The 288,358-nt window shown below is 39.5% G+C and overlaps 1 protein-coding gene across 3 annotated transcripts; it reads left to right on the top strand.

Annotated features, from left to right (window-relative positions):
- The first annotated feature begins 8,882 nt into the window (after nucleotides 1-8,882).
- On the top strand, nucleotides 8,883-221,110 carry SV2B (synaptic vesicle glycoprotein 2B). 3 transcript variants are annotated; one of them, XM_036734687.1, is made up of 15 exons: nucleotides 8,883-9,017; nucleotides 11,903-11,981; nucleotides 50,650-50,717; nucleotides 157,415-158,304; nucleotides 180,923-181,103; nucleotides 182,639-182,790; nucleotides 189,424-189,557; nucleotides 191,151-191,240; nucleotides 198,450-198,560; nucleotides 199,309-199,397; nucleotides 200,498-200,662; nucleotides 208,549-208,682; nucleotides 209,978-210,178; nucleotides 216,480-216,639; nucleotides 218,303-221,110. In XM_036734687.1, the coding sequence occupies exons 4-15, from the start codon at nucleotides 157,758-157,760 to the stop codon at nucleotides 218,484-218,486; spliced, it is 2,148 nt and encodes a 715-aa protein (XP_036590582.1). In that variant the 5' UTR covers nucleotides 8,883-9,017; nucleotides 11,903-11,981; nucleotides 50,650-50,717; nucleotides 157,415-157,757; the 3' UTR covers nucleotides 218,487-221,110. The 3 variants fall into 3 exon arrangements, with proteins under 3 accessions (XP_036590582.1, XP_036590583.1, XP_036590584.1); XM_036734688.1 differs by lacking the exon at nucleotides 50,650-50,717; XM_036734689.1 differs by lacking the exons at nucleotides 8,883-9,017; nucleotides 11,903-11,981; nucleotides 50,650-50,717 and adding an exon at nucleotides 79,031-79,078.
- Nucleotides 221,111-288,358: the final 67,248 nt, after the last annotated feature.

Genomic DNA, 288,358 nt, shown 5'->3' on the forward strand with positions numbered 1-288,358 from the left:
TGTGAAAATGCAAATAAATGAGTCACAAGAAGACTCCCTAGTTTATTTGAGTATGGATAGAGAGGTGGAAAGAGCATGAGATTCCCAATCAGGAGACCTGGGGTCCAGTTCCTAGGGAGTGTAACCTTGGGTAAATTGCATTACTTCCCTTAGCCTTCCTTTTCTAATCTATAAAATGAGAGTAACAATTCATACCCTGACTACATTACAAGGTTGTCGTAAAGACAAATTGAGATATTGTATGAGAAAATGCTTTGTAAACTGTACCATGCAAGATAATTATAGACATTATTTATTAGGTGGTTTCATCATTCCATTACCTTGCAGGAAGCCTCAGCTGGATAGATCCAAGGATGAAGTAAAAGAATAACCCCTCCTCCCAAAAGATCATAAATTTGAAGAAACATTGTAGATTGGGGTGGGGCTGGAGTTCTCTCTGTTCAAATAGGAAAATAGAGTTTGGTATATGTTAAAAACACAAGTAGAAGCCCCTGGAGTTATTCTGGAAATGCAAATGTGTATTGAGAAGACGTGATGAGAAGTTGTAAAGGTGCATGAGAACATTCAGCCTGTGGAAGGAGCAGGAAATTTTTGGCTGGAGAAGTCAGAGATCAGGGATAGCTGGGAGCAGAGTGGTAGAATTGCCCAAAATTAGAGGTTATGTGGTGGAAAAAAACAAACAAACACAGAAAAGAGAGCTGAGACAGAGAAATCAAGGGAGAGACCCAGAAAGCATCCAAGATAACAGGTCTGAAGTACAGGAACAGAGTAAGGATCAGATAGCATAGCTTAAGAATGCCACTCCCTTCCACCCTTCCCCCAACACACAAGCACAATCGTATTATACATGTGTGTGTGTATTCTCAGACTGATCTATCTATCTATCTATCTATCTATCTATCTATCTATCTATCTATCTATCTATCTATCTATCTGTCTGTCTGTCTGTCTATTTATTTATCTAATCTGTCTGTCTGCCTATCCATTTCTTTTTCTCTGTCTCTCTGTCTCTGTCTTTGTCTCTCTGTCTCTGTCTCTCTCTCTGATACACTGTAGATGGGGTGGGGCTGGAGTTATCTCAGTTCAAAAAGGAAAATGGAATCTCTGTCTGTCTCAAACTCTATCTCTAGTGTCATAATGGTGGACCTGTGGTGCTTGCCCTTGACACCAGAATTACTGATTACTTGCCCATGTACAACCACCCCCAAATATTTCTGGCCAGACCTGTGATTTCCCAGGCATGGGGAACTCCCAATGAGGAAGCTCACTCTACCATTGCAGAACTGTAACTGTTTGGCAATAGCTCATCTTGAAGAAATGACCGTGGCACATAGTGGATAAATGGTTTGACTAGGGTTCCAAAGCTAGGATGTTTCAGATGTGAGACTTGAACCCAGGTTTTCTAGCTCTAAACCTATGATCCTGTGATCCCATGCCAATTCAGATGGCCAGATGGAGGTTGGGTTAATCTGCTCCTGTTCTTTGAGGTGTCGGGCTCCGCTGGACTCGTAGAGACCTGTTTTTGTGCTGGTAGATTCACATAAAACATTGTAAAAGACAGTGCCAATTCATCATCAATGGCTTGGCTGCAATTAGTTCTCTGGCTCCATTCAGGGAGACAAGCCCTTGATTGCAGTCAGAGACTGACTCATAACTATGCTTAGAGCCATTTCCTCCAAGTTTAGAAGAATATATGGTATTTCTGCAAAAAGGGGTGTGTGAATACACGTGGGTATTGTTAACTGCTTGGGCTGTTTGTCCATGACCCTCAGCAATAGGATTAGGTTCTGTACTGCACTTGATCTGCTCCAACTGTGTACAAAGTGGATGAATTGTTCTCATCTACATACCTCTATGTATGGGTGTGCCCCAGAAAAATCACAGTTCTCCTAAGAGTTATGTATGGGATCTCGTTTTCAGTAGTAACTGGGTTTGAGGTCTGAAAGCTAAATCAACCTTTCAGATGAATGCCTTGTACTTGTTTTGCTTCTTTAAGCTATGTAACCCCGTCCCTTCAAGTCCATTTGACCTCTGAGTATCATGTGAGCACAGAGGGCAGAGGTTATAGGATCACAGATTTTGAACTGAAAGGGACTTTAGAAGTCATTGAGCACAATTTTCTTATTTTATAGATGAAGAATCTAAGCCTGAGTTTAGGAGACTTGTCCAAGGACACCCAGACATTGTGAAAGAGCCTGGAGTTTGAACTCGGGTCATCTGATCCAAGCCATTCAGCTAGCTAGAGGCAGTGTTCATCAGGCAGTCAGTCCATGAATATTTATTAAGGACCTCTACTATGTGTCAGACACTGAGCTAAACACTGGGGACACGAAGAAAGGTGAAAAGATACACCTCGGCCCTCAAGGGGCTCACAGTCTAATGGGGAGATAAGCACAGGCTAATACCAAAGTATAAACAAGTTTTATACAGGATAAATTTGAAATAACCAACATGGGAAAGACACTAGAATTAAGAGGGATCAGGAAAGGTAGGATTTAAACTGGGACTTGAAGAATCCAGGGAAGCCAGGAGGTGGTGGTAAGGAAGGACAGCATTCCAGGCATGGGGTCAGCCAGTGGAAATACCTGAAATTGGGAGATGGGGGTGTCTTGTTTGAGGAACAGTCAGGAGGCCAGTGTCATTGGTTCACAAAGTATGTGGGGGATTGTGTAAGGTGGAAGAGGACTGAAAAGGGGGGGTGGGGAGGGCAGGTTATGAAGGGTTTTGAATGCCAAAGAAATAATTTTTTATTTTATTCTGGAAGAGAGAAGGAGCCAATGGTGTTTACTGAGTAAGGCAGAGAGGAAAGAGAATTTAGGAGATCTAGAGCTCCCTGCCCTTTCAGGGATCATAAAAGCACACTCCTCAGCAGTCTAAGAGCTTGGGTAGGGCTGGAGATCAAAGACCTCATAATGTGTACTGGCATTTCTGAACACAGTGCTGAGCTATGAAACTCCTGAATGGAAGATTTTGGCACTTACTGAGGACGTGGCTTGGACTCGAGGGGCAGAACTTTTACAGAGGTGAATCATGAATCTGCCTATGCCTTTAGGAAACCCAGACTGTTATGACTCAGTTTGTCTCCTCACCCTTTTGGACCAAAAGCTGTTGTTTTCTTTCAAGTCCCTCTGTGGGACCTGAGCCATAGCCCCAGGGCCAAGGAAACTTTCAGGAGGGACTCTGGCTTCAGTGAGTGTTAACAGGAATTCCCCTTCGATGGGCTATGTGTCAGGCATATGCCAACATGCACAACAATAGTATTTAGTTTTTCTTGTGCTTTTAGAAACTGGCAGTATCTTAAATGCTTCATTAACTTGAAGCAGGCAGGCATTTGCTTTCTTTCTCTGTGAGCACTGAAGGATTATATTGGGCAGAGGGAATTCTGGTTATGTTGAAGGCAGTGGAATGGCTTAGAGTTAGACACACACAGGAGTCAAAGTGTGGACTCCTAACATATAGAGGGGGAAGATTCAGAGAGGCAAACTTAGGTTCGATCAAAGGAAAAAAAAAACTTCTTAACAATGAGAACTTGCCCCAAATAGATTGGGCAATCTCAAGAGGCAAGATGGCTCTGAGGTCCCTTCCAAAGCAGAAATTTTGTGTATGGGGACGTGGTTGTTAGTAAGGCCCCACTAATTCAGGGAAATGGAACTGGGATTTCTCCTAGTAAGGGGGTCTCTTTTTTGCCTGTATATTTGCATTATTCACATATGTATATTTTACTCTGATAAATCATACCTACAGTAGTTTCTATACAAAAAATAACTTATTAGAGGTGTATTTCAGTTCTTATCTTACTGATGAGGAAGGACTTGAGAGAAAAGGATGTGAGGTTGCTTTCTTAAGATGTTCTTTAAGAAGGAACCTCACATGTACTTAGGTGTGCCAATGGAAATGGCAGCAAAAACAGGCTTTCTGAGGCTGGCACTTTGTCCTGGATCAAAAGGTTTGAGGAAGATCTAACTAGGTCACAGAAGGAAATACAATGCTGGCTGAGTTGTGAAGGAAAGTTAGTTAAGTTTTGTCTATACGGTAATGGGGCCCCATAGTTTTATTACAATGAATTATCTTTTATAACTATAGCTGTCATTTTTTTGTAATTTTGGAAAGGTATACGATATTTGCTAGAGATTAACACTTTCATAAATGTAAAAACAAATTAATAATAAGATTTGGCTGGAAGAGACTTCAGAGATCGAATAGCCAGTGTAGTTTAGGGATTTACTCAAGGTCATGTAGGAAAAAAAAGCAGTTTTAGATTTTGAATTCAGGTCCTTTGACTCCCAATCTAATCTCTGCTCTACAGTGGAGATAACTTCATCTTCTTCAATTCAATGGTGACAAGTGTAAAGTGAATTCTCAGAGCTATGTTTTAGAATGTACGCCAAAATGGTGAAACTTTGACTCAATTAAAATATAATCAACATGTTGAAATGGATAAACTGGATTTTTCCCAAGACCAAGTTCATTTGCTGCCATCTGCTGGAGAAAGTATTTACTAATATACAAGAGCCATGGTACCGATTTTCTGCAGTTCGGGGGTATTTATTAGATCATAGCATAGTAGCATTTTAGAACCATGGGGGATAGTTATTGAAAATACCCAGTCAGGAGATGCAGTGTCTTGACTGAGGAACAACAAGGAGGCCAGTGTTACTGGATCTTGCGATATATGGGAGAAAATAAGGTGTAAGAAGAATAAAAAGGTAGGAAGAATCCAGGTTGTGAAGGTCTTTGAATGCTGACTGAGGATTTCATATTGATTCTGGAGGTGATAAAGAGTTATTGGAAATTATTGATTGGGGGTCACATAGTCACACCTGTGCTTCATCAAGAACAGAAGTAAGTGGAATGTGGATCGGAGTAGAGAGAGACCTGTGATAGGCAGACCAACCAGCAGGCTATTGTAATAATCCAGGTACCAGCTGATGAGAGTCTTCACGAGGGTGGTAGCAATGCCATAGGAGAGAAGGGGGCATATTTGAGAGATGCTACGAAGGCAAATTGACTACTGATTGTACAAGGGGAACGAGAAAGAGTGATGACAGTTTGTGAGCCTGGGTGCCTGGGAAGACGGTGTTCTCAGTAGTGATAGGGAAGTTAGGAGGATGATAGGATTGGGGGAGAGAAACAGTTTTAGTCATGTTGAGTTTAAGATTTCTGCAATATATTCTGTTTCAGGTGTCTGAAAGCAGTTGGAAATGAGAGTCTGGAGGTTAAGAGAGAGGTTAGGGCTGGATAAGTATCAACAGGGAGATGAGAATTGAAGCCATGGAGGTGATGAGATCATCAAGTTAAACAGTAAACAGGGGAGAGAAGATGGCCCAGGACATAGACCTAAGGGACATCCACTTTTAGGGGGAATGACCTGGATCAGGATCTAACAAAGGAAATAGGAGTGGTCAGACAGGTGAAAGGAGAAGCAGTTACGACAGAGCTGAGTTCAGTTCTACATGACTCAATTCTATAATTCGATTTGATTCAAAAAGCCTTAAATACCTGCTATCCATAAGGGCCCAGTGGTAAGAAAACCAAGATGAAATGTGAATCCCTTTCCTCAAGGAGTTTACAATTGGATAAGTTAAAATTGAATAGTAATCACATACTCTGCACCTACTAATGGAAAAGGATAAAGAAAAGTTGGTGGCTCAGGTCTAGCCATTGAGGAGTTTACAATCTGGTTGGGGAAGCAAACTGTACATACATACATAAGAGCTTCTGTTTGTATGCCCTGAACTTTTTCAAAGCGGTCTTATAATTTCATTTGTTCTTTGCAACAACCTTTTGAAAACATAGGGTAGGTATTATTATAGATGAGGACACTGAGGCCCAGAAAGGTTAAGTGATTTGTCAACACCGCACAGTGAGTTGCAAAAAATGCTGAGTGTTTTAGTTGGAAGGGAACTGAGGGATCATCTAGGGTTGCCAGGAGTGGGGAAGCTGTGGTCTTGAGGCCCTCTAGGTCCTCAAGTGCAGCCCTTTGACTAAATCCAACTTTCACAGAACAAAACCTCTAAATAAAAGGATTTGTTTTGTAAAACTTGGACTCAGACTCACAAGTACAAAAATATTTATAGCAGTTCTTTTTTGTGGTGGTCAAGAATTGGAATTTGAGGGGATACCCATCATTCGGGGAATGACTGAACAAGTTGTGGTATAAGAATGTAACGGAATACTACTGTGCTTTAAGAAATGAGGAGCAGGCAGACTTCAGAAAAACCTGGAAAGACTTCTATGAACTGATCCTGAGTGAAGTGAGCAGAACCAGGAAAACATTTTACACAGCAATAGGCACACAATGTGATGACTAACTTTCACAGACTTGGCTCTTCTCAGCAATGGATCTAAGACAACTGCAAGACTCATGATGGAAAATGCTATCCACATCCAGAGAAAGACCTATGGAGGGAGGAAGACTAAAGCATACTATTTGCTCTTTCTTTTTTTTTTGTCATTGTTTTGTTTCTTCTTTCCCGTGATTCTTCTCATTGGTCTTAATTCTTTACAATATGACTACTGTGAAAACATGTTTAACACGAATGTATATGTAGAGACTATATCGGATTGCATGCCATTTCGGAGAAGGGGTAGGGGAAGAAAATTTGAAATTCAAGAGCTTATGGAAATGAATGTTGAAAATGAAAAAAAAATAAATTAATTTTAAAAAAAAGGAAAACTTGGACTCAGTAAAAAGGCTGTACCTGAGGACCTAGAAGGCCACTGTGGCCTTGAGGCCGCATGTTCCCCATCCCTGATTTCTAGTCTTTACTGGCATAGAGAGAGATCATTTAGTCTTTACTGACGGAGAGAGATCAAATGGCTTGCCTAAGATTACATAGCTAGTTAGTGGCTGGTAGAGCCAAATCCAGAACTCTAATTTTCAGGTCCTTTAAGGTCTAAAGAGTAGACGATGATCTAATGTGTGGTCATTTCTTTCATAATATTAACAGTAACACCTAACATTTATATGGTGCTTTAAGGTTTGCAAAGCACTTTTCATGTTATTAGATTTGATCTTTGCAACAACCTTGTGAAGTAGTAGCTCTTCTTAACCCCATTTAATAGATGAGAAAGCTGAGGCTTTCCAGGGTCACACAGCTTCTAAGTGTCTGGGGCAGGATTCCAACTCAGGTCCTCTTGACTCTAAGTCTAAAGCTCACGAGTCCCCAGTTGCTCATGTATGAAATGTGAGAACAAAGCAGCAAACATCATCGAAGCAGAACAGGGATTGGCCTGCATGTTGCGATTTGTGGATTCTGGAAAAGCAATTCCTACCCAAATCTCCCTTCCCACTGGCTGATCCTGTTTCTGAAATTCTCCCATTAGAGATTTGGGATCTCAAAGCTTCCTCTGTTTATCTATATGTCCTTTTCTTTATAATCTATTTATCTCCATCTCTCTCTCCATATATATCTATATCTTTATATTTATATTTCCATATATATCTATCCATGTATATATCTCCACATCTCTCTATATATCTATATCCACATATATATGTCTCCACATCTCTCTCTCCATATATGTATATATAGTGTGTATATATCTAGTATATGTATGTATATATATTTAATATCTCCTCCCTCCCTCTCTTAGGAGCATGGTCTTGTTATTAGTCACTAATACCTTAGGAACCAGAACCATAGCTAGGAATTTTTGCACCGGAAACAAACACAACAAACTGTATCTAAGGTATGGAAGGCTCCTTCAGTAGGTGGGTATTAGGAAAGGATGCTGGGATACTGGCTTCTGTGACTGGAGACTACAAGATACCGCAAAGCAGATACTGAAGAGCTCCCTTCAGATAGTAGCTTCTGATTTTAACTAATCATTCTTTTTTTTAAATTTTTTTTTTTGCAGGGGAGAAGGCAGGGCAATTGGGGTTAAGTGAGTTGCCCAAGGTCACATAGCTAGTAAATGTGTCAAGTGTCTGAGGCCGGATTTGAACTCAGGTACTCCTGATTCCAGGGCCAGTGCTCTATTCACTGTGCTACCTAGCTGCCCCTCACTAATTATTCTTAATAACTACATGCTAAGGTCAGTTGTTTCTTTACCCGTGTCATCTAAGAAGTCTGATTACTATAGCTTGCCAGGCCTGGAGTCAGGAAGACCTGAGTTCAAATCCATTCCCAGATATTTGTTAGCTGTGTGACCATGGACAAGTCACTTAAGTTTTGTTTGCCTCAGAGTCCTCATCTGTAAAGTGGGGTAACATTACCATTTACCTCCCAGTATTGTTGTGAGGAACAAAGTGAAGTATTTATAAAGTGCTTTAGCATAGTACCTGGCACATAGTAAACACTATATGAATATTATTGTTATTATTAGTTATATTTTATTAGTTATGTATTATAAGTTATTATTGCTGTTGTTGCTACTGGGGATGAGGGTAGGGGTGGAATGATAAACAGATGTCTTTGGGGAGAGGTTTGGAAATAAAACAAAACCTTGACACCAACCCCCTCAGAAAGCTTCAGAGTATGACGTGAGAGCCGGAAAGGACTTTGGGGATCATTTAGTACAACTCCCACACTTTACATTTCCCAGAGAGGGTGAATGTCTTGCCTAATAGGAAAGCTTAGCCAACTTTGTAATTGAGGCTGGACTGAGTTTGAGTCAAATGGAGCCCGAATCTAATAGATTCAAAGATCGTTAGGATCTAATCAATCCTCGTTTCAGAGAGGAGGAAATAGAAGTCCAGAGTTAGTGTTAGAACAGATGCTGGACCCAGGCCTCTTGTCTCCCAGTGAAGTGTTCTTTCAGCCGGGCTAATGAAATGTGACTGCCCTTGGGGTCACTGGCCCTTTCAGAGCAGTAACCTCTAGATTCATGACGCATCACGGCAGGGAGGGCCTTGGGTTCTTCTGGGCCCCAAGCAGATCTTAGCCAGTTCCCCCTTGTGCTGGCCTGATGGCAGGGCATTTTGAGAAGTGAAATAAGACAAAACTTGGATGTAAAGAAAAGGCTCCCAGGAAGAGGCATTCCCAGGGAGGCATGGCCTTCCAGCAAGAACTGAGGTACTGCTTTCTTTCTCCTCCTTTACAGCCTGCTGATCAAGGGTGAGGATAGGACCAGGGCACTTCCTAGACTACTCCCAGTCCCCAGGCTTCCTGAGGGGTGTGCTCCCTTACTCCTCAGGTTGCATGTGATGTGAGGCAGCCCTTGAAAGGTTACTACAGATGGAGCTGAGGGGCCTGGCTTGCTAGGCCAGGTTTAGGACATGCCTTTCTATACCTGGAATGTGGTTCTGTTAGCCAGCCTAGCCACAGCCTCTGTGGCCTACTCCTTCAGTGAGGAACCAAAAAACAACTGAGCTGGATTTGTGAGGTTTCTGACCCAATTCGTAAATTCCTATGACATTCTTACTTCCCCATCCCAAAAGACTCTGCTCCCACCTTTTCTGGAATTTTTTTTAGGGGGAAGGCTAGGCAATTGGGGTTAAGTGACTTGCCCAAGGTCACACAGCTAGTGTGAAGTGTCTGAGGCTGGATTTGAACTCAGGTCCCCTTGACTCCAGCGCCAGTGATTTACCCACTGAGCCACCCAGCTGCCCCTGCTCCCGCCTTTTCAATGGGAAGAGTACAGATGCTGAAAATGCTCCTTTAAATTTCCCAGCCTGAGGTGGGAAATTCTTTAAGATTCTTTAAAATTCCCACCCTGTTTGCCAACCTTATTTATAGCTCTGGCAGTGACTAGTCAATCAGATGATATGACAAACTTGTCCAGAACTAAACCAGCACATTACTTTCTGGCTACTGCCTAACCATGGCCCTACACTATGACCATTCTCTTCAAACCAATCCCTGTACCTCTGTGGAAGGAGGACTCTGGCTCTGAACTAAGGGGTCTGATGGGTGGCCTTTTGCTTAATTTTGTGCAGAACTGGGCTTCCATGACACTTTCTTGCTATTCTCAAACTATGCTCTCCTGTGGGTATCCCACCCCTTTTTCTTCCTTGTTGTTGTTCAGTCATGTCCAAGTCTTTATGACCCTACTTGGGGTTTTCTTGGATACTGGAGTGCATTTGCTGTGTCCTTCTTCAGCTCATTTTACTGATGAGAAAACTGAGGCAAAGAAGGTTAAGTCACTGAGGTGAAATTTGAACTCAGGTGTTGCCCAGCCAGACTGTGCCACTTAGCTGCCCATCCCCTTTCTAGCTCCCTTTTATATATATTATATAAACATATAAAATATTATCTATTTTTATATATTGTCTTCCTTGTAATGTAAACTCTTGATGGTAGGGACTGTTTTGCTTGCTTGTATCTGTATTTTAGCATAGTGACTGCCACATGATAAATGCTTAATAAGTATATAAATATAATAAATAAAATATAGAAATATAAATATAATAAATATATATAAATATGATATAAATATAAAATAAATAAATATAAATATAAAAATACAGTGACATATATGAAGGGCAAATTTTGAGGGAGATGGTAGTAGAGAAACGCTCAGAGTATGGGGATCTGTCCAAAGGGTGGGTGTTTTGCAGATAACACACAGGAGGCACTGGAGGTTTCAAACTCCAGCCTCTAACAGGGTCACTCTTGATCTGGTCAGACAGGATAATAATCAGCTTTATTCTAGTCTAGTTTTCTCACAAGGGGTTGCTGTTAATGGAAGCACCACAAACTCCTACAGCATTCCCTAATCACCCTTCTTGCAGAGGTCAGTGAGAAGTGGGGCAACTACCCCTATGTCTAGATGGGTTCAATCGAGACAGGCACAGCTTGTGCATTGCCCCAAGTCCCCTCAAGCCTCAATGGGGGCTGGCTGAGGCACACACCGTGCTTTTTCCTCGTGGATTCTCCCGGGATTCCCCACTTACTGACCAGTGCCCACTTGCTTTATAGGGCCACAGACAAAGAAGGCATCTTGTCAACACTAAGCTCACAGGTTAACTTTAGCAATATCATCATTGCGTGCAAGTGTAGTAAATATCAATTATGTTTCACCTGTATCTCACAACACAGCCTCAGTAGGACTGTCTGTCACCGATTCTAAGAATTACTATCTAGGATCCTTGGGGCTATTCTGGGAGTTATTATCTAACACCTGGAAACTAGACGTTGCCATGGCCCTGGATCCTGAGAAACTGAACTCTAAAAGGTCAACAAAATTCTCCTTACATACAGTAGGGTTCTACAGTGAGGGGTTTATGGGTAGCCAGGGAACACCATGGAGGCACTTGGTGCCAATTTGAGGAAGAGAAAGGATATGAGGATGCTAAATACAATTTTACCAACTTAACAAATTTTGCTGAAGGCAGGCCTAGGTACATATTCTGTAAGTGCTGGAGGACTTCAGAGAGGTGAATAATCATTTTGGAAAAGGGCTTCATGGAACAGGGCGGACATGAAAGATTTGAATTGGCAGAGAGAAGTGAGAGCAATTTAAGCTGTGGAAACAGTTTTAAAAAGGCCCTGTAGTACTGTGGAGGTGCTAATGAGTCAGGTATATAGAGAGTGGCTTGATGGTAACGGTTCACATTCCGAAGCAGTGAAGAAATAACCAGGGACTCCTTGATCTTTTCATTGACATCTATTAAAAATCCCGCTGGCTCTCCCTCTAAGGCTGTTCTAATTTTTGTCAGATTCCCCTAAAGCCCTGTCTTTAACCTAACTCTTTCCCCTTCTGTATCCTTTACCTTTTTGTTGAGAGAGACAGAGACAGAGAGACACAACAAAAGAGAGGCAAAGACACAGAAAAGGACAGAGAGAGAAAGAGAGACAGAGAGAGAAAGAGAGACAGAGACACACAGAGAGAAAGACAGAGAGCAGCAGAGAGACAGAGAGCGACAGAGAGACAGAGACAGAGACAGGCAGACAGAGACAGACAAAGAGAGGGAGAGACTCTTTTTAGATTGAATGAAATTATGCTTATAATTCTGCAGGTCTGAATTGGATGATTCCTGCATCTTTCTCTTTCCTGGGATCACACCCATAACTTCTGTTTTGCCAAAACTCTTCTCAGTAAGTATGGAGCGCCGTATACAGCAAGTCCCAACCACGCAGAGCATTTCTGCCATTCTATGAAGTAAAAGTAGAAATGAAAATGAAAAATATCTTGTGTCTCACAGCTAAGTTTCTGAATTGTTCTGTCTAGTCTCTGTTTCTGCAGGCAAGGGATGTGGTCTGAGGGGCTTTGAAGTATTATGAAAAATATCCTGAATTTGGAGTTAAAGGACTTGGACTTACATTCCGGTGCTGCTATCTATTTTCTGAATGATGTTGAGTAAGACACTACCTTTCTGGGACTGTTTTCTCATCTGCAAAATATTGGGGTTGAAACATAGGATCTGATAACTCTCATAACTTTAAATCTGGGGTCTGATCACCAGAGACGCAGCATTTTTAAAAGGCTTGTTGTGTGTCCTGTACCTTTAATTTTTTTTTTGGTTGTTGTTGTTGAGGCAATCAGGCTTGCCCAGGGTCACATAGCTACTAAGTGTCTGAGGCTGGATTTGAGCTCAGGTCCTCCTCATTCCAGGACTGGCGTTCTATTCACTGTGCCATCTAGCTGTCCCCAGCATTTTACAATGGGAAGTGAACTCACTGAACAATAAGCCGGAACTGGCTTTTTAGCCTTGTCTTTGCCACTTTGTAGCCGTATGACCTTGGGCAAGTCAATTTCCCTCAGTTTCCTCATATATATATGGTGGGGACAACAAGAAGCTGCCTCGCTTCATTTCACAGAACTATTGTGAAAGTCAGTGAGATAAGGTATAAGAAAAGTGTCTCGTGACTAAAGTATTATATAAATGTAAAGAATTATTATTGTGTTGTGTACTCTCTACTTCACAGCACATTCACCCCGTGGGTGCTCAGTTAACTGTCCTCAAGGTGGTTTAATTCAATTAGAAGGCTCTAAGACTCAAGGTGTTGTTTATGCTTTTAAAGAAAGTGTAATGACAGTATAATTGTAATAAATGTGAAAAATGTCAGCTCTTTGCTAGCTGCCATTCCCAATCCTGTCTAAGCTTCTGGGAACACAATAAACGACCAAGAAGAAGAGCTAAGAAATCGCAAAGAATTCAGGGAAGAATTTCCTTGCCTGGTGTTCTATTGTGCTGTTAATGTGGATAATAGAAGGCTAAGGCTTCTTTGATGAGAGCTGTTTTCTATAGTCCCAAACAGCCACATTGGCATCAGCTGCATGTCACATCAATATAATAATAACCATAATTTTTAAAGCTCCATCTCAACTGAATCTGGGATGGTGCACAAATAATAAACAAAAAATTAAGCCAAGCTGGGCACGGTGCCTAGGAGACCAGGCTCACGCACGATAGTCAAAGAATACTTAGTATTTATAAAGCTTGTTATATCTTCAAAGGGCTTCGCTGGCCAAATTGGGAAAAATATGAAATGTTTCTCAACGGAACAACTAGGGTAGTTGGAGAGGAAAATGCTTTTTAAAGCTTGGGGCATAATCAATATGGTTTGGCACCAGCAGGCAGAGCTGTGACTAGGATTTTTTTTTGCTAATGGGGCAAATAATAATAATAGCTAACCTTTATATAGTGTTTATTATATACCAGGCACTGCGCTAAGGACTTTACAATTATTATCTGATTTGTTTTTCACAATGACCCTGGGAGGTAGATGCTGTTATTAACATACTTATTTAACAGAAGAGGAAACTGAGGCAAGCATAGGCTACTTGCCCAGGGTCACAGAGCTACTAAATGTCTGAAACTTGGTTTGAATTCAGGTCTTCCTGATTCTAGGGCCAGTGTTCTATTCATTATCACTTAGCTGTCCCGTGCACCAGGCCAAAGCGGCACAAAACATACCCTGAATCGAGGACAGAGGCAGGCTGGGAGGAGAACAGAAACCTCAGGATACCTGCTGGTGCAGGACTGCTTCTGGGGAGGCCGTTATATAGAGGTGATGGCTGTGGGAGGTGGGGAGAGAGGGCAATGAAAGGGAGGACCTTACCACAGCCTGCCGGGAAGTAGCTGTCTCTGTCGACTAAATATCTATGCCAAGGGTGGGGAACCTACAGCCTCGAGGCCACATGTGACCCTCTAGGTCCTCAAGTGCGGCCATTTGATTGAATCCAAACTTCGCAGCACAAATCCCCTTAAAAATGGATTTATCTTGTAAAACTTGGGCTCAGTCAAAAGGCAGCACCCAAGGACCTAGAAGGCCACATGCAACCTCGAGGCTGCAGATTCCCCACCGTTTATTATGTTAACTAGGTGGTGGTGTTCAGTCATTTTTCAGTTGTGTCTGATTTTTTTGTGACCCCATTTGGGTTTTTTTGGGCAGAGATAACTAGAGTGGTTTTCTATTTTCTTCTCTAGTTTGTTTTATAGATTAGGAAACTGAGGCAAATGGGGTTGAGTGTCTTGCCTAGGGGGTCACAGAGCCACTAAGTGTTTGAGGCCAGATTTGAACTCAGCAAGGTGAATCTTCCTGACTCCAGACCCAGCACTCTATGCACTGTGCCACCTAGTGCCGTATTCTAATTAGGTGCTTCAACTCTATTGTTTCTGTACTGCTGAAGGGCTATAATTGTAGCAGCTGGCAGCAGCCTCTGTATTTGGTGTTCTTAAATTCAGTGCCCTGAGAGAAAGCCCCAATCATCCATACTAGAGTTTGACAGAGACCCTGTATGTTGCTTTTGGGGAGATCTTTTCTGTCTAAGCAAGTCAATGGAGATGATATTGGAATAAGTTTTTTTTACATTGACCATAAAATCTTGGAATGTTAGAGCTAGGAATGAGGTCTAGAGATCATCTGCTATGACTCCCCTCCTTTCATACAGGAATAAACAGAACTTATCCAAGGTCATATAACTAGCTATGCTACTAAGAACTGTTAGTATAGATTATATGGTCTATAGTTAGGACTAGACAGAATTTTTGGATTTCCAATTCTTCTGTCTTCTCTTTTAAATGTGTTGTAGAATAGAATTAGCTGCACAATACCAGTTCTCAGAGAACTGGAGTTTTGAGGAGAAAAATGAATGTTTCATTCATTCATTTGGCAACTATTATATGCAAGGCATTGTGCTAAATCCTTTTTATTCCCTTTGGCTTTCGAGGCATTGTGAAGTAGTTACGATCAAAACCTTGAGTTCAATAAATCTCAGTTTACATTTTGCTTTTTTCCCACAGTAGGTTATTTTGATTATCTTCTAACATCATGAACTTATAAATGGCATGACAACTTTGACAGTTATCAATATGTGTTTAAATGTCATTATCACATTGCTTATGGTGAATACAATGGTCATAATTCATGGCTGTGAAGGCAGAGCTGCTCGATTTTATATTGCTTGTTTTCTCTGCCAAGGAAAATGACCTTTGGCTTATAAAGGGCAGAACAAAATCGCTATTATGGAGTCAGTAGCAGAGAAAACTGAGCCTCCCTTGTTGAGGTCCAGTCGCTTGACCCAGATGAACTACATTCAAGGTTACTGGAAAAAATGGTAGGTATGATCTTTGAGTCACTTACTGTCAGGGATCTTTCAAAGTTCATGGGGAATGTATCATAGACCTAGAGAAAGGCAAATGTTAGCTTGATTTTCAGAAAAGGGAAGAGAGTAGATTATAGAAACTACAGGCCATCGAGATTTACTTTAATTCCAGACAATATTCTAAAACCCCTTCCTTCCTTTTGAATATGTCAGCATTTTCTATGAGATTGAATGGGTAGAGCAATGAATAGTAGCAAATATCAAATCACTGAGATTTTTTTTTTGCTTTATAGCGTCACCATATGTGTGTGTTTGGCTAAGTAGGTGGGTAGTGACTTGAGATTTTTTCCTAATTACATGACATTGTTTCCCTGGTAATATTGGAATGACTTTGGAATTGGAGATTTACCGGAAAGTATTAAAGTTTTCTCTAATGCCAAACTCTGTTCTAAGTTATTTAAAATACTCAAAGTTCTCCTCACTACTTACAGAATGCAAGCCAAACTTCTTAGCTTGGCATTCCGGACCCTTTCCAAGTAGGAATCCCCTTACCTTTCTAGCCTTTCCTTTGGTTCCATATACCTTTTGCTCTAATCCCACTGGGCCACATGTTTCTCTGTCTCTATGCAGCCCAAGCTGTTCTCTCTATCTGGAATTTATTCCCAAATTTTTGCCCTTTCAAATTTTATTCGTTCTTCAAGTCTAATATATTCCCTCCATGAAAGCTTTCTCTTGGTAACACTTTGTACCCTTCTCATGGCACTTACTGCATTTTGAATTATATCATAGCTATTTGTACATGTTTTAACTTTCTTAATAGTCTAAGTTTTTTTCAGGCAATGTATAAAGTCTCATTCATTTTTGTCTTCTCCACAGTGCCTTACATAAAGTAAGCACCCAGTAAATATTTGTTGAATGAATGTATGTGAAGAGAGTTTCCAGAGCATCTTTATCATTTGGGAATGGTGATGCTGACTCATATGGTGATCTCTATGTTGTCGGGAAGCTCTGCTATCTTGACTTTTTTGTATACCCAACTCTGGCTCTTTTATCTTGGAGCATTTGCCAGAGAGTGTTAACCAGTAACAGAGACTCTAAATGGGCACAGCTTCTGAGAAAATAAAAACTCATCTGGATCAATGATGCTGTGGATACCCAGAGGACTTGTTAAAATTCATGAAAAATAAACTGAGAACACATGCTGGGGCCTCTCACACTGTTTTTCTTCCCTTGGTTGGGGAAGTCTTACGTGTGAGTGTTGAATTTGTGGAGAAGGGTGGAGGCTGCTTTTACATAGGTTGTTTCTTAGTTACTTATATACATAAAGGCCTCTCCACTGGAACAGTGAAGTTCCTTCTCAGCTTGTGTAGTGCTGGGGCCTTTACTTTATCTCTTTAAAGCTTGGCTGTTTTCCCTAAGTGCCAGAAGGTTCCACTGTCTCCTAGCCAAGAAGATTAATTTCAACAAAATGAAAACATTTCTTAAGGTTTATCTTTCTTCATTTTTATTACCTGATTTCTGAAAATTCTGTGTTGTCTTTGAGAGGAGATAAAAAAGTTAATAAATGATTAAGGAAGTTAAAGGACACCAAAGATTGGAAGAATGGCATTGATTGGCTCATTCTTGTAACATCTGAATGTAACATCAAAGCTTCCCTAGAACAATGATCTCACTGATGGGGGTAGTCCTTCCATTGGAGCAGATGTCTACAATGATCTCTTATTCCTTGTGATTCTTCTATGTCTTTCCATAACTCCTCCTTAGAGGATCTACCCAATTTATTGGGAAGCCTTAATTTCTTACATGATCATGGAGCCTGCTTGGATTTGCCCTTTTTATAGGTTAAATATGGAGCAGATGTTCTCTGCCTGATTTCATGCTTACATGTGAAAGCTTGGGGCAGGAGACAGGGGCTTCTTCCATTGTAGTGGATCTTTCATTGTGTAATGATTGAGAGTCCTTTAATTGACTACTGACGACTCAGCCAGGGGACCTTTTAAAAGAAGAGGTAGCTTCTGGCTGGGACCTCTTGGCTGTGGCTTACCAGAGGAGATGTGTCTGGGGGAAGATGTGTAGGGGAAAGATAGGGCCCTTGATCCCACTGTAAAGATGATTCTGCCCATGTGAGAGCTTGTGGGCAAAAGGAGATTTAACAAAGAGAACTAGTGCCAGGTAATCTTGTGAGAATCAAAAGGTCTGGAGTTCTGTAATTGCGGTGTTGGTACAGTGTCTGCTGGCAGAGTGGTAGCAGCGGTGTCCACCTGAATGAGCAGCAATAGCTGATGGCAGGGAAAGCAGAGAACTCAGGCACTTCCAGGAGACAGATATCAGGTAAAAAGAACAAGCTGAACTGAAATGTGAAATGCCTAATTAGCTGTATTGTACAACTGTTACATATTGTGAGACTTAAAATAATAGTCTCCCAATTGATGGTAACCATAGGTATAAGTTAAATTATTGAATCCTATTCTAATCATTCCATTAACTCATACTATAATTCTTTCTTTGATTTAACATTCTTTTTTTTTTTCTGAGCAGGAATAAAGTACCTGTCCCATACCTGTTTCGTATTCTCCATTGAGTAGCTTTTGTTTCTTCATCTTTGGGGAACTGCCTAGACTTTCCAGCTATAACTATGACTATCATTAGTATTGTCTCTGTGGTGAGGGTTTGTTAGCAAGCCAGTGAATGAGAAAATGGGGAGCCTGATCCCCCTAGTTAGGCATCAGGCTTCTCTAGGAATGAATCCCACACAAACTTCAGTGGCTGAACAAAGAACGAGGAGTGGTATAACTCCTGTGACTTCTGGCAGTGATTCCTCTATGTTAGAAATATTTTGTGGATATTAATAAAGTGTTTAGCCTCAAGATTTTCAGGAAAAAACATCCTTAAAGGAATAAATGACACGAACGTATAGGAGTTGAAGAAATTACCAGTTCTATTCTCTTCCTTCTCATAAGTATGTTAGTAATGTCAAAGATATCCAGAGGTAGTAGTGGTAGGAGTAATAATAATGATAAAAATAAGAATATCTTTTGTATGTTACTTTTAATTTTTCACAATGCTTTCTCATTCAGTGAACAAGTATTTATAGAGCATCTTGCTTCACCATACTAGGTACTTTGGAGGATGCAAAGATGATTAAAACACAGTTTCTGCTTTTAAGCAACTCACCATTCAATAGGAGAGATGATATGGTAGAATGTGAGCTACTTGAGAGTAAGGATAATTTCATTCTTTGTATTGGTATCTCCATCAGGTATCACAGTGACTTATATGTGGTAGGTACCTAATAAATTCTTGTTGATTTATTAAAATATCTATACTACCCAAAAATATTTATAGAGCTCTTTTTGTGGTGGGAAAGAATTGGAAATTGAAGGGATGTCCATCAATTGGGGCACGGCTAAACAAGTTGTGGTATATGATTATGAGGGAATATTATTGTGCTATAAGAAGTAACAAGCAGGATGATTTTAGAAAAATATGAAAAGACTTACATGAGCTGATGCAAAGTGAAGTGAGCAGGAACAGGAGAACATCATGTACAGTAGCAGCAATATTGTACAATGAAGAATTGTGAACGACTTGGCTATTCTCATCAATAAAATGATCCAAGACAACCCCAAAGGACTAGTGATGAAGCATACTGTCCCCTTCCAGAGAAAGAAATGATATTGTTTGAATACAGACTGAAGCATGCTATTTTTTGCTTTCTTTCATTCATTCTTTTTCTTTTGAGTCTTCTTGTACAAAACAACTAATATGAAAACGTTTTACATGATTGCATATGTATAACCTATATCTGATTGTTTACTGTCTCAGGGAGGGAGGGCTAGAATTTTGAATTCAAAACTTAAAAAACCCCAAATGTTAAAAAATGTTTTAACATATAATTGTGGAAATTTTTTTGATAAAAGAAATAACTGTATTATATGGAGTTATTGTACTACATAGTGGTTTGGGATAGGCACCATGTAAATGGTACACGAAGAGTACTATAGGTTCATGGATTGTCACAGGAACATGTATTGAGAGCTGGAAGGGACCTTATGGGTAATTTAGTCCAACTCCTTAATTTTGCAGATGAGGCCAAGACAGGTTCAATGACTTGCCCAGAGTTGCATAGATAGTAACTGGCAGAGCCAGGATACAGATCCAAGGTCTCTGACTCCAAATGTAGCACTCTTAGGAAGATGTGTCATTTAAGTGGCACCTGATTTCATTTATGTCCCACTTTATCCATATTAAAACCTATGAGGGAGATAAGATGGGTATTAATCTTTGATTTTTTGACCAGACAACAGAGGGACCATTATTTGCCTAAGGTGTCATAGCATGTAAATAGAAGAAATGAGACAAGAACCCAGGTCTCCAAATTTCTAGTACATCTTTCTACTATTTACTAATACTTATTTATTTAATTTAATGATATAATTTAATAATATAATAATTTAATTTATTTTATTTAGTAATACTAATGTTTCTACTATTACAAGATTACCCTGGCCTTCAGGGGTAATCATTGCTATACAGATTATAAATAGTACTTTAATAGGTTATTGATATGTATTGGTTGCAGTTCTCTTCTTCATCTTTAGAAGGATATGAGTAAATGTTCCCTTCCCATATTTTCGAAGGTGACCTTAAGAAAGTCACTTGGCCATCTGCTGCTCAGTTTTCTCCTCTGTAATAGTGTATGCCAATATTTTCCTTGCCTGTCTTATAGGGCTGTTGTGAGAAAAAAAGAATAATTATGGGAAAGAACTTGAAAAATACATTTTCAGAAGTACGATCCATTTAAAAATATTTATTGATTATGTTGTGATCATAATTATGATAATAGTCTGTTATCTGCATTTATACTTAATCATTTTGAATAGCCACAGCAGTCCCACTCCAATGCCTCATCACAGTGTGAATATGACCCTGCATTTTTGAAGGCAATGTCAGCAAAACACAAGGTACTATTAATCTGGGAAGCCTCCAAAGTAGGGGCCTGATGGCAGATTGTGTTTGATGGCTGAGCCCCAGCCTACGCAAATATAAAGAGCCTCAGCACCATAAGGTTGGCCAACAGATGATGAATATTTTTGGCCAGGGTGACTCAAGCAATAAACAAAACTACAAAACAGCTGTCAGTGGTATGATCCTCTTGTGTTTCTGGAGGTATGGCAAAAGAAGTAGAAAGTGATAATAATAATACTAATAGCTAACATTTATATAGCACTATTTATGTGCCAGATACTATGCTAAACACTTTACAATTATTATCTCATTTGAAAGAGGTCATCTACAGACATTAATTTAATTTTTGGCACTCAGTATACATGATCTTTGTCTAACAATAAACAAAGAACAAAAAGGAGGGAAAACTCTGTAAAATGAATGTATCACTTGAATATGATAGGATATGCAATGTTTTATACCCATAGTCCTTTGCCTCTGCAACGAAGGGAGGGAGATGCATTTTTTAAATCTCTTGTCTGAGACCAAACTTGGTCGTTATAATTACATGCCTTTTTTTGTTCTTTCCATTTACATTGTGGTAGTCATTGTGAATAGTTTTCCTGGTTCCGTTTCATTCTGCATTAGTTCAGATATCTTCCAATGATTCTCTGAGTTCTTTATATTCATCAGTTCTAAGGCACAATAATATGCTAATACATGCATATACAACAACTTGCTTAGCCATTTCCCAACTGTTGGGCATCTCCTTTGTTTCCAGTTCTTTGCTATCACAAAAATACTATTATGAATATTTTGATTTAATAAGAACTTTGTATCTCCCACATATATTTAAAAATAATATAAGATTCTTTGATATGTATGATTATGGAAGTCATTCTGTTCAATGATCTGTGTATTGAAATCAAGTATGGGATAAATTGGAGATTCACAAAATCAAAAGATATTGAACTGGAAGGGACTCTACATAACCGTTAGCGAGTCTAACTTCTTTTTGTAGATGAGGACAATAGAGCCCATAGAGGTTATAGGACCTTCCCTAGATCCCATATTAAGTAGAGCAAGGATTTAAGCCTAGGCCCTCTGATTCTAAATCTAGTGCTTTCTGAAGTGGTCATCTTGTGGGATGTCCAGGACTGAGTCCAAACTGAAGAAGAATTCTTTATCATTGGCAAAATCTTTGTATGATAATATTTGCAAATTGCATTTTACTGATTGTATTGAATCCTAGACAATTATGGAGACTTCTTAGTGAAATCTATAAGAGTTCAAAAGAGAGTTGAAAAATGAAATGGTTATGCAATACATATTACCTAGACATGTGCCTAGATAAGCAATCCACTGCACTAGTACCTATGTATGTATATATACATACTGTGACCATGTTTATATATCTATATTATGTATGCATGTATGACAGATACTGTAGATGGATAAGAATATAGATTCAAAATTGAATTTGGAGGAGATGAGATAAGATTAGACTGTATAATATTTGGGAAACTGAATAGTGTTTTTAGTGTTCCTCATGTAACAGGGGTTATATCTAAGCCCTTTCTGACTAACCATTGCCCCATGTTTCAGATGAGCCATGCTCATAAAGCCAAGGAGAACCTACGGAAAAAAAAGCCGACAGGGCTGGTGTAGAAATGTTCTGAAATGCAGCTCCATCATGACCATTTGAAGAATATAATTGAAGGTTAACAGGAAGGAATGGTGGCCCAGGGAGTCTCTCTGTGCCCACCCTGCTCTTGACTGCACTTCATGATTCTACTAGAAATAAACAAGCTTGAGAATCATTTGGGGTCCCATGTAGTCATCCACACCAAGAAAAGTCGGAAAGCAGTTTTAGAAGTTGTTGCCAGAGGCAGAACTATGATTGGAAAAGCAGCAGCAATGGACTCACCTCTGGTTCCTGAGGTCACCAACTGATTTGACTTTGATCCTCCAGGAGTCTGTGATTAGGAAAGCAGATGGTGAGATACTTCGTCTCTGAGTGGGAAAGCAGTGGGCGTATTTGCAAAACTGAACCCCTGCTGAGGGGGTGGAGGAGGACACTTGTAGCCCCTGTTGGGAGTAGCTGAGCCTAAGCACCTGAATTGTGTCTGAGACTTCTTGGGTTTGGGGCATGCCTACAGAAGACTGTATGTTGTAGCCTGGGCAGGGGGGCAACAAGGGATCATAGAGCACGATTTAATTCTGGCAGTCTTGGCCTCTCAAAGAATCAGATTTTGTTGTATGGCTCATTCTCCTACTCTGAAATGACTTCAGGTAAATTTCAGACACAAAGCTCTTGTACCTCACAATCCAGGATTTTCCTAAAAGTCAGTGATAGGGCTTGTTGTAGAAAAGGTACTCAGTGTTCTATATGAGTAACATGTAAAGAACAGATGTTTATTTCCTTCACTACAGAGACTGCATAAGGAAAAAAACTCACAGAGATGAATCAACAAATGTAGAAAACACAAAACATCTCCAATAGCCTATTACACTCACTATCGTGCCGTGGAAGTTAAAGGCAACCTTGTGGAACTGTTGAACAGTCATCTCACCTTCATCTTTTGCATACACTGACTGACTTGGGTATGTAACTCACAAAGTGCAGATCTCTTGACCCACCAGGGCATGGCTTCCTCTAGTCTCTGACCTGCAGGATCCTGGAGGTAATCTTGTTCTCCTCTGAGAAATGTTCTTTTGTATAAATCTCCTTTTGGTTGGCTGATGACTGAATCCCAAACTTAGGAACTCTCAGCTTAGGAGGTAACCATAAAGGCTGGAAACATTCATTTCCAAGGATCACGCATCATTGACCTGTACTCATAAAACGAAACAAAGTCAGAAAAAGGCATTTAGGGCTTGCCTAGACACAAACATTTCCAATTTCCATGTGTTTGTACTACAAGCCCTCATCAGTGATGGTCCTTGGTAGATGGAGAGAGAAATCCCCTTGACACTGTCTGTTGCTAGAAGTCCAAGGGAGATCAAGTGCTGGAAAAGAGTGCCCCACAGAGGACAGAGATCTTCCTCCTTAATTCTCTTATAGACAACAAAGGGTGCAGCTCATCCCAACAATACTCCATTCTCTTGATTCTTAGTCAACAGTCTTAGAAGAATCAAAATTGCAAGTAAACCAAATGACTATAGATAATGGCATAAGGGGTGTATGTAGGTTGCAGCATTCAACCAAGATGATTTGTGAGTGCAAGTGACATGGATAACAAATCATTTATGCCTAGAAAGGGAAGTGAGTCAGAAGAAATGAGAGACAACAAACTGACAGATAAAGTGCATATCAGAATCAGGGGAAAGCTTTCAGTACATCCGGTGGCTCATCAGCACAGGATTTATAAAAAATATTTGGGTGAGAATTGCATGGGATGAGATGGTGGGGAGAACTCTGTATTTGTGGAAGGATTGTTCATATTGATGAAAAAACAGATCTGTATAAGAACTAAACTCAAGAAGGACTTATTAAATATCTAATATGTTCAAGGAGAGGAGCTAAGTGTTGGGGACATAAAGACAAAACAGTTCTTGCTCTTGAGGAGTTTACATTTTATTTAAGTATTATGGACAATCAATGATCATAGACCTGAGAGGTCACTTAATCCCACCTTGTCATTTAACAAACAATGAAACTAGTGACTTGCTCAGGGAGTGGCAGACCTAGTTGGAAACACACGTCCTCTTACTCCAAATCAAACATTCTTTGCATTTAGGCAGCTGTTGAAGCAGCTGAGCTCCCAGATGCAATATAGCTGCAGAAGGCCCTAGGCACTCTGTGTGTGTGTGTGTGTGTGTGTGTGTGTGTGTGTGTGTGTGTGAACAGTGACTTGGAAGCAGTGGGAGGCATGGGAAATAAAAGGAGTGCAGGATTGCCATAGTAACTTGCTCCCTGGCTTCACCTCTTCCCTTCCTGAGTCATCCTTTCTGGGATGGAGAGGCATCTTGCTTTTATACAGAAAATTCTTCTCTTTTCCTGCCTCTTTAACCCTACCAGGCACAAGACGAGTGAGACTGGAGGCAATAAATCTGTTCACCGCCTATGAAATGCATGTATGTGTACATATATCTCATCTATGATGACATATGTATAAATAGAAGTAATATTTTAAATTCAACCCTTTCCAAGGAAACTTTCCAGGTTCTAGTAATCGTTCTCACTTAATCCTGTCTGACTTGTTGCCAAATAGGAACAAAGCAAAGAATGTGAAATATTAATGATTGGGGGTTTGTCACTGCCTGCTGTAAACATTTAGAGATCATTTGTTCTTTTCAAATCAATAAAGCCTGAATAATGTATTAGTGCCCTGAAAAGTCACATTTCTCTTCATAATATATTCTTTTGAAATGCAGGGGTGAGAGGAAAAACTGCAGTTAACTAACTGGATTCAAGGAATCTCTGTTTTGGGAGTCCATGATGCCTCTCTAACATGATCTTACCGAAGAACAAGATCACTACATAAGAGAAGTTAGGGTTAATACCCATTGGGGAAGTTACTGCTCCAGAAACTCTTGAAATACAGAGAAAGAAGGCATTCAGTAGATGAATATGGAAATTAAATTATGGAAGCTGTGGCTATCGCTGATTTTATCCTTACCTACTAATTTCTGTTTTCTGCAAATCCAAGAAAGAATATTTACAGAATCTCTGAACTCCCAAATCTCTGTTAAATACTGCATTGTCACAGTACCCATTTCAGCTAAACCTTTCACATTTATATAATATGTGTAATATTTATAGCTTTGTAAGCAGATTGACTCATGTGTTGCTTTAGGTATGCCTACAGAAACTATGTGGCCCTGTATTAACTATTCAATGAGGGAGTGCAGTAACTGATTTTACCCAACAGGTGGCAACCTACTGTGGCCATGGGCTTCGTGGTCTCCAGAGTCTCTCTAGTGCATATGTAGCACACCTTTCTTAGAAGGCTTCACTAGTGTCACTGTAGGGCTGTAGATGCCAACATCTTAACTTGTTGCTGAGCCTGTGACTTTAAGTGGTAGTAATGGACTGAATAAGAATATAATTTAGGTGATGAAAATGGAATATTACTCAAAACCAAAAATTAAGAACTATATTTAGTCTATAATTAGTTCTGGAGCCTGAACTCTTCATTCTATGGTCATATCTCCAGTTGTAGGACTCAGGATACTATAGGACTCAGATACTAACCATAGTATGACCACATAGGATCATGAATTTAAAGCTACAGGCAGCCACAGAGACCATCTAATCTAAGCCCTTTCATTTTATAGCTGATGAAATTGAGACTTATGGAGATTAAATGACTTGCCAGAAATTACATTACTGGTAAAGGAAAAAGGTGGTATTCGAACCCAGGTCCTCTATCTCTAGAGTTAGCAAACTTTCCCCTATTCCATTCTGCTTCCCTAGTGAATATAGTGAAAATGGAAACTCCTACCTGTAGTCATCTCCTAAACCTTTTCCCATTTGCTCTCCCAGATTTTTAGAGGTGGTGGGGAAAAAATTCCTGAACCATTTACAGTCATAGCTTGTGAAAAAAAAAGTAAGAAGGGAAATGTGTGTGTGTGTGTGTGTGTGTGTGTGTGTGTGTGTGTGTGTGTGTGTGTGTATGTGAGAGAGAGAGAGAGAGGGAGAGAGAGAGAGAGAGAGACGGAGACAGGAAGAGAGAGAGAGACAGAGAGAGAGAGGTCCTGTCTCTGGGTCACAAATTAAGGACGAATAAGTAGCCCCTTCTCAGCCCTACATTAAATTGATTTGCAATAGCTGTTATTTTGGGTGTTCTTGCTGCAGGCTTAGAATCTTTTCTGCAGCACAGATCTTCCATAGTCTCAGTCACCAGTGGATGAAACTCAGGTCAGAGAAGTGTAATCCAGGTCACTGCAGTCAATCTCATGGAAGCCTGGCTGTCACAATCCAGTAGCAGCTATCACTCATCCACAGTTGCTTCTGCATGGCTATCAGCAAGTTGGACTCTAGCAGCAACTGTCATTCATCCCAGCAGTGATCAGAAAGTCCAAATCTCAGTGGTTGAGGGGAAGAAAAGGTAGCCCAACTTTACTGCCAACACACAGACTTTATGCCACTCTGTCTTAATGTCCCCCTTAAACGGAGCGGGAGAGTGTGACATAACCTATTTTGGTGCCAGAAACATCAGAAACTTATCAATCTCTCTAAACCCAAGTTGTTAGACAGATAAAGTGTTTATTAAGCACTTGTTTAATAGCACAGGCAATGTGCTAGACTCTGAGGATACAAAAATAATAAAACAAGATGGTCCCTTCTCTCAGAGAGATTGTATTTTAATAAGAAATGACAAAACATAAAGGTGAATTGAAAAAGGGGGTATTGAGAGGAGTACCTGAGCTGAGGCCAGGTTGCTGATGAGGAGGAAGAACAGTCTGGAGGGTGAGTTAAGCGTAGTTGAGGCCTTTCGTGAAATGGTGATCCTAGCTGAGGACTTACCGATTTGGTCGTCAAGCAGTTCCCACGTTATGGAGGTATGGTTAGTCACCTGGGCAAGGATTATAAGGAAATCTATAATCTGATAGGAACATCAGTCAAGAAGTATCTATTAAGGCCTACTGTGTTCCTGGCACTGTGCTAGGTAAGGGTAAGAGAAGCACACAAGTAGTTATATTACCAGGAGAGCATGAATTCCGTATATGAAGGTTTGGTGATTTTCTTTAGCAATCTAATGAAGATGACAACCCCATCTATGACTTAGTGTTTTAGTCCTTGGTGTTTTCCTGAAACATGAAGAGGTTAAGTGACTTGCTGAGGGTAAGAAATCCAGTAAGAGAGGTAAGATTTGGACCAAAGACTTTCTGAACTGTGATGAGTTAGTAGGTAGTATTTTTAAAGCATAGCTTCTATAAATCTTGTGCACTACCTAAAATTCTATATTTTTCTTTTCTTCTGGATGAGTTCAAAAGGCCAGAGAGAAATAACTCTGGATTCTGAGCCATGAATTGCTAACAAGGTACAACCATAATCTTTAAACACTTACAATATTTGTGGATTGATCCTTTTACTTAAATAGGCTGTTTTGTTATTTTATGCACCACATTTTTCAAGAAGAATTTGGAGAATTTGTAGATAAGTCAGAAGGAGGCTCTGAAAATGAATAGGAATAAGGGAAACAGGATTTCAGATAAAAGATCAAGTAATTGCTATTACTATGGAAAAAATGATTGGGAATGTTCATGTGAAGGATGTTTGTAGAGATATACCGGCCAGAGTTTTTTTCCCAAGGAAATAGGCACAAATTAAGGGATATTCAGGATGTACATGAGAAAGAACTACTGCCTTTGTCACTTATTAGCTTTGTGACCCTGGGCAAGTCACGTAACCTGAGTCTTAGTTTTCCTCATTTGTAAGAGTAAGTCCTCATTTGGATTAGATGGCCCCTCAAATACCTTTTAGCTCTCTGTTCCTATCATTCCTAATTTACTATTTTATACAATGAAATAGATTATTGAAGAAAGTTATGTAATTTCCTTTTCTGGAGGTACTTAAGAATAAAGTAGTCAGCCATTTGTCCTGAATGGCTATAGCAATGTCGAGAGGCAGGCATATGGGTTTGAAGACCTCTAAGTGTCCTGAGCATAAAGGTCTATCATCCTGTGATTTCATGGGCCTATAACACCTTGACCTGGTTGATCCCCATGTCCTCTTCCCATGGGTGATCTCTGATTCCCTCTTTATTACCACCATTGGGTAAATAAGGGAAAGATTTCTGTCATCAAAAGGTGCTGCCCTTGGCCTTCTCCCCCCGCCGCCTCCCCCCCCCCCCACTATCTTCTCTGGCTGTAACCTTCTATTACTTGAACTCCAGCAGTCCAACATTCCTTAGTGATTTTGGTGGACAACTGAAATTTACTACCATGTGGAGGAGTTTCAAGGTAGAGACTCTACGTGGCTGAGTCATCTATTTGGTGTAGCATCACATTATTCAATCAGAAGACAACGTGGAGCACTCAATCATCTTACTGTTGCTTGCAGGACCCAACCTAATATTTCTTCCACACACTCCCTTTAGCCGGGTGAAACCATTTCCCGACCTCCACCTTCAAGGCTTAGGCTAGATAAGCTGTGGAATAAATCTCTCTCCTAGCGGAAGGAACTTTTTTTCTCTTGTGTAGGAGTCTGCCTTAGATTTAAGGCCTCTGGGTTGCTACTGTGAAGCTGTTCTGCTATTTGCTTTATCTTGCTTTTCTGCTTTCTGCAAATCTCCGTATTCTTTCCTCACTTTCTGGCTTTTTGACCATCTCCCTTGCCTCACCATTTGGTCTTTATATTCTCCACATCTTGCTTGTTTAACTGGTTTTGACCCATTACCTTACTGCATATCTGTGTGCCTTATGACAACAGTGCGTGCAGTGGAAAGAGCAGTGAAGTAGGAATCGGGAGATTTGGATTCCTATCTGATTCTGCTGCTGACTCAGTCTCTCTCAGGCTCGTTTTTTTCTCCTCTGTAAAATGAGAGGGTTGGTCTAGATGATCTCTAAAGTTCCTTCCAGCTTTAACAATCAATAATTCTGTGCACTTGGTTCTTGAGAATCCCAGGCTTTGTTTTGACTTGGTACTTTTTTGGTACTTGGTACTTTTTTGAGCTGGCTGTTTCCCTGTTTTCAGACATGCCTCAGTGCTTCCTGGTCTGTGGCCTTTTAATCTGCACTTCTCACAAGTCCTGGCACTATCAGTTTAAGTACTAAACATTGTCTTCTAAGTAAATTTAATAGTCATTTATCAAACAAGTATGATGTGCAAAAGGATGTGGTAAGCTATGGAGATATGTAACCTAAAAACTTCTGCCCTCAAGGAGCTTAGAATCTAATGGGGGTGTATTGAGGTGTAAAGAAAAAAGTAAATATAAGATAATCTGGAGAGAGAGAGAGAGAGAGAGAGAGAGAGAGAGAGAGAGAGAGAGAGAGAGAGAGAGGAGAAGAAAGGGGGAGAGGAGAGAGGGGGGAGAGAGAGAGACAGAGAGACAGAGAGAGAGAGAGAGACAGAGAGACAGAGAACACCAACAACTAGGGTTATAAGGAGGTGGAAACTAAGGATTCTAAGAGGCAGAGGGGAAGAGGGAGAGTATTACAGGTTGAGGGGACAGCCAATGCAAAGGCATTGAATGCCAAGTACCCTGAACTGTCATATCTCCCTGATGATTAATGCTTGGGAGTACTCTCTCTTCTCCTTTGACTTCTAAGATGCCACACTCTGATGGCTTATCTGCCCCCTCACTAACTATGCTTCTGTTTTCCCCACTAAGTCCTCATTCCCTTCTTGCAGTAGTAAGATAAGTGTCCTCTAAGAGTCTATATTTGGTCCTCTTCTGTTTCTATACTCCATCCCTTGGTGCTCTTCGATCCCCTGGCTTTATCAGTGCTACTCAGACAATTTCCAAGTCTGTATTTCCATGAAAGGCATAATGGTATAGTGGATAGAGGACTGCCTTGGAATTATGAAGACCTGGGCTGATTTCCTGTCTCTGAAACATGTTCACTGGGTGACTCTGGGACTGTCACTCAACCTCTCAGTGCCCCAGGCAATTCACTAAGACTTCAAGTTGCCTCTATGCTTAGGTATAAATCTGCATCAGGCTATCTCCCCCAGGAACTCCTTAAGGTGATGAAGTCACAGGTCTGCTTAAAAATAAGATTTCTAAATCTGATAACTCTTTCAAGGTTTAGTGCTGTATTTCCAGCTCCATATAAGGCAACTTACCTGGATGTCTCACTGGCATCTGAAAAAACCTGTTTAAAACTAAATCTCTTTGTTGCATTGCCCAGATGTAAACCAGGGTCAGGGTCAGGAGCCTGCAAAACTCAGACTAGAAGGACAGCAGTCAGGCTTCACCCTGGCTCAGATAATTTTGGACACATTGAAAGTATGCAGGCCCTTAGCCTGAGCCACCTTCAAGATCCTTGAAGGACAAAGCATTTATGTCCTCAAAATTCAGCAACAAAAACCTAAAGAATACGATATAGGACTAATCAAGGCCTAGACACACCCTCCAGAAGTGCTCAGAGCCTGGCTCTGATACAAAGGTTGAATTAATAAAATACTCAAAGGACAATTATACATCAGCAAGCATAGTTGTGGGAAATGTATAAAGTAAGTGTGGTGGTTGATGAGTAGTATAGTGTGTCTGGAGGGTGGAGGATGTAACACACACATGTACACACACACACACACACACACACAGACACACACACACATATACACACACAGGTGTGGGTGTGGGTGACCTACCTCTGGGGTACAAGAAACAGAACTGACAGTTGGCACATATTCCCACGCCCTGTATAGCATCAAGTCCATAACCCCAGGTCCCGAGTTAGTCCCTGTGCTGGAAGGCTAGAAGTGTCCAGGGTTTGAAGGACTCTGCCTGTTTTCCTATGTTGACCTGGGATGGAAAAAAACCTCATTGTGATTTTTCATGGATTTTCTGATCAGGAATCAGGTGGGCATATTTTCTAGGTCTTTGCTGGATGAGTTATAGAGAGGAGCTAGACTGTACTCGGTTGTCTTTTTCCAGTTCTGTCTGACCCTTTGTAACATCATTTGGGGTTTTCTTGGCAAGGATACTGGAGTGGTTTGCCATTTCCTTCTTCTGCTCATTTTACAGATGAGGAACCTGAGGCAAACTGGGTGAAGTGACTTACCCAGGTTCACATAGCTAGTAAATATCTGAAGCTGGATTTGAACTCAAGAAGGTGAGGCTTGTTGATTCCAGACCTCTATCCAGGCACTCTATCTGTTGTACCTGCTGTATTGCTGCCTCCTATTCTGCCAACTTGGCTATTTCCTATTCCTTATGCATGGAATTCCTTTCCCCCATTCTGCGTTTAAGTTCTAACCCACATGCTCTTCTTCCAGTAATTCTTTGATCCCCTGGGAGTCAGTGCGGGGAGACCTTTCTACGTATTTATTTATTTATTTTTTCAGTTAACAAAGTTCCAGATTTTTTTTTATTTTAAATTTATTTATTTAACATATTTAGTTTTCAGCATTGATTTTCACAAGCTTTTGAATTACAAATTTTCTCCCCATTTCTAACCTGCCCCCCACTCCAAGATGGCATATATTCTGGTTGCTCTGTTCCCCAGTCAGCCCTCCCTTCTGTCACCCCACTCCCCTCCCATCCCCTTTTCCCTTCCTTTCTTGTAGGGCAAGATAAATTTCTACGCCCCATTGCCTGTGTATCTTATTTTCTAGTTGCATGCAAAAACTTTTTTTTTGTTTTTGAACATCTGTTTTTAAAATTTTGAGTTCCAAATTCTCTCCCCTCTTCCCTTCCCACCCCCCCAAGAAGTCAAGCAATTCAACATAGGCCACATGTGTTTCACTATGTATAACCCTTCCACAATACTCATGTTGTGAAAGACTAACAATATTTTGCTCCTTCCCAACCCATCCCCCTTTATTGAATTTTCTCCCTTGACCCTGTCCCCTTTCGAAAGTGTTTGTTTTTGATTACCTCCACCCCCATCTGCCCTCCCCTCCATCATCCCCCCCCTTTTTTTATCTTCTTCCCTCTTCTTTCCTGTGGGGTAAGATACCCAACTGAGTATGTATGGTATTCCCTCCTCAGGCCAAATTTGATGAGAGCAAGATTCACTCATTCCCCCCTCACCTGCCCTCTCCCCTCCTCCCACAGAACTGCTTCCTCTTGCCACCTTTATGCAAGATAATCCACCCCATTCTATCTCTCCCTATCTCACTCTCTCAATATATTCTTCTCTCATCCCTTAATTTGATTTTATTTCTTTTAGATATCTTCCCTTCATCTTCAACTCACCCTGTGTCCCCTCTCTCTCTCTCTCTCTCTCTCTCTCTCTCTCTCTCTCTCTGTCTCTGTCTCTGTCTCTCTCTCTTCATATATATATATATACACATACATACACATTCACATATATATATACACATAAACACACACACACACACACACACATATATATATATATATATATATATATATATATATATATATATGCATATTCCCTTCAGCTACCCTAATACTGAGGTCTCATGAATCATACACATCATCTTTCCATGTAGGAATGTAAACAAAATGGTTCAACTTTAGTAAGTCCTTTGCAATTTCTTTTTCTTGATTACCTTTTCATGCTTCTCTTGATTCTTGTGTTTGAAAGTCAAATTTTCTATTCAGCTCTGGTCTTTTCACTGAGAAAGCTTGAAAGTCCTCTATTTTATTGAAAATCCATATTTTGCCTTGGAGCATGATACTCAGTTTTGCTGGGTAGGTGATTCTAGGTTTTAATCCTAGCTCCATTGACCTCCGGAATATCATATCCCAAGCCCTTCGATCTCTTAATGTAGAAGGTGCCAGATCTTGGATTATTCTGATTGTGTTTCCACAATACTCAAATTGTTTCTTTCTGGCTGCTTGAAATATTTTCTCCTTGATCTGGGAGCTCTGGAATTTGGTGACAATATTCCTAGGAGATTTCTTTTGGGGATCTATTTGAGGAGGCGATCGATGGATTCTTTCAATTTCTATTTTGCCCTGTGGCTTTAGAATATCAGGGCAGTTCTCCTTAATAATTTCTTGAAAGATGATATCTAGGCTCTTTTTTTGATCATGGCTTTCAGGTAGTCCAATAATTTTTAAATTATCTCTCCTGGATCTATTTTCCAGGTCAGTGGTTTTTCCAATAAGATATTTCACATTGTCTTCCATTTTTTCATTCCTTTGGTTCTGTTTTATAATATCTTGATTTCTCATAAAGTCACTAGCTTCCACTTGCTCCAATCTCATTTTTAAGGTAGTATTTTCTTCAGTGGTCTTTTGGACCTCCTTTTCCATTTGGCTAATTCTGCCTTTCAAGGCATTCTTCTCCTCATCGGCCTTTTGGAACTCTTTTGCCATTTGAGTTAGTCTCTTTTTAAGGTGTTGTTTTCTTCAGTGTATTTTTCAGTATTTTTTTGGGTCTCCTTTAGCAAGTCATTGACTTGTTTTTCATGGTTTTCTCGCATCCTTCTGATTTCTCTTCCCAATTTTTCCTCTACTTCTCTAACTTGCTTTTCCAAATCCTTTTTGAGTTCTTCCATGTCTTGGAACCAGTTCATGTTTTTCTTGGAGGCTTTTGGTGTAGGCTCTTGTACTTTGTTGACTTCTTTAGGCTGTATGTTTTGGTCTTCTTTGTCACCAAAGAAAGAATGCAAAGTCTGAGACTGAGTCTGGGTGAGTTTTCGCTGTCTGGCTATATTCCCAACCAACTAACTTGACCCTTGAGTTTTTCAGCGGGGTATGACTGCTTGTAGATGAAAGAGTTCTATGTTCCACATTTGGGGGGGATGTGCCAGCTCTGTCACACCAGCACTCCTCCTTCCCCAAGAACTCCCAACCCGGACTGTACTTAGATCTTCAGCAGGCTCTGCACTCCTGCTCTGATCTGCCACTTAATTCCTCCCACCAGGTGGGCCTGAGGCCAGAAGCAACTGCAGCTGTAGCTGCCCCACCTCTGCTGCCCCGGGGCGGTGGCCGAACCTCGAACTCCTTCCACTCCCACAGCTTTTCCCACTAACCTTCTCCACTGTCTTTGGTGTTTGTGGGTAGAGAAGTCTGGTAACTGCCGCAGCTCACTGATTCAGGGCGCTAGGGCCCGCTCCGCCCAGCTCTTGGTCTGGTTGGTCCCCGCGTTCACGCTGGGCTCTGCTCTGCTCCGCTCCCAGCTCCCAGCTCCCAGCTCCCAGCTTCGTGTGAGATAGACCTCACCCATATACCATCCAGGCTGTCCTGGGCTGGAACCCTGCTTCCCTCTGCTGTTTTGTGGGTTCTGCAGTTCTAGAATTGGTTCAGAGCCATTTTTTATAGGTTTTTGGAGGGACTTAGCAGGGAGCTCACGGTAGTCCCTGCTTTCCAGCCGCAATCTTGGCTCCTCTCCAGTTCCAGATCCTTTCTACGTATTTAGAATCACACAGCATATAGTTTGCAACTATCCGGTGTTTTCGTGTGTTATCTTATACTGTATTTGTTTTTGTGCCGTATCTTGCACATTATAGCTCCATGAGTTAATAGACTGGATCTCCTACAATACCTAGCTCTATGCTTTCTGCACCATAAACAGTCAACAAATGTTTGTTGAATTGAATTGAAATTATAGTGATGAAATGGACATTTTAAAAGACAGTTCTGTTGCCCTCTCTACGGTGTCTCCTCAGAATTCATAACCACCTTTTTTGTGTAGGTGGAAGGGACACTGTGACAGAGCTTGATTCTCTCTTTGCCTTCATGGTGGGGGACACAAATTTTCTCGGCATAGAAAGTAAAGCTTCTTGGGTTTATGTTTGGCTCCTGGGGAAGTCTGTAGTCAGAAGTTCGTGGTTCAGGTAGCTATGGCAATTTTCTGCATAGCTGTAAGAGACTTAGCAAGAAGTGCCAGATTGTAAGGAGAATTCCTGGAATTGTGGATCGTGGGAGCACAGGATGAGCACATGGGAGCACGATGAGTCACTCTATCTTGATTAAGAGGAGGTCAGGGAGAGGGAAATTATCTGCTTTCTCCCTCTTATGTAAATAAGCAAAAGAGTTGGGTGGGGGAACTTTGTACATTGATACTGTCTTTTTCTGATATAAATACCTTGAACTCATGATAGGTAAACATTGTGACTTTACTTATGCTTCTGCTATCTCTCCGTGTGCTGTTTGCCAGTCCATCTCCATTTTCTTCCTCCTTTCCTCTCTTTATCGATGGAACTGGTTCTCAATGGACAGTGTAAATTAAGATGCTGGAGAGCTCCTAGTGAATTTCTGAAGGGCTCTTTTGTTTTCTGACTGATTTGACAAGTTGAATAGTTTCTACCTGAAGGAATATTTTTGAGTTACATTTAACCCTGGATGTTAGCAGGTCACTCAGGTTAATGTTGCATATCAACCAAATGATTGATTAAATGAGTAACTATAAATATTTTATACATAAACATGTTATTGAAATTTATCAATTAACAGTTGTTCTTTGAATACCAATTATATAACTAGCACTGTGCCTGTTAGGTGCTGTAAGGGATGTACAAGAAGAATAAGATACTGAGTCTTTTGTTAAGGAGGTTACAACATATTTAGCTAAAACATATTCATATTATCTTGTGTAGCACCTGAGATGCCCCCTGTCATATGTGGGGCTGTGACAATAGCTACCCCAGATTCAAGGTACCTGGTGGGTCCACATCCATTTGAAACATTAGTTCACAAGCCCCCATCAATGTGCTTATTTTCTTCCTCTCATCCGAGAATACAACTTAAATCACATTCATTAATGAAATAGTACGATAAGAAAAGTAATAATGGAACATCCCCTCCTCCCCACTCAATACACACTTTAAATGGAATCAGTTAGCGTGCATAGAGATCATGCATGAATGGCATCCACACAGGGAACATATGTGGGAAGAACACAGTTGGGGAAGGACAACTCTTGCTTCTGATGCTGCAGGGTCATTGATGATTTCTGATGATGTCTTCACATTGCTCTCATTGGACCTGTTCCCCAGAAGACGTGACATTTCTATTGGGTATGTTGTTCTCCTGGTCTTGGGGTAACTGCTTAGCATATTTGGTCTCAGATAATCTCATGGTGGTTAGTAGGCATTAATCTCTGCAGACTATTTGTGCCCTACCTGTGGTAGAGCCTTCCCAGCTTGTATTGGTATGATCAGATATAGTGGGACACACTGTACAATGACCCTGTCATTGTGATGTCATTTTGGTCCTCTTCAAGTACGAAGGACAACAATAACAATGAGTTTCTCCTAGGTATTTCTCCCTGCTGTCAACTTCTGGGCTTCATCTCTTTAGGGCTACCTGCCATCCGTTTCAGTGCTGTTTTACCAGGGTATAGTAGTTGCTAAGAGCAGCTAGCTGATAGTTCTTTAGTCATGGCTATCACATAGGTAACAAAAGCCAGGCAGAGTGCCCTCAGACTTTTCTTTTAGGTTTCTATGCTAGAGAAAAATAACCCCTGCTCCAGGCAATTACCTTACTTAGGGTTAGACATTCCCAGTCTCCTTTCTGGCTTAGAAATGCATTTGTACCAGAACAAAAGTAGGTGGAGACAAGGTCACTATTTTCTACATTGATGCCTTTATTATATCTGTCAGTCACTAATCACTGAAGCTTTTGTGTCATATTTTGGCCAGTGAAAACTTGTCTCCCTATACTTGAAAACACACAAATACATTTTGGGCACAACCCTTTCCTCACAATTATGCTGGTTGATATGTCTGTAAAACAAATCTCAACAGATTCCAAATATTTTTTAGGTTTTGAACAAAATGTTACATATAAGGGATACTCAAATGGATCTATAATGTCAATGACTTAAATATTTCCTCCAGTAATTCAAATCACATCCATTCATGTCTGTTTATCCTTTGCAATTATTGTTTATGTTCCTCCATAAGTTTTGACCTGGGGGTCCACCTGATAAGCTGGTTACCTTCCATGTTTTATCCTGATATTATGACAGGTAGAGAAGATAGACTGTCCATAGGTTATTTTTCATTCTTGCCATATGGTCAGCTTGTCTTCATTTTCCTTCATACATTCCCCCATGATGTCTTTGTTGTACTTCTTTTTTGAAATTCCTTATCTGTTATATGTTGTAGCCTGGTCACAACCAACCATTGTCCTCTGAGTAATTTTTCATTCTTTTAAGATTCTAGTGTTCTATAACTCATAGAAATTCAACAGTCCAGGTAGAACATTAGTATTATTAAATTGGGCCTTTGTTTTGGGGAAAAGTTAGGAGTCAAATTAATTTTGAAATTCCCCAAAGGCAATCCAGCAATATGATCTATTTAGGTTCAACTAATTGTCACTTTTTACTGTATGTGCATGATCTCTCTGTCTCTCTTTTTCTTTATCCTTCTCCCCATCCCTACTTCTCCAGAGCTAGTTTGAGCTGGTTTCAGCACACTCTGAGTCATGTAATAAAATTCCCAGAATCAACATTTCAGTCACGCCTCATCCTTTAATCTGCCCTGCCCCTCAACATATCTTTGGAAGTTTCTTCGCACCTCCATGGGAACTGCAAATATTTAAAAATGTGGATTGGCAAAAAGGGAGGGCTTTCTGAATTTTTATATGAATCAAATGAATGTTAGAGACAATAAATGCCATAGGGATCCAGAGGTGGTAATGATCACCATGGGCCTGAGGCATCAGAGCAGGCTTCATGGAGGAGGAAGAACATGAATGAGTTGGACACTGCAGAACTGGTACTACTCAGAAGCAGGGAGGGTATTCCAGAGAGGCTGAAGGGAGGAATGGGACAAGCAAAAGTCAGGAAGAAGGGAAAACTCAGTGTTTGCCAGAGTAGACCAGGAGATTAGGGTTTTGTACAGGTAGCTAATGGGACTATTGGAAAAGCCATTCCACTTGTCTCAGAAAATTATGGTTCCTCTCTTGAGGTGAGGGATGTTGGCCTTCATTTTCATCCCATCTAGTTCCAACAGAATGATGGCTTGTTTGTAAATAGAATACTACTAGTATGATGTTGAACCAAAGGACAGAACTAGGAGCACTGGGTAAAATTAGCAGAGATAAATTTAGGTTTGATGTAAGGTGACATTTCCTAACAATTAGGACAACCCCAAAGTATAGTGGGCAGCCTTAAGAGGCTATGCCTCTTGAGGATTTCCCCTTTCTAGATGTCTCCAAGCAAAAGTGAGATAACTGTTTGGTGTGTTGTGGACAGGAATTTTCTGTTTTCACTGGTCCAATCAATCATCATCACCTTTTGCCTGGACTATTACAGTAAGCTTCCTTTTATATCTCCCCATGTCCAGTTTCTCCTCACATTAATCTACTCTCCGCATGATTGCCAAATTGATATTCCTGAAGTCCATATCACTCCTTTACTCGAGAAGTTTCAGTGGCGTCCAAATGCCCATAGGGTAAAATATAAACTTCTCTATTTGTTATTTAAAGCTCCTCACAATCTGGCTCAATCCATCTTCCTAGGCTGATTATGTATTATTCCCCCTTACACAATCTATCTTCTGGCTAAACTGGCTCACATGTTATTCCCTCTACATGGACTTTTATCTGCCACATCTGTGCCTTTGTATAGAGTGTCCTCCAAGCCTGGAACATATGCTTTCCTTATTTCCAACCTTGGAATACCTTCTTCCATTCAAGGCTCATTTCAAGTGCTGCCGCTTCCTTCAAGAGGCTTTCCCTAATTGTTAGTGCCAGCCCCCTCCAATTATGGTGTAATTTTTATATTTGTATTTCTTTCTAGTAAAATGTAAGGTCCTTGAGGGTAGGGATTGTTTCATTTTTGTCTTTGTATCCCAGGACATCACAGTTCCTCTTATACAGTAGGTATGTAATAAATGTTTGATTGATTCTAACCAAAAAATAAATCTATGATTTTGTAATCAGAATATTAGATGTTTTGTTGTTGTTGTTCAGCTGTGTCTGACTCTTTGTGACCCTATTTGGGATTTCCTTGGCAAAGATACTGGAGTGGTTTGCCATTTCCTTCTCCAGCTCATTTTACAAATGAGGAAACTGAGGCAAACAAGGTTAAGTTACTTGCCCAGGGTCACCCAACTAGTGAGTGTCTGAGGCTAGAATTGAAGTCAGGAAGATAAATCTTTCTGACTCTAGGCTTAACATTCTATCTACTGTGCCTCCTAGTTGCCCTCTTAGATGTTAGACAGTAAGGAATAGCAGCAGGTTTAGGAGTTTGGGGTTGCAGTAGAAGTTTTTAAGCAGGGTAATGAAGCTGTGGGTTGTTTAGGAAGATTAAAGTGTCAGGGTTGTTGGGTTGGGGGCAAAGAGCAGAGAGAAAGGAAATAGTCAGTGAGCCGGTGTATGAAATTGTGAGGAGAGACAGAACTAATGTGTTCTTTGGCATCTGAATGGATTATTTAGAAGCCATTGACAGTAAAGGAAATGACATTTCAAGATACATAATAAGATATTCAAGATTCTTTTTGTTACTGAGATCCTTTATTGGCATGTGTTTTATTCACACTCAAATTTCTGTTTACAAGCAGCTAGCAGGCTTATCTAGAACATCACCTGACATTTCTCCTCCTATAATGAGTATCTTCAATGTCCTCTTGGGGGTTTAATTTCAACCTTTAGAGGCTGTGGTAATGAGATGCAAATCTAGTACCTGATAGCATCATGTCTGAATGGATGCTTCTGATGAGAATTAATATCAGGCTTTTCATCATTATGTGTAATCTAGACATAAATTTCAACTAAAAGTATCTTTCCAGTGTTTTCCCCCTTATAGCTACAGCAAAAATGAAAGCTGTTTCTTTTTTCTTTTTTTTAATGTGCGTGTTTTTCATGGTGTAGCTCTGGTTGGCATTTTATCCTTACTGATTGCAGATTCTAAGCTGCATGACTCTAGGCTGTTTCCTAAGTGCTAATCATGCTTCTAGAACCAGGTATTTTCTGGCATTTTGCTGATTCATGCTTTTGCTCAAATTGTCTCTTATTTCTAGGAGTAGTTTAGGGGGTCCCTGGATTATAACTTGTACTTTTGAAAAAACAAACAAAAAAAACCCCCAAAACGAAAAACTTAAAGCAAATTGTCTCCCACCTTGTACTTGTAAATTCACTGCATTATCATAACACAAAGTGCCTGGCATCTACTGCAGAGGGACAACAGATGTTTTTCGGAAATCTCTCTCCAGTTCCCTGTAAGTAACAGAACAATTCAAAGGTGGGTGTTTAAGGAAATAGTTTGTCCCTTGTATCCACGTGTCTAAGGGGCAAATAATTTTTAACAGCAGCAATATTTGTCAGAGTTATGCCTGGAATTAGAAATACTATGTTTTGCACAGCAAATGCATGAGGACATTGTTAGCATTTTCTTCCTCAAAAGATATGCAGCGTTAGGGGTAAGACAGGATTTCCTCATACATGAGATTCCCTTTCCTTTTCCTTTTTCTTTTTTTTTTATTTTTCTATTTTATTTATTTATTTAAAATTTTTTTTATTTAAAGTTTTGAGTTCCAAATTCTTTCCCTCCCTCCCTTCTTCCCCTCACTCCTCCCTGAGATGGTAAACAATCAGATATGGGTTTACATGTTCAATTATTTATAACATTTCCATATTAGTCCTTTTGTATAAGAAGACTCAATAAAAGAAAAAATGAAAGAGTGAAAATAGCATGTTTCAGTCTGTATTCAAACAATACCAGTTCTTTCTCTGGAGGCAGATAGTATGCTAAAGTTGTTAATAATTTCAAGTAATTCATTTTCTAGGATTCTCTAGGATTTTCTAAGTATACCATCATTTTCTAAGTATAACATTTCTAAGATATAACATCATACAATTGGCAAAGAGGGATAGATTTGTTTCCTCATTGCCTATTCCAGGGGTGAGGAACCTGTGGCCTCAAGGCCTCATGCGGCCAAATCCCTTTTCTCTGAAGTGTGGATTCAGTCAAAGGGCTGTACTTGAGGAGCTAGAGGGCTACATGTGGCCCTGAGGCCCAAGGTTCCCCACTCCTGGCCTATTCTAATTCCTTCAATTTCTTTTTCTTCTCTAGTACAGTATTAAATAATATTGTAGGTTGATTGAGGTGATAATGGGCATCCTTGCTTCACCAATAATTGTATTGGGAAGGCTACTAGCTTATCCCCATGTTTCAGTAAGGCAATAATAACAGTGTAGATAATGGTCAAAATGCTTATGTAGTTCTGTATCACAAAGTATATAAGACTCTCCACATAGAAGGTAGAAGAAGTAAACCATTTATTCAGACACCAGAGAACCGTATCCCACAAGCCATTTATCCAATCTATCAAAGCAGTAAAATATTCAATACGTAATATCACAACATGGAGCCTCGCCATCCCAAAACCTCTCTGACCCCCTGCTTGGGGTCTTCCCAAAAACAAACTCACAGTACAGCTAAGTCAGCCTGTTCATCTCTACCTATCATGATGGCGGCAATTGGCAGCCATAACTACTCTCTCTCTCTCTCTCTCTCTCTCTTTCTCTCTCTCTCTCTTAGCATTTTCTGTGACATAACTTCCTTTCCCTGTCAGGAAGCTCTTCCCGCTACATGTGACTTAGGCTTCCTGTGATGTAAGTAGGTCACATGGCCCATTAATGGGTGGGAAAGATCTTCAAATCCAAATTGCCACTGCACCCCATTACAGATAATGTTTGCTGATGGTTTTAGATAAATATTACTTATCATTTTAAGGTAAGCTCCATTTATTCCCATGTTCTCTAGTGTTTTTAATAGGAATGGGTGTTGTATTTTGTCAAAGGCTTTTTTGGGTATCTATTAAGATAATCATATGATTTCTGTTGGTTTTGTTATTGATGTAGTCAGTTATGCTGATGGTTTTCCTAATATTGCACCAGCCCTTCATGGGAGTACTGATAAGAAATAGAGTGGTGAATCAGTGAAATAGATTAGCACAAATTATATTATATATGTCCAGTCATGAACCAGCCTGGTATAAATCCCACCTGGTCATAGGGTATATTCCTTGTGATACATTGCTGTAATCTTTTAGCTAGTATTTTATTTTACATTTTTGCATCAATATTCATTAGGGAAATTGGTCTATAATTTTCTTTCTCTGTTTTGGCTTTTCCTGGTTTAGGTATCAGCACATATTTGTGTCATAAAAAGAATTTGGTAGGACTCCTTCTTTGCCTATTTTCCCAAAAAGTTTATATAGTATTGGGATTAATTGTTCTTTAAATGTTTGGTAGTATTCACTTGTGAATCCATCTGATCCTGGGTTTTTTTTCTTAGGAAGTTCATTGATGGCTTATTCAATATCTTTTCCTAAGATTGGGTTATTTACATATTTTATTTCTTCTGTTAAGCTGGATGATTTATATTTTTGTAGATATTCATCCATTTCATTTAGATTGCCATATTTATTGACAAATATTTATTGGGCAAAATGGCTCCTAACAATTGTCTTAATTTCCTCTTCATTGGTGGTGAATTCACCCCTTTCATTTTTGATACTAGCAATTTGGTTTTCATCTTTATAAAATCAAATTAACTAATCATTTATCTATTTTAAACCAGCTTCTAGTTTTATTTATTAGTTCAATGGTTTTCTTATTTTCAATTTTATTAAACTCTCCTTTGATTTTTAGGATTTCTAATTTGGTGTTTAATTGGGGATTTTTAATTTGTTCTTTTTCTAGTTTTTTTTTTTTAAGTTGCATGGCCAATTCATTGATTTGCTTTTTCTCTATTTTATTGCTGTAAGCAATTAGAGATATAAATTTTCCCCTAAGTACCTCTTTGACTGCATCCTGTACATTTGGTGCATTGTCTCATTGTCATTTTCTTTAATGAAATTATCAGTTGTTTCTATGATTTGTTCTTTGATCCACTTATTTTTTAGGATTAGATTATTTCATTTCCAATTAATTTTTAATCTCTCTTTCCATTGTCCATTATTGAATGTAATTTTTATTGCATTATGATCTGAAAAGGATGCATTTACTATTTCTGCTTTTCTGCATTTGGTTGTGAGGTTTTTATGTCCTAATATATGGTCAGTTTTTGTGTAGGTCTCATGTACTGCTGAGAAAAAGGTATATTCCTTTCTATTCCTACTCAGTTTTCTCCAGAGATCTATCATATCTCACTTTTCCACAATTTTATTCACCTCCTTTATTTCTTTCTTGTATATTTTTGGTTAGATTAACCTAGTTCTGAGAGGGGGAAGTTGAGGTTCCCCCTAGTATAGTTTTATTATCTACATATATTTTGTATTGATATGACTTCATTTTCTATGCAGCACTTCTTCAACTGTGAGTCATGACCTGATATGGGGTGACATAACTGGATGTGGAGGCCATGAAAATTTGGCAACAGTTTCTGAAAGCACAATGATCAAAAATTAATTAAAAATTAAATGTATAATGAATCCAAGGTGTTTCTGGTAGTGCTTGCCTGTGTTGCATCATGAAACTTTATTGCAGTCTTGGTTCTAAACATATAACAGGCACACTTTGCTCTATATATGCCATCGTGCCACATAATGCTAATGTACACTTTCATAAACACCTTGGCCCAGATTCGAGACTATTGTATATTATGAATTGTGGTGTTTTTACTGTATGTACGAAATCATTAAATGAATTTTGTCTTGAGATTAGGATGGAATTTCCAACAATTTCTGAAATGGCCCTAACCATACTTCTGCCATTTTGTACTATGTAAAGTGACATTCTCAGCATTGATGATTATAAAATCAAAATATTGATCAACTCAGAAAAATGTTGAAGATGCTTTATATCCTGCAGTATCAAATATTCCACCAAGATTTAATTCTTTATGTAAAAATAAACAAGTATATCCATCTCATTAGTATGCAAATTTGCTTTCATTTTTAATAAATGATAAAATTATATATATACCAAGGAATTGTTTTAAAATAAATTTTGTTATGACTTATTATTGGCAAATGTTTGATTTGTGTACCTATTTTATATACCTATATACACATGGTTGCATAAAAGTTTCTTGGGTGAAAAGGGGTCGTGAGTGGAAAAAGTTTAAGAAGCCCTGGTCTATGGTAGCTTTCAGCAAGATATGGTTTCCTTTCTTAACTCTTTTAATTAGATCTATTTTTGCTTTTGCTTTGTCTTAGATCATGATTGATTCCCCTGCTTTTTTTTTGCTTCAGCTTCAGCATAATTAATTCTACACCACCTCTTATCTTTACCCTGTGTATATCTCTCTGCTTTAGATGTGTTTCTTGTAAACAACATATTGTAGGATTCTAGTTTTTAATCCATTTTGATATCCCCTTCTGTTTAATGTGTGAGTTAATCCCATTCACATTTATAATTATGATAACAGTATATTTCCCTCCATGCTATGTTCACCTTGTTTATCCCCCTTCTTACCTCACCCTTTTCCTTCTTCACAGTGTTTTACTTCTGACCACCACCTATCCCAATCTACCCTCCATTTTATCAGTCCTCTCTACCCCTTCTATTATCCCTGTCTCTTTTAACTCCCTTATAGGGTAAGAGAGATTTCTATATCCAACTGTTATTCCCTCTTTGAGTCATGCCTCTTTTATGTAGGATAATTTATCCCATTCAATCTCTCTCTCCTTCCAGAGCAATTTTCTTTCTCATCCCTTTATTTTTATGTTTTTGGGTATCATCCCATCAAAGTCACCTTATATCTACACCCTCTGTCTACACATACTCCTTCTAATTGCTCTTAATGTAATAAAGTTCTAAAGAGTTACAAATATTATCTTGCCATATAGAAATATAAAGAGTTTAACCGTATTGAATTTATGTTTTCTCTTCCGTCCTTCCTTCCTTCCTTCCTTGCTTGCTGCCTTCCTTGCTTCCTTCCGTTCTTTCTTTCTTTCTTTCTTTCTTTCTTTCTTTCTTTCTTTCTTTCTTTCTTTCATGTTTCCCTTGAGCCTTGTTTTTGGAGGTCAATTTTTAAAAATTCAGCTCTGGTCTGCTTGAAAGTCTTCTATTTTATTAAATATCCAAAGATTATATTCAATTTTGCTCAGTAGGTGATTCTTGGTTGTCATCCTAATTCCTTTGCCTTCCAGTATATTATATTCCAATCCCTCCAGTTCTTTAATGTGGAAGCTGCCAAATCCTGTGTAATCCTGACTGTCGCTCCATGATATTTGAATTGTTTCTTTTTGGCTACTTGCAGTACTTTCTCCTTGATCTGTGAGCTCTGGAATTTGGCTATGATGTTGCTTGGAGTTTTCATTCTGAGATCTCTTTCAGGCAGTGATCAGTGGATTCTTTCAATTTCAATTTTGCCTTCTGGTTCTAATATATCAGGGCAGTTTTCTTTGATAATTTTTGAAAGATATTGTCCAGGCTTTTTTTAAATCATGACTTTCTTATGACAATAATTCTTATATTATCTCTCCTGGATCTATTTTCTAGGACAGTTGTTTTTCCAATGAGAAATTTCACATTTTCCTCTATTTTTTTTTACTTTTTTGATTTAGTTTAACTGTATCTTGATGTCTCATAAAGTCATTATCTTCCAATTGCTCAATTTTAATTTTTAAGGAATATTTTCTTTGGTGAGCTTTTGTACTTCCTTTTCCATTTGGCCAATTCTATTTTTTAGGGAAATATTTTCCTTGGTAAATTTTTGTATATCCTTTCCCATACTATTGGCTACTTTTTCGTGATTCTCTTGCCTTACTCTAATTTCTTTTTCTGATTTTTCTTCTACTTCTCTAATATGCCTTTAAAAATCCTTTTCAAGCACTTCTAGGAATGCTTTTTGGACCTGAGGCCAAATTACATTTTTCTTTGAGGCTTCACATCTAGCCATTTTGGCACTGTTGTTCTCTTCTAAGTTTATGCCTCCGTCCTCTCTGTCACCATAGTAACTTTTATAGTCAAGTTCTTGTCTTTTGTTTTTTGCTCATTTTTTCTGCCTTTTTTTTTTTGTGACTTAGTGTTTTTATGTGAGAGTTGAGCTCTGGTGCTACACTGTCCTAAGTTTTTTTGTGCTGGGGCTCAAGGTCTTACTGCTGGCTTTCACTGGACTTCAGGGCTTAGCTGTTTGTTTTCACTGGAGGGTAGCCTACCCTTTTGGCTAGTACTGGGGGGTGTGGCCTTCCTGTTGGCCTCCCCTGGGTGTGGGGTTTAGCTGCTGGCCTGCCCCAGGGGTGGAACCTTTCTGCTGGGTTGCTATTGTAACAGAGTCTTTCTAGTGGCTGTCCCTGGAGGAGAAATCTTGTTGCTGATTTGCCTCAGGGACCCTGCTGCCAAGTTGCCATGGAAACAAGGCCTCTGCTGGTAGTCCCCAGAGTTGGGGTCTCATTGTTGGCCATCCCCAGGGTGGGGCTTCATTACCTGTCAGCAGTGGAGTCAAGGCCACACTGCTGGCTTGTGCTGGGGTGTGGAGCCTGGCTGTACTGCACAGACTACTCACTTACCTAGGGTGCTAATGGTTTGTAGGAGGGCAGGGCTTTGCTGGTGGATTGCCCCAGGCTTGGAGCCTTGCTGCAGGCCCCCTGCTGTGAGGCTGGCTGGCTGCTGCTGCTGCTGTTCTTAGATGTCACTCCCCTTCCATACCAGTGAGACAGACCTTTCCTGCTAGGCTGGTAAGCTGCTTCCCTGCTCTTAGGTCAATTCTGAGGTGACTTTCTAGTTGTTTGGAGGGAAATTTGGGAGGGCTTCAGAGGGTTCCTTCTTCACTCTGCCATCTGGGCTTTGGAAGTCAAGACTCCCTTTTATAAACTTTCTGCTTTTCCCCCATTCCACTCATCTCCCTCTCTTATTTCCAATGAAAAATTCTAGAAGCAACAAAGCCCTAGGGACATGTTACAACTGGGTATATTCATTCTGAATGACCTCTTTTGTTCACGGGTGATTAAAGCTGTCATTAAAGCTGAAAAAGGAGGTGGTAGGTATCTCATACAGTGTTATAGAGGGGGGAAAACTGCTCTCTCTCTTTCCCACAGACATCTTGCCTGTGTTTCCCTGCTTGGCTCAAACTGAAGCTAATCATTACGCAGGAGTGGGCAGAGCTTTAGCTAGGAATATTTTCCCCTCTAGCAAGTCAATTGATTGAGTTACAGATGGAACTGGGTTGAGGGTGTGAGTATATGTATGTGTGGGTACTCACCTAAATTGGTATCCACAAAGTGGATAGATCACGGGGCCTAGATTGGGAAGACCAAAGTTCAAATCCGGCCTCAGAAGCTTACTAGATGTCTGACGCTGGACAAGTCCCTTAATCTCTGTTTGCCTCAGTTTCTTCAACTATAAGATGGAGATGATAATAGCACTTTACTCACAGGATTGTTGTGAGAATCAAATAAAATATTTGTTAAAAAAAAGCACCTATCACAATGCCTAGCACATAGTAGGTACAATGTAAACACTTATTTCCTTCCCCCAAGGTCACACAACTATTTACTGGCAGAGCTGGATTTGAATCCAAGTCAGCAGGCTCCAAATTCAGTGCTGTTTCTGCTGTTTCTGCCTTATTTTACAGATGCGGAAATTGAGTCTCAGATAGCTGCTACTTTCTGGTCATCCTCAAGCCAAGCATCTAGTCTCTAGCTTGGATCTCTAGAACTCACTCTGACTCCCTGTGTTCTGATTGGTGAGAATTATCTATAACTAGCTTGATCCAGACCTACAATCTCCATTTCTGGTCTTTGGTCATCTTCAAGCCATGCTACATGCCTTGTACCCTGACTCTTGGAGCCTTCTTCCCAAATCCCTTTCTATCTTAGGGAACAAAAATTGTATTAATACTTCCATTCCTTGAAAGGTCCTATCAACTAATTGCCTTATACCTCCATTCACCATCCTTGTGTCTTCCCAGCCCAAAATATTTCTTCCTGGCCATCACTCCATTATATGTATTTTCTTCCCTTATTAAAGTGTAAGCTCCCTGACAGAAGGGACTGACTTTCTTATTTGCATTATCTAACATTTAATGAGGTACCTGACAAAGTAAGCGTAGGGAAGGTAACATAGTAAGCTCCAAATAAATCATTTATCATTCATTCAGAAATGAAGTGACTTGTTCAGTTTCACACAGTAAGTGGCCAAGTCAAAATAATAGGTCTTCAAGTATTTGAAAGGCTGTTACATGGAAAAGGAGTGTGACATTCTGCTTGTTCACACAGGGCAGGAATAAGAGTTACAGAGAGGCAGACTTGGGCTTCAGATAAAGATTCGACTTTCCAACAGTTATTTAGCCTATTATTGAATGGATGCCTTAGGAGGTATACAACGCTATTATGAAGATCAAATGATATATATTAGGTACTTCGCAAGTCTTTAAGCACTATGTACATGTGATGGTGAAGATGAGGATGATGATCATTAGTGGGCTCCCCCTCTCTGAAACTTTTCAGGCAAATGCTGGATGACCACTTGTCAGATATCTTAGAGAAGAGAATATTATTTAAGCACTGCTTGGACTTGATGATCTCAGGGGTCCCTTCCACCCTTGAAATTATGTGATAACCTCTAGACTATGTTGAGACCTCAGGGATATTCTTTAATCAGGAAAAGGACAAAGACTTTTGAAAAGTGGAGAAGAGGAATGAACCTAGCTCCAAGAACCCTAGCTAAGAGGCAGAGGTGGAGGTGAGGAGCAAAGCACCAGGGATTGTTGGGTCAGAAGTGTTGTCCCCCAGGAGGGGGAGTGTTCTGATCCATGGTCCCATGGAAACTGGAGGGGAACATAGTTCAAAGCCAGCAGGCTGAGAACCTGGGTGGAAGTGTGTGTGGTTCCACTTCCACTGTAATAGACAGTGGAGAACAGAAGGCTGGTTCAGAGATAAAGCAGATCAGGGAGGATTTCCCCTCTTCCCACCCTCCCACTATAGTGGTACACTTGGGCAAAATTCGTGCTAACTCTATGCTAGATATGGCTCTAGGAGTGGAGAATCTACAGTTTACACAGTACCCAGGGACTTGTTTCTCTGGAGGTAGTTCTCTTTAGTGTAATGTTGGCATAACGATTTTATGTTGTAAATCTTCGAAGATTTCCTGTAGACTGGTAAAAGTCTCTCCTTCATTTAGATTAAGACATACACATATGGGAAAATGGATAAGTGGAAGGATTAGGTATAGCTAGTATATATGTTGCTTTTGTGGATTGAAAAATGAACTGAACTCAGGTATTTTGTTTATTTGTGACAAGTTCTATTTGTGGGACAATCTTGTTTCTCTGAAAAGCTCTAGACACTTTTCAGAAAGTACCTCAACCTCCAAGGAAAATACCAAATTTACCAGTCTACTTTAAAGGGTTTAGTTTTTATTCGTTCATTCAATATTAAACACTACAAAGCTGAAAATGAAACGGTCCCTTACCTCAGGAGCTTACATTCCACTGGGTGAATTCAGCATGTGCATAGGCAATCCCATGCAAAATATGTGCAAAATAATTTTGGTGGTGAGAAGGCATTAAAAAAACTAGGGAGAATGAGGAAAGACTTCATATAGGAGATGAGCCTTGAAGAGAGGTAGGGAATGAGGGAGTGCATTTTAGGCGTCAGGGAAAGCCAACACCAAGGGGCTGAGGTGGGAGAGAGAATATTGTGTACGCAGGACCGCATGGAGGCCAGTTATGTAAGAGGAAGATGTAAGAGGAAGTAATGTGAGACTAATTTGGAAAGATAGGTTTTAGCCAGAATGTGAAGGACTTTAAATGCTAAACATAGCAGTTTGTATTTTATCTTAGATGAAATATGGAGTTATTGAAGCTTCTTTTAAAAAAAGATCTTTTATTGATGCCTTTTTCCCTCATTTTATTCGTTTCTGAATATGCTTCTCCCCATCTCCTACTCATCTAACCACCCCTTGTAACAAATACTGAAAATGAAAGGGACAAAAATCAGCTCAGCAAAACTAACCAATATATTAACTTATATTTGACATGGCATATGAAAAATTCCGCACCCTTTCTCTGCACTATGAAAGGAGAGGCTATATTTCATCAACTCTTCTTGTGGGTTAACCTTGGACATTTGAATTACATACATAATATGGGAACTTCCTGAGCAGGAGTGATATGGTCAGAGCTGAACTTTAGGAATGTCAGTTGGGTGGCTCCACGGAGGATGGATTACAAAGGGGAGAGCCAGGAGACAGAGAGACCAATTAGGAGGCTAACTTTGGACAATCTAGCTTTCTAAGTCCAAGTTATAAAGATTGTGAGAGAGTAAAAATAAAACTTTAAAAGCAACCTGCTTAACTTCCAGTATGCAGTCTGCAGCGTTGTCTTGTTTTATTAACCCTTACTGCGTTTTATGGCATTGCCAATCATAAAGACCTTTTAATAGGATCCTCTATTTAAAGCTCTACTCCTGCCAGTCTTATAATCATAACCCTCATTCTACAAATGGTACAAAGAGTTGTTAAGACATCTGGTCTTGGATTAGTAAGTTAGCTAGTAACGGGAGCTATACCTGGATTTAAATGGATTTCAATCCTGCATTATAGCCACTAGACCATACTATCTATACAGAAGCGTCTTTCTTTCCAACTACCTCTAAATTCTTGTAAAGAAATAGGGTTAACTATTTCCTTCATGAACTTTGCCAGCGACGAGCTGATTTGCCCATAATTGGCTAGGTGTTGTTTATCTTGTTTAGTCTATAATATTGAGTGTTAATAATATTAGCTAAAATTTTTATATGGCACTTTGCAAGTAACATCTCATTAGCACTTCGTAATAACCCTTTAAGATGGAATACCAAGTATGCTAGTTATTATTATTACTATTACTTTACAGATGAGGAAAATGTGACTCAGAGATGTGGAGGGTCTGCCTCATCATCATCCGGCTATAAAGTATCAAGGGTAAGATTTGAATGCTGATTCCTAATGCAGCCATCTTTCCACTATACCATGTTGTTTTCTCAAGAAATTTTGCAATAAAACATTTAACAACCTAATGCTTTTACATCTCCACTCAATCAACAAGCATTTATGAAGCACCTGCTATATACCAGACAATATGCTAAGTGCTAGGGATATAAATAAAAATGATAAAATTTCTGCCCTCAAGAAAGTTGCATTCTATTAGGGGGATGCAACACATATTTGGGATTTTGAACCAGGGAAAGGAACTTTGTCCTAGGAAGCCAAAGGGATTATGAGTGGGACCTTAGGAGAGTAGATTGTCATTCCATTTACATGAGCAATGGTAATATCGATTTCTGTTCCTTGAATAAAAGCCACAAAAATATGGCACTCATTTTCCAGTTGCTTTTCAGTAACCTTACTATTTGGTCTTACTACATGGCATTTCATTTTGCACCTCTCTAAAATACACTTAATCAATAAACATTTATTAAGGTCCTACTCCACGCCAAACACTGTGGGATATAAATACAAAAAAGACAGTCCTTGCCCTCAAAGCGCTTCCAATCTAAAAGAGGAAGCCAATACAGAAAAGGAAGCTTTAATTATCTCCTCCTTCTCCTCTTCCTCCTTCTTCTTCCTACTCTATCACTAGTTTTTCTCTTCCCTTACCCCAAACTCTCCTCACAATAAAGAAAAAAAATCCTTATAGTAAATAAGCAAAACAAATCTACACGTTTCCCATGTCCCAAAGTGTATGTTTTATTGTGCACCTTGATTCTGTAACCCCTCTGTCAGGAGGTGGGCAGCATGTATTATAGTTGGTCCTTTAAGTCATAGTTGATTATTGCACTGATCATAGTTCTTAAGTCTTTCAACACTGTTCTTCTTTGCATTGTTCTTGTTGCTGTATAAACTGTTCTCTTGGTTTTGCTCACTTCATCCTTCATTGGTTCATCTAAGTCTTCCCAGGTTTCTCTTCTCTTTTAGTTTGGACCATTTTAAATGAAAATCTTCCTAAAGTGAATCATATATTCTTCTGCTTTCTTAGAATATAAATAATGCAATTTAATATTTTATTAATGACTCAAGATCATCATTATAAAATGCTTTCAGGGCCTACTGAGTTGTTTAGAGATGATTGCTCCTACATTAAATGATTTCAGACTAGGATGCCTTTTTGTATGATTCTCAGTTTTTTTTGGAGGAGTCTCATTGGCTATAAGACATTACTTCTTGCTATCAGTATGCCTGTCTTCTAATTTTTTGTGTCTAATTGTCCGTCAAGTTGGAAACCAGATAACCAAGCTTGTTAAAATTATGTCTGATATAAGAGTAATTAGGCTATGAGTAAATGTGTAACTCTCTTATGAATAAAGGACATGAGCTTTGTTTTACAGAATTTCAGAAATCTAGTTGTTTGGTTTTTCAGTTGTTTCCTGGCTCTTGGCAATGCTTCAAACAGGTAAGTTTGCCAAATAGCTAAATTCAAATTCAATGTCATTAGACAGAAAGGATGTAGCTTTTCTTTCGGGAGAGTTTTCTGTTTTGTTCACTGACCAAGCCTAGGTTGTTTGTTTTACTTATAGAAGAGGTCAAAACGAAGGAATTTTGGTCTCTTCCACACTTCTACAGAGTTCTAGTGTGTTGTCAATGATCATTCACTGGCAGGATGAGGCAGGTAGAGGGGTTGTGGAAAAGTACCTAGGAGAGAGCTTGGCCTTCTGCAGATGCTTAACTGTCAACTCATTGATAAAAGTTGAGTGGGGAACTGGGCTTCTGATGTTTGTCCAAGAGCCTTTGGGATTGGATAATCAGAGTATTCCAGGCTTCTCACTTGGGACTTGCTTCCAGTTCCTGAGTGTCTGGGCCATTTACCAGCAGGACTTAGCTGAACTGGGATCTTCTCACTGCAAATTATTTCCTTTTCCTCTTTTGTTTCCCCCCCAAAACAAAACAAAGCAAAGTAAAGCAAAATAAACCAAACCAGATTTAGGAGTTGAGAAGGAGATGGCAGATAATAGATTTCAGAGCTAGAAGGGATCTTAGTGATTATTGAGTTGGTCCCCAGCCTGGACGACGAGGGAGTGGCAGGTGATGTAAGGTCAGTATCACCTGGGGCAGAGTTAAGGGGGGGGGAAAGTTTTAAATACATTGGGCTGCAAAATGTAACAGTGAGGGAAGACCTCAGTTCCACTTTGGGTTGTGATCAAAGCAGCAACAGCAACAGGATCTGCTTCCGTTTACAAACCACGAGATGTGCTGCAGTGTTCGCTTTTCGTGCAGAAGCAAAACGGTGGTTATTCTATTATCTTGATTCAATTATCCAAGCGTTCTCAGGGTCTGTGTCTTGCTTTCCTCCCCCTCTCCTTCTGCGCCTTGCAGAGCTCTGCCTCGCTCTCCCCGTCTGGGCTGCTGGCCGCGGGGGCTGTGATGCAGGTATGACATATGGTCCGCTCTTGCCTCAGCTGGGATCCCCTCTGGTGTCTCGTTAACATGCGCTGCCTGGTGGGGCTGCATCATTGTTAAAGGAGATTCCAGCGCAGCGCGTCCGTCCCTCTTCTCTGGGACTCCGAGCCTGCTAGGCTTGAAGGAAGCGGTGAGCCGGCTCAGCAGCAAATAACTTCCCATTACAGGTAAAGAAAGCAAAGTCCTTTCTTCTGAGCTGCTGGGGAGGGGAAATACGGAGCGTGAGGGGATGAGAGAGGCAGCGGAGTCTTCTAGGTTCCTATTACTTGCCAATGCTCCTCTGTTCTCATTTAGGGGCTTAAGTAGATAAATGCTGTTTACACTGATCTCTACATCTGGTGAATGAAACAGCGGAGAGGAGGTAGGGCTGGAAAGGGGAAAACCGAAGGGCATGGACTACTCAGCCCTACCGGGATGCACAGTCACAGGAAGGTAAAAAGCAAGCTAGTGGGGATGGGTTTTGTGCCCCATATGGAACTATGAGAGCAATTTAATGTGTGCTCTGACTGTGATGGGGCTTACAGATATTTTGTAGATCTCTCTCTCTCTCTCATCCTTTACTGGCAGGCTTTAAAACAAATTGAGTTCCATTCTTAATATCTAGATGGAAAGCAAGATTTTTATGATTAAAAAGATTTAAAAGGTGCTTGCACTGTGGGTATGAGGGCTCCGCCAGCAGATGGGGGAGGTTTCTGAGGGTTGATTTATGGTAAAATGGTACATGACTGGGCTGCATATATATGGATCACTTGGTGAACATATATATAGTGTATGCGGATTTGTTTGTGGATGGATTATTTCGCATAAGGGAATGCACACATGACTTGGCTTGTAGGGATGGGTGAGTGAATGCATTTATCTAGGGAGTAAAGCACTGTACTGCTGTTTTGTAGATTGGTATTATATATCTCTGCTGCCCTTAATAGAGCAGGGCCACTGTAATATGATCTGTTATCTGAAAATCACAGGCATACACTAAATTCATCAAAAGATAACTTGACATCTATGCCCTTGGCTGGGACAAAATCAATCCTGTGTGATGGGGTGACTCCGGGGTTGGTTTTCTTCTAGACTTTTCCTTTGCCTATGCCCTGTAAGTGGCTCTCTGCCCATGGCCAGTCATCGATGAGATGAAAGGTAGGAACTGCCTCACAGATGGATTGTAGATGGCTCCAATGAGGCTGTGTATCATTATTTTCTTGGCTCCTCTCTTCTGTCCTTTACAGCAAATATATTTTGCTTAAGGCAGATGTACTCGCCCAAAATTGGCTCATTGTGCACCTGAAGGCAGAAAAGCAGGCGATTGCAGCCATTTAACTTGAAATATCATTTTAAGACTAACCAACCAACACTTGATTCTAGAAAGAATGAGTCCCCTTGCTCACAAGGCTTCTAAGCTAATAAGCTCCTCCTCTTCCACCACCATAAGCAAGACACCTAATGGTATGAGTCTTGGATCAGAGTCAGAAGACTGGGGTTTAAATATTGCCTCAACAAATACTACCTGTATTAATTAATTCAATTGATTTTACTTCTCTGGATTTTAGTTTCTTTTATCTGTAAAATGAAATGTTGGATTAGACAATCTCTGGTGTCCCTTCTGGCTCTAGATTTACTATGCTCTGATGTAGACAGGTCAATTGTACACTGCCATGTAGTAAATAGTAGCTGGGTTCTACTTCTCTCCTCCAGCTTGCTTTTGAAGAGGAACAGACCAATGCTTGGTCAATGTGGGAATTTTTCAAAATTTTATATTGTTTCATGTTGCATGACAGCATCTCACAAGTGCAGTCCCAGAAAGTTCTAAGGTGATATGAAAAGCTTCTGAATTCATCCTTCATTGTTGCCTTCTTCCTTCTCTGCCATCTATTGTCATTTTTCCTCTCCTAATCTTAGAGAGAGCATAGGACAGAATCTGCAAATTTCTGAAACAGATTATTTATATATAATATATTAACTATATGTAATTATATATATATATATCTGTATTTGTCTGGCTATCCAACTATCTGTCTAGCTGCCTAGCTGCCTATCATTTCCCCACGTAAGATGAAAATCTTGCCACACAATTTCTTACTTCATGAAAAAGGAAGAAATGGATCATGTTGGGGATTAGGATGAAAAACTGGAGAGCCACTATTTTATGACATACATATAGTATAATACTCATGTAATTAGAGTAAACAATTTTCTTGTGGCATAAGTCATTGCTGTGGTCTTTATTTTTTCCTTTGAAATGTCTATATGAAAACATGAATAAATTTAATATTTGGTTCAGAGAAGTTGGAATGATCCTGAAATACAATAGGCTTTTGTGTTTTTCATTGTGCTCCCTGAAACACCTTGAGAAATATTCTCTTGTGGGGGAAAAAAAACCTCAGATAGTTTAGACTTGGCATAAACAATACAGTATACTGATTTATTTTTCTAGTAACTGATTAAAAAAATGCATTTTTCTAGAGAGGAAACAGTGATGACATTCTTGTTTTATAGAGGATAGTCATTTTCAATTTCGTCTGATTCTTTGTGACCCCATTTGGGGTTTTCTTGGCAAAGATATTGGAGTTGTTTGCCATTTCTTTCTCCAGCTCATTATACAGAGGAGGAAACAGGCAAACAGGGTTAAGTGACTTGCCCAGCCTTATATAGCTAGTGTCTAAGGCCAGACTGGAACTCAGGAAGATGAGTCTTCCTGACTCCAGGCCTGGTACTCTATCCACTGTGCCACCCAGCTGCACAGGAATTCCTTATACTGATGAAATTACATTCCAGACCTCCCTCTTGTGCTAGGTAGGAAATTATCTATCTGTATTTTTTCTATATATTTATATTTTACATAGAAAAAAGTGTATGAATGTTATTTATATATGTAGAGAGATGTCTCTACCTATATGAAGAACATATATACATTACTCTCTATATAAAACATATATACTATATAGGCTGTCCCAAAAGTCTTAGTGAAATTTTAAGCTTTTTAATCTTAAAAAACTTCACTAAAACTTTTGGGGCACTATAAAACACACACACTGCCCTTTGTGCAGTGGGTTTATTGTAACAGGATCAAATCTCTGAAATGCAGTTGAATACTTAAGAACTTTACAAATGGAAGCTCTAGTTCATTAAACTTTTCAAGGCTTTAAAATGATTTGCTGGTCAGGAACGTAATAAGTAGTTGATGAATAAGAAGTAGAAATGATTTGATGTTAAACCATGTGAAATAGAAAAACAGCTTATGCTTAAAAAAAATCACCACATAGATACCGAACACTCAGAAAAGAGGAGGCGGAAATTCAGGGGTGTGATGTTCTTTGGATGATTATTTGTGTTGGGTCTTGATTTGAGAAAGAGGAAAGGGGAGGAAACATAATGGGAAGGAATTTATTTAAACGAATTTTTCTATGCCGAGTGGAAATGACTACTGCCAACAGCTTTTCTGACAATAACCACATCAATAGCAACTTGCCTTAATTGTTACTGTTTATAAAAGGGGGAAAAGGAGCAGTATTTATTGTGTGAAGGACAGGACGTTTCCTGTTCCTAGACCCTAGAGATGAACACTGGTGTGAAATTAACATCTCTGCACACATGGGTTTTGTTGCCTGTTATGTAAAGAGGGGTCTGTAGGTAAGTATGATTAGGTTGGTGGTGGAAGTAGGGGGATGTCCTAAGTCTAAGTGTGTGTGTGTATGTGTGTGTGTGTGTGTGTGTGTGTGTGTGTGTGTTAGAGAGAGAGAGAGAGAGAGAGAGAGAGAGAGAGAGAGAGAGAGAGAGAGAAAAGGAATTTGATTTGTTTCTATTGGGCTGTGTGGTATACAGAATTGTTTATTAATCCATCTGGAGACCCTGGATTCTAAATCTATTGATATAGGAGTTAATTGAGCTATCTTAATTCCTTTAACATTTTAACATGAGTAAAGATTCAAAAATTTTATTTAATGTTTTTTTCTAAGGTACTGTATTGTGATAAATGAAATTCTCTAGAAATGAGCATGAATACGTGGAAGTATTCACAGTGAAGCTCGTAGAAAATTCAGGTATCTTAGAGATCATCTACTCTAACCTCCTTATTTTATAGAGGAGGAAAATGAGACACCAAAAGTTTAAATGACTGGCCTGCCAAATCTGTGGCAGAACTAGGACCAGAGCCTATGTCTACTGTTGACCAGTTCAGTGCTTTATCTACAACATTGCTGGAATAATATAAACGTTGGACCTTTTGCTAGAATATGACCTTTTGAATTCACAGGTCCATTTCCAGACTGTGACTTGCATAAGGGCAAGGACTGCATCTTAACTGGATTTTGTAGAATCCATACCCCTTCTCCCTTCCCACAATGGATAGCATGGTGCTCTGCTTATAGTCTGGGGACTAATAAATATTTGTTGAATTTAATTCTTGTCTTTGAAGTGGGGAATTCCTGTCTGGGACTGATGACTCCTTCATAATTTCAGCCTAGTTGACAGATTTGTTGGTAGTACTATTTTTGTTTCCTAGGCAACTTAGCAGGGCAGGAATGGGTGTGTGTTGCCATTCCATTTTCAGAATACACTGGCCTATTGATGCAGTAGAAGTCTACAAATGGCTACTACAAGGAGAAATAATTACAATTACATGAAAATGTTAATTATCTGCAGAGGAATCTCTATAATGTAGAATTATCATTTACAAAAAATTCCAAATAGTACATAGATAAGTTATTAGCTCTTCCCCTTCCTCCATAAACAGTCCTCCAACCTCATAGTACCTTGTAACCCCAGAAGATGAAAAGATTTTGGTAGTTTTATTTCTATAGTGTGGCAGGGCTGAAGAAGCCCAAGAATAATCTCCATTTCTTCTCAGAGAGAGCTCCTTTGTCTCTGTTTACATTAAAGAATGTCCTACAATGTTGAATTTGTGTGTAGTATAACCATAAATGACCTATAAACATAAATGTTTTCCTAAGCCTTGCATTACATCCAGATCATCTCTTGCCTTTAATCCAAGTCATTTAGCCTGATAATGTAAATAGGATATAACAACACAGCAATATATGATATTGTTGTTCAGTTATTTAAGTCATGTCTGACTCTTCATAATCTCATTTGTGGTTTTCTTGGCCAAGATAGTGGAGTGGTTTGCCATTTCCTTCTCCAGTTCATTTTACAGATGAGGAAACTAAGGCAAACAGGGTTAAGTGACTTGCCCAGGGTCACACAGCTAGTAACTATCTGAGACTAGATATGAACTCAGGAAGATGGGTCTTCCTGACTTCAGACCTAGCACTCTATCTACATTCCATCTAGCTGCCCCAATATATAATAGAATACAAAACAGCATTCCTAAAAATAGGATGGAATGAGATCACCCCTCCTTGGCTAGTTTGGGCATACCTTGAAATGAAGTTACAGTGACTCTGGCAAGAAACCAAGGGGAAAGAAAAAGTGCTATAAATTAAATCTGAGAGTCAATAAGGGATGAATTTAGATATCTACCGTTTGGTCTTTTGTGTAGAGAGAAATTATTCATCTAGAAGATTCAAATCCTGTTCTGTTTTTTTTTTTAAATCAAATCCACATAGCTCTTCACCATTATTAACTATTGGGTGTAAACTGTATGTCCTGTTTTGGCCAGGTGTGATAAATTAGATGAACTTAAATTTTATAACTCAAAATTATAGAATTCAGAGGACTAATGAATTCCCAACAGGCCATTCTTGTTGGTTTACTTTGTTGAGGAAAGCAAGGTCCTTTTTGGAGGGTATTAGTTTCAATTTTTGGATCTGGTTGAAATTGTTCTTTTAGTCAGTGTTGTGTTCTCCCTGTTCCTAGATCAAGAATTTCTATTAGCTTCTCTCCTACACCTTTGGGCTCTCCTCTATTTCTACATATTAACCTTCAATCTCTTGATCTTCAAATACATTATCCTAGCTTTTCTCATACATTTCCCTCCCATTCAATGAGATTCAGTTCAGTTCAATTTGATAGATACTTATTAAGTTTATTTATTAAGATTACTTATTACTACCTTCATGACTCTGCTTTGACTCTTCCTTTTCTTTGTTTTTCTTATCTGATATCTGTCAATTCCACTTCTGCAACAATATATTTGGAGCCCTCAAGCTCAGAATGAGTGGAGGTGGAGAAATGAATACTAATGACAACAAAAAAGGGCTTTTTCAGTTTTGCAGGGGAAAAGAGAAAGATCAAAGCATGGCTAGGTTATGGCTAATAATGTAGAACTAAGCTCTTATTTCAGTTCAGTTTTCTCTGCAAAGAAGAAAACCGAAGTAAACAGGTTGTGGTAAACAAGAGGTTGAAATCCAAGATAACTGCAGAGAGAGTTTGAGAACATGTGGCTGTCCTCAATGAGTTCAAGGCACTAGGTTCCAAGGTTGCTCAAAGTACAGGCATTATAAACTAATTTTTATTATAAGCTGATTATAAACTAATTTTTAGTGATCTGTGAAAGAATATGGAGAATTAAAGAACTTCCTCAGAACTGGAGAAGGGTAAATGTCCAATTTTTTTTAAAAAGGAAGAGGGTAGACTTTTCAAAGTATACACCCTTGAGCTGAACTCCTAGTCCTGGTGAAAATCTGTGAAGTATCATTAAAGGGATTTTTTTCTGAACATTTAGAAAACAAATCACTGAGGTGTAAGAACATATGAGGCTAGGTGGTGCAGTGGATAGAGTACTGGTCCTGGAGTCGGGAAGACTTGAGTTCAAATGTGACCTCACACAATACTAACTGTGTGACCCTGAGCAAGACACTTAACCCTATTTGCCTTAGTTTCCTTATCTGTAAAATGAGCTGGAGGAGCAAATGGAAAACCACTCTCATCATTGCCAACAAAACACCAAAAGCGGTCACAAAGAGTCAGACATAACTAATCAATTTTAAAAAAGGCATTCTCAAGAACATTTCATGCCAGGCTGACCACATTTATTTTTTAAATGGAATTATTAGACTGGTGTATCAGGGAAGTGCCTTATAGAATACCTATATTTTATGATGGTAAATGACAGACTTTCATTTATCCTTATGTAGTATCTTTTGTGGGATACTCTTCAGATATATATTTGTACTCATGAATTTTGACCCTAGAGGGTGGCTGCTGCTCTCAGGGTTCTAGGTTGTGCCTTGTGATGTGAACCTTTTAAAACTATAGCTTGAGGACCTCCACTGGTACATATCCTATTAACAATCCTAGTAGATACAATTAGCTCTTAACAATGACTTTTACCAAGTTGATATAGTAAATGGTAGCTTCAAAACATTTCTCCCACAAACTGAAGCACACTCTCCCAAAAGTCATCTTGCCTTGAAGTTATTATGAATATGAGCAGAAAGACAACCATGAAGATAATTGTAACACAGAACAAGAAGAAGTAGAAAATTCCCATGGAGAATTTGAGAAAGACATCCAACCCAAGTCAACATGTACCTTCATACTCAGTAACTACAACACATAGGTGTTGCACAAAGGTGCTGCACAACGGTACATTGGGGGAAGATGGTGTAAAATAGGTGTGTATGTGTGCATATGTTCAAAATTAAGAAATGGAAGCAGCCAAAGGTTTAGAAAGTAATCAGAAATCTCACATCTGACTATTATGAATATTTTCTTCAGGAAGAGAAGTGGAATGTACTAGTTGTGATAATAATTAAATACCACAAATATAATATTGCCTATATCTCTTAAAGACACAAAATAGTATTTAAAAGGTGGGATCCATATCTAAACCAGCTGTTTATGTGTAGTCATACCACCATCTAGTTAGAGCAAAGGTCAAAATCAACATAAAGTGAGAAAAAAGCATGAAGATGTGAAGACACAAATGTTGTTATACTGCCCTATTTAAACAAGCTGTTGACTCAAAAAAAGAAATTGATAGAAGCAAAGACATTGGTTTTAATTATCAACATTTCTTAGAGAAGCTTAACTGATTTCAAATAGTTATTGCAATAGGAGGACAAAAGAGCTAAGAAATCATTTTGGCCTGAAAGACCTTGACCTTCTTGTCAAGTGGAAGTATATGTCAACAAAAGGCAAAGGCTATTTAGAGTTCTAGTTCATTTGAAAATATCTTGGAGGATAACATGGTGGAGTACAACACCAATTTCTTCACAAAGCTGAAAAGCATTTGGTCAGGGGAGCATGGGACGGTAAGAATTGAGTCAAGCTATGGTACAGTCACAGTGCATGTTGTAGTTAATGAGGAACTCCCCAAGGTGGATGGCCAGGAAGCAGGTATAGACTTCCAGGTGAGCAAAATTTTCCAATAGAGAGGGTCCACCTGAAGAGTATCTAAGGGTCATGTTAGGTATTGCTCTAAGGCTTCTCTCATCTGCTGGGACTTTTAGCTCTATATAGGAGTCTGGTAGACACCTGGTAGTCACCAAACATGCATTCAAAGGGGAGTAGGACTGCCTGGAATAAGAAGACATGGAAATTTGCCATCTGTATCAGTAAAAGGACTTCCCTACATAGGTGGGATCATCAATCCACTGAATTATCAAAATGCATTAGATAATTACAAATGAGTGTTTTATAAAGGCTGAGGAGGTGGGTTGTTACCAACTGGAGGCGTTAAGGCACTTCCCCTATTCCTACAATGTTTTCCCTTTGTCTCTTCACTTGAATTCCTGTTTCTTTTTCAAAGTCTAATTCGGTGCTATCTCCATCAGGAAATTTTCATTGATCCTAACCAGTTGATGACAACTTTGTCCATTAGACCTCATAACAATTTGTTTTGCAACTCTTTAATACATTTAATATGTTATATTAAGCATCACACTTGGTATTTTTGAAAGCAGGGACCATGCCAACTAAATTTTGTATCTGTCAAAGTTTTAGGTACTTACGAGGAATTTATTGCATGTTTTGTTGCTGTTTCCAGGTATTGGAAAAAATAATATGAATCTTGTTCTTTTGAGGCTTCTAATTTCTTGGTCCTCATATTATCATTTCCTTCTCAATAATCTCTGGGTGATCTCAACTCAACAAATATTTATTAAGTGACTACTTTGTACAAAACAAAAGAATACAAAGACCAAAACAAAATAGTACCTGCCCTCAAGGAGCTTATATTTTACTGGAGGGGAGGATGACAATATGTATGCAGGAAATTAAATACAAGGTATATATAAAGAAATGAAAATAAATTTAAAAAAACTTACAGAGGCAGAGGGATGAAGAAAGGCTTTTTTAGGGGATAGAACCTGAACTGTACCTTGAAAGAGAAAGAGAATTTCAAAAGGCATAGGGGAACAGGGAGTGATATTCAGATTTGAGGGACTGTTTGTGCAAAGGGATGGAGATGGGAGATGGAATGTCATGTATAAGGAATAGTTAGTAGACCTCACATATCACAGAATTACAGTATCTTAAAGAATCACAGATATCTAGAAGTATCATTATCTGTGGGACTTCATAGGCCTGCTGATGGTTTCCATGTTGTCCATCTGTGAACTAATCTAATTAAGATTGTAGAAGCTCATAATGAGAGTGGTTGTAAAGTGATGAATTAATCACAATAACTCTAGCATACCTTCTACTAGGTCATAGAAGAGTTACTATCTGTAGTAGAGGAGACAGTGTCCATGTTGATGAAATCAAACGTAATCATGTGTGGGTATAGGGTTTTTGTCCAATCATTCTATTAGGCTGTAAGTTCCACAATGCTAAGAATTAAGTTTTACTTAAATTCTCTGTAACCCCAGATGTCTAAGGAAAGGAGGGAGAGAGAGAGAGAGAGAGAGAGAGAGAGAGAGAGAGAGAGAGAGAGCGCACACCCTCCCACTATTTACATCTAAGAATATTGTGGACAGGTTAATATGGGGCAGAATGATTGAGTGGGATGCCAGGTAGCATGACCTTATGCAAGAGAGAAACTATCCTGAGGTCCACCAGATACTGTAGTTTCTGTTCATGCGGGTAGGAAGAATTTCAACTAAGAAATCATTCATTTATGTGATCAAACAATCGATGAACACTAATTAAAAACTGTGATATTCCAGGCCCTGTGCTTGATAGTGGGAATTTAAGCACAAAGAATGAATCATTTCTATCTGCAAGGAGCTTCCATTCTAATGGGGGAGGCAAGTATACATATAAATTAAAATAGTTAAATACAAGGAAGGTTGGGAGGTAGAGCATTCACAGTTGGGAGATCAGGTAAGATGGTGCTTGTTGTTCAGTTGTGTCTGACTTTGTGACCCTATTTGGGGTTCTCTTGGCAAAGATCTGGAGTGGTTCGATATTTCCTTCTCCAGCTCTTTTTACAGATGAGAAAATAGAGGCAAATAGGGTTAAGTGACTTGCCCAGGGTCACAGTGCTAGTGAATATTTAGGTCGAATTTGACCTTAGAAAGATGAGTATTCCTGACTCTGCACTCCATGCACTGCACCACCTACCTACTGCAGCTGTCTCTTAAAGGAAGAAAGGAATGCTATGAGGTAGAGGCACAGAGGAAATGGAGATGGGAGATGGTGTGTTGTGTGGGACTGAGAGAGCCAGAAGGCAAGCTAGAATTGAGGGCATTGTCGTATATTACTTTGTGCTTCTTGATGTCTGACTCCACAATTATTCAGATATTTTTTGTGTGCATGTACATTTTCTGTTTTCCATGTAAAGTCTGGGCTTATTGAGGATCAAAGTTACCTGGACTTAATCTAAAAAGGCTTCTGAAGCAAGGCGATTTTGGACTTTAGATCTCGAGTGAATTGATGGATGTGGATTGAAATTCTAATTGGGGCTCAGAAGGTAATATGTGAGTGGATCCCAAAAACATGGCAACTTGCAGGAGGGCTAGGTCTTTTTTTGTCATTTTTAGGACTGGATTAGAGAGCAACAGAAGGATCTTTATAAAAATTTTGTTGCCTCGAAGAAGTCAGGCTTTTGCTAAAAGAATTTGGAATCATAGGGTTTTAGAGCTGGATAGGACTTTCAAGATTATTTAATCCCAAAGTCAATTAGGTGGGTAGTGAAAGAGCTGAGATTAGACTTTAGTTCTCTTTCTACCACATCTTGTAAGATGCTCTTTAGTTTGTTTAGTCATGTCTGACTCTTCGTGACTCCATTTGGGGCTTGCCATTTCCTTATTATTTTATAGATGAGGCAGATAGGGTTAAGGGATTTGCCCAGGGTCACACAGCTAGGAAGTATCTGAGGTCAGATTTGAACTCAGGAAGAGGAGTCTTTTTTACTTCAAACTGCGTGCCTTATATACCATACCACCTAGCTGCAATTTGGTTAGAAGGCATTGATTTGATTTTTAAATTGTTTCATTTATTAAGTTGTTTGATTGTTAAGTTGTCCTTTTGTGTGTGACTAAAGCGCAGTAGAGCCATAGTTACAGAAAGACCATACCAATTAGAAAAGTAGAGAGTAGCATATTGCATATGTATATATATATGTGTATATATATGTGTATATATATTTGTATGTTTATATTTTTGAGAGTAGCATATATTAAAGCCAAAATAACAAAGCACCTGTGATCAGATCACTATCTATCAGAGTTCCCTATTCTACCTGCCATGTAGGTAAGACTAATTCTTTCCCCAAAAGGTAAATCTATCCCTAGCACTTGATTGGTCCAGGGAGCTAAGACCTAACCCACATCTTCTTTGGTACCTCCTCCTGGTGGCCTAGGGTTATATGGAAGTGGCTTCCAGGTCACATTTTATACTTAAGGGAATAAAAAGGTCCACCCATGTAGAGCTGGGGCTCTTCAACCTTGGTGAATGTCCTGGGCTGCACAAGTCATCACACTGCTCTACTGAAAAGATGTCTTTCTATACGGAGGCGGAGGAAGCCTTGTCAACTCAAGCTAAGTGCTACACTATCCTTTCTGAATCTTTTCTATTCCAAGGCTAAGTAAACCTCCTTTTGTTAACTGTCGAATAGCCTGTGAGTGTCTCATTTAATTTTAAAATTATACCTAAATTACCAGGGGCCTTGCCCTCATCTATTACAGTACCCATTAAAAAAAAACAGCCTGAAAGAAAGAGCTTTAATGGGGTAGGTAAGAAATTTCACAAATGAGGTGGGGCAGGGGGAGGGAGTGGGATAATGGTAATGGTGATGATGGTGTTCAGAAAACAACAGCCTGTCTCCAGTTCCCTGTAGCTGGAATTTGAGAACCATTAGGCAGAGCACCTGACTGATCTGATTTGCCATGATGGAGCATGAGGAGAGAGAAGATTGCTAATGTGGCTGCAGTTCAAACCATTTAGGGTTTTAGGGAACACATCCCATTCTTCAGATTGCCTTTGGCAGCAAAAATGTAGCCAGTGCTACTCACTAGTATAGCATGCTCCTTAAAGATCGCACCCATTCCACAGTTTACGGGCTACATTTCACACTGGCTGTCATTCTTAGGGGCTCGTTAGAGATAGTTCCAAGTAGTGTACTTTTGAAAAGCTCAAACTAGGGATGACAAAGGTGCAGTGTGGAGCACAGGAAAGATCCCTAGTTTTGGAGTTGGAGAACCTTGTTTGAATCCTGGCCACATTAATACTTGCCGTGTGACCTAGGGCATTTTATTCTACCTCTCTGGGCCTCAGTTTCCTTCTCAGTAGAATTTGAGAGTCAGACTAAATGAACTCTTGAGATCTGCCTTCTAAGCTCTAAATCTCTGATCCTCTGACCTCTCTGAGTTGCAGTCTCCTTGTATATAAAATAGAGGTTTGGACCAGATGTTCTCCAAAGCCCCTTCCAGCTATGTTGCTTGTGAATCTGTTTTCTTTCTCTTGTTTCCTGTAGTCATTTCTGAACCATGACTGGCTCTGAGACTGCCACAGCTGGCTCCCACTTCTTTGCTTTCTGTGTTCCTCTGCTGGGTTTAAGAGATAAAATGACACCATCGATGCCCATGGGATGAAATTGAAGTCCCAATTTGTAGAGGAATTCTTTTGAAACCTCAAACAGATTTTCTATTTTTGTTTCTTTAGAATATAGACTGAGACTATTTGTGAGTTCATTATGATACTGTGTCCCAACACTCTGGAAACATCAAGGAACATAGTCCTTTGTAGAAGACTTCTTTCTGCAGCCTTTGACAACGAGAGAAAAGGGGCCATTAAAAAAAATTTGCAGTGTGCCTAAAGGGCCTCTATCTAACAAGTTGGACAGGTGAGATATCATTCCAGCAAAAGGCTGTGAAAAAGTAGTGGAAAACAGTGACAGTGAACAACTTGCAGGCTGTAGAAATAAAAATGATTCATGCCACCTAAATATATTTTGTTTTGGGAGCCTAGACTCTTGTCTACCATCATTTATTACAGTCTGACTGGTCCCTTAATTTTTTAGAGAAAAAATAAAAAAAACCTCATGGAGGTAGGGCATGAAAGGATAGATAAATATTTGGTTAGGCAGAGAAGAGAGGAGGATGTTCCATACAGAGGGGTTGGAATAAAGCAAAAGTACAGAAGCAGAAAAACTCAAAACCTTGATTCATGGACTTTAGCCAAACAGGGGGATTTGTGGTAGAGAGTAATGAGAGATTGGAAAAGCAGAGTGAGACTAGATCATGGAGAATCTTCAGTGTCTGCATGTGAATGCTATCCTGTAAGTCATAACGAGCCATTGACAATTTGCAAACAAGCATGTGACATGATTATATTCAAGCCTTTACATTTAGATACCGAGCTGGCAATTGTCCTTGACCTTAGCAAACACCTTTGGTAAGCATCTTCTTTCCTTTTTTTACGCCACACTTGATACCAATAATTAGAAGGTCCTTGAACAAATTGCATCCATCAAGGAATCTTGTACAATACTTTGACAAGTTTGCAAAATGAATTCACATATGTTATTTCATTTGCTCTTCTTGTCAACTCTGTGTTATTGATAGAGCCGTGTGCAAGGTGAATGGTGAGGGCAGAGTGGAAGAGCCTGGTAGCAGAGACCCTAATTAGGAGGCTACTCCTGGCATGAAGCGATAAAGGTCTGAGCTAGAGTAGTAGCAGTGGGAGTGAAAAGCAAGGGGATTTTATGAAAGCCTTTGTGAGGGAAGAATCAACAGAGCTGGTGATTAACCAGAAGTGCGAATACAAGGAGAGGGAGGAGGAGTCAGAGATGACAGATTTCAAGTCTGAGAGACTGGTTTACAGTAGCTACAGATCTTTTAACTTTATGCCAGTCTCCATCAGAAATTCTGACACATTCTAGAATATAAGCTTGCTGTGATAAATTCCCTTTTCTTTCCTAAAAAGGTACTTGCTCTATATCCTGAGAACCTAGTATGTAGAGATCTTGATGAAATTTTGTCATGGCATCATAGAACCTTAGATTTAAAGCTAGAAGGGGCTGTAAATGTCATCTAGTTCTACCACTTTGTTCAAAAAATGAGGAAACAAAGGCTCAGAGAAGTGACTTGCCCAAGGTCTCACAAATGGCAGAGCCGGTCAGAAGCCAGGTTCTTTGACCCTAAATTCAATCCTCTCTCCATTGTAGTATATAATCATGTCTAGCAGGGGAATGACACTGTGGCTTAGTGAGAAAAACACTCGAAGAGGAGTTGGGAGACCTGAGTTCTATTCCTGGCTCTACCAATCACCATGTTACCTTGAGCAAGTCATTAATTTTTCTAGGTTTTAGCTTCTTTCTCTGCTGTATAATGGGACTTGATGTGATAACCTCTAAGTTCCCTTTTAGCTCTGACAGGTTGTGGTCTATGCTCAGGCTTGAAATATATAAGTTTAAAAATCCAGTCCATCTGATTCGCCATAGCTCCTTAAAATGGCTCTATGACTAGTGGGATTGATATGGTCATATAGTTCCATCAAATGACATGGCTGTATGTGGACCTGAAAAAATAGAACTCTGATTTACTTTTGGCAACAGGGACTGAGAGATAGAGGACAAAATAGTCCTACAAATTAGGATTGAGTGTCATGCTTTGAGACACATGTGCATGTAAAAAACCTTTAAGAGACTAATTAAAACATTATACAAAAGGTATACAAGACATTTTAAAACATTACACGAAAACATTATACAAAACAAACTCATGGGATCAGTGTAAAGAATGAGTGGAGCAGACATTTCCATGTTTTGAGAGCCAAATAAATGGGTTAGCTGTGAAACTAGAAAATTCATGGCTCAGAGATAATGGAGAATTCTTTGGTTTCCAGAGCCCCAAGGGGAGATGGTGTGCTCATGGGTTGGGGAATCTAGGAAGACAGTGTGGTTTATTGCCAAAAGTATTGGATTTGCAGTCAGAGGACCTGGGTTTGAATTCTGGCTCTTTTACTAATTAACAGGGTGACCTTGGACAAGTCACTACACATTTCTAGGCTTCAGTTTTCTCATACATAAAATTAGGAGGTGGGACTAGATAACTTTTTCAGACCCCTTCTAAGGTAATAGGAAAACTAGCAGATTGTCTTGAAAAAGTTATTTACACTCTTCACCATTGAGGTTGGGGGTGGGGCTGGAACATACTCTTCATACTCTTCACCACTGAGGCAGAGGTGGGTAAAAATGGGGAGTATTTGCCAAAGAAAGTATAGTGGATTTCTTATATTCAAGTGTCCATGCTTAGAATTTGAAAATCAAATAAAGTGCTTGATAGAGAGTCACAGTGGATGAGATGACTTTAAAGGAAGAATGGGTTCTATATTTAGCCAATGATTCCCTTTTGAGGGGTAATCCTCTTTGTCTGATTTATGTAGCTTTGGGGATTAGATCGATTTAAACTCTAGGCCTTGTCAGCTCTATCAGGCTAGTGTGGTACACAAAGCTTTGGGGAGAAAATGTAACTTGTGTGTCAGATGCTTGTCACAAGGATGGCCCAGGTTGTCTTACCTTTATATGACAATAGAATCGTTGGCTGTCCCTCACTCAGACACCTGGGACAATCTCTGCCCTGGACAATAGCATAATGGGTTGATAAAGTTATTTTCCTTTTTGCAAATGGCTTGGTCACAGTGTGCTCCAAATAAGTTTTACTAAAGACAAAGAAAACTGACATCTATTGGACAGGATGCAACAGAGTAATTACAGTAGGTTTTGTCCATTTGTCTTCTGGCTCACTCACGAGAATAGTCATTTCCATTTGGTTTTTCTGCCTTCATTCTCTCACCACTGCAATCCATTCAATACTCTGTATCCAGATTACTGTTCACAGAATTGCAGAACTCTAGAGTTGGAAGTGACCTCTGTGACTTTCTATTATAACCACACCTAAAAGCAATCTCTCTGTAATATGCTCAACCAATGGCTACCTAGCTTTTGCTTGAAGTCATTGAAGGAGGGAGAACCCAATATGCCCTGAAGTAGCCTGTTACACTTTCAGACAGCTTTAATTGTTTTTGTCTCTTTGCCATTCATACCCATGACTCTTGATTCTGTACCCTTGGATCAAAAGAAAAAAGTCTAATCTCTTTTTCACATGATAACCCTTCAAATACTTGAAGATGGCTATTGTGTCTCCCTGGGCATTCTCCATCTTCAAAACATCTTCATTTTCTTCAGCCGGTCCTCATACAGCGTGAACTCAAGACCCAAATCTATTGTGGTTGCCCTCATCAGGATGTTTTCCACCTTATACATGTTGTGCTCAGCATTGAACCTAGTACTCTGAGGTGATCTGAGCAGGGCAAGGTACAGAGGGACTGTGACTCTCCTAATCCAGGAAGCTATGCCCAAGATAACATTATGTTTTTTGGCTACCACATCCCACTATCTTTCTTTTTTAAAAATAGCATTTCCTCCCCCCTCCAATTACAAGTAAAGAAAGTTTTCAATATTCACTTTTATGAGATTTCAAGTTCCAAAACTTTTTTCCCCCTCCCACCTTCTCTTTCCCCCTCCTCAAGACAGCAAGAAATCTGATATAGGTTATACATGTACAATCATATTAAACATATTTCCATATTAGTCATGTTGCAAAAGAAGAATCAGAACTAAAGGGAGAAAATGAGAGAGAGAAAAACAAAAAAACAAACAAAAAAGGTGAAAATAGTATGCTTTCAGACTCCATAGTTCTTTCTCTGGCATATCCCACTTTCAACCCAGACTGAGCTTGCATTCCACTAAAACCCTCTTTTCTTTTTCTAACCAATTGCTGACAAACCATGCCTCCTCCATCTTTGTGAATCTGATATTTTAAACCCAAGAGTAAATTTTTAAACTCATCCCCATTACATTTTATCTCATTAGACTTGGTCCAATTATCTAGCCTGTTGATCTTTTTGGATCATGACTTTATACTTTCTCATTTTAGTTATTCCTCCCTGCTTTATGTCATCTTCAAATCTGATAACATGTCATATGAACACTTATTCCTTTATGCCTATTCCTAAAACCACATTTTGTGTGTGGCATCACCATTGAGGACAGCAGTTAATATTAATTACATAAATATCAGCATGGCAGATGTATATCAGTCCCGGGATCTAAAGTTAGTCATTTTTATTTTTCTGTTAAAGTATCTGGTTCTTAGAAATCAGTCCAAGGTTCTTCCTCATAAGAATAGTTCCCCAGAATTTTCCTTATCTTAGTTCTCTTTTTCTGGTGGTCATTTCTACTGTGAGTCCTTGGCATAGAGTGACTTTTGGAGACTTCTCCATCCTGCAGCTCAAAGAAGAATTCAGGATGGAAATTTCTTCAGAATTAAAGAAAAAGGTATCTCCAATTCAGCAAGCTTTTTGAGGTCCAGCATACCTGAGGGCAGGAAGTGGGAGCTTAGTTACTATGCTAAGAGAGCTGCTGAATGCTTGAGTTATTTTGGTAGTCCTTGAAAACAAATCTATCCTACTACTAAATATACTCACATTAAGTTTCTATCTTCTTCCAGAGAATCTTGGAACTGTTTAATGCTGCTGTATGGTTAATCTGATGGTTCCTTCCTTCTTAAAGCCCCTCAATGACTCCCTACATTTATGTGCTTAGAATTTGTATTTATCTTGCTTGAAAAAAGAAAGCATTTGGCTTTTCTGAGCACATGGATTTACTAGTCCCAGGTAATTTGCTTATGCCTGCACAATGTTTTGTATGGTATCCAGAAGTATTCACATTCTTATGCCAACCTTCTGTTGCTTCCCAACTTGAACCATCCTCTCTACCTGGAATAACTCTCCATTGCTTTCAAATAAATTAGACCTTTGTAACCTGTTGGTGATACTTTGCCCATGGATAGACCTGAGGATGCAAAAATTTTGTTTCCTCCTGGTACCCCTTTTAACTGACAGTCCAATGTGAATTATTACCCATTCTCTACTGAATAAGGCATGTACATTCCTACTTTCAAATACCTTTATTTATCCTGTTTCTCCTACCTGAAATGGTCTCTTCTTTCCTCTCTGCTTATCTAAATTCTATCTTTTCTTCAGTGCTCAGTTTAAGTCCCATTTTCTGGAAGATTTCCTTCAACTACCATAGCCTATGTTGATCCTTTCCATTCAACTCTAGAACTTCAGTTCTGTGACATTTATTTGGTATATAATGCCTTGTTTTGTATAGCTTTAGAATAATAGTAATAACTCACATTTAAATACCTCTTTAAGGTTTACAAGCTATTTTTATTAAAACAACCTTGTTTCTTAGTTTTTCTTCTGTATAATGAGGGTTAACAATACTCATGCTCCCTACCCTATAGAGTAGTTGTGAGAAAATTCTTAAAAATTCTATAGATATTTGTTATAGATTATAAAATAGGTGATTTTATCAAGTCATTTACTTGATAAATTTACTTGATTTACTTGATAATGAAGTTGAGAGAGTTGATTTGTCTTATTCAATACCACACAGCAAAGCTAGTCCTGGGCTGGTCCTCTGCCTCCAAATTCATTTTATTATTGTTGAGTCTTTTCAATAATGTCTGACTGTGACCCCATTTGGAGTTTTCTTGGCAAAGATACTGGAGTGGTTTTCTGTTTCCTTCTTCAGCTCATTTTACATATGAGGAAACCGAGGTTAATAGGGTGAAGTGACTTGCTCAGGGTCACACAGCTAGTAAGTATCTGAGATCATATTTGAATTCCGGTCTTTCCTGACTCTAGGCCCAATGCCCTGTCCACTGTACAACCTAGCTGCCTAAGTTCATTGCTTTTTCCACTTCTCTCTGTTAATCAGTTTGCTTGTTTGGCATGTGATGAGCTCTGCTAGGTATGCTGGGAGAGTCACTCTTTAGCATTCCTGTTCTGATCATCTGGTATACTACCAAGGAGAAGGGGAGGGTCAAATTAGGAGAAAGAAAACAGAAGCAGAAAAAGGTGCTGTTCCTATTCGTTCCCTAGGGGTTAGCATCTTGTATATGCTGCTCCTAACTCTTCTGTGCAGAATGCTTAGGGCTATTGCTGGGAGCGGCTTAGGAGCAATCAAGACTTCAAAAGCTCTGTGATTTCACAGGTGTGGGGTTTCCCTTTATTCATGTTGATTGCAACCCTTCTACACCTTGATAGACAGTCTTCATGAGTTTTTTGTTGTCCTATCCTCCCTCTACTCTTGAATTCATCACCTGTTTGCAAAATTTCTTGTGCTAAACCTTTCTAGATTTAGGGAGGTAGGCAGACTGGTCTTTGGATAACAGGCAATCCATTGCTGGACTGCATCCATGAAACCTTTCTATTATGTTAGGAACCGCCAAAGTGTAGATTTCATGGGCGCAGATATTAGGAACCCAGTATTGCCTTCACCTCAAGATGAGACATCTCAACACAGTAGACCTTGAGTGGTGGAAGGGTTTATCATATACATAGGTGAAGATGAATAAAACAAACAGCGCTTGGTTTTCCCCAGACATATTAACCTTCTTTTCCCCACTAAAGCAGTATGATGTAGTAGGAAAAAACCAAACAAATCCAACAACACATACACACATTGAATCTGGAGCCAAAAAACTTGGGTTCCAATACCAGCTTTGTTATTTACTAAGCGAGCGAATGTAAGCATATCACTTAAACTCTCTGGGCTTCAGTCTCCTTATGGGTAAAATTAGGGAGTTGGACCACATGCCCCTTAGATCCCCTCTAATCCTAAAACTAAAACGCTGCCGTTGTATTTTTTTTCTCATGGAACTAGGAGAAGACTGGATATATTTAAAAAACAAGACAGTAACATCAAGCTGTTCCATTGTTCTATTGACTAAGCCAAGCAGATGGGTCAGTGCCTTCAGCTTTACACAAGGAGAAGTGACTATTGCCTTAGGAAACTGGCTACAGTGTCAGAAATGCAGTTGCCACAACTAAGCAGCACTTTCTAGAGTTGGTTGGGATATTGGAATAGGAGTTGAGAGACTAAGAGCTCACTATTGATTCATTAAGCAGTCTGAAGTGAATCTCTCTGTGTGCTTCAATATTCTCATTTTAGAGAAAGCAGGCAATAGCCTAGCCTGCTCTGTCAAATACTTTTAAAAATAATTGACAAGAAATAAATATGGTGGGACCTTGTGTTCTCTGCGAGGATGCTTCTGCTCTCTTTTTATAATGCATCAAATCTCCAGTCAATCAATATATGTATAGATCATCCTCGTCAATATTTTATAGAGATGTGGAAGTAGGCATATGGATTGGTAGGTATTGATATTCTCTTTGATCACCTTTTTTGGGGAAGAAGGTAGTAATACTGTCCATTGAATTCTTTCCTGAATTGTTCAATATCTTCCCATTTTAAAGAGAGTTTAAGGACTGATTTCTGTCAAACTTGTATTATATTTAGCATGAATTTCCTCTGTATAGACTTGGTTTGATCTCAGTGCTTTTCCTATGTTCTTCTTTTTCATGCTATATTTGCTTCCTTATAAAGCACAACAGTGACTGAAATGTTGAGTATAGATGTAATGTTAGCTCTGTACTCCCTGAGATCATGTGTCTTCATCTTCAACTTGGCCATTTTCTACTCTACTTTGGAGTGTATTCTCCTATCAGGCCCTGCCCCCTTCTACCTCTGTATCTGAGAATTATAATTAAACTACAGCTCCCATGTCCTCTGGAAAGAATATATCAATGGACTGCTCTAATGTGACTTCCCAGATTGTTACTCCCTTTCCTGGCCATCGTTCCCTTATAGGTGTCATCTTGCTCATTAAAAGGCAAACTCCTTGAGGGAAGGGACTATTTCATATTTATAACTGCAGAACTTAGCACAATGCTTGGCACTAGTAAGTACTTAATAATGCTTTCTATTCATTTATTCACTCACTGCTACTGATGAAGAACGTAATTTGTTAGAGAAATATTCAGATTTATCCTATTCTTTGGTGGTTTGTTGTCTTCCAGTTTTATCTTTAAATGGTCTTGATGATCCCACTTAGTTGGGCCTCATACCAAGCTTCCTGAAAACTTATTTTTATCTTCTCCCTGTGTTGTGGTTTCTTTGCGTTGATGTTACTGAGTATTGAGATATGTTGATTTGGTTTGCAATATCTTGTCAAGTACTTCCTAGAATTTCTCTACTTCTTCGTCCACATCAAAAGATTCTGGTATCTAAACTATACATTGGTGGTCCTATTGCTTATGTCTATCTTGAGCACTGCAAGGAGAAATTATGATGATAATGATAAATTTACTTATGTTATCTCATTTGATCTTTATGACAACCATATTCTAATTTTACGAATGTGGAAACAAGACAAGAAAGATTCATAGGATCATGGATTTAGAGATGGCAGAGGACTTAGAGGCCATTGAGTTCAATCACTTCATTTTACAGAGGAAGGGGGTGTATGGGCTGTTAAGGGAGGATGAGCACCTCTGGTGTGAGGGCCTGCTGAGTCCTTTTCAGGGCTGCCCATCCACTTTTGGTGTCCAACTGGTCACTTAACTCCCACCTGTGGCTCCAAGAAGCTGTAGCATATGCAGCAGCCATAGCTAGGTAAAACCATCTTGGCATATGGGTTAAATCAGGTTGAGGGTAACTGATGGTCCTCAAACCCATTAGTGAGTTAGGGGGATGCCTACCCCAAACATGTGAAGATGACTTCTCAGTGGCAAAGGCAGATGAGAACAATTTGTTCAGTGGCCATGAAGGTGGCTGAAGCAGGCATTATGGAGTGCTTAGAGCTTTATCAGACATTAAGGAGGCCAAGGTCATCCAGTGTATCCTGGGCCATCTTCAGTCATCTTGACTTTTGTCTTGCTGCTGTACTTTGAAGGTTATGGAAGGAGAGTGAGGCTGATGATGGACAAAGGTGCAACTCTACCGCACTTAAATCCAATTAATCATGAGCAAGTTAAGATGTCACTCGGTGATGTCATTGGTCCTCTTTGAAAATGAAGAACAAACAACAGATGAGGAAATTAAGATAGAGATTAAATGGTTGGCCTAGAGTCACAGTCAATATCCGAGGCAGGATTTGAACTAAAGTCTTTCTGATTCCAAGTCCAGCACTTCCACTTCCTACAATTTGACAAGTTACTGGTGAGAGGAGTACAGCACAGGATGGTTGTTGAGGTGGGTGGACTCTAACAGTGTCCTCAGCCTTCTGTGTCCATTCATTGAGGGAAAAAAAGGGATTTATCCCTATGGGTTAAGTTGAGGGCTCTCACTGAGTGCTCTTACCAGTTCTTGTGTGGTATGAGCTCCCTGTATTTGGGGGTCACCTTTCGTGTTGAATATGAAAGACCCTGAGATATTTGGAAATATGTCCATCTCTCTTCCCTTCCCTGGAGGTCCAGGTCCTTAGTTCATGTTCTGAGTTTGCTTTATTTTTCTTAGACACTTTTGTTAGATTCATCGCATTTCACAGTTGGAAAGGAACTGAGAGGGCATGTACTCTAACCTGCACAAAAATCTCTAGAGCATCTCAGCAAGTGGTCCTTTTTAATACTGCCAAAGACTGAGAACTCACCCCCTTTTGAGGAAGCCTGCTCTAGTTTTGGATAGCTCCAATTGTCAGGAAGATTTTCTATATATTGAGCTGCAATTGTCCTCTCTGCATCTTCTACCTATTGCTCCTGTTTCTTGCTTCTGAGTCCAAGTTGAGCAAGGAGAAAGGAATCCTTCTTCCACATGACAGCATTTGACATACTTCAAGACTGCTAGCTAGCCTTGTTCCACAAGATCTTCCTTCTCTAGGTCTTTTTTTAAAACCAGTTCTTGTGCATGAGTCTGAGTCTCTTCATTACCCTGCTAGCCATATTTTGGCCATGGTCCTGCTTGTCAGTGTCCCCGCCAAACCTTGGTGCCCACAGTTGGACACAGTAGGTGTGGTCTGATGAGGGTAGAGTATGGTGGGACCATGCCATTCCTTGTTCTTCATGTGATGTGTCTGTTAATGAAGCCTAAGATCATATTAGCCGCCTTGGCTTCATTATCATAGATAGAGATGAATAATATTGAGCTTGTAGTCATTGAAAATCCTCAGTTCTTTTAAACATGACCATTACCTAGTGGCTAAGTCCTAGCCTATTCGGGACTCATTAAAAATTTTGCAGCTCAGTTCTATTTCTTTCCAGATGCATCTTTTATATTGCATTAGAAAAACCTATTGCTGCTTGGATATCACTTGGAGTCCTGCAAACACAGTTGCTATGAGACAAGTTAACCTTTGCAATCTATAGGTCCATCTGGCCTCCACAGCAGGTGTTAGCTTTGGTTAAAGATAAGATCATATTCATGATTCATCATCGTGAGTTCTGCAACCAAAACCCATTCCTTTTTTAAGTCTGAGAGCCACTCCATGCAATGGCTTTGTCTTGTAGAGCGATGTTTCCAATTGTTCATTTAACAAATATTGATTAAATATCTAATTTGTGTAATGCATTGTGCATGATGCTGGGGAGATAAAAAGATAAACAAGACATAGTCTGAGTCATCAAGGAATTTACAATCTACTAAGTATGACAAGACCTATATACAGATAAATATAATACAGCTTGCAACATGGTAGATATATTAGAGGAATGTAAAATTCTGTGGGAAAAGGGACAGATTACTTCCAGTTAGGGGTACTCAGGAAAGGTTTGATGGAGAAAGTGGCACTTCTTTGGGGCCTAAAATGATGGGTAAGGATGTGAATAGGAAGGATGGGAGGGAATTTTAATTTTAGAGAAAAAACACAAAGATATAGGTGTTGGGAAAGTATGGGACATGTTTGTTAAATAGTATAGTTTGGCTGGGGCAAGGAGCAAGGTGAGCATTTAGGGAAAAGGTTGAAAAAGCAAGTTGGAGCTGTATTGTAGAGATCCTTGAATGCTCAAGCAATCAGTTAATAAGCATTTTTATGTGTCTACTATGTGTCAGGAACTGTGCTAAGTGCTGGGGGATAGAGAAACAAAAATGAAAATGAAATATTCCCTTCCCTCAAGGAACTTAAATTTTTCAGGGGGAACAACCTGTAGCTAGTCAGTTAACAAGCATTTATTAAGTGCTTACTGTGTGCTAAGGGGGTAGCTACATGGTGCAGTGGATAAAGTGCTGGGCCTCGAGTCAGGAAGATTCATCTTCCTGAGTTCAAGTTTAACCTCAGAAACTTTTGTAACCCTGGGAAGTCACTTAAGCCTGTTTGCCTCAGTTTCTTCAACTGTAAAATAATCTGGAGAAGGAAATGGCAAGCCACTCCATTATCTCTGCCAAGAAAATCCCAAATGGGTCATAAAGAGTTGTACATGACTGAAATGACTGAACAACAGCAATGTACAAAGCACTGTACTTGGAACTTGAAACACAGAAATGTAAATAAAATCAAAATGAAAGATAACCCTTGCTCTCAAGGAGTTTATAGTCTAATGGGGAGGGAGGGGAGATGGGAAAGAGACAACACATAGAAGAGAGAAAGGGGAGTGGTAGGAGATGGTAAAAAAGAAAAGGAGTGAGGATGGGGCTGACTTGGACATTTCCTCAAAATGAAGATCTCTCTCTCTCTCTCTCTCTCTCTCTCTCTCTCTGAATTCCTCCCCCCCTTCCCCCTCTCCTTCCCTCTGCTTTCTACCCCTCCCCCTTTCTCCCAGGGTATCCGGTGATAGAGGTGTTTAGGTTAGCAGAAAACTAGCTAGTCCCTTTTGGATGACTTCATATACTTGGAATCATATTTTCCCAAATTCCTTTCTCCTCGGTCATCTCCCAGTTGACTCTTCCTGGAGAAAAGAATAGGGCAAAAACTTGTTTGAGATGCTCTCCTACTTAGCAAGCCTCCTTCCCAGAACACCATTGTTTTTACTCTTCTGTACCAGTGGAGAATCACGAGGCCTAGGTTTACACGATTTGTTACCCTGTTTGGGGAGTTTACAAAAATATTAAAAATCAATAAAATTCTCTTTCTTATAGCTCCTGAGCCCCCAGTTGAGATAGGATCCTGACAATTCAGATGGAAGACCTAAACCTTTGTTCCTTGACCTTTTGTGTATTTACAATGCTAACATAGGCCACCCCCTCTTTTCTGATTTCCCTTTCACAACAATGAAGTGTACCAATCAAAAACAGCAATGATTAGATTACTTTATAGAGTTGGCCAGTTAAAAATTAGCTAAGCAAAATTATAAATGTAACTTTAGAGAGCAGAGATAAGCTTTGTAATGGAAACATTCTTGCCTTGGGAGGAGAGAGGGAGAGGTGAGGAGGATGGACAAAGTGTTGCTATCATACCTCTCAACAGAGTCCAGCAGCTGAAACATCTCTTATCTTAGCCCTGGGTGGCATCTCCATGGCTTAGCCCTCTTTTCTTCTCATCGTGATAACAGCAGCCAGCACTTTCTCCATCTTTTTATCTCTTTGGCTTCTCTGCAGTTTTTCTCAAAGTGCTAACACAAACTCATCTGGTACACTGTGTGCTCCATGTTTTTGCTCATCTTTTGTCTCTCTCCTATTTCTTGTTGGAATTTCTGCCCTCATTTTTGTTTACAAGAGATGAGTGTACTATCTTTTTTTTCCCCAGCAGTGTTGATGTTTCCAGAGGCTGGTGCAGTTAGGCACTCAGTAATTAGCATTCGATTGCCCCTGCTGCATGTACAAAAAGGTAAGGAGTTTGGTTTCCATTTAGTAGGGAAAACGGAACTTTCGGAGGTTTTAAAATTCATGATGGAATAGTACCAGTGTTGTGCAACTCAACTTCATTGGCTTCCTTCGAAATTATCTCAGAAACAAATTGATTTGTTTTCACAAGACTGTCAACCGGTGGGTAGCATTCCTCATTGTTGCTTGTGTGCTAGAGTAATGAGGCACTGCTGGTCAGCCTGCTGGTTTGTTGTTCCGTAGTTGTGTTTAGATATCCGACTGCATATTTATTTGCTATTGCTGAGTTATTTGTATAAGCATAGTGGCTGATGGGAGTGCAGATTTAAAAAAAAGTTGAGAGATATGTCTTTAGGCAGGGGTGGGGATATAATGTTTATAATGATGTAGCCTGTGCAACCTACATCAGAAAGAAAATGATTATGTTGAGTTGCATGACCTTGGGGGTGTTCTGTCTCAGAGGGAAGAAATGATTATGCCATTTGAGAACTCCTTATTGGGCTCATATCTTTGATGTTTTAGGGAACTGGAAGGGAAGCCTGTTTTAATCCCACTATGTTGACCAGGGGAGAAAAGCAATCCTTATTACCTTAGCTTGAGGGAAAAACCTTATTTGGTTTTTACTGCTAGGTAGTGTAAAAGTAACTAATGATTTCTGTTATGCTAAGCATTGGCCCTGAAACACCAACCTAAAATGGCAGAGAGCCACCACCAAAGCTGGGGAAGCCTTGGCTGCACCTTTTCCTTCTGCCTATTGTTCTTTTTCCTCTATACTGAGAATCTCTTATTTACTATTTGAATTGACTCAATACATCTGTCATGCTAGTAACTTTCCCATCCCCCCTTCCCATCACTACTACCACCTGCCACCTCTCCATTCTCTTCTCTTCTCTTCTTCCTGGCACTTCCCTCTCTAAACTCCTTCTGGGTGTGGATTTTTATTTTTCAAATGATAATGGCTGGACTCTTCCATTGGTGATGCCTCAGTTCCTGGATGACTTGCCCTTGGATAAACAGCTTGGAGCTCAGAGCATTTGCTCCTAATCCTCAGATTATGGCTTTGCAGCAGATGTAGCTCTCTGCAGGGCTGATATTCCAGTTGCTGGCAGGGGGAATATGTGACTGGTGGATTGATAGCAATTCTGTGACTGAACCTTTCCCAATTGTGGTAAGAGCTATTTATGTCTCTTCAGAGAATCTTTCATCTCCTTATCTTGACAATTTCTTAACATTCAGTTAAGAAAGAGAGAGGTTAAAGAGCTAAAGTGGATAGTGCAGGGGAAAGAAAAATTGAGAAGGGAGATATAGAGATCTGTGGTGTGGGAGATGCAATTTAGTTTAGGAACTTTTCCAAGTATCTACGTTATTGTTACTTGAGATGCAAGGAAAGAACTGAGATCAGTGTATACTTGAACTGTTTAGATCTGGGCTGTGTATATTGCTTTGACTGGACCTAGTATGTGTCCAATTCTACATCTTTCTCTAAAAGCTTTTTCTCTGTGTGGTCTCTCAATGATGAATTAATATAAGTAATGTGGTTATTTCCACCCCAATGTTTACATGGTTACTCCCCAATATTCCACTCTTTAGTTAGAATGAGATCACTTAGTTTCTCGCCCAGTAACTTACTTGGAGGAAAAATTACAAAGCTGAACATGTAATGCTCAGGACCTGTGTTTAGTGACAGGGGCATTTAAAAATGACAGAAAACTTAAGAATAAAACAGATATTTGTGAATCGTACTTAAATTACTAATGGTCTCCCCTCCCCTCCACCCCCACTCCACCACACTAGGGAAATCCAGCTCAACACAATGAATTCTTTGGGAAAATGAACCTAGAGATTGGCTTGTCACAAATTTAAAGTGAAATCTCGGAATGCTTGACTGCTTGGCAGGAAGCAGCTTTCTGCTTGCAATCTAACTGACTAGAAATCCTACCAAGGGAAAAGGAAGGGCACATGTTTGGTCATAAAGACTAAACAATTTAAGGAACTGCAAATTGAGACTTGTATTATCTCCTCTTCCCACTTCTCTTCTACCTCTTAAGGGGGATTTAAAACCAATAACCATTTGGCTTTATATAAACCATACATTTAATCAGTGGTTTGAGCTTCTGGGCAGAAGGGTTCTTAATTAATTCACAGAATGATATATATTTATATTATCAACAAACCCCCATTTTTGTCTAATGAATGAATGAATAAACATTTTTCAAGTCTTGGTATGTGTCAGGCACTGCATTAGGCAATAAGAATATTTTGACACAAATTAAATAGTTCTTGCCTTCAAGGAACTTACATTTCTTTCAGCTAATAGGGCTTTGGTGATATCAACTTCTGTCATAGATCTGAAATTCAGTAGGCTTGTTGGCCAGTGCAGTATAGACAGGGGGTAGTATCACCATGTCCTATACTTTATTCTTTCATTTACTTTTTCCCCATGAAAGGAAATAAATAGTCCAAGACCCACTCTTGGAGAAAGCATTGGAGGTCATTTAATTTTTTTAAGTCAGTCCTTCAAATACCCTTTTACACTCTCCCCAAATAACAATATCCTTTGGTTATTCTTTTTAAAAATCATTTTTAGTGAAAATAAGAATAGAGGTGGCAAAGGACAATAGCAACATAGAAATAAGTGCTTCTTCCACCCAACCTAACTTAAGAAAATGATAGTTTTGCTACTGGGATGTAGGGACTATGATTCTAGATCTAAGGAATTTGGCTAGGCAGAGGTGTTACCAGATACCCTGAATTGAGGAGTTCCCTCATGGTGAAGGCAATTTTAGGACAAGGGATTGGAAGTGAGACCCTTTGCAAAATCTTTTTTTTGGAAGTACAAAATGTAAACATTTTCAGTCTCAGTGTAATTTTCCTGATGTGAATAAGTGGAATGCTCAGCCAGTCTCACTTGGACATCTTATCTTTTACCAGGAATTAGATGATATTATCCCATGATAGTTGCTATCTAATGAAAAGCAGAAACATCTGGCCTGATGTTTAGTTAGATCTTTATATCTTCCTCAGAATTCTTCTGTTAGGTATATTCTGTTTCTATCCATCCTCATGCACATGATGGACTGCTTTTTGTTAAACCAGTATAGAGGCTGTCATTATCAATAATTAACTATTCTCTCTATCTCATTTTTTGAGCTCCTTGTTCTTCTATTCTGAGTGACCATTTAAGCAAGCCAAAAGTTCCAGTTGGGAAATTCAGGGGTTCAGAGGACTTTTATCTTAGAACATCTCTTGTCTTAGAATTTGTATTTGCAAAGCATTAAATAAGATTTTAAAGATAGGTATTCACATTATAAACCAAATACATTTGACTCTGAAATGCCCACGGTGAGGGAGACATTACTCTATTATCTCAAGGTTCCCTCTCATGTTTCATTGTGGCATAGATGTGGTGGCAGTCAGGTGGCACAGTGGATAGAGTGCTGGGCCTGGAGTCAGGAAGACCCGAGTTCAAATTTAGCTTCCAGTACTAGCTATATGGCTCTGGGTAAGTCACTTAATCTTTGCCTTCCTCGGTTTCCTCATCTGTAAAGTGAGGAGAGTAATACCTATTTCCCAGGGTGTTGTGAGTATAAAAGGAGAAAATATTTATAGTATGTTGCAGCCTTAAAGCACTATGAAAATGCTGGCTATTATCATAAATCCTCCTCCTCCTCCTCTTATTCCTCTTGTTTCTATGTATAGTTCTCCAAAGCTGTGTCTGGCTAGCTTTATGAAGTTGATAAGTCGTCACCTGTGGCCCCAAAGACAAAGGACCGGCCTCTATAAGTATGGAGAAGTTCATAAATAGAAAAATTGATGGATTTTTTTTATCATGGTAGCCTATAAAACATCAAAATGAAAAACAGCGCTCCATCCCTAGGCAGTTGCTTCTGCTTCTCCGGTGATGATAGCTGAGTGCCAGGAAAGATGAAGCTGAGCATTTGTAGGGGATAGAGCTCTCGACATCATTAATCGTGTGCACGCGCACGTGCACACACGCACACGTTTGCACACAAGATTTGTAGATGGACAATGAATGAGTAGGACTCATTCTATATTATATTATATATATTATATTATAATTGGGTAACTGAACACTTTCAATGATGCTCTTTCCTTCAGAAGCCCATCTTTTTTGGCACCATTTTTTGTTTCAGTGATGGTATATGGATCTAAATTGTGAAATATCATGAGTCCAGAAGATTCAAAATTGCAGGTGAGCCAAAGGAAATTGAAAAAGTTTATGGTGGGTGAAAGTAGTCCACAGCCTATTGATAGTCATGAGCTGCATGTGAGATGTGGCAAAAAGAACATTTTTATAGGTCTATATTACCAGAAAAGGAAGTGGGCTGGTCATATGTCTAGAGTGAGGGATTACAAACAGGAAGCCCAGGTGCTTCGTTTTTACCTCAGAGCTACTAACAGAATCAGAGGAAGACCTCTAGTATTTTGGGTGGATCCTCCATGGGATATTTATGAGAGAACAATGACAAGAATCACACAGGTCTAGGGATAGAGCATTTGCATGGGTGGAGGGAGTTTCCACTTGATGAGATCATGGATCCTTCAAAGTAAAGGAGGAAGGAATAGAATTGAGAATTCAAATTCACAAGGAATCTGACCAAGGAGAGACTGACTTAGATTAAAATGGATTAGATGACAGATAGAGGTGATCAGAATTTAAGGATCTATGTGGAAGAAACCTCTCCTACAGTGGTCAGTATTAGACTTGGCTGTATACTCGGTGTGCCTGACGCTGCTTACCTACACATAGCTTGAAATCTTGTAACTCCTCACAGATGTAGTAAGGTTACTTTTGTTGCACTGAGGACAATTGCCTGAAGACCTACTACTGAGAAGGGGTATGGAGTGAGGGAAGGGGGAGAGAATGATAGATTAAGGATTAGAAAATACCTTAGAGGTTTGACACTCTTATTTTACAAATGGGGAAACTGAGAACTAGAGATTATATGACTTTCCTAGGCTCACAGAGGGAGAAAATAGCAGAAATAGCTTTTGAATCCAGGTCCTCTGACTCCAAATTCACTGTACCATGCTGTATCCTAGGGAAAGGATGAAGTTACTTAAACTGTATCTATAGGAAGTACCACAAGTTCTTGGGTGGTAGCCACAAAAATTAGGAGCTTCTCATGTCAACACCATATTCTAGAGTGTGGTTAGGCATAATTCATTCCAGTTTGAAGCTTTACAACAATTTTGATGGGATTTTGACTTTGCAAATGGTACTATCGTCTTCGTTGCTACGAAAAAAATAATTAAGAAATGGTATTCTAGCAGGGAAACAATGAATTCCATCTCAGTGCCCAAGTTTTTCATAACTTTTCATACCGCATTCATTAAATTATCAAAAAGCTATTTAGGTTTAAATGAAATCTTCGAGCCTCATGGGCCATCTGTTCAATCTATTTATTCTTTTGGTGAAGTCACGATTCTGTTATTTGCGATATTGAAGTCATTTCTATAATGGAAAATTACAGTATTTCTAAGATAGGATGAGGACATTCTATGTTGCAGTCCCACCATATGGAGTTATTAGGTGATGGTGGTGGTGATGATGACAAAAATTTCCTTGTCCAAGAATTTTTAAGCTCTTTGTTACTAGTGGGTCATTGGCAATGAGACCCCTCTCCCCTCCCATAAGGGAGGAAAACAAATGGACAGTGAGTCAGTTCCACTTTTATATAAAGGGAATTTTAAACCTAGGAAAGATTGAAGAACTTGTCCCAGGGCAAACCACAGGTTCCTAGTGGGAGCGAGAAAAGATCCTAAATGTGATGATTACAGGATCATATGACAATTCCTTATCTAAAGCTCTACTTCCAAAATTGCTACTTAGAATCCAAAACATTAGAACTAGAAGAGCCCTTGAGTACAATTTAATCCAACCCACTCCATTTTACATTTGCGAACAATAAGATCCAGAAGGGTTAAGTTGATTGACAAAGGTCAAACAACTAATATGTAACTGAGGCGGACCTCAGACCCAGGTCTTCTAACATGAAGCCTGGCCACTCTTACCACTACTTAGCCATTCTGTTGCTCGTTTATATTTATTTCAATTGACATTTAACAACTGAGTAATCTTCAGCAAAATGTAGCAAAGATGGATTGAGTTCATTTGTAAACAGTACAGATCATCTTGTCCTCAAGGACTTTCTCAGCTCTCTAACATTTTCACAGCACCCCATGAGACAGCTTAACATGGCAATTCTCATTTCAATCTCTTCCAGATGGAATGATGGAAAGCTGGTCTACATATACGATTCAGGTTGTCAGTGTGTTTTAGGGGCTTCCAATCCATTCCAAAGCAAAGCTCTTTTTCAATAGAAAACTATTGGTAGTAGCGTGTGTGTGTGTGTGTGTGTGTGTGTGTGTGTGTGTGTGTGTGTGTGTATAAATTTAGTTGCTTTGCATTGTAAGGAAGAGCCAAGAGAGGGATTCATTGAGCCTAGATGATAGTTATTTTGATTGGTTAATGTTAGTCCTATAGAATTGCTCACTTTTTATTTCTTTTTGGTTTTCTCTGCCAAGGAGAATGATGTTTGAACTAGAAAGAGCTGAACAAGAATGGTTAATATAGAATTGAAGAGAGGCCACATTGGGGGCTGGCTTTGTACTGATAAAGACTCGGGCTCAGGTTCTGTCTTTGACACATACTCAATGGGTAACGATGAACACTTATGTCATTTAAGCTCTCTGTGCCCCAGGTAGCTAACTCTAAGACTGTAGATGATAAATTAGTACAGCTTTGCATCACTGGTGGGAATTTGTGCACCAGTATTTTCTTACAAACTGCAAGATTGAGGAGGTATGGCTAGAGAGGAGTTCATTTGAAAAATATCTAAATATTTTAGTAGGCTACAAGCTTATTATGGGTCAACATGTCATATGATATGGCAGCCAAAGAAACTACAACCTTAGGCTGCATTAATATAGACATAGGGTCCAGGGCTAGGGAGATATTCTACATTACTCTGCTTTGGTCAAATCACATCTGGAGTATTGTATTAAGTTATACATTGCACGTTTTAGGGAGGACAGTGATAAACTGGAGAGCATCACCCAGGATGGTGAAGGGCCTTCAGATCATGCCACGTGAGGAACAGCTGAATGAATTAGGTAACATTTTACTGGTAGAAGACTTAAGGGAACTATAGTAATCCTCAAGCATTTGAGGGGCTGTTACGTAGAAGAGGGATTGAACTTGTTCTGCTTGGTGCTAAAGACTCAAATATGCCAGGTACAATGAGTAGAAGTTGCAAAGGGGCAAATTTAGGTCTTATGGAGGGAAAATTTCGGAATAATGAGAGCTATCTCAAAGTGGAATGAGCTGGCTTGGTAGTGGGGTTTCTTCTGCACTAGAGTTCTTCAAACAAAGGCTGGATGACCACTTGTTGGATATGTTGTAGGGGGTATTCATGTTCATTATGGATTAGACTAGAAGGTCTCTGAGTTGCCTTCCATCTTTGAGATCCTGTAATTCTTCATGGATGAGATGGCAGTTGGGAAGATGGAGATCCTGAGGGACAAGTGGGTTATGTTATATTGCCCATTGCTGGGTATCCTTTCTGAGGAAAGAGGGCTTGAGATTAGAAATGGAGGAAAAGTTAAGCATCTCTAAGCCGAATCTGCATGTTACTATTGCCCTAATCCTCCACTTTCATGGCCACTGTGTGTCCAGACCCTGAAGCAGGATGTGACCCGATCGTAGATCCACCTGTAGATATATGGGAAAACAGACTTTCCACTCAATTCCTGGCTGCCTCTTCTAGAGGATCACATCCTCTAGGGCCAACCAGAACAAAACAAACATCAAGGGAAACAGGAAGAAATGTCATGCCAGCACTGTAGTAAGAGTTGCTATATGCTCTTCAGAGCCTTAACTGACTGTTCATTTCTTTATCCACTACTGCACTGCTCAGATATATCACAAAGCAGGATTGGCTTGAGAGTCTTGGGAATAATACGTAATCATTGGTCCCAGGGTGGACTTTTTCTTTCCTGACTGAGGCATGAGCAAAATTTCCATATCTTGTTCTTGATGCTTAGCTCAAGATATGTTTCTTTGCACCAATATCTGTTTGTAAGAGCTGTCCTCCTTTTAATGATCCTCCTCAACCTGTTACTCTGGGAAGCAGGCCATGGTCTTTCGGGATTTTTCTTTTTGGTGGAAATGCCTGACCTCTACCCATTATCAAGTCTTCTTCATGATTGTTACATTTCTATTCTATTAGTCATCTCAGTTTCTGCTTTGTCACTGATAGGAATCTAAAATCTTCTGTATTTCATATTCTTCCTATGAGCCAAGGTATGGGGGGTGGGGTTGGTCCCTCCTACTGTTGTCATTGGGATTATGGAGACGATGCAGCTTTGAGGTAAGTTATATGTGACACTGGATGGGTTTTTTTCCTATATGACATGGGTTTTAAATGTTAGTTGATAATAAAGTCCCCTAAATAATTCTTATGCAAATTTTAAAGAAACACCCATAGTAATGAAGATGGTTGTATAATCTAAGGATGGAGGTAGAGCCCATAAAGTGAAAAAATCAGGAAGATTTCATTACAGGAAGTACTTAGGGTCTAGTCTCCTAGTTCTAATGGGGACTCAGCTCTCTTTGCCAGTTCCCCCACTCTCAGGTGGACTCCTATGGTTGAACTTGTTGGTTTACACACAGCTTTACCTGTACATAACAATAATAGCTAGCATTTATGTAGCCCTTTAAGGTTTACAAAATACTTTACATATATTAAGTCATTTGATTCTTTCCAGAGCCCTGTGGGCTATTACTGTCCACATTTAACAGAGAAGGAAACTAAGGCACAAAGGGGTTAAGAACCTTGCCCAGGGTCTTATAGCCAATAAGTGTCTGAGGAAGGATTCAAGCTCAGTTCTTCTTGATTCCACATCCCATGCTCTATCCAGTATGTCACTTGACTCTTTTCATGTCAATCCTATACTTCCAAAGCAGGCAACGCTATGTCCTTTTAATATAGATCATGCAGAGGTGCAGAGGATACCCACATGAAAATTGGAACTGGGATTGTTTGAGTGTGGAGGGCATTGGGTAATGAGATTTGATCATGGGCAAGAACTTGGCCCAATCTTGTTATGGATTTGTAGTATAGCAGCATAGCAACTGTTTAATCTCTTGGATTACCCCTTCTGTTTGACCATCAATCTATGTCATGCTTGCAATTGTGAAGAGCAAGGAAACTTTTAATCTTTTATGGAAGCTCCTTTAGAATTTTGTCATAAATTACAACTTTCTGTTTGAGAGGCTTTGCCTTGGAAGCCTGTGTAATTTAATTTGGAAAGCACAAGACAACTTTAATCATGGTGTCAGGAGGCAAATTTGTAAGAAACATTCATAGTAATGAAGATGGTTGTATAATCTAAGGATGGAGGTAGAGCCCATAAAATTAAAAAAAAAATCAGTCTGTACTCTACTTGGAACTGAGATTTCTGGGAAAACAACCAGGTTTATAGCAGATCCTGTCACTTTTGCTGGGACTTCTCGGTGCAGGGTCACAGTGAGTGCCCTTTTATATAGTGACTGATGAATGAATTTCAAGGGGTTCAGAGAAAGAATAGGTAGGAATCCATGGTATAGAATTCTACAGAGGAAGCCAACCCAAGAAAGTTGGGGAACTAATCAAAATAAACAACTAATGCCAAAAACTTTACATTGAAGAGGAAGGGGAAATTGAGAAAACTGTCTATATATAGAAGAATGTTGCTTGTGAATATCTGCCAAACTAGTTGCCATAGAGAGTAGCAACAATATAGGAAGAAGAACTGTAGCAGATACCCAGAAATTCACAAGGGACAAAAATCTAAGAAAGAAGGCAGCAGGAAAACCTGTGTTTTTAGATGTTTATACACAAATTCCCAAAGTATCAACAAGAAACTGTGAAGTAATCCTAGTGAAAGGAGGCAAATTTGACATTATGGTTATAATAAATAGGGAGTGCTGTCGCCAGTTCCTGGTCCTCTTGGGCAATTAGGTGCTTGGGCGTATGGCTAACACTTAGGTACTCTCCTCCCACCCTCCTCACTTCTTCAGCCTCATTTTTGTCTCATTGTCCCACCCTACTGCCATGCCAATCCTTCTTTGCGTACAGTAGGAAACTGTGGACATGGCATTAGGTGGTGAATTCATAAGAAATGATCCACAGTAATGAAGATGGAAGTGTGAAGTCTTAAGAATCGTAGCAGACTCATCTCAAAATCAAAACTCGAACTCTCTGTGCAATTAATAGCTTTGATGCAAAGGATCATTGTTTTAGTAAGCAGTTTAGTAGATTAAAGGACTATATAAGCAGAGAATGAATCACATGGTCTTGTATAAAAGAAATAGGTTATGTAAACGAGGGGCAGGTGGGGGCTAGGATTCTATATTAAGAAGACATGTGATGAAATCAAGGAACAGTTAGAACACTGGAGTGTGTGGAGAACATTTAGGTGAAGCTCAATGGATGCAGGAGTAGTAATGCTAGTTTTGTGTACTGAGTAGGCTATCTGGTGAGAAAGAGGAGGAAGCAGATCAAAAGTCTGCCACAGAGGCCTTGAAATAGTGATGGGCAGACTTCGAATATCTGGAAATCTACTGGACTTCTGTTTGTCAAATGAACAGCAGTTCATTTCTTGTCTTGGCACAATAATAATAACAATAATGGTATTTACGTAGCACTTTAAGGTCTGGAAAGTGCTTTATGATATTATCTCCTTTTATCCTTAAAACAACCCTCGGAAGAAGGCACTCTTATTATCCCCATCTGAAGCAGACAGGTTAAGTGACTTGCTCAGTGTTACACTTTTAGTAAGTGTCTGAGGCTGAATTTAGACACAAGTCTTCCTGACTCAAAGTCAAGAACTCTATCCACTGTGATACCTAGCTGAATCATGAATGTTATATATTGATTATTTTATCCTTAAAAGATAGGAGGCATGATGTGCTGGAGGATGGTGTGCTGCCTCAAAGTACGTGAAATTTTCCTTGTTGGTGAGAATTGTCACTTGGGTACCCTACCTCTTCCAAATGATCTCATCTTGCCAGGCTTGCCTTAAATACTCTATCCATTCCTGCATTGTTCCCCTCCATGGCTATTTTTTTTTGCTTTTAAGTATCTAGAGCAGGCATGGCCAGTGAGGCTGCGTTTTAGATGGAAATTGATCAAACTGCCTACTTTGTTCTGACATTTCAGGAGACCTCATTATGCAGTGCTCTCTGGTATTGGCATTCAAGTACTCTGCTCACTGAACCCAGATGTTGACTTCATTACCCAGCTGCTCACCTTGTCATTGCTTCTTTCTAGAAGCTCTCAGCCCATCTCAAGAGAGCAGATTTCTTTGCTCCCTCCTCATTTTGTGGGAAGAAATGATCCTTAGAACAAATCTTCATTTTTGATTTTGAGAAAAAAAGGAGATACATTTGATGCAGCCCAGTGGTTTGGGAGGCTAGGTGGCACAGTAGTACACAGAGTGCCAGGCCTGGAGTCAGGAAGATTCCTCTTTCTGAGTTCAGATCTGGCCTCAGACACTAGCTTTGTGACCCTGCACAAGTCACTTTACCTTGTTTGCCTCAGTTTCCTCCTCTGTAAAATGAGATGGAAATAGCAAACTAACCCAGTATCTTTGCCAAGAAAACCCCAAATGGGGTCACAAAGAGTCAGACATGACTGAAAAGTAGTTTAGGAATAGGGGTAAAGAAATTACAAGGAAGGACTTTGTGATTGCTTCAACTCAATGAAATCCAAGGTCTTTTAATGTAAAAAAGAAATCTTGTAGGATTCTACTCTCTTCATGTTAACTGAGAGCACGTTTTGTCCATCATAGATCTACCTCCCCAAAGCACCAGATCTACAGTCCTAGGATACTGCCCTCATACACTTTATAAACTTCAGGACACTTTGGACTCGACAGATACTAAGTGGTAGCCGGTTCTTCAGTATTTCACAAGGTGACAAAGTTACTCCCCACCTTAGTGAAGTTTTTGCCTTGGAAGTGATAGCCCTGGGGGTGAAGTAGAAGGTTGATGACAGATGGGTATAGTTACCAGGGTCATATTCCCTAGTAATGAATTATTCAGCCATGGAAAGGACTTGGGGATGGGAACCTCTTGCAGCATTTTATCCAGAATTAGGAATCCTGGGAAAACCTCAGCCCTACTCTGTGCCTTTGAACTTGAAGGGAGGCTGAGAGGTAACCTCTTCTCAACACGGACATCATATCACCAGGACTTTAGTTTTAAACCCCCTTCCCATACACTACTTCCTAGGAAATGCCAATTTATTTTCTGATTCTTGAAGTGACTGGATACACTCTTTTCATTTAGTCCTTTGGTACAAAGTGAAATGTTTAACAGAGTTTGCTAGATATTTCATTCTGCATAAGGAAAATGCAAGAAGTGGTGTGGTCTGGTGGAGAGTCAGCTTTGGAGTCAGGACTGCATGGATCCTGTGTGGCCAGGGACAAGTCACTTAACCTGCCAGTGTTTCAGGCATCCTTCTAAGACTATTGATTGCAGATGGCTATAATTACATCAATGGAGGGAGTTGAAACACACCAATGAAGTCACATATCTGGAAGGAAAAAAAAGGGAGAAATGTGAATGCACTTATCTCTCTTTGAGCTACAACCCAAGGGGTCCAAGTGTACCCTAAATTGGGAGGCTTCATTTCCCACCAACATGCTGGGGAGAAGCTTAATCACATAGTCTTCTCTGTCTAGCTAAGATTTTCAGCACCCACAGAATTATTTTCACCTTCTCCCACCAGTGAGTCATCTTTAGAGACTGCTTCCCTTTGGCAGAAGGTGGGATGAGAAGGCTGGGGGAGGTGTGAAACCTGCTTCCATCTCTTCCAATGAAAATGACAAAGCAGTTTCTAAAAAGCCATGTCTTATTTGAGGCAGAGCAGTTGAATAGATAAACTCCTGGCCTGGGAGTCTGGCAATCTGACTCTTTCTCTTGCTTGAATAAATACCTGGGAGCACAGTATGACTCATATGTGCTCCTCTTTCTTTCGGGTCAAAAAAAACTGACAGTCATCTCGAGTTTGTGTGTTGTGTGTTGAGTGTTTGTAGGTCCTTGCATGTTGTCTGTTGTTTTCTGTTATAGGGAAACAATTTTAGAGCCATAGCAATAGTTTGTGATATCAGTAACAGGTACTATATACAAAAAACACAAAAGATTATTGTTATTGAAATAATTAAATTGCTTCTCTTTTTCTCCCCTCAAGGATCTATGGCAGGAATATTAGCTTTGGGGCCCATGAACTTATTTTTTATATTATATTTTGAAAACTATTTCAAAATTAATTATTTTGAAAGAAAATTAATTATTTCTTTGTAATTCTTTAGATTTTGTCTTGTGATTTTCAAAATATTATTCTGAAAAGAGGTCTGTAGGCTTCATCAGACTGCCAAAGAAGTCTATGACACACTTTAAAAAGGATTAAGAATCCCTCCTTTTTGTGTCCCAGTTCTCTGGCAACTACCTTTCTGCCCATCTCCTATAGCGTTGTAGCTTCAGAATGCAAGGGAACCTTCGAGGTCAACTATTTCAACTTCCTTATTTTAGATTGAGGGATCTGAGGCTCAGAGATGCTATGACCTTCCCCACAGTAAGTGGCAGAGCCAGGATTTGAACCCTTGTCTTCCAAATCCAGATCCAGCACTCTATTGATTGTATCATGCTGCTTTCCCTGTATTTTTACCTAGTATTTTTTTTTCTAGCTTAGGACCTAAATACTCATTTCTGTGTCCATTATTATCATTATGATGGAAGGGCTTTTAAAGAGCTAGGAAGAGCCACAGACTACAGGGGAAAAAACCCAATCTTTGTGGTGATAAACATAAGAGTTTGAGGAAGGGCAGGGTTTTGCTCGGCAGTGCTTCATGTCTGAAAGGGATGCTCAGCCAAGGAACATGCTTTGATACTGGAGAAAAAAGAACTAAGTATGTTCTACCGCAGCAGTCTAGCCCTTTCGCTTAAAAAATGAGGTTATCTCCTTTATGCAAGGGAATTTGACTAATTCTAATTGAGATCTCTTTTAGGTGGAGTGTTAAATTATTCATCCACAGGCAAAAATGGAAAGATTCCAGTCCCAGAGCCTTCCTAGTTGAACTTGCATATGTCAATTTGTCAAGATTTGAAAGGGTCTTTGGATGGCTCAGGGCTTTGGAAATAGGATGTGGAACCTTTTACCTACACAGAGAGAGGCTGGGTGTTGTATGATGGCTGAATTATCCAAACAGCCAGTGGTTTACTGTGTACAGTCACTATGTAGGGCTCAGGTGAGAGGTTTTGGCACCACAGAAATTAGGTTTGGTTGTGTGTTCTGGTTGACTCAGTCCTCTCCCTCATTCACATGGTCATCAGCAAGGTAGTGGGGATACCAGAAGCTTTCTCTGCGGGTCCAGATTGTCTCATGCTTTCTGCATGTGAGCAGGGAGTTACAGTGGCACATTTTAAGTGGTGATAATGTATACAATTTTATATTTGTCTGAACTCTGGCAACTCCGCTTATGAAGATGCGCATTGTCAGGGTGAATTAGGACATGGGAGAGCCTTCTGAGATTCCTGAATGTACCCTTTTGTGTATTCTTCACCTTTTGTCCTCCCAATTCTTTTTGTACTCCTATAAACCTCACCAGAAGAATACTCTTGAGTGATTTGTAATGCTGATGCTTTGGGAATTGAGGACAGCATTAATATATTATTATTGTTATTCTTATGATGATGACTATTATCATCTATGCCATCTGGCACCCAACATTTCTCTTCAGTATCAGTAAATCAGCGAGGCTTTCAAAACAGCTATTTCATCACTGGAGAAGCTACCTCAGAAATCACTACTGCAGACAATGGTGGGATCTTAGAAAGTACAAAACAACGGTGAACACCAGGAGAGGGGAAAAAAATCGCTTCACATTACCATAGTGTCATCCAATATATTTATCCAGAAATTGGCCACTTGTCTCCAACTCAGATCTCCCATATCAGCTGTTGCTAGCCTTCTCAGTTCCCCCTCCACAATATCCTTCACATCTGTCTTCTCTCCAGTCACATGGAGAGTCACAACCTAGTTCAATCCCTCAGGCTGGATGGAATAGAGATGTCAAACTCCAGTGCAAAACTCCCTTGAGCAGGCAGAATCTGATTAAAATGTAATTGGGAAGTGTTTAACAAAGTAAAAATATGATACGATATAGGTAATGTTAATTTGTGGTTTTCTAGGTCAATACGTGGGTCAACAGGGATCCATTTTTATTTTAATTTGACATCACTGGTCTAAACATTGGGCCAAACCAAATGGTACAGTTTAATAAGGAAAGATGTTAAAGTCTCACATTTGCGTAAAAAAAAATCATAGGTACTAGATGGGCAAAGCTTGGCTAGAGGGCATTTAATCTGAAAAGGTCCAGGGGAGGTAGTGTATTGTAACCTCAGTGGTGTATAACAGCTAAAAATACAATGTGATTTTAGGCTGGTGAGATTCAGGAATGGGGAGGGAGGGTATGTGAATCTACTGCCATACGATGTTCTGATCAGACAATACTGTATTCAGTTCTGGGTACCATATTCTTGGTAAGACATTGGGAGGCTGGAGATCATCCAAAAGAAGGTGACCGGGATGATGAAAGGCCTTGAGATAAACCCTTATGAGGATTGGCTCAAAAAACTGGGGATATTAAGCCTGAAGAACAGAAGGCTTAGCTGGGGACCTGATTGTTACCTTCAAGGTTGTAAGAGGTTTTCATGTTAGAAAGAAGGAAGGAAGGAAACAAACATTTAATAAGTGCCTCCTGTGTGACAGGCACTCACTGTGCTAAGCACTTTTTACAACTATTATTTCATTTGATCTTCATAACAACTTTTTTAAAATCACCATTTTATAGTTGAAGAAACTGAAGTTGACAGAGATTAAGTGACTTGCACAGTCATTTAGCTAGTGTCTGAGACAGGACCTGAATTCCTGATTCCAAGCCCAGCACTCAATACACTGTGAAGCCTCAAACTTGCAGAGAAGGTAATTACATTTGTTAAACTTGTTCGGGCTCCAGAGGGCAGAGCAATGGTGGAAATAGCAGAAGGGCAGACTTAGACTTGAGATAAGAAATGTGGTCCTTCTCCCCTGCCCCGCCCTTCCCCAGCATCTATTTCCTCCTTCTCTAAAGTTAGCTTATATCTATTCTCTATGTATCTTGTATGTGTCTGCTAATGTACATGTTGTTTCCTTCAATAAAACATAAGCTCCTTGAGGACAGGGGCTTTTTCTTTGTGTCCTCTGGACTTAGTACACTCCCTGATACATACTTAGCGCTTAATCAATGCTTGCTGATTGGTTGGGTTTATGGGAGGGGGCATTTTTGTTTAGGAAGTGACTAGATTAGATAGTATCTAAGGTTCTTTGGACTGTGAGATTCATTGATTCTTGAGAAAGAAGGGCTATCATGAAAGCAATATTTTAAGTTATTCTGACAATGGCATGGAGGATGGATTGGAGGAGAAGGAGACTAAAGGCAGAGAAATGATTAGGACACAACTGAGACAATCCAATCACGAGGTGATGAAGGCCTGGGTAAGGGGCAGGCACAATGGAAATGGAGACATCTTTCATCTTTCCAACCTATCCTCTGTAGAAATAACCAATAAGTGCCAAAATAACCTACCTAAGTTACATGTCTGACCATGCCACTTGCCTGTTCTGGAATCTTCAATGGATTCCTATTGTTTCTAGGATAAAATACAACTCCCTTAAGTCAGACATTTAAAACCCATTACAACCTGTCTCCTACTTGTCCAGGCTTATATTATATTATTCCCTTTTTCAACTTTCTATTTCAGCCAAATGGTCCTAGTGATCTGTTCTCTGGATTTGGCATTCCATCCTCTACTTTTCTGCCTTTAAGTAAAATCTGCCCTCTTCCTTACAAGTCATGACATCACCTTTCTGATGTAATGGTCCTCGTCAGAAATGAAGGACAAACAACAAGAAGAAGTCTGGCCTCTATTCTTTAGCTTCTATCAAGTTTGAAGTCACTTCTCATGTGGAATCTTTTCTGTTTTACCCTTTTTTGTACCCTTCCTCCTTTACGTGCTAGCTACTTTGTCCCTCCTCAGATTATCTCACTTTTACTCACATAATTATGACTGAACATTCTCTCTATCAATCCCAAGAGGCTTAGCCAAATGCCATGCTTGAGCTCTGGGTTACATTTATAAATGTCCATATCATATTCACTTAACAAAATATAGGCTCCTTGAGGGCAGGGTCTGCTTTTTATTTCCCATCTTTTATCTCTAGTGCCTAGCACAGGGCTTTGAACTTAGTAGAGACTTAACCAATGTTTGCTGAGTTGGATCTAAGACAGAGTTCAAAAGCGAAGTATGACAGGATTTGGCAGCAGATTGGATTTATGGGATGGAGAGAGGGAAGAGTCATAGATGACTTTTAGCTTCTATAACTAATTTCACTTCTAAGCTAAAAATAAGCATTTTAATTTATTTTTAAATTTCTGGTAAGAACTGCTATCAAAACATGTTTAGTTCAATGCCCTAGTATGGGATGATCTCCATTAAAAACAACACCAATAAAATAAAAAACCCAAAACTTTGACATTAGCTTCAGATTTTTTCAACAAATATCAAATGGAAGCTGCTATTCAGTCATCATCTTCTGGCAAATTCTGGCAACAAATAGGCTTTAGGCACCTTAGGTGTGTAAAGGTGAGAGATATGGAAAGGTAAATAAAATATAGTATAGTTCTTGTTTTTACAGAGCTTGCAAATATTTATATAGGTTAAAAAACTAAATGAACTCTTGATTTACTTGACTGATAACTATAAGATTTTATGATTCATATGTGAAGATGTGATGAATGACCCTTCCCTTTCAATATATTTTTAATCTTAGAATCAAGAATCATGGACTTAGAAGTGGGAGACACCTTCAGGACGATTTAATCCAATTAACTTATTTTACAGGTGAGGCCCAGAGAGGTTAAAAGACTTCTCATGGGTAGGAAAAGGCAAGATTTGGATCCAGGTCCTCTGATACTAAATCCAGTTCTGTTTTTTCACTTTGCCGAGCTCCTTTCTCTAAGGCTAATTGGTTTCCCAATCATGTGAGCATCTTCTCCCTTCCCTTCCTTTCCTAATAGGAGGAGATGCTAACTAGGACTTTGAGAAGACTAATGGTTTGCCATGTATTATATTCTTTCAAGAACAATGTCCCGGTCATCTGGACAAGTGATAATTGGCTGAAAATTCATTCAATTTAGTAGTTTAGAGGAAAAACCCTCCCAAACTGCCTTTAAAATAACTGAGCTATGAATTCTCTTTTTAATGGGAAACATTATTAACCTTAATGGAAATCACTGGTGACTTCAGCCAGGGCAGAAAGCCTATTAGTTTGCATGAGCTGGATAATGTTTATACACCTGCAGGAACTAGCTAGAGGGAACCAGATGAGATTTCTAGCTGTTTTATAATATTTACTTTAAAGAATGCAAAGGTCAGCACAGGGCTTACATGGTTGGGGCGATGGAGGATGTTTAAATACACTGGAAGCAGCAGTTATTTTCCTTGGCATGTTTGAAGGTGAAAAAGGAAACCTCCTGTGGGGAATTCAGTGCTAATTGCACGTTTGCTGGGTCTTGGAGCACACACTGTCCAATATTTCACCAACTCTGTAATTTAACATGTTCTCACTGATTTTTCCCATTTTCATTTTTCTCCAGTGGTATAGAGCTGGTGACAAATGATCAAAACATCATCAGTGATTTCAAAATGACATGTAATTTCTTCTTCCTCTTTGTTAATAACTCTCCTTAATAATTTATGACTTCATCATGTGCAGAGTCCCCAACTCCTAATTGGAATGACTATAAAATGGGGTAAACTTGAAAGATTTTTCTGAACCTATGGAAGTAAGCATTGTCTATTGAAACCTCATTGCACTTTCACTTTTTGACAACATAGTGACCTTCGGGCCAAGAAATGGTGTATTTAATAATGCTATTTCTTACTCTTGCCACCCTGGTCAATGATGATAAGCCTGTGTTGGCAGCTGGTAAATTCTCTTGTCTAATAAAGAGGGTTCTATAATTAACTCCAGCAGTTGCTGCTGTGTTAATTAACGTGAGGATTGTAGGATGCTGAATTTAAAACAATTAAAAAGGTGTTATGAACATAGCTGCTTTGCATGGATGCAACCTCCAGCAATAGCAGATATTATAGGTTTTGCATTTGGGAAGCCAAAAACTTGAACATAACCCAAAGCTGGTGCTCATTAACATGAGACTCTAAACATAAGGTGGTAGTTCCTAAACTATGATCCATGAGCCTCCTCTTGGAGGACTGTGGGTGGGAGCTATTTTAAATTATATATAAAAATATAGCAATATTTCATATTTTTCTTTCAGATATCATGGTGTAGTGGGAAAAGGAGGAAATTCAAGTTTGAGTTCTGCAACTTAAAAACTCTATCATCCTAGGCAAATCACTTAATTACTTTAAGCCTCAGTTTCCTCATCTGTAAAATGAAGATATTACTTGATCTGCTTGTCTTAAAGGTTATTATGAGGAAAAAGATATGTGCTTTGAAAATTGAGGTTCCTCTTCATTGGTAATTAGGGTTTTTTTCAGATATGGATTAGACTAGACAGCTACTGAAGGTTTTTCCAAATCTGACATTCTATAATTCTGTATAAGTGTAATTCATTACTATCATTATGTCACTCACCGGTATCCCTCACCAAGACGCTCTCTTCTCATTCACACATTCATTCTGGTGAGTTTTTTTTTCCAATAAGTAATAAAGCTTTCATTAAAAGTCTGCTCTGATGCCCCAGATTATGAAAGTGACCCTTGGTTCTCCAAAGTTGTGCCAGTGGATCAAAACTACTGGCAATCATGCCAAGTTACAAAGACTTCAAGTATGGACTTGGTGGTTGATGACCAAGGTCAGAGAGGCTGATGAAATTTGGCCTCAACAATTCATGAAAAGCAAAATTGCCAAAGTATGGAAGGGGTTGCAATCTGCATTGTTGAAAACACAGATCTTTCGAAGTCTTGAAGTGAGGAGGAGAGGCAGAGCATATCATAATGATATTCTGCCAGGCTGAAGTGGTCGGGGTCTGAGGAAGTCTGAGAATTCCTATGCTTGGGACATTTTACAGATGCCCAAGGTTAATCACTTCCTGTCTCTCTGTTTATCATTTTCCTCCTGCCCTTTTCTGACATTCTTGGAGACTGTGGAAAGCACACTGGATTTGGAGTCTGAGGACTAAAGTTCAAATCTTGGCTTTGATATCTTCTACCTATATGACATTGGATAAATCACTATATCTCCTCTGGCCTCAATTTCCCTCTTTGTAAAATGAAGGGGTTAGACTAAATGGAGTCTTAGCTTGTCAGAAGTAGCAAATTTCACTCAGATGCCTCATTAACTACTAAGTTTGAAGCATTATACTTGCCAGGAAGATTTGTGACTCAGAGAAGTTTTAGAGTCCTTTCATCTTAGCTCATGGAAAATATTACAAGTTTAGTTAAATAGAGAGTGATAATAAGTAGTTTGGAGAAGGGTACTATCTCGTGACTTGGTATCATGCTTCTCTTTGGTTTTACTATGTGTCATATTCTCTGTCTTATCTTCTCTTAGGAATAAAAATGCACATTTTCAAATACATATATACATGTATTTTTGTTCATATAAAGTTCACTGTTCACCATTTTATATATCTGGGAAGCACTGTATCATCTAGCTGATAGATTCTAGCACATTCTTTATAACCCAGCACACATAGCCTGCTTGGTGGAAACTCTAATACCTAAAAGGAAATAACTAATCTTAGGGGCAGAGGAATCAGATTATGGTATCTTGAAAAAAATCTAACCCGCAGTATTTTAGCAATGACAAATGTCACAAGGGGAATAGAAGATGTTAGCTTATTTCTTTAGCTTCATCTTTGCTTAAGGTCAAGAGAGCTTTGAGAGTCTGTAGGAAAAGGGAAGATATACTTCCTTTCTCCTGTTAGGGGCTGAATAGTGTGAGGAGTGCTAGGAAACTAAGTATGAGTGGTTAGCCAGTGGCTGAGCAGATGGTGCAGAAAGCAGCTCCACCAGACGGATAAGAGGAGCTCGTTGTGTCTGAAGGAAGTGTCCTCTCTGATATGACTGGCCTACAGGAATTTAAAAAAAGTTTGTGATATACTCTTCATTCCTAATACCCTGCAACTTCCCAGTACTGTGAGATAGAATGATGAAGAGAGGAAGGGGGAGGGAGTTTTGTAATACCACAGCGGCCCTCATTGGGTCATGGACCCTTTGGGCAATCTGGTGAAGCCTATGGAGCCCTTCTCAGAATAATGTTTTTAAATGATTGAGGAAAATGTTGGATTTCAATTAGAGGATGGTGAAAATGAAGATGTAATTTTTTTCCCTCAACCAAGTTCCTGGATCACAGACTCCTTGAGGTACTCCAGATTAAGACCTCCTGCTTCAAAGGGTTTGTCATTTAGACCATCCTCTTGGAAAATAATTTGTGATATGTGATTTCATGGCACTAGCCCTGGGATCATTTCACAAATGGAAGTAAGACAGATCTCTAGAACTCTTGAATTTATGTGCTGAGTGATCACAAGAAAGCTTTTAATTTTTATGGTTCCTTTATCTAGTCCTGAGAATGGCTGACAGCCTGAAGGGGGATTGATTTAGAAAAATACAGTATCATAAATAAAATAATAATAGTATAATAATTCTTCTCTTCATGTAAAGACGATGAAGCTGCAGATCTATCATTAGTAGGGTGTGTGCTATGAATTGTGTTTCTCAAGGTGGGGGTAGATTCCATTAATCTATCTGACCTCTCTCCTTCAGTACATTTTGTGACCAAGGGCATGGCATTTAAGGCAGCTAACCAGGGGGCACAATCAGAGCAGAGACAATTGGTTCACAGGAGCCTTAAAGCCATAGATTTGAACCCCATTAACACCTTGCCCTACAGCAATATTCCCTAAAATAATTCTACTTTTCAATTTTTTTATCCTGAAATGTATTGATAGAACTATAAATGTTTGATACGAGGAGTCTATGGCTACCCTAAGAAGAAAAGGACGTTGAAGGAAAATAGAGCAAAACAGAAAATTAAACCTATTTGTTTACTAAAAACCAATCACCACACATAATAGGCATTTGTGATATATTTCCCAATTACATTTTAGTCTGGTCATGGCTGCAATCAGCAGTGTTGCACTGGCAAGCAGCCAGCAAGTCATGTGTTTGATACCTCTGAGATTAAATAACTTATCCAGGATGACATAGTCAGTATGTGTTAGAGGCAAGACTTGCACTCAGGTCTTCTTGACTAATGAGATCACAGGTTCAACCCCAAAACCCAATATTTTAATGACTATAGTGCAAAGGTGAGAATACAGTTGGATGGTGAAAATATACTGAAAACTGTGTTTCAGAAGTAGGAAACTTCTCTAATGCTTATAGAAACCTCACATCTATATGAATACTTTCTTCAAGAAAGTATGGGGAAGCACTGGACATGCCATGCAACAAATGATATTTTTTTTGGAGGGAGGAAGGCAGGGCAATTGGGGTTAAGTGACTTGCCCAAGGTCACACAGCTAGTGTGTCAAGTGTATGAAGTTGGATTTGAACTCAGGTCCTCCTGACTCTAGGGCCAGTGCTGTAGTCACTGCGCTGCCTAGCTGCCCCCAAATGATATTTTTTTAAAAATTGAATTTATTTTAACCAAAAGGGAATGACTATTGATGAGGAAATAATTTCAAAATCGACTGTTCGTGCTGAATCAGATGATTTGCTTATAAAAGCAAAGATGAAGCACAAAACTTGGAAAAAGAAGAAAAATAAGATGAGTTATGCAACTGAGACAACTCGCACTTGACCTATTTATATAAGCAATTGGGCAAAATATAAAAATTAAAGGAGAGAGAAAAGTACAAAGGAACAGACATTGACATAAATGATCGCCATTTCCTGAGGGCGGTTAGTCAATATAAATCGATCACCATAACAAGGAGACCAAAAACACTTGATTTCTTCGTCTAGTGTGAAGATCTGGCAGCCAAAAACAACACTAGTTTAGAATATAAACTCATTTATAAAATGTTAGGGAGAAAATGGTGGAATATTATTAGCCCTATCACCTTATAAATAGCAAGAAGCTAGGGAAGATAAAAGAAAAAAATCTTTGCCAAAAGCTAGGCAAGGGACCAAATCATGCCAAATCATTCTCATGTTATGTAAAGAAAGGCAATAGATCAAAAATGGAAAAAAAAATCTGGGCAGAATTTGCTAACAAAATCTTTTCTCTATCGATGATAGTGAAGCCACCATATTTGGACAGTAGCAGCTTAGACCCTGCATGAGGAAGTAGAAATAGTACGAAAAGAAACCAAGAGGGTAAGAGATGCACTCTTGTACTAGTCTGAGTATGCCCAGAGCAGCTTTTTGCTGAACCTGATATAATTTGAGGGCTGAGGGATTAATTATTAGAACATATAAAAGAGGAGAGGATACCAAACAATTTGACAAAAATCCCAGTCTTTATTATGGTCCCAAAATGTTGACTAATAAAATGTTGGTAACTATGAATCTGTATGTCTAATGTCTCATCCATACAAAATCTTTCTGAGAGGATTCTTCATATATATTAAGATCATCTTTGACAGATGTATAAGAAGGGAATAAGTGACTTTTGCAAATAACACTGATGTTTCATGGTGGGGCGGGGTGGGGTGGGGTGGGGGAGCTCTCTGCCATGTTCACTCCACTCCTGGCTCAGTTTGCTCTCTGAAGTTCACCACCTATTCAGCAGCAGCTCTGCCGCCTTGCTCCTTCTGTCCTTTCCACTTTCCTTTCATGTGTCTTCACTGTCTCCTTCGCTTGTTTTTCTATCCCCAGCACTTAGCACAGTGCCTGTTTCAGGGTAAGTACTTCATAAAGTTTATCTATTATTCTACAGTAAATCACATTTTTACAGTCATGCAATTTTCATCTGCACAAAATCCACTTGCACTTACTGTTTGTTTATTTTTAGTGATCAGTGGCCTAGAGACCTTATAACCGTTACTTCGGTGTTCAATACCTGCTGGTGGGTGGATGTAAGTGTAATATCAGCGCAAGACCTGAACGTGCAAAAGGAGCATTTCATTAGAGAGATTTAGCTGAAGTAGAGAGTGAGGTTCAAATTGAGGGCAGATATGTAGCTCTCTGAATTCCTTTCTGCATTTCATGACCATCTTTATCCAGCCTATAAAACATGCTCAGGTCATTCCTAGCTGCTAGAAATACTTAAAATTATATTCTAGATAGGAGTTTTGCGAGACAGGTCCACAAAGGTTGTTATTAACAGGTCATTCCTTTGAAATACACTTAGCAAGCGCCTACTATATGTTACTCACTGTGCTAGACATTTATGCATTGGGGCATAAGTACATGGCCCCTATCCTCAGGCAGCTTACTCTAGACATATGGTAAAAATGCCACAATTAAGAGCATAGATAGGTATATGAATAGCAATAATAAATTCCTTCCACCTCCATTTGAGTTTGGGAGAAATATTCTATTTAGGGAGAGATAAGTCAGGCTACATTGACTTCTTTGCTAGAGCATTAAAAAACACATCTATGGGGACATTTCTTGCTGGAAGGTCAGATCAGGCTAATTATAGCCTATGTTTATCCATTTCCAGGGAGTCTGACCAGTTTCACATATATATTTCATGGCTCCCTGGCCTCTTTGAGGCTTGTGGTGTAGGTGGATAGCATTGTGCCTGTCTGCGGGATCTTGAAACGGTCTATAATGAAGGAGAGGAAAGGGAAGGGAATCAGCATTTATGTTGTATCTACTATGTGCCAGATACTGTGTTAAGCCCTTATTACAAATATGATCTCATCTGGTCCTCACAACAATCCTGCGAGGTGGGTGCCATTATTGTTCCCACTTTACAATTGGGGAAACTGAGGCAAACAGAAGTTAAGTGATTTGCCCAAGGTCATATAACTAATAAGTTTCCGAGGCTGAATTTGAACTCAGGTCTTCCTGACTCCAGGTCCAGTTCTCTATCCACCGTGCCTCCGGTTGTCTCATGAATGGGGAATTGTAGAGAACAGTTCTATCCTCCCCTGATATTTCTAACTCCAGAAGCCTCTCCTTTATACACATTAACCATTGTTAAAATATGGAACCCCTTCTCTCAGGAATATCAGGAGAAAAAAAATTAATATTTAAAGCAGCCTAATATACTGGGAAGAGCACTGGATGTAGATTCAGAGGACCTGGGCTCTCATCCACCTCTATAACTACCTGTGTGACCTTGAGCAAGTCACAAGCTCTCTGAGCCTCAGTTTCTTAATTTTTAAAGTGTGGGAGTTGAACTAGATGGCTTCTAATGCCCTGTCCAGCTCTCAATCTATGATCAAATAATCCTGAAAAGGCCTGAACTCTTTAAAAGAATGGCTTTGTGACAGGGTAAGTTCCCTATCACTGGAAACGTTCAAACAAGGATCAGATGGACACTTGCCAGGAAAACTGCAGAGGGGATTGATCCCCTGGTCAGGGAGGTGGGCTAGCTAACCCCTAAGGTCCCTTCCAGCTCTGAGATTCCATGATTCTATGTGAAGCAGAGAGAGACGGACTATTACCTTTAATGAAGCACTTCCCATGGGGTGGATATTGCCCAGAGTTTTTAGAGACATGATCCGTCCCCTTAGGAATCTCACGCATTTTAAACTGGCACCAAGCATTCCATCCTCTTAACTTTCATTATCAGGACTAATATTTATGTTCCTACTGGGTAGTCTATCTAGCCCCTTCGTAAGGGCTGATATTCCCTGATGCCAATATCCTACTGGACCAAAATAGACATGAGCCCTGGACACAGGGGTTGGGTTTTGGAGAAGAATATCAAGTAGGATGATATGTTTATTGTGGTGTTATAAGTCATAGCTGGTGTTAAAAGGCAAGTTGCTTAAGTGTAGGGGTGGTCTTTGCCTTCTTATGTATCCATTACTACTTTCATACAGCTTTCATCTCAGCTGTAGAATTTCAAACCAGACCTCCTGACTCCAAGGCCAGTGCCCCTTTCAAGACAAAAAAATTAAAAAAAAATGAAAACAAACAACAAAGAACCACAACCTGTCAGCTGAGTATTGCTAGCCTAAACACCGCCAAGTTTTAGATGTTCTTTCAGTCCATTATTGCTCAAGCGTAAAATGGACTGGGTTCATGACTCGTATAAAGAGCTTCCTTTCTCAATTATGCAGGCCACTAATTGGAATTTCTCTGTTCACACAAGGCACTGGGGGCTTAAGACTTTATTTGAAGGTGAATTCATTAGGTAAAGAGCTAAGGTTGGTAGAAAGGTAAGGAAAAAGAGGAGGGAAATACTGCTTGGAAAGAAAACTAGTTCTCTCTCTCTCATGATGGGTAGGAGAAGACATATAATTTACTCCAGCTGATGTCTAATTCTCCTCAGATTCTCCTGGCCTAGGGGAAGACACCCTATTTCTTTCTCTGGTTCAGCTAGAGCCAGGTGGGTTTTTTCATTTTTCTTTTCTTTTTACTTTTTCTTTCTTTTATTTTTTAGGATTCTACTAATAATTTGGGGAAAGAAAATAGAACAAACTTGCAGAGTTTAGAATTGACAAGTGACACATTGTGGGCATTTTATCCTAAGGGATCACCAATCTACATCACAAATGTTTGGCACAGCTTTTTGTCTTGCCCCTAATGAGGCAGGGCCAACACATGTCAGTAATTAGGAAAATCCATCCTAGAGGGAAGAGTAATTCTTGCTTGAGGTGGAGGAGAAAAAGTAGGAAAAGAGCCAGTGTAATCCAAAAAGCCCCTCCAGATTGATTCTGAAATGTCTGTGGAGCCCAGAGATCTATAGGGTTGAGAGAGTGAACCCTTTCTTAGAGTTAAGAAGGGCATTGGGTGCTAAGGAAGGTAGAAGGCAGCTGAGGGAGATGCAGCATTTGAGAAACTGCCCAGAATAATTAATTCTTCTCTCAACCTACAAAGAATGTCAAGATGTCTCATGTTAAAGATTGTTTGACTTAATGAGTATGAGATCCTGTTTCAACAATCCGACTAGCAGCTTCTGTGGGGGTGTAAGATCCACCCACAGCCAGCACCCAGAAAGCTGCCAACAGCACAGGTTCTTTTGATCTGCTTAACTAAGAAAAGCAAGGTTAAGGGGTTGGCAAGCTTACTTTAATTCAGCACACAAATAGCATTCACTTAGTTCAGGGGAAAAAGCCAGCACCCTGAACTTCAGAGCAAATTACAAACAGACAGACCCAATACAGATTCATAGTTACCAACATCTAGGTTCAGCCCGGGAGCTCAGAACAAGGGCTGGCCCAGAGTCACACACGCCACTGGAATGGCTCCAAGGAAGAGGAGGCCAACCCCTGGTTTTATATCTTTTTCAGCATCAGGGGTGAGTCACACATGCGACTCACCCACGTGACCTAAAATTGTCACAAAGAGGCGATTTAAACCCATGTGGTCTAAGAGCCTCTGATGTCCCAAACCTATCACTCAAACTCATTTGTAAACTAGGCCCTCCCCTGAGTTAGCCCCACCTTGGGCCCCACCTTAGTTACCAATCCACACCCACATAGGTTTTATACCTAATAGGGGTTTGGGCCTGGGGCTTAGCACCTAGTAAGACTCAATGAATTACTCAAAGGGAACAAAAGCCGAACTATTCAAGGGCACTTGTTGAACTAAGTGCTGAGGAACCCATTTTGTTTACCAATACAGATCCATCCCCTGGAAGAATTTGGATGGTTAGTATTTATGATTAGTGATTGATCTGAGTCTGAGATGTAGAGTGAGGGGATGTGATAAGTGTGGTCTTCAAGGAAAGATTAGTGATGGGCTTGCCTGTACAGGTAGTTGGAGAAATTGGGTATGAGTCCTGGGCCTGAGTGCCATCCCAGACCATGATTCCAGTTGGGAAGCCATGAACAGAGGGACCTATTTGTGTTTAATCATGAACCACTCTCTGAATTGTCATCTCTGAGCTTTCTCAGCTTTTGCAGAGAAAAGAGAATGTTGGGGAGAACCCAACAATCAATCGATATTAATTTAGTGTCTCCTATGTGCCAGGTGTTATTAGGTACTGAGGATACAAAGACAAAAGATATTCCTTGCCCTCAAGGAATTTTATTTGACTGGGCAGGGCAGGAGTAATAGCTTTACATATATGTGACTATGCACTGATGGGACCCATGTGAAATAAATAAAAAAATGATGGGGTACGGGAGGAGCTAAAAACTATGGGACTCAAAAAAGGCTTGTTTTAGGAAGTAGCATTTCTGCTTAATCTTGAAGGAAACTAGGGGCTTTTAAGAGGCTGGAGATGAAGAGAGAGAGACTTTGAGGAGTGGCAGATATTCTCTGTCAAGGGACAGAGGCAGAAGATGCACCGTCATGTAAAGGAACAGCAAGTAGGGTGGTTTAGTGAGATGATACAGTACATGAAGGAGAGTAATGTGTGCAATAAGCCTGGAAAGGCAGGTGCAACCCACACTGGGAAGAAATTTAAATAGACAAGTTCATATTTTATCCTTGAAGCAATGAGGAGCCACTGGGGCTTTTAAAGCAGGGGAATGACATGGTCAGACTGGTCATTTAGGAATATAACTTTGACGGATACGTGGAGGATGAACTGGAGAAGGGAGATGCTACAGGCCGGGAGGCCAATTAGAAGGCTACAAGGCCATTGTCACAGTCCTGATGAGTTGTGGTGGGGCTTGAACTAAGTGTCTGTAATGAGTGGAGAGGAGATAAATGTGAGAGATATTGAGGGGTGGAGTGAACAAAACTTGGCAGTTGAGGTATAGGAGATAAGGGAGAGTGAAATGTTGAGGGTGACTGCAACTCTGTGAACCCAGTTGATTAAAAGAATGGGAAGGAGGGAGGTTTCAAAGACGGATGGATTTTGGATTTTTATCCCCCACCCCAAAAGATAATGAGCTCTTTTTTTGGACATGTTAAATTTGAGAGGCCTATGGGACATCTGGGTAGAAATATCCAGCAGGTAGTTGGAGATGCAGGTTTGGAACTCAGGAGAACCATCAGGGATAAATATGAAGATCTGAGAGTCATCTGCATAAAAATCATAACTCAATTTATGAAAATTGTTGATATCGTAGAGACAGCATAGAGAGAGAAAAATTGAAATTATCAAGAGTCAAGACAAAGAGAGTCCAAGGCAGATTCACAAAGAGAGGATAGGACAATGATGATGCCCTGCAAAGGAGGAGAAACGTCAGTAGTCTTAGTGTAGGGTGCATGTGTGTGTGTGTATATGTAACAGAAGCGTAGCACAATTCTCTATCACTTTGGAAAGGTTAGTGAGATCATTTGATAGAGAGCCTGGGAGAACAAGTCTTGAGGGTGTGATCATGAGGTGCCTTATAAAAGTTAAAATTAGGTTAAAGGAAGGGAGGGAAGGAATGAGGAGAGGGAGAGGGAGATAGACCTTTCACCGAAGCTGGGGACTGACGCTATGCAGCTGCATAGGGTAGGGCAGCATGAGGGCGTGAAAAAATGCTGGATTTGAGGCAAGAAAACCTGAGTCCAGATCCTGGCCTTGCTACTAAAAAAAATTATATGTTAAACTATTAGTTGTCTTCAGCCCTGGAGCAAATCATTTCACCTTTCTGGGTGTCACCTCGCTCCTCTATACGTTGATGGGATGGACCTAATGATGTTTAGGGTCCTTTATAGCTTTAAATCTATGAACTCAAGGAGATGCAATGAGGCCTGCTTTTTAAGAAAAGTGTCCTTTTTAAGGCCAGACAATCCTAGTCACAGTACATAGATATTTACTTTGTGATGGGTTGAGGTCCAGTTTTTAAATTTCAGGTTTCTTATCAGAGGTGTTTTTGCTTCGTCAGGGGTCAGCCTGTCATCCCTATCCCAGAATGTTTGGCATATACCATGAGAGTTTGTCACATACAGAGAGAAATGGGTGAAAACTCGGTAGGTGTTTACAAAAGAGAAAAACTGCTTCTAAATATAACTTGCAAGAGCAGTAAACCCAAGATCAAAAGACGTAAATGAAAAGAGATTCTTGACTATGACAGGCTACAAGTCCATCTTTGATGGTCATTGCCTTAGGGATGCCTTTGGCAGAAGAGCTTTTCCACTGATAATCATTAAATCCTAGGATTAGAGCCCCATCATCTAGGGATAACCTTGGAGTGACAGAGCAGAGAGCAGGATGAGCCTTTAGTCTAAGCTGTCAGAACAACCTCTGAGGTGACCGGCATTATAACTGCTGAGCTACTATAATGGAGTTGTTATTGTTATAATAACCTGTCTGATACCAAGGGAAGGGGGATAATTATGCTCTTTGGATATTCCTGAAGCTGTTCTTTCTCCCTCTCCCCACCAAGTAGATAGAATATCTTATTTTCTATTCCCTGGGTTCTTCTCTTGAAGGATTTATTGTTATAAAGAAGGTAGTGGTGGAATGCTGTGGAAAGAGTGCTGAGTTTAAAGTCACAGGCTTTTCATAATGGTCCAATGGATTTATTTATTCATTGTACCCTTTACTCTATATTTATTGTAAATGTAGACCTGCTTTTTTCCTGTTTAGTTTCATTCTAAATGTTGGGAGCTTTAAATGTTATCCTTGAATTTCCTGTGTCCTACAGCAGGTCCTTGTTCATTTCATGAAGTTGAAATGAAAACTGTGGAACTAGTATAATGAATACTAGGTCCATTAGTTTCATAGGAAAATAAATCTGCTCTGTAATATACTTAATTTACTTCTGAACTTTGGAGATAGGAATGGAACCACACAAAAGAAAGACAATGACTTTGCCCTCTAGACTTAGGTTTTATACTTGCTCAGAATCCTTAGCCTGGCAAGACTGAAAGCATTTTGGGGCCCCATAGGGAGGGAACTCTTGGGGGAAGACAGGGACTTTTGGGGTTGCATGCTTCTGTAGAGCTTATTTGGCAGAGCATTCCTGAAATGGGTTTTGGATCTCCATAAAGGAATTAAGTGGGAATTACTAGAGAACTCTAAGCCTGAGTACGATAGAGGATCTTTGGACCCAAAGTTGGAGCCAAACCTCCAATTTGGAAGTTTCTTTTAAACTATATACCCTTCATTGTTTCTTATAGTGTAATAGTATTCCATCACATTTGTATACCATAAGTTGTTCAGTTGTTCCCCAGTTGCTGGATGCCCCTTTCAGTTCCCAATTCTTTGCCACTGCAAAAGAGCTGTTACACATATTTTTGAAGATACTGGGTCCCTTTCTTCTTTATCTCTTTGGTGTGTAGGCCTAATGGTATCAGTACGTCTAGGGTCAAAAGTTGTGAACAGTTTAATAGCTTTTTAGATGCAATTTCAAATTACTTTCCAGAATGTCTGGAACAGTTTACAGCTCAACCAAGAGTAAAATAATGCCCTTTCCCCCACAGCCCCACATGTTTGTCATTTTCCTTTTTTTGCCAGCTTTGCCAACGTGATGATTGTAAGGTGTAAAAGTCCATTCATGACTTTTGCTTACTACACAGGAGTAGCTGTTATCATACTTTAATCAGAAACATAAAATCATAGGATAATAGAGCTGGAAGGGACTTGAGATGATTCAGTCCAAACTCATTTTACATAAGAGGAAAGTGAGACTCAGAGTATAAAAATAATCTGACATGAAAACAGCTCAATGATGAAAAGTATTGCAGGGATGTGCAGAGTTGTTTTAATTTGCATTTTTCTAATTATTAGACATTTAGAATATTTTTAAAATATGGCTATGGATAATTTGTATTTCTTTCTCTAAAAACTGCCCCTATTCTTTGGCTATTTATCAATTGGGGAATGGTTCTTATTCTTATAAATTTGAATCGGTTTCCCATAATTTTAGAAATTAGCCCTTTATCAGAGAAACTTGCTGCAAAGGTCTTTCCCATTTTCCTGTTTCTCTTTTAATTTTAGCTGCATTTATTTTGTTTGTGCAAAATTTTTTAATATGTATAATCAAAATTGTTTATCTTCTGTGATCTTCTTCATCTCTTGTTTGGTCAACTCTTTCCCTATCCATAGATATAACTTTTCCCTTTGCTCCTCCAATTTGTTTATAATGTCTAAATTATGTACCTATTTGAAGCTTATCTTAGCATATGTATGAGTTGGCCTATATCTAGTTTCCACCAGACTGCTTTCTAATTTTCCCAACAGTTTTTGTAGACTAGTGACCTCTTGCCTCAATAACTGGGATCTTTGGGTTTACTAAACACTAGGCTACTGTGCTTACAGTTGCTTGTAGAACATCCCACTTTTTATTATAAAGGAAATACTATTTTACAATCACTTCACTCATTTTTTGAGAAGGGGAAGGAGTCTATTTAAAAGTCTGATTCATTTTTCTCAGGTGAGTTGGGTGGGGGAATTATAACAATATACCCCTCCTAACGATTTCACCCCTGCAATACTTTTCATCCTTGAGCTGTTTTCATGTTAGATTATTTTTATAGTCTAGGTCTAGGTTTCCTCATATATTAAAATGAGTTTGGACTAAATCATCTCAGGTCCCTTCCAGCTCTATGATTTCATGATTTTATGCTTCTAATTAAGTTATAATAGCAGCTACTCCTGTGTAGTAAGCAGAAGTCCTAAATGGAAGAACTAAGCTCTGGGTTTAGATACTAAGATCAAAATAACCTGTCTGGCTAATTTAGCAAGTATGCCCAAATGACAAGACAGCAGTATAGCATGCATTTTGGTTCTGATACCCTTTTTTCAATCAGTCTCTACTGAGAAAGAAAGAAGCAAGTGACTGCTCCTTTTCGGGTTTTTGTTGTTGAAGAACAACCCTTCCTCTGGGCATCATTAAGGTAAATTACTAGAGAAAAAACACCTTCTTCTAGTGTGTGTTATGAAGATGGAGAGTGGAAGTCATGCTTTAGAGCAAGGGTTCTTCTCACCTGGTATGCCGGATCAGGAGCCAGACTTGGAGTCAGGAAAACTTGGGTTCCAGTCCCACTTCAGACACATGATGGTTGTGGGACCTTGGGCAAGTAATTTAACCTCTGAGTGACCCAGGTAACTCTCTAATACTGTAAGTTGAAGAGCAGGTGCTGATCTGCATTGGTAGAAAGAATTACCTTATTGGTAGTTCCCTAAATAAAAGAAATCAGAGACCAGGGTAATAAGTTGTTATTGAACAATAATGCTGGCCATCTCCTCTCACCTCTCCCCTGGCTCATGTGTGATCTCACACGTTTATGTGCCTTTATTTCTCAAGTCCTTTTCTTTTAAACTGATCTCATGGATAACTTTGATTCTAGTTTGAGATTTTGGCTCAGTCTCTCCTCTCCAGTGCAGCAAGCACACTATCCAGCATCTGAGTGACTTTGACTGAGTGTTGCTTAGTTCATGGTCAACACATACAGTGTCACTGAAGTTGATAATAACATATTCTTCAAGTCAAACTTTGGCTCTTTTGTCTGGGCTAGAGCCACATAGTTACATGTAGCTCTTCTGTTGATATAAATCCTTTATCTCTCCCCTATCCCCAAGCATTTCCTGTTCTTGTTTCCTCTGTCCCAGCTTTTTCTTTCCCCTAAACACCAAGGCTTGGGACATCACTATCCACTCCCTCTTCATTCAGTATTTTGTAGTTTATGAAGACAGAGAATGATTCAATTAGTAATGACATCTCGCCTGGAGAAGAAAAGACTTACGGAGGGGAAGGAAGGCTGTCTTTAAGTATATGAAAAGACTGTCAGGTAGAAGATGGACTGGCCTTGCTCTTTTGGGTCCTAGAGAAAATAAGTAGAAGCAACGGATGGAAGTTGTAGAGTCAGAGTTAGACTTTATGTGAAGGAAGATTTCCTAATGATTACAGCTATCCCAGAGTGGAGTGGACTTTCCTGGAGGGTAGTTGATTCCCCCTCACTGGAAGTCTTCAAGCAAAGGGAAGATGATCCCTTTTCAGACATATTGTAGTAGGGATTCTTATTCATGTATGGGTTGGATTAGATGTCATCTGAGGTTCTTTCCAACTCTGAATGCCTGAGATCCTGTGACACAAGGGTTTAAAGTAGTAAACAGAGAGTTACAGGAATAAATGAATTATGTAACATTTATTGAGTACTTACTATGTGCAAACACTGTGCTAAGTATTGAAGATATGAATGAAAAGGCAGGATGGTGTCTGCTCTCAAGGAGTTCCCATTCTAATTGGGAGAAACAACATACGTGGGAGAGTTCAGCTAAAGGGAAGACAGCAAAGACTTTGGAAGGTGCTATAGTAGGGAAAATGGTAAGGACGAATGATGATGGATTGTAGCTGGTGTCTCACATTTGTGGGGCCTACATAGGCCTACAACTTTTGGCAAGGGAGGGAGTAGGCCTGAGGATCAGAGTGGAATAGCACTCAGAACTTCTTCTACAAGGGTGGGGATGGAAGAGAGGGTTGGTTTGCTCAGAGGAGGGAAAGAAAAGAAGGATTAGGCAGGAAGACTAGGGGGAAGGTGAGAGAGTCTGATGAGATCTGAGTGGGTATTCCCAAAAGGAAAGGTAGACTTCTAAAAGCTCATAGTAGTAAGTGTTCTAGGTCTTCATGGAAGTGGAAATGTCACAAAACTTGCTAGTTCAGGGGCCCTTTCACTCAGCGTTAGTGTGTCTGCTGAGTTGGTCCTTCCCAAAGCTTCTACACAGCACGGTACAGTGGCTTTGGAGACAGAGAATTAGATCCTAGGTCGTTTTGGTAAAGTCACTTTCTTTTCTGGTACTCGGTTTCTTTATCTGTAAAATGAGAAGTTTGGACAAGATGGCTACTTTCAGCTTCAAGCCTTTGATTCTCTTTGTTTTGGGGTGTGGCACTCCTGAATTTTTGTCTTCATTTTGAGAAGTAAATAGCAGATTGGGGTTGGGGAGTAGGGTGCTTAAAATATACCAGTGCATACTGCTCCCCCCACTCCTCCAACAAAAAAGAGGAATACAAGATAGAAAAGAGAGTCATTGAAGAATTTAAAAATGCACAAAATAGAACAGAAGGAAGCTCACAGGAAAACACAGATAAGCTATATAGCTTTGAAAATAGCATTTTGAATTTATTATGTACTTTAAAACAAAAGCAAGCTGTACATAATGGAGACTTGTGGTTCCACACGCAATTCTCTGTTTCTCTTCTACTTCGTATATGGAACTGCTCTTTCTTTTTTTTTTTATTTCTGGTGTTTATTCAATTCAGAATTATTTTAAAAAAAGTAAAGAGAAGCATGTCTTCTCTTAATCCATCTTCCTAAGTGCTAAATGACATGCAGCTCACTGGACCCACTGAATTTTGTTAAGATTCATTTACCTCTCAGAAGACTCCACATACGTGTCTCAATCTCATGGGCCTCCTGCTGCATGCCGGAAAACTGAAGATGAGTTCCTCACTGTGTTGTATACGTCAAAAGGTGAAAAGCAATGTAAGGAAGAGGGTTGTCCCCAATTAGAAGTATTAAATTGCAAACATGTGGAAGGAGATTGTGCATTTTGTGGTAACATAATTAATAGTCCAATTGAATCTAGTTCTTTATTGTGATTTTACCACGAGCTGCCTTAAGCTAGGCATAATGCAGGTGAGGAGAAGCTAAACTGTTATCAGTGCCTGCTAAGGTCTAAGAGAATGAGCAAGGCATTTCCAGGCATGAGGGAGTAGGTGGAGAGACTTTTGAGATATCCTATTATTAATGATAAGGGACACAGAATGAATGATACCTTTAAAATAGCCCAGTCGTTGGACACTACCTAAAAAAAAAAACCAAGGTTCATTAAAAAGAAAAATGAGCTTAAAGGAATTAGGAAGTAGTGATGACCTTTGCAGAAATAGCTTTTGATAAGGATCCAGTTAGAAAGGACTGGCCTTGGAAAATCTGAGCACATATAAATCAGTAGACCTTGAAAGGGGGAGGGAGAAAACATTAGCTAGAGTCCTTTCAAAACAAGATAAATATGCAAGAGGCATTAGAAAGATCTAGTTACAGAGCCATGTACTTCTCATCGGCTCCTCCCCACCTACCAGAAAAAAAAAAACAAGTGAATTCTGTGCATTCAAGTTGCACATTAAGATAAATGATGAGAAGGCTGCTGCCCTAGAAATTAACAGCTGCAATAGATCATCAAGCCGGTACCATGGGTGGCTCTTCATGCTTTCAGAGAGGATATCTACCTAGGTTAGATTAATGGATACTTTCAAAGGAACTCAGGAGTTATTTATTTGTTCATTGGGATGCTGCTGTGAGCGATTGTTTTGTGTGAATGCCTTATCGACAATACTATGCAAAGACTTCTAGTAAGAGTTGGTGAATGTTTTTTCAAGCCAAGTTTGAATATTGTGCCTCGGCATGTGACTTTCCAGGGGAGGCTTTCAACTATGATTGTAACCCATAGGATTTAACTTTAGCAAAATAAATGCCTTCTTTTAGATGGAATTTTCTAGCATCTAAAATGTGTTGTCCCATACTCCTATGACTCGGTGATGAATTGTCGGTTTTCTCTCCAATGATTCAGATGGATAACAACCCATCCATGCCTGCTTGTCCTATGTAACTCACAGGATCAGGAAGAGGAGATCCATCCAATGTGCTGGGAGCCTTTCTTACTTTCTCTTGACATCACAAAGACATTATTGGCTGTTTATCAGTTACCCTTCCTTTTTTTTGCCTGATCCATCTTCTTGCTTGATCATGCTTTCAAAATGCATGTATTTATAAAAGGTAATAGTAAAAGATATATTTTGTCAAGCCCCTCCTCTGCAGAGGAGAAAGTGTCATGTATGGGAGGAAGAATGGTATATCAGAAAGAGATGGGACTTGGAGTCAGAAGAGATTTGGTTCTGTCTCTTGCTACCTGTGTGACCTTGGGAAAATCACTTTACCTTTTTTTTTTTGCCTCAGTTCCCTCTTTTGCAAAAATGAAGGATTTAAATTAGATAGTCTCTCTGTCCTTTCTAGATCCTAAATCTATGATTCTGTGGTCCTCATTTATGATTATGTAATCATTCTATTTGTGTGTCTTTTCTGAAGGCGGAAGAACAGAGCAGAAGTATATGGTTTTGGTGAAAGCAAGCAACCTGATAATACTGCCTGGGAGAACAGCTGTGGGACAGCTGGAAGTGATACCCAACTTGAGTTCAAATCCTTGTTCTGGTATTTACTACCTGTGTGACTTTAGACATGTTAGCTTTCTGAGCTTCGTATTCCTTGTGTGTGATACAAGGATGATACTACTCTGCCTCTTTTACCAGGCTGTTGTGTGGGTCAACTTACGTAAAGCACTATACAAGTACCAGTTGTGATCACGGCTGGCTTTCTTGGCTGCTCCTTATGGGGAGCTGCACAATCAAGAATATGTAGCTTCATAGTAACTATTACTATAGATTTAAAAATTCATTGATCTTTATTTAACTATAGATTTTGTTTTTGTAGTGATAATACCTGCAATAGTCTATTTTTGCTTATCAACTTCTTCCTTCTTCCTCTACTCCTTTCCTCATCTGCCCTCCTATAATTCAGACAGGTCCTTCTTTAAATGGTTTGAATCATTAAAGTTTTGATGGACTGCTCAGAAAAATAGAGATGGATTGGGGGCAGGGTGGAAGTAATTGCCTTCTCTTCCCCTTCTTTGGGCTTCTCCATAGATTCATCCCTGGGCTGTCAGAGTTGTAAATAACCTACTTGGACAGATATCTGTTTTCCTATGATTCATCCCTTCAACATGTCATTGAACATGAATTATAACTCTGCCTCCTGGGGCCAGTTGAGCATACTGGGAAGCCTGTTTTCCCCATTAGGATCCTCCTCACTGATTTCCAGTAGAATGGAAGCTCTTCGAGGGCAGGGACAGTTTTGTCTTTGTATTCTCTGTACCTGTCTGTGCTTAATCAATCAGTATTGTCTTGTTGTAGTTGTTAAATGAACAAAAACTCACTTGTATCTAGATTTTCCCCAGTGGGTTAATTGGTTGAGTGCTTTCAATTCAGGTTTTTATAATTTAACTTTTGGAGAAAAGATGGCATCATGGGTCCCAAGTTACAAATGAATCTGTCTCACAGACGGCTAGGTGAATTAGCTTTGTGTTGGCCTGGAAAGTTAGGCTGATAACTGAATGTCTGGAGTATGCTGCCTTAAGTCTGAAGTTGTATCTCATCAGCACCTGCTATTGTGCCATAACCAATGGTGGACACCAAGTTATCCAACTGACTAACAGATGTATGGTTTGCTGGCTCTATGTCAGGTTGGTGGTTCATTTCACTGAAGTATTTTGCTCTCCTCAGACTCCCTCTACCTTTGCCCCAGAGACAGTGTCTATGTACACGGTCTATAAAATGTTCCATCATAGCTAAAATGGCAACTGTCTTTCTTCATGGTTAATATGCAACACTGCAGGTTTATTGACTGGTTAGCAGTCTATAGCAGCCATTGAGACTTCTACTGTCAGTGAGTCCAGGCCTGGTGAGCTTTATTTCCTTTTGCCACATGGACATATACTCACTTTTCTTAGTTAGCAGTGTTTTCTCTGTTTTCTCTTTTGTATTTTGAGCATATGATTATGCTACCATGCAACGTAGACAACAAGTTCTGAAGACCTAGCATTCATTTGTTTGTTAATTCATTCAATAAACATTTATTAAGCACTTACTACATGCCAGGCATTGTGCATGGAGATTATTGAGGGGAAATGGTGTTTACACAGAAAAGTAAATACACGACATATGCAAAGTTGATACAAAGTAATCCCCAAGGAGAGGGCCCTAACAACTGGGGGATCAGCAGGGTCTTCCAAGAGAAGGCGCCATGGGAATTGAGTATTGAAGGAAACCAGAGACTGATTGTACAGAGTGGAGTTGAGAAGGGAGTGAGTGCATTCCAGGCATGGTAAACAACCTGAGAGAAGGTGCAGAGGTGGGAGAGGGAATGTCATGAGCAGAGTTTAATGATATAATCAAACAACATTTAGACTCAATCTGACAACTGAGTCAACAGTTAGTTTGCTCCAACTGTGTGCAAGGTACTGTAATAGATTTTATAATACATATGACTGATTTTGTGCCCCATCATAATTAGGCAAAAAGGATAGGTAGATCATAATTATGTTGAGGATGGAGACTGGTTTTTTTTTTTAAATTTTTGTTTTGGTCTTTGTATTTCCAGTAACTAATATATAGTTGTTGTTGATAAATGCCTGTTCAACTCAATTGATATAAGAATGGCTGTGATCACCATAACCTTTGTACAGACAAATCAAGTTCTTAGAGTTTTTCTTTTTTCTTTGCTAGTTTCCACATACATGCCAATGTTGATGGTTTTCCTTATTACCATCTGTGATTCTAAGAAATGAAAGCAATTCCATAAGCTACAAACAAAATCAGTTTCCTTAACTTTGTATTCACATATTATATAGCTTGCTTCTCAGTCCTCTCTCACCGAATGCCAAATACACTTATTAAAAAAACAAAGGCATTGGTGATGACTCCTCTATAGCTGGAGCCCCCTGTTCCTCATTTACTTAGCACAGGGCTGAGGCTCCCAGTGCTACTTTCCAATACTGTCCATCTGAGGGTTCCTGGAACAGTGCTTTCAAATGTTCTCTCCCCTGCTTGAAAGATTAGTCCTAGTGTCCCTAAAGCCAGAGGGCTTCAGGAAAATGTCTGGGGCTTGAGGTTATGGATTGTTGATAGGGATAGAGAGAAGAGAGAGAAATAGATGAGAGAGGTAAGACATGCCATTGGGTAATAGAACAAACTCCTCCTAGCAGATGTGTTTATGATGTTATCTGTGTGTTTGATATGGTAATGATGACAGACCACAAGGCCAGAAGATTTATTGAGGGAGGAAACATGCCTTCTTCCTTCTCCCTTGTTAGTGTCCTGGGAGGAAGAAGCCCAGCCCAAGGACCTCCCAACCTTCAGGCTTCTGATAGCATCACATCCCTCTGCTGGATCCCCTTTTCCCTGCTGTTTTGAAGTATCACTCTACCTATTTGGAGGGAGTCAGAACTGGGGACTTCTTCCATGCAGGATTCCAGAAACAGCTCTATGTGATCACAGTTACAGCTGCAGAGTGTCAGCAGGAATGGGTAGAGGGGGACGCGTACTATTGAAAATCACTTCTATTTGTTGCCAGTTAGGATTATGTGGATGAATCCTTGCTATTCCCTTTTTCCACACCACCCACCAACCCATGCCCCATGACAGCATTTTCTCTTTACAATCTCAGAACTGGAAGGAACTTTAGAGATTTTCCAGTTCAATTCATACCTGAAAAAGAATCCTTCCCCCATCACTTGTGTTACCCCTGTGTTCTTTGCCCAGTCTTATGGGCTTAACAGAGCAGATAAGAAGGTTTAGTGGAAATAGACTTTATCTGGGATTCCCTGAACCCAAAGTGGGCAGGGTAGTCCAAAGCATTTATGAAATAAGGAGTAGTGAGTTGGGATCATGGGAGCTATACCATGCAATTTTTTTTTGCCAGCATTGCCATGGTGGACATCCCATGCCTTGGTCACTGCCAATAAAAACCCTATTCTAATGCAAAGCCTGTGGGTGGGTTGGGTAGAGGGCCCTCCTACTCCCTGGAGCTTTACTTTTTACTGTGTTCCCTTTATATTTGGGAATCAGAGCTTGTAGTCCCTAGGGCACAGTGCCCTGTGACCCACAGCCCACAACATCTGCATATTTCCTTAGCCTTTCTGGTTGATTTACTTCCTGTGATCTCACAGGATTTGGAATAGCTTCCTAATATTAAAGCAAACATCTGAACCAAGTTAAGCCCACTCCTGAATCATAGCTGCATAGATTGCTAAAGCCAAAAGGCATTTGGGAAATCATCAGGATGTACAGATTGTACAGATCAGGATGCTGAAAACCAGAGAAATATAATGACTTATCAAAGGTCATATGGCTTGTATGCAGCAAAGCCAAATCTCCAACTTGAATATTCTGACCCTGAATCCAGTCCTCTGACCATTCTTTCTCCTACATTCCTCCTATGTACCAGGGCTTAATGAAGGATACTTCATAAGCTTACTTTTTATAAATATACATATTTTAAATTGTGACATAAAAAGGACTGGATGGACAACTCAGCCTGTACCAACATCTTCAGGATGTCATTTTACAGATGACTAAATTGGGGCCAGGAGAACTAAAATGACTTGCTTAAAGTCCTACCACTCATTAATGGAAGAGCAAGGATGACAGGTCAGGTCTAGAGTTCTTTTTCTCTTATTAAATTACATCTGCCAATGTAATGAAATTTGTAACACAAACATTTTTTCAAGCATTTTAATAGTTAAATTTGATTGTTCATATAACAGTTGATCACTAGAAACTGCTGTGGTTGTCTGACAGGTCTTAACCTGAGGTCTGTGAACTTGCTTTTTTATTTTTATATTTTGGTAACTGTATTTCGATATATTGGTTTCTTTTGTAAATCCTATGTATTTCATTTTATTATTATATTTAAAAACATTCATTCTGAGGTGTTTGTAGCTTACATGAGACTTGTGAAGAAGTCCACGGCACAAATGAGGTTAATACCTCTGCTTTAGAAATGTTTCTTAAAAGCCGATTGCTATAGAATTGAAAACAAAAGTTGCCTGCAAAAAGGGAGCTCAGTGGTATAGAGACATGGTTTAAATCATTTCTCTGACCATTACTGATCCCAATTCAGATAGTGATTAAAAAAACAAAAAGGAAAACTGGGCTTGCTTATGAACATCTGTTTATTACTTAGCCAGGGAGTCAGAAAAGTAGTCTTCTATGGACTGCAGAATATAATGTGTTTATAATATATTGCCTGCTGCCACCAGCCTCGCCGGGAGGCATTTGCTGGATGCTGTGAAATCAGTGGGGTTAAGAAAAAGAAAAAGAGATTTGATTTTAAGCCAAGCACCAAATTCCCTAATTGGATTAAGGCCCAGTACAGTAACAACCTTGTTTCCAGAGCCTTCATTGTAAATTAATATTAAAGGAAGGGGAAAAAAACAACAAATAAAATCCCATTAGATCTAATCAAGAAAACATAAGGCTGGTTGCAACTGCTGAGAACTAAGGCAGTACACAGCAGGGGGTGAAGGAGTACCCTCGGAGGTAATTTTAATTCTAGGGAGATGGAGTATGCTGTGGAGGCATTAGGGGGGAAAAAACCCTCTTTCTAAAAAAACACTCCCAATTGTGATATTTCAACAGAAACTCAGCAAAAGCCGGTTCGGAGCAGCTGAACGTTTCCTAGCTAAGAGCTTTTCCTAGGTTGTCAGTGACCCATTGCTAGAGACAATTGGAATTGGAAGCATAGAAATGATTTGTTTCTCTTGAGAACAATCCCATCCTTTCTGAAGTGATCTAATAATAATGCTTTGCATATCCATAGTCCTTTTCAATTTACAAAATATTTTTTTCCATTTGTTATTTCACTTGAGGAGGTCCTGTTAGGCTCTAGATCTGTGATCCTACAATTTTCTGTACAATCCTACGAGGTAGGGAGGAACAACATTGCTCTCAGATAGGTGAAGTGGGTTGTCTGTGGTGCCTTAGTGTAAGGAGTAAAACTAAGTACCAAAGTCTTCTTGAATTACTTTTTGCTTACGAAATGTCATTTAGCCTTCTGCATAGACAAATAGCCACTGACTAACTTGACTTTACAAAAATTTTGCTTGATCACTGTCTCAACATTTAGAAAGGAAACAAGAAAGCGGCTGCCTCTCTCCCAAAGCTGTGTGAACATCGACAAACAGATCAAGGAAGTAAACAAGCCAAATCCACACTGACTTGTGATTAACAGAAAAACAGAGGGACAGGGAATTGTCGACTTGCCAAGGACAAGATGAACACTGAGGAAATCCTGCTCGTGGTCTTCAGAAATGTTGACATTTTCATCTGTTCATTATTTTTTAATGAGTTTTCTTTTCACAATTTTCTTAGTACAATTTTCTTGACTCCTTGGGGCAAGACTCATAACTGCAATATAATTATGAATTATTTAAATCATGAGCCCACTGAGCAAAGACTATATTAACCTGAATTCTTTGTAGAGAGCCTAGAACCTAGTCAGCATTTAGATTATTGAAAAACAGCAGTGTCACAGAAAGAACACTGTCAGGAGACAAGCAGTTTGAATCTTGATTCTGCCCCTTCCTGGGTGACCTGGAACAAGTAACTTTAAACTCTGGGTCTTGTTTTGCACCTCTTTAAAAGGAGTGTATTAGACTAGGTGATGTCTAATTGTGCTTCTAGCTCTAATGATCTATGAATTCCTTCGATAAACTGATTAACATTTATGATGGTCTCGATTTCAGAGCAAGGAGATTAATGAACAAGGGTAATTTGCTGCAAATAGCCCATTCAAAAGGCTCAAATTAAAACCTATAAGGTGCTTTAATTAGAAAACCACTTGCCTAAGGGTCTGACCAGTGCCAGTTCACAGATCTGTCATAATGAATATTGATCTTCTGTTCCTATCTGTAAAATATGGTCTATGGGGGAAAAGAAATCCAGGTTTCCTTACATGCAGTCTTGGGGGATGGGGGAACATAGTAGAAAGAAAAGCATATTCTTGATTTGCTTTATACAGCTCCGAGAGCAAAACAATATATACTCGGGTCTCTGGTACTTGTTATCTGATATTGGTTGTATTGTAGGAGAATGATCTGTACAGCCCTCTAAGCTGCACAATACACATGTGGGTCCTTAATTCTTGTTATCTGATATTGACTTGATTGTAGGAATGCTAAAACAACCAAAATATTAGTTCCCTATGAAGTATTCCTTCATTTTGTTTATCATTTCCGATTCGAAGGACATGGAGATCTTGTTCTTTCCATGTCTGACTACTCTTCAGTGTCTTTTGTTGCTCATCATCTGTAGAATGCCCTCTAACTGTGGATGTCCTCCAAGACTGTCCTAGTTCTCTTTTCTTCTCTTACTGTTCCCTGTATCTTTGCCATCTCAATAGCTCCCATGAGTTCAATTATTTCTATGCAGAAAATTCTGAAATCTACATGGCTGGGTCTATTTCTCCAGGGCTCCAGGTGTTCAGTCAATATGTCAATCAGTTAAGAAGTATTTATTAAGCCCTTGCTATGGGCCAGACACCTGGGATACCAAAAAAAAGGGGAAAAAATACAGTACTTCCCCTCAAAGAGCTCACATTCTCACAACTATGTATATATAAAATATAAACCATGTAAATGGAAGGTAAAAGTAAGGGGATGTAGCAACAATTCGGCTAGCAGCAGCTGTTGAGGTGTAAGACACAACAAGACCAGAAACAAGAGCTGCCAGCACAGGTTCTTTGATCTGCTTTTCTTTTTTTTTGTTGTTGTTGTTTTTTTTTATTTTTTTTAATTTAATTTATTTAATATATTTAGTTTTTAGCATTGATTTTCACAAGAGTTTGAATTACGAATTTTCTCCCCATTTCTACGCTCCCACTCACTCCAAGATGGCATATTTTCTGGTTGCCCCATTCCCCAGTCAGCCCTCCCTTCTGTCACCCCACTCCCCTCCCATCCCCTTTTCCCTTCTTCTCTTGTAGGGCAAGATAAATTTCTATGCCCCATTGCCTGTGTATCTTATTTCCTAGTTGCATGCAAAAACTTTTTTTTTGTTTTTGAACATCTGTTTTTAAAACTTCGAGTTCCAAATTCTCTCCCCTCTTCTCTCCCCCCCCCACCCCGCCAAGAAGGCAAGCAATTCAACATACGCCACATGCATATCATTATGTAAAAACCCTTTCACAATACTCATGTTGTGAAAGACCAACTACGTTTTGCTCCTTCCTAACCTATCCCCCTTTACTGAATTTTCTCCCCTGACCCTGTCCCTTTTTAAAAGTGCTTCTTTTTGATTACCTCCTCCCCCTATCTGCCCTCCCTTCTATTGTCCCCCATTTTTATCTTCTTCCTCCTTCTTTCCTGTTGGGTAAAGATACCCAATTGAGTGTGTATGGTATTCCCGCCTCAGGTCAAATCCGATGAGAGCAAGATTCACTCATTCCCGCTCACCTGCCCCCTCCTCCCTTCCCACAGAACTGCTTTTTCTTGCCACTTTTATGTGAGATAATTTACCCCATTCTATCTCTCCCTTTCTCCCTCTCTCATCCCTTAATTTGATTTTATTTTTTTAGATATCATCCTTTCATATTCACCCTGTGCCCTCTGTCATGTATACATACACACACACACACACACACACATATATATATATATATATACATACACAAATATATATGCATATTCCTTTCAGCTACTCTAATACTGAGGTCTCATGAATCATACACATCATCTTTCCATGTAGGAATGTAAACAAAACAGTTCAACTTTAGTAAGTCCCTTGTGATTTCTCTTTCTTGTTTACCTTTTCATGCTTCTCTTGATTCTTGTGTTTGAAAGTCAGATTTTCTATTCAATTCTGGTCTTTTCACTGAGAAAGCTTGAAAGTCCTCTATTTTATTGAAAATCCGTATTTTGACTTGGAGCATGATACTGAGTTTTGCTGGGTAGGTGATTCTTGGTTTTAATCCTAGCTCCATTGACCTCCAGAATATAGTATTCTAAGCCCTTTGGTCCCTTAATGTAAAAGCTGCTAGATCTTGGATTATTTTGATTATTTTTCCACAATACTCAAATTGTTTATTTCTGGCTGCTTTATAGTATTTTCTCCTTGACCTGAGAGCTCTGGAATTTGGTGACAATATTTCTAGGAGTTTTCTTTTGGGGATCATTTTGAGGAGGTGATCGGTGGATTCTTTCAATTTCTATTTTACCCTCTGGCTCTAGAGTATCAGGACAGTTCTCCTTCATAATTTCTTGAAAGATGATATCTAGGTTCTTTTTTTGATCATGGCTTTCAGGTAGTCCAATAATTTTTAAATTATCTCTCCTGGATCTATTTTCCAGGTCAGTGATTTTTCCAATGAGATATTTCACATTGTCTTCCACTTTTTATTCCTTTGGTTCTGTTTTATAATATCTTGATTACTCATCAAGTCATTAGCTTCCACTTGCTCCAATCTAATTTTTAAAGTAGTATTTTCTTCAGTGGTCTTTTGGACCTCCTTTTCCATTTGGCTAATTCTGCCTTTCAAGGCATTCTTCTCCTCATTGGCTTTTTGGAGCTCTTTTGCCATTTGAGTTAGTCTATTTTTTAAGGTGTTGTTTTCTTCAGTGTATTTTTCTGTATTTTTTTAGGTCTCCTTTAGCAAGTCATTGACTTGTTTTTCATGGTTTTCTCACATCCTTCTCATTTCTCTTCCCACTTTTTCCTCTACTTCTCTAACTTGCTTTTCCAAATCCTTTTTGAGCTCTTCCATGGCCTGAGACCAGTTCATGTTTTTTTTGGAGGCTTTTGATGTAGGCTCTTTGACTTTGTTGACTTTTTCTGGCTGTATGTTTTGGTCTTCTTTGTCAGCAAAGAAAGATTCCAAAGTCTGAGACTGAATCTGAGTCTGTTTTTGCTCCCTGGCCATGTTCCCAGTCAACGTACTTGACCCTTGAGTTTTTTGTCGGGGTATGACTGCTTGTAGAGTAAAGAGTACTTTGTTCCAAGCTTGAGGGGATGCACCATTGTTTTCAGAGCTATTTCTATACAGCCAGCTCTGCCACACCAGCACTCCTCCTTCCCCAAGAACCACCAACCTGGACCTGACTCAGATCTTAAGCTGGCACTGCACTCCTGCTCTGATCCACCACTTAATTCCTCCCACCAGGTGAGCCTGGGGTCAGAAGCAACTGCAGCTGTAGTTCTGTAGCTGCACTACCCCCACTGCCCCTGGGGTCGTCGCCGAACCACGAACTGTTTTTACTTTGTCTTAGCAGCTTTTCCCAGTAACCTTCTCTGTTGTCTTTGGTGTTTGTGGGTTGAGAAGTCTGGTAACTGCCACAGCTCAGTGACTCAGGGCACCAGGGCCTGTTCCACCTGGCTCCTGGTCTGGTTGGTCCAGGCTCACGCTGGGCTCTGCTCTGCTCCCCTCCGCTCCCAGCACCGTGCGTGATAGACCTCATCCAGTGACCATCCAGGCTGTCCTGAGCTGGATCCCTGCTTCCCTCTGCTATTTTGTGGGTTTTGCAGTTCTAGAATTTGTTCAGAGCCAGTTTTTATAGGTTTTTGGAGGGACCTGACAGGGAGCTCACGCAAGTCCCTGCTTTCCAGCCACCATTATGGCAGAGGCCCCGAGGTACTCTTTGATCTGCTTTTCTAAGGAAAGTAACTTTAAGGGGTTAACAATCTCACGTTAATCCAACATACATATATCATTCACTCAGTTCAGGAGGAAAAAGCCAGCACCCTGAACTCCAGAGGAAATACAAATAGAAATTACAAACAAAAACTATCAACAGATCAAAGAACAACATTCGACAGGCTTTGTCTAATCAAGACGTCTCATACATAGTTACCAAAAAAGAGAAGCACCAATGGGTCTAGATTAGCAAAGTCCGGGGCTAGTTACAACGGCTTGTCCAGAGTCTCAACACTCCTTTCATGAATGAGCCCCAAAGGCAAAATGCCAACCTCTGAGTTTATATACCCTGTTCAGGGTCAAAGGGCATCACAACATGAGACTCAAAGCCATGTAAACTAGGCTTTGCCTTGAGGACAACAACAAAGGCCGGACTCATCAAGGGCACCTGAGTGAATAAGTGTTCCAAAGGAGAAACCAATAAAAAAAATAGTCCCACCTTAATTACTGATACAGGGGTGTAGGGGAGAGCAGACTGGGAATGGCCTTTTGCCGAAGGTGGCATTTGAGGTAAGTCTTGAAGGAATCCATGGAAGCCAGGAAGCAGAGGTGAGTAGGAAGCACTCTAGGCATGAGAGACAGTCAGTATAAAGGCATAGGAGCTGGAATATTTGCACAAAGAACAGCAAGGAGGCCAACGTCACTGGATGGAAAGAGAGCCAGGTTCTAAAGGCCTTTAAAAGCCAACCTGAGAATTTTATATTTGATCCTAGAAGTAATAGGAAGCCACTGGAGTTTACTCTGTGAGGTGTGTGTGTGTGTGTGTGTATGTGTGTGTGACATTTTTATACCTGCATTTTAGGAAGATCACTTTGACATCGAATAGAGGATGGACTAGAATGGGGAGAGACTTGAGGCAAGGAGATCATCTGGAGAGTGAGGAGATGAGGGTCTGCCCTCAGTGTGTGTAAGGAGAGAAGGGGACATATATTATAGATGTTGTGAAGGTTGGCAACTAATTGGGTAAGTGGTGTGAGCGTAAGTGAAGAGTCAAGGACAACACTGAGGTGGTGAGCCTGGATCACTGGGAAGATGGTTGTGCCCTCAACAATAATTAGTGAAGTTGGGAAAAGAGGAGGGTTTGAGGAGAAAGATAATGAGTTCTCTTTTGGACATGTTGAATTTGAGATGCCCAATAGGGAACTGCTACAAGACTCAAGGTATGGAGAAAAGTTAAATGGATTTGAGAAAAATCTGCACAGGGATGATAACTGAACCATGGGAGCTGAGAAGATTCCTAAGGGTAGTGAGAGAAGAGAAAAGGACCCAGGACAGGCTCTTGGACAACACCCACAGTTAGTGGGCATGGCCTAGAGGGAGATACAGCAAATGCCTTCTGGGCATTTCCGCCTTGATTTGCAAAAGACAACTCAAACTCAACATATCCAAAATTAATTATGTGATAATCCCCTCTTCCTCCCTTCATCCCTCTTCCACACTTCCCTACTTCAGTCAAGGGCACCACTATCCTTAAAAATTCCTTGTTGAATTGAAGAAATAAAATTAGTCATGCCCCTCCCTTTATGGCTCACAGAATAGGGAAAAGTTGAACAAGGAGTCAAGAAGACTTTGGTTTAGTCCAGGGTAATAGAGATTCAGTCCTGGTCAATTTTTTTTGGAGGGGGGAAGGCGGGGCAATTGGGGTTAAGTGACTTGCCCAAGGTCACACAGCTAGCAAGTATGTCAAGTGTCTGAGGCCAGATTTGAACTCAGGTCCTCCTGACTCCAGGGCCAGTGCTCTACTCACTGTTCCACCTAGCTGGCCTCCCTGGTCAATTTAATTCAACAAATGTTTACTGTATCCTATTATGGACAAGGCATAGTGCTGAGCACATTCAAAATGTCATACCAACATTGAAGAGATGTCTGAAAGTTTTGACTCAAATCAAGTTCAAATCTGGCCTCAGAAACTTATTAGCTGTGTGACCCTGGGCAAGTCACTTAATCCTGTTTGCCTCAGTTCCTCATCTATAAAATTAGCTGGAGAAGGAAATGGCCAACCACTCCAGTATCTTAGCCAAGAAAACTCCAAATGGGGTCACAAAGAGTTGGACACTACTGAACAATAAAAGTGCTTTGACTCAGAGAGATTAAGTGACTTGCCTGAAGTCGCACAGCTAGTGTGCGGCTGATTTGGGGAAAGAATTTAGGCCTTCAGATTTTCAATTTACAGATTAGAGGAAAGCAGTCACCATACCAGACTGTTAACCTACTGGGACACTGATGTGTATTTAATTATACTGTGGGAAAATAGAACCAATTTTCCAACACTTCAGAACAAAGTCTGCTAGCTATTGAACCCTGTGTTCTAGTCATAGCCTCCTTCTGCTAAACACAGGATTGTAGCTTCAGGGTAACGTAGAATTCAAGATTTTCAAGGATGGATTCAAAAAGAGATTTATTCTCCTATGTGCCCTGGCTTGGTTACAGGAACAGGGAATGCCATATGCTCACAAATGCATCAACTCGAAGAGGTTACATAGGACTTATACTTCCTCCCACAATCTCACCTCTGTGATAGTGCAGACATCCCTATATATAATCCCTCCATCCCCTTCTTTAAAGCCCCTGCCCATAGACCCCTGCCACAATCCAGGGGCAACTCCCAATCTGCATTAATATTACTATAGTACATTTTGAACCAATTTCATACTTCTCATTATGTCTTAGCCCTGGATCTGATTCTTCATTGTCATCTTTTCTCCTTTATTTATCCTCTGTGCTCTGGTTGATTCTGGTCCCAGACTACCAGTAACCAATGCGTAGAACCTAAGCTGCTTGCCAGTAGGAATTGTTTCATCTGTTGAATCTCTAGTCCCCAGCACACTGCCCAGCACACAGTGGTATTAATACATATTTGTCAATTGATTCAAATTTTGCTTTATTTTAGGATCAGAAACCTCTTCTATGGAAGGGAGATTTGATTTGTTATCTATTAAGAGTAAAGGGTAGCGAATGAAAAGAGGCAGTCTCTGACCCTAAGGAAAAACTTCCTAACAATTAGAGGTATCCAAATGGGATGTCTTAGGAGGTAGTGAGTAGCCCCTCACTGGAGATCTTCAAAGAAAGGCTGAAGGGGAAGTTGCAGTAGAAGATATGAGTTGGACTAGATGTCTTCTCCAGGATCTTCCAATTCTCATTGTAAGGTTCTGTGATTCTGCCATTTTCCTCACCAACCAAAAGCTGTAGAGGGCGCAAAAGAAGAATTCTCACACTTTTCTAAGCAATCAGTACTGTCATTAGTTTTCATGGCCTTGGAGCTAAGCCACCTCTTATTGGGATCTATGGCTTTTGTCCTAACCCTTAACTAAATTAAACCTTTGGCTGCTGTATCAAGGGGACTTTTGCTTGAAATGCCAAGGTATGAAACCAAAAAGTCTTTTGGCCTCTCATTCAGTGAATTGCCTCTATTCTCCATTTAGTTCATAGACACATAGAAAAGTAGACAAGCATTTGGTGATTCAAACAAAAGTTTATTTCCCCCTTCACTTATCTATATAACTTAAGCAAAAATAGATCAGTTTGAAATTATATGGTGATTGTGGCTACAAGTAGGTATGACTTCAGTGGGATAGAAACTCCAGAGCTTTCCAAACTCCAAACTCCATGAATTATATTTTTAAAAATTGTCTGCAAACACTGTTAGCTGTGTTGCATTTGCATTTGGCTTCTTGAATAATTTGAAGCAGATCATAGACTATTAAAGGATGGGGAAATAACATTCACATGGTGATCTTTATATAAAAAGGGGAACAGGCGTGGGAAGACTATGGCGGCCTTATCTTGAATTTAGTTTAATTTGGTGAGCATTTACTAACAAACCTCTATGTGCAAGTAAGCATTTATTAAACACTGTCTGTAGATGCTTAAGGATACAAAGAGAAAAAATTGAACAGCACTTGCCTTCAAGTAGCTTATATTTGACTGGGTAGAAACAATGGATGCCCTGATATGTGAAAGCAAAATATATACAAAACAGATATTAGCTACATTAAGCAGTATTCCTTAGAAGAAGAATAGTTTCCATTTATTTGACACATTTAAATTTAGAGAGTACTTTGCTTCCAACAGCCATAAGAGGAAGAAGCTGCCCTTTGGAAATGAAGGTAATGCTCTTGAAAGGATCACATGAGTATCAGGCTAAACTTTGAGGTTTGTTTTTTTTTTTCCCCTGTAGGGTTTTGTTCTAGTTCATTTGGGTCTTCTCTCACAATCGCTTTTGTGTCTAGTGGCACGTGTTTGAGAGATGGTTGTTTGGAGTTAAAGATGTAGTAAGTGGCCACAGAATAAAGAAATGGTAATTCGCCTAGTCAAGGATCAAATAATATGACTTTGGACCCATTAGTACCATGTTTTTCTAATTAACTTTGCTAAAAAAAAACCCCAAAACCAAAAACTTCTCAACTCTTGAGATTATAGATAGACTCAACTATCTGGATAGAACAAAAGAGACAGAATGGAAAGTTGATAGCCTACTGAAAGTAGACACACAGAGAGTAAAAGGCAATTTCTTTCTGGCAGAACTGGACTTACTTTAATACTGTTTCAGAAAGAGGCTACTCAGTCTTTTGGTGAGCTTCATTTCTTTGTTTTCCAAGCTGCCAGTGGGACTTCAAATTTGAAGCAACTTTGAATCTTAAGGGCAATGCTATTTATCTACAGATCTATACAGTCTTAAAATCTCAAATGTGCAAATACAGTATGTGGAAAAGGAAAGGAGAAAATGGAAAATATCAAGTGCCTATTTTACTCCCTTGTCCTTTCAGTAATGAGCCTTTAAAGTTAAGGATTACTTCCTATTATTTTTAGAAATCTTATTGCCACCACCCTGATTATATTGATATATAAGACACAGACTTGCATTAAAAGCATACTGCTTGTAAGAGACTATATAAATGGAATTTCTATGCTCTAAAAATACCCATGCTTATTTTCAACCATCTTCTTTCTCATAATGGGTGACATTTGACAACCTCCTTACTTTCGGAGATGACAACCTTTGAAGCTGTTGTCAAACTGATTTATTCAATTTGGCCACAGTCTGGTTAATTGGTTGATTGAGTGAGTCATCATTTAGAGATAGAGGTGAACATCACAACGGAGAAGAATTCCTTTGAAAAAGCAGCCAGGAAGTAGTAGGTATGAGTCTTAGCAGAGCAAGTCTACGTAGGTCACTGATAGGATGAACCAAGGATATTTGACTGTATCGCATCCCCTATCAGACTCTACTCACAGCAGAACTAACCAAGACTTGGTCAGGTAAGGTCTTGAATAAAATCACCATGAGTACTCAAGAAGTGGGGATGCTATTGGGATTCTCCTTTCTTAGTTTACTTACTCATCTACTTATTAGCCCTGCCAAGCATTATCTTAATCTGTTATTTTTGCTTATATTAAGTTCATTGTATCTTAGCACTAGAAAATTGCCATGATGAAAATGGAAAGGTTCCATTGTAAATTTTAGTTATGTTTCTTTGGTGTTTTATTTTTCAAATAGATACCAATAATGACATTTTAAAGGTACTTTACAGTTTATAAAGCACTTCCACTTACATGATCCTCACAGTAATCCTGTTACTTGGACAAAGCAGTTATTGCCACCATGTTGTAAATGCGGACAAGGAAGTTCACAAAGTCTAAGCAGTTGACCATGGTCCCAGAAGTCTACAAGTGAGATTTGGACCCAAGTCTTCTAACACTTAATCCAATGTTCATTCCACCATGCCCAAAGGGATTGTAGTGCCTTCCTTGAGAAAATGTCTGTCTACATAATGACTTTAACATCTCTTTTCTAATTTTATTCTTTACACAACACCCTAATCTTTGATATCCAGACTGTCCTCCATTTTGACACAATAACATTTTCCCTTCCTTGGGTCAATTTCTTTCTTTTCTGACTTTTCCTCACTTGATTATCAGCTGTGTTTCCCTTTGGATTCTTGAGGAATGCCTACTCATGGTTTGTTCGCCTCAGTACCATCTGCTTCAATTTATCATTAGAACTGGACTTAGCCATCTGACCTTCCCCAACCTTTACTGAACAACTTAATCATTCAGCTGCAATTGGATTTTGCTCCCTTTTTAATACATTTCTGAAAAATAATTCTAAGTCACATTGTCACCATTCTTTAACATAATGCTCTGCAAAGAATTTGAGCTGGAAGGGTCCTTAGAGATTCTCATTCTAACTGCTTTTTTTATAGATGAAGAAAGGTGATGTGGTTTACTTCAAGGTCATCTACACAGGAAGTGGCAGAACCAAGATTTAATCCCATTTCTCTGAATTTAAGTTTGGATTTATTTCCTTTTATCCTGCTATCTTCTTTCTTGGCTCAATGTTTTTCTAGACAGTAATAAAATAGATTGTTGTTTTTAATTTCTTCTTCTTCTTCTTCTTCTTCTTCTTCTTCTTCTTCTTCTTCCTCCCTCTCTCTCTCTCTCTCTCTCTCTCTCTCTCTCTCTCTCTCTCCCTCCCTCTCTCTCTCTCTCTCTTTCTCTCTCTCCCCTCCCCTCCCTCACCCCGCCCCTCAGGGGACAAAGTAGGCAAAGAAAAAGGCTTGACTCAGACCCAGTTTGAACCATTAACATGAAATGTGAATAAGAAATCAAAAACCTGACCTTTAACTAGCTGTGTTCTTCAGTTCTTGATGTTAAGAACAATCTAAAAGGAGCTGAATCTTCTGCAGGGTCTGAATAAGTAAGAGAGAAATATTCAGAGACCCTGGTGTGGTTTGGCTCAGTTTACCAAGGTGGTAGGGTTTTGTTTGCATAGAGTTGTGATGTTCCAGGTTTGCTTTTAAAAGTTCTTGCTCTAGGCCACCTGGTGCAATTTCCCAACTTGCCCAGAAGGCACGATCTTGGGAATCTTGTCACTCTGTCACTGGGCCTATTCTTTGGAAAGAACAAGAAGTTTTGTTCGTGCTATGAAACATTCATATAAGAAAAAGAATAATTCCTTAAGAACCAGGTTAATTTTGTATTATAATATAATGCAGAAAATCCTGTGTGTGGGGGGCGGAGCCAAGATGGTGGCTGGAAAGCAGGGACTACCGTGAGCTCCCTGCCGAGTCCCTCCAAAAACCTATAAAAAATGGCTCTGAACCAATTCTAGAACTGCAGAACCCACAAAACAGCAGAGGGAAGCAGGGTTCCAGCACAGGACAGCCTGGATGGTCTCTGGGTGAGGTCTATCCCACACGGAGCTGGGAGCAGAGCGGAGCAGAGCCCAGCATGAGCTGCATGGACCAACCAGACCAGGAGCTGGGCGGAGCGGGCCCTAGCGCCCTGAATCAGTGAGCTGCGGCAGTTACCAGACTTCTCAACCCACAAACACCAAAGACAGCAGAGAAGGTTAGTGGGAAAAACTGCGGGAGTGGAAGGAGTTTGCAGTTCGGCCACTGCCCTCGGGACAGCGGAAGTGGGGCAGCTACAGCTGCAGTTGCTTCTGACCCCAGGCCCACCTGGTGGGAGGAATTAAGTGGCGGATCAGAGCAGGAGTGCACAGCCTGCTGAAGATCTAAGCCCAGTCTGGCTCGGGGGTTCTTGGGGAAGGAGGAGTGCTGGTGTGGCAGAGCTGGCGCATCCCCCCCAAACGTGGAACATAGAACTCTTTAGTCTACAAGCAGTCATACCCCACTGAAAAACTCAAGGGTCAAGTTAGTTGGTTGGGAATATGGCCAGGCAGTGAAAATGCACCCAGATTCAGTCTCAGACTTTGGATTCTTTCTTTGGTGACAAAGAAGACCAAAACATACAGCCTAAAGAAGTCAACAAAGTGCAAGTGCCTACACCAAAAGCCTCCAAGAAAAACATGAACTGGTCCCAGGCCATGGAAGAGCTCAAAAAGGATTTGGAAAAGCAAGTTAGAGAAGTAGAGGAAAAAGTGGGAAGAGAAATGAGAAGGATGCAAGAAAACCATGAAAAACAAGTCAATGACTTGCTAAAGGAGACCCCCCCAAAATACGGAAAAATACACTGAAGAAAACAACACCTTAAAAAATAGACTAACTCAAATGGCAAAAGAGCTCCAAAAAGCCAATGAGGAGAAGAATGCCTTGAAAGGCAGAATTAGCCAAATGGAAAAGGAGGTCCAAAAGACCACTGAAGAAAATACTACTTTAAAAATTAGATTGGAGCAAGTGGAAGCTAGTGACTTTATGAGAAATCAGGATATTATAAAACAGAACCAAAGGAATTAAAAAATGGAAGACAATGTGAACTATCTCATTGGAAAAACCACTGACCTGGAAAATAGATCCAGGAGAGATAATTTAAAAATTATTGGACTACCTGAAAGCCATGATCAAAAAAAGAACCTAGATATCATCTTTCAAGAAATCATCAAGGAGAACTGCCCTGATATTCTAGAGCCACAGGGCAAAATAGAAATTGAAGGAATCTACAGATTGCCTCCTCAAATAGATCCCAAAAAGAAGTCTCCTAGGAATATTGTCACCAAATTCCAGAGCTCCCAGATCAAGGAGAAAATACTTCAAGCAGCCAGAAAGAAACAATTTGAGTACTGTGGAAACATAATCAGAATAATCCAAGATCTGGCAGCTTCTACATTAAGAGATCGAAGGGCTTGGAATATGATATTCTGGAGGTCAATGGAGCTAGGATTAACACCTAGAATCACCTACCCAGCAAAACTGAGTATCATGCTCCAAGGCAAAATATGGATTTTCAATAAAATAGAGGACTTTCAAGCTTTCTCAGTGAAAAGACCAGAGCTGAATAGAAAATTTGACTTTCAAACAGAAGAATCAAGAGAAGCATGAAAAGGTAATCAAGAAAAGGAACAAGAAAAAGAAATTGCAAGGGACTTACTAAAGTTGAACTGTTTTGTTTACATTCCTACATGGAAAGATGATGTGTATGATTCATGAGACCTTAGTATTAGGGTAGCTGAAGGGAATATGCATATATATATATATATATGTTTATGTATATATATATAAGTGAATGTGTATGTATGTATATATATATGTGTGTGTGTGTATATATATATATATATATATATATATATTTAGAGAGAGAGAGAGAGAGAGAGAGAGAGAGAGAGAGAGAGAGAGAGAGAGAGAGGAAACAGGGTGTGTTGAAGATGAAGGGAAGATATCTAAAAGAAATAAAATCAAATTAAGGGATGAGAGAGGAATATATTGAGAGAGGGAGATAGGGAGAGATAGAATGGGGTGGATTATCTCGCATAAAGGTGGCAAGAGGAAGCAGTTCTGTGGGAGGAGGGGAGAGGCAGGTGAGGGGGGAATGAGTGAATCTTGCTCTCATCAAATTTGGCCTGAGGAGGGAATACCATACATACTCAACTGGGTAGAAGATAAAAAAGGGAGTGGGGGATGATGGAGGGGAGGGCAGATGGGGGTGGAGGTAATCAAAAGCAAACACTTTGGAAAGGGGACAGGGTCAAGGGAGAAAATTCAATAAAGGGGGATGGGTTGGGAGGGAGCAAAATATAGTTAGTCTTTCACAACATGAGTATTGTGGAAGGGTTATACATAATGATACACATGTGACCTATGTTGAATTGCTTGACTTCTTAGGGAGGGTGGGGAAGAGGGGAGAGAATTTGGAACCCAAAGTTTTAAAAACAGATGTTCAAAAACAAAAAAAAAAGTTTTTGCATACAACTAGAAAATAAGATACACAGGCAATGGGGCGTAGAAATTTATCTTGCCCTACAAGAAAGGAAGGGAAAAGGGGATGGGAGGGGAGTGGGGTGACAGAAGGGAGGGCTGACCGGGGAACAGGGCAACCAGAATATATGTCATCTTGGAATGGGGGGGAGGGTAGAATTGAGGAGAAAATTTGTAATTCAAACTCTTGTGAAAATCAATGCTGAAAACTAAATATGTTAAATAAATTTAAAATAAAAAAAAAGAAAATCCTGTGTCCCAATTCTGTATTGTGTGTATTTCCTTATAGGCCTTTACAACAGTGAGGTTGGTATCACAAAATAAAATATGTGTCACATGGCTAATCTCATCTGTTTTACTACATTAATAATAGTGTGTGTCTAATATCCTGTGTTTATTCCCAGTTCTTAGCACAGTGCCTGGCACACAGTAGGCCCTTAATAAATGCGCGTTGGTATATTTAGTTGTAATAATTAGTTAAGGCTGTAAGGATAGTTGAAATCAACTGACCAGCTGGTTATTTTATTGAAACAATGCTTTGACACATAACCTTGGGCCCTACGTCCAGCTCCAGCAAAGCACAAAGAGAGGAATTGAATGAGGATGTTTCTTTCCTTCCTATCAAGGTGCCCCACCCTTCTAAACCTATAGGACATAGCACTGACCATCTCAAATCACAAAATCATGGGTTTGGAGAAGGTATTTAGTCTAGAAATTTGTTAACTAGTGTGTCAGGATAGCTGTATGTATCACAAAGTGAGGTTGTTGTTTTTTCAGATGTCCATCTTTGGAGGCAAAGTGGCTTGAATCCATACTGATATTTTACAATTGCCCTGCCCTGGATAAACAGCTGCTGACCCTACATGTCCTCATAGGATCATAGATTCAGAACTGCAAGGGACTCCTCAGAAACCATTGAGCATAACACTCTCATTTTACAGATATAGAAATTGAGGCATAAAGATTAAGTGACTTTCCTTGGGCTACATAGCTGGAGAGTAGCTGAGACAGGATTCAAAATACAGTTTTCTTGACCCCTCTAGCGTGCTATCAATTTTTGCCACCTAGCTGCCTTCTCTTCTCAGTTTGTTCTCCCTCTTCTGTTTTTGGTTTTTATCATTATAGCCAAGTATATGTTTTTAAAAGGCCTAGTTCATCTGCATTAATTTTAAGTAGTGGATATATACCTGGTGTGGGCATAAATAGGATTTCCTGCCTCTTCCATCACAACAAGTGGCTAAGTGGCAAATGTTTAAATCAGGGGTGGGGGATCTGGGGCCTTGAGGCCATATGTCCTCAAATGTGGCCCTTTGATGGATTGTGCTGCACTTTGAGAACCTAGAGGGCCACATGTGACCTCAAGGCCCCAGGTCCCCCACCCCTGGTTTAAATTTATAAAGGTTCTTAGACTGTTAAGTGTGCATGTAATGAAAAGGCTTTGAAGCACTGATATAATGTCTCCCTAACTTTAGAAAAGACCAAAACTAAACTGATTGAGATACGTTTTATTATTGCCCATTCCTGTATCATCCTTCAAGAAACTAGATTTTTTTTTGGTATTACTCTAATGCCATTCTCTAAACATAACTTACTTTCATAAATGATACATAAAAAGTGCACACTTGCAAATGGCGTTGCCTTCTTCATCTGATGTCAGGACATTTTATATTCCTTTTATGAACTTATATTCTACTTTGTATCATATTTATCTGTGTAAATATTTTACTAACCCATTAGACTGTAAGCTTCTTCAGGGTAGGGAATGTATCTGGTTTTTTTTCATGCCTCCTCAAAAGCCTACAGTGCTTTTTCACATAATAGGCCAGTTGAACAAATAACTGTCTTAATAAAGTCTTTCCTTATCCTGCTAACTTTGAGTACCTCCTCTCCAAATTACCTTGTATGGATTTTATATATACTCACATTTTACACAAAAGCTTATTTATTGTTTATTGGCTGACTGAAAAAAAGCATATGTTCATCAATAGGACAGACTTATAAGAACAACTGATAAGCAAAAAAAAAGTTTAAAGCATAAAATCCCATGAAGGTTACTTTTCAAACCATTCCTTGACAATAGGATATAGGGTTTTCTCTAAGTAGTTAATCAGATATGAGTGCTTGAAGGAGGATTTTATCTGCAATTTTGTGTGTTTATCAGAAGATTCTCTGTTTCCAACAGATTTATTCCATGGTTAATAATATTATATGAAAATTTTGATTTCCTTTTTGTTAATCCTTATTATTTGGGGTTCAGGGCCATTTCTCCTACTTAAGAGGTTACTGAGCTGGCTGAAACTCGTCCTATGGGATATTAAAAATTTATTAAATATCTCAAACATTCCTGAGATAAGAGGCCAATTTGACTTGCTTTATTTGTAGAAGAATCCCAACTGGCTCTGACACTGTGATTATCTTTGTGACATGTAAATCTCTCCCTTCAATCAGCCCATTGTAGACCCTCTAAATGTAGTTTAATCTGTAATTTGACTTGGTTTACTTATAGAGTCTGTTTGGCTAAGTCTATTTCCATTTAGGATGAGGCTATGATTCTGTCGAAGCCTTTTTCAATTTTTATGACCTAAGAGGATGTACAAGATTGCTGTACCATCAAAATTTTTTTTCTCTGTCTCTCAGATGTAACTAAGATCTATATAACTTTTGTCAGAATCCTATTCAAGGTTCAGAGTTATTCCTTTGAGTTTTGAACCTGTGCTTAACCTCCGGAAGCTCTACATTGTGATAGTATTATTTGGCAGCAGATACCTATCAATGAACTCAGTGGCAATATTTTCATGTAATAATAATAATAATAATTAATAATATTCCTTCCTTCTTCCCTTCCTTCCTTTTGCCCTTCCTTCTTTCCTTCCTCTCTTCATTCCCTTCCTCCCTCCCTTCCTCCTTTCCTTCCTTCCTCTCTTCCTCCCTCCCTTGCTTCCTCCTTTCCTTCCTTCCTCCTTTCCTTCCTTCCTTCCTTCCTTCCTTCCTTCCTTCCTTCCTTCCTTCCTTCCTCCTTTCCTTCCTTCCTTCCTTCCTCCTTTCCTTCCTCCCTTCCTCCCTCCCTCCCTTCCTTCCTTCCGTCCTTCCCTCTTTTCTCTCTTTCTTTTCCCTTTCTTTTTTGTTCTGGAAAGTGGGCAAAGCTCATTTTCAATTTCTTTTGCTTTTTAATAATAATAATACAAAGTCGGAATTTCTCCTTGCCCAAGACAGATGAATGTTGTACACCACCTTCATGTTGAGGCAGGAATGGCATTAGATCCATAACTTTTATACCCACTGCACTATTTCTCCCGAATGCTACTCAGAATGCAGAGCAGTGCAGAATAGATGTCTTCTCTGCTATGTAATGTTAAACTTAGGTTTAAAACCCAATCATCTCAGGGGCTTGAGGCTCTCTTAATGTCTCACACTATTTATTCCATTATTTTTTTCTTGGAAGATGAAAAACAGTGAAAAGCTATTGGTAATTTTTTTCTTCCAGTTACTAGCTGGAGGCTTCTCTTATTCACCAAGGCATCTGTTTCCTAGGCAGCTGTGTTTACTGAGCATAGAGTCCTAGATCATTTCAGAAGGTGTGACTTGGGGGAGGGGGCAGCGTGGTAGAGGTGAGCAGATTGTGGGAGGCAAGCTGAGAGGGAGCAGTGGAAAGGGAGCAGCACAAGGCAGAAGCACAGTTCTTGAAGGGAAGGGCCCTTATGTCCTGATGGCTTTGGGGAGCCTTTTCTTTGTCTCTATTTCTTCAACGAAGGAGGGCTGGCCTTGTTTTGATTTAACATGTGTAAAATTGGCCTTAAAAAACATGGAGCTTGCAAACCTTACTTTAAAAGACACAGACTTTCTTTGTTTCCTTCTATTTCTCCTGGGGAAAAGCAGATGGTTCCTTCCGCCACTAGTTTAATCTTTTCTGGCCCTCTAACCAAGAGTCATACGCCAAATCATGACTATAAACCCTAAGAGAGCTTCAGAGACATCCAAAATCTGTGAAAAAGAAGAAATGTTGTCAATATACAATGATCCCATATTTCATTTTTCCAAAGCTGCTTCACTTCTGAATTCTGGGAAAACAGCAGACATTGATAACAGTTCAGAGCCAAGGAACTATAGATGTTCATGTTTGGAATGGACATTAGAGAGCCTTAATTTTATAAATAAGAAAATTAACATTCACTGAAGGGTAGTGACTTGTCCAAGGTCACACAGTATAATGGCAGAGCTGGAAGTGAAATGTAGACTGAAATAAACCTTTAAAACAGAGAGTTAACTACAATTGTGTAAATGATATAATTGTAATTGAGGACAGTAAGCGTGTCCTCCAAAGAAAGAAAATATTTGGCCACAAAGTCCAACAGGTTACATAAAAATGAACTTAAACATTGAGTTCTATGTCTTTCTCTCCCTGTCTGTGCCAAATGTAAAAACTTATATTCTAAACACATATTCTTGTATTTCCCAGTTAAGCAGAAGGGCATAAAATAACATAAGTAGTTTGTAGTTTCAGGAATTTATCTGAGGGACTTGGCCACTATTCTGGCTATAGCTGGGGTAGATCTCAGGCATAACTAATGGTTCAAATCAGGCACTGCTTACGCTGGGTCAGTTGACTGATGATGATGTTAGTCAAGGACAGATTAGATATGGATTGATTCAGGCAATTAGATGACTAAAGAGTCAAGAACATGTAGGATGTGTTCAGATAGGTGGTTCGTATCATGGATGTTTGATAATCAGAGGGTAAGGTTCCAGATAGGCAGAATCAGATGGTTAGTTACAGAGAAAAAAGATTCTGCCCCGCCCCCTTTTTAAGAATTGGTAGAGGAGGTAGCACGGTGAATAGAGCACTGGCCCTGGAGTCAGGATTCCCTGAGTTCAAATTCGACTTCAGACATTTACCAGCTGTGTGACCCTGGGCAAATCATTTAACTCTGATTGCCTCAAAAAAAATCAGTAGAGTTTTGTTTGGTTATAACAGAGCCTTTTGAATAAACTTCTAAATACTTTACCGAGTATGCCCTCCTCAAACAGGTCACCATATAAAATCACCTAATGGAGTGATTATGAGTGGTGGATCAGTAAGTTGTCATATGAAAAAGGGCTTTATAAACCTCAATGTACTAGATAAATGCTAGCTAGGATAATGTTGAAATCCTTGCCTGATTTTGTAGTTTGCTGATTAGAAATAGAAAAGAAAGATGCATGTTTTAAATTTATTCATTTGGTACCAGCAGTATTGGAGGCAGATAGGTGGCTCAGTGGATAGAGTGCTGGGCCTGGAGTCAGGAAGGTCTGAGTTCAAATCCAGCTTCAGACACTTATTAGCTGCATGACCTTGGGCAGATCACTTAATCTCTTTTTGTCTTGATCTATTGGAGAAGGTAATGGCAAACCACTCTAGTGCTTTTGCCAAGAATGGACGTGGACATTGGTCTGCTATGGTCCATGAGGTCACAAAAAGCCAGACACCATTGAGCAACAACAGCAACCCACGATGTTATCTTTCGGTGGAAAGGTGGATAGAGTGCTGGGCCTGAAGTTCTGAGTACAAATCTGGCCCCAGATACTCACTAGTTAAGTGACTGGGCAGATCACTTAACTTCTGTTTGCTTTAGTTTCTTCAACTATAAAATGGGGATGATAGCACCCACCTCACAGAGTTGTTGTGAGGATCGAGTGCAATTATATTTGTAAAAGCACTTAGCCCAGGGCCTGGCGCATAGTAGGTGCTATATAAACATTTATTCTTGTCCCCTTCCCTTATTTATGTTGGCATATATATATATATATATTATATATATACATGTTATATATATTTGTGTGTGTGTGTGTATTTGCCTCTTTATTCTTTACCTTTACATCAGTTCATATTTCAGTCCATGTTTTTATGAATTCTTCATATCCATTGTTCCTTATGACATAATATTATATTTGTATAATAAATTTGTTTGCCATTCCTCAAATTTGGAAACATTGTGTTCCCAATTTTTTGTTATTATTGAATGCTGATATGCATATTTTGTATGTATAGGTTTTTCTTGGTGCCTTAGCCTCTTTGCACTAATTATGATAATAGTTAGCATTTGTGTACTGCTTTAAGTTTGTAGAGTGCATTACAAACATTCTCTCATTTTATCCTCACAATCCTAGGAGGCATGTGCTATTATTATCCGTGTTTTACACAGGAAGACATCAAGCCAGAAGTTAAATGACTTGCCCAGAGTCACACAGATAGTATCTAATGGCAAATTTGAATGTAGATCTTCCTGACCCCAGGTTCCAGCGCCATATACTGTTCTACCTTGTTCCGTCTGATACAACCTGCTAGTGGAATCTCTGGGTTAAAGGCTATGAGTGATATAGTAACTTTCTTTCATAATACATAATTATTTTAGAGAATGGTTGGACTAATTCACAACTCCATCAGCACTAAATTTACATATCTGTCTTCCCATATTCTCTCTAATGTGGAATTTTCTCATTTTTGCCAACTGTAGAGTTGTAAGGTAATACCTGAGAGTTGATTTAACTTGCATTTCTCTGATTATTTGTGATTTTGAACAATTTTTCAGAAGAATATGAATTATTTGAATTTCTTCTTTTGAAATTTTTCGTTCACGTTCTTTGTTAACTTATAAACTGCTGAATGGCTTTTATTCTTTTAGATTTGTGTCAGTTTGTGTCTGTAGATGTCAGACTTTTAACAGAAAAATTTAATTGAAAGATTGTTTCCAAATCCAAAGATTCACATCTTTTTAATATAAAGATTGTTTCCAAATTTTCTTTTTATTTTAGCTGCATTGATTTTGTTTTTATGACATTTAGTATATAATCAAAATTATCCATTTTGCATTTTGTAATCTGTTTTATTTGGTTATTGGTTATGAATTTCTTGCTCCTTTTCTTTGTGTTATAGCCTTGGTGTCCAGCCAGGCTCTTACTCCTAACCTAGGAGAGAATGTTTCATTAGAATTTCAGAATGGAAGTCTTTGCTGAAGAAGATCAATCTGTAGAGGCCCAAGAGGGAGTTGAATTGCATGATTATAGAAGAAGCCAAGGTCCAGTAAACATAGAACTGGAAAAGGATTTTAGTGGAATTAGAAAGTCCTTGGCATGTTTTTTGTTTGTATCTTTCTGGCCAGTGTTCACTTTTGTTCGTGCCTTGTAGGGTAGGAGGAATATCTACCAGATGTCATTGCTATTGTAGGTTGGACCTTCTTTTCCTAAGGACTGATCTCACACAAGTTAGGCTAATTTTTCCTAAGTCATTGAAACTTTGATTTCCTAAGATGCCAACCTACCTTTCTGGTCAACTGACTAAAAAAAAAAGTCAATGCATGAAGAGACAGGAGCTCCTCCTTGAGGCTTCTAATTGGCCGACCAGCAGCATGACCAACACTGAGGAGCTGTGCTTACCTGAGTCAGCCTGTCTCCATGTTACGTCTGAGTAAACCTCCTTTTGTTAACTGCTAAATGTTTCATAAGTGTCTCATTTCATTCTGATTTTGAGCCTGAGGTAGCAGTCTAGCCTGAGCTAGGCCTGACCTAGTACACTCTGCTTACATTGGGTGATGCTCCTTAAAGTGCCCCAATGTGGCAGCACGACGTATAGTACCGGCTAAGAACTGGGTTAAAAATTAAAACATTTCATTTTCTTGATTAATGAAAGAGAGCTCTCTAACAAACTAATCATAATTTGATCAAAGTAGGTTATGGATCAATAGACTTTTCTATATAGTAACAATGCAAACCAAAGTCACCCTGATAATACAAAAAGTTTCTGTTTGGAAAAGGGCAATTGTTGTAAATAATCCTCCACCAAAGACCTGCTGTGATGCCTCATGTCATCATGGAGGTGACTTTGGTCTCTTCAAGTCTGTGCTAATATGTCATAAGCTCTGTCAGTTTCTACAACTCTAGAAAAGCTTCATGTGATGGCCCCAGTCATTTGCTGTCCAAGGAATAACCTCCTTTGTGGAACGTGATCACCAAATTGGCTGCAATGTGGTGGATTTTTTCTGCCACAGCATCTCCAGCCTTCTGTGAAGTTACCGAGGGGGTTGCATTCTATGTGGATGGAAGGGGTACTGCCCTGAAGGAATTAAGAGATTCTTGAAAGTCTTAAAAGAATTGAAGTTGCTAGTGAAAATCAAAAGTCAGCAAATAATTATGTAGCATTTTGCATTTATATAGCACCTCCATATGAATTATCATATTCATTCCTAAAAATAATATTTGCTCTGGTATCATATGACCTATGTTCACATCTCACCTCTGATAGTTACTACTTGTGTAACCTTGAACAAATTGCTTAACCTCCCTGGGCTCTTCGATTACCTCATCTGTAAAATGAGAAGGCTGTTCTAAGCTGCCTCTGCGGCCTCTTCTAGCTGTAAATCTTATTTATGATCCCATGAATTCTGTGAGAATCAACTGCAAGTATTATTATTATCTAGTTTTTCACACAAGGAAATTGAGCCTTGTGGTATTACTTAGTCAGTCAGTCAATAAACATTTATTAAGCACCTACAAGGTTCTGTAATTGCTAGAGATATGAGGATAAGTAAAAGACAGGCCCGCTCTTCAGGAGCTCACATCTAATGCAAGTAATTATGTGCAATCAAGCTTTACAGGAAAGACTTCTTGTAGAATGTAGGATTTTAGTTGGATCTTGAAGGAATCCAGGAGGTGGCGATGAGGAGAGGGAGCATTCCAGGCATGGAGCGAGTGAAGCCAGTGAAAGTTCCTGGAGTTTGGAGGTAGAGTATCTATCTTGTTTATGTGACTTTTTAAGATCTCAGAGTGGGTAAATGGTTGAATCAGTATTTGAAGCCAACTCTTTTGACTATAGACTTCAATGCTAGTTCCCCCTTACCCCTCTTCTGGCCCACTACTGGCTAAATTACTAGAAAACTTAAAATCTAAAATTATATAATTTCAAATAAAAAAAAGACTAGACAAATCTTCTTTTCTCCCATATCATAGGAACTCTCTCTGAGAAAATTTGGTTTTTATTATTTCCTTACTCAGTGTCATTATGGTAATTATTATCGACTTGTAGCTCTTGTACAAACAACTCTTCTTACCTGTATGTATATTCTTAAATTAATAGAATTAGAGTTTAGAGCTGTAGGAGACATTGGATGCTATTTTAGTCCAACCTCTTCCTTTTACAAACAAGGAAACTAAGGCCTCAGTGAAGCAAGACTTTGCATATTTCCCCACTGTTCCAGTTTTTTATTTACTCTTACTCATCTTGAATAATGAACGGAGGCATATTTATTTCTCCTTAACTTTCTTAGTACATCTCAATTTAATTTAAACTTGCTGTACATTGAGTTCCAGCTTTTGGTAGAAATGCTCCATTTTTCTTTAAAAGTGTTTAAATCTAATTTTGGGGAAGAAATCCATTTCAGAAAAGCATTTTTCTGTATGATAATACATTCTTACCAAAGTCAAATGCCATTACTTTAAGAGAGTTACAGTCCCAAGATGCAAACATGAACAAAATGAAACTGTCATACAAGATTTTCCAGAGGTGGAAGTAAACATAAGTGGTGAGTCCATCAACGTCCAATCCTGGGAGTAACATTATAAAAGAGATGTTGGCACATTAAAGGAGCGTTTCCAGAGGAAGATGACTAAGTTGGTGAAGGTCATAATGACAGCAGTAATAATCACTCTCATTTATATGGTGAGCACTTTTAGGTTTGCAGTGGGTTTTTTCCACACAATTTCCTCAAGACAAAAATAAGTGTATTAATATCCTTGTTATTTGGATAAGAAAAAATGAGGCCCAGAGAAATCAACTTGTCAGGGCCACACAGCTAGTGTGCATCAGAGCTAGGAGTCGCATCCAGATGTTTTTGACTCCAAGATGCTTTTACCCTTGCATCGTACTCCCTGTCCTGAGAGGAGTGGGTGAAGGAGCTGAGGGTATTTAAAACTGAGAAGATTGGGGCATAATAGTTTTCTTCACATATCCCAAGAGCCATCATGTGGGAGATATAGTAGACTTGTTTGGCTTCATTGGAGAGGACACCTATAGGACCAATGGGTAAGAAATGTAGGCAGGGCAATTTCAAATTGATTTAAGGAAAAGGACTCAATAATAACCACTAGAGATTTCTCAAAGTGGAGTTGACTGTATGTAGTAAGGTCCCTATCACAGGGTATTTTTTTTGGAGACAATTAGGGTTAAGTGTCTTGTTTAGGGTCACACAGCTAGTAAGTGTCTGAGGCTGGATTTGAACTCAGGTCCATTGATTCCAGCGTCAGTGTTCTATCCATTGTGTCACCTAGCTGCCCCACAAGGTATGTTTAAATAGAAACTGGATGACCAGTTACTGGGTCTATTGCATTAGGCTGGGGTTTGAACTAGTCAATTCTAAGATTGAGAAAATATTGGTAGGTGAAAAACTTAAGAACACGTAAATTGATATAATTAATCAACAAATATCATGAGGAATGCTTAGCCAAGTTAAGTCCCTTGGGGGTGATGTGGAAAGAGCCCCAAATTCAGAGACACAACCTCAGGTGAAATTCTGGTTCTGCTGCTTAGTATCCGAGTTAGTTTGGCCAAGTCATTTAACTTCTCTGGGCTTATTTTTTTCAGTCTGTAAAATGAAGGGATTGGGTCAGGTGAACTCTAGGGTTTCTTCCAGCTTTATAGTGTTGATCTTTTGATCATCTAAAATTATAGAGGAAGGTTCAGTTAGGTACCACCAGTTTATGCAGGCAAGGAATAGAATACAAGAATGTCATAGGAAGGAGCAGATAGAAACAGAATCTGGAAAGGGAGAGAGGCTTCAAGATTATTGGGAGTGAGCAGGGTAGGTAAACACCAATCTTAGAGGAGAGGTTCTTTGCTTTTTCCTCTAATTTATGCTTCTTGAGTAAGCGGGTCCTGGGTCCATAGGCATTGATTGTAGCAAGGAGGAGAAAATTCATTGAGATGACTAGGAGCAAATTTAAATATAAGACCTTGCCTGGTTTTGGTAGTGTGGCATAGTAGAGGGAGTTCTGGGCGTGGAGTCAGGAAGACCTCGGTTTGAATCCTGCCCTAGACACTTGGTAGCTATGTGAACATAAGCAAGTTGTTTAACAATTCAACTATATCTCCCACATGATGAGATATGGTTATGCGGAGAAAACTCTTATGCTCCCATCTTCTTAACTTGTAAGCTTCAGTTCTTTCATCTGTAAAATAGAGATAATAATATGATGGAAATCATAGTGTTGTTGTGAGGCTCAAATGAGATAATGTATGTAAAATGCTTTGTAAACTTTCACGTGCTATAAAAAGTGCGTAGTAAAAAAGAGTAGTAAATTAGTACTCTTGTAATTATCATCATCAATAGTACAGTTACTTTCCCTCTTTATCAAACCTGTACTGACCTTTGTCTGCTTCCATTATACACTCGGTGAGTGACTGACTAGACTTGTTACTGTCTACCACCTCTAAACCTGAGCTGTGCCCTTTCTTCATGGCCATGAACAACAATATTCTCTCACCTTGAAAAGTCCACCGAGAAAATCGAGGTTATTCGTTTTGAGATCTGTTTATCTCCTCTCCTCCACATTCTGTGACCCATTTATATTGGTATGCATCTCCTTTGCTTGAGTATTTGATAAAGGAGTTCCCTTTCTCTATGACAAGCTTGCTTCTTTTATTAGTGCCCTTAATCCCTTCCCTGAATTTAAAAACAAAACAAAACAAACCAAAACCAAAACCCTACATTGGCATCAGCTAATTCAGCCAAACTATTTGACTTGAGAGCCACATGTTACAGGAGGGCGAAAATCTGCAAGTACCCTTTTGAAATATGACCATCTAGTTCCTAGTTTCTATGTTTTGACATTCATATAAAAGAATGGGATTCCATTTGTATGTTTTTGGTATATTGCCTTTGAAATCGACAATGTTTACTTAGGACTTTGGAAGCAAAATGATCATTAAGTGTATGGTTTAGTGTAGAGAGGAAAATATTTTCTTCCTAGTCTTTAAACAGTAAAACAGTGCAGGTAATTTAAATGCTAAATATTTATGTGACTTTTGCATTTTTTGCTAATTGCATTTCAGCATTCAAGGGAAGAAATATCAGGAAATATTATGGATTTGGCTTCAAGCCCATTTGTCTTAAGGTACAGATGAAGAACATCTCTTAATGAGTATGTTTTATAACCTGTGTTCTGACTCCAGATTGTCCTTGTGGCTTTAGGATAGGGCTTTGGGCTGCTACTCAATCCCTGCTAGGAAAATGCAGCTCATGGGGGTGGAGATGGGCATGATGCTTGCTGAAGGAATTGTCGGTCATGCAGAATGAGACAGTGAAGTACCATCTGTTTCAAGGATTATTCAAATAGTTGTTCAAAAATTCTGATGAAAATATCCCTGAGTTCTTTTCCCATGAATTCTTCCATTTTCCACCCAGCCCACAATTTGCCATCTAGGTGTATTTGGGGGGAATTATTTGGGGAAAGGGCAATGTGATAAAAGGCCAATCTTTCTTGAATCATTCCCAACCCCTAACCCTTTTGCATACAACATGTGTTTCTCTGCTCTTTCTCTCTTTTCTGGCTCCATACAACTGGACATAGCTGTCCTAAAGATAATTTCTGAATCTGAGATCTGTTTCAAGTCTCTACCAATTTGGTGCTCCATTGGCTCTGTGCTAGGGTAGGGCAGGAATCCAACAGAAGGAGACTGAGAGATTTGAAAATTCAAAGCACAAACTGTCCCGAGATCACATTGGTAATACTGATGCTGAAGGGTACACAGAGTGTTATGTTAGACTATTGACTAGTGTTGTGTGTTCTTTATAAGCATCTTAAGTGCTGCCTAATTATAAGATTAGTACTTTGTTTAGGCTGGCTCAAAACATGAGCAAAGTCAGCTGTGGAGGGGAGCTATTACAGGAAAAGGAATGTAGGTTGCCTCAACTTACAAAAAGTTTATTTTCCCCAAAATTTCATGTGTGTATCAATAATTTGGAATGTTGAATTTATTTTCTCATTTAAGCAATGCTATACCTAAGAGTTAGGTTCCTAGGCTAGCCCACAAAACCTATTTAACCCACGATATCCTATAATGTTATGAACAAGTGCTAATGGGAACCTAATGATGATAGGTAATTATGTTTTTGTGGGGAAATTCATTCAGAGTTCAGCATGGGATGTTAGGGATTCATCTCCCTGTAATGTCAATAGGGAATAAGATCTTCCCCATCCATCAATAGGCCTTATGTGGAGCCCATTAAGGGAAGCTTGTTTGCTTCTAGGAGGGCTTACATACCTTTTGCTAATTTCTAATTAGGCACTGAGTCAGGAGGGTTGTGACTCCTTCTGGCTCTGAGGCTATTAGCTGAAAGAGTATATATTCTAAGAGGTGAGCTTTTTGCTTTGGGGGCTTGCTTACAAGAAGGATCTTGTGATTCCCTGGTCAAGACTCCGAGTGGTCATAGGTTCAGACCCCCTAACTGCTCAGAGGTAAAGGCTCTCTCGATCCACTGGTGAATGTAAAGTATATATAGCAATATATTTTTTTTCAATTCAGGCAGCAGAGCCTTTTCTGTTGGTCTTTATTTCTCTTCTCTGTATTTTCTCAGTTGGTATATGTAAATTAAAGAAGATTGTTGATCCCTTAAAACAGCTGTCTTTCCTAGTGAAGCAGATAAAAGAACCTGCACCAGTAGTCATCCTCGGTATGCCAGTGTGGTTACCATTACACTCCCCTACTCCGTATCCCTATACCTCCAACCTCTGCACTGGAAGAAGAGACTCTCTCATTTCACAGTTTCACACCTAGAAGGTGGTAGGATAAGGGACTAGGATTAGGTTCAAGCTGTCCTGGAAGAGGATGTTGGCATAACTACGTGAGTGAGAAAGTAGAGGTTCCAGGGGTATCGACCCTAACCAGTACCAATGGCTAGCTGGTTGTGAGAGCAAGGTGCTATTATCTGAAACTGAATATGTCTAATAAATGAATAGTTGGAACCTTATCTGACTTTCTGACCACTAAAAGGGTGATCTATCTGTATAGAATATGCTGTTTCCTTGACTGTCAGGGATCTGGTGAATTTATCTCTTCTCTACTTTATCCCCTTGTCCTACATCATCATTGCCTGGTGAACTGGCACCACTTACCCTTGGGAGTTTCTTGTTCTCTTTAAGTCCTGTTTATTTTCTGTCTGTACTTTTATAATGGGTTTTGTCTCTAGATAAAATTAAGCAGATTTTCATTATATTGAGTGAGTGGGGAAAAAAAGAGTGAATGGTTACTGTCTTTACTGTAAATTATACAGTGGGAAAGGGGATAGACCAATAGCCCTTAATCACAAGCCTAATCTCTCTCTCTCTCTCTCTCTCTCTCTCTCTCTCTCTCTCTCTCTCTCTCTCTCTCTCTCTCTCTGTCTCTCTCTCTGTCTCTCTGTCTCTCTCTCTCTCCCTCGTTCCATCTCTTTCTCCCTTCTCCCCTCTCCCTTTTCCCTTCTCTTTTCTCTTCTTTCCTTTCCCCCCACCAAGAGTTAACAAGGTATATAACCTTGGACGAGTCCCAGTTTCTCATCTATCAGTGAAAGGGATGGACTAGATCAGTCAAATAGTGATCTGCTGGACTAGACCACAGTGTCTAGTAGACAACTGATCTAGTGGTATCAAATTCAAATAGAAAAGGGGGCAGGGTGGGGCACTAAACTGTACATAATGATCCTCTGGGATACATTTTGACATAGAAAACCACATATTAATATTATCCATATTTTACTGTGGAAGCCGCTAGATGGCACAGTGCATAGAGTGACTGGAGTCAGGAAGACTCATCTTCTTGAGTTCAAATCTGGCTTCAGACACTTACTATCTGTATGACCCTGGGCAAGTCACTTAATCCTGTTTGCCTCAGTTTCTTCATCTGTAGTAGCCACAGAAGGTTTTTGAGCTGGGGAGTAACAGAATAAGATAGGCTTATTGTGAAGATGCATATACACAACTTTGAAATACTTCAAGACCTTATTCACTTTTGGTCTTTCTTTTGGAGCAGACATCAATGCTGGTTGGCCTTGTCCAGGGAACTTGTTCTTTTGACTTTTGTGACAGAACTAGAAATGTCTGCAGGATAGGGAAGAAAAAAATCCATACTTTTTAGCCTGAGGAGGTGTGTAGAAAGGGGCTGTGTTTTTTGACAGTTGCATTTTATAACTGACATGTAACTTCAGAGCTGCACTTGAATTCTTTTATTTATTTGGGATTTTAAACCATTTGTTTGTTTCTGATTTTAAAACCACATTTCCAGCCAAGGGAATTGCTTCAGAGCAGATTTTATTCCAGGAAGAAAAAAATAGCATCTGAAATATCCGGCAGGTTACAATATCTTTTCTTTGGCCCTGGGAGATTGAAGTCAGTTTGAAACATAACCTGCCAATAAAACGCTACCTCATAAGTTCCATTACATGTCTTGTGCGTCTCCAGATTAATTTGTGCCTGAAAATATTATTTCATTTAGACAGATTTTTTTCTTTTTTAAAAAAATACTGCCTCTTAGGACAAAAGCAAACTACTCAAAAGACTATAAAGTCTGGCTACAAAACAACCTTGTATTGAAAGGAGAAGGCAATCATAGAAGTAAATGCAGGAATGTGGGTTGGTTGCAGGCAGAGCCAGACCTAGGCAAAATTGTGAAGTAGCTCATCTTTGAAGCACACATGCAGAGACTGAACTAAGGCTTTGCCTTTGCCTCAGGGCTGGAAATTTAGCTCCCACTGTCTGGGACATGCCATCAGCTCATCTCTTGCCCACTTCCAGAAAGCTTAGAGTGTACGAACAGTGCCAGTTAGAACTTTTGTCCTATCTCAAGCCTTGCCCATATACAATGGGGGTACTGACCTCATTTCCCTCCCCCCCAAAAGGCCAGGATATTTAGATGGTTATTTAAGCGTTATTCTGCCTTTTCCCATGTCTCCCCACATTAGCCCCACAGCAAGGGTGTCAATCTCCACCAGGGAATGTATACCAGCACTCCTCTCCATGACTGGATGATTCTTTTCGTGGCAAGGGGCAAGTTTCCTCTTCTTGCTAACTGTACTCAAGGTGACCCTTCCTCTAGAGGGAAAAATAGATAATTATGACTCTGCACTCTCATCTTATCTTAGATTTGCCTTTCCTGACTCAGAGTTCCCACACTTTTCCCATTTTAGCTACAGTGCTATCCTTTCTGGTTCTACTGAAACCTTTGTCATCCCAACTTTTCCCTCCAGAGTTCAAAGATCTGACCAGTAAGTAAATGGATTTATGATACAATATTAATGGAATGGCTAGAGGGTCCTGAGGCACATATTTATCTATCTGCCTATTTATTGATCAACCAGTAAGTACTTCATAAGCACCTACCATGCATCAATCACTATGCTAGGTACTAGACATATAAAGACAATAAATAAAATGGTCCATCCTCTCAAGAAGCTTACATCCGAGCAGGGGAGACAACAAGGAGATATAGACACATGTATATACACACATATATGTATATATACACATACACATATGTGCATACAGAATAAATATGAAGTGACTAAATACAAATATCTATATACCTGTCTCTTTCAACAAGCATTTATTAATGTACCTATGTGCTGGTTGTTGGTTGGTTGGTTATTCTTTGTTTTTGAAGAGGACCAATGACATCAAGTCCATGACACTTGTGCATAAATTGAATTTAAGTGAGGCAGAATTGCACAAAGTATCAGCCTCATTCTCTCTTCCAGGGTCATCAGAGGCCAGTGTCAAGACAAAAGTGAGGACATACAGCTTCTTGAAGCCACCAGTGAGAGTGGAGTGCCAGGTGGATGAGCAGCCCTGAAAAGGGCTCAGCAAGCCCTCACCCCGAGGTGCTAGTCCTCCCTGAATGCCCCATACGCCTATGTGCTGGGCACTGTGCTGGATACAGTAGATACAAAGATAGAGGAAGCAGTCTCTTTTTCAAGGAGATTATGATCTATTATATACAAAGAATAGCACAATGTCTTGAAAAATTATGTTCAATAAATATTTTTTGAAATAATATATGTATTTTAATTATAGTCTTTTAGAAGATGATGCCTTCGCCTTTGTTTAACCTAGTGTATTAGTAATACTAGTATTAGAAAAAGCCTAGTAGTAAAGAAAGGGTAAATTGGTGACATAAATATTTTGGCACAGCTGAGATTCCATGTTTGTTTATACTTGTAACACTTTTGTAAGTAGTATAAACCCTGGGGGGTGCTTTCATGAGTTCTATGGCCAGTTCTATGTACTTCCCATTCATTATACAGATAACAAAACACCAACTTTTGTCTAAATCTCTGAGACAGTTGAAGGAAAGTAACCATATGACTCTGGATTATTCAGATTACCTAAAATTCCCTTTGAAGTTGTCATTTCTCCTAGTTCGAGAATAGAGTTATATAGAACCTTAGAATGTAAAGACTGAACTCCTTTTGAATTTCTTTGATTTCGCCATGCCTCCCTCACTCACCCACAGCTTTCTTTTGTATATTATCTTCCTCCATTAGACTGTAAGCTCCTTGTGGGCAGGGATCATCTTTTTTTCATATTTATATCTCCAGTGAAGCTAGGTAGCGCAGTAGATAGAGCCCTGGGCCTGGAGTTGGGAAGACCTGAGTTCATATCTGACCTCAGATACTTATTAACTCTGTGTCACTTAACCCTGTTTGCCTCAGTTTCCTCAACTTGTAAAATGAGCTGGAGAAAGAAATGGCAAACCACTCCAGAATCTTTGCCAAGAAAACCCCAAATGGGGTCAGGAAGTGTTGGGTATGACTGAAATGACTGAACAATAAATCTCCAGGGCCTAGCATAGTTCCTGATAACATAGTAGGTGCTTAATAGATATTTATTGACTATTAACTAAAACTACTTAAGAGATCATCCAAAATGTAATCAAATAAAGAATCCCATCACTCTCATTCCCACAATTCTAGCCCACATCTGAAGACCTCCAGTGACAGGATGGGGAATTCACTGTCTCTTCGCAATCCCTTTCTCTTTGGATGAGAGGGCCAGACTTTTAAACAAAGAATAAAAGAGAGACAACAAGGGTGAAGGTGAGGGTGAGAGTGAGAAGGATAGGGAGAGGAAAGGAGGCCAGCAGAATTAACCACCACGTGCTCCAAGACAGACGGGATATATGATGTTCCACAACCATATTCCCTCACCTCCACTGGATCCTTAGATTGCTGTTGTGTCCCTTGCCACCTTGTAGCTAATTGGGGAGAGAGCAGAGGACTTCTAACTTGGTGCTACATGTCCCCAGTGACCTAGGGTGGTGTTTTTATCATGTGATGCTGTTCACACATCCCATCATATTGTACCTTGACATTTATAAAGGGCTTTCCTTAGATTACTGAGATATGTAATGAAACTGAGATGCAGAAAAGTTAAATGGCTTGCCTATGGCCATAAAACTAGTAAGTATACAAACCAGGATTCAAACCCAGGTCTTCTGACTTCAAACCTAGCGCTGTCTTAGAACATAGTTCTTTTTGCCTTGAACAAAATGGTGAAAGGTTGGATGACTCCAAATGTAAAAAACAGAGCTATAATAACAAGTGAAAGTGGTACAGAGAAAGCTGTTGTTGCCAGTCCCAAAGAAGTAACTGACAGTCAAACCCAACAAAATAAACCATTCTGTTTTCATACCATGTGTTGATGGGAAGTATCCTGTAGACGTCATCCAGTGTATTTCAGGAGTCTTAGCAGGTGGTTAAAACAAATGAGAGCCAATAAGGCATGTTTTATTCAGGGAGAAAATAATAAATAACAGCCAGTACTGAAAGGAATTATCATATACTCTCAGCTATCTCAGATATTAGCTTCTTTTTAATGGGTGGCTAAGGAGCAAAAGATTGACTGCATTGAGTCTGTCTCAGAAGCAGTGATCATTATGGGACAGTGTGGCTTCAGAGAGAACAGCCAGATTAACCTCGATTCCTTTTGTGTTTAAATAGGGTTACTAGACTGATTGACCACACTATCTATGTGGCTACTACGGAGACCTCTGGGATAGATTAATAGTATATACAGCTAAGTATAGAATTTTCAAATTTTGTTCCCAACCATTAACTCAACCAATACTTGTCACATTCCTAGCAATGATAGGGAGGTATGATGTGCCCTATGATGTATGGGGTGTTCAGGGAGGACTAGCACCTGTGGTGTGAGGGCTTGCCGAGCCCTTTTCAGGGCTGCTTATCCACCTTTGGTGTCCACCTATCACTCAACTCTCACCTGTGGCTCCATGGAGCTGTAGTGTGCACAGTGGCCACACCCTGGTAAAATTGTCTCGGCAGACAGGCTAAACAAGGTTGAGCCAATGGATAAACATTTTAAATTTATAGTAGCTTTAGTGATATGTTTAATTTTAGTATTTAGTTTTCAGGAATAAGCATAAATGCCAGTCTCTCACTGTTCAGTGGTCTAAGGTTATAAACAGGTAGTTCTCAAGGGAAGAATCTCCAGCTATATATAGCCAGATTTATATTTATGGTCTTCTGACTCTTTTGTAGGTATTAATATTGTCTACCATATATCCCTGATTCATATTCCAAACCATTTTTATTATTTATAGTAAATTCCTCAAATTTGGAGTTTGAGAAGTAGCATAATATAGTAGAACACTGTATAGCATACATATATCACTACTTGTTTTATGTACTATAAATATTATATAATTCTATATGCTATATAAAAATATGTATAGGATATAAAATTACATATATACAAATATATGTATATATACATGTATATACACACAGTTGTGATTGAATTTAGAAGACATGGGTTCAAACCTCTCCGAGCCTCAGTTTCCTCATTTGCAAAATGAGATAATAAGGCTCGTATTACCTACCTCCAGGGTTGTTATGAAGAGAGTGTTTTGCAAACCTTAAAGCATTATACAGAAGTGAATTTAAAAGATATGTAGAGGAACTTCTCTGGGCATAGTATAAAAAAGGCTAGTGTGAATGCCAGTCTTGTGGAAAATATGTCCTGTTGCTTTCATGGCATTCCAACATAAGATGATGATTCTAGTATGTCAGTGCATTTGCGATCCCGTCAATATGAGTTTTTCTCCAATGATGCCAATTACAAGCTCCTCATGACTGTCTGTAGTGTATGACTCTTGTTCATGTCTGTCAATAAGTTCACCATGGCAGGTCCATTCATTGTGCTTGGGGCTTTTTAAAGTTCTCCTGACATTGGGAAGATATTAGTGGTACACAAAGGAGATATCCATTGATTCTCATTCACTCTCCTCAAAGGACCTGTCCAATTTCTTTCTTTGTTTTTGGTCATGCATTTATTTGATAATATCCTTTACCCAACTTCTTCACAATTTCTTGTTTATAATGTGTTGCAGCTTGCTCACACCCACCATATTTCTCCTCATTGTCCTTTGAGTTGAAGTTCAGTGTTTTGGAGATTATGGTATTTCATGGTTTCCAAACATATGATGCTATGGCAGCTCTTAGAGGCAGCCAGGTGGTACAGTGGATAGAGTGCTAGGCCTGAAATCAGGAAGACCTGAATTCAAATTCAGCCTGAGGCACGTACTAGATGTAAAGTCCTGGGCGATCTCAGTAAACATCAGTATCCTCAACTGTGATATGGGGATGATAATAATAATAATAGCACCTATAACCCAGGGTTGTTGTATGGATCAAATGAGGTAATATCTGTAAAATGCTTACCACATTGCCTGGCACAGAGTAGATATTTAATAAATGTTTATTTCTTTCCTTCCTTCCTTCCTTTAAGCCAACTCAGTAATATAAATTCTTTAGTTCTGGGACTGGTTATTTCCAGGACTTTGCTATTATGAAACAGAAAAATCCTGGGAGAAACAGTACCAGCATTTAGAGAAGTCTATGAACTTCAACTATCAGATGGTTTGCCTGAACACATACTTTCCTACATCTTATGTGGAAATGGCTATTGCCTCTGATTAATAAATGCACAGAAATAGATATTTTCACCAAGAAACTTGATGGTAAATAAGAATCTTTTCAAAAGTCCACAACACTGAAGATAAAGGTCTAAGAAGACCCATATATAAAAAGATATCATCCATTTCATTTTCATGTAAGATTTGGCCTTCTTCAAGAAGAAGATTTTAGAAACTTCTCTCCCCCTATTTCTCCCCCTCCTCATCTGTACTCATTTAGTCCCGGTCTTTTTATTGGGGGGTGGGGTATAAATAGGTTAAATTTTCCTGTTTCATGAATTTCATTGCTCTTAAATTGTATTTTGTTTGCTTTATTGAGTGTTTCAGCAGTAATTTACAAATTTCCTGTACTTGTTCTTCCCATTCTCTTAGGGTGTGACCTTCACCAACAGAATGAATCAGAGAACCAAGCAATCTGCTAACTCCTCTTAAATCCTTGTCAAGCAAAACAGGAGATACATCTCCAATCAACAGCTCCCAACACAGTGTTCCTGTGGCTTTTGAAGGAAGCAAGACTGAAGTGTGATACTTTTTTTTAAGACTTCTGTCTGAAACTGACCTGAAAAAGGTTCCAGGGGTTTTCTTTGTACAAATCCAGTCTATTCAGGAAATGAAGTTGGTATAATTTTAGCAGACATTGTCACACAAATATAACTGGTATCTCTAAGTACCAGTTGATGCCGTGTGGAGTCTGCATTTAAACCATACGCTTATAATGGATGATAGTTATAGAAACAGTGCAAATCTCTACCATGGAGCAAGGGATATAGCTAGAGAGGCAAACCGGCAATCTAGGAACCAAGGAATGGATGACTATAGATATCAGGATGGCAACTATGAAGGGTATACACCTAATGACAGCTACTACCGTGGAGGGAACGAGTCCAACCAAGATGAAGATGCCCAGAGTGACGCTACTGAGGGCCATGATGAAGATGATGAAATCTATGAAGGGGAGTACCAGGGCATTCCTCACCCAGATGACATTAAGGCAAAGCAGAAGAAGAAATTGCCCTCCAGGTCTGATGACTATAGAGACCAGAAAGATCTCATGGCAGAACGATTGGAAGATGAGGAGCAGCTGGCTCATCAGTATGAGAATATCATTGAGGAATGTGGTCATGGGCGTTTCCAATGGACGCTCTTTTTTGTTTTAGGTTTGGCCCTGATGGCTGATGGGGTGGAAGTTTTTGTGGTGGGTTTTGTCCTTCCCAGTGCAGAGAAGGACATGTGTCTATCCAGTTCCAACAAAGGAATGCTAGGTAAGTAAAACCTTTAAAAAAGTCATTCAATTTGGGGGCAATAAAAGAAAAGCCTCAGGATCTAATTTCTTTCTTTTTGGACTCTTAACAGTTTTCTACCCCCAAACCAATACACTGGATTATTTTTTTTCTTGTCAGATTTAGGATCTGCAAGCTAATGGGACTTCTGGACTTCATCCATTCTCTCTCTCTCTTTCCCTGAGTAGTCTCTCCCTGAGGTAGTGCCTCTGTTTTTGCACCTGAGGTCTTCTGAGTAAGAGGTAGAGTGGCTGAATGCCCACTTTCTTGAATGATGCATGATGGAGGCCAGGCATCTGCCCAGGGGCCTCACAGCTGAGTAAGAGGCCAAAGCACTGTGGGACCCAGATGGCTTCTCTAGGAAAAAAAAGGAGCAAACTTTAGCAAGCTCACAAATGAAATGTGGGACCAGAGTGATTAGAGTCAGGTATCCAGTGTCAGAGATTAAATCAGCTAAGATTTCAAATGATATTTGATCTATTTTTAGTATATCCAGAAAGAGGGATTGGGAAATCTGTTCTCTGAGTAGAATCTGACTATGACAGAACTCATTATTATAGAGATTCAGGTCTACTACAACTCCAAAGAAAAGTCATTTTACACACTCCAACCTGGTAGGAAGCAAAGCCTGATCCAAATACAGTTACCTCAGCACTTGGGTGCCTGTCCTCCATTTCTAGCTTTCTAGAGGGTTCATGTGACATTGTGCTTTTTTGAGTTATTTAGCCATGTGTATCTCATTAGAGGATTATTCAAAATGAAGAGAGCTCTGAGGATAGCCACGGAAACAATGGAGGCCAGATTGTGAGAAGGAACTGAAAAAAGACTGGGTATAAATGAGAAAGGAAAATGAATTGAGAAGTAGAGCTTTCACCTAGTCTTTGAATACCAGAAGTTTATTAGCAATATTCTCCCTCTGTATATATTAAAACAGCAACAACAAAACAACCTCCCATTAACATGCTGTCAGTGCGAATGGCAGTTAAAAAAAATCCTTCTCAGGATTTCCAAGACATTAATTTGTTTTTCGAAATTACCCACTGAATCCTCCAGCCCCCGTTAGTGTAAATTGGCAGCGTCAGTAACAATTTCATGCTGTGTCAGTGTCTCTGTTACTCGGTGCCTGGCAACCTCCTTAACGAAGCCCCAGTATGTCTAGCTCTGCTGCTCACCAGTGCGAGTGTTTGGCAGGAGGGGGGCAGGGGAGATGAGGGGTGTGTGTGTGTGTGTGTGTGTGTGTCCCCTAACTGCTGCATTCCTTCCTCTCTCCTAGAGATCCACCTAGTCATATTTGTACCCTTCTATATATATAGAAGAGATAATGCTGACTCACTATCAGAAATATTCACTTTGACTTGATTTTCTAGCGAAAGGGACTGGGTTTGAGGCAGGTCCTATCACAATGCCTTACTCCTTCCCCACCATGACCGAATGGATGTGGAGCTGAGTGTCAATGACTTTATATTTGTCTTTAGCATTTGAGCATTTTCAGAGTACTTTTTCATACATTATTTTGTTTACCCCAATGAGACCACATCTGGCATGGTTTTGAATCTCTCACTGACATGCTGTTCACCAGAAGGGAGATTAATGTCATGCTGTACTCTGCCCTGGTCAGAATGTACCTACAGTATGGTGTTCAGTTCTACAGGCCACATTTTAGGAAGGGCAGTAGCAAGCTGGAGAATGCTCAAAGGAAGGTGACCAGAAGGGGATTGGAGACCATGCCATATAAGAGTTGGTTGCAGAACTGTAAGAGTTGGTTGAGGAACTGGGGGTATTTTAGCCTGGAGCAGGCTGGGGAAACACATCTATAGTATTGTCTATAGTTTGGTGGTAAAGTGAGGGAATACTTAGGAGAGGACAAGCAAGAAAGCATTCAGAGGAGAGTGACCAGGATGTGTAGAATTCTGCAGACCATGCCTTGTTAGGATTGGTTGAAAGGACTGGGAGTATTTTAATTTGGAGAAATGAAGGCTTTAAGATCACAATAACTGTCCTGAAACATTTAAAGGGGGATCATTGTTAAGATAGTTCCAGGGGTGGGGAACCTGCAGCCTCGAGGCCACATGTGGCCTTGAGGCTGCAGGTTCCCCACCTCTGGTTTAGACTTATTCTGTTCATTCCCAGAAGGCTGAATTATGAAGAATGGGTAGAACTTACAGAGAAACATCTCAGTTACGTGCAGGAAAAACTTCTTAACAAAATTGTGTAAAAGCAATAATAAGGAATGGGTTCCCTCCTCGCTAAAATCTTGAGGCAAAGATTGTGTGACTACCTCTTGGGGGTGTTGTTGAGTGATTTCTGCACAAGACTGGATTGTATTCAGGGGCCTTCAAGGTTTCTTCCTATGATAGATTCTGTTATTTAATCTTGGAGGGACCTTAGTCAGTCAGTCAAGAAGTCAAGTCAACAAGCATTTCTTAAGTGCCTACTAAGTACCAGCCACTGTGCTAGGTGCTGGAAGCATTTAGCAGTGGCACATGGCAGGATTATTATCTCTATTTGATAGACAAGGAAACTGAAGCAAAGAGAGAAAAAAGACTTGCCTAAAATCCCACAAATAGTAAGATGTAGAGCTGGGACTAAAACCGAGGGATTCTTCTTCATCACCTAGTCTTCCCTCCAGTAGGCCAGGCCTTCTGTTTAGGGGTGGAGTCTGTGAAAGGAAAGTCCGTTAATTAGTCCCAAGCAGGGATTAAATTCCTAATGCTGGCCTTGGTAGCTTGGCCTTCTAGTACCAATTGGACTGGATACCTACAGTTTTCTTCTGTCTACATCCTGCTCAGCCATTAATTATAGTGCATGATAGCTGGAGTGAGCTCCTGAAGAGGGTCCTCGACCAGGAATTGTAACAATAAGCGACATTTATACAGACCTTTACAGTTTGCAAAGTGCTTTATATATGAAGTTATATAAAATTAGCTTACTTTAGTCTTGTTTTGAGATATGTACTATTAGCATTATATGTACTATTAGCATGATTATTATTGTTTTGAGATATGTACTATTAGCATTATTATTCCATTTTAAAGCTTAGGAAATTGAGGGTCAAAAAGCTATATATTGTTAATGACACTATTTAAACTCAATTTTTTCTGACGTCTAAGGCCAGCACTCTATTCCCTTTGCCATGCTTCCTCTCAGGAGATGCTTTTTAGGTATTTGATATCTGAGATCCTTTGAAGGTCACCTGATCCATGAAACTTTTTCTCATTTCCTTAGAAGCTCCCTCCCCTGAATCTAACCATACTTTGGATCAAAGAATTATGCACCGTAGAGGTTATATATAGGGACCGCTAGGTGGAGCACTAGACTTGGAGTCAGTAAGACCTGAGTTTGAATTCAGCCTCAGACGCTTACTGTGAGACTCTGGGTAAGTCACTTTTGCTTCAGTTTTCTCACCTGTTAAATGGAGATGTTAATAGCAACTCCCTCCTGGGGTTATTGTGAAGATAAAATCAGATACTTGTAAATTGCCTTGCCAACCTTAAAGCACTACATAAATGCTGCTGCTGCTGGGCCTCATTCAGTGCTTGGCTCAGAATCAGATGCCAAGGTTCAGATCCTCCCTCTGTCACTGTCTGACTGAGTGACTCTGGGCAAATGTCTGAACCTTTTGGAGCCTCAATTTTCACATCTCTGAAATGAAGGAGTTGGATTAGATGACCTCTAATGTCCAATGAAGCTCTAAATTGATGATCTGATGAATACACTTATTAATAATAATACTTGACATTTATGAATGAAAAGCACTTTACAGGCACCATCTTTTTTCAGCTTCATCATTCTGAGAGGGAGGCACTCTAGGTTTTATTATCCGCATTTTGTTGATGAGGAAACTGAAACTTTGAGCAGTGAAGTGACTTAACCTAAGGGCAGCTAGGTGGAACAGTGGAGAGAGTCCTGGACCTGGAGTCAGGAAGAGTTGAGTACAAATCCAGATTTAGACACTTATTAGCTGTGTAACCTTGGGCAAGTCACTTCATCTCTGTCTCCTGTTTCCTTTTCTGTAAAATGGGGATAACAACAGCACGTATCACCCAAAGATATTGTGAGGACAAAATAGCATAATATTTGCAAAAGCATTGTGCAAACCTTTAAGGACAATATAAATACTTTATTATAATTATATTTATTATTACTCATGGTCAGACAGCTAGTGTTGGAGGTTGGATTTAAACCTAGGTCTCTCTGGTTTCAATCCAGGGCACTTTTCTCTATATGTGGCTATGAACAGAGTCAGGCACCAAGTACTAGGGGGAGTTATTAAACTTAGATAAGATATCCTCCCTGCTTCTAATGCTGTAGGGTGGATATATACTATAGCATATAATACATTGTTATAATATAGGATAATATAATATGGCTAATGCTTCTAATCCAGGAACAAGAATTTTGACCTAATTTATGCCACAAATGGGGAAGGTCAAGAAGGATCGATCTAAGAGTGGAATAACAGTATGACAGCAGCTGAAACCAGTCTTCTCTCACTTGTTTTAATTGTCTCTTTCATGTATAGAAACCAGAAAAAGCCTTTGTTCATGAATATTTGGTGATAAAATTAATTGTGATCAGAACAACAGAACACTGTGTCAGTGGGCTATCCATCAGGTTGTAGAAATGATTTTATTTTAGAAAATTTTTCTTTGTAAAATTTTCTTTTGCTATGAGATTTTACATATTCTTTACATTATGTGGTCTCAGGATTATACTTTACATCACTGCCTTACTGTTTATATCAATAGTGCCCTCTACTGCCTAATCTGATGGCTTGACACCAAAAACATTTATTGTGATGGTTTTAATCATTGCAAGAAAATGCCTATTAATCCAGAAATAATGTCTTATTGTTCATATACCTTCTGCCCCAAGAAAAACAAAATTTATATTTGCAAAGGTTTTTAGTCCCTTCTTCATTCTCATCTCTCTAAAAGATACAATACCTTAGAGCTTATTCTGTGTTGCTGTTTATTTTTGCTAATGTTGCACCTACGCTGGCTATACACTGTTTAAGGAAGTGATTTATGGCAGTAATGATTGTGTTTCAGAAGCTCTATGTCTTCATCCATGCCTTTGGGAAGAATACTTGGGGGAATAGAAGATGGGTGAGTGTGTGTGAGATAAAATTACTGCTTGAATTTTCATAACACTAAAGGGATGTAGGGACTACACATGTCATGAATGATTACCCTTTTGCTGTTTCAATACAAATGGAATGAGCACAAGCAGTTAGATTTGTTGGCCACTGTCTCTAGAGTAGTTATGCTCAAACTTGGGGAGCCACTGTCTACCTTGGTGGCAATAAGAGGCCCTGTGGATCAAAGTGACTTTGCCAATCTACCACCAGAACATAGGTAAACATCCATTTTGAGGAAATATTGTTTAAGCAGGTATGTTACCATCATTGTGATTTTTTCGTATGTTCCCATTTGAGCTGCTTAATTTAGATTTACATTTTCGTCTCTGTTATTTTATTTTAGATATATATTATATATATATTATATCTATGCTATATGTACATGTACACATATATCCTCATTGCTTCAGGTTTTCAACCTTAAAAAATTAATAATATTTTGCTCACCTTGAATGTTTGTTAGGAATAATTAGCTATTTGTGCAGCTCTTAGTCCAACATGAAAAAAGAGAGATATAAACATAGACTAAAAGAGATCATCTAATGAAGGGGTTCTTAATCATGGGGCTGGGGGTTTGTAGGTAGATTTAAGAGAGTCTTTGGAGTTAGAGGGGAAATTACATTGCTATTTCAATAGAATTGATTTTCTTTGTAATCTTATGTATTTTATTACACGCTTTAAAAACAAACTGAGAAAGGGTCCATATAAACTTCTCCAACCAGATTGCCAAAGGGTTCCATGACACACAAAGATTTAATAATCTTTGATCTCGTCCAACTCCCTCATTTTACAGGAGAGGAAATTAAAAGCTAGAGAAATGAACAGGTGAAGCTCATAAGGTTCCAGCTCAAAGAGTGAGTTAGGGGAAGAATTAGGATATGAACCTGTGTATCCTAGGTTCTTAGTGTAATGTACTTTTCTCTATATGATACTGTCAAACTCAACATACACATATAGCATTAGCTCATTTTTATTTTTTAGAATGTCACCTTGAGTCAGGATTGAAAGAGATTTTTTTTTAAACGGAAAGAGTTATTTTCTCATGTTCATAGGTTCCTTGCCAGAAAAGGTTAGAAACTGTATAACTTTCATATTAATTATCTTCCAACATCAGATGTGAGCTTCAGGACTTCCATTGTTATGTAAACCTGGTGTTGGAGGCTCCTTCTGGTCCAGATTTACATTTGGGGATATGAATGAAATGAAAGACCATTTATTAAGTATTTATTATGTGCCAAGCACTGTGCTAAGATCTGGTAATATAAAAACTAAGAAACCTCAGTTTTTCTCTGGTTTATTCATTCTAGCCCAAATACTGTGGGATCTTTAGTATCTGACATAATATACCTCCCTTTCCTTAGTATTTCCTTCCCCAGCATATATTGATCAAGGATCCTAAAAAGCTTACAGGTTTATTACTAGTCAAGGAAAGCAAAATGTCTTGAATCAACACCCTGAAAATAAGCAAAGAGGCCAGTGAACAACCCACCTACTAGCAATTAGCATAGTCCATTATTGAAAACAATGGGCAGGTCTCCCAAGGAGTATACTCCCATTGAGTATGGCTGCAATCTTTTGTTGTTGTTAGTCCTACATTCTCAAAGAGGACCAATGACAGCAAGAGGGTGATATCTTGACTTGCATGTGGATTGGATTTAAGTGAGGCAGAGCTGCGTAGTAAAGTCATGAGCCTTACTCTCTCCTCCAGAGTCATCAGAGTCCAGTGGCAAGACCTACGTCAAGACTATGCAGGCTATGGATTGTTAACAAAGCTATTCTGGTCTCTCTTCTGGCTGTACCACATCTAGGATATAATTCAATTTACCATTCTTTTTAGGTCTAGCAATTATTGCCCGGTGCTCTGTCATTCTTGCTTAGTTTTGTGGCAGAGACCCATTTTAGTTCCTGCTGGTGGTATTCTCATTGTCCTCTTCCTCTGTGTACTGTAACAGACTGGTAACTCAGTTTACTTGTCCCCTCCAGGTCATGCTAAGGAGCGAGCAGAATGCTACCAAAACTCTTTCGTCACCTGCACCAAAGATTTTCTGTCTCCTACTCCGTCCCTCAATCTAGCTAGAGCCTGTTGGAAACCGTCTCTGTTTCTTCCCCAAGAATTAAGTTCTACAAATCTTTCACCCCCGATAGTGCTTGGCCATCAAAGCATCATACTTTCAACCCCAGCCTCCCAGGGGATCATGCCACCCTCTTACTCTGTGAACTTGGGACTTTTTTTTTCCTCTTCTGCTCCCTACTTCACCTCTTGAGAGCGTCAGAAGTTAGGGACTGGCAGGGAATCCTAAGTGGTCCCAGTGGCTTTTTCTGTAATAACTGGAATAGGGGAAAGGCAGGGAATGGGAGCAGAAGCTAGATATCAGCCTCACACGGATTGAGGGAATTTTGAAGCTTTGGCCATACTTATTTAGAAGCAAGTAGGATGTCATTTACTGTTGATTATCCTACATATAATAATTTTCCCCTCATCTCCTGCAAACGAATCCCTTCAATAGAGTACACATGCTAAATATGCATGTGGAGAATCACAGGAAGAATAAGGGAGAATCAAATTATAGGTCCCCTCCCACCAGGTAATGGAGCGACACATACTATGTATTATCTTGTCAGATTAAGTAGATAATTTGATTTACTTTGCAGTTCTATGAATTCAACATAACATTCTAGGCCCCAATGCCTTCTCCTAGGCTGTCTTTTATGTCTGGCATGTGTACTGTCTTCACTTCAACCTCTTAGAATTCCTGGCTTTCTTCAAGGCTCCCCTCAATCACCACCTACCAGGAGCCTTTCCTGATCCTTGTAATTGTCAGTACTCTTTCCTGCCCCAAATTATATTATATTTCCTCATTGTGTCAATGTATTCCCCTGCAGAGTGCTAGCTCCTGAGAATAGGAACTGTTTTTTTTTTTTTTTTGCGGTTGTTTATTGTGTCTGAATCTTCATAGTCTAGCATAGTGCCTTGTACACAGTGAGTAATTAATCAATACTTGTTCACTAGTAGATTTCTCTAAATCAGGAAATGACATCTGCTGAAATATGGACAAGAGACTAAAGGCAAAAAAAATTGTCAGCTCAGAATTGTCAGCCTGAGGGACCAAGGGTCAACAGAGCAGCGGTTCTACTTCATCAATCAACAAAGAGGATTGTTAGGAGTGAGTCAGTGGACATAATCCTGGGGAGAGTAGAGAGATACAAACATACCAGTCTGGCCTTCCCTCCTACCTCCTGCCCTTTTACCTTTGTGAAAAGGAAGCTTAGGCCCTCGGTGATATTTCATAATCGAAAAGCAAAAATGCCTCATCTGATTCAGAGCAGTGGTTGAAAACAAACCCCTTATTTGTAAATAACACTAAAATCTTTCCCAACAAAAGCCCAAATGAGCAGGTTTAGATTTAAAGGTGAAGGACTCATTAGGCTTCTTAAGAAGAAAACTGGAATTTAGCAGGGGTTGGGGGGGTAGGAAGAAGGCAGCTGGTGCTGTGTATTTTACAGCTCTGGCCATGTCTTGTGGTGTCCTTCTGAACAGATTGAGTACAAACACCCTCTCACTATCTAGGCCTGGCCAAGGCTGCTTAAAATATTCATTGTGTGCATTTTCCATTTCATGTCTGCAGATCTGCGGCCTTAGCCCCATAAATCCACCTTATCTAGGACTCTGCAAAATGAATCCAGAGGAGTAACATTGATTCTTCAAGGTTTCTCACCCTGTGCGAGGGATAGACTTTAAAGATGACCTTCTTCTCTCTGGGTAGTGTTGAAAGGATCTCTCATATATAACATGTAAGGCCATTCATTAGGAAATATGCCCACTTTGATTTTTTCTCAACTATGAAAATGTCACATGAATCAGTCTAATGTACTCTTTTCTGTATCCTATCATAATTCAAAGGCATGGAGATAGATAAATAGTTACATAACTAAATTGTCCACCAAGGTAACTGCCATAAATATAGGGAAATTGAAGAAAATGAATCATACATTTGAAATAATTTTGATGCAGTGTTTTTTTTTTTTAGCACACAGGGTGTGTGTGTGTGTGTGTGTGTGCGTGCGCGCCTGCTGGTTCAGATCTGAGATTTTATAAATTCGCAAAATTCCCAGTGTGGAAACTTCCTGGTTCAATGCAGATTGGCAACCCACCTGTAATTTATATTCTTAGAAAGTTGCCGAAGGGCACTGAAAAGTTAAGTGATTTATTCTTGGTCAGGTAGCTACTGTCTTTCAGGAGCAGATCTAACTCACTCCAAGGCTTCATGCAGTCAAAGAATCTACCTAGTTAAAATTTAATTCTTTGCGCATTTTGCTAACTTTACAATTTTATTTCTTATGAGAAACTTTTCTTGTAGGTGCTAGTTAGCATTTTTTGTTGATTGCTTTGATGTGGGAATGGATAAATGCTTCTTAACTTTGCAGATGAGTCAAAGCTAGCACATTGAATGGAAAGAGCGGAAAGCCCAACAGATGAGAACACTGAGTTAAATCAGTTGTTCTGAGCCCGAGCTTAGTGACTCAGTTACTTCATTCTCAGGTAGAGGGAACAGTGTCAAAGCCCAGTCCTTGTATCTTCCCTATATTTCCAAGAAAAGTACCTTAGCCCAGGATATTTGACTAGGGGTTTTCTAGGAGTTTCTAGATCAGCTTAACTATGGCCCTGGATACACTGGCTCCTGGAAGCATATAGTAGAGTGGAATAGAAAGAGACTGGGTTCTTTCCTAATACCTAGTTATTGGACCTTGAATTACCTAGCCTCTCAGGATCTCAGTTAGCCCATCTGTAAAATGAAAGTAAGGGACTAAATATATAATATTTAATAATGGCTAGCATTTGTAAAGCATATTGAGATTTGCAAACCAGTTTATATCTATTATCTTATTGGATCCTCACTTTGTGAAGATCAGTCTTACGAAATAGGTGCTATTATTATCCTCACTTACAGATGAGGAAACCAAGGCTGAGAGAGGTTAATTAAAGTTCCTTTAAGTTCTAACGATATAATACTGGGCCTTCCTTTATCTCTCTAACTTTTCTCCCTCCAGCCCCAGACAAAAGCCCATCTTCTATTGTAAGAAGTTCTCTTATGCTCCAAGCACATTTCTAGAAACGTGTGCCCTGAGGGACACTGTTTTTTTTCACCAATTATTCTCTAAATCTTAAAAATTTCTTAAAAAATTTTAAAGGATATTTAGCTCTGATGTAATACTGTATTGTCTTAGAGCTGATAGAAAAAAATACTACCAAAGTGAGGACAAGGTAGCTGGGAAGCAGATTCAACAAAAGAAATGTAAACTGGCTTTCCTAGGGTCATATTTAATAGATAATGAAACTGAGACCCACCGAGAGGAAGTAACCTGCCTAATGTAATAGACTCAAGACTAGAATCTAGGTCACAGTCCAAGGAAGAAATACCTAGAAGTCGATGTCCTTCTAACTTCCTAGAGGCAGCTAGGCGGATAGCCCACTGAATGGGCCTGGAGTTTGGAGTTTGGAAGTTTGAAAGACCTGAGTTCAAATGTGACCTCAGATACGTACTAGCTGTGTGACCTTGGGCAAGTCTCTGTTTCAGTTTCTTCAGGTGGAAAAGCAGGATAATGATAGCACTAACATCTCAGGGGTGTTGTAAGGATCCAGTGAAATAATAATTGTAAAATGCTTAGCACAGTGCCTGGCATATAGTAAGTGCTATTAAAAATGTTTGGCATTATTATGATGATTATTGTTACTGCTTAACCTTTGTTTGCCTCTGTTTTTTCCACTGTAAAAGGGGAATAAACAGCAGCACATACCTCGAAGGGCTTGTTGTGAGGACCGAATGAGATAAAATTTGTAAAGGCCTAAACATAGTCCCTGGCCTATAATACGTGGTAGTGTAACTGCTTATTCCCTACCCCATTCCATTCTTATGGCCCTTAGGAATGCTGCTTAGCCATCAGTAGGCCTCAGTTTCCTCATCATAGAAGAATAAATTTAAATTCTGGGCCACCAAGCAAAAACCTAAGACAATCTTACTTTATAGTGACATCTGTAGCAGATATTTCACAGGATTATTGTAAATTTCAAGTGAAACCGTACATACATGTGAAAACGCATTGCAGCCTTTAAGGCCAGTTGTTATGGCTGTTTGCTTATTTATAAAAAAGTTTACAAAAAGAATTCTGCTGGAGAAGACCCCTTCCTCTTGCAATATTGGGTGGCATGAACTCAGCAGGCTCTTCTGTATTCCAATGCCCTTGTCCAAGTCATTGCCACTATTTCCTGGAACCTTAAAAAATGAAATCTAAATACGGTGTAAAGTACAAGCACATGGTACCTTGAAGAGAGGCAAGACAAGTTTGTATTAGCAATTGTAAAGCAGGTGGGTATCTCAACCAAACCTTGCCAAATCAAATTTTATCATGAAGGGCAGAAACACTTATACCACAGACCAGTTAGGGTGCCAAAAATAACACACACATACACACACACACACACACACACACACACACACACACACACACACAAACAAGAGACTGTTTGAACCAGAGGGAACATTAGCGACCATCAAATCCCAATTCCTTATTTAATGATGAAGCTAACTTCTAGCAAAGTTTATAACCAAAGTAATATAACTAGTTAATGGCAAAATCTAGGGTTAGAAACTAGGATTTCTGGCACTATTCCACATTGTGCAAAGCTAAAAGAGATTTAAGATAGAAAGTAAGAAGAGTCATTCTCAAACTACTGCATTTTGGGGGTGGAAACAGGGAGAAGGCAGGAAAAATGAGCCCGCACAAGTGAAGAGAAGCATGAAATTAATGTTGACTCTAAAATAGCTGAGATACTAAAGTCACTTGAGAGAGAAAAATCCATCTTTAGCAGAAGAAATTAAGACAATAAATTTAGATAATTATAGCATAATAGAGACCTCAAAAATAATTGTAACATGAAACAGATAAGGGGCAAATTGGAGTGGTAAAATATGTTTTATATATGATGGAAATGCTAGAAAATATATCATATCTATAATTCTAGATGACAAGCTCTGAGGCATATGGAGAAAATGTCTTAATATTATGGGTAATTTGCTAAAATTAAAAATCTTTGATTACTACCTGGAGGGATTCTGGGGAAGAGTGGGGGGGTATGGTATTCTGTGAACTGTGGAGGGGGGAGGGGGTCTGTGAAAATTGAACAAAGGGCATGTCATTCTAACCTTCAAAGAAGGATGCCTGAGTTCCTTGAACAGAACTCAAGAAAGAGATATTGAACTAAATAAGTGAAAACCTGAAATGACCTTGCAAGAAATTGGAGAAATAGAGGTGGTATGATACATTGAGAAGCTCCTTGGCAGAAAGATGAAAATTAAAGAGAGAGCCTACTAAACCACCAGAATGATTAAAGGAGTGTAAATAAAGAGCTTGCCCATTGGAAGGCTACTTTGCTGTCTTACTGTGATGTAGGTCCAACCCTGGGAGTGACACTGAGTTCAGCAGAGTTCTGTCAGGTCTTGCCAAGCTGGCGAATTTTCCATTGTACTCCTGACAGTGGACTCCATGTTTGTTGTCAGAGAACCAGCTTAGGTAGCTTTGGAGGGGGTTCATCACAAGAGGGCCAGCCATCAATCAAGGGATGAATTTTTTTTGGTTGCAGTCGTTCGTGGAGTTGGTTTTCTAAGAGGTACAAAAGGGTTTGCAATATGTATCAGTGGGGAGAATCCACATAGATGAACTCACAGATCCTTGAAATATTAAAGTAAGAAAAATCCTCATAGGACTATAGATTTTGAGCTGGAAGAAATCAAAGAGGCCATCTAGTCCAACTCCCTCATATTGCAAATGAAGAAACTGAGGCTCAGGCAGGTTAAGTGATTTGCCTAAAGCAACACAAATAGTGAAAGAGGTGGGATTTGAGCTCAGGTCTTCTAAGTTAAATCTAATGTACTTTCTTAGTGTAATGCACAGACTAAATAGCTTAGGAGACCCTATCAATGTTTATTCTGTCTATAGGTTGCCTTTTGAAATGTTTGGAGTTTAGTAAACTCAAATTAGGGCTAGCCTTAGAAATATGTCAAAACTTTGAAATGGAAGTCTGAAGTATAAGTCCTTTAACCTTCAGGTTTACTCATCATGGGGAAAATTATACTTATACTACCTGCCTCATAGAGCTGCTGTGAGGATTAAATGAGAAAAGGTGGGAGGCAGCATGAAGCATGGTCCTGGCAGTTAGATGGCTCAGTGGATTAAGTGTGGGGCCTGGAGTCAAGAAGACTTATCTTCCTGAGGTCCAGTCCAGCTGCAGATACTTACTAGCTGTGTGACCCTGGACAAGTCACTTACCCTTGTTTGCCTCAGTTTCCTCATCTGTAAAATCAGTTGGAGAGGGAAATGGCAAACCACTCCAGTATCTTTGCCAAGAAAATCCCAGATGGGATCATGAAGAGTTGGACACAACTGAACAACAGCAAGGACAATGAGGATCTACGTTGACTGACCCTGTACTGTTTGCCATTTTTATGAATCTTGGTTCAGCCTGCTCATCTAGCTTACCCAGGGTCACACAGCTGGTAGCTGTTAGAGACAGGAATCAAAGCTAAGTCTTTTAGACTCCAAGTCTAGAACTCTATCTGCTCTACCACACTGACTCCCAATGTTGCCCTCAGGGACAACTGCAATCTGTAAGAAGGTTTGCCTCTGTAGAAAATTTCCCTAGACCAGGGGTTCTTAATGGACTCCCTCCCAACATAGGAAAAGGTTCAGGAGGTCCACGAACTTGAATGGAAAAAGATTATATCTTTATTTTCATTTTCCTCTAAATGAAATTCAGCATTTCCTTTAAATGTTATTCTGAAAAAGGGATCTATAGAAGTCGCTAGACTGCCATAGAGTCCATCACACAAAAAACTTAAGAATTGCTGCCCTAAAATGCCCTGATTTTTGAGTTTTTAAAATTTCTTAATAGTTTTTCTGTCTCCTCCCTTGTTGCCACACTATTGGGTATCACTTATATTGCTGTCAGTGTACCTACCTCTAGCAGCCTCTCCAAATTCTGTGTCTAATTTTCTTATTTTTATCTTTTATAATCTAGAGAACCATATCACTTAAGGTTGTTAGCAATGGGTGCAAATTAACATTAAATAGCTTCAGCAAGGACCAGAGCTTTTGATGTATGAATAAAGTACAATGTGCCTTAGCACATTGTTTTTTTTTTTTTGACATCTCTTTTGTATACTCAGAGCTCTGTTTTTGCTTACCTCCTCATTTTTGACAGTATTCTGGATAGCTGAGGTTGGCCGATAAATTGCCTCTGGATTAATGAGACATCATTGTGTAAAACTGCTGAGTCCGATACTCTAAATTGATTTCCTATTCATCAGCCATAAGAGCTGGACAGCCGTCCTTTGGAGATTTGTGAGGATCAAAGGTCTCTGCAGGTCTGAGGAGAGGCAACTGTCTTCCCCGGTCTGGTGTCAGAATACTGTGATAAAAAATGTGGAAAATCATTAAAATCGAAGGAGAAAGGCCAGGCATATGAAGACGAAAGGCTGTAGTGTTCTAGCAGACCAGGATCATTTGATTTGTTTGCTTTTAAGAGCTGAGCACCTGCCAGCTTGGGTTATTCCTCAGAAAACAAATAGCCTTGGCCAATCATTCATTTAAACCACAGAATAGTAATGTGGGTTCAGTCATAGTCTAACCAGCTTGCTGATTATACATCTATCTGGGTGCCATGGGTTTCAGGCAAAACCAGGCCTTTGAAAATCCATTTCCAAACAGGGACAGAGAATCTATCAAACCTCCGACTCCAGAGATGCTAATGTCATATTGCACGACTGGAAAACTGCGATTGAACACAGAATGTGATACATAGACACACACGTCATTCAGTTGGAGACAACATAGGCTGCTATGCAGCCATACAAATAACCTGATTAAGTTTTAACATTGTAACCTTCCATTTGCAGTAATATGCATCAAGAAAGTGCCTTGGGAAAGCAGTGCATCTAGAATTTATAAACCAACCCCGTTTACATATATTGTAGAAAAGAGGCATGAGATTTCCTTTAATTTGCTTCTCCCTACTCTCCCCCTACCCCTGGATTTAGTCAAATAATCCTCCCCTAATTCCTAACTCATCAGTAGTTGAGTTGAGCACAATGGAAAAAATATGCAACAGGTTTGGCTTTTGAACCAGAGGAGGTGTGACATAATGGATGGATGCCTGAGTTTGGAAGCAGGGAGCTTCAAATCCCATCTCTTTTTTTAACCTTCTTTCTTAAAAAAATTAACCTATGCAGCTTTGTACAAATCATCTTGGGTATTTCTCATCTGAAAAAGGAGACTGTTGAGTTAGATAGTTTCTAAGGTCCCTTCCAAAAATCCTGGGGATTTTTTCGGTTTCCTCGCCAAATACACATCTGTGATTTTATCAGTGTAGGGAGCACCAAGTGATGCATTTCATCTACCAATGCAGATTAGTTATTGGGTACACTGAGAGGTTAAGCCACTTCCCTGCATCACATAGTAGCCTGTGTCACGGACAGAATTTGAACTCGTACCTTTCTGATTTTATGGATGGCTATTTTCTATTAACTGTCACACTACCTCATTACTTTAGATTGGTGGGAGTTGGTAACAACTATCCTTCCAGCTTCTTCATCCACATGATTTTAGAGCTGGAGAGGACATTAGAAACCGTCTAGTCCGACACTTCTGTTTGACAGATGAGCAGATGTAGCTCAGAGAGATTAACTTGTCTAAGGTCCCACACCTACCTAGTGGCACAACTATAATTAGTATCTATATCATATGATTCCAAGGTCCATGTTTCTTCCCACCATACTGTGTTTCCTCTGATTAGTGCCATCATTTCATTTTATAGATAATGAAAATGAGACCAAGAGAGGTTCTATGCCTTTACCAGAATTACACAGCTGCTTATTAGCTGTAACCCAAGTCACCTATTAGTTCAGTGCTATTTCTGAGATATTAGCCTGTGTCTTTTACCAGTTGATGCCGTCCCTCTGCTGAAGAAAATCTGGTGTGTCGTTGTTAACTGTTCAGGACATCTGAAGGCATTTAGATGGGAGTCGGTGGCCTGAAGTGGTGAGCTTCTATCACTTACCCAATCACTGAGTCTTTCTCACTTTGACAGCTATTGATCTGTGATCTGACTGATACTCTCATCTCAGAGATTCTACTTGGCTCAGTACTGCTGTGGGCATGGCAAACCATGTTTGCAGAAAGTCTGTGAGCGTTTAAAAACCAGCCTGTTTGCTGGACTATTTTCAATATAATTATATAGAGTAGTTAGAAAATCAGAACTGAAATCTATATGTCAAATCTATATGTCAGTCCAGCGGGTGGTAACTGGGAAATATATAGATAAATCTAAACACCTATAAGAATTAGTAGTTTGTGGATGGGATGGAAGGGAAATATGGCTGCTACTGATCTAATTTCAGACCCTGAGTGGAGATTTGCTTAGAGACTTAATTTGAAAATCCAGAAGCAAGAAGAAAAATAAAGTCTCCTACTTGCTCAGCAGTCTCCATGCTGGTCAATTCCTAGTTGCTCTGTTCTTTCCTCTCTATAATTATAGCTCATTTTGATCAATCTCTCCACTCCCTATGGATCACTCAGGCACTCTAGTGTTCCTTTTTCTGTGTTTAATCAGAATATATTCTCTTCAGTGAAATCCCCGAAACCCCATAATTTTCCTATCTATACTCATTCTCTCTGTAGCAACATCGATGATACACCATTAAATATACTCCTTATGTGTTTAAATGGCAATATGAGCACCTACTATGTACAGGGCTCTAAAGGGTATAGAGAGGAGTAAGACAGGATTCCCAGCCGCGACAAGCTTACAATTTGGTTAACCCTTTAGCTGATCCAATGAGCCAAGAATCTTCACATCTACCGTGGTAAGCTGTTGTCGAATTTTCAAAGTATTCCCCAAATACCAGATTACAAGTAGAGCAGGTACCCACCCTGTCCCAGTTGCTTAGTCTTATATGTCAGTGCGCTGATGAGCTATGGCCTCAGACAGTGAGGAGAAAGGGACAGGATAGATGGTTTGTTGGAAGGATTAGCCATATCTCAAAATGAATTCTGTTCTAAAATAATATGAAGGAAATGGTTTGGCCTAGATCGGAGTGGGGAACCTGGTAGTCTTGAGGCCACATGTGGCCCTCTAGGTCCTCAAGTGTGGCCCTTTGATGGAATCCAAACAGTCAAAAATGCCTCACTTGAGGACCTAGAGGGCCACATGTGGCCTCGAGGCTGTCAGGTTCCTCACCCCTGGACTAAGCTGTTAACGCCTTATTTCTCTGATTGAGGTTTGTCTAGTTCTGATTCATTCATGATGTTATTTTTTTGACTGGGGGATTGGGAAGGAGACGGTGGAGAGATTGGCTGTGTCTATTTGATGCCAAAACATCTGGCCAATTCAGTCTAAGATTCATTTAAACCAGTCACTTGAGGCCATATTGGAAAAAAAAATCTAGATGAATGACTGAATTCTGACCCAATTGATGCTATTCACACCATAATAATAGCTGACCCTTATACGGTGCTTTAAGGTTTACTGAGCACCTCACATACATTATCTTGAGTCTCGTAACAACTGTGAGGCAGGTATTATAGGTGGTATTGTCCCCCATTCTATAGACAAGGAAGCCTCAGAGAGATTAAATGACTTGCTCCTGGCCATAAAACTAGAATTAGAAGCAGGGTTTGAACCTAGGACTTTGTGACCCTAAGGCTAACACTGTCAGCTGTGCCATGCATGCTACCTTCTTACCCTATGGACATGGACAGAGTTACAGCATGAAACAGTGGAAGGTGGTGCTGGATCTGGAGTCAAACCCAGTGGTGCTGGGTTTGGATCCCAGCTCTGCCACGACTGCCTTTGGCTCCTTGGGCAAATTACTTTTCTAGGCCTCTATTTCCTCTTGACAAAATGGAGCCAATCACTTCAAAGGTCTCTTCCAGCTTTAAATCTACGATTTATTTGAAAGCAAGAGGAACTCTTTGAAAGAGGCATAACGATCTTAGAATCAGGAAGACCTGAGTTCAAATCCTATTTCAGATACTTATTGCCTAGACAAATGAGTCTAGAAAAGTGACATAACTTTTCTCAGCCTCAGTTTTCCCATCTGTCAAATGGGGATAATAATAGTCCCTTCATCACAGGGATGCTGGAAGGATCAAATGTAAAGTGCTTCATGAACCTTTAAATTATATATAAATGCTAGTTATTAATTATTATTATTTTCATCTTAGCATGCATTGATTTCTACTCCATTTCCTTTTAATCTATAACGTGATAAATCTTTCTTGAATCATGTAGATGCTAGTTTTTTTTTTTTTTGCCTACAACCCTATGGCTTAATGAAATGGGAAACTTTGGGCTTTGTTTTTCTATCTAAAGGTTTCTGCAAGGAGAGCGGTTTAATTTGGTTTGATTCAGCTCAGCTTAGGTCAGTTCAAATATATCCTCTGTGTGTCCCTTGGGTATTGTTCCCAGACATTACCCTGGTGGTGGGACAGTAGCCTTGTGTATTTCATGAATGTGTGCAGGAATATTAGAAGTGGAACTCAGGTTCAGCATTTCATCGTTTCTCTGATTGGAGGGGAGAAACTGAAATGTTTGTGGAAGGCTTTTTCTCTTCTTTCATGAATCTCCTTGGGCTACCTTGTCACATCCTACACAACTGGGTAGAGAAAAATCAGTCAGCGTGTTTTAGAGCTCTCCCATACTGAAAGGGAGATGTGGAACTACAAATAAACCAAACCAAAACAAAAGACAAACAGGCAAGGAGCTGCAGTGGTTTAAATTTTGCCTAATTAGCTGACTACAGTGTAACTAAATCCAGGAAATTTCAGAAATGCCAGCTTCTACTTCCCAAAGGATTAAAAAACATCGTCAATATCTACATTGTATGGAGGATAAAATTATTAAATGCATATTATTATTTTGTGAATTTAACCCCTAGACCTTTCAAGAGTCACATAAACCTAGTAAAAATAAGCATTACCTAGATCTGGAAAATAACACTTCTATCCAACTACCTCCAGGGAAACAGCGAAAGAATGGAATATGTATACGAAGACAGTCAGGTGAATGAGTTATCACATATTTTTCCCCTCGAAGATGATCCTGAGCAGAATGGTGGGTGTATCAAAAACACAATACTTAGGAGGATACTAGGATTCTTGATGAAGTTAGTATGATGTTAGTTCTAGGATGGTGGGACATAAATTTGGGACAACTCAAGGAATCCAGGTGTCCACTACAGCTTTGAATTGCTCTCCAACTAGAGGCCCTGCTGACAGCTCCTTGGGATTCGGGAGTAGAGACTTAGGCTGTGCCAGACTTGTTTACAGCCATGCATTGTGATGTCTACTTACCTGGATGGTGTATGGAAGAAGGAATGGATTTGAAGTCAGGAGAGCCTCCCACCTCAATATACGCTTGTCATTCCCTAGCCACATCATTCTATGTTCTGTTTCTGTGACTCTGCAAGGCTGTCCCTCAGGCCTGGAATCCATCTCCAGACTTAGCTCAAGTGCAATCTCCTACAGGAGACTTCTTATGATTCTTCCCATTCTTAGTGCCCCCCCCCAAGCCCCAGCAAATCCCTAAAATTACTTTGTATTTTCTTTTTTGTAGTTTTGCATTTACTTATGTAGAATATTTATGTCCTATGTTAGATATGTCTACATGGGTTGTCTAAATGTTTAGACTTGAAGCTAGCCGGTGGCATGGATTTGGAATTTGCCCTAACCCTCTTCAAGCAAGGCTTTGATTTTTGCCTTCAAGAGGGCAGGAGAAAGATCATAGTTGGATGTTTGGCCTTTTCTTTGCCTATATCTAAGAAAGGTATTGGACTAGATTAATATCTATCTGATTCACGAATATTGCTAGTACAATAGATTTGGAACAAAAGTTGCTTTCATGGTCACTTTTAAAGGAGGAGGGTAGCCCCAAGCTTAACCTGCCAGCTTGATTCTTTCCTATAAAAAAAGACCATCACAAATTGCATGTAAGTGAATAAATTCATCTATCTAAGCAAACTGAAATTAGAGGAGTTATATAGGTTAGAACATGCCAGAAAACATGCCAGAGTGAATGAGCTCTTTAGATGGGAGATGAAAGCTCAGCTTAAACCAAAAGGGAAGGGCCAATTTCACCCAAAAGAAAGGTTTCTTTTCTCTGCTCCTCTCCCCTCCCCTCACCTTCCGTCCACTCCTCCTCTTACTCTCCTTCTCCTTCTTCTCTTCTCCCTCTCCCTCCTTCCCTCTCTCTCTCTCTCTCTCTCCCTCTCTCCCTCCCTCCCTCCCTCTCCCTCTCTCTCTCTCTCTCTCTCTCTCTCTCTCTCTCTCTCTCTCTCTCTCATCTGTAGGGAGGGAAACTAGAAATCAGGGACATATTGAGGAGGTGGCTTCCCCTACATTACTATACCTTTCCAAATCTTTCCTTGTGTCTCTCCTGAAGAGTACTTGGCACCATACATGTCTCTTCTAAAAAAACAAAAGACCTGACACCAATCCCTCCTCTGATGTTGGTACTCAGTCTCACATCAAGCTCAGCATTCTCTCTGCCAATCTGGAGTCATATCTCCTTCCCCATACCATACACAGCAGCAAACAAAACGTAAAAGCCTGATTATACTCAGCTGTGCATCTGTTTTTTCCTCCTAGTAGAATATGAGCTCTGCAAATATAAGGTTTGCTCTCCATTTTGCCTTTGTATTCCCAGCATCTAGGAATAGTGCTGTACTTAATGCCTGATGAACTGAATTGAATTTATATTTTTTAGTTATATGAACATAGGCAAGTTCTTTGACCTTCCTGAGCCTCAGGCTCTTACCCTCGAAAAATAGGGAGCTTTTCAAACCTTAAACTACTTAAAAAGTGTAGTTATTATCAGATGGAAATATTGATTGATGGAATACTTTACTACTTATTTGGTTAATTGTATAAAGGTCACCTATGACTGTAGGAAGCTCAGCCATCTGGCAGCTGTCTTAGCACAATATAATTGTATTATTACAAGTGTTCAGAAAATAACTTTACGAGGTGATTTTAAGAAATGAACTTAATTATGAGGCAAGTAATTGTTTTACATGTTTAGACTTGTTGCTACTTTTCCGTGTCATCTAAAAGATTCAGTCATTAGACGTAGCCTTATACATACTCTTTTTATATGATCTATTTTTGTCTCTCCTGGCTCCCAGAAATCTGAGAAATAAAAACATTTTAGCAAAACCAATAGACAGAGCCACTGTCTGACTGCATATTCTATATTCATAGCCCTCTATCTGTCCACTGAGAGTAAGATTTGTTTCACAGTCACTTCCCTAGGAAGAAGGTTGCTCATCACAATAAACCAAAGTTCAACTGTCTTATATTGTTAGTTTCATTTATATTTTCACATTCATTGTGTTTGTTGGTCTGGTTCTGCTGACTTTTATTCTGCATCAGTTCCCCATCATATTTGTCATTTTTTAGGATGGAGTAGTAATCCATTACACTTCTTTGCCACAGTTTGTTCACCCATTTTCCAATTAATGGGTTCCTGTTTCATTTTTAGTTTTTGCCACCATAAAATGCTGTTATGAAACTTTTAGTATATACTGAGCCTTTCACCTCCCCTGGATATATATGGTCAGCAGCAGAATGGCTGGGTCAAAGGATATAAATAGGCTATTGATTTTTCTTACACAATGCCAAATTGTTATATAGAATGGTTGAACAAATTCATAGTCCTACGTTGGCCATTTTATCTTTTATCATCTTTGCGACTCAGAGTGATTGTATTTTGCATTTCTCTTATGAGTAAGAGTATTCTTTCATATAGTTGTTGATAGTTTTCCAATTTTTTTTGAAAACTGTTCATATCCTTTTACCGTTTATCAGGTAGAGAATGACATTGGTACTTTGCTAGCCTATCCATCACTTTGAAATACTTTGTTGACTTAAATAAACTCTCTATAACCATTTCAATAAAATGGAAATATATTCCTTTGAGGGGAACATTTAAGGATAGAGCCACATGATGGAAGTTCTCTGGGGGTCTTTTTTGACTGGGAAAGGAGCCATTAAAAAACAAAGGTATTTCAAATTGCAAACATTTAGAGCATGTCTACTAGCCACAAGATATTCATAAATGTTTACTATACATAGTGTTATGTGTAGTAACTTATCCTTGTTCATTTACTGTTTACATAATTCTACTGAGGCCTTATATTCATAGAACAAATTTATTAGTTTACAAAGTATTTTCTTTCCTTAGATCATATATGTTAATGATGCTGCGATTTGCGGGAGGAGAAATATGATGGCTGTTCTCCATTCTAAAATATGTTCCATTATGTATGAAGAACACTTTGAATATTCCTAATATTTCTCTCTTTCTCTGTGTTACTTTTTCTGTTGCCCTCTCTCCTCCCTCCCCTCTCACAGGGCTGATAGTCTACCTTGGAATGATGGCCGGAGCCTTCATCTGGGGTGGCCTGGCAGATAAGCTTGGGAGGAAGAAAGTCCTTGGCATGTCTCTTGCAATCAATGCCTCCTTTGCATCCCTCTCCTCTTTTGTGCAGGGCTATGGCTTCTTCCTCTTCTGCCGCCTTATCTCTGGTATAGGGTATGTATAGTAGGAGCATAAGACACACCACTCTGAGTCAAACCAGTGGTCCAAACCAGTGGCTCTGGAGTCAGAGAACTGGGTTCAAATTCTACTTCTGATCTACCTGTGTGACCTCGGGCAAGTTTCTTAACTTCCCAGACCCTCAGTTTCCTCATTTGTCAAAGAAGGAGACTGGACTAGGAGTCTTCTGAGGTCTCTTCCAATTCCAGATCTATGATCTTTTTGTGGCCTTCTCCTGCAAGCTTCCCCAGTGACTTGTGGGAGGGGCTATATACTGTGATCTATCCAGATGAGTGTTCTGTCTCTGTAGATCTTGAGTATTGGGAGAGTTGGGATACAGTGATAATAGACATGCAGCCCTTTATCTCTTCTCTAAGAATTAGATGAATGAAGTAAGAAATCCCTTGTCAAAATGCATTCTAGGATTTCTATCAGGGAAGAGATGAGATGGTAGTATATTTGGAATAAAGCCTCATATTTTAGAATAAAGCTTAGAAATAAAATGTTCATAACATGAACACAAACTGGACACTTTCAATTAAATTCACATTTATTAGTCAATTTGCTATGCCAGATACTGTTGATTCTAAGACTTACATAAGACTTTGCCTGTTCTCCTGGACCTTATAGTCTAACAGAGTTATGAGTTAGTGAGTTGGGCATTTTTGACATGAAAGAAAGATGAGGTCTGATCAAAGTAGCAAACAATAGTGAGTTCAAAAAACTGAAGATCAAACAATTATACCTCCCCCTCTTAACAGAGAATGAATGGGTTCGGGATATTGAATGAGATAGATATTCTTATACATGGGTATTGTGTTGATTTGTTTTGCTGAACTTTACATATTTGTTATAAGGGGAGGTTTCTCTGAAGACAGATTGGTTGGTAGTGATAGTTGTACAAAAAATACCATCAAGGACATTTGGAAATACCAAGAAAGATAGCTGGAAGCCGCTTAAATTAAAGTAATAAACAATCCAGTATGTTAGTCTCTGTATAGTTCTTCAAACTAAGAAGAAGAAAATGAAAAAAAAATTGGCCTCAAGATCATAGTATCACACCTAAGATATAGGAGTAAATTGGGTGCTTAAATTAAATTAAATTAAATTGGTTTGTCTCAATCAGAAGGACTCCAACCACCATAAAGAAAATTCCTTGCTTGAATATAATGAATATAATGAAATAAGGCTTCTGAGCTTCTTGCTTGAAATTGCCCCCTGGGTTTATCAAAATGCTTCTAGTTGTTTTATTTTTATTCATCATATGTTCTAGTCTTACTAACTAGTCAATTCACCTTAACTCCTTAGCTTTGTCTTAGTTTAACCAGGCTGACCAGCCAACTTCTTAATGAAATGTAGTTCCTCCATTTTATTTTACAAGTATACTTCCCAGGCTCTGCAGTTCTGTCACCTCTCAACATGACACACTATCTGGATATGTAAGGGGGTGGCTTAGTAGTAGATGACACTTGTTACCTTCCCTTTTCTATACACACCTTGATTCTTCCTCTTTGGTATTTTCTCCCCCTCAGGATTGGGGGGTCCCTCCCCATTGTATTTGCCTATTTCTCTGAATTCTTATCTCGTGAGAAGAGGGGAGAACACCTCAGTTGGCTCTGCATGTTCTGGATGATTGGAGGAATTTATGCTTCAGCAATGGCCTGGACTATTATTCCACACTATGGTAAGTGCTCTAGACTCAAGGTATTCATCTCATGGATGTGTTCTCAATAGTGTTAATACCTATATCCAAATATCCTCTTCTTCCTTTCTCCTGTTCTTGAAACATTTCCTTAGACATGGTTTTGGGATGCCTCTCTTTTATTTTAAAATCCTTGTGATCCTCCTGAAACAACACGATATTCCAAAATAAAAGTCTGCCTAGAAATTATGCAAGTTTTCCCTCTCTCCCTCCCATTGGTTATTATGAATATTTTAAAGAGGCAATAGAATGAAATGATGGGTATATTTCATAGCTCATAGAGCTGGAGGGGCTAAAGAGTTCATATAGTCTAGTTACTGCACCTGTAGAAAAGGTATTTTTATTCTTACATTATAGTTGTGTGAAGAAACACATGGAACCATGGTATGCGTATCTCCCCTGCATTAGCATAGGTCAGTTCACAGAAGTATATAGGTATGGGGAAAGACTACCTAAGGCAGAGTCTCCTAATTGGTTTCTGTGCTTCCAATTTCTTCTCTCTCCAATCCATCTTTCATGTAGCAGCCAAAATAACGTTCCTGATTCACAGGTCACATACCATTTTAGGGTTTTATGTCAGTAATTACATTTCTGGGTAGAAAAGTTTATTGAAAAGCAGTCTACTAGAACTGATGGTTTAAAGACTGACCACGGTGGTTATGATGAGATGAAAACACATGAGCAATGATTTTAGTGAAGTTTAGGAGTGGTGACGTGGGACCTGAAACAGGGCTCATATTGGTGACCACCCCCAGTGGAAAAGTACAAGAGTGGAAGTGGGAATAGTAGGGAGTAGATGTACATGAGAAACTTTGTAAATGTAAAATCAATAGGACTTGGCAACTGACTAGGCATAAGAAATAAGGAAGAAAGAAGAATAAAAGGTAACATCAAGGTTTTAAACACTAGAGACTAAGTGAGTGATAGTGTCATTGGCAAAAAGAGTAGAACCAGAAGTAGTAATGGTTTTTTTGAGGAAGATAATAAATCCAATTTGAGGCATGTGCAATTGAGATTTTGATGGTATGTCCAGAAGGTAAGAAGTTGGGAATGCTGGTTTGAAGTGTGGGGTAGAATTCTGTAAATACCAGTTGGAGGATTCATCTGTGTAGTGGTATTACTTGGAGCCACAGAGCTAATTACTTTGCCATTATACAAAAGAAATAGTACTAAATTAAGAATTAAAATTTCAAATTCTGCTTTACTAGTTTGACCTTGGTTAAGTCATTAATATTTCTGAGCCTTTAAGTCCTAATCTTTAAAATGAGGAAAGATTGGACTAGATGGGGGTGGGGAGATTGCACCTCTGAGGTCCTAATTCAAAATTTATAATCCTGATTTACCAACTCTTCTCCATTTGGATCTTCTTTGATAGTATCTCTGAACCGATGGGAGCTATATATGAAGGAAATCTGGTCTAGGAAAATCATGGGATTTTCTGTCTAAAACAGAAACTGTGTGTTTACATAGGCAGAATAGAGTGAAGAATAGAACAGTTTATCAGCTATTTCCAGTGATGTAGACAGTCAATATGAATATTTTGTTTGAAAATTCCAGCTTTCCTTAAGGATGGACTCTGTAGTTTTTACCTAATTTTTTCTATTATCTAGCATTTTTTTGATTATCCATTTTTCGGTTTTGTTTTCCTATGCTTGTATCGCCTAGTCAGAAATAGTTTGAAAAAATTCCTGATTTTTATCCTGATATTCTTCCTTGTCTCCCTCCTCTTTAATATTATCCCATCAAAGTTGATATTTACAAATGAATCACAACTAAATTAAAGAGTACTTTTCTTGGGGCAGGGGAATTAGAAATGTAAATTGCATCTAGAACAAACAGGAGTGGTGTGACCATGAGCAAGCCATTTAATCTCTCTTGGCCTCAGTTTCCTCATCTGTAATCTGAGTGGGGTGGTAGGCCTATGAAAAATTCAGTTCAAAAATTCTATGAATTCATACTTAAAAAGTAGAGAGTTGGGGGAGTTATCAATATCATTTTTAACCTTCAGACAATTTTGTCACAAGTAGGCAAATAATTGATGTAGATATAGACTTGAATTATCAAAATAATTTCCTACATTTTGTTGTATGTACAAATGTAGATTAAGTAGCTAAGTGTCAAGATACAGATCTTAAGCAGTCCAATTAGAAGCATATTTATAGGATTATCTGGGATTCTGTGCTATTAGAAAGCCACAGTAACTGGTTTAAGGTCTTTCAAAATTGGGGTGGTCAGTACATAAAACTTAACCAGAAATGCATAATATTATTTTATAGTTGTAGATTTGTATAGACTCTGTATTTTTTAGTTCATTGCAAAATTTTCTTAAAGATCTTTAAAGTAAGACCAACATACCTGCAAGCCACTAAGTTCTCTTAGCTCCTAGTTGTCAGGTGGTTGGTTGTTGTCCTTCATGCTCCAAGAGAACCAAGGTGACATCGCTGTGCTGGGGTCAAGGTACAGTGTGTCTGACTGTGACTGATCAGACCAGTACATGCTCAAAAGGTTCTGCCACAAGTTGGGCACAAATAATCCGTATGAACATTTGGATTGGAGATGTCTCTAAATTTGCACATCTCCTGTTTATTTTGAGCTACTGAAATTCTGCTTAGAGCTGGAAGGTGTGTTACAGGTCATTTAGGCCAAAGCCTCTGTTTTACAGATGATAAAATTTTTTATTCCTTCAAGTCACCAGAAATTTGGAGGAGGCTGTATAACTGCTCACATTTACAAAGTACTTCCAAACTTATAAAGCTCTTTCCTCACAAACATTCTGAGGTAGGCTAGTGCAAGTTTCTTCCCATTTTGCAGAGGAAGAAACTAAAACTCAGAAAAAATTAAGTGACTTTCACAGGATTGCACAGCTGATAATTGCCAGAGCCTGGATTCAAACCCAGATCACTCCTGACTCCTTATCCAGTGCTCTTTAGATCTGTGAAGCTAATGATTTTTTTAGTACATATTAATCATGTATGATGCCTTAGTATTTGTATATTAGTACTTTTATTGTATGATGCCTTATGTTTTACAACATACTTTCATGTGAATTATCTCATTTGATTGTCATAAAAACCCATCAGGGAGGCCTGGTAGGTATTAATATTATCATTTTATAGATGAAAAATCTAAGGTTATATGGATTATGTAATCTCCCCATGTTTACACAGCTGGTAAATAGTAGAACTGAGATTAAAACTCAGATCTCATTGCCGGTCCTCATTTCACAATAGCATAGTACCCCAACGTGACAGATTGTTGCTAGAAAGGTGGGATCCCATAGACTAAGCTAGTAGGCAAGGTATTAACATACAATGTTAGGAAATTTAAGCAGGCTGCTTAGTCTAGTCTCCTTTCCATTATGCTTGAAATAGATATTGTTTCCACTATGAATCAAATGGGCCAAATTTGATGATGTTTCATAATATCCATCTCTAAAGTGTAACACATTTCTGCTATTGTTGGTGATTCCACTGTTTCTCATAAAGCAAGGAGATATGGGGAATTGACTAATCAGACTGCTTTTCTGGGCAGTTTGAAGAATCAATATTATTACTGTTTTAAGGATATTTTAAGGATACAAAGGTAAACAAAGGTCTGACAATCATGAGTTTGGGTGACACTGTGACTAAGGGGAGGGGCGTATTTTGCCCTGGGGGAGTGATTCTTCCTTCCTTCCATGACAGTTCTCATGGAATTCCACCAGGCTCATGTTGTTTTGCTCCACTCCCAAAGTTTCCTCTCTTCTTTTTGGACTTTCCTTCACTTCTCACTCTTCCTGGATATAGGAGGTTGGAGATCATTGGCTATCCTGTAGTAGCTAGAACTAGATTCTCTAGAGGGTGAACTACCTCCTTTCCCCTACACAACACAGCTTTATCTTACTAGAATCAACTTTTCTCTGCATTATTTTGCCCTCTGCCTTCCATCTTCCCCAACCTACCCCTAAACTGAATTTTTTTTTCTGGGTGCCAAAACTCCTAGTTATGGCCCAGCTGAAACCCCAAGAAGGAAAACTGATCATCTCAAAAGGTTTTCCTGGTAACCTCCTCAGTTTTTTAGGTCTAAGCAAGCTCCTTAAGGGAAGAAATTGTCTTTTATATTTGTATTCTCAACATCTACCACAGATTGGTTGATTAGGCTGATTGACAAAAATGAGGCAGTTGGACTAGCAGATATCCCGGGGCCCTTCCTTCTCTAATATTCTGCAGTTCTATGATTCATACTCACAGTTCTGGAAAATCTGAGTATCTATTATGAGAGATTAATTCCTGTTTGAGCCAGAAACACCAGCTGTTTGTGAAATCCTGATGGAGAAAAGTAGGGCAGCTTCAAAGAACATGAAATTGAACAATGTCGCCTTTTGAAAAACTCCCCATCCAGAAATATGTATTACTCCAAATGTTGGGAAGCAGCCCTCCATTAGAGTTATTTGAATGCCTCAGAGGTCTGGCCAGTGAATGAGACAAACTCAGATTATTGAAAGGGAAGTAACCATAGAGGGATGAGAGAGTAATGAAGCCGGGATAAAACATGTGCGTTTGTTAGAAACAATAGCAACAACAGGCAGAAATCTCCATTGGGCAGTTTTTCTAAGTTCTGGAGCTGGAGAGGCTGCCTGTGTTTCGTCGGCCACGTAGCAGAGTTGGAGGCCCGGAGGAATTTTGAACAACTTCTCTTTTGACTTTGCCAGATTAATTTTAGGGGATTCGTTAAGGAAGTATAAGCACGGCTTTGGTCATTGCCTGTTGTTCTACTGCCCCTGCTGGGAGAATGGAAAGGTTTTTAAATTAAAATGAAATCAAGAAACTGAGGAGTCCAAACCTGAGGGAGAAGGGAAGTTTGGTTCTGAAGGAATGAATTGAAAAGTTGGTCTTCTCTATTGAGGTGGCCAGCTCTATTTTAAATAGCTGCTGTCTAGTAGTTTCTTTTCCCCCAACTGGAAGACTCTCTGACCTCTTGCATCAAACGAGCAGCAAATAAGCCAACTAAGCAGCCGTAACAGCAGTGGACAAAGAATGTATTTGTTGTGTCTGTTATGTGCGGGGTGCTGTGTCAGGCATGGAGAGCATAAAAGATACGGTCCCTGTCCTTACGGGAACTTTGATAAAATGAATTTTGGCTATAATAATAGCTGACTCTTTATAGAGGGCCATAATAATAATAACTGATTCATTGTATAGGTTGTCTGGAAGGCCTTAGTGCAGGTTTAGGCTATTTTAAAGCTTACAGCTTTAAGCTACATTAAAGCTTAAAACTGAACTAAGACTTTTGGGACACCCTATATAATGTTTTGAGGGTTGCAAAACAGTTTATGTACATATCTCGATTGAGCCTTGCAAGAATCCTTTGGGGGTAAGTGCTGTAGGCATTTTTATTCTCATTTTATAGGATAAGAAACTAAAATTCATAGAAGTTAAGTGACTTGCCCATGGATTCATACTATTAGTAAATGTCAGTGGTAAGGGTTTGAACCCAGGTTTTCCTGCCTCCAGGTTCAGCATGCCATATACTATACCACTCTGCTTCTTTATAAAGCAAACAGATCCTAAAAAAACAAAGTTATAAACTCAAAAGCAATGGGAATTTTCTTTTAATATAAAAACCAGAATTTATCCAAATGACTATTATCCCTTTCAAAGGAGTCATCTCCCAAGACTAGATAATGTCATTTACATATGGCTTTAAGGTTTGCAAAGTGCTTTACATATGTTAATTCATTTGCTCCTCATAACCCTGTGAGGTAGGTGTTGTTATTATCCACATTTTACAAATGAAGAAACTGAGGCTGAGAGAGGGTTATGTGGCTTGCCCAAGGTCACACTTCTGGTAAGTGTCTGAGGCAGGATATGAACTTGGGTGTTACTGACTTCAAGCCCTATACTCAATCCACTGAACCGCTTAGCTGCTGTATACTTATTTATAGAATGCTTCCAGCAACTTATAGATTCTTAGGGGGTCAGACAAGATCTGTAGCATCATCTCGGCCATCCTCCTCATTTGATGTGGGAGGAAACTGAGATGCCAAGTCTAACATGAGCTTCTCAAAGTCACTCAGCAAGTCAGAGACAGAGATTGGACTGGAGCCCATGTATCTGCTTTCTAGCCCAGCACCCTTTCCAATGTCTTATGCCACTCAAAATGCCTTTGAAACATGTCTTCTGCAGCTGCCTTCTGTGCTGGTGAATAAGCCAGACAAGAAAAACAATCTTTCATAGCTATACCTCATTTTTGACCAAAAAAAAATATTACCTAGCTTCATCCAGTAGATCATGCTTTCCACTAGAAGTGACTTTGAATGACTTTTGTTTGTTATTTAAAAACATCGAGTATATCTTTAGGGGACAGATATGGCATTCCTCATCTGCTGCACCAAAGGGATAAGGGATCTTATGGCAATTCCTAAAAAGTTGTTCCCCCATATATTTTGAGAAATGGGAGCATTTTTGGAATAAATTTGTAGCTTCTCCAGGAAATCACCGCGGTGGGGACATTACACATTTGTATGTCCAGGTTTCAGTGTATTTGCTAACATTTTAATTTAATTACCTTATAAGCATAGCTTCTTTAGCAGGGCAGATAATCCAGAGAGAAATGTGTCCTGGTGTTTTATTACAGGTTGGGGCTTCAGTATGGGGACCAACTATCATTTCCACAGCTGGAGGGTGTTTGTGATTGTCTGTGCTCTTCCATGCATGGCATCAATGATTGCCCTGAAATTCATGCCGGAGAGTCCACGTTTTCTATTGGAGGTAAGTTAGCATGTTCCAAAATAATATTTCATGGTGAATTCAATAAACAACCAACCAAAGGACTGGGTGACTTTGTTTTCACACTTCTAGGAGTCTATATCTTTTCTTTCCTTTACTTCCTAGACTCTGGTGAAACACCCACATCCTTAAGTTTGGGCTGGTTCCTAGTTTTTAATGACTGTATTTTCAAATGTTTTTCTCTTCTAGCAGTTTACTTCTTGAATGCCAAGAAAGATGCAACATCTTGGGACTTTTGGGACTTATCTTTGGGACTTCTTCACATTGACTTATAAATTAGCTTCACCTAGCCTACTATTCTTGCTAGGGAGCCTCTAGCATCATGCAGCTTATTAGGGACCAGGAGGAAATCAAAGAATAAACGAAATTTTTTTTTTATTAAACCAAAGACAGCAGAAGGCACTAAAGAGCAACCTAAAGCAATGTTGGGAGGATGGACTGTCTCTCCTATTTCTGGTGCTTGGCACATTGTGAGCGAAAAAGACGTTTAGAGTAATCGTCTCTTTGCTTCTTTGCTGTAAAGCACAAAACGGTAATTAACAATTCTGAGAACTAGGGGTTCCCATGAGAGGAGAGTAATGTTCTAAGAGGGAGCAAAGAAAAGAAATGCAGAATATACGGTCAATGCTACTAGCATGAAAGGCAATGAGAACTACAGACATAGGAGACTTTGATGGTTTCACATGGCCCCTGTGGCAAAAATCTCCCTGAATGCTTAAGCCTTAATGTCTGACCTGAATCTGACATACATGACTTGAGAGAATAAGGATGATAGGTAAAGGAGGAAAGAAAAAAGAATAAGACTTAGAAGGCTAGAAGACCTTAGAGAAAAAGACTGTCACAGAAGGATTTAAAGATATTTCTAATGGATTATCATTATTAAAAGAAATTAATTCATAGCGAATGGTGATGATGGTGTTTAACATTTATACTTCAGAGCTAATTACCAAAAACATAGATTATTTTATTGTTTTCAGTATCACTTCCACTGGTACAGGTCATAACAATTTAACAAATATCTTTTAATGCAGGGTACTGTTATATGCAGTCTTTCTACATCTAGACGGTCTTTATGAATTGCTATGGTGAAAAAAACCCCAAGGAACCAAAACCTCATCACCTTCTGAAAATAAATCGCTTGACATTTAGCTGGGCTGGTGACAGATATACATCTGCCATTGGGCTTATAACTCAAAGCTTTTCCAGCTTGTCAGGAAATGACGGAGTTCTTATTCCTCTGACATAAGCTTTGTGAATCATGTTTGATCACCATGCAATGAACAGATTAGGACTTGGGTGCAGGATACTTCATAATGAAAACATCATTCCCATTTTACAGATGAGATTAAAAGGGAAATGTCATTAAGACTTGAGTGAGTCTCAATGACTGATGAAAAGAAAATCAAGCCTAGAAGGTGCCAAACATCACCATAGCTTAGGAGGACTTTTCCTTTCTAAGAAGCAGAAAGCATAATGAGAGAGACATCCTCTCAAGATAGTTAAATGAGGCAAAATGAATGGAGATTGTGACAGTTAGCAGTTGATTTGGAATAATCTTTCCCTTGACTTTTCCAGATGGGTAAACATGATGAAGCCTGGATGATTCTCAAGCATGTACATGATACCAATATGCGGGCCAAGGGGGCACCTGAGAAAGTATTCACAGTAAGTATGTAACTACCTTCAGGAAGCCAACTATGACTCTTTTAAAACAGGTATTTTATGCATTAAAATAATAGACTTCTCCAACAAGCAATCCACCCAAACAATGCCTTCTATTTTCCCCCCTCAACGATCGGTTTTCATTACTTCCATCAACTTCTACTTCAAAACTTACCTCCTCTAAGAGGTGATATCTGAACACACTGACCTTTTTACTATCCTTTGCTCTTTTGGGACTTTTGCTTCCAATCTAGATCATAAATTTTTTCCATGTTCTGACACTTTATGAAATTGTTCTGAAATTTTTTGTTTATATATTTGAGTTTTCTCACTTAGAATATAAGCTCTTTGAAGAAGAGCATAGCATCTTCCATTTATTTATGTCACATTCTAATATACAGTGCTAAACATACAACAGTTATTTGCTAAATAATTTAGTGGATATAAGTTTTTAGGAAAAGTTATTCTTAAATCAATCCAAATGGACCTATCTTGTTTTAAAAGAGTTTTAGGTTACTTGTTTTTCCTTGACAACCCTTTGCAGTGTAAGGAGTACTCATATTTCAAAAGATGACATCCTTCCTGTTAACCTTGATGCTTCTATATTCTAATGGCAAATGTGATACTCTTTATGTGAGGACTAGCATCATTAATTTTTTTTCTTTTTCATTACTGATTTTCAACATTAAAAATTGTTCTGAATTTTCTTGCTCCAGCCCCACCCTAACACACCCTCTGAGAAAGCATGTAATATGTTATCAATTATACATGTGAAATCATGCAGAATATTTCTCTATTAGCACTTTTGCAAAAAGCAAGAAAAATAAAGTGAGAAAGCTTTATTTCAATTTTTCACCCAGAGTTGATCAGTATTTTTACCTGGAGGTATATACCATTTTCCATTATGAGTGCTTTGAAATTGTCTTGGATTATTATATTCATCAGAGTAGCTAAGTGTTTCACAGTTGATCATCATTATGGTATTGCTGTGTACAATAATCTCCTACTTCTGCTAAGCTCACTTTGCATCAGTTTGAGTAAGTGTTTCCTCATTTTTCTGAAACCATTCCCCTGGTCATTTCTTATAGCATAATAATGCTCCATTATGATTATATGCCACAATTTGTTTAGCCATTCCCATTCATGGGCATCCTCTCCATTTCTAATTCTTTACCACCACAAAAGAGCCGCTATAAATATTTTCTTTTTTTTCTTTCATCTCTTTGGGATACAGACCTCATACTGGTTTTGCTGGGTCAAAGGATATTCACAGATTTATAGTCCTGTGGGCATAGTTCCAGATTGTTCTCTAGAATGGTTGAACCAGTTCAAAATTCCACCAGCAATTCGTTGGTGTACTTATTTTCCCTCATCCTTTCAGCATTTTCCATTGATAGGTGTGGGGTGGTACCTTGGAGTTGTTTTAATTTGCATTTCTCTAATCAATAATAATTTAGAACATTTTTTTCATATGCTCATAGATAACTTTGATTTCTTCTTCTGAAAACTACCTGTTCGTATCCTTTGACAATTTATCAATTGGGGAATGACTCTTATTTTTATTCGACTCAGTGTATATATGAGAAAAGAGGCCTTTATGAGAGGAATTTGAATAATTTTTAAAAATATTACTTCACTGTCTTTTTTAGTTTTCCAGTTTCTTTTAATTAGGTCTGTTTTTATTTTACTTTGTCTGAGATCATGACTGCTACTCCTGCCTTTCTTTTTTACTTCAGCCAAAGTATAATATATTCTATTCCAAAACTCTATTTTAACTCTGTATGTGTTGTTCCATTTCAAGTGTTTCTCATGTAAACAACATATTATTGGATTCTTGTTTTTAATCATTCTGCTCTCTGCTTCCACTTTATGAGTGAGCTCTATCCATTCAGATATGATTATTGTGTATTTCTTTCCATCACATTTTCTTCCATTTATCTTTTCTTCTCTTTCACTTTATCCTATCCCTCTTCAAAAGTTTGTTTTGCTTCTGACCACTGCCTCCCTTAATCTACCCTCCCTTTTATCACCTCCCTTCTTTCTCTTACCCCCTTCCTTTGCTGTTTCCTTGTTTGGAAAAAGATATTTTTTATACCCGATTGACTATGTGTGTATATGCATACATATATGTGTGTGTGTGTGTATGTGTATATATATATATATATATATGTATACAGGCATATGTAGATATATCTTCTTCCCTCTTTGGACCAATTCTGTTGAGAGTGAGGTTCAAACGTTGCCTGTCATGTCCCTATTTCCTCCTTTATTGTAAAACCTCTTCCTTGCACACCTCTTTTATGTGAGATAATTTCCCTTATCCTACCCCTCCCTTTCCCTTTCTTCCTGTTCATCCTTTTCTCATTCCATTTTTTGAGAGGTAATCCCAACATAATCAGCTCATATCTATGCCCTCTGTTTATGAAGACTGCTTCTTACTGCCCTAATAATGATAAAGTTCTGTATCATCTGTATCTGATCATGTACGTGTATCATCTTCCCATATAGGAATATAAACAGTTTAACTTTATTGAGTCTCTTGTGATTTCTCTTTCATGTTTACCTTTTTGTACTTCTCTTGAGACTTGTGTTTGAATGTCAGATTTTTTATTCAGCTTTAGTCTTTTCATTAGGAATTTCAAAATCCTCCATTTCATTAAATATCTATTCCCGTCCCCTCTCCCCAAAGGATTATTCTCAGTTTTGCTGTGTAGGTGATTCTTGGTTGTAATCCTAGCTCCTTTGCCTTCTGCAATATCGTATTTTAAGCCCTCTGATCCTTTAATGAGGAAGCTGTTAAATCTTGTATTATCCTGACTGTGGCCCCACGATATTTGAATTGTTTCTTTCTGGCTGCTTGCAATAGTTTCTCCTTGACCTGAGGGATCTGGAATTTCCTCGGAGTTTTCATTTTGGGGATCTCTTTTAGTAGGTAATATTTTACCCTCTGATCTAAGATATTGGGGAAGTTTTCCTTTACAATTTCTTGAAAGATGGAGTCTAGGTTATTTTTTTGATCATGGCTTTTCGGTAGTACAATACTTCTTAAATTATCTCTGTTCAATCTATTTTTCAGGTCAATTGTTCTTCCAATGAAACATTTCACATTTTCATCTATTTTTTTTCACTCTTTTGACTTTGTTTTATTGTTTCTTAATGTCTCAAGGAGTTGTTAGCTTCCACTTACCTGAGTCTAATTTTTAAGGAATTATTTTCTTCAATGAGCTTTTGTATCTTTTTTCCCCATCTGGCCAATTCTGCTTTTTGAGAAGTTATTTTCTTCAGTGAATTTTTGTACCTCCTTTTCCATTTGTCCTATTTTGCTTTTTAAGAAATTTTTTTCTTCAGTATATTTTTATGTGTCTTTTCACAGGCCAATTTTATTTTTTTGAGGTGTTATTTTCTTCAGTAATTTTTGTGCCTCTTTTTTACCAAGTTGGTAATTCTTTTTCATAATTTTCTTGCATCACTCTCATTTCTTTTTCAAGCTGTTCTCCAATACCTTTATCACTTTCTTTAACTTTTCCAGCAATTCTCATTAGGCTTTTGTTCAATTAGCATTTTTCTTTGAGGGTTTGGGTGTAGCTGTTTTCACGTTGTTGTCTTCTTGGTTTTCTGTGCCACTGTAGTAGATTTTTATGGTCAAATTCTTTTTTCCAGATTTTTTCAGCCTATTTCTTGACTTAGAATTTTATGTTAAAATTGAACTCTGCTCCCTTGGGGGATGGGGAAGCACTGTTCCAAACTTCAGGCTTTTCCATGCCACTGTTTTTATCACTAGCCTTGGTGGTCTGTGAGTTTTAGGTGCTTCCAACATGATGTGATCCAAGGAGAGGTATGGTCACTGCTTTCCTGGTCTGCACTTCGGTGTCAACCCAGGAAGGGCCTCTGCTCCCTTGTAGCCACAAATACTAGTGTTTCTCCTAACTAGGGCCGCTGCTCTCCTGCAGCCTTAAGGGCTAGTGCTTCTCTCTGCCTTGGAATTGTTACCAGGCTCCCTTGTGACCCATCACATGCATTCTTTTCCACCCTGGAATTTCAACCCAGAACTGCTTATAGACAATAGAGATGCCCCTCGGCACCAGCTGCACCCAGTGCCCGCAAAGGGTCCCTTGTAATCTCTTTCTGACCAGTTGTCTGAACCCCTTTTTACCTCTGGGCTCAGAACTCCTGAAGGTGGTGCTGTCTTTTATTACATGAGCTCTAGGCCAGCCTCCATGTGACCTTTCCTGTTGACCTATGAAGTTGTCTTAGGCTGGAAAAATGTCTCAGCCTGACCTTTTGTTGGCTCTGCCACTCGTTTGAGGCATTATTTTAACATTATTTGGAGGAGAATTTTGGGATAGTTTGCCCGGGTGGCTGCCTCTAATCCACCATCTTGGCTCTGCCCCTCTAGCATTATTTATTTTAGCAATGGGCACATATCCTAAGTGGGTTTAGGGCTAGGCAGATAGGAGGCAGAAAAAGCATTGGGTGGAAGACTGAAATCTTTTAGCAAATTGACTTTAAACTACCATGTATACAAATAATAATTGCTAGTGTCTAGGTAGCTTTTAAGGTTTGCAAAATGCTTTAGAAATAATGTCTCATTTTATCCTCATAGCAACCATGGGAAGTGGGTTCTATTATTATTCCCATTTTATAGGTGAGGAGACTGAGGTTGAGGGATATTAAAAGCTTTGTTAAATGAGTTAAGTTGAGAAAGTCCTTGAGCACAACTTCTGCCTTCAGATGTATCTACACACACACACACACACACACACACACATACACACACACACACAGGAGCAATTATGTTTACTCTTCTTTTGATTGTTCGTTATGCATCACTTCATATAAGAAAGTATTAGTTTTCTGAATATAATTATATAGCCTATTTTCTGCTGTGAACTTCCTGTAAGTGAATTTATATAATTTATTAGAAAAAGAGTCACGGGGCAGATCAAAATTCCAGCATCTATCAGAGTCGTGATTAGGATGAATTGTATCTGAGGGTGTGCTTCCTTTCCATGGTGTTCTTCTGTCTCACCGCTTCATGCATCATGGTCCTCTGTAGGCCTGGTGTTCTGTGGTACTATCCCTGAGGGTCGTGCTCCTCTCTTAGACCCTGTCTCCCAGCATTCTCTTGCCACCTTAAAAAGGGAAGTTGTTTGTGGGTTGGATATTGTTAGCCCTGCCATGAGGGCTGTTAGGGTTGTTTTCTCTCCCAGAACGGTTTTATGTTGCATGGGAAGACTGTCCTCTGTGCCTCTCACCCTATATGTGCATCTAAATTTGTACTGAGCGCTGGAATTCTTAACCAGAGCTCTGGTGGATCTAAACTTTTCCAGAAATCAGACTTACGTGCTTTTCTTCCTGTTACAGCTTTTAGCTGAATGGTGCCAGGCGTTCCATGTACTGCTGAATGAATTTCCTAAACCCCATTTATCTAGTCTCCATTGTTCAAACAATTTCCAAGGGAAAATGGGATGACATGTTATTCCCCAGTGAATCAACACAGGTTGAAATAGGTCACCTTGTAATTTAGAGTATGAATCTGAGTGGTGTACTCTAGTTAATTGTAATTTAGAGTAATTATACTTTATTGTGTCAATATGCCAGTGGCCAGATCTCTCTGGGATGGGTTAATAATTCTTCCTAAAGATAAAGGAAGAAGGAAGAGTAGGATATAAATTTGGATGCTATTCTTTATGTATTTCAGCTAAAGCAATGTTTGTTGATAAAAAAGTATCCTCATGGGATTGCTGAGACATGATTTCTATCAATCCACGAAGGCTTAAATCACCTAGACAGAGGTGTTCAGGACTTTCCTCTGGGGGTGTCACTAAAATGTGGAGGGTGCTGACTATGTTGTACTCCTTTAGAAGGGAGAACAATTGAACTAAGTGTATTGTTAATGAGAGTAATTAATTAAAATAGAAAGCTACCAGTGTAATTTCTGCCTAGCCCACCCACCCTTTTGTATCCAGCAGAGGGACTGTCACCATCAGCTTCCTGATGAGTTGTGTTTGCCCTGGATACCAGAATTGCTAGATACTTATGCCTTTCTGAGTTTTGCTGAACCTGAGTGAGCTCCTTAAAGCAAGTTATATGGTACCCAGATCCTATGTGAAATGTAAAGTAGCAATTATTTGTTAATATTATTAATCTTATGATAATATTATTTGTTGATAATATTATTTGTTATATATTTGATATAACATAATATCATTCATTAATATTGTTAGCCCTCTTATGATAATCTGAAGTAGTTGACACTCTAGCCTTCTGTCACCTTAAGTGGACAGAGAAGAACTTATCCTTAGACACAGATCCATACTCTGTGCCTTGTATGTTCATTGAAGTCTTTCCTTCTTGCTCTGTGTTGGTCATATAGTACCACTCCCTGTTTCGTAAGCCATGATGGCAATTTCCTATAACATACTACTAGCTCTGCATGCTGGATAGATTGTAAAGGACATATCTGCATTGTGTATGCTTCCAACCTCATCAGGAAGGACATCTTTACTCCATGCACATGATTCAGTGTGGCTTAGAAGAAACAGTATTGTACTGGGCAGAAGGAGATTTGCTAATGCCAGCTCTGCCGCTGATCAGCTATGTGGTCTTGGTTCTCAATTTTTTCATTTGCAAAAGAGTATGAATAATGCCTATTTTAGAGTACTGGTACAAAGACCAATTGTGATACCGTGGCTGTGAAAGATGTCGTTATGACTATTCATCCATTTCTACAGGTCATAAAAAAGAGAATAATCTAAACTTTTAGTCATGTCTTATTCTACCAGCAGAGCAGCCAGGTTTAGTGAAAAAGAATAATGGATTCAAAATAAGAGACTCCAGCCCATCACCTATCTAGGTCTATATTCTAGAGGTCTGTAGGGAAGCCATTTAACCTGTCAGGGCCTCAGTTTCCTCATCTGAATCATGAATGGGTTGAGCTAAATAACTCTAACATTGCTTCCAGCTTTAACTCTTTGATCTTACTTTTCCATTGATCTGTTTATAGTTAGGATGAAAATTGTTCATAGAGAAATATAAGGTGATCCTTCAGCTAGGAAATGATGTATAGTTTCATCGATTTGATCTTTTCTTACAAGACACCTAGAGATAATTTCAGAACCAAAGTATTTTTTTAAATGGCTAAGGAACAAAAATTGGGGAAAACACCACTTTGAATTTATACTCTCCAGCTCAATTTTTTTTTCCCTTCAGGTTTCCCACATCAAAACCCCCAAGCAAATGGATGAGTTCATCGAAATACAAAGCTCAACAGGGACTTGGTACCAACGTTGGCTGGTCAGATTCACCACTATTTTTAAACAGGTATGAATATGAATGATTGATTCTCTGATGGGAGTATGGCTTTGAAGGGATTTGCAGCCTCAGGAAGGAGAATGAATAAAGATACTGGCTCACGTCCAGAAGGCCCCTTACTTATTCTGGGCGATGCAAGGCAGTGCCTGAGTGTGTTGGTGTGTGTTAGGAGACTTGGCAGATGATAACTAGTTACATAACCCTGGGCAAATTATTTCAGTGTGTCTCAGTTTCTTCATCTGTAAAATAAGGAGACTGGCCTTGATGATCTCCAAGTTTCCATTTGCTTATACATCAGCTAATAGAATCATGTAGCTAGATGCAACCCTAGCCCCCACAAGTGTCTGTAAGAAAGGAAGCATGTAAGTGAAATCTAGAAGTGATCCTTCTGAATGTAAAAGCTGTTCTTGGCTGAAACTGGTACCCACATGGAGGAAGCTGCAACCTGACTACTCGAGGTCCCTGGGTGCCTTGTTTATTTGTCCTTTGAAAGTTGGCTCTGTGTGCTTTACGTTGTATTTTTGGACTCTCTTTATTTTCACTGGACTGAAGACGCAGGGCTGCTATGTATCAGGGATGTTCATGGACAGGAAACGTATGCCACCTGAGGATTCAAAATGAATTATTTTACCTTCAGGGCCCTGCCTATGATTTTCAAAAGATCCCCTGTACTCTTTGGAAAGAAGAAGTCAGAAATCAGCCCTTTAAAGTCAATGAAATCCCTCATTAGTAATCACTCTTTGATATGGATTTGTAGGTCTGGGATAATGCCTTATACTGTGTGATGGGTCCGTATAGAATGAATACACTGATTCTGGCCGTGGTTTGGTTTACAATGGCTCTGAGGTAAGTTTGTCCTTGTCCTAGCCAATGTATTAATAATTTATTAACAGCATCATATATGAATCTATAACATACTAGTACTGTAGACTGCATGTTACAAATAAATGGCTTTCTAAACTTGTTTATTTTAATTAAGCAGCATGAGTTCAGAGTTCTCTGGTTTCTCCTAGTCAGGCTATCATCTTCCATGGATTTGCTTTTGCTAAAAACTCCAGGAAGATTGGTCTCTTCAGTGTGCTGGCAGCCATCTGCACGATGACCTAAGCAGGAGGGAGAAAAGGGGCATTTCCTGTGTCCTCTTATCAAGTCTTTTGTCCCATGTATAGACAGAAATGTGACCTTGGCATTGGTACTGCTACACCACAATGATGGAGGAAGAGTAGAAACATTTTCCAGTCATTGTCATGAAACACACTGAGGCAAATTTCACAGCAGAATCTGATATATCATTCCTCTCTCCTCACCTGTTTCATGCTAATCTCTGCTGCTTGTGCCAAATCAATTTGAGTAAGCTTTAGTGGCTATAAACAGTGGACTTAAACTTACAACAGGATACTAGTGTACTGTAGCCATGAGCATTACAAAACTCATAACCCCATGTTTCCTTCAATAAAGTCATAAAAGTTGAACTTAAGTAGAGTCACAATCTCATATGTCTCATAAGGAGACAAACCTTATTCAATAGTTTCTCTAGGTAAACCAAGGCAGGCTACAGATTAAACCACTTAGAGGGCTCACCATGTACTAATAGGAGAGGGTAGATTTAAATATTGCCAAGGTTACCTAGAAAACTCAGTAAATATAAACATTATGAAACAAACAAAAAGTGTATATATAGATGTATATATACACATATATATTTGTCTTTCTGTCTATCTCTGTATATGTGTGTATATACACATATATACATATACATACATGTGTATGTACACACACATATGGAGAGAGACCGAGACATAGAGACACAGAGAGAAGAGGGGAGGGAAGGAGAGCAGAGAAGGGAGAGAAGGGAAAGGGGAGAGAGAGAGAAAGGGGGGGAGGGAGAGAGAGAATATCAAAAGGCACACTTGGTCCTGATCCTTTTCCTGCCTTTTTTGCTGCAGTTACTATGGGCTGATAGTTTGGTTCCCGGACATGATTCGCCATTTTCAAGATGAAGCTTATAGGGCCAAGGAGAAGATCTTTAAACATGAGCATTTGGAACATGTCACATTCAACTTTACACTGGAAAACCAGGTGCACGAACATGGGAGGTTCTTCAATGATAAGTAAGTGAAAGAGCTTGGGCTTCCCTCATGTCAGAGTGGGAGGGTGGAAAACAACAACTCTTTCTTAGAGAGAGAAGGATGGCAAATTGAGGGTGGGGTGGGGGAGGCACTGTATAATACATTAATATATGGGAGACTGCATATTTCCTCTGATATACCGCTTTAAACCTTTATTCATTCTGAACTGAGGAGTTTCTATACCTTTGCTAGCAGTGGAAACGGTAATATTAGTTCTGAGATTTTTCCAGTTGAATTCTTCGAATATGAGAAGCCCAGTCCTGGGATCTCCTGGGTTTATGGGCACGTATGTAAGTAGCCTCCATCACTCAACTGTGTACCCACGATAATCACATAATTCTGAATCCATGAGAGAACTGCTGGTCATATGGTATATATAAATCTATTTAAAAAATGACCTGGATGTCACTGGCATAGGGACTCACAGTGATAACATGTCTACCACTGAAGCAGATTGACCCCTGTCCCTGTATGGGCTGTCTTAGAGAGTTGTCTGGAGACCCTGAGGAGTTAAATTGTTTGCTCAGGCTTATGTAACCAGAGGCAGAATTTGAACCCAGGTCTTCCTGACCCTGATGCCTACTCTCTACTCATTATATCTTACTGTTTCCCAAATTGTATTGGAGATATAGTCAATTAGGTAAATGGTTCAATTTAATTGAGGCTCTCTGTTAGAGTATATTGTTATTTTCTCTCCTAGATTAATCTAAGAGGAATCCATAAACTTCTCAGCTCAGATTGAATAAAGACATAAGGCAGTTTATCATTGATTATTATTTATTTTTCAGTTTCAGGTAATTTTAAATTCCATCCCTATTTATCTGACCAAATTTCTTTGGAATTTTGGCCAAGTCCAGCTATCCACTCTAGAAAATATTTCAGAAGTATTTATTTAGAGCTGAATAGAAGACAATTATTGGAAGGAGGCCTTGTTTCAGTGCACTGAATTTCTTTTGAGAGATCTGAAACTTTAAAAGTTTACCCAATTCTTGATATATTGATTTTGTTTCAAAATGTGATGTTATGAGGGTGGTGGTGGAATTTCTTTAATGGTGACATAGAAACACTTCACTTATTTAGTGGCCAATTATTCAGGAACCTCAACTACCTATAACCTAGCTGAGAACCCGAAAGCAAGTAAAAGATCTTCTCAAACAATTAAAATAGTAGTGTAATGAGGATTTGTTAAGCACTGGATATGTGCCAGGTACTGTACTAAGCACTGGATATGCAGTAAATGTTTAAAAAGTCCATACATATTCATTTGGCTTATAGTAAAAGCCCTCAGAACCTTTTTACTCTTACATACAATTCTAATGGATAATATCTAGTTTATCAGCTCTTAGCTGATTACAATGGAATTGGGAAATGGGGGATATGTTGTGTTGATTCCAGAGAGAGGCACACAGCAAGCAAGCTAACAGCAGGGCAGCTGGGTGGTGCAGTCAGTAGAGCACCGGCCCTCGAGTCAGGAGGACCTGAGTTCAAATTCGACCTCAGACACTTGACATACTTACTAGCTGTGTGCCCTTGGACAAGTCACTTAACTCCAATTGCCCTGCCTTCCCCCCTCCAAAAAAGAAAAAGAAAAAGAAAAGGCAGGTAACATCTTGACAATTAAGAATTGAGGTAGGAAAACTATGTGAAACAGACATGAGTACTCAGAAAACAGCAGTTGTGTAGTATAGTATTCCAACATATTTCAATAACCCTCAAGGGTATTATGCGACAGTGTTATAGGATGGTACTGTAGGACAGTATAGTAATTTATATTCACATGATGAATCAACAAGGAAATTTAATTTGTGTTCACTATATTCTGTTTTTAAGAGAGAGCACTATGAAGATACCTTTTGGAAAGATTTGCATTGAACATGGTTTTGGTCAATTGAAAAATTCCCCTATGTGTAAAACATCATTTCCCGATGATGCTGGATAAATGAGGCATCACTGTAGTAGAAATGTCACAGCACTGTCTGTGCACCGTGGATTTTGGTATGGGAGACTCGTGTTCTAAATCTGCCACTAGTAGCCATGTGATTTTCAGTAAGTCACTTAATGTTTCGGGGCCTTAGTTTTCTCAACCGTGAAAGGACAGAGTTAGACTAGATAATGTCTAAGGTCCTTTCTAATTTTAATGTTCTGTGATCCTCCAAAGAGGAAGAAGCTAACAACCACCATGAACATGTGTGCAATATAAGTGGATCCTTGTTATGATACTCTTTGTTTTGGAGCAGAAATTCATCAGAATGACTTGGACCTTTTTCAATGACACTAGTAATTGGGAAACAAGAAACCTTAGTTGGGCAATTTCCCCCCTAATCTGGTCTAATAGCATTGACCTCAAGGACAACATCATTTCAAGGATTTAGTGTGATACACATCTTTCTATCGTAGGTCACTTTGTTCCTGGGTGGTTTGGGCTGTAAAATACTAACCTTGACTTGAATGATGACATCCCTTTGTGATCTCACCACCACACACAAACTGGTAGATTCCAAGACTAAGCTTTATGTGAAAAGTGGGTTTGGTTAATTGATTCACTCGTTTCCAGTCTCTTTGACTTTTCCTATTCAGGGCTTTCTTGCTTTAGGAGTTTTTCTAGCAGGCCCTCCCGGGAGTATGATGGGTGAATTAGAAGGAATAACAAATCAGTTAATTAGACCCCAATAGGGAAAGAGCTCTCTTTCCTTAGGTCACACTGACATCTGGTGGTCTTCAGTGGGAAAGACCTTCTTGTTTTGGATCTCTCCAATCCGATTATTAAAAATCAAATATTTCTCTGCTTCCTTAGAAAATCTCTCAGTACTTCTAGTCTTATTAAATATGACCACATTGGCTTGGATATATATTAAATATGCTTTCATTAGCATATTTTAGCATATCAAATGAGCATATTTAGCTATAATTTAGCAAACTAAATTAGCATATTAAAAAACCTTTCTCTTTTTAAAGGAAAATTTCATTGCCAGAATGTCTCAGTTCAGGAAACTTCCTTTAAAACTTAAACTGCTCAGTTCCAAGGACCAAGGAACCAAAGAGAGACTTTGTGGTACAGTAATTTCCCCAGATTTGATAAGCGGGATGGGAACAAAGGTAGAAATTGAAATTTAAACCTTAACCTAAGGTGTTAGAAATGACTCTCCCAAGTTTCTTCTTGGAAACCAAACAACATTTTAGTAGAAAGAGGTTTCTTCTTTTTCTGGGTGCTGAAAGACTAGTCCACTGGGTTAGGAATTACTTCAGGGGAAGGGACAGAAAGGATAATATCAGGATAGGTCAGGATAACATTTAAACACTAGGAGACAATCAAGCTAAGCCCATACTATAAAGAAAAGAGAAAACATTTCTCCATTCCTATTAATATCTTACAATCTTATGGACTTTCAAAACACAGCTAGCATTCCAGCTTTTTTTGTGAAGGATTTCCTGGTCCCTCTCAGGCCCTCATTTCAGCCTCCATAGCACTTTGTGCAATTCTTAAGGCATTTGTTACTTACTGCCTCATTTGAACTAAACTAAATTACAAGTTCTTGAAAGTTGAGGCGGGTTTTTATGCATCTTTGTATCATACAGATCTTTTAGCATAAGGTCAAACACATAAATTTAGCAAATATTTGTTGAATGATGAAGGTAGGTTGGGAAAAAATAAATAGACAATCTGATTAACAGTCCTCCAAACAAGGCCTCCATTTTAATTTCCGTCCCCTCTCAGTTTAGTTCCTACCCCTGACACACTAGCTTAGCACAATGTCTGGTAAATGGGAGGCAATTAACAAATGTTAATTGGTTTACGTACTGATCACAACAGACAAGCTGCCAATCTACATCAGTGGAAGGAGTTTCTATACCATAAGTTCCGTTCTTGGATAAGATCATAGTTATGGACCACCCCTCCCCCCCAAACTAAAATTAGAGTTCAATTGATCAACAAACATTTATACAAAGACAAAGACAACATACAAAGACCAGATACAAAGACTGAAATAAAACAATGCCTGTCTCTAAAGAGCTTGCATTCTACTGGAGGAAACAACATGTGCCCATAGAAGCATGTGCAGCATATATACAAAGTACATGTGATGGAGGGTTTTTTTTGGTAAGACAACTCTCAGCTAGAGGGAGAATCAATGAATGAATTAAATTCAACAAAATTCAGGCAGAAAACATGGCACCGAAGAACCAGTTATTTTAGCTCAGTGCCCCCAACCCTGTTACCTACACAATCTATAGCACTAATTGAATGGGAAGCTGCTGGAGTAGTATTATCAAGTTTTCCATGAGAAAGTCTCATAAGGTTTAGAAAAGTGACAGTAGAACTGCCATTCTAGCTCAGTTAGTATCTGCAACATCATATCAAGAGTCAAGGCATTCACCATTAGTGATTTATGAAAAGTTCTATACGAAGAATCTCAAATTCATATATCACTGCGATCCTTATGCTGAATCAGGGAGAGCTGAGCTGGCACTCTAGAAGAGGAATTTGACTCTAACTCCTAGTTGCCACTGAACCTTTGTAGTTTGTGCAGTGCATAGAGGGCTGGACCTGGAATCAGGAAGGTCTGAGTTCAAATATACCCCAGACACTAGCCCTGTGACCTTGGGTAAGTCTCTTAACCTCTATCTGCCTTACCTTCCTCGTCTGTAAAATAGGGATAACAGTAATAGCACCTACCTCCCAGGGTAAGATTTATAAAGTGCTTTGTAAATCTTATAGAACTACAAAAATATTATTATTATTAATTACAAGGCCCAGCCAAACCCATCTAATGTTTTCCTTTACTGCCTCTTTTGGAATGGGAGCTTAAATTATGCATACGTTGGCCCCTAAGGCTTCTCAAAGTATAAGAGGAAGGAGATTAGTGGGTTTACCCACATTCATCAAAGGACTTGGAATTATGTTTTGAGTGCTTTAATAAGTTCCCTGGCTTCGACTCACTCCAACCACAGACTTTCCTAGTTTTCTAGGAAGTATTGTAGGATTATAGTTTAGAACTGGAAGGGGCCTTAGAGGCCATTGAGGGCCAACCTTCTCATTTTACAGATGAGAAAAATGAAGCCAAGAGAGGTTCAATGACTTGTTCTGGGTTGCTTAGCTAGTAAGTGGCTGACCTAAGATTTGGACCCGGGTCTTGTGACTCTGAGTCCAATGGCCATTGTACCACCTAGCTGTCCTACTTCCCCACCTAGTTTTATTTTGATAACTTTGGTGGGGTGGGTGGAAATTTCTATCCTGTTCTATCCCATTCTTCTATTAAGCTTCACATGAAGAATTTGACAACCTTTCTTTGGAGGTGGGTGGTAGAGCTAGGAAAATGAGATGGGATTTGAGGCAAAAGTAATCAAACTATAGACATTTACTGGGCACAAAGCTTGGATGGTTGTACTCTGCATCACTAGAGGGTATATCTACTTCAAGGTCACAGGTCTTCTATATTTCCCAGAACTCTAGTCACATGACTCTGGCAAAATGGAATTGGTTCCCTATACTAACGGACTGACATGCCTCGATGGGTGTGTCTTTGCATAGAAAAAATAAAAGCAAATAATCATATCTTATGGGACATCGACCCTTCAGCTGCCCCTGCAGGTCTCCTAGACCCACACAATCTCCAAACAATCTATTCCAAGCCCAGTCATTGCAGTGAAGACATAATTCAGTTTGGTTAGCTCTCTACAGTCATTCCTTGTGAGTGGGCAAAAGAGGATTGGCAGTATAATGAGGTTTCCAACTGATGTTCAAGTAATGGCACCAGTAGGTCCAGATGAAGTCATCTAGAAGTCCAAGCTTGTGATCTAACTCTTCCTTACAGCAAAAAACACATGGACTTGGGAGCAGACAAAAGCTCCTCCATCTGGCACCTCCATCTTTTGGTGACCTGCTGCTGACAAGGGTCTCTGAAAGCTTCTTGGTGCCACTAACTCATCAGTAATGGAGGCAAGGCAAGCTTGCTAGCGTTCTAGGCATCTCTGACTTTGAGATCATTTCCAGTTGCCTGGAGATTGTCTTTTTGATTCTATGGGTGGAGCTGAACTGAGGTACAGAGCTGTAGCGGTCAGATATTGTGTAGATATTTACCCCCTCCTTCCTACTATTAGAGAAGCAGTAAAGACACAGCTTTTGTTATATATTTAGTTACTTGGGTTATTTGGGCCAGGGCTGAAGGTAGAACTCCAAACCTTTTTTTTCAGGCCACACAGGGGTGGGACAGTTATGGATGGGTGTGTTTGGACCCAAACCAGATCCCCTAGTAAGGGTTAGGTGCTCTTGGCTCAAGGAATGGCCAGAGCAGTAGAGCTCTTGATGCAGTCTCAAGAATACCTACTGTTTGTATGTCACAGTGGCCCTTTCTTTTTTAAATAGAAAATTTCCAAGTTGCTATTTCCTACTGCTGATTTTCCTCTCAACTCCAATGCTCTTCTGAATAAAGATTAGCTCAGCAGAGAAATTAGTAATTGGGCATGAGGGGAGCTGTGCTTATTTACAAAGTTTGCCAACACATTACAGAAATTAACTTGAACTTTAAAGTTCTAGAATGTGTCCCATAGGCCTGTTTCTTTTCATTTCTCCCATATATCTGAAGCTTTTTATAACTCAGAGGAATATTTCAAAGCCTGTGTACTTATTATCTTCCTTTGTGATTTATGGCTCTTCTATACCACTTGCCTTTGGCAGAACAGTAGGAGATCACTAAATGCCCCATGACTGCTTTATTTCTTTGTTAAAGAGGGATGTTGAGCAAGTTAAGCAATAGGCTTCCTGAGTAAAATACATTAGGCTTGGAAATTCATGTGGATCTGAGGCCTGTCATTTAATAGCAGAGGGATGACTTATTTATCTGAGGAGTTGTCTCTGGCTTGACAATGACTTTGTGAGTTCTCTTTTGAGAGGGATAAGGAGTGGACCTAGGCTGAGGTTTGGATAATAGACCCATCTAGGCCATGACAGCTGCCAGAGCTTGTTCCATTCTAACCTCCAAGCATCATGGATCACCTCCTGGTGATGATGAGGTTCTGGGGTGAACCTTTATTGCAGTGTTAGGTAATACTGATTTCAAACTCTTTGAGCAATGAAGCAGGGAACAATTCTTTCTAACTGATGAATAAACAAGTGTTAACCTGAGAAGAATAGATAAAGTATGTGGACCTTAAATCACACTAAACATACATAAATAAAGTATGTGAATCTTGCATTTTATCACTCTGAACCTCTCTCATACATTTACATCCTGGTTGTATTATAGATAACTGCATACGTGTTGCCAGAGACAGCCTGGTGTGGTGGATAGAGGGTTGGAGTTGGTGGCAGGAAAGCCTAGGTTGAAATCTGGCTTCTGATACTTATTTACCGTGTGACCCTGGGCAAGTCACATAACATGAGTGATCTGGCAACTCTCTCCCAGTGTTCTTAAATAGAGACAGATACCTGCAGACTAAATATTGAAGTAGAAAACCATAAATTAATGTTATCTACATTGCATTTTATTTATTTTGTGAAACATTTGCCAATTCCATTTGAATTTGGTTCAGGTGGTAGTCCTTGGACACCTCTGCGCTAGGCTGTTGTGATATGCAAAGGTGGGGAAAGTTCCAGCATCCATGAAATCAAAGGGCAAACGTTGTCTTCTAGGGGTTTTATGTGTCCTCCAGAACCCACGTATAGTGTCCTCTGTACTTGGCAGGCGCTAAATAAATGCTTTTGGGATTGATTTGAATTGACTTATGGTGTCAAAGTGTCTTTTATCCTGCAGCATCCCCAGCAGCTGCCTAGACTTTTGTCTTCTTTCTTCTATTGGCATCTCAAGGCTCTATCTTCACTGTGTGAATCATTACAATTGATGCCACTGTGGGATGATCCTTTTCTGCAGGTTCTATAAGATGAAATTCAAGAATGTAATCTTTGAGTCTTCCTTCTTTGATGAATGTTATTTTGAAGATGTGGTGTCTCCTGGGACTTTCTTCAAAAACTGCACTATCGAATCGACCATCTTCTATAACACAGGTAACAGCAGTGTCAGGCAGGCACCAGGCAGAGATGCTTAGCTCAGAATAGCTCTCATCTATAATAACAATGGGGATAATAACACTGAGAGGCAGTGTGGAGTAGTGGACCTTGGAGCCAGCAAGTGCTGGGTTCAAGTCTTGCTTCTGATACTTTCTGGCGGTGTGACCTTGAGCAAGTGTCTAAACTTCTCAATGCTCTAGGCCGATTTCCTAGACTGAAAGGCACAGAGGAGATGCTATACTGCCTAGATAGAGGGAATGGTCTCATCTGGGAGTTCCTTATCCCAATGAAATCACAGGACCAGCTTCCTTCCTTCTCCCTAATAATAGCGCATATGCACATAGTGTTTTAAGGTTTTTAAATCATCATGACATTGCCTGTTCTTAGGAAAACCCCCTGGAGCAGGATGGGATGAGGATGACTTTGTCATCCAGTGGAAAGAGCAGCATTCAGAAGACTTGTTTACCCTACCACGTTTACCCTCTAATTATTTTCATGACTTTGAGCAAGTTGCTAAACTTTTCCATGTTTCAGTTTTTTCATCTGTGAAATGGGAATTAGAATGTTTAGTGAGCCTGTCTCAGAGGACTACAGAGAGGATGAAGGGAGGGGAAGGGAATAAGCATTTGTATATCTCCTGCTACGTGCTTGGCACTGTGCTAAACACTTTTTATAAACATTATCTCATTTGAAATAATGTGTCAATGCCCTTTGATAAATGAAGGGATGGAAGGAGTTTCCTTACCTGGCAGTTCTCTATGTCAATGAAATCACAGTTCTAATCCCTGTCTCTATGATTGTTCGTTGTAAGGTCAAATTAAAAAAATCAGGGATGTCCCACAAATATTTTAAGCTTCCATGAATAACTTATAAATTTACCTACTTGGAACTATGTAAATTTTAATTATTATTAATTCCACAAATAATTTACTTTTTTATTTTTAAGCCTGATTATCTCTTTCTTACTTAGAATTTTGAATAGTTAATTACATTTTAAAAAGGCTCCCTTCCCTCCCCCCACCCCATTAGCCATAAACCTGTTTCACTTGGAGAACTTCCTTTGCTAGTGCTGACACACATCCCTTGCCACCCATGGAGACGGCATATGTTTATGAGTTATCCTATCCTTACCTCCTTCTCTTCCTTCTTTGAATTCAATAATAAAATTCAGCAGACATTTATTAAGCACCCACTATAAATTCAAGGCACAGTGCTGGGAACTGGGGACAGAGCTGAAGGTGAGATGCTCCCAGTGAGTAAACTGTTTTAATCTTGGCTTCTTTCCCTTACAGATCTTTATCGGCATAAATTCACTGGTTGCCGTTTCATCAACAGCACCTTTATGGAGCAGAAAGAGGGGTGCCACCTGGATTTTGAAGAAGACAATGACTTCCTAATTTACCTTGTTAGCTTCCTTGGCAGTCTGTCTGTACTACCCGGCAACATTGTATCAGCCCTGCTCATGGACAAAATTGGGAGAATCAAGATGATTGGTGAGGTTGGGGGCAGTGGTGGCCAGTATACGTGTAACTTGGGAGACATGTTTGTTATGCCAATAAGCAACTTTGTAGCTCCGAAGAAATCATTTACCTTCTCTGTGACTCAGTTTTCTCATCTGCAAAATGGATAGAATCATACTTGCTCCCTCCATTTCACAAAGTTTCTGTGAGAATGTGATGAAATAATAATATTTTGGAAAGTACCCTGAGAAAGCTTTTTTTTTAAGGCAGTAGACAAACATGAGGAGTAGGAAACTTTGGTAAGGGAAAACCTGTCTAAATCCAAATACCTTGTAACGAAGAGAAAGTTATCCCTGATCATGGAGGGCAGAGGATGCAGAGAGGGTACCACATGCCAATTTATATTGTAGCTTTTCTAGTTAACTCTTGAGATAATTCTCTCCCTGCCCCCATTAAGCCCCATTCATTTGTCATGTAAAGGCAGTGCAAACCACACTGGTCTAGGAATCGTAAGACTTTGCTTAGGTTCTCAGGTCTGTTCTTTATGTGTTGGGTGACTTCGGGTAAATCACTCTCTGAGACTTGGTTTCCAAATGGTAATAGTTATTTATGCCTTATGAATACTGGTAGAATTTGGAGGGAGTAGATTTCCCACCCCTCCTTGATTGTCCGGCAAGGTCAGCAAGAGAAATATGGTCCCTTTTTTCCTCATCATGAGAGCCCTAGTTGATAACATTAACCTGTAGTTGTTCATATTGTAAGTGGTAGAATAAATATGCTGTCTCCATGGGTGGCAAGGGATGTGTGTTTGTTTCTTTCATCGGGGTTAAGTGACTTTCCCAGGGTCACACAGTCACTCAGTGTCTGAGGTTGGATTTGAACTCTGTTCCTCCTGACACGGCCAGTAGTACTCTCTGCACTGAGCCACCCGGCGGACCCTAGGAAAAATGTTTCTTGAATTGAGTTGAAATATTGGACTGACTCCAGGTTCAAGCTGATTTTAAAAATATAAACCAAATAAAAGGTAATAATGAAAAATTGGACCTAATAATTCGGATTTTTAAAATGGTCTGTTGACGCTTGTTTTTTTTTTTTTCACTGGCTTGTGTACTTTCCCACCAACGCTGAACTGTCCCTTGTGAGAAGGAAAAAAAAGAATGCATGCAACATTCTGTAGTACCCCACTTCCTTAATGATGAATGTTTTCATGTTCTAATATGTTCTAAGGACAAATATGTAGCTGGATCTTAAAGATTCTCTATTGCCCTTTGCTTGAATTCACATAATTGCTTATATACATACATATGTATATATATACACATGCATGCATACACACGTGTGTATATCTTGCACAAAAAGCATACTGAAAACTTTTCTCTGAGCAGTTTATTGAAACAGTGGCTTTGTCTTTGGTCTGATTCTTTTTTTCTTTTTACGTTTTTTTTTTTCTTGGAAATCTCATCCACTAAATAGCTCCATTTGTCACCTATATGCAGATAACTGCCAAATCTGCCTCTTTCATCCTGATTTCCATCCTGTATTTCAAACTCCTTGCTACACATTTTTACTTTGATATCCTCCTTGTACTTCAAGCTCAACATTTCCAAAAAGGGGGGGGTCATCATTCTCTCCTCCCCCCCAAACCTGCCCCTCCCTGAACATCTTTGTGTCTGTGCTGGAATTGCTGTGTAAGGTTGCCCCCTGACCTCCTTGTATAATCCCTCTCCCATCCTCAAAAAAATCCTCATTTGATCTATCCATCTCTGCTAGCTGTCATCCCATTGGTTTTCTCTCTTTTGTGGCTAAACTCCCTGAGGAAGACTGTAATAGAGGCCTCTGCTAGCCTCTTCTCACTCTACTTCATCCTACACTCAGCTGTCTAAGTGATCTTCTTAAAGCTTAGGTCTGACCATGCTGCCCCGCCCCACTTAGTAAACTCGAGGGGCTCCTTATCACCTCCAGAATCAAATATAAAATCCTCTAATCATCAAAGCTCTTTGTAAACTTACCCCCTCCCTCCTGACCCAGCTTTCCAGTCTTCTTACACCTCTCCACATATTCTGTGGTCCAGAGACACTGGTCTACTTACCATTCCTCAAATAAGACACTCCATCTCCCCATTCCATGCTCTTACACTGGCTGTCCCCCATGCCTGGAATGCTCTCAATTCCTCATCTCTGCCTGTTGACATCACTGGCTTCCTTGAAGTGTCAACTAAAATCCTACCTTCTACAGGAGGCCATTCCAATTTCCTCTTAAATCAAATTCCTTCCCTCTGTTGGCCATTTCCAAATTATCCTACCTATAGCTTGCTTATACATAGTTGCTTGCACATTGTCTCTCCCCTTAGACTATGAGCTCCTTGAAAGCAGGCTTTAGGATTTTTAAGATGGTCTGTTGACACTTTTGTTTTTTTCACTGGCTTGTGCACTTTCCTACCAACACTGAACTATCCCTTGTAAGAAGGAAAAAAAAGAATGCACACAACATTCTGTAGTACTCCACTTCTTTACTGATGAACATTTTCATGTTCTAATATGTTCTAAGGACAAATATTTAGTTGGATCTTAAAGATTCTCTATTTCCCTTCGCTTGAATTCAGATATATGCTTATATACATACATAGATATGTATACATATGCATGCATACACACGTGTGTATCGTGCACAAAAAATAATACTGAAAACTTTTCTCTGAGCAGTTTATTGAAACAGTGGTTTTATCTTTGGCCCAATTCCTTTTTCTTTTTCCTTTTTTTTATCCACAGTGCTTAGCATAATGCCTGGCACACAGTATATGCTTAACGATAATTGAATGACTCACTGACTGATCCAAAGACATAGAGTGAGGGATTATCCCAATTTCAGAGCTGGTTCTTATCTGGAAAGAAGAGAGTAGAAATTAAAACTCAGGAGAACTATGTGGATGATTCATATATACAAATTCAGTTGTATAAGATCTGATCTTTTAGCTACATAGCATTTTAAAGTTTACAAGGCATTTTACAAATATTATCTCATTTTATCTTTACAACAACCCTGGCAGATAGATGTAAATCTGTGAAATGGGAGTAATGATTTTATCAATGGGGACAATAATTACAGATCTATAAAAGGGTAATCATAGCATCTGATAAGGCAAGTAAAATATCAATTAATTGTGCATGCAAAAATAGAAATATGTGTACAACATATTTCTATATTAGCCACATTGCAAAAAAAAGAGAGAAATTATACTTCAATTTGTACTCACAGATCCTCAGTTCTCTCTCTAGAGGCAGATAGCATTTTCTTATCATGAGTCATCTGGAATTGGGAAACCTCAGGCTTTTTTGTGCTGCTATTTTCAGAGCTAGTTCTGGGGGTCTGCAAGTCTGGGGGCTTTCCAAGGTGTTGCGATGTGGGTAGAGGTGTGGTCACTGCTCTCGTGATCTGCACTCTGGTCTTTACCCAGAAAGGGCCCCGCTCCCCTGCAGCTGTAAGCTCTAGGGCTCTTCTTGGCCCTGGAACTGTGACCAGATCCCCTGTTCTCCTGCAGCTGCAAGTGCTGGTGCTCCTTTCAGCCTTGGACCTATGACCAGGTCCCTGCTCCCTTGTGACCCTTCACCAGAAGGGTTCCTCTTCTTCCTGGTACTGAAAACCAGAATTGCGTATGGGCAATAGAGTTGCCAGTCAGCACCAGCTGCACCCAGTGTCGGCAAAGGGTCCCCTGTAATCTTGATCCCAGTGTCGCAGACCCCTCTTGCTAACCTCCTAAGTTGTCTTAGGCTGGAAAAATGTCCCACTCTGACCTTTTGTTGGCTCTGCAGCTCCAAAATTTGATTCAAGGAGTTATTTTAAAGTTGTTTGGAGGGGAATGTTAGGAGAGTTCGGGAGGGTTGCTACCTGTATTCCTCCATCCTCTTCCCAATTTGCAAGCCCTGTAACACCAAGAATTCTCAGTCTCTCATTCCTGCTCATCAGGGCATCCCCAGACTCACTCATGTTTCAGAGGGCACAGCTTCAGCCTCCACATACTCCCATACGAACTCTTTTATTCCCCCTTAGCTTTGATGGGAAAGCTCAAGTGGAACTTACTCTCACTGTAATCACTGCTTTCACATGGATGCACTCCCAGCTCTCTGGCCCTTGTAACAACATATACCTGTAGTCTGACTATTATCTGACACTTCTAGCTATCCCATCAGAATTGCAATAATTTGCTCCCTATATAAATTGGACCTACAATGGTGAGAGGTAGAGAGGAAATCTTCCCACACCAGGGAACCTGTTTTTGTTGTCCTCTTGGCTGTGCAATGTCGTAAGCTTTTGGAGCTCTGTCCTCCCAGATATCTAGGTTTGAAGCTTGAGAATCATCTCAAACTCTTCCCTTTTCTTTACTCTTTACATCAAGTCAGTCCCCAAGTTCTTTGAATTCTGCCTCTGTAATATCTGTGACATCCCTTCCCTCCTTTTCATTGCCACTGAAACCATTCTGGTTCAGGTCCTCATCATCTCTGGATTTTTAGCTAGAAACTGGTATAGGACAGAGATTAAAGTTGTGGAACTGTTCTTCTAGAATTGGGGACATTAAGGGACAAGGCAGTACATGCTTGTAATGCCTCATACTGGGGAAGTTGAGGCTGGTGGATCATTTGAGCTTGGGAGTTCTGACAATCAATCAGGTATTTACATTTAGTGCTGCGCCAATGTGATAAACCATGGGAGTGAGAAGTGGGTTGTCTAAAGAGAGAAAAATTGGCTAAGGGCAGAGCTCCCAGGCCAATCAATGGTGCGATCAGGCCACTACATTTCCATCTTCTGGAAGATAAGGAGACTTAGTCCATTTAAAAAAAATTGAGGACATTAAACCATGAAGAAGGAAATGGGGACTATTGGTTTATAGTTCACTGTTTTGTGACAGTCCTCTAGCATAAGGGAGTCCCTTCTGGGAGGACATAGTGTTCCTCTATCGACCTTTGCATTCTACAACTGGACTCACAGTCCCCTATGCCCCTAGTGTAGATGTGGCTATCAATAGGTTAAGTCCTTGTCTGGGTATCCAGTTTATGTCTATCAGCCAGCCAGGGATGCTGGGGAAAACAATCCCTTAATGAGTTCATGTGCTGAGAATAATGAGAGTCAGTTCAATTTAAAGCTTTATTACAAGGAATGGAAAGGAGGAATAAGGGGAGAGAGGAAAAGCGGACCTGATGTACAGCTCAAGCTCGCACACAAACATAGAGTATAACTCACGTAAAGGCAGTGCTATGTGGGAAGCACAGAGGCAAGGCTCCATTCAGTAGGAAGAAGTGTGCTCCAAAGCATCCTTCTGAGAGTGAGGTTCTTATGCCGCAATTTTGGGTGGCCTCCCTGGAACTGGCTGAGTTGCATATTGGGTATCAGGGAAAATATTGTTTTTTAGGTTTATTATCAGGGACAGAAAATAAGCTAGAGGTAGACAAAATATTATTTGGACAACACAGCTGTATTGTCAGTATTTTTTCCATAAGTACGTTCTTTAAGCTTACAGCCTCCCTTAAGGGAAGACTGTCAGTCAGGGTGGTCTTAAAACCATCAGGCCTAATATTATAACAATGGTTTCCATGCATAGATTCTATAAGCTTTAGCCTCCCTTAAAGGGAGACTGTCATGGTGGTCTTAAGACCACCAGGCCTAATCTTATAATATCCACAAAGCTGAGAAGTTTGAAATAATGGAGCTTAAGTAGAAGGTTTTAGATTCGCATATAACAATGGCAGAACTATGTGTATACAATGGGGAGTAGTCAGAGGTGGATGTCAGGACCAGGGCTGTCTGTCTTTTGTCAGTCACTGATAATTTGTAGCTTCACCCCTCGTTTTTTTGTATAGTGGGACTTATACTGGATAAAGAATCTGGTGGTCCAGGTTGGAATCCCAGCTTTGTCACTAAATAGCTGTGTGATCTTGGGCAGCTAGGTGGCACGGTGGATCGAGCACTAGAACCAGAGTCAGGAAGACCTGAGTTCAAATCCAGCCTCAGACACTAGCTGTATGACCCTGGACAAGTCATATTGTCCTGTTTGCCTCAGTTTTCTTATCCATAAAATAAGCTGGAGAAGAAAATGGCAAACCACTCCAGTATCTTTGCTAAGAAAAACCCAAATTGGGTCATGAAGTCAGACACAACTGAAATGACTGGAGAATAACAAAGTTAAACTTGTACTTCCTTCCTGGTCTTTTCCTAGGGTTTGGAGATTAGGTCATGGAAAGGGTTGACTCTTCAGAAGTCTATATCTAAGTTTAACAGGTTTGTTGAGAGTCTGGCTCAAGAGACTGATAGCATACTTCTCTCTCTCTTGGCTCCCTTCAAGGTGGCTCCATGCTGATATCGGCAGTCTGCTGCTTCTTCCTGTTCTTTGGCAACAGTGAGTCTGCCATGATTGGCTGGCAGTGCCTGTTCTGTGGGGCCAGCATTGCTGCCTGGAATGCTCTGGACGTGATTACTGTGGAGCTGTATCCCACCAACAAAAGGTGAATACTACCCTGGGCACTCTAGTGGCTGTCCCCTGGGGTTGATTGTTGTCTAGCTGCGATCAAGCACAAATACTTCCCTTCAGTTAGAGAGACAGGGAGAAGAAATTCAAGGGGGAAGGAGAGAGGAAAGAGGAACAGACAGGGAGATCTCCTGACTTCTCACAGATAACTTTGGTAACCTTGAAACTAAGTGACCACCCAGGGTCGCATAATAGCTGAGTTTTTTGAACCTGAGTTCAATTCCTGCCTCAGATATTTACTAGCTGTGTGACCATGGCTGAGTCACTTAACTTCAGTTGACTTAAGTTGTCTCACCTGTAAAATGGGAAAGATAGTAGTGCCTACCTCACAGAATTATTGTGAGGAACAAATGCAATGAATATGTGAGCTGCTTTGCAAACCTTGAAGTACTATATAAATGGCAGCTATCTGAGGGTAAGGTAACAGAGAACAATATTGGGGGAACCAGCTTGGTCCTCTGTTCTTCAGAGAACAGGAGTCTGAATAAAATTAAAGGTCAAGGAGGATTCTTGGTCCCTGAACTGAGGCAGAAGCGGGTATCACAAGGGACAAGGTCAACACTCTGTCCTAGTAGAGTACAGGAGCTGAAGGAAGTTGGGACACCATTTATCTCTGTCTCCTGTTGCTTCCTACATTGCACCTTCTGGTGCTCTTATTTCTTTTTGCCCACCAAAAACAGCCACTTAACATGGATGGTTTTCATATACTCTCTAGGCCAGTATTGCTATTAATCTTTATTTAGAAAGAAAGTGGGCAGCTAGGTGGCACAGTGAACAGAGCACTGGATCTGGAGTCAGGAAGACCTGAATTCAAATGCAGCCTCAAACACTATGTGTATGACCCTGGGCAAGTCCATTTTCTCATCTGTAAAATGAGCTAGAGAAGGAAATGGCAAACCACTCCAGTGTCTTTGCCAAGAAAACCTCAAAAGGGGTCACAAAGAGTCAGCTATGACTGAAAATGACTAAAGGACAACAAAAGAGAAAGTAGATGCGATGTCAAATGCCAAAGTAGGAAACTAACAGGGAGACCCTTGGACAATTTTCCCACATCCCTAGAGCTCCATAATATTCTTTCTTAATGACCTAAAATTATCCAAACTTGATTATTAGCCTATTTACATCCTATCAAAATTCAGCTGCGAATGATAAATACCCTGACCCAAGCTGCCCTTGGCCAGTGGTTCTGAGTTACCCACAGCAGATTAGTGTTCTTCCATCCAACCCACTTATATTCTGATTCAGGAGATTTTTTTTCCCATGCTATAAATCTCTTATCCTGAGAATAATAAATGGGGATCACAGGAACATATCTTTCAAGATAGAAGGGACCCCAGAGAATATAGTTTACTCCAAGGTTCTTAATCTACCTTTTGGCGTCTGGTAAAGCCTATGGAACCCTCTTCAGAATGTTTTTAAATGGATAAAATACACAAGATTTTATTTTTAAAAAGTTCACGGATCTCTGAACCCCCTCATTTTACAAATAACAAAGTTGAGGCCCAAGGAGATTAACTGATCCAAGGTCACATATGTAGTTAGTAACAGAGGTAGTAAGATTTCTCTGCTATACCTAATGTCATCATGTTCAGCTCTCTCTCTTTACTATGGCTTACCTTTGTTCCTTTTTTTCTCTACAGAGCAACAGCCTTTGGTATCCTCAACGGCATCTGCAAATTCGGGGCCATCTTGGGAAATTCCATCTTTGCTTCCTTTGTAGGAATAACCAAAGTGGTTCCCATCCTTTTGGCTTCCTCTTCTCTGGTTGGAGGAGGCCTGATTGCCCTTCGACTGCCAGAGACTCGAGAACAGGTTCTGATGTGAACAGCTTGGGGGAAAAGCAAAGATCCGAAGAGCCATATCAAAGAAAATTGATATGCCCCCTCTCTTGCTGTTTATTGCTTTCTGGTGGATACCTCAGATAACAGGGGAAGAAAAGCTAATTTTGAGACCCATAGTTTAGGACCAGTTTCAACTGTGAGCATGCTCTGATCTCAGGGGATTGATTTGGTGGTACCAACAACCACCCACAGGAACACAGAGCTTTGTGTGGTGCCTTTGGTCTCCCTAGCCTAAGGCACAGGGAGTGAGGGTACAGTGTCTCCTCTTCCAGTGAGCGCACGTACTGTGCAGGAGTGAGGGGGACCATCTCTGCTTATTTCCCTTAAATAAGGCATAGGTCATGGTTTGCATTTCAATACTACTTTTCAGCCAGGCTCCTTCACAGAATGTGTCAAGGTCAGAAAAGTTAACAAATTTTTTTAGTTAAAGATTAGATCTTTTGATTTTTGGTACAAGGAAGAAGTTTGTAGTGTGTGTGTGTGTGTGTGTGTGTGTGTGTGTGTGTGTTTTAAAAGATTTTAAAATGATACCTGTTTCAGTTTTCATTTAAAATTTGGGCAGAAGCATCTCAAATGCCCCCCGAAAGAAGCAAATATTTATCTGTTTGGAGCAATATTTATTGAAATTGACCATTGCTCTCCAGCTACATCCTATCCATTAGATCAAAATTAGGAAATCCAATGTAATGATGGGAAGCTTATTTTTATCTAGTTTTATTAGAAGGCAATTATGTGTTGAACATTCTGCAAACCAAATGTATACATATTGATGACGTGTCAGAAGAGGGTATTGGACATTAACATTTAGAATATGGGATCTAGAGATGCTTAGTAGCATTTTATCCATATTCTGAAAGGTATTGTTTTTTGGGGTCCCAGTAGAGATGGGTCAGATGGAATAAAATGTATGCATGGTTTCTTATAGCCATTTTAACTGTTATCTAGAGGAAGCACTAGCAAGCTCACATTGTACAGTCCATTTAACCAAGGCACTTTTTTCTGCATAGGTGGATTAGTTAAGTCTTATATGTTATAGAGATCATCCATGAAATACAAATATATGGTCCTCATGACCTGAATTTGACTTCTATCACTTATCGGGACTCAAAGTAAGATGCGTTCAGTGGCCTTTGGCTATCATCTTGTTGGCAAGAACAAAATACCATTCACTGGGATAAAAAAAATGGTCAATGTTTTACAAAGCATAGATTCCTTTCATTTGTTCCAGCAGCTATCCAAGTTAGCATCTGTCAAAAGAGGACATGTCCCATGGGCAGACAATGCCACTGTGCAAATACTGCATGCCTGCTCTTCTTTCATTCAAGACCTTTCCAGTGTTGGAGGAGAGAGTGGAGTATTTACTCAATCAGTTTTCCATTGCTGAGTATTTAAAAAAAGTTGTTCTGGGATGATTGTATCTAGAACTTAGATGTGGCTAAGCATATCGGATACCTTGTATGGAAAGGGGGAGCAATAGATGGAATGATTGCCTCTTTATTATGCATAGCATTCATTTTTTCACATTGATTTGCAGTGTTCTCTTTGACTGTTAAATAAATATGATCCATCCACCACAAGAAATACTCACTTATGTAAAAATAATTCCTGCATTTACACTGATTATTCAGAAGTCCCCAGTTTTGGAGAGAGTTATTTAGGTTCAGAGATGACTTGAGGGGTTCTCATTCAATACTCTCTTGAGTGCAGCTTCTCCAGCCTTCTCTCTGTTTCTCTATTTGACTTTAGCCCTATGGCTATGTACACCCCATTCTATATTCTTTATTCCTTATTATTTTATGTCAGAGAAAGGAGTCACATAATCATTAGCTCCATGATCTTAAACCTTACTCCACCCCTCTCCAACCATGCATACGTTTTGCAATTTCATGTTAATTACCCTGTTATTCATGGTGCACAGGGTGTACCTCATGTGAATGCTACCTCTTTTATGAGAGATCCTATGTATATATTAATGCTTCCCATATCTGAAATATTCTGGCTATCTTTATAAGGAAAGATCATCTAATCCCAGGATTTCCATGACCCCTGTCATATAAATCTTCAATAGAAGACCAGTTTAATGGAGAGTTACCTCTTAAGGAAGTCACAGGCTGTTGGGTCCTGTATTTCTAGTTGTGATTGATCTTGTGGATCCTGAGACTGATGAATTGGGGAGTACTAGAATAGAGGTTATAACTCTAGGTTCAACTTTCTTCACTTCTCCAAATTCTGTCCTCTCTATTTATAGGCTTCACTGTGCCATTTCTATTGCTGCTTAAACCAACTCCCAAACCAACCAAGTGCAACTTTCATCCCATCCATCACCATATTTCCCATAAACAGTACACCTAGTCTTCGACAGCCTTTAAATATGAAGAATAACCTAGGAGTGATGCCTAGCCACTTCCTCCATGCTGTCATGGCGGCTGAGAAGGATAGCATTCATTAAACATCATCTGCAGGGCATGCCATTAGGGAAGATGATTGGTTTCAAGGAGATCTCTTAAATAAAACTCGATGGATTCTTTGTTGTTTTAGTCAGAAAAGGAATTGTAAAGGGGAATAGTGTGGGACTCTACTTTGGAAATAAAACTGGTCCACATTTCATGATTCGTTTTTTTTCTTGTTGTTTCTCAGGAATAGCAGAGAGCTAGCATTGTATAGAGGAGAGAAGGCCAGGCTTAAGATTAGAAAGACCTGAGGTCATGTACTACCCCTGACACATACTAGCTCTGTGACTATGGTGAACCATTTAACCCCTTAGCCCCTCTCCCAACAATAAAATTACTGATGAGAGTTCCAACTGCATCAGCAGGAGTTCCCTATGCCATTAAAATAATTGGTTTGCACTAATAATAATAATAATAATATCTTAAAAATTACCGTTATACATGATAAGGTGTTTTTTTAACTATTCATTAGTATGTCAACTTGTAGTGCCGAATTTAGACAATTGATTTTATTGAACACAATTAGCAGTATATGGATTTGTGAACTTTTCACCTGAGACAAACTAGCAGTTCCCAGAAACATTCTCTTATTCACAGTCTTAACAATATCTTCCTGCATTTGCTCGGTTTCTTCTCAGATTTTTATTGGTTAGTGGGCCTCTGATCTCATACCCCTAAATTCCTCAAGCACTGAGATCTTAGCAACTGAACTTTTCCTAGCTTTTTTGATGATGGGGATCATATGATTAATAATTGTAAAATGTCAACGTTCAACAAAAGCCTTTTTTAGCTGGACCTCATAGAACCAATAAACACCCTAGGCTTCCCCTCCAATCAAATAAAATTTTCTGCATACAGATGCCATTCTGGGGATTCTCTTCTTAGGGTAGTTTGCCAGATTTTGATTCCCTACAACAACACAGGTAAGATAGATAGCAATGACAACAACAGCTAGCATTTATATTATACTTTAAGGTTTGCAAAACCCTTTGTGAATGTTGTCTCATTTTGTCCTCACAAAGACCCATTTTATAGTAGCGCACACTGAGTGAGGTAGCCTGAGGTTAAGTGATCTGCTTGGGGTCACACAGCTAGTAAATGACTGAGGTCGATCTTGAACCCAGGTCTTTCTGGTACCAAGTCCAGCACTCTATCCGTTCACTAAACTTACTTTCTCCCTTTTTTTTTTGTCATTCATTCAGAGGTTTTCTTTTTCAAATGGCTGGATCTAGGCCTTTGCATAATTCATAGGCCTGACAGAAGGTAGGAGCAGCCGAGGGTTATTGGAAGGCAGTTCTTAATTAGATAGGAGATAAAAGGGTAGGACTAGAAATGAGGGTCCATTCTCCCACTAACTCAAGGCAAATAATTTCCTTAGAAAAGATGTTCTTAACTATTTTTGTGTGGTGGGCCCCTTTGGCAGTCTGGTGAAGCCTATAGACCTCTTCTCAAAGTCATATTTATAAATCCATAAAATAAAATCCATAGATTACAAAGGAAATCAATAATAATGGAGTATAGTTATCCCCCCACCTCCTCCTAAAAATAGTTGGTAGACCCCAGGTTAAAAACTTAAGAACAAAAGGATCTCAGAGAGTTGGAAAGGACCTCAGGAGTTGTGTAGTCCAACCCATACCTGTACAGAAATCATCTCTACATTATTCCCAAAGAGTCTATCCTTCGGTAATCAATCCTTTGCTTAAAGACCTCCATTGATGGGGATCTCTCTATCTACCAAGGTGGCGCATCATATTTTTGGAAAACTAGTTGTTGAGAAGAATTTTTCCCCTCCTCATACTGAAAAGAACACACACACACACACACACACACACACACACACACACACGTACATGTAAATATTGCTTTTTTCTCATCTGCTTATCCAGATCTGACAAATTACCTTCAGATTCTTTGATAAAAGAAAATATTTTAAAGTGGTAGCAAAAATTCTCTCAGCAAAGATCCAGCTTTACCGGTAGCTTACATATAGCCATAACTAACATAAAGCTATATAATACATGCATATATATTTAATAGCTTGTAACCCTTCTGAATTGGTTGAAAAACATACTAGTGCACCTCATACCTATAGTAGAGACACTAAGAATAGATAAGCAATGTTACTGACCAAAATCTAGTTCTTTGAGTGTAGGGCCTATCTGCTATTTAAAAAAAAAACAACTTTCTTCCCTGTCCATAGTTTTTTTTTTAAATTTTTTCTTGTAGACCTATAGACTTGAGTGAAAATGCGAAAGATCTTAGATGAATGATTGACAGGCCTATGTTCATTTCATTCACATGTGGTCTGAAATATGTAGCCAAAAATTGTTTTGGTTGTACATTACATTTATTACTGAAAGTTAAAGTGGTATCATTTAATTCTAAATATCCTCTCCCCAACTTCTCCCTAACTATGTTGTCCATAGGGAGTGATGGAGAAAATTAAAGATAGCATAAAACTAGAAATCTGACTTGCTAATCATCATAAGAATTCTTCATTTTAGAAATTTTATTTTGAACAGGATAAAAAACAAGATTTTGAAGGAAAAGTGAAATTAAAACAACTGACCTCATATTGACACTACTGACCGCAATATATATGGGATGTTCTCCTTTAAATCACCTTCTTCCTCCCCCCAACCCTGGTCTTTTTTTTTGGGCTTTTGTGTACCGAGGATGTTACATGTATTAGATTATTGTATGAGACGCAGCCCACAGGACAGTCCGGGAATATGTCAAATAGATGAAGTCTTTGAATTTGAGAGGTGCTTTAAGCAAATTCTCTTTAATGTCCGGAGATAGGGTATAGAATGTAGATGCATGCTTTCGTGCTAGCACTGAGGTTTCCACAGAGATGAACCAGGAAGTGAAACAGAGAAGTTAGTCACAGAGGTTAGATGGAGAAATAAAATGTATAATAATATTTAATCATTATTGAGTAGATGAGGCATGTACATAGCGAATCGAGAATACACCATCCATTTCAAAACCTTCCTTTCCTCAAAAACACATTTAGATCACCCTAGCCTATGATTTGCATGTATTAAGCATATTAAAACATTTTCAAAAGCATGAATGTGTATTCAGTCAAAAAAACCCTCTTCTCTCCCCTATCAATGTGAATGTGGTTGCTATATGTACTTTGAGACAAGTTGGCTAGTTTGATTTCTCTTGGCTGACAGGTCTGATGGGGGCAATTGGAAGGGAGGCTCCATTCAAAAAGAAATGTACTGCCTTCCATTTCTAACATAATAAAACCTCAGTAATTCAGGCTAAAAAGAAATCTGAATTTGTGATCATCCTAATAGGGCCTGGACTGAAGCTTGCCTTTGCCATCCCTATCTATGGAGGAAAAAAAGAATCGTCAGGCAAATTGATAGCATGAGGAAAATTCCAAGGGGGAGTTTTAAAAACTATTTGAGAACTATGAAGCAAGTTTAAAACCTTTATTTATTTGCAAACAATTGACAGACTAATCTCTAATAACTAAGTCATTCAGTACCTTTAGGCATTCTACCAGGCTGCTATTTTCTTGGCCATGGTCCAGTCACCCTAAGTTCTTGAAAGCAAAACAAAATAAAAAACTATACTTCTAAAAAATACCACCCCCAAACCCAAACAAACCAAAAACCAAACCCAAATAACCTAGGAATGAAGATTTCTCACCAACTCAACCTTTGTCCAAATTAATGGGGCATTCTATACTTCAATTAAACAAGCACTGGTGAAATTCAAATTATTTGCCAGGCACTGTTAGATGTTTGGAATAACAGACAAAAACAAATAAATCCCTGCCCTCAAGGAGCTTATATTCTACTGAGAGATACAGCAAGTATACACAGAAAGAAAATAGATTATGTTTGGAGTGGAATTCTTTTGGTTAACTTAATGATATTTCATGTAGCAGTGGCTTTAAACACAATTTTCCAACTCTGAAATATTTGTTGTGATATCAAACTACATGACAAATTATTTAAGTCACAAGATAAATAGCTTTGATAATAGAGATGCCATTGAGATGTGGAACTTGGAGGGGGGAAGATAGTACAATCCATTGTCCTATTGATTGTCAGAGTGAGGCGAAATGAGTCTTATGGTGAAATCCAAGTGTTTGATCTGAAAAAAAAGGTTGTTGGAAGGTATTGTGAATGTAGAAGAGGTCTGTACAAGCTTCCCTTTCCCCCTACAAAGATGGTAAAGAAAAGAGACAATCAGGAAGGGATTCATATATGGGATCTATCTATCTATCATGCAATGTTTCGCAACACAATTTTATCCATATCCACACACACACATGTATAATGTGTACTGCATTTCTATGTAAACAATGAATGAGCTTGAAGCATAAACTCATTTTATTAAAATCACTCTTGGGAAGTCAACTGGAAAATAACTCAATGGAAAAGGTGAAAGAGGCTACACAAACTTGTGGCCCATGATGCAACAGAGAGAAAACAACACATTATACAAATAGAGTAAAATATCTTGAAATGTATATAATATATTATGTAATCAGCTAGTTTGGACACAGTCTATTTTTAACATTTGAGAATAGAATTTAAAAGAAGTGGGTATTTAACAATTAATAGCTTACATATTTGCCAATTTTGCAATATTTCAAATGTCTATATTAAAAAATGACTTGTGGATTCAGTTTTTCAAGATCTAGATGACGTATTTTGGGTTATTTTTCTGCCTGAGATTAGGTCTTGGGTTTTGATCTATCTGAATGACAGGGAACACTAAATCCAACAGTTCTACACACTGTCTCTTGTAAATATTGGGCTCTGTCCCCCATGTAATTAGTTGCATAGAAAAAGAGATGACGTAATAAGCTGAACCTTTCCACATATACTTGATTCTGGATGCATGCCTACAAATTCCTCTACTCATTCCCGCTCAGAGTCAAGGCTAAATGAAAGGTGATCTAAGGAACAGTGTTGGGAACCTGAGTGATTCCATTATGTCAATTGTTTCTGTATTAGTAGTAGTATCTAAGGAAAATATATCAGAGGCAATGCCAGAGGTGCCATCTGGGGAAAGATGTATGAAGAGTTGGAACACGGCTGATCATTCTTGAACTGCTCAGAGTGGTTTGTCAATGACAATGCTAAAATTTTCTTAGGAGTTGTTACAACTTTGGTTACCTCAGTCCTCTGACTAGGTAGGACATTTTTCTTCCTTTCCTAGTCTCAAATTGTTGAGTTGTGATGTTAATCTAATCCAGGAATGGCTATGTCTGTGGGCTGTGTAAATAAAGATGAACCCTCTGGATATAATAGTTTGGAATTTTGTAAACTACTTTGCCATCTGTAAAAATTATTTTGTATGCCTAGAAAATGCTCTGAATGATGCTGTTACTAATGAAACATCCAAGGAAAGAGAGAGAATATTTGCCTTGGAGGAATTCATTCTTTCTTGAAAAGCCCTTTATGTTGTGGCCAGTGACATTCATTTGTGTTTTAGAGTCCTATGGCAATAGGAGGGCTACCACTCCATTCTCACACTGTTCATCCTCAAAATCACTAATTCCCTGGGCCATTTTATTGGCTCCTGAGTCTTGAAAGGGAAGTCAGCGGGTGAAATATAAACTCTAATAGCCCGAAAAACAACCATTAAAAAACCCAAACTTAATCTAGCACGGTCTCATTTTGTCTTTAATGTGGGTTTCACTGTAAATAATGTTAAATGTAGTGCATTTACTGGACTATTTCACATCAGTCTGTTCTGCTTATTCTGCATGTGTGAAATGGCCAAGTTCAGTCTTCAATTTCTCTTTGTTTCATTTAAAAATTTTTTTTTTAGTTGAGCCTCATCTAACTGTCATTTGGAAAGTAGAAGTATTCTAACCGGTTCTGTTTTGGTATTGTTGTTTTTATTTTTGGTAACATTAAAAAATTAGAAAACAATCATTTGGTATTTGGCTAATAATTTCTTTATATCTTCCATTCTTGTTGATTTCAATATTCCTAGCATATAAGATATTCCATGAAGATATATAAGATTATGATTATGGATGCTTCCAATCCATCAGAATATCATTGGGGAATACGGATTGGATCTATGATATCACTGATTTGGGAAAGTCCTAACTGAAGAGACCTCCATTCCCCAATGGAGGTCAGTACCTTCTCTGCAACTTATACCCTTAGAGAGTTCTTTGGGAACACTGACTTGTCCAAAGTCACCCAGCTAGTATAGGCAAAAGGTAGGAATTGAACACAGAACTTTCTGTGTTCTAGGCAGCTCTCGACCCACTATTCCATGTTCCCTCTCCAAATATCATTATAGAAGTTAAATTATGGTTTTACAGGAACGTACTGTAGAACAGTAGTGTCAAACTCAAATACAAACAAGGCCACTACACCATACATAAGGATCCTGGTAGGCCGCATATTGAATTAGAAAATCACATATTAACATTATCTATATTCTTTTGTATTTTCATTTTGTTAAGTATTCTCAATCATATCTTAATCTGGTTCATGTGGCCCTCAATGTGCCAGGTGGTTAACATTTCTGCTTTAAAGGGCTATCATACAGTAGTAAATGCTAATCCTTGGAACAATGGGAGCCCCTCACCAAACAACAGTGACTCTAATTCCACAGTGGCACAGTTTCTTTTTAAATGACAGATTGGGAAATAAATTGAATTTGAAGTCAAAAGAGCCTGAATTTGCATGCTAGCTCTGCTACCTATGACCTTTCATATCTGCTTCAGTATAGTTGCTTCACTTTTCTGGGCCTAAATTTCCTGGTCTGCAAAATGAGAGTGGAGGGTGGGTGAGGTGGGGTGAGGGTGGTATTGGACTAGATAACCTGTAAAGACACCTTCTGCCTCTAAATCAACCCTATGACCCCATGATTTAGTGCTGCATACTCAGCCCGATGAATCTGTATGGTTAGTGAAAATCTCCAGGGCTTATAGTGATTGTGTGCAAAGAACTAATTGATTGTGAGGCTGGTACCACAATATACAAAAATCTCTGCTTCCTTTCTTGAAATAAATTGAGTCCGCCAACAGAGGGCAGCAATTCCTCAGAAAAAAAGTAGGAATTCTTCCTATCCCAAAAGAGAAAAAGCTTGTTCATCAGGGCTGGCCACCTGATCCCTCAATATTGGCATGCCTTTGAAAGCATATTTCTTACATGAAGAGTTGAAATTTGTTTCTTCCTATTTTGAAGGCTGTATATGAGACAGGGCAGGTTATCCCAGAAGATCTTTGAGCATTTGCCCTGGGCCCTGGAGAGTAACCTTCACTTCCAGGGTAAAAGAGCGGGCTCCCCTCTTGGGAAACTCTGCCTACTGGCCTGGCATCCTGTAAATATTCCTAGCCTGCTTAATGGAGCTTGTCTTAGTCTGCGACTCCATTCAAATACGTGGGGTTTGTGAGGATAATAAAGTGTCACAAATGAGAGATGGTGTCCTGGTGGTTTGTGTGTTCGTGATAGATCTGACTTGTGATGTTCTATGGAGATGAACTATAATGGATTTGGGTCCTCGCTGCTGTGGGTGCATTTAGCCTGGAGAACGTTCAGGACGAACATGATGGCTTCAAGTATTTAAAGGATGGTCCTGTGCAAGGGGGATTAGACTCGTTTTGTTTGGCCCAGAGGGAAGAATCAGGAACGATGGCTGCAAGTGGCAATTGGGCAAATTTAGGTTTGATATCAGGAAAAGTTTCCTAACAGACCTTTCTAAATGGGCTGCCTCTGAAGACAGTGGAATGTCCCTCCTTGGAGGGCTTCAAGGAGAAGCTGGAGAACTATTTGTGAGGTATGTTATAATGAAGATTCCTTTAATATGTGAGTTGAATTAGATAGCTGCTAAGGTCTGTACCAGCTCTCAAAATTCTGTGATTCTGTATACTCTCTCCAGTGAGGTAAATCCTATGGGCAGATGCTTGCCCATCTCATGCAATCCTGTCTATAAATTCTCTGTAAGGGGTTGTGGCAATTAACAAACTTACAAGTTATAGGGGATAGAATTCTGGGCTTGAGTCTGGAAGACCCGAGTTCAAGTCTGACCCTAGACACTTACTCATTATTTGATGCTGGGAAAGTTACATAATCTCTCTGGGCAAGTTCCTTAAACTCTGGGCCTCAGTTTCCTCAACTGTACAGTGGGAACCATAATAACACCTACCCTCCCAGGGTTGTTGTGAGGCTCAAATGAGATAATATTTGTAAAGTGCTTAGCACTGTGCCAGGCACATAGTAGGGACTCAATAAATGCTCATTCCCTTCCCTTGTCCTCTTCAAAACAAAGGAGAATCTATTTAGTTACCCTGTACCTCTGTTCTTATTAAAGCCCTTCCAGCTGTAGAATTCTGTGATGAGTTACATCTGTGGGAAAGGGGAAGGTGTGTGGCAATCCAAGTAGGAAGACTGCCTCACTTTAAGAAGTGTTGGAAGGCCTAATGCAAAAAATAACAGAAATCAATTTCATCTCAAAAGACTTTAGAAACCAAGTATATTGTACATCACACAGAACCTACATTCCTTATTCCTGACATATATTGCTTATGGGCGAGAAAGCAACCTAAAACATATAGCCACACTCAGAAGGGAAACTTGAGCCAACAACTCCAACCAGCAACTCCAAAGAGGAAGTCAAAACCAAAGACAAATTAGTAAGTAATGATGGACAAGAATAATATGGAACCAATGAGATCTGAAGAGGAAAGTTTTTCTTCATTTTTTCTGACTGTTTCTGCTAAGGTGGTCTCTGCTAATATGGTGAGCAAGTAAGTGGTCACCAGTTGGTGACAACTTTCGAGCCTCTTTGTGCTGTCACCATGATTTTTTATTTGTGATTAGTTGTCTGATGGGACTTCCTATGTTTTTTTTGAAAGACCCCAGCTTCTTCCATTCCCTGAAGGTTTATGTTGCAACGGCTGTCTAACAACCCATTCTTACCTCCTATATGCATGGTCTTATTACCATTTTCTGCTTTTTATGCACATTTCCTGAGTTCTATCATGAAACTGGAATGAAGGGTTTATGCTATGACAGTTTTATGCTCTCAACAGTCAATCTTTATTTCTGCCTGGTTTTCCCTGCCCAGTTGACATTTCTGGATTTGAACTGAGCTTGGATTCAGACCTTGGTTTTGCCAACATGGGTTTGTGGATTCATGCATTCTTCCGTCCTAGTCCCAGGATATCATACACCTGTAGATGTATTTAAACCTGTTCTATCCTGCTTTCCTGATGCCTCTACATCTGTTCATGGTTCCTTTTGCCCGAAATATCTCATTCTCTTTTTCTCTACCTGCTGAAATCTTTCAAGGTCTAGTTCAAAAGCTACCTCCCCCATGATGCCTTCCTTTATTCTCTCGATTACAAATAGTATTGCCTTCCTCCGAACCCCAGATGAATTTTCTTTGTACCTTTTTATGCACATTTTATTTTGTATTTTAGTTATTTATGTATGTATAATGCATTATACGCTGGCTATGAGGCTTGAAAGATCTAGGTTCAAATCCTACTTCAGATGCTTACTAGCTATATGAAACTTGCCAAATCCTTAGCCTTTCTGTCCCTCAGGTTGCCCATCTGGACTTGAAAGCCTATAAGGTTACTTCTAACACTAAAGTTATGATTGTATGACCTCTTCTACTATACTATATACTACTATACTCTTCCACTACACTGAAAACTTTTTGAGGGCAGGGACTAAATCTAATTTATCTTTTTATTTCCTTCAGTGACTAGCATAGTCCTTTGCAAATAGTGGACAGTCAATAAATGTTTGTCTAATAAATGTTTGTTAACAAATGAATATTTGTTGAACTGTCTTCTTTCATCCAATTCATAACTTAAATTTTTACCACTAAAGATTCATTCTTTTGGATAAAACATGATATCTTGGTAGTCTTTTAAAATAAAGCTCCTCTTTGAAGTGGGTAACATGCTAATCTAACAACACCTTATTATGAACTAGTTCATCAAAGCTTAACATATTAGTCATGGAATAAACCTAGAAGGAAGAAGACACCCAATAAGGGTCATCACTGGTAAGTTTGGGAAAAGTCTGAATTGTGGGATTTTTCTTGAGCAAGATGCTTCATTAGGAAATCCTCAACAATGAAGGGACAGCATGAGGGCACAAAGTGACAGAGAAGAGGGGTGTCAGTTCAATTCCCATAAATGAATACCCCCTTAGTCTTAGATGTCTGATTTTTCTGGTTGTCTCAGGTAAAGGACAGTGAAACAGGCCTTGAGTCAAATGCCAGCCATAGCTAAGGTACTGACCCTTGTATTCGAAGTCTGATGTTTTATCTGATAGACATTGCTCCCAAATTGTGGCACCATCTCTATTCACATTTATGGGTAGAAAGAGTCCTGTCTTTGAGCAACAGAATACCTACCAGCTATTCTCTGTCCCCATCGGGAAAGCTGCTCCAAATCAGGACCCAGCGCAACTCCTTTTTCTCCTCCCTATACTAGGATCAATGTTCTGCTTATGTTGTATGAACTTAGTAATATACCTTATCTATATCAGCCTTTAAGATACTGTTTCCAGTTTATTTCTGGACTCTATTTTTTGCCTGTTTGCTCATGTCTAGTTTGAATTCAGTTTATGTTTACTGGGACTGAGGTGGGGGGAAGGCAGCTAGGTGGCACAGTGGATAGAGTGCCAGGCCTGAAGTCAGGAAGACTCATCTTGAGCTCAAATCTGGCCTCAGACACTCACTAGCTATGTGACCTTGGGCAAGTCTCTTAACTCTGTTTGCCTCAGTTCTTCATCTGTAAAATGACTTAGAGAAGGAAATGGAAAACTACTCCAGTATCTTTGCCAAGAAAACCCCAAATGGGGTTACAAAGAGTCAGACACAACTAAAGTGATCGAACAACAGCAAGCTGTCTGCTGGTCCTTGCCGACATAGGCAGTCTTAATTTCTTCCTGCTTTTTCCTGCCCTGTCTGCATTTCTGCACTTGACCTGGGCTTGCCACTTCAATCTCTCCATCTTCTTCATTCCCTTCCATTTGCTCTGAGATCCTGGCTTCAGAATTTGATTTTGCCATCATGGATTCATGCATTTATGCTTCCTTTTTCTATAATAAAACACTTCTGTGGTTAAAAGCACTGAATTTGGAGATAGAAGATCCACCTCTGCTCTCTGCTTCTTGTTATTTTGGACATTTCCCTTCTATGGGCCTCAGTTTCTTAATTTAAAAAAACCTAAGGTCTAATCCAATTCCAGATCCAGTGATCATTCAACAAATACTTGCCTCTAAGTAATGCTATTGACCATGATCATCCCCAGCCCCAGCCTGCTCCAACTCCTTGCTTTTCTTGGCCATCTTCTTTCTGTTGCCACTTGGAACTTGGCCCCTGTCAGAACTTTTTCTATTTCTGGTTTATTTTCCTACCTGTCAGCTTAGATCCTCTAGTGAAGCTTTTCCTGTGGAGAGTGTAAAATACACCTGAGAATGTCATGTAAACATGATAGTGATTTTCATGTACCATAATGTAAATTTATTGTGTTCTATTATTGTATTTGGGGAAATTCCTTATTAAGGGAATTAGAGGCAGCTAAGTGGGAGGGTGGACAGAATGGTGGTCCTGGAGCCAGGAAGACCCAAGTTGAAATGTGACCTTTAGACACTCACCAGCTGTGGGACAAGTCACTTAACTTCTGTCTGCCTGAGTTTTCTCAACTTTAAAATGGGAATGAGAACAGCACCTGCCTCACAGGGTTGTTGTGAGGATGAAATGAAATAACATTTGTAAAGTGCTCAGCACTGTGTCTGGCAAATAGGTGTTTATTAAATGTGTATTCCTCTCCCCCCTCGCCCCCGCCACCATCAACAACAAAATCATTGAGCTGGCCTTCGCTGATATGAACCAGATGGTTAAAAGCAAACATGTGCTGTTTAAATCATTGTCTCGTGAAGCCTAATGCACTCTCATAGGACTTTAGAATAGGAGAGTTGAAAGGGACCTTTAGAGATCACCTAGTAAGGCGTCTTTATCTCACAGATTATGAAATAGTGATAGTCGTAATGATGATCAAGGTGATGATAAGAATGTGCAGCACATTTAGATGGAGCTTTACGGTTTGGAGATTCCTTTATATATTGTCTCATTTGACCCTCACAACAACCCTATAAGGTACGTGCTCTTACTATTTCCATTTTTCACAGGAGAAGACTGAGGCTGGCTGAGGGTGAGTGATTTGCCCAAGACTACACAGCTAGACTTATAAAAGTTACTTGATCCGGGTCCCCCAATGCATCAGTGAAATTGTGATATTAATATATAGAGCGCCTCCAACAGTGCAGGTTATAACCCCTCTGCCCTCTCATCCTGTGGCCCTGTGCTCCCGTAAACTGGGTTGACAGGGAGTAAACCCAATATTCCAGGGACCTTTTTCAAGATCCATGGCTTTTTGGCAATTCAAACTTTAATGTTTTGGAAACTGGTATTTCATGATTCAACCGTGGAGCATCATCTGAAGACAATAGATACTAAAAACATGGGGCTCTATTTTAGGGAGGAACTTGAGATTACCAAAAGCGTGATGCAATTTCTCCAACACAATTCACCCTGCTTTTCTTCCTGCTTATTCAATTCTAGGGCCAGGTTATTGACCATCCACCAGAGGAGTGGGATTCCTCACTCTCCACCTGAGACTCCTCAGAATAATGTCTTTAAAGACTTAAGTTTCAGTTTGAAGTTAGTAAAATGAAGATGCGGTTTTTCCCTACCCCATCTAAGTTCACAGACCCCTGAAGTCTATCCACAGACCCTTTACACTCGAGATTCAGAACTCTGGTCTAGTGTTTGTCTAAGATATACACACTGTGGTCAGCTAGATAGTGCAGTGGAGAGAGTGCAGGCCCTGGAGTCAGGAAAACTCATCTTCCTGAGTTCAAATCCAGCCTCAGACACTAGCTGTGTAAGCCTGGTCAAGTTATTTAACCCTGTTTGCTTCAGTTCCCTTATTGTGAAATGAGTTGGAGAATGAAATGGCAAACCACTCCAATATCTGTGTCAAGAAAACCACAAATGGAGTTGAAGAGTCGTACATGACTGAAGATGACTGAGCAGCAACAGTATTCACTGATGGACTAGATTTGTCCACCAATTGTATCACAAACACATTATTTATCAATTTTATTTTTCTACATGTATTAATATGTCTGAACTCTTTGGAGTAATTATGGATATCATTTAAGATGCTTTGCAGTGTTCCACAGTATCTATCTATCTATATATGTATATATGTATATGTATATGTATATATATATATGTATATATCAAGCCCAATCACTTACAAAGAAGGGAATCCAGAAGGCCTGGTCATTTCTAAGGTCCCTTCAATTTGCACTTTGCCCTAGATATACTCTATGAAAGTGACAATCAACTACATCACAAGCACACATCTACCTGTTTTATGCCTCACTTGATATTAATAATCGAAGGATGCTGAAACAATCTCTATTGTTAACTGTTTCAAGGAACTTTGTGCAATTTTAGAAGATTCATGAGATGCAACTGGTTAAATACGTCATCATTTTCTCTGCAACTTGCATCTCAGAAAGTTGCCTAGAGCAGAGCCCACCAAGTTCCAGAATGTTGCTAAACCAAATTAAAATGTAATTGGGAAAAATTTGACAAAATAAATAAAAATACAACACAGATAATGTTAACTTGTGGTTTTCTAAGTCAATATGTAGTCACAGGAATATGTTTCTGAGTTTGACAACACTGGCCTAGGGCATTGACTGAGAGGTAAAGGGATTACTTAGAGTCGCATCGTCTTTATGTGTCAGAATTGGGACTTGAACCCAGCTTTTTCCAGCTATTCACTATGTCACACCGCCCCTCAGTATTAATCTATATGTTGATTTAATTTTGAGGATCACCAAATTCTTTGCAGGATTTTTGTACTTCTTCATCCCTTTTAAGTTACCTCTTTAATGTAGAGATGTTGGCATGTGACCATTAATGATTTATGCAGTAGTCTATTTGCAAATACTTCTCATGAGCACTATAATATGAGATGAACCAATGTTCCATGAAGCAATCCTTCTTGTTGCCTTTGGATGCATAATTAAAAAGATTGCATCTGCCTCTCCAAGGAAAATTTGTGACCCATCCTTCCATTTCATCACAACTTCCTTTAATATTCCAGCTTCATAGCGATAATGTTAAGATTGTTAAGATGGATGTGCTTCCTTTCCTTCAGTAGTATGTTCACTTGCTGGTATCTGCCATTATCATCATCATCATCATCGTCATCATCATGATGCACATTTCTATCGCCCTTCAAAGCAGACACAGACCTTTATTCACAACAATCCCACCAGGTAAGTGATATAAGCAATATTATTTCCATTTTATAGATGAGAAAACTAAATTCAAGAAATTTCATTCAACAAAAATGTATCATCAGCTTTTCATGTACAAACTCTGTGTTCAAGCAAAGATACAAAACAGTGTAATTGATAGAGTGCTGAATTTAGAATTCGAGAACTAGGGTTTGAATCCCAGCTTTGCTATGTCCTACCTATGTAACCCTATGTAAGTCACTTCATTTCTCTGGGACTCAGTTTCCTAAAATGAGGAGTTGAACTTGGTGTCCTCAAAGGTTCCTTCCAGCTCCAAATCTCTCATCCTATCATCTCAAATGTGAAGAACAAGTCCCTATCTTTTATCTTACCATCTATTAAGGGAGTGAGTTCAAGAGGGCTCTTTTGTTGTTGTCTTTTGTTTAATCAATCAATAAAGATTTATTAAGCACCTACTCTGTACCAGGTACATGTATGGGTTATACAAAGACAAAAATGAAACATCTCTTCTATCAAGGAGTTGACATTGTACTGGAGAGACAACACATCTATCCATCCATCCATCCACCCACACAATGTGTACACGCACACACACACACACACACAGAATAAATATGAAATAAAAATAACGTAATTTATGGAGGGATAGCACTAGCAATTGAGGGCAATCAGGAATAGCTTTATATATGAAAAATGATACTTGAGTTGATTATTAGAGGAAGTAATGGATTTTTATGAGCTTATGGGGGAGAGGTGATGAGGGAGCATATTCCATTCATAGGGTTTTGTTATTGTTTAGTTGTTTTTAGTCATGTCTGACTCTTCATGACCCCTTTTGGGGTTTTCTTGGAAAAGATACTGTAGTGCTTTGTCATTTCCTTCTCCAGCTCATTTTACAGATGAGGAAACTAAGGCAAAGAGAGTTAAGTGATTTGCCCAGGGTCACACACGTAGTAAGTATCTGAGGCTGGGTTTGAACTCAGGTCTTCCTGACTCCAGACCTATTACTCTATCCACTGTACCACCTACCTACCCCATCTATAGGGTGCAGAGGCACATTCTTACCCTTAAAACATTCACTTTCCCTGAAGTAGTGACTTAGTCTCTTACTGTTGTATGCATTTTTATGTTGAAAACATTTCTGAGTAAGCAAAGGGAATGACAATTGTTGCCTTGGGTTTTACAGGAGAAAAACATTTGAAGTAGCTGAAATTGCTTTTCTGCATTCCTCCTCCCTAGCTGTCTAGCCTCCTTACTTTGGCACTCCTCCTAGTGCCTGGTAGTACCACACGTTAAAGGCATATCTTTATCGCCTCTGCCTCCCTTACCTGTAGTAAAAAGTACCTCAGGGCCAGATAGCTAATTTGGTAAACTAACCCTTACTAATGGGTTATAACTACCTCTCACCAGGTAATACATCTGCATTTTAACAAGGGGCCTTCTGGAGAATGTTTTAACTAAGTGGATTTTCAGATACTATATTGGAGATGTTTAAGGGTGGACTAACTAACAGGTTGCCTGAGAACTCTTTAAATCCTACCAGGTAGGCAAATGTTTATTGTTTCCTTTAGAGCACAGAGTTTGCTGCAATACAAAAAAACACTGGACCAGAAGACGTAGGTTCTAATTCCAACTCTGCATTAATAAACTATGCAACTTTCATTACATAATTTTACCACTCTGGACCTGAGAAAAGTTTTTGAGGAGATGATCTCCAAGGCTCCTTCTAGTTCTGTGATTCTATTAAATAGTTCTAGTCCTCAACCCAGGATGGCTAAGAGTGATTTGTCTGGCCCTTGGCTGATGGCTTTTTTATATGTAATTGACTCTCTAGTAGACTAAGAGCCAATGACTCAATACACATCATACCAAAGAAAAGCTATGAAATGATACTTCCCCATACTTTTGCAGAGGTGAGAGTTCCATAGGTGTAGAACATTTCTTTCTTTTTAAAAAAATATTTTTTTTTGTTATTTGAGGTGGCTCTCAGAAAGGGGAGAGAAGATTGGTTACTGAGAGAAATATAGGCAATATAAAAGGAAAGATAACCTTGAAGGCTTATTTAAGAAAAAGAAAAAAACCCTATTGCATCTTTTCCTGAACCAGTGATGAGTATTAATTTTGTAGACAGTGAGAAACTTACTCAGCACTGAGTTCAATCATCCCTAAACCTCAGAAAGAACTTGTTCTGTCAAAGAAAGCCCAAGCGCAGAATCTTTCTGGGTCATGCTCAGTGTTAGGATTAGAGGCAAAGAGAGTAGGAAGGGACGTGAGAAGCCACCTAGTCCAGCTCTCCTACCCCAGGCAACAGTTCTTTCTAGGATTCCTGACTGGTGGTCATCTAGCCTTTATTTGAATATTAAATAATGAGAAACTTACTATTTCATGAGACAGCCCAGATCATTGTAAGAGAGTTGGAATTATCAAAAACTTCCCCCTTATGTTGAAATGAAATCTGTCTCCGATTAACTTCTACTCCTTGGTACCAGTTTTGCCCTCTAGAGCTACACATAACAAGTCTGCTCTTTCTTCCTGTGATAGCCCCTCAAATATTTGAAGAGTATTTTCTTTCCCCAGAGGTCTTCTTTTCTTTTACAGGCAAAATATCTCCATTTCTTTCAGCAGATTCTCTTGCGATGAGATCTAAAGACCTCTTGTCACCCTGGTTACATTCTTCTGGATGTACTTGGGTTTGTCAGTGTCCCTCTTAACATGTATCGCCAAGAATACTGGTAACACAACATGCCAGCTGTGATTTTACCAATGCATAGTACTATAAAACTATTATTTCCCATCTTCCTATTAGCTATTTGGGCCAATCACCTACCTGCTTTCAGCCTCAATTTCCTCATCCCTAACACGGGTTCTTGTGAGGACTCAATGGGATAACATATGTAAATCAATTTGCAAATCCTAATGCTTTATATAAATACTGCTCCTATTGCCTGTTATTTTTTGTTGTTGTTTGTCCATCATTTTCAAGTAGGACCAGTGGCATCATGGGTGATGTCTTGATTTGTGTGTGAATTGGATTAAAAGTCATCAGCCTCACTCTCTCTTCCTGAGTCACTGAGATCCAGTAGCAGGACAAAAATCAAGAAGTCAGGTGATGACCCAGAATGCAGTGGATGATGACCTTTGGGTCATTGATATCTGACTAAGCTCTAAGTGCTCTGTAGAGTTTGCTTCAACTGCCTTCAAGGCCATTGGAAGAAATTGTTCTCATCTGCCCGTTCTACAAGGGAAAGTCTTCTTCAATGTCTTGGAGAGACATTCCCCAATTCACCAACAGGTTTGAGGCCCATTGGTTATCCTCAGACTGGTTTAACCTGTCTGCTGGGACGGTATTGGCAGGATGTGGCTGCTGCTCCTGGTACAGCTTCTTGGAGCCGCACGCAGGTGAGTGGGTGATAGGTGGACCCCAAAGGTGGATGAGCAGCTCAGAAAAGGGCTCAGCAAGTCCTCACACCAGAGGTGCTAGTCCTTCCTGAACACCCTGTATAGCCCTCTACAACACCCACAGCAACAGCAACTACTACCATCATCACAATGACTGAGATCAGGATGCCATGCTTCAGATTGCAAGAGATGGGGTAGTAATTGCACCTACGGGAAATCAAATCAGTGTTAGAATCATTGTTCACCCACCTTACAACTAACAGTATTGACCCCAAATAATTATTTTCACCAGGAAAGTACAGACCTTCAGGAAGGATGATATTTTAAATTACAACCTTTAATTTCAACTCTCTTTAGCAAAGGCTATAATATACCAGCTCTTCACCCTCTAGTCCATTAAAAGGCAGGTCTCATCCACAAACAAGCTTTTACTGAATTCTATTTCCTTTTTGTCACTATGTACAATTGATATTCACACCCATGATAACAAAACACCGTATGTGAAGGTATGTAACTTTTGTTATAATTACTTTTAGCCTGCCTCATCTTAGAAGATGTGAAGAAAGCTCTGAGCAAGGATTGCAGCTCTTCATTTTTTATTTTCAGATTGGAAAAGATTTCTATCGTTGACAGATTCCCAGCTAGGGGTAACCTCTACAAGATGTCAGGGTGGGCAGGCCAGTAGCTAGGCAGGAGTATGGGTCTCACCGCACAGAAGCCAGAGCCGCTTAGCGTCTTGAGTGTTGTAGAGATGAAAGAATGTTTGGAAAACTGTGTAAATGACTTCTAGGTTTCTATGCTATGTTTCTAGAACTATCTTCCAGGGCTTCCTGTGTCTGCAAAATGGAACTGCTCCCAGAGAGATCCCTGAACCCAGGCCCAAAAATATAGAGCCAGAGAGAACCTTAGTGCTTCTTGAGTCCACCTCCTTCATTTTATAAATGAAGAAACTGAGGTTGAGAAGTTAAGTGCCTTGCTCAGGGTTAAACAGCTAGCAAATGCCCGAGGTATGATTTGAACCCAGTTCTTCAGACCCTGGGTTAGTTTCCTCTCTCCATTCTTTTGTTCAGATTATTCCATCAGGATAGAGTGTGCTTCCTATCCTACTTCATCAGCTAATGATACAAATCCTTCAAGGCTCAAATGCCACCTTCTATAGAGCTGGGAACCTGTCATCACGAAAAAAAAAGCAATGAAGAGTTATAACCTTCCTCATTTGAGTTTCTTTATTGTTTTCCAAAATGAGAAGTTTAAAGTAGTAAACAGATGACCATAGGTTAGGGACATTAGAGAGGTGGTTCATGTTTCTGTCAGGATCCAGACTAGATGCCTTCTAAAGTGCATAAAAAATCAGATTCTTGAGCACCAGAGGGGATCACAAGTTCTCACATCAGAAGACTGAATTTCACCACCTGGGTATGCTCCCTTGTGTTTTATTATTCTGAACTCCAGATGTTGCTTTTGTTGCACAAAACAGGGTTATCTTTAGTAACAGAAAATTAGAGGAATGTGAAGGAACTTAACAGTTTAGTTATAGAAAAGTCATGAAATAAGTAATTCCTCACATCCTTATTTGACGTCATTAAGGAACAATAAGTTATATGTGGTGCAATTTTCCATATAAACAAGGTTTGCTCTTTAGTACCCGAGCTATATAATATTTGAGCCATTTTCAATGAAAATCTTCCAACCTGCATTACGTACCTCCCTGTCCCTTTAAATAAAAATGAACTAAAAAACAATTCAGTTTATTTTATATCAGTCATCATGATGAACATGAATTATAATCATAAAATTACAGAATATTAGACCTGCAAGGAACAGTAAGGTTCATTTAGTTCACCTCTCCTCATGTTACTGATAAGGAAACTGAGACTCACAGAGGGTGAATGACTTTGCTTAATGTCCCAGTACACATGGAGCCAGGACTAGAAGTCAGGTAATCTACTTGTCTCTAGATCAATGATCTTTTCAACTGCACCTTGTTCTTTGGAATGTATCTCAGGAGGTATCAGGGTCTATAGGCTGGATTGTCCTGATCCAAATGACCTTGTGCGCCTTAAATTTTTCTTTTTGATCATTTATGATTTTTCAATTTTTGGTCTCTATTTTCTGTCAGCTACCAAGTCTATGTGCAGCTAGGTGGCACAGTGTATGATAGAATGCTGGGCTTGGAGTCAGGATGTTCAAATCCAGCCTCAGACACTCTGACTAGCTGTGTGACCCTGGACAAGTCACTTAACCCTGTTTACCTCAGTTTCCTCATCTGTAAAATGATCTGGAGAAGAAAATGGCAAACCACTCCAGTATCTTTGCCAAGAAAACCCCAAATGGGTCACAGAGTTGGACATATTGAAATGATTGAACAAAACCTAGCACACTTGGCCTCTGGTATACCTCTCTTTACACTGACTAATTTGTTCCCTCTAGTTTGTAGTTGGAAACCAGATTACTACCTCCTCTTCCTCTACCACCACCACCACTACCACCACTACCACTACTACGTCTACTGCTATGATGACAGCTACTACCATTGCTATTACAGGATCTGTGATTTTGCTGGTATAGGGATCTTTCTTGGTGAAGACACTGACACAAATCAGCATCTACCATGCATTTTATAGCCCTAGAGAGTTTCCTAGGGCACTAGGAGTTTAAAAAAAACTTGGAGAACATATTCAATATGTAGCAGAGATGAGACTTGAACCTATTTCTTCCCGACTTTGAGGCCAACTCTCTATTTACTGTGTCACATTGCCTTTCTGAGACATCTAATAAATCAACAAAGTTTATTATCCTAGGAATAGAGAATGAGTCCTATTGCATGGGTTTGAACAGCCAAAATTGAAATCAAGGACCTTTTTAATTAAAAAAAAATCCTTCTAGTTCTCATCTGTGTTCTAGATAGAGGGGGTTGCTTCAGCATAGATTCCAGATAAGTGAAATCATGGACTGTCAGACCTAGAAAGATCACCGAATCCAAACCAAGTAAAGTATTGTTGTGTTAGGGAAAAATGGAGTTCATGGTTGGATGTGGTTCTGAGTTAGAGTGTTAGTAGGGGGAACTGGAAGGAGGGGTGTTTGTGACAGACATTTCTAGAAGCAGACCTTTCAAATTAAGAGCACACAAATGGACCCCAATTATCCTGTAAATGATTTTTTATTGCTTATGCTGAGAAGGCTTCTATCTCTTCCTTCCTTATTTGTTCTTGGTTCCTGAAAGCCTGAAACTCTAAAAGAAGAGGGTGACTATCCCCTTGTTAGCTTCATGATTAGAGCAGGAGTTGGGCCAGATAGGCTCTCAGGTTCAATTTTATTATGTTTTTGAATATTTAACTAATAACTCCTTGTAAAGGAGTATATGCCTGCCCCTTCCTGCTTCATAACAATAATAGTGATAAAACAATAAGTTCTTTGGCATTTACATAGTTCTCTAAGGTTTGCAAAGCACTTTATAACTATTATGTCTATTTATCCTCACAACAGCCCTAGGAGATCGATGCCATTATATTTTAATTTTATAGTTGAGAAAACTGAGGCAGATAGAAATTAAGTGACTTGTCCAGAGCGACACAGCTAATAAGTGTCTGAGGTTGGCTTTGAACTCAGACCTACTTGACTCCAAGTCTAGATCTCTACATATGTCCAGTGCCACTAAAGGGACCAATAAGATAGTAGGTCTATGTCAGGGAAAGAAGCCTAAGAATTATAATTGCACAATTTCTTGAATGAATGCAATAGATTTGGATAATGGCTTAGATTTTTGGGATAACTGTTTCTTAGAAGTCCAGAAGAAGTGTTTGATTTGAGGGACATGGAAAGGAACAAGATGAGAAAGAAACAAGATGCCAAGTTTACCCAGAAAGCAGTATATGTGGCACTGAGTGACTAGGATTTGGGTATTCTAAGTGCACAGAAGAGACCAAAGACAAACTTTGCCCACTTCCCAATTTGGCCCATCTTGAGTACCAACAAAACTAGAGGCAATATTGATGCTTCCTTTTCACTGTGATCCTGGTATTTACTATGAAATATAAACCCAGTGTCTTGGACTGATATCTGAGATGCATTTTGGCATAATGCTATATAGGTGGGAACTGGATATTTTAATCATCTTAATCTATGAATAAAATAAAATGCTCACACAGGTCCCACTCCCACCAACTTTTTTTTCTACATTCTTTTTAATTAGGGTCCCCTAAGGCCTACTCTGGCCCTGTATACGCTGGCATGGCCCATGCTAGACTGCACTCTTCTCTCAGATTGGTGCAACAGACATTTCCTACTGACTGTCAAGGTTGTCTTGGGCTGGAAATTTGTTATAGTCTCTCATTTTGTGGGTTCTGATGCTTTAGAATTTATTTAGAGTCATTTTTAGAGGTATGTGGAGGGCATATGCTCAAGCAAGTCCATGCTTTTACTCTGCCATCTTGGCTCTGCCCTCAAAATCATTCAATTCAGTTCTGGCCACTACAGTTTAAAGAAGAACTATAAAGTTTATATGCTCTATAGTTTGGTAAGCTATAGAGTGTGTGAGAAATGATTAACAATCAACATCTTGGGGAGATTCAGAGGCTCTCCCCTTTTTATAAATTCCTCATTTAAAAAAAAGTTCAATTTTTCTTGGAGGACATTACTGATAATGGGATTGCTTTGACTTTCTTAGATCTTGGTCAGACCCCACTCAACCTTGCAAGAAATTTAATCTAGGGTGGGGAAGCCCATTGTGGTCTACTCAAGCTTGGGTTGGAGACAGATCCTTTTGTCCACATTACCCAAGGCTGGGAGTGGTCTGGTATAGAGATATTTTCTCTGTCCAAGGGTGACAGGATGATGGGGTGACAACAGCCCCTATTGGAAGAGTATACTGTGAGCCCTTCTGTCATTATGGTCCTTGGAATGAGAGAGGGCCAAATGACCATCCTTTTATTAATAAACTGCTGGCCTTATTCATAAAATGATAAGATTGCCCAGAAACTATGTCTTTTGAACCTTTTTAATTGTCACAAGTGTTAGAGGACAGCACCCACGATGGTAAAGAGCCTAAGGAACCAGGCATGTTTAACCTAAAGAAGAGAAGACTGAGGGGGCACATGATAGCCCTTCAGATATTTGAAGGGCCGTCACAAAGAGAAGGGTAGAACCATGAACAATGGATGGAAGTTGGAGAAGAAAGTTTAGACTCGATGACAGGAAAAACTGTCCTAACAAGTATAGCTGTCCGCTAGTAGGATGGGCTGCTTTAAGAGGTGGTGTATTCCCTTCCAAGTAGTCTGTTGTTGACTCTGTTATAGTGGGGATGCCTTTTGTATGGGTTTGTCTAGTAGCCACTGAGGTCCTTTCCAAATATGTGAAATTATGTGATTCTTCAGTGCCCTCCCTCTCCTCAGCTATTGAATTACTAGCTGTCTTTTAAAGCCCAACTCAAGTGTCACTACATATATGAAAGCTTGGGCAGCTAGGTGGCACAGCGGATAGAGTGCTTGGCCTGGAGTAAGTTCAAATCTGGCCTCAGACACTTACTAGCCATGTGATCCTGGGCAAGTCACTTAACCCGTTTCCTCATCTGTAAAATGAATTGGAAAAGGAAATGGCAAACCACTCCAGTGTCTTTGCCAAGAAAACCCAAATGGAGCCACAGAGTCAGACATGACTAAACAACAAATTATAACTTCCTTTATTTCCCCCTCAGGCCTCACATAACTATTATTTTTAAAGTCCCTAATGTACTTGTCATGAAATAACATATAATGTTATATATTATAGTTATCTGTCTGTTCACGTGCTAAGACCATAAGTTTCAGGAGGACAGGCTTGTCTAGCTTTGCTATGTCGCTTGTCTGGATTTTGCCTTTCTCTCAGTGCCTAGCACAGTACTCTATACACAGTAGATATGTAACAGAGGCTTGTGGGATCAAATCCATGCAAAGATCCTATTCCCCTTGTGGCCCTTTCCTCCCTCTGGTGAGTTCCTCCTGAAACCTCCACTTTAAGAAAGTGGAGTCATGTCTCCCTCTTACTCCTCTTGTGGCTCTACTCCTGTCTCTCTGACCTTCCCCCACCCTTTATTTTCAGCTCCCCTTTATATGTTGTCTTTCCCTGTTAGAATGTAAATTCCATGAAGGGCAGGCACTGTCTTTGCTTACTTATGTTTGTATTCCCAACAGTTAGCATGATGTCTAATACATAGTAAACACTTAATAAATTCTTGCTGACTTGACTTAATGAAAGAATCTGGTAGTTTTCTGAAGGAGAGAGAGAGAGATGTCCAAGAGATCAATCAGGCCAATTTTATTTACCCATGTAAACAAAGTTCTGGACTTAGATGGTAGCCAGGGTAATGGAAATCAGAAGATGAATTTGAAAGACATTTTGGAGGTAAAATCAACAGGATTTAGCAGCTGCTTGGATGGAGGAAATGATGTTGCTGAAGGAGGCAGAAATGATGAAGGTTCCCAGCCGGGACGAGGAAAAGATGGTGGTGTTATTTTGATGGATCTGTGGTTTCAGCAATGTTCATTCTCCTTCTGGTTGTGGAGATCACACCCTATTCCTGCCCTCTGTGTGTCTTTTGTCCATAACTCCCCTTAAAAGGAATTGAGTTTTAGTCATTCATTTTTTAAAATAACATTTTATTTTACCCTCAATTACATGTTAAAGCAATTTTTAACATTTTTAAAAAGTTTTGAGTTCCAAATTCTGTCCTTCCCTCCCTCCTTCCCCTTACCCCTCCCTGAGACAAGAAGCAATGCAATATAGGTTATACATCTACAGCCATATAAAACATGTCCATATTAGTTATTTTGTACAAGAAGACTACAATAAAATAAAAAAAGAAAGTGAAAATAGCATGCTTCAGTCTGTATTCAGACAATATCAGTTCTTTCTCTTGAATCATTGTATTGATGAGAAAAACTAAGTCATTCATATTTGTTCATAATACATTTTTGTTACTGTGTACAAACAATGGTCTCCTGGTTCTGCTCACTTCACTATGTATCAGTTCATGTAAGTCTTTCCAGCTTTTTCTGAAATCATTCTGCTTGTCATTTCTTATAGCACAATAATGTTTCATCACAATTATATACCACAGCTTGTTCAGACATACCCCAATTGATGGGCATCCCCTCAATTTCCACCACAAAAAGAGCTGCTGTAAATACTTTTGTATAAATTGGCCCCTTTCCCTTTTTTAAAAAACATCTCTTTGGGATATAGTTGGCCATTCATCTTTAAGTCTTTTTTTTCATCACTATTTAGGAAATTCAGCTGTGATGTAGTCTTCAGAATGGCTACTTACTGGAGTGTTCTTGTGGACAGTTGCTTGAGACTTTCATGATGGATATGAAGTGGAGACCAGGTGTCCTATCCTATTCTAGTTGTTCAGAGTCCTAGAAACTACTTACTTAAACACAGGCAAGGGGAGCCTGCTGAGTGTAGATCAATCTTGCTATTCCCAGAGAAGGTGACCAAAGCCTATTGGAGAAGTAATAAATTCTCCAATGGTCTATTAGTCTGGTCTTTACCTATGGGAGGTGAAGCAAAGCCATCTTCAGAAGGTGTCAGTGAAAATGAATGATCACCCTGTGTGTCTGCCTCACTGAGCTGATTTTTTGTCTAACGTATATTAGCCAGGCTTAAGGGTGGCAGAACTGCACTGGGATATGATGGAGGAGTCACACTAGCTCGTTCTTTACACTTAATGAAAATAAATGATCGTGGACCGAGTCGTGTTAGCAGCTCACCTTTAGATGGTTCTTTCTAGTTTATGAAGTGTTTTCCTTGCCATAACCCTGTGAGAGAACTAATGTAACATCTTTCTCCATTTTATGGATGAAGAAACTGAGGCTCATAGTGCCTCCTACTGGCCATATGATTTTGTCCAACATCATGTCCAAGCCAGGCCTTCAAGTGGAGTCTTCTGACTCCAAATTCACTGTTCCCCCGGCCCCCCAAGAAATTGCTAGATATCTTCTAACAAGGGATATGAACCACAGGATGGAGAATCTGTTAATTGAGCAAGACCTTAACAATTAAAAGTTAGCTCTAACAGGGGTTCTTAATCTTTTTTGTGTCATGGACCCCTTTGGTGGTCAGTCTGCGGAAGCCTATAGACCCCTTCTTAGAGAAATGTTTTTAAATGAATAAAATAAGATACATAGGATTCCAAAGGAAACTAATTATATTAAAATACATTTACATATATACATATACACACACACATAAATCCAAAGACCACCCTGAAATCTATCCAAGGACCCCTTAGGTGGTCTGTGGACTCCAGGTTAAAAATTCCTGCTTTAGCGTCTAATCTTGAGACCTTAACCAAATATTAATTTAACTGAGACTCAATAAAAAAAGGCTAGGATTGTGAGAAAGAGTAACAAGTTTCACAGTTAAATTAGATACAGAGAAAAATCATGACTTGGAGATTGGTATCCCAGGCTGCCAAGATAGGTCTATTCATTTAACAGGCCTTTCTTGGGGTCATTCCTCCATGGAAGCTCATTTGCTCTGTCTTATCCCTGCAAGGCCCAGGTTCCTGTTAGTTGATTTATTTTAATTGTCCTTGGTTTCTGTGGGAAAGCCCTTTTTCCCTTGGAGACTGACAGACAAATGTCAAAGGCTTGTATGTTAATGGTAACCTGGAGACAATGCTCCGACATAATGGATGATTTAGATTGGAGATTTTTGGCAAAGAAGTATTAGGGGAGTTACAGACCCTTATTTGCCTTTCTGATGTTACTGTGAAGGGAATGTTCAGCATCCTTAGAAGCATTTCATGGGACTGGAGAAAGGAAGAGAAGGAAAGCATTTATTTTTTCTACTGGTCCTCTCTCCATCAGTCCTACCTCTCCTCCCAGTTCCCTGTATTTAAGGAGCATGACATCTGAACAAGACAAACTGGATGAATGAAGGAGCTCATAAAGAAAGAAGAGAAGAGTGCACATAATGCAGAGGGGCAGTATTATATACAGGAAAGAGCACTAGAGAGGAAATCAAGACCTGAGTCTGGCTCTGGAAAAGTCATTTTACCTCTGTGGATCTTAGCTTCCTCATCCGTAAAATGGAGATAACAGTCAGAGCTCTCCTATCTCATGAGAGGCAGCATGCCTAATGAATACTGATCTGGACACGGAGTTAGGAAAACCTTTGTTAAAGGCCTAGTTGACTGCCTATGTGAACTTGGACAAATCTCTTGACCTCTCTGAGATTTAGTTTCCTCATCTGTAAAAATGGAGGTAATAACAGCCCGTTTCTCAGGGGTTTGGTGTGAGGATCAAATGAAATACGTGTCAATTGCTTGGAAGCCTTGAAACCATATATAAATGAGAATTACACTATATTCATTGAGCTGGAGGAAGGATCAAATAAGATGATATTTGGAGAAAGCGCTTTGTGAGCAAATGGGAAAATTCAATTACTTTGCAAGTGGTGGGGGTGTATTAAGTCAAAGGGAAATGTCCGTTTACAGATCTTTTTCTCCTATGTTAGTCTCACTCTCATCTCACGCCCTCCTGTCTTCACACCGGTATTTCCAGGTTTGGTGATTTTCTCAGCCAGACCCACACATGGCAGAGCCCAGTCAACCACAGCACATACACAGAGTGCATGATTGTGGCCCCACAGGAAAAGTGTGCTTTCACAGGATACAAAGGCCAATTAAAAGAAATCAATTAGTCAGTCTTAGGCAGGCAGCGATCCAACAAAAGGGGCATAAATGAGCAAAGGATGTTTATCCTAATGGATGCTGAAAGGCTAATATGTTTTAAAAACTCATTTATAACCACTGAGACTGGCATCAGCATCTAGACACAGGAGGATTCTATTAGGCCTGAAGCTTCACAGTTGCTGCATTTTCTGGATACTTCTACTCTCTTAAATCAGTCAGCTCAGACTGACAGAGTATATCAGCCAGAGCAGAAGGGCTACTCAATTGCTCCTTTAAAAACATGCAATCAAAAGCCAGACTAATGCCAGCATTAACATTAATTATACCCATGGCTCCGATGGTGAGGTTTCCTGATTATTTTTTGGCAAATCTGTTTGGGAGATAATGGGAGAATCATTAAATTCGAATTATTCTTTGCCAATTCTAGGTAACTCCTACTGGACAGCGTTTGACACTGTCCTGTAGAAAGCTCTTAAACCAGTGAAGCCAGAAGGCATTGTGGTATTTGGGAACAACTAAGTGACAGGGTCGCAGATCCACCTAATTCTTCAATGCCTAACCACTGAGGATTGTGTCTCTGAATCCTCTGGGAGACAGTAGAAAATTGACTGATAGACCCCATGAGGGCCAGAGTGGGTGGCTTTCTCTTTTACTCTATTGTTCTCTTATTACTTATAATAGCTAGCACAAACAGAGGGCAGCTAAGTGGCACAGAGGATAGAGTGCTAGGCCTGGAGTCATAAAGAATTCAGCTCAAATCATGCCTTAGACACTTACTAGCTATGTGACCCTGGGCATGTCACTTAACCCTGTTTGCCTCAGTTTCCTCATCTATAAAATGAGCTGGAGAAGGAAATTGCAAACCACTTCAGTATCTTTGCCAAGAAAATTCCAAAAGGGTTCACAAAGAGTCAGACATGACTGAACTGACTGAACAACAACAGCAAATATAGTGCTTTATTGTTTGCAAAGAAATTTACATTTATCATTTCAATAAGAAATCTTGGCTACACACATGTGATTTGGAAGGTTTCTGAGGCTCTGGGGCCCAAGTGGAGATTATGACAACTTGAACTAGAGGCCAGAATCTAAGAGCTAGAGTGAGATACACACACACACACACACACACACACACACATACACACATATATACATATATACATATATACATACATACATATATACATAGATATGTATGTATATGGATTTACCCACAGGCTGAGTATGGGTCCTTAAATGTTTCTTCTTACTCTTCTCCTTCCTTAATGGGGGGCATCCCTCAGGGATAAGTCCTGCTCATAGTTTGGCACTGATATCCCATACCCAACAAGTTCTATAAACTCTTCTTTTCTAACACCAATCTACTCAGATCCTCATTACCTGGACCATTTTGATAACTTCAACACTGGTGTCAGAAGGATCACAGGGTCTTGGATTTAGAGCTGGAGGGGTCCTTAGAGGCCACTGAGTTCAACTTCCTTACTTTACAGGGGAAGAAATGGAAGCACAGAGAGGTTAGATGAACTGTGGAGAGTCACATAGGTAGTAATTGTCTGGGGTGGAGTGTGGTCTAGTGAAAAGATTTTTGTACCTTGAGTCAGGGGTGACCTGTATGACTGGGAGCACAGTGATACTGTCAAGATAGTAAGGAAATTTGGAGATTTAGGTGGGAAGATGATGAATTTAGTTTTGGATATGCTGAGTTTAAGTTGGAGCTGTTCATTAGGTATGTAAATGCAAGTAAATTTCAAAATGCAGATTCATTCTGAATATGTAAATTTGGGCGACATCTGTGTAGAATTGATAATTCAACTTCAATAGCTAACCGGAAAATGAACTGAGATCAGTAAAGGACTAGTAACAAATGTCATTTTCATAATAGACAGATCTGGCCAACATCATGAATCAGGATGGTCTGAAATATCCATATTATCAAAGATGAGGTAGTTAGAGCTGGTGGTGGCAGGGCAGAGGGGGAATACCGGTCTCAGGGAGATTAGCAACCTTTTTGTGGAGGATGCTCTGGTTCATGGTGGTAAACTGTGACCTTAACGCTACCATTTACACTTGGAAATATGGCACTGCTTGATGTTAAGAATACAGGATGATTTGGTCAAGGCCTGCACAACATATGGCCCATGAGTCCTGCCAAAGCATTTTGGGCAGCCTGCGAAAAATGCAGAGAATGTAAAATAAAGTAAAGACGTAATGAGTGCTTTGTCTGTGCACATCTTAACCTGCCTTCCACTAGTTACTATTGTGCCTGTCATGTAACTTGGCAGGTGTGTTGCCACTGCGCACTTTCTCCTGTTTGTCACGTGACCTGTGACAACCAACCATAGTCAGTCTGTCTCTAGCAAGAGAGGAGTGATTTCACGATAAATAAAAACCTTAAGTAGTAAGTATAATTAATTGAAATTTCCATTTTTAAAATATAATTTATTTGCAAAACAGTTTAATCATTAATTATACCTTTTATTAGAAAGTGAGTCGCTAAAAGCCTATCTATGGCCTGAAGAAATTTAGCCTGTTTTAATTTTGGCCCCTACCTACTGACAAGTTGTGCAGTTTGAGCAAATGAGAATATTTCCAAAGAGTTTTCCCCTATTGAAATGGGCCCAGCTGTCCAAGTCATACACTGAGCTGGTCCAGCCCATTACAAACCCAACAAATCCATCCCCACTATGCATTCAGCCTGAATCATGACTATGATAGAAGCATATACTACTTACTCATCAGCCTCTCATGTCTATGCAGGCAATGGTTTTTAACTTCCCTGTGGTGGCTTCCTCAAAATCCAAGTAGAGTCTCCAGGAGTGATGGTTACCTGATTTCTTATGTTCATCAGACCCCTAAAGATCTGAACTCCACCTTCCATCCAGTAATCTCTCACCTAGACATAGGGCTTCTGAACTCCTTTTGGTCTGATGGAAAAAAAAACAGAGAGAGCTTAGAGAGCTTTGTCCAACCTCACCTCTAATAATTTTTGATTTTGCAATGTCAGGGTACAGGGAAATCAGTGAAAATGAGGGAGAAACCAGGGCAAAGGCCCCACTACTTCTTTGTTCCTCCTTTCCTAGATTTTCCTAACTAAGGTACAAAAAAGTTGACTGTCAATCATACGCTTATCAGCCTCATATTTCAATAGCAAGATCCACAAATCTCACCCAGATAAGGACTCCAGCTTCTCCATTTTGGGTGGTGGGGGTAAGGGGAAGGAAATGTGGGGAAACCACCTGGAGACCAGCATGGCTTGAATTACTTAACATCAAAGAAGTCCACCTTATTCTTGAAGTTTGGGAATATATCTGCCCAATCCTGGACATGATAAATGAAGGAAAGCTCAAAGCAATCACATGCTTCCAGGAGAGAAGGGCACTATCCAAGTGGCTAGTTCTAATGACCTCTGAAGAAGCTGTTCATAAGGCGGCTTTTTCAACCTGTCAAGATCATATAGCCATTCAAGGATCCCCCCCCACCCAATTCTTTCAGCTAGAGAGTACTCCCTCAATCCTAACCTGATTCCAAAGCAGATCAGGGTGTTTAGTGAATTTATTCTTAAAGGGCCAAGTCTGCCTGATTACCCCAAAACTAGGCCCCCGTTTCCTCATCTGTAAAATGAAGGGATTAGACTAGATGTCCTGTGAGATCCCACCCAACTCTAGATCCATGATACCATGCCGATATCACTCACTGCAACAAAGAGATGGCTTTTATCCTGACTGTACATATAATGTCAAGACATTCTTGCAAAAGGGATTCCTCAGCTATTTCCCCCAGTTTGAAACATTTCTTAAGTGAACTACTCAATCCTCTGAAGCAGGGATTCTTAATCTGGGATTCACAGAAATTTCAAGAAGCCTGTTAAATTGGATGAGAAAAGAAATTAGATCTTTATTTCAGTATAATTCGTTCCTTTTGCAGTCTGATGTATTTGATTTTATTTTACCCATTTAAAAACATTGTTCTGAGAAGACGTCCACACACTTCAACATATCGTCAAAGAGATCTGTCACACACATAGACTCACACAAATACAGACACAGACACACAGACACACAGACACACAGACACACAGACACACACAGAATTAACCCCTGCTTTAAAAATTCCAACTCCTTTGGGAGATATTTGGCTTACAAGCTTATTTCTTATACAAGCCTACAAGTTTATTTCTTTGGGAATGTAACCTAATCTCTTCCATTTCCATATCCCCTATTAGCAAATGCTTTATAGGCAAATGGCAAATAATGTGGATCCTAAATGGAGGTGAGGTAGGGCTTAGGTCAAGATGGAAGGGAGGAGTCAATGCAGAAGCCATCCATACTTTAGCACCTATCTATATCTGCCTTTCCTACACACATACATCCCCACACACCCACACACTCACACCCTTTACCTTATACCTTCTTTTAACTTTTCATTTAAAATATTTTTAATATACAAAAAATATATTTTCAAGATCTCATTTAATTTTACTTCAGTTAACTCAATGTTTATCTTTTCAGTGGTAGTAAGTAGCAACCAGGAAACAGTGAAGCAAATTGGGTTTTTGCCCCCTTGATTCTTTTCTTGGAAGTCCCATTGAATCAACCTCTTTGGGTCTATGGAGACTCCAGACTAATCCTGTTAATGGAAACTTTCCCATCATGCTTTAAGTTTTTTCACTATGAAATAATGGGGACGCTATCAGATTGCCCCAATGATGGAATGCCCCATCTTTCCATCCCTTTTCATACCATTTCTTAGGAAGCCCCCAGCCCGTTGTCACCAGGTTCTGCTGCCTGTACCAAATGTGAGGTTCTGGGTTTATTTTAGTCCTGTATTCAAGATAAATATTTGGTGAGACCACGTTAATGAGGAAATTAGCCAAAAAAACCAAAAAAACAAAACCAACCTTTTCATGTACAGTAACGGCCACAACACAAACAGTCGACAAGGATATGCACTGATCAGTTCAGGACTGAGAATATGACAGGTAGCAGTGGAAGGAGGTTTTCATTTTCACTTCAGTAGATTCTGAGTCACTGGATTTATGAGACTGGGAAGTAAAATTTACTACCCATAGGGAAGGGAAGACCTAAAAGTGTAGACACTTGTAGATAAAATTAGTCTCAAGGTTATAATTTGAATTCTAGCATGGAAGTGTCTCCCAGGTGGAATCTCTTAACTGATAAGAGCAGGGGGGTGGGTGGGTTGATGCTAATGGCAGCCAAAAAGGTTGTATTGCGTAGGAGGACTGAGCAGCTGGTGTGCTTACAGTTTTCCTTTCCATCTGGAGTCCCCTCAGTGGTTTGGGGCTGAGAACAGGAAGTTTGTTGGTAAAGGTGGCCAGGAAGGTCTTGTGGAGTACAAGGTCTCATGTCTTAGGTAATAGTTTCATGCCCTCTCTATCATATATGGAGCCAGCCCAGTGCTGGGGCCAGGTTAATCAGGGGAGTGGGGAAGTGTAGGAGTAGTAGTGCTTCCTCTCTCTTCAGTTGCTATTGCTGTTTTTTTCTTTCCTTTGCAAAGATTATTTCTTTCTCTGGAACATCCAGATGGAGTTGCCTCAGTTGATTGGAGCAGGGGACAGAAGGGTCGATGGATTCAGCATTTGCACAATGGTTAGAGTGTAAACACATCAAGTTTCTGGTTTCCATTTTAGGCCAAGAAATTTAGGCTTGTACAATCCTCTTCCCTTATTAAATGAACTCTCTGGAGACTGAAGACTCAGAACCTACAGCAGACAGGGCTTAAGGTGAGGGATAAAAAGGAACAAGAATGATTCTACTTCACTCTTAATCCTGTTCTGTCAGAAGAAAGAGCTGTGGGGGAGCTATGAACATAATCTAAGTTTACCCAGTTAGAAATTCTGGGATAAAACAAAGTTCTCCAAGAAAAAAATGGAACATGGCTCCCCTTTGTTTAGGTCTTGATTTAGAACAATAGTTCTCAAAGTTCTCCCTCCAGGGATTCCTGACACCCTGTTAGAGGGCCCATGAGGTCAAAACTATTTTCATAATAACATTAAAATATTTTAGTTTTTAATACAGTAAATATTGGTAGCTATATCCATTAGAAAAAACCTCTTTGGGAGAGTGTGCTCAATAATTTTTAAGAGTAGAATGGGAGAGACCAAAAAGCTTGAGTTTTCTGGGACCAAAAAGTTTGAGAACTACTTGCCTAAAGCATAATAATAGCAGTTTATATCTTGCATTTTATAGATAAAAAGGGTTTCCACATTTATCTCATTTGAGCCTTATCACACAGTAAAGTAGGTAGTATAAATGGCCTAGGGACGCAGATCTGTCTCTCAGGGACAAGATTGTCTCATTCCCTTCCCTTTAGCTTAAGAAACCCTGGGCTAAGTTTCATGTCCTGGCCCAGTTTCTTTAGAGAAAGAAAGGCATGGAAAGAAAAATGACATAAGAAAAGACTTAGTGGGAGATATTGATGTGGGTGGGAATCACACTGCCTGAGTCCTGGGGAAGGCAGAGATAACTCTAGTATGACCAGGGAGGATTTGCATAGCCCTTGAAGAAGATTGAGCTGTGGGACTCAGAATAAAAGAACAGGAGGACTTAATAACTTTGAGCCCTTCTGGATCTGAGAGCAGACAGATTTCAGGCACTCCAGTCATGATTCTATTGTTCAAGAGCTGGCATTATCTTCTAGGGAAAGGGGTCAGCTTCTGGGTAGCATCTACAGAAAGAGAGCAGGGCAGCAGAAAACATTGAAATGAAATTGAAGATAGTGACAGTGGATGCCAGCTGCAAGCAGAGGAAACTTTAGGGGGTGGGGGAGATGGACTGGGCCCCCCAGCTAGAGGAGCTGCTGTGCTGAGTGATGGGAAGGACAACCTTGACCTTGCCTTGGCCTTCTGTGGTAGATCCACCCAGGGAGGAATGGCGAGTCATGGGAACTATACAGGTCTTTGGGGAAGAGGATCATTGGTAAGGGGAAAAAAGGACCAGGCTGGATTTCTATAGGTATGGGTGTGATTCCTTTCTATGACCTTTACAATGTTAAAAAAAAAAAACCAAAAAGTTCTATTTCTGATGCCTTCAGTGTTTATAAGCATTATCACTTGGGGAGTGAAGGTCCCAGGTTCCACCTGAATAGGGGCAAATGAGGCAGTTACTGAAGTTCCCAGGTTGCACCTCAGTGGGGGTAAATGAACCAGAGAACTATGAAGTCCCCAAATACACCCAGAACCTTCGTATCGGAAGGAAATTTCTGACATAAAGGTTACATAAGATTAGCTCCATTTTATAGGATGAGAAAATTGAGGTTCTGAAGTAATCACTACAGATTTATTTTTGTGCTATAGAGGAATGATGCATGACAATTGGGACTACTACTAGGCAAATCAAGTAACTTAAGGGTCTAGTCCAGGATCATAATATCAAGGACTTAGAGCTGGTAGGGACCCCAGAGGTCATCTGGTCCGATGGGCTCATTTTGTATATGAAGAAATTTAGGACAAGAGAGGTTAGGTGGCTTGTCAGGTGGTGCAGTGGGTAGAGTACTGGGGCTGGAGTCAGGAAGTCTCACCTCCCTGAGTTCAAATCTGTCCTCTGTGTGACCCTGGGGAAGTCACCTGACCCTGTTTGCCTCAGTTTCCTCATCTGTAAAACGAGCTGGAGAAGGAAACGGCAAACCTCTCCAGCATCTCTGCCAAGAAAACCCCAAATGGGGACATGGAGAGTCAGATATGACTGAAATGACCAAACAACAATTAGTCACACAGGTGGTAAGTATCGGAGCCAGGATTCAAACTCAACTTCCCTGACTATAAACCCAATATTCTTTCCCCATGAACTTGGATAAGGCATGGAATTACAGAGTACCAGAGCTGGAAGGGTCATAAGCACTCATCGAGTCAAAATTCTCTATTTTACAGATGAAGAGACCGAGGGAAAGTAATTGACTCATCCATAGGGAGTAAAGAGAAGAGCTTGGATTAGAATCCAGCTCTTTTTAAATCCCAGGACAGTGTTCTTTCCGTTATACTATTTTCTGTGCCTCGGTTTCCTCATTTTTGGAACAAGAATATCTTAGAAATTAAGGTGATGTGAAAAAGAAAGGGTAGTAATTAAAAATTTTAAATAGGGCAATAACACTTGTTCAACCTATTTCCCAGGGATGTTAGGAAGATAAGGAAATAATGGAAAATATTTAGGTAAGCATAATAGAATGGGAGATAGGAAAATAATGGGAAATGTTTCGAAAAAGCACCTTTTATGGCTATTTATATAATAAAGTCTATATTGCTGTACTTTGAAATGCTGATTGAAAAAATTCTTCAACATTTGGTTTTCCAAGGATGAAAATCTAATGGAGTCACTTCTTCAAATGACTGTAAAGAGTTACGCTGTGGCTGCTTGTCTATTTGAAATACAATTGCCCCTTTGGTATTTGACATCCACAAATGTACTAGGCCAGATGCTTAATTGCCCTAAATGGAGATTGTTAAATGATCAGCAATTTTTTTGCCTTTTTTTTTGGTGGAACATTGTATCTCCTCCAATGTCATCTTTGATCATTAGTTTATTTCTGAACTGGGAACCATGAAGGGCCTTAAGAAGACTTTTTACAAAATGGTAGGGGTTATTCACAGAGGAGACTTCTCCTAAAAACCTTCAATGCACATATGCTGATTTTCAGTTCTTTTATGTCTGCTCCCATTTTCTTCTTGCTACACAATTAATTGACCGTATCTGCTGAGCTCCTGTTCAATGTTACAGAAATAAAACAATGAGACTAGGAAAGAAGTTTTGGGGAAAATTGACCTCCATGAATCTAACAGTTTCTCATTCTAAGACTGCAAACAAAAGTTAGCAAACTTGTCTTCTTTTACTAGGGGATTAAAAAAAAATTTCCTCCCATCTCTTTCTTCCTGAGCTTACCTTTGAGATAACACTTTGGTGTAAAGCCAAGCTTGAGGAGAAACTTAGACCATTTAAATCTAAGTATTTTTAGGGGAAAATGTAAATATTTCAAGGGGCAAGGGAAATCTTTTGAACTCTATGGATTAGCATTCCATTAAGTGGAATTTACTCACTAAGGGTTCCTTGAATCATATTCTGTCCTTACATGTTTTTAAAAGACTAGCTCATTACTCTTTATCATGTATTATAAGATCATAGTGAATCCCCCTCCTCCCAAAGGTGGGGAAAGAGAGAGAGAGACAGAGAGACAGAGAGACAGAGAGGGAGGGAGGGAGAAAAAGGAGAGGGAGAGAGAGAAAGAAAGAGAGAGACTGATTCAAAATAGGCTCACAGTTAAATCTATGGGTCCATAAGTTCCCCTTTGTCCTTTCCCAGTTGTGTGGTTGACCCTTCTATAGAAAATACACTCTCAGAATGCAAAGAAAATCAGTTTCTCTTTATCTGGAGACAAAACCCATTATAAGGTTTATATAAGCTTTAAAGGTGAGCAGTACTATTTCACCAGGTAACAGTGAGGGAGAGGAGGGAAGGAAGGGAAAAGAGAATAAATTACCAGTGGTGGTGACAATCAGGGTAACTGCAAAATTATGTCCTAGTAGCTCCATCTTTAAGTAGGTCAGTGAGCATTCAAGGCTCCACCTGTTTATGATTATATTCGGGTTAGGGTAACATCACATTTTATTTGAAGTTATTTGGCTACTAGTCACACTATGTGTTTGTAGACGTCATTGAATCTGATCCTTTTATTTGACATATGAAGAGGGTGAAGCTCAGAGCAGTTGGGTGCTTTAATGGTCACACAGCATCTGAGTGTCCTTCCCATTGCTATGGTTCAACTGGAAATCTTTTGTCAACAGTCAAATGGATTACGAATGATGTTTCATTTCTTTGCAATTTCTAACTTAAGCTACTGGGGCTCAGGCTTGAGTCAGGCTCAGCTTACTATTATTGGCATAGTTGGAAGGATTGGAATAAAATGAGACATTTGAGATTGATGAGATTGTTGACAAAGGGTTAACTTAACAATAACTGGGGAAGAATAGGTTGCAGCTAGGTGGTGCTAGACTTGGAGTTAGGAAGACCTGAGTTCAAATCCAGCTTCTCACTAGCTGTGTGATCCTGTGTAAGTCACTTAACCTCTATCTCCTTCAGTTTCCTCAACCGTAAAATGGGGATGATACTAGTACCTACCTTTCAGAGTTGCTGTGAGCATCAAATGAAATAATATTTGTAAAGTGTTTAAAACAGTGCCTGGAACATAGTAGGTGCTTAATAAATGCTTGCTTCCCTTCTTCCTTCCTTCCTAAAGGGGGAAAATTGGTTAACTTGTATGGGGAGCTGGAAGGGACCTCAGAGACCATCTAGTTTAACTCATTTTACAGATGAGGAAACTGAGGTCCAGGAAGGTTGTGACTTGTCCAAGGTCACACAGATGGCATATATCAGAGATGGGATTTGAATCCAGGCCGTTTGACCTTAGAGCCTGTGGTTTTTCCACCCCTCCCCCTCCCAATTGTACCAGGATATGACTACATGTCACAAAACCTCAGAGTTCGAAGGGACAAAATCATATTCAGATATTCTAGAAAGTTGAATAGGCTGTTAGCTCATTCCAAAAATGGAGGTGCCATGTATTGCCTGATTTTGTTATTGTTGTTGACCAGTCCTTTCAGTTACATATGACTCTTTGTGAACCCATTTGGAGTTTTCTTGGCAAAGGTGTGGAATGGTTTCCTATTTCCTTCTCCAGCTCCTATTGCAGATGAGGAAACTGAGGCAAACTGGATTTAGTGACTTACTTAGGGTCACAGGGCTAGAGTCTGAGGCCAGATTTGAACTCAAAAAGATGAATCTTCTTGACTGCAGGTCTGGCATTCTTTCTACTGTGCCACCCAATTGCAAGTCTTTAAATAGAAGCTAGACAACCATGGATGACTACTTGTTGGGAGGTGTAGAAGGGATTATTGGTCAGGAATGGTTTGATTAATGGCAGCTAAGGTTCCCTTCATCTTCTTAGATTTTGAGATTCTCTGGCTCCTTTAGACATTAGATATTGTGCTATGTTATCTGATGGTTCAGGAATCATAGACAGCTAGGTAGAATAGTGGATGGAGTACTGGACTCAGACCCCAAAAGAACTGAATTTAAACCCTACTTTGTGATCCTGGGGAAGTAACTTAGCCTCTTAGTTTCCTCATATGCAAAATAAAAATGGCACTTACCTCACAGGGTTGTTGTGAGGATTCAGTGAGATAACATAGGTAACCACTTTGCAAACCTTAAAATATTAAAAGTACTTATTATTATTTGCCCCACCATTTTATCAATCATTCTTTTATCAATCGGCTCCTCTCTGCTTCTCCATCTAATCAGGACTGTTGATTCTGTTTCCTTGGTAATTTTCACAATGATTCCTTCTTTCACCACCCTTATCATGCCCTTCTGTAACTCAAAAAAATCCTGAACTCTTCTATATTGTTTATTGATGTTAGTTGTGGGGGTATAGTCATGCTGCAATCTGGTTTCAACTTACCTTTCCAGTCTTACATCATTATCCTCTCTTCTCTGTGCTCTGCACTTCAGCAAAAGTAGACAACTTTCCATCCTTTATTCTCTTCTTTCCTATCTCACTGCTTTTGCTCATGGTTTACTTGATAACTGAAATGGACTTTTCTCTCTCCACACTTCTTTTCATCTATTGAAATCCTTTTTTTTTTCCTTTGAGCATCAACTCAGTGAAACCTTGCCTGATCCCCCTTTCCTCAGCTGAATTTCTTTTATTACATGTTATTTTCCCTTTCACTTATTATACTTTCCACTGGTACCATAATTATTTGTGTACATGACTCTTCACACTCCACTCAATATTAGATTATAAGCTACTTAGAAATAGGAACTGTGCCATATCTCTATCTACAGCACCTAGCAGAGCTCCTTGTACACATTAGGTGATTAATAAATGTGTAAATTAACTCAAGTAAGCCAATTGTTTCTATCTTTAATTAATTGAAATATCCCCATAAGAGCATAGATTTTTGGAGTAAAGAGAGATTGCAAAAGATCTGGCCTAGAGAGCAGACAGATGTTGTTACTCTCATCTTATACATGAGTCAGCTAATTCCCAAAGGACCAAAGTGGTTTGCTAAGATCACACACATACATATACCTATCCTACAGATGATGGAGATTTTAGATCCTTTGGTGACACTCTACAGACCTGAAATCAATAAGCAATAGTGCTCAGACTTATGTCTGTATTTCCTTGTCTATAAGAGTCTATAATATTGAACTACTTGGGAGTGATAGCATGAGGGAGGGCCAGCTCATAAAGGCATCATTAATGTACTCTGTAAATGCAGAGAGTGATAAAAATGCTAAATGGAAATAACCCATGTACCAAAGATGATTGCTTTTGCTACATGTCCTGATTTATTCAATTAGGTATTGTATTCATCTGGACAACATCACCCCACATGTCAATTAAGATAGAGCCACAACTCAGGGGAGCCCTCGGGGCAGTCTGAGATCTTAGGAAAAAAAGTGCCATAAATTGTGGGTCATGTTTTATGTATTGGAGTCACTTTTTCCTCAATCCTTTAGGGATTAGAGTCTTACTGGAAGAGAGTCTTAGGATCTGTAGCTGAACAAATTAAAACCACAATCCCCTCTCTTGAATTTTATTAACAGACATTTGACTTTCTACTCTAGATTATATAGGTTTCATATAGATGCCAATTCTATCACTCTACAGTTAGCCTCCTCTCCCAGTGCCAGCTTCTTTAAACAATATGAAACAATAGAAGTATGAAATAGACATTTCATTCCTTTTTTTCCCTCCTGAATTGATGATGCTGCATTTGGGTTATTAGAAGATCCAGCTTCCTTCATTTATTCACAGAAACATAGTCTATAGAATGAAATTTGAATTTTAAATGAGATTAAGATTATTTTTGCTTATGTGGAATCTTTCTTTTTTGTTCCTTGAATCTTAGAGACTATATATGATCCTGCTTTTTACCATAATTTCTAGAAATGACATAAAAAACAGATTCACAAAAATAGGGTCATTACTTTCCCAGTGTATGTTATATAGTTTAAAAGGATTATGTAGATTAGAAAGTTCCAATTTACCCTGCTGGTCATCCATTAGTGCTTCAGCTTCATCGGTAAAGAGAAGTGACGGTGTTATAGATTGGCTAGAAATTGACAAATGAGTAGACTTTGAGGCCAAAAAAAGAGAGACTTGTTTTAGGAAGTGCCAATAGATTGATGAAATGGAAATTGGTAGCAGGAAGGAATGGCCTGTACTAAAGATTAATCAAATTATAGTAATTTGTTTCCACAGAGTCCTTTGATAGGGAATTATTGCTACAAAGTATATCAATGTGAATGAAAAAATTGAGCTATTTTTCTACATTCCCATCATACTAAAAATTTATGTGAATCACAATACAGTTGACTTGGTCATGGCAATCAATACCAGATGTCAATGTTGCTAAAATAAATGATCAATGATTAGTGGTGTGATGATCTGGCCTGAATAGACACATCCAGAGAGGGTGTTTTGAGAATGTAAACAAAGGTCAGTATCTTAAGAAGCATAGGATATGATTCAGGAATATAGGTATCAGAATATCGTGGTTCCAGTTATCATGTGAAAGGGGAGACCTTCCAGGAAATAAAAGGCATGCTAAGCCCATAGGGCATCTGGGTGGCACAATAGCTGGAGTGTTGGGCCTGGAGTCAGGAAGACCTGAATTCAAATCTGGCCTCAGTACTTACTAGCTATGTGACCCTGGGCAAGACACTTAATCCCGTTTGCCTCAGTTCCTCATCTATAAAATGAACTGGGGAAAGAAATTGCAAGCCAATCTGGTATCTCTGCCAAGAAAACACCAAATGGGGTCATGAAGAGCTGGGCATGATTGAACAGCTTTAAGAGGAGGAGGTAGTATCTCTCTAGGCTAAATTATCCTTCTCTGAATTAGGCTAATCAACTATTAAGGAAAAGGTATTGGGCTAGAAGTACAGAGACCTGAGCTCTAGATCTGGTTTGCTGCTGACTATAACAATGGGACAGTCAACTGACTATGCTGGGTTTCAGTTTCCCCATCTACAAAAGGAGAGGGTTGGACCAGATGATATCTGAGGTGTTCTGTAGAACTAATTTTCTATTTTCTATGTACTTAATTGGAGTGGTGGAAGACTGATATAGAACACCAAAAAGTGTTTAGTGTTGAACACTAAGGACTGATATAAAATATTGTTTTCATTCTGTACAGTAAGCTCAAATCTTTGTTAAAACTAAGCCTTTTCTGATTGTTTTAAATCGTGTTAGCCAAGGTAGTTGGAGGGATTCATATCCCTTAATTTGACTTGGAGGATCATCAACATTCTGGAGAAACAAGTAAAATTATCCTTCACCTTAATTTGCCACTATCACTACAATTCTCCCTCCTGTCCCCTCTCCCCAACCCAAGATGAAGAAATGGAAGTTTTAAGTAATTAGAGATAAGAGTAAAAGTTCATTAACACCAGTTTTCTACAGAGTCGCAGGGTAAACCAACAAACAATTGAATACCTACTATATAGAAGGCACTGTGTTAGGTTCTGGGATGGACAAAAAGTGAAACCATCTTTGCCCTTAAGGAACATGGATTCTACTGGAGGTTTATGTCATTGGTCCTCTTCCAAAATGAAGGACAAACAACAGGAAAGCTAAGTAACCACAAAGTATATTCAAAGTAATATAAAGCATTTTCAAAAGGATATCTAACACCTCAGGGGATCAAGAAAGGCTTCCTGTAGCAAGGGGCAACTAAGATGTGTTTTTACTACAGATGTGAAAGTTAGGAGGAAATACATTCAGATGTGGTGGATCACCTACACAAAGTTATGGAGGCAGAAGATAGAAGTCACTTAACCTCTCTGGTCCTCAGCTTCCTCATCTGTAAAATAAATGAAGAGGTTACATTAGGTAGCCTCTGAGGTACTTTCCAACTCTAGGTTCAAGTTTCTATGATTCTATATCTTGTGTGGGAAACATCTAGCAAATTTAAATGAAAGGGAGACTGTATAAAGAGTACTCATCAAGTCTTAAAAGTTAAATAAAGCCAGCATTGCACAAGGTTTTAAAAGATGGTCTGACAATTTTGCATTTTATCATAGTGTCATCTGGAAGCCACTGAAGATTTTTGAGTAGAGTAGTGACACAGTCAGATCTATGTTTTAGCAATATCAATCTGGTAGCATTATGGAGTATGGATTGGAAATGGGAGAGTCAAATTAGGAAGACCAATTAAGAAGCTATTCCAATAGTATAATAGAAAGGTCATGAGGCTTGAACTAGAATAGAGGCAGTATGAATAAAGAGAAGGGAGCTGTGGTGTATAAAAGTTTGAAAGACATAATTCCTGGGTAATTAATCGTTTTATTAATTATGGCTAGTAATTCATAAAAGGATTAATTAATAAAAGGAAAGTCATTTGGCCATCTCTCATAAAACAAAGACCCCTCATGGAACCTACTCAACCCTCATATGCCCTTGGAAGAGTGGGCATTCCTGAGGGTGGAAATCAACTCTGATCTGTTAACAAGTAAAGAGAGAATGAATGTTGTAATGAGAGGTAGGCTTATTCTAATGAGAATCTGGGGGACATGATTGATCACTCAGTCTTGGACAAAGAGACTTATCTATATCAGACTATCCCCTGTTTAGGGCAGTCTAGACCAGGGCTGCCCAAAATGCAGCCAGTGGGCTGCATGTGGCCTGCAGTGCGATTTATATGGCCTGCCTACAAGCATAGAAGTTTACATAAATGCTTTAGTAAGTGAAGCCAAGCTACCACAGAGCACTCACTAAAATGGCAAGTCAAAATATATTGTCTATTGTTTCAATAAAAACCTAAGGTTGGACAGCCCTGATCTAGACAAAAGGGGGAATCTACTACCACTCAGACCTGTCTGACCAGAGCTTGCCTTCTCTACTCAATCAGTACTATGCTTCATGCTATATCCTGCCTACCCAAACCTCTACCTGCCTATGCCTTCCTTGCCTCAGATGTCCTCCCTAGAATTAAAATAGGTCTAAGTTACCCTCTTCATTCCCTTTCAGTCCCCTTCTTAGTTAGACTCAGTCACGACTGGGGCCATCTAGGTCGTATTGTCATCCATGCCCCTGTGTGAAAGCTTGGGAGGAAGGAGGAGAAGATAGAAAGTAAAACTGAGGAAAACTCCCAGGGAAGGATTGTCTCATGCACTCTCAGTCAGTTAAGGCTGACTAGCTTAGCTAGCTTCCTCCCTCACACCCTTCCTCTCCTCTCCCCTCCTCTCTTCTCTTCTCCTCTTCTCTCCCCTCCCCTCCTCTACTCTCTCGTTTCCCCTCCCCTCCTCTGCTTTCCTCTCCTCTCCCTCCCCTCTCCTCCCCTCCCCTCCGCTCTCCTTTCTTTTCCTTTCCTTCCTTTTGTTTTCTGTAAATTTAAACTCTAGTTTTCATGGATCAAAAGGAAGGCAAATATGCCTACTCTTTAGCCTTGCTCTCTGAACTCTATTAAAAAAATCCAATGGAAAGATGACTCTTTTCACCCATCAGAAAGAAATGCTCAGAGACTCTTCTAAGCAGGCATGTCACGTTTGGGATGAGCTCTGCGATATGGAAGATGCCACTCATACAAGCTTTTCCTTATTCCTATGCAAGCTTAGAGATGGCATTCCTCCCTCCTCTGCAAGGAGCACCAGGGGGAAGCCAGCACTGGACAGGCCCCAGCCGTTAGATGCTGTTTACTGTTTTCCCCCAATTTCCAGTGTCATTACTGCTGCTCAGAGGCTCCCCACCATGATAACAATCTGTCCTGTGGCTGGATGCATAATGAGAGGTGGCAGAATAGACTTGTTTTTGCAGAAGGGGAAGCAGGCCCATGGAGGGAGGCTGCGGTGCTGTTAACTGAAGTTCCCACGAATGTCTGATGTGGGATCTGCCCGGGTTATTTAATCTTGAGTCCCCGCCAGGGTTCCAGGCATGAAGTCCTCCATGAGCCCCTTACTGAGGAGATTAAGATCACAGGGTATGGGGGACAGGCTGGCTAAGCTAGTCAGCCTTAAATGACTGAGAGTGCATGAGACAAAAATGGCAGTGTTTGTCTCAGCTGTGACATTAGGCCCGGTTGTTTACGCCCTTGGCTGCCATGGGGGAGGTCTACTCAGATTTCAAAATTCATTGACTTTCTCCTCAGGCTGGGAGATACTAGCAATTCTGAATGTTGACTAAGGCCTGGGAGGATAGGAAGGGGAGACAGATACAAAGAGGGAAAAAAACAACAGAAACAACAACTCCCTACAATGTATTAGAGTCCGGTTGGTAAATGAGGACTCACCTGTGAATTGGTTTAACTCTGAGGAAGTTCTGGGCACTTCCTGCTCTCGTTCTTGAGCCTGTGGATTGTTAACTCAATGAATGATTAACTAATTGGAATAAAAGAAAAGGAGGAACAGGAAAGAACCAACCTCTTCTGTAATAAATGTATAATAAGTCTTGATGTAGAGAAATAATGCTGAAGATGAGCATCAGGACAGCCTTTAAATACACAAATTAACATTGTGGCAAGTTTAAATGCATGCTGTATTTTAGCCAAGAAAGACAATGTGGTAGTGGAGAGAGAGGTTAGAGAATAAGCAACTGTGCTAGGCCCTGTGCTAACACTTTTGCAAATATTATCTCATTTGATTTTTATTAGACCCCTATGAGGTAGTTGCTAATTTTATCCCTATTTTATAATTGAGGAAACTGAGGCAAACAGAGGTTAAATGCCTTGCCCGAGGTCACATAGCTAGTCAATGTCTGAGGCTGAATTTGAACTCAGGTCTTCCTGATGTTGGGCCCAGTGATCTATCCACAGTGCTGACCTTGAAATTAGAAAGATGCTGATTCACATCCTGTCCCAACATTCGCTATACCTGTGACTATAGGCAAGTCACTCTAGGCCTTGGGAGTTCTCATCTGTAAAACTGGGATAATAATTAAACAAGTATTTATTAAGTGTCCTCTGTGTGAGAGGGTTGTTGTAGTGTTCTAATAAGATAATACACATAAAGAACTTTACAAACTTTAAACCGCTATGTAATTGCCAGTTATTATATTAATGAGGGAGTGGGGCTGTTACTGGTTGCTAATCAATTCAGCTGAATTTTTGATTGAACATATATTAAGTGCCAATTATAGGCAGAGATGAAAAATGACACACTTGGTCCTCAGGGAGCTAGTTTTCTAGTATAGAATTTAAGACGTGTACAAATAAGAATGCTGCAAGGTATAATCTACTTGGAGCAAAAAGAGAGTTCTAGGCAGGATGCTCTTTGTGCCATTTCAGGAGTTCTGGACTTTTTTTGCGTGTCTAATGGACCCTTCTTGCAGTCTGTGGAAGCCTATGGACCCTTTCTCCGAACCGTATTTTAAATGCATAAAATAAAATATATAGAATTATAAAGAAAGCCAATTATACTGAAATATAGTCATCAAAATAAAAAAAATAGTTTGTTGACCCTTAGCTTCAGAAAAATGACATGGTGAGAATAATTCCACTGTTTAATGGGGTCCTCCATCTGCATAACATCTTGATAGTGAAGTTTAATGCTTCATTATTTCCATGGTGATATTTGACTTCTCAATATTTTACATACTGTACAGAAGATGGGGTTGTAGATCAGTTCTGAAGGCATTATTATCAGGTATAAGGAAGACCAATACTGGAAGCTGGCTATAGTACCTCAGAGCCTGTCTAGAGGAGCCTTCACTATATAATTTCTACAAGAAATTAGCTACCCAGAAAGTGATTCTGACCCATCTGTAATATTCAGTGCTAGGCCATTCATTATGTTTGTTACACACTCAGTCAATAACATTTCATTAAGCACCTACTATGTGCCAGGCACTATGCTAAACTCTGGGGATACAAATAAAAACAAAGATAGTCCCTGCTCTCAAGGAGCTTACAATTTAATAAGGGAAGACAACACACAAAATACAAAAGGTAGCTGAAAAGGGATGGAGAAGATGCCTGGCATGGACAAATCCAAAGAAGTCCAAAACCTTGCTGGTGGGAAAAGGGGAGTCAGGTAATAAATCACCTACTATGTACCAGGTACTATGCTAAGCACAAATGATACAATGAAAGGCCAAAGACAGTTTCTGCTCTCAAGGAGCTCACAGTCTAATGGGGGAGATAACATACAAAAACCTATGTACAAACAAGATAGACATACACAGGATAACTGGGAGATAATCAATAGAGAGAGAGAGCTAGCACTAAGGGGGGTGGGAAAGATTTTATATAGAAGGTAGGATTTTCTCTGGGACTTGAATGAATCCAAGGAAGCCGTCCAGGGAGTAGAAATGAAGAGGGAGACAATTCTAGGTATGGAGGAGAGCCAGTGAAAATGCCCAGAAATCAAGAGATGAAGTATCTTGTATAAGGAACAGCAAGGCCAGTGTCACTGGATTGCAGTGTATGTAGAAGTGGGTAAGGTGTAAGAAATCTGTACCTGGGGGAGGACAGTTACAAAGGACTTTGAATATCAAAGGATTTTATATTGTTTAATCTTGGAATTGAGAGGGAGCCACTGGAATTTATTGAATAGGGGAAGGGGGAAATGTGGTCTGATCTATTTAGGAAGATTATTTTGCAGTTAAGTGGAGGATGGATTGAGGTGAGGAGAGATGAAGCATTGGGACCAACCAGCAGACTATTGCAAAACTCCAGGCATGAAGTGAGAAGGGCCCATATCAGGGAAGTGATTATGTCAGAGGAATACAGGGGCAATATAAGAGAGAAGTTATGAAGGCAAAATCAACAATACTTGGCAACATATTGAATATGGGGGTGAGATAAATTGAGATGTTGAGGATGACACCTAGGTTGTGAGCCTAGGTGACTAGGAGGTTGGTGGTACCTTCAACAGCAATAGAGAAGTTAGGGAGAAGGGGAAGGTTTGGGGAGGGAAGATAATGAGTTCGGTTTTAGACATGTCAGATTTAATCTTAAGATTACTATGGACAGTTGAAGATTCAAGACTGGAAGTCAGTAGAAAGGTCAGGGTTAGATATGTAGATTTGAGAATTAACAGCATAGAGGTGATCATTGAGTCCAAGAGAGCTGATGAAATCAATAAGTGAAATGATATAGAGGGACAAGAGAAAAGGGCCCAGGACAAAGTCCTGGGAGGACACCCATCATTAGAACATGACTTGGAAAAAGATCCAGCAAAGGAGACTTAGAGGGAGTGGTCACTTAGGTAGGATGAGAACATGGAGAGAATAGAAGTGCCAAGAAAACCTAGAGAGAAGAGAATTTCAAGGACAAGAGGGTGATTGAAATGTCAAAGGCTGCAGAGAGGTCAAGAAGGATAAGAATTGAGAAAATATTATTAGATTTGGCAATTAAGAGATCATTGGTATCTTTGAAGATGGCAGTTTGAGTTGAATGATGTGGTCAGAAGCCAGGTCAGAGGGCTAAGAAAAGAGGAAGGAAAGGAGCTCTCAAATTTAAATGGTCTTCTCAAAGAGTTTAGATGGCCTTCACAAAGAAGGAGAAATATAGGATGATAGCAATTGAGGATGGTTGGATGGATGGATGATGTGAAGGACTTTTATAGTTGGGGTGATATGGGCACGTTTATAAGCAGTAGAGATATGATTACTACAGAGAGAAAGTAAGAGAGTGGGGATAATAAAAGGATTAGTCTTCTAGCAAAGATGAGATGGAATGGGATCACTTGCATAAGTAGAGTGGTTGCCTTGGCAAGGAATAGGGCCACCTCTTCATGTGAGAGAGGGGTGAAAGTACAGATAGTGACAGAAGACATCTGACTGATATAAGATGAGGAGGAGAGAAGAAGATGGAACTATTGGCAAATGGCCTCAATTTTTTTACAGTGAAATATGAAGCAAAGTTCTTAGCTGAGAGAGTAGGGAACAGAGAGCAATGGGAAGTTTGAGGAGGAATGAAAAGATTTAGAAAAGCTAATGTGCTGACTCAGATAATGAATCAATTAGGGAGGTTTAATATGATTTCCTTGCTGCAATGAGGGCCCAGGTGAGATTAAATAACATAAATTTGTAGTGCATCTTGTCAGCACAGTCTTCGTGTTTTTCTCCAGCTTTTTTCAGCAGCATGTGAGTAGATATGAAGGCAGCAGATCATGTTTGTTACTGAATGGCAGTTTAAATGTTGGTTGGAAATGATAAGATATTTCCTATCCTATATTATTAAAGGATTGGTATTTTTATGTGTTTTAGTTCACATGTGAAATTTGTTCAATTTTTACATAGGCTATTCTTCAAATAGTTAAATAGATGCTTTCCAAACCAGTAAGCATCATTTAACATCATTGAAAACCCTACCACGTTGGGAAGAGAGAGACGAAAAGAGAGAGAGAGAGAGAGAGAGAGAGAGTAGTGGATGGCTTGAGTAAAAGTCCATTAACTTGTGGCCCAAGGCCACATGCTCTGGGCTTATATAGACTGGGTCCAACCTCAGGGGTGGTGCTAAAAGATCAACATCTCTGTGACTTATTATTGTACTATTCCAGGGTTTATTCTGGGAAATCTCTGAAATAGCTTAGATATAGCTTGTTTTTACCTTTGTAACAGTGTCCTTAGCTACTGTACAAGCACTATGGGTAACGAATGCATATTGGGCTCTTATTCCCTTTATTCTCCCTCCTCTCCTTTTTCCAAGCCTCTTCTTCAGGCTAAACATAACACTACAAATGGAATCCGTTCTATTTAGCTTTGCAGTGGAGGGAGTTTCAGATTCTCCTCAACGGATACTTCTGCCTAGCTTCTTAAACTTGTTCTGCTCTTTGTGCAGGGTTTCTTTTCCTGGATCCTTAAGAAGTATGTATTCCCACTATATGATGATCAACTGTGCATAGAAATATTCTCAGCAAAACAAAGATCCAAGACAATTTTGAAGGGCTTATGATGAAAAATGCTATCCACTTACAGAAAGAGAACTGATGAAGTCCAAGTACAGATTGAAGAGTATTTGTTTAAACTTTCTTTATTTTTCTTGTTTTGTTTTGTTTTTTATTTTGAGGGGGCTTGTGTTTCCTTTCACAACATGACTAATATGGAAATCTGTTTTGCATGACTGTACATGGGTGATCTATGTAAAATTTTTTACCTTCTTGAGGGGGGTGGTAGTGGAGGGAAGGAGTGAATTTGGAACTCAAAATTTTAAAAAAAGGAGTGTTAAAATTGTTTTTACAGGTAATTGAAAAAAATAGCAAAAAAGACAAGTATGTATTTTACACTTTTTATCATGAGATGAACTCACTCTCCCCCAGTCACGTGAGAAGTCTGTTTTCTTTAATGCCAATATTTTTCTGCATGGAACTCTATTGTGTCTTGGAACACTTCATCAAGATAGCTGTCTTCACTTTATTTTTCTTATTTAAACCTAGAACCAGACTTTTTTTTCTCAGGGAAGAAGGAAACATCTCCTGTGTATTCACACTTATTTGCTGCAGTCAGTAACACATACAGAAAACCCCCAAGTACTTCCAATGGTGGTGGTGGTTCGTAACATTATTTTGAGCACTCGTGTGGGTGTATTAAATGTGTGTGATTTGCCCATGAATCTTAGTGTGTCTTAACCAAATCCTGACATGAATGTTTTTGGTGCTTTTGGTCTCTTTGGCTTTGGTATTGATGGCTTTGGATTATATTCCTTCCCTTAGCACTGATATCAGAGAAATGAAATGGAAATTTTGTAGTGTTTTACTTCCTGGAAGAGATAAAATATTTGGGGAAAAGCGAATGGGATATAATATAGAGGAAAAAAATTGCTGGACCTAGAAATCAGGAGACCTGGGTTTGAATCCTGGCTTCAACACTTTATAGTTATGTTACCTCAGATAAGTCATAAACTTTCTCATCTCCAATATAGATGCGTGTTTATCTAGCCTTGCCTTGGAGACTTCCAATGGTGGGAAACTCACTACCTTGAAGGAGATAATAAATTGAATCATAATATCATAGAATTGTATAGAATTGGAAGGTTTTAGAAATTTTTTTGTCCAATTGCCCCATTTTATAGAAGAGGAAACTGTGGGATATCTTAAAGTCATACAGTTAGAAAGTGGCAAAGCTAGGAGTTGAATCCAGAATTAACTAGAATTAACCTGGTCTAGTGCTATTTCTTCCACATCAGACCGGTCAGATGGAGTTTATTCTCTCTAGTTGTTTAGCATTCTTTGTGATACTTCATTTAATCCTTATGTCCCAAGACAATGTTTCTGTATTTTCCAGTCTGGGTTTTTGAATATTTCACATAGCCAGCAATAGGGTCAGGCCATTCCCTAGTGTACTGCCTCCATGTGAAATTAAAACAAACAAACAACTTCTCCACTGTGTGATTTTCTGCTACAGGAGACTGTGTAAGCCTGGCTTTCAGACAGTAAGATTGGGTCTTTGACATATTGTTTTCCTCTTTCTTTGTTCATTGACTCTTTCCATGTTCTATTTTCTCCATAGCTAGTAAGTAATTATACAGTGTTAGACACAAGGTCTATGTTCAGATGTCTCTTAAAACTTCAGTTGAGCTATTTGTTGCAATGAGGCATTAGGCTTCCTTTGACCTGAGGTTGGTGAACCTGCTTGCTTACAAATCGTAAATACTTAATTTCTGCCTAGAAAGTACTCTAAGTATGAAATGAGAGAAAGTCCAAGCTTGTTTGGCATCTTAATCACATCCCTTTATAGATCCAAAGATTCCTTTCCATTGAGAGATAATATAGGATAAGCTGAATGTTCATTACTTCTAGCATGTTCAACTAAAAATTATCCCTCTCCAATCCAGTTGGGAGTTAAATCTAATGAATTTAGTGAAGTCTAATGAATTTCAGAAAACTCAGTCCCTCCCTTTTTTACCCAAAGTTTAGAAATTTCTTTGGGATCTTTGGTTATCCATTTTTCTTCCAAGTTAAATTAAGCCTCAGGGTTTTTTTTTTGATTGATTTTCTCTTTGTTGACAGACATTTACCAAGTGATCCATAGAAAGTCTCAGTGGAACTACATACATGGCCTCATATAGAAGCTGTTATGAATCAATACAAGTTCAGCTTGAATTATTTTCTATAATGCTTGCAGTTGCCCTTGTTAGTACGGAGCATAGAAAGGATAATTTTAGGATTTTCTTTTGGTATTTCCTCTTCTCTGGGGAGTTGCACCAATGAATCAGTCTTTGGGGGTTGGGTTGGGGGCGGGGAGCTGTTAGCTCAACCATTTATTTGCAACAGAAGAAAAAGAAGCTTTGATTTATAGATACAGTGTTAGAAAAATAGATGAGTATACCCACTGTTAACTATCAGTTTCTATGGTTTCTGCTTCTCCATAATAATGATGATAAATCATAAAGGACAGAAGAAAGCAAGGGGCTTTTTTTAATTTTATTTTTTAAAGAAATATGGGTCTGGACTAAGTCAACAACCTTGAGGACCACAATCCTATCATTTTGGGATCCAATTTCTCTACCAGATACATCTCCCGTCTCATTGTGAACTACTTTGGGGACATTTTGGGTAGAGAACACCTGATATTAGCTCTGCCTGACACTCCTATCTCTGGTGTTGCACATGAATCTAGTATGAGAAGATTACAGAGCACAATGGAAAACTTCCAATGGCAACCGAGTGAAAGGAATAGATTTGAAAAAAAAATTGCAATGATTTTTCCTGTTTTATTAAAGCCTGAAAAGTAATTGCTCTTTGAGGCTTTGGGGAGTTGGTGATCAAATGGCTTGCTATCTATATAGTGTAAGAAAGCAAGGATGGTATTCTTTAGCAGGAAGATGTTCACAGTATCAAAAATCAGAATGGAACCATAAAGATCATTTAGTCCAATGTTCTCATGTTATAGATGAGGAAACTGAAGCCCAGAGAAGGAAGGGGATTTGCCCAGAATCAAATAGGTGGCAGGGATTTGAAGTTACATCCTCTGACTCCAAATCCCTGCCACTTTTCATTGGTACCATTCTACCTCTAAAAGAAAAGAATATATCACCTAGACAAAAAAAATGGCCCATATTTCCAGGTTGTGGATAATTAGACAGTGATAGCAATGACCTATTAGGAAGGGGAATTGTCCTAAGGCAGTGGCATTCAGACTGTGAGGTGGTATCTTTGCTGGTATTTGCTTCCTTTTTCTTTTTTTGCTTACCCTTTGTTCTTTCTCCATGCATAGAGAGGAGAAGAGAAGGCAGGAGGAGAAAGTTAAGTATTGCTGCAGTCAAAAGGTACAAGCCATTCAGCCAGTGAGATCTGTCATATTGTGGCTTTGTGCCAGGCATTCTATAGAACAAATTACATAGATGGCTGCCTTCAAGAAACTTCCTAGTTATCCTAAATGGTCACAAAAGTCATAGAGACAACAGGTCTGATATTAGATAGGTATATGAATTAAATGATTTTCATAGTACTAAGCAAATTGTGGATAGGAGGGAGAGTCAAGAGATACATATTATCGAAAATGATTCTCACCCATTGATTCATTGACTGTGGAGTATGAGAGTTATTTACTATCTAGGTCCTTTGCTTCTCTTTTATATTCATCCTAGTTGATTGGTTTTTGACCACTGAGTTAATTAGCACCTTCTCCAGAGGGAGAGCAAGGTAAACAAAGTAGACAAAAAACAAAACAAACAAACAAACAAACAAAAAAACTGAAAGAGGCAGGATGATATGGTGGAGAAAGGCCCTAGAAGAGCCGGCCTCTATTTCACCTCTGCTGCTTTAATGTGTGACTTTGAACAAGTCATCTCCTCTGAATCTCAGTTTCCATAGATGGGAAATGGCCACAATTCTTGTTTTGCTTACTTCATAAGGGAATTTTTTTGATGGAATGAAATAATATATGTGCTATCTCTTGGAACACTAAAGCATTATATATGCATATGAACTACCATTCTGAGCTTCCTATCCCTAGAAGTACTTAAGCAGAAATCTAGATGACTACCTTGTTATAAAGGATATTCCTGGTGGTAAAGGTGGAGTTGAACTAGAAAGTACTAAAGTTCTTTCCCATCAAAGGTTCTATAATTTTATTTTATCTTACGTTGTTATTATTTTGCTTGTTGTTAATACTTTGGGCTCTCTCTTCAGGGAAAAAACATGCCAATCAAGCATAAATTTGAGAATAAGACTTTTGGATTGCCTGTTGATTTAAATGAACTCTACTGAATCTCTACTACCCCACTTGAATCTTTCCTTTTCACACAGATAATTAAGAAAGATAATATTGAATTATTCTGTTATATAGTCTGAGATTAGGCAAGTTTCAAGTAATCAGATACACAAATGGATGTGAGCTTATAAAAAAAGTGTATTTCCCAGTTTGGCTTGCTCAGAGCAAAATACATGCCTTTCCCCTTTCAAATCCTAACCCTTGTAACTAACTCTTTTGTCTGTGATCTTCAGAAAGCTTCACAGATCCCAACTTTTGCATTGGAATAAACTGAGTATCAACAGTTATTGGTTGGTTACTAATCCCTCATTCTTGAAAAAGGCTAATGACATCAAAAGGGTAATATCTTCCTCTTGAATTGGATTTACATGAGGCACAGCTTCACAAAGTCATCAGCCTCATTCTCTTCTGCAGAGTCACTGAAGTCACATGATAAGACTGGGGCACAGGGAGTGGGGTCAGGACTGAGAAGCTGGAGCACCTCTCCATCCCCCTTTCACTAGACTAGCATCACAATCCGTTTCACTGGAAGGGAGGAGTGGGGGGGAGGGAGACAGAGAGAGTGAGAGAGAGAGAGAGATCCTCATGGAAAGGAAACTAATTTGTTTTTCTGAGGTATGGTCTTTTATGAACAGGTTCTTTAATCTTCCAGGATCTTATTGGTGATACAGGCTCACAGACTTGTGCTACCAACTCCCTGGATAAACAAGCCCCCCAAATTATTATTTTGCTTGTTGTTAATACTTTGGGTTCTTTCTTCAGGGGAAAATATATCAATTAAGCATAAATTTGAGAATAAGACTTTTGGATTGCCTGTTGATTTAAATTTAAATTAACTTGAGACAGATGCTACATTTGACCTTGAATGCCTTGGTGAGATGAGGTTTTAAATGACCTCTCTGCCTTTTTCTGTATAGCTGTGTGTCTCAGAAAAAGAAATTCTCTGAGAGGTAAAGGAGAACCAACTGCTGTTTTTCTCTGGATGTGGCATGACCTGGTTTGAAGCAGTGCTTATGACTGAAGAAAAGGAAAAGGATAAACTCCTCGAATGCAGGAAATGTTTCATTTTGTTTTTGTGTCCCTTTGCCTGACAAAATGACTCACATATAATGGGTACTTAATAAATATTTATTCATATGATCATACATTTGGAACTGGGAGGGACCTTAGGTTTCATCTAATTTAATCCCCTCATTTTACAAATAGGGAAATTAAGGCTCAGATATTAAGTGACTTACCCAAAGTTACCCAGGTAGTAAATTCAGGATACTTACCTAGGTCCTCTGCCTCCAAATCTGGTTCTCTATTGAGACTACCTATAAGCTCTGAAACAACAGTGTTAGAGTATTCCTGGTTCAATGCAGTTATAACTTCAATTTGATCAATCAACAAATATTTATTGAATTTCTACTGTGTGAAAGGTATTATGGTAGGCACAGGGTGGGGAGGGCGGGGGGGGAGAGAGAGAGATTGAGAGAGAGAGAGAGAGAGAGAGAGAGAGAGAGAGAGAGAGAGAGAGGAAACATAAATTGTGGCCCTTTTGAGGATAGTATAGCAGAGATGTGTCAAACACATGGTCCCCCACAGGCACAATGCAACATACAACATTCCTGAATATGACCCAAACCAGATTAATTGGGAATTACTTAGTAAACACCTAGCAAAATAAATAAAAATAAAATAAAACATAGATAACTTTGTATTTTAAAACTAAGTCAGTATGTGGCCTGCAAGTATTTTTATGAGTGATCTGGGGATTTAGTGGCCCCATTTCTATTTGAGTTTGATGATATTGGTATAGTCTACTGTAAGTGAGGAGTTGACTGATATAGCTAATAATGTAATCATAGTAATGGTGATAAAAATGATATGGTACAGGTGATTAGAATATCAGGACTTCAGAGAAAGGAGCCCACTCTTGGCTAGAGTAGTTGAGGATGGCTTCATGGAGGAAGCAGGAGTTGAGCCTTGAAGGATGTATTGTATTTGAAATGATGGAGAGAGGTTCAGATTTAATCTAGCTCAAGGTTCAATCTGGCTCACTGGCATTAGCATCACAAATGCTCAGGCTCCCTAAGAGTCTACCAATTATGGCAAATCTTATGTATTTTTGTTTTTTATTTTTGCAGGGGGGAAGGCAGGGCAATTGGGGTTAAGCGACTTGTCCAAGGTCACACAACTAGTAAATGTGTCAAGTGTCTGAGGTAGGATTTGAACTCACTTCCTCCTGACTCCAGGGCTGGTGTTCTGCTGACTTGGCCACCTAGCTGCCCCTCCCCCCATTATTGCAAATCTTTAATAAACTTTGTTTTTCTTTGGCTGCAAGAAGGCTTGGGTCGAATTCATTCTGCAGGACCTGGTGTGTCAGTATTTTGGGGTCCCGAGCACCCCTAAAACCTCAACATATGGTTCCCTGACCTCAACAGAACCACAGATGAAACTTGGTACTAGAAGATCTGAGTTTCACTCTCAGCATTGTAGACCAGCCACATGGCAGACAATGGCAGCGTCTGCGGCACTGGAGCTTGTGGGCACTGAGACAAAGTGTCCTCATCTCTCAAAAGGTAGTGATGTTTGCACTGCTTACCTCACAGGGTGATAAGAAGTGTTTCGTGAAGTGCTTTGTAAGTGTGAGTTATAATCTGTACAGGAGACTGTTATCCAGCCCCTTATCTCTTGGGTCAGCTAGTCTCTCCCTCCCAAACTACCTTGTACATGTATATATGTGTGTATACATATGTATGCATGTATCTGTATTTACTCACTTTACATTTATGCTGAATATATTCAAATGAGTATTTGTGGTCTTTAGACTAAGGATTTATTTCATTCTTTGTGCTTGTATTCTCTGCACCAAGCACAGAGCCTGACACATAGTACCTACTTAATAAATGTTTGTTGACTGATTCATTGAATGGCATAAAAATCATTTAGCATTAGCTATCACCCACCCTGCTAGCCTAATCTGAAAAATGAGCTAGGGTTCAGTAGGACTTTGAAACCCAAGGCCAAATGGCCAGTTAGGCCTTGATCACATTGATGGGGTACGGGACCTGGAGGCCAAAACACAACCCAGCTCCTGAACCTTCCCAAACTTCCCCACCTAGCTACTCAATAATCCTTTCAACTGTCCTTTTCTTGTGTCCAGCCCCCAACCCTTCATTGTCAGTTACCTCTGGGAACACCTTAGGCTATTTCCCAGTCTCAATCCCATCTAGACCCTTCCTTGGTAACTTCCGGGTCACCCCAGGCTATTGGCCACTCTTTGATCACATCTAGATCTTCTCACAGTCTTCCAGTATAAAAGTGTCTATCTGGCCAGCTTGTCTCTGACTGAAATAAAAAAAGAAAAGATGGAGAGGAAGCTTTCTGGCTCCTAACCTACCTTTCCAGATTAATCCCTTCAAGTTCAAGTCACACTGATATACCAACTGTTACTCATTTATGATAGACATTCCATCCTCTGCATCGATGCCTTCTTCAGAGGTTGTCTTCCATTTCTGCAATGTACTCTCTTCTTACCTCCACATCTTAGAATTCCAATCTTCCTTGAAAGCTCTGCTCAGAGACTACCTTCTACACAAAAGCTTCTTTTTTTTGTATTCACTTTTCCATGTACATATTGCCAACTGCCCTTCCCCTACCCCACTCAGAATGTAATCTCCTTGAAAGCAGGGGCATTTTTGGGGTCTCTGCACCCCTAGAGTCAAGCACAGTGCCTCAAACATAGTAGGCACTTAAATGTCTGTTGAGTTGATTTGACAGGGGTATATTGAAACTGTAAGAGAGGATGAGAAGGCTTATCCCTGAGTTGAGAAGTGTCTGACCAGAGTGAGTGTTACACTGGAGAGTAGTGGGAAATGAACTTTTTAAGCTAATGTGCATTGCCTCAGGCGTGTATAGCTTCTTGAAATTCCTTCACCTTATCTTCCTTCATTGATTTAGCAAATTCATTTGAAACAGTTTAATAAAATTGGAAATTCATAGTGCAGACTGTGGCTCCATCTCAGATTCTACCAAATTATGTTTGGAGGAGATGTAGTCAAGTGCTGAAATGAGAAAGGAGGATTCCTATGTAGTCTAACCAGAAGGAGAAAAGACTCAAGGTCCAACCCCAAACAGACAGCACGTGATAGTCTCCTAACGTCAAGTGCCATGTGGCAGTTTTCCCTTATGTCCTTTTGGGCTTTTGAAACAAAGTAATATTCTTCTTTGAATTGCTGCCCTAGACCAACTCTTTCCATTAAGGTTTATTGAGTCTATGCTGACGGTTTGGACGAACTCAGCTTAAAAATATTAGAAGTGACTCACACGTGTGTAATATTATGGAGAACGTAGGGCCAAATGAAAAACCGAAAAAGAATTTGTCAAAAAATTTAATTATTCACAATTGACAAATGAAAGCACTTCAGTATTTAAAGAACAAAGGAGAATAACGTATGAAACTCTCAACCCCTGTTATAGTTTGTTTTGTAAGTACATATTAAACTCAACAAGGTAGTAACAAAATACCTTGTTTGCATTTCACTCTGAGGTTCTTGTTCTGTTTTTTTTTTTCTGTTTTTTAAACATTGTTTTAATTTTTTTAGATCTTGATCACTACAAACTCACTTCCCCCCTCCAAAATAGTACCCTTCTTTTGTAAAAAAAAAAAAAAAAGTACAGTCAAGCAAAACAAATCAATAGTACATTGGTTATGTCTGGAAATGAGTCTCATTTTCATTCGTGCCTTCTGCTGATCACTGCTTTGATCAGAGTTCTGAAATCTTGTGAAGTTGTTTTTTGTAACATTGTGTTTATTGTGTAAATTTGTCCTCTTTTCATTTCACCGTCCATCAGTTCACTCATGTGTCTAACCAAATTTCTTTGGATTGGTCACAGCTATCAATTCTAGCTGCACAATAATGTTCGATTACATTAATATGCCACAATTGCTTCTGCCATTCCCCAGCTGATGAGTTACCCACTTTGTTTCTAGTTCTTTGCTACAACAAAAAGCATTACCATAAGGTGTTTTTTATACATATGCATATGTTTCTTCTGTCTTTAACTTTTTGGAGTTTATGCCAAGACTATATACAATCTAATTAATTTTTTGTGTACACTTCCAAATTGTTTTTCTAGAATGGTTGGATCAATTCACAGTTTCACCAACAGTGCATTAGTGTACCTCTCTTCCCACAGTCCCTCCAATAACTGCAAATTTTCTCTTTTGTCATTATAGTTAATCTGAAGGATATGAGGTATGCTCTAATACCTGTTTTAATTGGCATTTCTCTTTAGTGATTTGGAGCATTTTTTCACATGTTTTTGTTCATTTGTATTTGTATTTGTTCATTTAAGAACCACCTGTTTATATCATTTGACCATCCTTCTGTGGGGGAACAGCTCTTATACTTCTGTAGTTTAATCAATTTCCTATATAACTAGAACATTAGAACTTTGTCAGGGAATTTGTCAAAATCAGATGAGAATTTTGTATGGTGCAATAAAAAAAAGCAGCTCTGGACTCACTCAAGAGAAACTGGGATTCAAATCCTGCCTTTAACACGAATTGGTCAAGGCCTTTTGGAACCTGTCTGAACCTCAGCTTCTTCATCAATAAAATAGAGATGATAATACAAGGCTAGTGTGAAGAGAACATATATATATATATATATACATATATATATGTGTATACACACATTCATACATACACACATGTGCATACATATATATACACATTGTATATACGCATGTATATACACACACGTATATACATGCACACATACATCTGTATATACATATATACCGCTTTGCAAGACTTAAAGTGCCTTATCAATTTCAGCTGTTGTATTTTACCCTTTTAAAAAATATTTTCTGGAATCTTGGTATTTACCCACTGTAGACTGATGTGTAGCAAGGGTCCAGAGACCATTCTTTTTCCATGAAGAAAAGCAAAGAAAATGCCTTTTGCCTCTGACAAGGTGAGAGAACGACTAAGTTTATTTCCTCTCCTGAACTCTTCCCTCCTTTATCAACCTATGCCCCATTTTCGCATCCTCTCCTCTTTCCCTCTCCACCCACCACCAACAGGTGTCCTTGAAGGAGGAAGTTATTTTAGAAAATAATCATTCCCAGGCCAAAGAATGTTAAAACAAATGGTCTCCATACAAACATGGTTTCAGACTATAACAGCTGAAATATCTATATTTGAAATATAACTAATGAATAGTTGGCACAATTGTGATTTTCATTAATAAAAAATAAAGTTGTGCATTATACCATCTGTCAGGGTACAGAAGGAAGAACAATTAAAACATACACAAGAAAAATTTCTCCTTTTCCTTGATGGTATACGGACGTCCTTGGTAGTTAGTTTTCTGACTGACTTTGGTATAGAGAAAAAAATGAAAATCACATTCAAAACTCTTCTGTCATACTGAACAGCACCTTCTGTTTGAATCAGCATTGTCCCTTCTAGGAATGTATGGTCCTTTTATTGAATTTTTTAAATCAAAGTTTGTTTACCGAATGACTCACCAGAGCCAAAGGCAGCGGGCTACTTTAGGGATGGTATTGATTGTTGTTACAAGCTCTCCCATCTCCAAGTACCTCTGCTCAGGCCATTCCCTATGCTTTGAATCAGTTCCCTCCCTCTCATCATTACCTGTTAAACTCCTGCCTACCTATCAATCCCAGCTCAAATAGCATCTCCATAATCTCCCCCTCCCTACCTCCAGCAGGTAGTAATGATCCTTTTCTTCAAAGGCCCTCCTGACCCCACCTTGCAGAGCTGCTGTCTGTGCCATTTTTATACATTTCTCCTGTGTCCTTTGGAATGATAGTTATCCATGTGTTGTCTTTTATTAAGTCCTGCTCTAACACCTCACTGTGGCATCTAGGTTATCTGCCTTCTCAGTTGCTATGCTAATGTGGGGTGGTAGAATTGAGCACTGAGCTCAAAGTCAATGATACTTTGGTTCAAATCCTGCCTCACACGTTTAGTAGCTATGTAGCTCTGGGGAAATATTTTAACCTCAATGTGCCTTATGTCCCTCATATACAAATTGGCAGACCAACAAGTACATAGTAGATTCATACCATGTACCGGGCAGACATATTTAGAATAATAGGCATATATTAGGTATTATTTTCTTTTTATTAGGTATTATGTTATCAGGTATATTAGGTGCCTACTGTGTACCAGGCTGTTGCAGCAATTCGGCTAGCAGCTGTTGTGGGGGTGAAAGACCAACACAAGCCCAACAACAAGAATGCTGCCAGCACAGGTTCTTTGATCTGCTTTACTAAGGAAAGTAAGGTTAAGGGGTTAACAATCTTACTTTAATCCAACATATACATATATCATTCACTTAGTTCAGGGGAGAAAGCCAGCACCCTGAACTTCAGAGCAAATACAAACAAATTACAAACATCAACAGACAGACCTTGTCTGATTCAAATCTCAATGCATAGTTACCAGAGTTTAACAACGTCTGAACATCTGGGTTTACAAGCTGGAGGGCTCTTAACTACAGCTGCCCAGAGTCTCCACATCAACATACCTCCAAGAAGGAGAGTCCCCCGCAAATAGCTCTGTTGTCTCTTTTTATACGCTCTTTAGCCGTCATCAAACATCATCTGAGCCACCAGAACTCAGGCTCCTACTATTGGTTCTGGTCTTAGCAACTCCGCTTAGGACCCTGAGAGCTTCGCGCCCACATAGGCTTAGCACCTAGTAGGTAGGGATTTGGGCCTGGGGCTTAGCACCTAGTAAAACTCAAGCAAAGACACCCGACTTAATTGATATTACACAGGCACACACCACACACACACACACACACACATACACACACACACACACACAAGTATATTATAGATAATGAGCATATGCATTGTGAATATAATGACTAAATGGTCACTAAGGGACATTCTACCTCTGATATCTCTGATGCTCTGATTCAGTAGAATGGAAGTGTGGACACTGGCAGGTCTGACCCACTAAGTTAGAAAAGATTCATGGAAGGCTTGGTCACAGACTACACGTCTGGTTTGTGAGTATCAGCCCAGCCAAGTTCACTGAAGTTTCTTTCCCGTTGATGACTTTCTATTTTTTTCCCAAAGGAACATGAGAGACTAGGTCATACTGTTGTTATCATTCAGTTGTGTCTGATTTTTCATGACCTTATTTGGGGTTCTCTTGGCAAAGACACTGGAGTGGTTAGCCATTTCCTTCTCCCACTCATTTCATAGATGAGGAACTGAAGCAAATAGGGTTAAGTGACTTGCCCAGGGTCACATAGCTAGTAAGTTTTTGAGGCGGAATTTGAACTCAGGCCTTCCTGACTCCAGGCTCAGCACTCTGTCCCCGTGCCTAAGTGATGGGCTCTCTGCAATCTCTATCAGTGGAGGGAGCTGTCACAGAAATGAAGTTTTGGATCTTTTGAGTGACTGATGCAGGACAGAGCTCTTTGCATCATGGGGTCTTAATAGATGTTTTTGAAGCTGAATGTGGTACTTGGATGACACTATGATTTCCTTTATTTTCTATAAGTTATTCATCACTCTATCAAGCTGGGCATATCTGGGAAGAGTTTTTCCTCCTTCCTACTCCTCCAAATCTCCACAATCTGCCTCAGCATATCAGGTTCAAGGCTCCTGTATTACTGGCACTCGCTCTTGCTGTTGAGTTGTTTTAGTTGTGTCCTACTCTTCATAACCCCTTCTGGGGTTTTCTTGGCAAAGATACTGGAGTGGTTTGCCATTACTGGCACGCACCACTGTACTAAACACATCTGCCCCAGGATTTACCCATAAAAATGCTTTATTTGTATATATCTGTTTGGTTTTTGTATAGTGCCAAGTCCCCTGTGAGACTGCAACAAACAGGAGAGGTCTGAATTCATTATCATTGCACTCCTTACTTTAGGGATTTGGCTGTACAACAGACCATGGAAACAGGGCTGCTACACGAAAGAGCAGTATGGTGAGCAAGAGTACATGGGTTCAATCCTAGGTCTTGCTACTTTCTCCCTGTGTGATCTTGGGGAAGGCATTTAACTTTTCTGAGAAATAGCTTCCTCATCTGCAAAATGAGGGGTATGACTTTTAAGGTCCATTCAGGCTCTAAATCTATGATTCTGTAAAAATTAAGACTTAAAAAGATCTAAAAGATCATCTAGCCCAGGGGTCCTCAACCTGGGCTCTGTGAACTAGTTCTTTATATATTTTGATAACTATATTTCAATATAACTGGTTTCTTTTATGATCCAACACATTTTATTTTATACATTTAAAAACATTCTGAGGAACCCATGAGCTTCTTCTAACTGCCAAACAAGTCCATGACACAAAAATGGTTAAGAACACTTGATTTAGTCCAAGTACGGGGTAGGGGAGGGGCAGAGCTGATGAGGGGGAGCATTCAGAGCATGGAGAAAAGATACTACAAAGGCATCATGTTAGGAGATGGAACACTTTGTTAGAAAAATCTAGAAGGCTGATGGCACTGGATCCAAGAATACAGGGAGAGAGAAAAGTGTAATAAGACCAGAAAAAAGACAGCTAGGTGGCTCAGTGTGTAGAGCACTGGCCCTGGAGTCAGGAGGACCTGAGTTCAAATCTGCCCTCAGACACTTACTAGCTATGTGATCCTGGGCAAGTCACTTAATCCCAATTGTCCCCCCCCCCAAAAAAAAAGAAAACGCTGGAAGGGCAAGAGGTGTCAAGTTATAAAATGAGTAAGTAATATGTCATGGTCAATTATATTTTAGGAAAATAACTTGGGCAGCTTAATGGAGGCCAAATTTGAGCGCTGAGAGACTTGAGAAAGGGAAATAATTGTAATTTTCTATTATAATTTTGTAGGTAAGAAGAGATGAGGCTTGTCCTGGGTTGTGACTATATAAGTGAAGAGGAGGGAACATCTTAGCCATGTTGTGAATGTAGAAATGATGAGATTCAGCGACACATAAGATGTATGGGTGAGTTAGAGTGAGGAGCTGAGGATGGTACCAAGGGTGAGATTTTGGATGGCTTGAAAGATTGTGGTACTTTTGACAGTCATGAGAAGTCAGGAAAAGGGGAAGGTCTTGGGAGAAAGACAGTGAGTTCTGCTCTGGGTTTGCTGAGTCTGAGATGTCTATGAAACATTCATTTCAAGACATCCAAAAAGCTGGGACTGGAGCTCCGGGGAGAGAGACTATGTCTTAATATATTAACTTGGCAGTCATGTGTAGAGATGATAATTAAGTCCATGGGAGCCGATCAAGTGAGATGACACAGAGGGTGAAGAGAAAAGAACCCAGAACAGATGCTCACTGAGACCCTCATGGTTAGTGGATATTACATGGGTGAAGAACCAGCAAAGGAGACTGAGAAGGAAGAGGAAGATAGGAGAAACCAGGAGAGGACTATGTCACTAAATTTGTGTTTAAGAAATGATCAACAGTGTGGCAGAGAGGTCAAGAGAGATGAGGATTGAGAAAAGTCCATTAGATTTTCAATTAGGAGATAATTGGTAACTTTTGAGAGAGCAGCTTCAGTTGAGGAACCATCAGAGTGAAGAGCAAACACTATTAACTTACAGAACAGCCTTCTTTCCATGATACTCATTGGTAATAGCCTAATGTAAGCCAGTTAACCTTTAGTAGGAGTTTTGAGTCTTATCCCTACACAATTCTTGTTAGCTAACTAATTTATGTGGGTTCACATATTTGGTGGTCTTAGATTGTTAGTCTCTACCCTTTGGGAACTGTGAATGTTAAACTTGTGTTCTATTAGTCTACATTCTTGCACCCCGCTGTTTTAAAAGCTGCTGTTGCTTCTGCTGAACATTTATTTGGCTGAGAAGGGGGGGCAAGCCATTCACTCATGAGATCTGCCTTTGCCGAGGGCATTTTCCTAAGAATCTAATACAGTGGTCTTACAAGCTGGCTTATTATCTTTCTCATATTCTCTAGATTTTCTCATGGTTGACTTGATGACATTTTCCTCATATGGGTACCATTTCCAATCTAAATCACTACACAAGGAAATTAGGTCCCTAATTACTTCCACCTTTGAAGTAAAAGGGACCTAGGAAAGCACCTTCAATAGCTCCATGGATGGCACATTAATTCAGTGGAATAGAATTCATGCAAAAACATCCTTACATGGCCATAATTTGCCCTTCATTTTCTTTTGCAGCTCAGAAAAAAAAGTGAATAATTTCCCAATGAGCCTCTCATTTGAACATATTGAAAAAACATGTCATTAACAAAAGAAGCATTTAATTGCTCTATTACCATGTATACCCAAGTATATGCTACAATCATTTTTTCAAGTTTGGGGAACATAACTGAACTGAAGAATTGGAAATTTAAATGCCACAATGTGCACGTGCTTATGTGTGTGTGTGTGTGTGTATGTGTGTGCGACACAGAGACAGAGAGACACACACACAGAAGAGAGGAAGAGAGAGAGAGAGAGAGAGAGAGAGAGAGAGAGAGAGAGAGAGAGAGAACACGTGAGCCCAAAGATCATAAGGTAAACTACTCAGACAAAGGGGCTGGCTGATTGCTGTTCTGTTTGCTAAGATGCAGTCCTAGGCAATGAGAAGGATATGACAGGGGCTGAATTTAATTTATTTTCATTTTTTTTTAAAAGAGGACCAATAAAGGTGGGTGAGTGTGAATATGTTTGCTTGCAGGACCTGTGTGTCTTTCTAAGGGATATGCAGAAGCACAAAAATACAAGGATAGGAAAGACGACAAAGTACGCGTAGAGAAATTCACCATTTCCTTTGCTTCGTCACCTTTTATGAATGCTTTGCTCTTTCCCCTTCCTCTGGCTCCCCAAAGCCTTGGAAAATGAAGTGTATGCCTTTGGACATGTGGATTGGGGGAATTCAGGGTAGGTTAAGTGGATACTGGGGGAGTATTAAATAGTTTTGTTGCTTTCTGTCATATTCCTCATTAACACACTGAGTTAGCAGTACTTAGCTGTATCAACAATATTTCCCAAACTAGTCCTTAGAACCCTGATGCTCTGTTCAATGTGAAGGAGAATTTTGTGAGAATTTAGATATTAGATATTTCGTCACCTAATACTAAATATGAACTTATGCATTTATCAAAAGTATGTGCACCACTGATGGCAGGATGGAAATAGACTTAATTTCCTCTGTTTGGTTTCAAAATTCTACCATTGGAGAAGTAATTAAGGCAGGGCAAAGAGGGTTATATCTTGGGGAGATGAAATTTTTAGGGTGCTGACAGCATTGTCCTAAGTCATTCTTCCTTTAATCTCAACTCATCTAGAGGAACATATCCAGCCCCCAGTTTCTTCTCTCCAACATCTTTCTTCCTTGATACTCATTATCTCCCCCCTTCTTGATGTTTAAAACATTCCTAGTTTGTACTCTACCTATGATTCATTCCAGGGCTGCTGTTTCCCTACATATACTGTACCACCATTTGTGCATTCTGCCAATTTATTTCAAATTTAAGGGTGTTCCATGACCAGATTCATTTGAGAAATGCTGATATAAAGAGTGGAATTTAATTTAACAATTCACAAGTCCTGAAAATGAACAAAGATGTGAAAAAAATATTGAGAGGAAGTTACTTAAATTTAAATAATAAGCTCTCAAATTAAGTGGTTTCCCTCCAGGTTCCCCCCTGCCCCGAACCCTGCTTTAGAAACAGACTTGTATAATCTTGGAGGACAGGGCATGTGTATGAAGGGGAAATTCTTGGGTTCTCAAACCTTGTAGAAATTCTTGGATAGTAGTTAGATCTTTGTCAGGAAGTAAAAGGCAGTACTCTCATCATTGGTTCTTTAAGTGATTCAGTCTCCCACAAGGATGATGTTTGTTGTGAATTGGAACACATAAAAGCAACAATGGGAAATCCATTCCTCCCTAAACCTAAAAGCTTTTCAAGGAGCTTTCCTAAAAATTTATGAAAGCTAGAATATTGATTTGATGACTCTGATGATTTCTTTTCAGTGGAGACAATACAGATGATTAGACCAGTCTAAGACCTTTCTTCTTAATATATCCATGCAGTGAATGCTTATATTACTTGTTCTACATGCTGGGATCCATCTCCACAACTTCATCCTACCCTCCCTTCTCAACCCCAAATTCTTTTACTCACTACTTTCCTCTATAAATGCAAGGAAGGAGTGGGATCCTGGACTTAGGGGTGCAGACGATGGGCCTGGAACTGGTGCTGATTCATGATGAGGGAGGGTGGGGAACTCTGGGGAGTTGGCAGCTAGCAGATATTCTGACTTCCTGCAGACCCTGGGGAAAGGGTCTACAGGCCATACTTTGCTGGGATGACTCAAGGATGTCTCATTTGAACCTCGGCTTCATAGAGGTGGGCATGGAAGCTACTGAAGTCCTTACAAGAGGTGATGGGAAGCATATATCAGATTAGCAGCAGTGCACAGAATATTTCTATGAAGGGGAAGAGTGAGAAATGAGGGGGCAGAAGGGATGGGCAAAGGACAGCCCATCTGTTAGTACAGTTTTACTGGGAAAGGGAGTCTTCAACATCTCTGAAGAATCCTATCTTTTGGCATGTAGGACTCAGACATAGAAGACAACCATGGCAAATGTTCTCTAGGGGTCAGCAAATATGGGAACAGGATCCCCACAGGCCAGTATCATACTCTGAATTGCTGAAATGGTGGTTTCCAGAGCTCAGGGGCTGTAATACCAAGCCTAGAAATTCTAAAGATCAATTTTCCAGCTGGCCATTACAACCTAGCAATGGTGCTGATTCATGATGAGGTAAAGCTGGGAGACATCTGCAGAACTGGCACCTAGTTGATATCCAAACTCTGAGCAGGTGGAAAAAGGGATGATTGATCTTGTCTCACCTGGGCTTTT

Source organism: Trichosurus vulpecula, chromosome 8 (assembly GCF_011100635.1).
Source record: "Trichosurus vulpecula isolate mTriVul1 chromosome 8, mTriVul1.pri, whole genome shotgun sequence".
In the NCBI taxonomy this organism is placed as follows: Eukaryota; Metazoa; Chordata; class Mammalia; order Diprotodontia; family Phalangeridae; genus Trichosurus; species Trichosurus vulpecula.

Coding starts and splice junctions, on each gene's coding strand:
- SV2B (XM_036734687.1), top strand. CDS start 157,758: ATGGATGATAGTTATAGAAACAGTGCAAATCTCTACCATGGAGCAAGG. Junction 158,305..180,922: donor TTCCAACAAAGGAATGCTAG/GTAAGTAAAACC, acceptor CCCCTCTCACAG/GGCTGATAGTCTACCTTGGA. Junction 189,558..191,150: donor GTCCACGTTTTCTATTGGAG/GTAAGTTAGCAT, acceptor TGACTTTTCCAG/ATGGGTAAACATGATGAAGC.